At 43.3% G+C, this 288,026-nt stretch overlaps 3 protein-coding genes and 1 long non-coding RNA gene across 6 annotated transcripts; 2 read left to right on the top strand and 2 right to left on the bottom strand.

Annotated features, from left to right (window-relative positions):
• The first annotated feature begins 85,486 nt into the window (after positions 1-85,486).
• RREB1 (ras responsive element binding protein 1) lies at positions 85,487-207,015 on the top strand. Of its 3 annotated transcripts, XM_054000470.1 has the most exons (12): positions 87,097-87,161; positions 130,434-130,803; positions 142,007-142,126; positions 143,460-143,668; positions 148,071-148,160; positions 149,494-149,657; positions 168,027-168,171; positions 169,318-169,457; positions 182,674-182,863; positions 184,434-187,173; positions 200,438-201,181; positions 203,290-207,015. In XM_054000470.1, exons 2-12 carry the CDS (start codon positions 130,773-130,775, stop codon positions 203,793-203,795), a joined length of 5,079 nt encoding a protein of 1,692 aa, XP_053856445.1. In that variant the 5' UTR covers positions 87,097-87,161; positions 130,434-130,772; the 3' UTR covers positions 203,796-207,015. The 3 variants fall into 3 exon arrangements, with proteins under 3 accessions (XP_053856438.1, XP_053856446.1, XP_053856445.1); XM_054000463.1 differs by lacking the exons at positions 87,097-87,161; positions 130,434-130,803 and adding an exon at positions 85,487-85,635; XM_054000471.1 differs by lacking the exons at positions 87,097-87,161; positions 130,434-130,803 and adding an exon at positions 85,487-85,635 and having other exon boundaries at positions 200,438-200,643; positions 203,290-203,431.
• LOC128820022 (uncharacterized) lies at positions 206,896-208,962 on the bottom strand. Its single transcript, XR_008440804.1, has 2 exons — positions 208,006-208,962; positions 206,896-207,687 (listed from the first exon to the last, which is right to left on the bottom strand). It is a non-coding gene; the product is annotated as an uncharacterized LOC128820022 (long non-coding RNA).
• Positions 208,963-215,806: 6,844 nt separating this feature from the next.
• Positions 215,807-230,054, bottom strand: SSR1 (signal sequence receptor subunit 1). The gene is made up of 8 exons (XM_054000481.1): positions 229,808-230,054; positions 227,645-227,757; positions 225,862-225,949; positions 225,429-225,691; positions 224,967-225,043; positions 223,200-223,278; positions 222,344-222,437; positions 215,807-220,009 (listed from the first exon to the last, which is right to left on the bottom strand). Exons 1-8 carry the CDS (start codon positions 229,890-229,892, stop codon positions 219,942-219,944), a joined length of 867 nt encoding a protein of 288 aa, XP_053856456.1. The 5' UTR covers positions 229,893-230,054; the 3' UTR covers positions 215,807-219,941.
• Positions 230,055-240,629: 10,575 nt separating this feature from the next.
• On the top strand, positions 240,630-256,607 carry RIOK1 (RIO kinase 1). Its single transcript, XM_053997575.1, has 17 exons — positions 240,630-240,757; positions 241,615-241,819; positions 243,300-243,390; positions 244,388-244,457; positions 245,153-245,195; positions 245,875-245,967; positions 246,689-246,801; positions 246,916-246,996; positions 247,535-247,621; positions 248,180-248,317; positions 248,966-249,069; positions 250,727-250,833; positions 251,475-251,540; positions 253,148-253,267; positions 253,553-253,606; positions 254,734-254,877; positions 256,403-256,607. The coding sequence occupies exons 1-17, from the start codon at positions 240,687-240,689 to the stop codon at positions 256,511-256,513; spliced, it is 1,698 nt and encodes a 565-aa protein (XP_053853550.1). The 5' UTR covers positions 240,630-240,686; the 3' UTR covers positions 256,514-256,607.
• Positions 256,608-288,026: the final 31,419 nt, after the last annotated feature.

The following is a 288,026-nucleotide window of genomic DNA, read 5'->3' as shown; positions in this document are numbered from 1 at the left end:
ACGTCCAGCTCCCTCCATCTACCTCACTGTACAGCCCATGCACAGTGCCCAGGGATGCTGCAATATCAGCTGAGCTGGGCCACAGAGCATGGAAAAAGCAGGAGGGCACCCAGGTGACTGAGACACCAGCAGCATGCACAATAATAGCTCAAAACCTTGGCATGGCTCTTTCGAAATATTACTTGTGGGCAGGGGGAACAGGGAGGTGGAGGAAGTGTTGTCAGCATTCTTTTATTCATATTGTATGAAGAAAAGTACCCTGAAACAATGCAGTTGGGATTGGCAGCAGTTGTGAGTCACTTGCCATAGAGGCAGAGGTCTGTGTGAAGCCCCAGGCCGGGCAGGACTTTAATCAGCTCCCCAGATGCTGCATAAAGGTGTAAAAAATGTGAGCTTTGGTATTGACTCACCATCTGCTTCAAGGTAAATGTAACAACACAGTAAATACCATTTGCATGTATTTGCAGATTTACTGGTCAGATAAGTGGTAAGAATGGTATGAAAAAGGCTTGCTTAGAAATAAGTAAGGTTAAAAAGAGGCATCTTCATCTTTGTTGCTACCACTACTTTGTATGGAAATAATGCTTACATTCATTCAACTGTAAGTGGTCATCACAGAGGGTAAAAATAATTAGGGAGGAAATAATAGGAAGGACATTATTTAACAGTGCAAATGTTTCTGTATCCTCACCTGTGCCTGGATATTGCCACTGCATGCACCTCAAAGGGAGTTTATTCAAAGAAAAAGAAAAAAAAAAATAGAGAGAAAACAAAAATTGTATTTAAAGATTGAAAAGTCAGGTGGAAAAATCTTGTACCCCATAAAATCCTCTGGCTTGTTAGAAAATGTTTATCCCCCTTAAGCCTAAAGGAAATGAAAATTTCCAGTTCCACAAAAAAGACTGGAAAAATATTTCTATTTGCCCACTCTCATCACTTCTGCCCCAGGGACAACCTCACAATTTTAAACTGATTTTCTAACCCTGCACTGGTAACCTCTCCCAAATACACACGTCTTACGATCAGATGTGAATCACAGCAGGACAAAAAAGCCACTTCACTTCTCCCACAGTCGCTGTCCCCCTCACTCTCCGCTGAAGACAAAAGCCTGGGGGGGGGTAATTTCTGTTTTCTCTGAGATGCTGATCCTGGAGGGACAATGAAGGCAACTTTCCACAAACATCTCAAGGCTAAGACAGCTTTTAGAAAGGAGATCAGGCATCAACAGCACACCTAAATGACGGACTTGACCTTCTGAAAGGCTGGGAGGCAGATCACCAGCATCCCAGTGGGACGTGACATAGGTGAATCCTTGTGAAAGTGCGGCACCCTCAGCTCCTTCAGCTTACTCTAAAAGGCAGAGCTTCAAAATGAGTCATGTTCAAGACTCCAAGTGGGAGATGGGGACAGTCATGTTTTAATGTATTTGATGCAGGAGCCCAAACAGCACTTCCTTGTGATGATGAGGACTGGTATGTGGCTTTTTTCTTAACACACAGTCAAGAGAAATGGAGTCATATACCAGGAGAAAAAGGTTTAACTGCACTAATAACTGCAATAATTCCTGCTCATTTTGTCTTCTTTTGCAAAAATGCCCTGCATACAGTAAGGCTTCCTTACACAGTATGTCTGATAGATCCTACAATTTTAAAATGAACTTCTCTGCATCTAGCCAGATCCTCAGAGAGGGCATTTTTGGTTTATCTTTTATATCACACTGGGGGCTCTAACTGCTGCCTGGCTCCTCCTGCCCCTTGAAGCAGTCACATTTCCACCTAGAAGAACAGCAGTGAGGCCCATCCCAGGTACATCTCTTATGGCTGAAGTGCTCTAGAGCAGAGGAGATGCTTTAACTTTTGCTTCTTTTTGCAGCTTTCTTATGACTGTTCTCTTTATGCTTGGCTTAGCCTGTTTCCCAAATAGGCAGGACCACTTCCCTTCCTGTTTGGGGACAGTGCCATTTTCTCACCCTCATCTGCTGGCATGCTGTAGTTGTAGTGAGGTGTCCAACTCTCCCCAGGAAAGATGTTTAACAATCATAAGATGTCCCTGTGGAAAATGCACCACTCTTCAAGCATATCAATATTCATACAAGGCAGGAAAACCCTTACTAAAAGAGAAAAATTCACTACATTTTTGTTCATTCTTCTCGAGGGTGTCCCTTCAAAAGCACTCAACAGCTGTTAAATGGGATAATCGCCTGCTAGCCTCATGTCACTAATTCAAATGCTAATGGCTCTCAGTGCATGAGAGGTTATTCAGCCATCCGGCACCCCAGGTACACTTTGCACGAGGAGGATGATGAAGGGATTAAGGTCCCTTCTGGGATTCTAGAAACTTTTGAAAGAAATGCTTTCAGATTAATTTGGAGAGGATATGATGTCCAAGACTGTGTATTTTGTTTGTATGGCAAGTTTTTTTGTAGTGGGGTGCTCTAAGGGTGGCCTCTGTGAAAAACTGCCAGAAGTTTCCCCCGTGTCCAATGGAGCCATTTCCAGCCAGACCTAAGTGGAACTGAAGTTGGCCAAAGCTGAGCCCATCATTGATGGTGGTAGCACCTCTGAGATAATGTCTTAAAGGAGAAAAAGTTGTCACACAAGAGCAATTGCAGCTGGAGAGAGGAGTGAGAATATGTCAGAGAAACAGCCCTGCAGACACCAAGGTCAGTGAAGGAGGAAGGGAGGAGGTGCTCCAGGTGCCAGAGCAGAGATTGCCCTGCAGCCCATGGTGCAGCCCATAGTGAGGGCAGGCTGTGCCGCTGGAGCCCATGGAGGTCCACCATGGAGCAGATATTCACTGTGGAGGACCCCATGCTGGAGCAGGTGGATGCCCAAAGGAGACTGTGACCCCATGGGAAGCACATGCTGCAGCAGGCTCCTGGCAGGATCTGCAGCCCTGTGGAGAGGGGAGCCCACCCTGGAGTAGGTTTGCTGGCAGGACTTGTGATCTTTTGGGAGACCAACACTGGAGCAGGCTGTTCCTGAAGGATTGCACCCTATGGAAGGGACCCACAGTGGGGAAGTTCATAAAGAACTGAAGCCCATGGGAAGGACTCACCTTGCAGAAATTCATGGAGGACTGTCTTCCATGGGAGAGACCCCTGGCTAGAGCAGGAAAAGAATGAGGAGGAAGGAGCAGCAGAGACAACATGTGATGAACTGACCACAGCCCCAGTTCCCTGTTCCCGCTGCACTGTAGCCCCAGTTCCCTATTCCCCTGTCATGTGGGGAGCAGGTACAAAATTTGGGAGTGAAGTTGAGTTCAGGAAGAATGGAGGAATGGGGGGGAAGGGTTTTTCAAGATATAGTTTTATTTCTCATTATCATGCTCTGATTTAATTGATAATAAATTAAACTAATTCCCTGAAGTCGAGTCTGTTTTGCCCATGACTGTAATTGTTGAGTGATCTCTACCTGACCTTATCTCAATGGAGGAGCCTTTTCTCTCTCCTGTCCAGCTGAGGAGGGGAGTGATAGAGCAGGTTGGGTGGGGACCTCACATCCAGACAGGGTCAAAGACATGGAAACCAGGCAAAGAGGAGGCCAGCAGGAAGGATTTGCATATTTTGATGCCTCAGAGGGACTCCAACCCAATGCTGAAAGATCCCGTGGCCAGCCCAGCCTTGGCTCCAGCTGACCGAGCCAGGGCTCAGTTTGATCTCAGAAAAGTACTGCTTGTGCAGCGGTGGTGCTGAGCAAGCACAGGTCATCATTCTGTTGTCATGGCTAAACCACTGTCCCAGCACTGCAATATTGGCTACCTGCACAGAAACAGAGGTACCTCTTCCTAAGGCTCCACAACTCCGCTCCTAGTCAGGTAATGCCAGGCTCAGTGACCCTCCAGCCATGCAGTCCAAAGTGCCAAGCTGTCAGTGCCCCATGGGGCAAACCCTCTGGTGCTCCTTGCCTCTGTGACAGGAAAAAGGCTGCAAAAGGCAGCACCAAAACCTTCAAAATCAACACCACTTTCATGGAGCAAACTTTGCAACTTGATCCATGCTTTTGTGTGTGTGCATGCGTGTGTGTACAAAAGGCTGTTCAATGCATTCATTTATATTTCACATGTGCAATTCCCCAAAAATCTCCTGGTTGCCACAAAAGTATGTATTTTCTTTTACATGGAAATAACCACAGATTGTATAGTCACACTTCAACAGGTCACACCATTACTTTTCAGTGGTATCTACACAAAGGCAGAGCTGGATTTAAGCCTAAAACTACTCTGTTATGAAACTGCTGGTAATACACAACCCATGGGAGATAGGCCATCACTGTCTGTCCTTCTGCACAGCATTATGGTGATGACAAAGGAAAGAAACAATGGTGACTTTGGCTTCCACTGCAGGGACTGTTTGATGTGCCTTGCCCATCCCTTCTGTTCTTCAAGAAGGGTACCCAGTGTCTTCTGTCTCAAAAGTGGCAAGTAGGAAGAGAAAAGGAGAATTAACAGATCAATATAATACTCTCAAATGGGATATATAGAAGGTGATGAGGGTAAATGGCTGGAAAAAAAGGATAGATCTTCGACAATTTTCAGCAATGCTCCCCTGAAACACTTGTGACCACATTCTCCAAAGGGATCAATAATCAATGAACATGAACTTCTGTCTGTTGAAAAAACTATTTTGACATGAAACCAATGATGTGTTTCATAACTGGTTTTAAGTCCATGGAGGATGCTATTATTTAAGGAATTTTATTGGCCAAAACACTTTTTCAGCCACACCATTCATCCTTGACTTCCTTTTTAATTTTGAAATGATCCTGTATTCAGTTCTACTGGCTTCAAATCTCCAGTCCCCTCAGTAGGTTATTCCTAATTCCAGTTCCTCAGCATCTCCTCCTCTGAAGAGTTACTTTTGCACCAGAAAAGTTGCTCTCGTTTCATGTTCCAAAAAAATTGTGTATGTATCTGTTACCATGGTAGTGGTGTGGATTCCAACCAACCATTTTAGCCACAGTAACTTTAAAATGGTAACCAAGTTTGAAACTCTTTGGTTTCCTCCCAGAAAACACAGAGTGCTGGAACACGTTTGCCCTTGTGGGCTTGCAGGTGACCGCCAGGCAACCATGACTGGTCCCCTCCCCAGACTGCAGGGCTGACCCAGTTTCTCCTCGGAGGTGTCATGGCAACCTCCACGGTTGTGTTTGTTGCTTTGCATGGAGAAACCATTTTCTGGCTATGGCAAAGCAAGAACTCAATGCCAGTGGCATTGCAAAGTAGGAGTGCAGCTCAGCCCTTCAGCCCAGGTCCTGATCCTGAACAAAATCCATATCATGTGGTAGCAAAGAAATTGGACACAGAAGGAAAAACAACCTGTTTCTTACTCTTTTCCATTCTGGTGCTGCTCTGTTCCTCATCAGGCAGCATATCCAGGCTGGCTTGATAAAGAAATGAGGCACACGGATCCATTTCATGTGGGCACAGCCTGCCCCTCTTCATTTCCAGTCCTCTCTGAACTCAAGGTCATTGCCCACACAGACCTAACTCAGCAGAGGTTTAATATCATCAGATCCACAAAATCCATGGGACAAGTCCAGATAGGGGAGAGTGATCATGACTCCACACAGAGGAAGTCAACAGTGGGAACTCAGTCTGTACTGGAGAGTTTGCATGAGCATGGCACAGGTTGAGGAGCACCTGCCTGGGCTGCTCCCAGGACCTCTGGTTGCGCATTTACCCATTCCCAGCCATTCATTACTCTGAGAGGGAGCTGCCCACCGCAACAAAGAAATGTCAGCACTTTATACTAAAACCCTTGCCAGTGAAAGTGGAGAGAAAAATTTTCTGAGCCATGGGGCAGACACCCAAAAATCCCTCCTGTGTGGTGGGGAGAAGGGAAAAGGAGAAAAAAATTTTAAAAAGAAGAAAGAGCCAAGAAAAAAAAGAGAGGAAAATGGCTGGGAGGTTTGATTTATAAAGGGAAATGAGCTGTAAGATAATGTGCTTGGACTGGCCAAGCTGAGGCGGGTGCAAGAAAAGTGGGTGACAGCCAGCAAGCACCAGAAAGAGCCCAGGCAGTGGAGAGGGAAAAGCACAGCCTGCTCGGAGGGAGTGAGATGCACAGAAAGTGCATGCTAAGTAGGAGTGCCAGGATGACATTTGAAAAGGGGAAAATTTAGGCTGAGTGTCAGGAAAAGCTTCCTGACAGTGAGATGCATGCACTGGAGCCATCCCGCGGGAGAAGCCCTGGAAGCCTCATCATTTGGCTTGCAAGGGCTGTGCTGGAGGAAAGCTGCAAGTCCTGGAAAGGCCTTGCAGAAATCCAGAGCTTGCAGAAAGTCATAAGCAAGCTTGCTTTAATTACGGGAGGCCTGGCTCAGAGGTGAACTCCACAGGCAGGAAGATTGTCCAGGAAGAGGGGAACTCCCAGTAGGTGACTGGGAGGCAGCAGGTCCCAGGCACAACCATCATTCTCCTCATGGGAGCCTAGAAACAAATGGGTGAACAAGACAGCGAAACAGATAGGGAAATAAAAAAAAAAATCCCTTCTCCTTTAAGGCAACATTATCTCTCAGCAAAGAGTTGCTCTGCTCTGGCCAAGGCACAGTCAGTCAGGGCTCAGGCTTCTGTTAGTCTGGGCCCCTGGGAAGGCCAGCTGCCAAAAAAAGAGGGAAATTTTGCTTTAATCAGGGGGTAGGGCAATGGGTGTATTGGGAGGGAAATGAGGGAGAGAGTGAGGGAACTTGCACAGGAGAGCGAGGGAGAGAGGGGGACATATGTATTCACTGTGCCACTGGATGTGTAGCAAGGCGAGCCCAGCAGGATGGCTTGGGAGTGAGGGAAGGAGGTAATGGCTGCAGGCAGAAGCCAAGGCAGAGAAACTCCAGGAATGATGCTGTTTGTCTCCTATCAAGAAGAAGCCTTGTCCAAAGAAATCCATGTTAAAAACAGCTAGGGCACGGACTCTGTCCCCAGATCTCCCTGAGCCACCAGCCTTCCCTATCACAGGAGGAGGTGATTTCCCCTGCGAGAAGGCAAAAAGAGTAACTTCTCCTGCAGGGGAATATCCCAGTGCCCCATTCCTGGGCACACTGCTGGGCCAGCTGTGCCCAGCCTGGCCGGGAGCAGCCTCTCCATTGTGGCACATGAAGACCTACAGCACACAGCTCCAGAGGTGTCAGCCAAGCTCACAAGGAGCCTGGTGTGAGCTGAACATCATCCCAGCAATTCCAGTGGCCTTACTGGGAGCTGAGATCACAATGTCACTTCCACAGCATGAAAGTGAATTTGAAACTTTGACCCCTTATGAGCTCCTTCTACCCCCAAGGAAAGTATCTCTGTGCCAAAGGTAGCCGGATTCATGCAGGAGATAGTCAGGCATGGGCAGTTAAAGCAATAACTGAGCTGTGGCACAGCTGCCCCAGGAGTGCCATCCCTCTCCCATCCCAGCTTTTACTGCTGTGTTCCTTTATTCGGATACACCGCCCTCTCCATTTAAACAGCAAACCCAGCAGGGCAGGAAATGACAGCCCATGCTCTTGCCGAGCCAACAGAAATGGAGCTAAAGTGGAAAGCCTATTTTAAGAGTAAAGTACAATATAAAGAGGTTGCATTTATTTCCAGACCAGACATTACAAACCCAGGGAATTCAGAGTTAAAGTTATGCTTAAAATAAATTCAAACTTGTTGAAGTGTGGCAGTGTGCTACCAAGGAATACAAATAGCCTTAATTCTGCCCTGAAGTGACACACAGCCGTATGACTGTGATTAAAATGTTTTAGTACTTGTGCTCCTAAACTAGATTACCCTGATAAATACAATTTTTTTCCATATTCCCTTGCTTTTCTCCTCCTCCAACAACCCTGTGCCCCAGATATAGCCACTAGCACAGATTTCACTGCCTACTAGAAAAAAAAAAAAAAATATATATATATATCACAGGTTCTTCACATCTGCAACGAGAGCCCCAGGCTAAGTGTTGTCTTGGAAATACCCTCCCTCCCACCATCAGTCAGATCCACAGCCACCCTTGCCAAAGGCTCTGGAGAGCACAACTGAAGTGTGCACCAAGTGATCATTTAGCCCTGCTGAGGAGAAGGAAAGGGTTTTCCTCACACCTTTGATACCACTCTAATCTACACTCATGTATTTATTTCACAAGTCCATTAAAACCTTGGGTTTAAAGTGCAGAGAAAATAAAAGAGAAAGAAACATCATCTGGATAAACAGTTATGGCTTTTTGTCAAGGATTCAGGAGCTAATTGAGTCCAGATCTGTTCCACATTTACATTTACATGTGAAATTGTACTTACTGAGCTAGAAAAAGTCAGATTAACCTCAAGAGTCAGCTCTGCCCCTCAGCTCCATGGTGCAAACCTGGAGTGAATGAGGGCTCCAGGGGTGTAACAGAAGGCAGAGTTTGGCCCCAAATACTTAAGGGCCATTTGGCTGAGATGCACGTGAAAGTGGCTGCTCTGCACTTCAGCCCAGTTTGAAATGATTCTTCAGAAGTTGTATTTACTTAAGAGAGTGGGTGGCCTGAATTGTCATGATGTGTTCAAATATTTGGCACTAAATCACAGCTGTCCACTTATTTGCACTTTTGCTGCTGGGCAGCAGGAACACCCCTGGAATTAGTCAGCATCAGACGCATTAATGAGCTAACAGATATATTATGGTTTACAGTTTGGACTGCTTTTGTCCATATAAATACACACCTCCTCTCCGCTTGTTTCCCAGAACGGCATATCTTCTTGAACATGTTGACTTTACAAACTTTATTTTTTCTGGCCTTTATGAATGAGCTTGCAGAATTTTCTGTTAGACAGAGAAAAGCACCTTGCCCCTAGCAGCCTTTCTGAGCATTACATACAATCTTGGAGAGACTCAGGAGCGTAAGGGGAAACAGTCCAGCCTTGGAGAAGTTCCTCTTCACAAGCCAAACGTTGTAGATGTTGGCTTACCACAGCCAAAAGCTATCCTCTGCATGCAAATATCCCAATTAAATATGGAACCAATAACAACCATGAGGAAAGACCTTTACATAAGAAAAATATTTCCAAAGTCTGTGTTACAAGTCATATCGTCTGGAGGAAAACACTTGCACCTTTGCTCTGCAGACAGCAAGGAATTTGTTGCACCAAAGGAAAGAAAATCTTGTTATCTGGGTTAACACTCCCATGATTGATTCATCCCACTTCTCCACTGCCAGAAACCTGTTATAAATCACAGATATAGCATAGGTCATGATTTAATAACTTGCCAAGAAAATTTATCCCATGCAAGAGGACTTTAGGACCAGTGTCAATTCTTTGCAACTTGTATGCCTAATGGATGCTAGTTGCAAACCATAATAATTTTTATTAAACAAATCAACAGAGTTTTTACCATGGTAATGCTCTAGCATGGAATCAGCGGGAGCCAGGTTTTTGTGTGTGTGAATAAAATAGTTTTTCAGAAAAAAATGCTTATTTGCTGACACTGAAGTTTCTTGTGGGAATACATCACTTTTATAATTAAATTTTCATCTGGAAGGTTTTTCAGGTCAAAAATGGAATTTCTGGTCAGAATCATAGCAGGGAGGAACACACAGGAAGCCAGGATCTCGACTGAGCACAGCCAAGCCTCTTGCATCCCGAGCACTTGGCTTAATTATGGAGCCAGCAGCTCATCTGCCATATGGCTGCTCCTTACCTGGCCTTGACCATTTTTGGCCACACTTTTCCAGAAACACTTCCTAGTTCTCCTTCCAGCCCCTCCCAGGAGCAGGAGATGCAAAGCCATAGACAGAAAGCATATTTTCCAGGAAGCATCCCCAAATGGGTGCTTGCCTCCAGCCGGAGGAACACAAAGGAGCAACCCCACTGCCAGCAGCCGCTCTCACCCACGCAACAGGATCTGGGAGAGGATGTCTGGCCATATCTGCCTTCCCCTCCATGTGCAGGAACACACCATATCAACAGAAAACACCTCTGGTAAGGGCATAAATGCACCTCCCTCCCCGGGAGGCTGCACGGCGTTATCTGCAGCAGTGGAAGGAAGCAGGAGAGCCCAGCTGCTGGCAAGTCTTCCTACCCTCACAGCCTGATTCACCAGATCAGCCCAGCTGCTTTTTGCCACCACAGTGACCACACACCAGCGCTGCAAGCCTGGCTTCTTTGGCCAGTTTGTGACACTCTTGTGCCCACAGAGTGGTAGTGAACAGCTAGAAGGGGCTGGTGAGCCCCTCCACAAGCTCCTCTGCATTGCATACCTCAGCCAGGCTGCTGCAGCAGAGGATGAAACCGAGTCGTCACCAGCCCCACCACACATCCTTGTCCTCTGTTCACCTTCAGAAGGGCAAGTCAGAAGTGGCTCAGCTCAGCCACCACAGTCAAATGAATCTGAAACACTGTTAGGAGGGATTAAAATCACATGTGAGTGTGTGTGTATGTGTGGTTTCACAACACCTCCCTCTCCCCACCGCCAGCCACACCAGTTTCCTCAAAGAAAGGCAGAACAGTAGAGCACAGACCCAAAGCCATGCCGTGATGCATTAAAGCCTTGTTTTCCCACTGCTTAAAGAACTGACCCAGCCCCCTCAAATGTTCCCAGCATACTTGAATTGTGAGTCAGAGACCACAATGGAGATACTTGCCTAGCTTGACAAAGTTTAAGTATCTCCTGCCAAACAGCAATCACTGATTTTTTGCTCTGTCACTCATGAGTCCTATTCCTGCTGCTCTAACCACACAAAACACACTGCCTCATTGTGGAAGCCAGGATTATTGTTTGGCTGCTTACCTGTAGCATCTCCAACTTTTCATAATCTCCTTAATGAGGAGTGCTGCTAACAAACCAGATGGAAATTTGCAGGTATTGAAAGCTCATGTCTCTGTACCCACTGTGGAAGCAATAGAGGACGGAAAGAATAGCAATACTGAAAAGCAAGGCCAGGAAACACTTCATCTTTGCAGGCAGAGTCTAACATTTAAAAGGAATAATAATTCAAGAACAAGATTTCCACAGACTGGTCTGGCACCTCACTTAGCAAAACACCCTAAGGCTTAGGAGTTAATCTGTGATGGACCCTTCCTTGGGCTTCATTTGCCATAGCCAAAGCAATTGCCTGCCATGAGTTAGCATCCAGAGTGGCAAAATAAGCTTTTACTCTTTCAGTTGCAGTGGCAAAAGGCCTGCAGCACTGAGCAGGGCTTCATTTTCTTCCACTCCTCTGCTCCACCACGTGTCTGCCAATACAGCCCTGCTCAGGGCAAAAAGATTATTATTTTACTCACTGTAGGTCACACTCATTTCCTATTTGTTAATTTTCCTACACAATCCTGAGTGCAGTGCTAGAAACATATTTTCTTAATTTGCTTCCCCCCACCCCACCCCTTTTTCTTCCGTCAAAAGGCACAATTCTCACACAATCCGAGCACTCTGGCAGAGGGGCACGAGGACTTCAAGGAAATCCCCCAGTAACAGAGTGCAAGGCTTGATCTGCAGTGATGAGAACTAGCAGCCCTGCACTGCACCTCAGCATGCCAGCTGTTGCTCCAGTGGTGGAGCCACACTGGGAGGAGTTCAAGGACCAGCAGCTGAGAAAAAAAGTCAGACAGAACCAAACCCTCCAACATTACATGAGGTCGAGGTTGTGTGTGTGTGCATGTGTGTGCACTTGCTTTATTTTTCTTTTTTTTTTTTCCACCACAACTAGACTTAGTATTTCTTCATAGGATTCATGCTTGTACTTGTACCAAGAAATCATTCCCATTATCTCCTCCATCGCCTGGGCAGCAGTGCAGAGAGCAGCCTGCTGTTATCCATCCCTGCTGTCTGGGGTTTGGGACAGCTGGGCTGCAAGGCTGGAGAGATGGGGGAGTTTCCGGGCTCTGGGGTGCACAAGGAGGAGGGAGATCATTTTGTGTGCTGCTAATCTGTCTCTGCAGGAGCACTGGTTTTTGCCTCTGTAGCACCTGCCATGGGGCGCCTGGGGGTGGGACACAGGAGCAGGAAGAAAAATAACTTCAAGCAAGATTTACTCCCTTCCTTATTAGTTAATGCTTGCCAAAAAAAGTTATGCAGAGTCAAGGGGTTGAATAGGTCTGAATGGACTTCACATAATTGATGTAAACAGTACACTTTGACATCTCTCTCCTTTCAGGAAGGGGGAATTTTTGACTGAAGCTGTGTCCAAAGCCCTAGACAGAAACCCAGGACCTCTAGGATGTTCTTTTCCCGGTTCCACCTCAGGCTTGACATTTCAGGACCATGGTGTTTTGCTGACAAACCTGAGCCATGCTAAACTGAAGATAAAATACCAGTGAGGGTTTCAAACCTCCCATTCCCCACCCCCTTCCCCAGCACAGCATGCATTGCTCCAAGCTGCGCACATGTACTGACCTCTTCCAGCCTGGTCCTGGTGACAGGGTGATACACGGCCCAGACCTGCACTCCCTGAACTCCCCACAGGCTCTCATCTAGCACAGAGACAGGCGCTGGAGGTGTGCAACAGGGAACAAGGAAGAAAAAGAAGCTGTTTCACTGTGCAAGTAATACAGATCTTAATACGAATCTCTTCTGAGCTGAAAGAAAAACCCTGTTGTATGGTCACAGTAGGTCAGACCAGCTAGTGCAGGGGGATGCAGTGCATATTTAGAGCACACTGTTGTGGACAACAAGCTTTGGAAAGTGTTTCTGAGGCTGGGCCAACCTCACAGTGCTGGCCCCAAAAAGTATTTAATGCATGCTCTTCTCAAAAAAGGTATCTGAATTGCAATCTGAATGCAAGCAGCTTCTTTCAGCTCTCCATCCTCAGATGCATTGCAAGCAGATCAAGCAATTCAAGAGGCTTAAGCTGGTCCTGGTAAAGTCTCAGCCTTCAGCTTCCTCCTGAAGCCAAAAATAAAGAATACACAGGCAAAACCATTGCATATTCACCTGGTAAATTTCTAATGCTGTTTGTCAGAACAGTGGTTGCTACCAGTGCACACCACAGCCCTCTCCCTGGTTTCGTGCCACCACCAAGCCATCTCAGCTGACACCGTAAGAGTGTCAGCTGCTGCTTGCATTACAAAATCTGGAAGGGATGGACCCTGAAACCAGAGAAGAAGCAAACAAGGATCGCAGCAGAACAGGACAGGCTGCTCATCAGAAGAACCTCCAGCACTTAGGAGATGACAGATTTTCTGGGCACTCAGAAAACCTACATAAGCACATGCATTTGCACAACGTGCAATGAACTACTGGCTCTGCTCTTTTGACAAGGGCATGTATTGATGGGACAAGAGGTAATGCCTTTAGATTGAAAGTAGATTTAGATGGATACTAGGGAGAAATTCTTTACTGTAAGCGTGGTGAGACACTAGAACAGGTTGTTCAGACAAGTTGTAGATGCTCCGCTCCTGGAAGTGTCCAAGGCCAGGTTGGACAGGGCTTTGAGAAACCTGGTCTAGTGGAAGGTGTTCCTGCCCATGGCAGGGGGGCTTGGAACTCAGTGATCTTTAAGGTCCCTTCCAACAAAAGCCACTCTGTATTTCTATGACTGCACATGAGACTATAAGAGCACCATCTCCTCACATCTGACATTCAGACCTGATGACTTCAGAGGCCTAAAACAGGGGGTGCACCTCTCCCTTGCCCCTACTAACTCACAGGAGTTGCAAGGGAAGCAGCAGCACATGTCCTCACTCCAACCCACTGCTGGAATCACCAGCAATCCGCCAGGCTGTTACGCCCTAACAAAAGGGCTTGGCAGAGCAGCTTCCCCAGCCAAGGCAAGGTTTGTATCAGGGGCTAAAGATCAAACTGTATCTATCTCTGAACACACCTTTGTTAGTTTTGGCTGCACCCTTTCAGGTATCACCTGCCTCCCCAGGCAAACATGTTCCTATCCCGGGTGCCACAGACCTGCTGTGCTCCTCCGAGGGCTGCGTCCGCCTGCCAGGAATCTGTGGACTTACTGCATCCACATCAGCGGCCAGCAGCCACGGAAGGAGAGCCCCAGCACTAATGTGGCTGCAGCAAGGACGTTGCAGTGAGCAGAGGAAGGAGCTAGAAGCAGATTCATGGTCAGGCTGCTGCTTGGTTTTGTTGGAAACTGGAGTGGAAAACTGGCACCGGCATCCATCCACCCCAACAAACATTGCATTCATATGCAGAGCTACAGAGCAAACGATCTGTCAGTTGTTCATCTGGAGAACAGGTTTCACCAGCCTGGATTAAATGATTATGTTGCCACAGCATGTGCTTCTGGCTGCTCTTGGAGATAAAGGAAGTAAGGCACAAGGAGCCTTACAGGAGAGAGGCCTGACCCTGCAATCCAGCTCCCAACACCCTTATGCTTGAAGAAGGTTCAGACCAGCACAGAGCATGGGAGATAGGGAGCAAGTGTGTTTAAAGAATGAATTTTGGTGCTGATGCGCTGAAATCACAAATGCAAGAAAACACCTCATTCGATTGAGAACAGAAGGTGCATGCTTTACCTCCAATTACTGCCTCCAGATGTGCACCAGACTGGCTGTATTTCTGAGCCTGCTGCTCCTAATTCCCACAAAACTGAAGGCAGAGTGAGTGCAGTTGGAGGTCTAACAGCACATGTGCAGCTCCACCAGAGCCTGCATCCTGCCTCCACAAAACCCCTGTTGAGTGACTCCCTTAGGATGTAATTGCAGTCGACTTCATTCCAGGCCATGAGCATATGTCTGGCTACGGACATTACTGCAAGCACACAAGGAAAAAAAAAAAAAAAAGAAACATAAAGCAGAAAGTGCAAAAAAACACTGGTAATCCAAGCCCAGTTAGGATAATGTGTGTTTTCCTCCATAGAAAAAGGTTACTTCGCTACCTTTGGCAGTCTGGCCAGCTTCCCTGCATTAGTCTCTTTCAAGGCAGAAGAGAAAGGCTGACACCAGCTTTGCAGACTCAAAACAAAAATATTGCACCAAATCCATGGGCCCCAGCAACAACCCCTGAATCCCTCTGGAGCCCACAAGGGTAAAAAGCAGAGGCCCAAAGAGCTAAAACAATAATTTTAGGACTCTCACAGCCTTCAGAGAGCCTTGAACCCTTGTACCAGGGAGCACAAGGCATCTTTTTCTGCTCTGTGGCCTTTGATAGGTTCACCCCACCAAAGTTCACCCCATGTCCCTATCTCTCAGGGGATGATGTGTCTGTGGTGAGTGCAGTGGAAGGTGCAGGAGTGCAGTCACAGCACTACGCTTCACAAGATGAGCAGTAGCAGCAGCACTGTTGCTTTCATATTTGCCTTTTTTTACCCTCAGAGAGTGGAAACCTGTGCTCTGAGCATTGGGAGCTGTTACAAACACTGCTCTGTGGAGAAGTCCCTAATCAAATAGTCTGCAGCAAGCACACAGCACCCAACACTCCCAGCTCAAGCACCTGCAGGCTGACAAATCCCTGAGCCATCCAAAGTAAGGTCTTATCGTTGGGAAGTGCCAGCCAGGCCTAAGCAACACTGAGCTGTCCTCTCTACTTCTTGTGGCCGTGAAAACAGAATTTGTCCAGCTGGGGTAGCTCCTGGTCAGGCATTTAAGTTTATGGCTCATGGACAGGTTTTTAAAAATACATCCCAGTGCATGCACAGATGTACTCCAAGATACACTTATATCCACAAGCACATGACCTAGGAGGTGGGTTAGAGCTGAAGTGACTCAGCCTCCCGGTTACAGGAACAAAATTAGCAACCACTCATAGACGTCTTATGTCTTAGATGGGGCTAGATGGCACTGTAAGTTAGTTAATGTCCCTTTGCCTCAGGAGATTTCACTTCAGCATTAAGATCAGTGGAAAACCAGGAAAGCTGGTGCTCCCTAGGGTATAGTTTCCAGAGCTGGGCTAGTAATTCACACCAACAGCCTGATTCAACACATTTTCAAGGTACCTAGTTAGGAGCTGTGTCCAATAATTTAGTCATTCTCTGGAATTTACTTTTTTTTTTTTTTTTAGAAAATAATTCTTGGCTTGACAGCATTTAAACATATGTTTTCTCCAAATACTTGGCCTACATTTTCCCTTCTTTAATTTATCCCATTTCTCCTCATTAACCCCTGCCCCCCCACCCCCGTTGTTCCCATGCTGGATCCCTCTACCTCTCCCGGGAGAACAGTGATGAAATGACATTCGCCTCCCAGACCTCCTGGCACATCACCGTTTCTCTTCAGGATCAGCCCAGCGGGGCAAAGAGCTCTTTGGCCCGGAGCCCCTGAATCACTTAAGGATGCACAGCTGAAACGGAGCAAAGCAAAGAGGTGGAGGGAGGCGAGGACCGAGCTTGGAGGGACAGTGCCTGGCTGTATTGAGGTCAGAGCATTCCGGTCCCACGGCCTCGGGTGTCTGCCTGAGCTGGCTGGGAGACGAACGAGTAAGGATCTGCCCTAATCTCGCACCCAGACCTTCCAGAGCCTCTGCACTCCGGCGAGCACGCTGTGGCCGATGGCACCGTGCCACCGCAAGGGAACGGCATCCACGTGGCTGGGGAGGAAGGGGGACGTGCAGTCCTGGTGCAGCACATCTACCCCTGGGGCTGGGAAGAGGGTGGCCACCTCCTTGTAACAGAGACCCTATCCGTGCATCTAGCACTCCGATGGGTATCTATCTCCCATCAGTTAACAGAGGGAGCAACCCTCTAGGGGAAAAAAAAAAAAAAAAAAAAAAAAAAATGCACCCCAAACCCCCAAAATCCCCAAAACACTCCTCCCAGCACAGGATCCCATCAGCTCCCTGACGCCTAGGTCATTCATGCCTGTGAATCGTTTCCTCAAGTAACAGATTAGTCACGTACATTTGCAATGGCAGCGATTCTGCCAAATAGCTGAGGAGCAGGGCAGGAGAACAGCAACATGACAAAAACAGGCAGAGGAGGGAAGAGGAGAAACAAAACGTTTCTTCCTTTTCTCCCATGCCCCTTTGGTTTTCAACAGCATTTGCATGCACAAGCTGCTAAACAGCTGCATCACGTGGCGGTGAAATCCGGGCGTTATCTGGCCAGAGACTCGGACAACCCTTTCCTTTTTCACCCCCGGGCTGGCAGAAGCATTGCCCAGCAGCCAGAGCACTGACAGCTTCTGTAAGGTTGGGACCAAAAGCCTCCCATAGTAGGAACAATATCTGGCAGCTGGGAAAACCTCTCAGTTGAGCTCCCATCTTCGGGGAGACTGACAAATGCCAGACCCCGGCAGCGCTGACATAGGCTCGGGGCTGCAAAGTGTCCCGCTCAGAGGTGAGTCACTCGGAGAGGAGAACAAACAGGAAAAGGTCCCCAAAAGCTCCTGATTAGTATGTGGCTTACTACAAACAGTTACTTTCTTCTTCCAATAACAGGCATGAAAAATCACCGCTGTCACTAGAGCAGCAGCGCGTGGAGCTGTGAGCAGGTCAGACTGCTCCTCTGTGTTGTGCATGCTCTGTCAAACTGCCCCTGTCCCGACAACCTTCCAGCCACGAATTGCCTGGTAGGTAACAAAGAGGGAGATTCAAAGCAAGAACACCTGAGTGATCCAGTAACAGGGGGGAAAAAAATGCAGGCTGTTTTGGGTCATATGATTTGTTACATTCCCAGACACTCAGTCTGTCCCTTGTAGTTCAGGGAATGCTAAATGGACAGCATGGCCTGGAGAAATGGTAAGGAGGGGAAAAGCAGACAAGTGCCTGGGGGAAAGCTGATGAGCTGGTTTTCAAGACAAGCGTTACTACTGCAATAAGAGATAGGGACACATGCAGGCGTTCCCTGTCCTGGTAATAAATAACAGCTACAAAACTCTTATTAACCTCTGTAAAATATGTTGGTTCTGCCAGTCCATCCATCACGAACCTATCTTTTACTGTGGTACTCACTTCAGCTGTCCTAGTGAAAGACAGAAAACACAGCAGGCCGGCCACAGCAGTCCACATTCCAGCCAAAGGGAGTCACCATTGTAAAGGATGCATCCTTGTTGTCATAAAAATGATGTTCCCCTCTTGTATCTTCTGCCTTAGGGGGCAGCACTGAAAAAGGAGACTAAAATGCAAGCATCACTTTTGAGACAGGAACTTCACCATAACACAAAAAGAAACAAAAAAAAACCAAAAAAAAAAAAAAAACAACCCCCCCCCCCAAAAAAAACCAATCAAACAACAACAAAAAAAAAAAAAAAAACCAAAAAAAAAAAAAAACCAAAACAAAAGAAAAAAAAGACTACCTCAGGAATCGTCTACCTTTCCTTCCTAGGAACTAGCAGCCCTGGGGTTTGACCTGAGCATCTGGCCCAGTGAATTCACTTGTAGTCCAAAGAAAGCCTGGCCCCATTCATCAGCAGGGATGGGAAGTGCCAAGTCTCTTCTCTCACCATCCCACTTCCTGGAGGGGAATTCAAGGAACAAGTGGCCTGATAGTGCTGAGAGGAGTTCTGTCCCATGTCCTGCCAGGCTTCCCACGCTGTTCCATTTCAGAAGTAGCATGGGGAGGAGCGGGAAATGCATAAATCAGAGCTCTGATACTTGGCACTACACCAGGACATAGATTAGACCACTCAATCATTTTAATTGCTATCCAAAAGTAATAATCTATTTAGGTGATTTACTCAAAAATATGCATTGCACTTCGGTATGTTTATAATGCTAATTGGGAAGGTCCTGAACCAAACAGCCACCCTGGGTAGCAAAGCTGTGTATTTGGGGAGATTTATTTGGTTAGCTGTTTTCAGAACTTCACTAGAATACTGCTTTTCTTAGCTTTTTTTGGTTAAACATACATATTTTTGTCTATTTATTTGTCAATCTCATGTATTTGGCAGACATAAAAAAATGCAGAGCAGTAACCAAAATTAGACACACTTCCCATGCAACACAGGGTTATTCTTCCTTGTCTTGTTTCTGCCCTGCATATTTAATTTTGTCCTCCTGTGAGGACTTGGGTGCTCAGGAAGAATGCCATTTTTAGAATAACCAGACCTAAGTAGCTGCAGCTACATAAATGAGGAGTATGTCAAGACCTGAGGAGAGCCAATGGTTTTACAAGGTCATCAGTTAACCCACATGGCCAGGAATGCAGGTGTGAAGGGGATAATCCACCTCCAAGACACATCCCAGCATGCCTCCATGGGAGTTTTGTGCTTCACAGAGGCACTTTGCTCTTCCTAAAGAAAGATGGTACATCAGAAAAAGTTCCTCCCACTTTACCTGCACTGTTAGCACCTGTGTTATTGCAGATAGGCACTGGGAAGGGTGTGTTGGGTGTGCAGAAGCTGTTACTTACCATATACTGAGCAAAACCACAGAGAAAAAGATGGTGCAGCCTCTGTTCTGGCTGTGTTTATCCTACATGTCAATGAACAATAAAAACAGGGCACTGAAAAATAAACCTCACTGCTTCAAAAAGCCCCCAGGAGAGTTTCTTCATTGGTACCATATTTTTGTTTCTTTCTGATTTTTTTTTTTTTACTGTTGAAGTTGACATCTTTTTCCTCTTGCTGAACCAGCATTTCCTGACAGCAAACCATAGTCAGAAATTTTCCATCCAGCCCTGAAGTGTGTTTCAACATTTGGTGCTTGTGCATGCTTATGAAAAGAGGTTAATGTCAATTTCAGAAAATTATCTACATGATGTTCAAAAGGGTACCAACAGTGAGAAGCACCTGCATTTGGGGAAGTTCAGACACTCGCTTCTTTGCCTCAGAGTTGGGGTCAGCTTTCTCTGCTCTCTTACATTTGTAATGGTGATCCTCCTTTGCATGTTTACTGCACAACTGACCTGTCACTTGGAAAAAATCTTTCCATGGGGAACACTCTTTCTTGACACAGCACATCCCCTTCCAAACACCCTGGGGACATTCTGATGGTTTTAAAACCAAACATCTTGGGAAAGAGCAATGCTCTCCCAATAAACAGCACTACAGTCAGGCCTCAGAAGGCAAACAAGCGAGGCAGGAGCTTGTGGGAGGAGATGGTAATAAATACAATAGTCAGCTTCTTAATCACCATCCCTGGTGCCTGATAACCATTACCTTGTTTCAGCTGCCCTGTGCATAACAGTGACAGGTCAGCCCTCCACATTTGGAGGATTTTCCCAGCAAAATCTCCTCCGGGATGAACAAGCACTGAAGTGTAAACACACTCAAGAACTTTTAAAGGTTGGAAAAGTAAAATCTCTTATGCTGTGAGAGTCATCAGGCATGAGGCAGCCTGGGTACATCAGCTTCCAGTCTGCAGCAGTTGCACTCAGCAACCCCAACAGTCAAGGCTTTTTTTGGGAGCAGGGGTGGACACAGTGAAAGCCTGTCCTTACTCAGAACTCCTGCCTGCAGGACACTCAAGTCAAAGCTGTCTTAATATGCTTTTAAAAGAAGGCAAATGACAAGCAAGGCATCATTTCCTTCAAAGCCTGGCACTTCTCATCTACTGAGACATCTAGAGCTGCTATCGTCAGCTTAAGGGGCAATAACTTCACCAGGAGGCAAAGCTGGTTTAGGAGGGGGAGGAGGAAGAGTTAAACCAAACTCATCAACCCACCCAGTGTCATCAGCCAGCAGCTCTGAGCACACTCTCACCACGGGGAAGTGGCAGAGAGACACGACATCCCAGCAGCACGTCCAAGAGAGGATGTGTCCTAAAGGACACAGCTGATTCATCATCCCGCTCAGGAATCTCGGGCAGTTTCAGCTGCAGAGGCCTGACCTGCTTGGCAGCCAGCCGGCCAGCATCAGCTGCCTTCTGCAAAAGGGAAAGAAAAAATAAAAAGCTTTGAAACAACAGTGGGCAGAGGAATGGGGAGGAGGGGAAAGAAGGGAGTGTGGGGGGGAAGAGGTGGCCTTGCAGGCTCTGGTTGAGTAAGAGGCTAATTCCCCCCCACTCCCTGACCGCGACTCCATCTAATTACCCTGTTTCCTCTGAGCTGATTGGAAAGTGGCCTTGTGTCTGGAAAAGGCAGTAAGCATCTTACATGCATCTGTTCCACCTAATCCCTAATAACTAGTGCCTGTGTGTTCCGGGAGAGGAGGAGGAGGAGGTGGGGGAGGACAGGCAGGGAAGGGCCAGGAAGGGTTTCCCATGTAGGCTGCCGTGTGGCAGAGGGCAGGGCAGCCTTGTGGCCTGGGCTGGGGGCTTTCAGGGAACTAACATTGTTCCTCTTCCGCCTGTTTCACAATCTGGAGGCCCTTTCCTCCTTCCCCTTGTAATAATAACAAATGTTATTAAAAAAAAAAAAAAAAAAAAAAAAAAAAAAAAAAAAAAAAAAAAAAAAAGCCTGTGGCTGGGAATAAGGACACATTTTGCTGAGCCTCACTGCAGTTGGGATCTGTTTAAGCCACTGGTTTTCCCCTTGCCCTAATCCGGCATTATCCTTTAGGCATGATGTTCAATTCCTGAAGGGGGGTGGGAAGTGTTCTCTAGGGCCCTGCCTGGTTTGCCCAGGAATTTGGATTGCACTTTTTATGTGCAGCTCCGGGAAGGGGCAGAGGGACAATTATGCAGCTGTTTAGTAGCCAGGCAGGCACATTTTCAGCGAGCTCTTCCTAGTGGGAGCTAATTCAATTCGAGAAGAGCACAGGGATAAACATCTCCATTTGCCAGTAAAAGGATTGTCACATCTGGAATTTACACGAGTTACGAGGAGCCAGGAGCCACTATTCCGTTTCACTTGCATGGCGTCATAAAACATGTTAGCACTTTAAAAGTGTTGCGGGGCAGATGGATGCAGGACAACGACAACAACTCCCACAGCCCTGCCATGCCCCTGCCCTCCCCTGCCACCATCGAGGGACACCAGACTCAGCCCTGCATCTTGCTCAACGCCCTCAACTTTGCTCCAGCCCCTGGGAAGGGAGGCTTTTGGCCTCCAATGCTGCCAGCTGGCTTCTCTTCTCCACGTTATAGTCCCAGGAGGTTGGGAGAGTGACCTGCTGTGCCCCCTGCACACCTCACAGGGAGTGCCAGCCTTCCCCTCAGGCTTAACCCACATGGAGGAGGACTCAGCAACCGATCGCTTTAAACCAGTTTCAAAAAGGTTGGCTGTGCCTCTGTGGGCTGTTTATTTTCAAGAGCTTTCCACATTTATCCAGCCAGTTTTCCACTGTTTTGCTTTTGGATTTTTGCAGTTGCAAGGTTGAGTGCTCCTCACAAAAGCATCCTTGCTCATCCCTCAGCACATTAATGGTGCCAGAGGTGGTAACAGGCCCTGTGGACTGACTTCCCATAGGAAGTCCCTGTCCTCACCCCAACAAAAACACTGGGAAGCATCCTGAAAAGGGCAGTGAGACACAGGCATCCACGGTCTGGGCCCATCCCATCCAGTAACAGTGGACATAAAAATTAAGGGGAAGAAGATTAAGTCAATGGCCTTTTAACCTTTGGCATTTCTCATCTACACACAGGCCTTAAGGATGAGCAAGGCAAAACCCAACAGTCCATATTTCCCAGTTTGTTTTTTCTCTCACTTTGTCTCATGGAGCGGTGGTTACCCAAGAAATCTGCTGCCTGCTGATTTTCATTCGGGACCAAGCCACTCTGGTGGGAAAACCAGAACAAGCACAGAAGTCGTCTCTTGGCCCACCATGCTGTTTGTGAAACACCATGCACAGGTAAAGGCCTTCAGGTTACCATGTGGAAACCCAGCTGTGATTTACACCTCCTCCTCATCCTCCCTCCAAGGGACAAAGGGCTGCCTTGGGGAGGCTCATTTCACCCTGCAGAGGACTGGCAGCATCACTGCTCACTTTGCTGCTTGCTGGCAGGACACAATCCCAGCTTTTATGAGTCATCCACCTAGCCCATGCAGCACGGGATCCACAGCCTGGAGTCCCAGCAGTGCTCACACAAGCCTGTTGGGAGCAAACCTCATGCCAGGGATGGCTGCCCTGCAGTGGAATACACAGCAGTAGCAGTGCAAGAGTGATGGGAGATGGGGAGTATCGGCTGCCTTCTGCTTGAGCTCTCGTGACTGACCAGAAAAGTGAAGTGAAAGAGCACAGTGGGAAGCTGCAAGGTCACACTTTGGTTCTAGTGTTGTCCAGATCCTTCTGCAGAGCCTTCCTATCCTCCACATGCATAATTCGTCCCATGTCGCTCTAACTAAACTTAAAGCCCCTTGAGGTAAGTTGGTGCAACTTTCCCATGAATGCAGGCTCCTGACACTGTAAGATTAGCAGCTGAAAGAAAAAAAAAACCAAAAAAAACAAAAAAAAAAAAAAAAACCAAACCAAAAAAAAAAAAAACCAAACAAACAAAAAAAAAAAAAAAAAAAAAAAAAACCAAAAAAAAAACCAACACTTTAAAGTGTCTTCAAAACCTCCATCTTTAGGTAACAGATAAGTGGCATAAACACTCAAAGTAATGTGCCCACAACCACAGGCAGTTTTCTGTTAATTCATGCTAAAGTACTCTGAAAAGGGAGGTCACCTTCCTCCCAAGCTGCAAAGATGATTTAAGGGAGGAGCTGTGACCACAGGTGTCCTTGTGGTTTGAGTGCTCCTCCTTGCAAGAGCATCCTTGTTCATCCCAGACTTGCCTGAGTGTGTGAGGGTTGGCATGAAATATAAACAGTAACAAGTAGATGGTGTTTTAGGAGGAGAAAATACCAAATTTATGGCCAGAGATTGTGCTTACAGTTACAACTGCAGCCTCACCACCTCCACCTCAATATTGCTATCAGCCATGCCACAATGGCTCCAGCCCTCTGAACAACACCTTTTCCACAGCCTGGTCATTGCACCCTCAGAAAAAAAAATCCAAACAGGCCAACCTGTTCCGCAGAAGACACACTGACATGAACTCTGCTCCCCAGCTACACCTCCAAATGACAGGAGCTGCAGAGGGGGAAGAAGGAAGAAAATGTGGCTCAAACAGATCTCCTCTATTAAAGAGTCAGCACAGGAGGAGATTTACATGCACCAAAGTGCCAAAGACTGCCAAAACTTACCTAGCATTTATTTGCAGAGCTGGGAGGAGAGCAGGGAGGTATGGCCACCTAAGCTTCCTTCAGTTAGTGCCTGTAGCAAGAGCAAGTGCTCTCAGTTCAGGAGCTGTGTCTCATGGTCCTGTGCCATACATAGAAAGTGTCAATCAGTCCCTCAATATCTTGTATTCTTTGAGATCCCTTTCAAAGCCTCTTTAAGGGTATCTAAAACAACATAGGTGTTTGCATGACAAATTCCACACGCTGCGTACACAGACTCAGTGGTTTTCAAAAGTGCTAAAGAAATAAATTCACTAAATACTGCTTCATGCTCGGCATATGGCACCATGCTCCCAGCCTAGAAGGAAATAAAACAATCACTATATTGTATGATACGTGTTACAATGAAGTGGCTATTTTCTACTGTGCTTTCACCAAAGTCCTGTCTTTCCAGGATGAAACCTTTATATTTGGAAATACTGAGCAGATTTATTCTGACACCCGTTCTCTGGGGAAAGTCTGCAGTTTCTCAAAGATGGGTCATGGATACAACATCTTCATGGTCACAACCCACTGAAGCGCACTCATTATCACCCATCCCAGCTGACCTAATTAATCCTCAGTAGTAATGCCTTATTTTAATTGTCTGAACTCTGTTAAGGCAGGACCAAGTGCCCTTAACTCTTCCAATTCTAGGACCTCGATTTTCAGCTCACTTCATGGTCTGTTTTTTTCTTTCACTCTTGCACTGTCTTTGCACTAAATCACATACCACAGACCACACCTTGGGAAAACCCATATCTTCAGGCCCCTGTCCTAGCCGAGGAAAAAGCTGCTTTTACATGGAAGATGACCCTACTTTGAAGGTGTCCCTTCCACCCAAAATGTCTCTGAGATAAAGACTGTTTGAGTGGGGATAAGCAGAGCTGAAGCTGCGTGAAGCTGGGCTGACCCAGAGCATGGCCAGGGCACTCAGCTCCCCTGGGAGAAGCCTGGAGATGCCTGGCTGGGGGCCAATGCCTGCCCAGAGATGGTCTCCTTTAGGGCTGTTGATACTCAGCAATGAGTATAAAATAATGTCACGTGAATGGGCTTGGGGGCAGAGTGACCGTTCCTGAAAATCTGAGCCAAAAGTGGTCACCCAGGGCTAAGCAGTGAGTGAACTAGCAGAAGCATTCATTCTCCTTCTTGCTGGATCTCTTCTTTAGACACATACTCCATGGTAAAAACTTATCTGCTGCACCTTTATATAACAATTATGTTACCATTAGATTTCAGAAAGCACCTGCAGAATCCAGTTAACTTACCACACCAAAAACAAGAAAAAATAAGGTACTTCAGATGAAAAGATAAAATGATGACATTGTTTTCAAGGGTGAAGCCTTTACACTTAATAATTAAATATAACCCTCTATTTGCACTATTGACCAAACCTTAATGGAAATCCTTGAGAACTTTACTTAATACACTTTAATGATAAAATGTAAATAAAGCATTTTTAAAGCAGGTAACAAACTTCTTTTGCAAACAACAGAAGGTATTTTGCCCACACCACCAATGTTACAGGTGATCCAACTGAGGGGCCAAGTGGACACAAACTGTACACTTTTCCCTTTCTATATGAACTGGTGTAAATCAGGAGCAATTTGACTGGTCATTAAGCATAAGAGAAACACAGGGGTATGTTGTGGCTATAGCATATTCAGCTATGGGTTTATATTTAAATATTTTTACAGTATCTTTTACAATGGTGCTTGGGGACTCCCAGGTAGTCAGAGATGCAATTAGATAAAAGAGGCTGTTTGACTTTTCATTCTTATTCCTTCCTGCCTTGCTTTTGTGGGTTTAAAGCACAATCTTTCAACTAATTAAACACATTTGAATATTCTGTTGTGTGTGCAATGAATGTATAATTAGACTCAAGAGAAAGATTATGTGCTTTTGAGCTGACACTAACACTTCAGCATAAAGGTACCCCAGGCACCACTAAATGTAATCTATGAGCTCCTGCTAATAGCACGCTGCCTCTGATCTCCAGAGGATTATCTTACTCTGGAGCTCTTATAGGAGCTGTATACTGAAAGGGGCCTGAAACAGATACCCTGTAATTTACATCCCTGCTTAGTGCCTCGGTGAGGAAAGGCGGCCTTTGCTCCAAATTGTAAGTGTTTCTTTCCTTCTCTGCTTTTCAGGTCTGAAGTTAAGGCGCATGATCTTCAGGGTGCAGAATGCTGTAAGGAACTTCTGGGTGGTTTCAGGGAAGGAAGTGTAATTTTTTTGCCTTTTTTTTTTAATTCATATTCAGTACCACTTTTTTCCCCTATAAACACAGAGAAACCTCTTAAATAAATTATACTAGGCAAAACCCCACCTCTCTGCTCCAAAATTAAAGATATCTGCTGCTTTATCCTCACCAAGCACTACCTCCTTGTGCTATTATTTACTATACCTCATAAATATCAGTCCTTTTCCTTTCCTCTACTTGGCACTTTTCCCATCACTTTTACGCTGCTGTGTTTTGTTTTTGTTGTTGTTTTTTAACAGAGGTTACCCTCCCAGCCACCACATGATAGTGATTTTTTTTTTCTTCCCCATTTTGTGGTTGGACCAGCTCAGACAACTAGATAAATATTGTGGGGAGCTGACCCTTAAATATCAGGTTTGCCTGTATTTTTTCACAGAAGTCTTTATTTCCTTAAGTTGTAGGTGGTCTCTTTAAGACAGCGGGGACATGAACCTGGTGTAGTGAAAGGAGGGGAAAAAGAAGAAGCAGAAAAAAACCCTTAGGGTGTTTCCTGTGGTAAAACAGAGTAAGGAATATTTTCAGAAACAGTAAGAAATATTTTAGGGCAGCTCCAGAAAAATTCAAATCCAAATCTTGTAGGGTTCAGTGAACTCTGCAAATTGTGCCTTTCCTCCAAAACCCGAAGCCAGGCAACTTGAACCTGATTTTAGAGTGAGTAATGGGGACCCTGGCATTTCTGTACCCCTTGGCAGTTGTGAAGAGGGTTGTGTGGGTTTTTTAATATGTCATTTTTTTCAGAGTAAAGTTTGCTTAAAAAAACAGTGGGCTAGCTACTGAAAATCAGCCCCTATCAACTATTGTCAGCCACAGATCCAGATGAGGGGCAAAGCTCCTTTACCAGCAGTATGGCTTTAGCATAAGCAATCTGCAAATTTCCTCTTATCTGAAAAAGAAAATGAGAAAATGATACCTGGACAGGCCAGGAGATAACAACAGACAGGCAGCCTCAATGTCAGCAATACCTGTGACATTGCTAGCATTACCCTCGGGTTAGCATGGCAAATCACACCGTGCCATTGCAGTTCAGTCCCTTTTCCATAGGGTCAACCTCCTTAAAAAACTTCCTCCAGTAGGAGGCTGGCTTACATTTGTTGTTGTTTACACTGTCGATAGGACGTGTCCTCTGCCGGCACTGAGGAGAACTGTACTGGAGAAGACGTAGGATCTGTGTCAGTGTACTTGATTCCCAGATTTCATCACACATAACTTCACTGCAACTGCTTTGCTTTACCGTTTGCTCAACAACAAAGAGGTACCCTGACTTCAGAGCTTTGTATCTGTGCCCAGACTTCAAGGCTGACGTACCTCAACATTGAGAATGAAGTGCAAAATCTCCTTTACTGTTCCAAAAGCATGCAGTTTGGAAAGTTCAGGGATGAAGCAGGTGCTCAGGGAGCATTGTGTGCTGGTCCCAGCTTATGGTGGCCAGCTCCAAACAAAGCTGCTCCTCTCCCTGGGCCATAGGTAGTCAGGTTGGCCCCCCACTGACACCCTTCTGCAGCCCACCCCTAGCCATGGTAGAGCTGCTCTGTGCCACTCACTGTGCTCTGCTTCTGAGCCTTTCAGGGTTGCAGGTACCTGACATAGGGCATCTCCTGGGACCCTTCTTCACTTTTCTTAAAGTCCTTTTCTATTGGGAAGGGAACCCCAAACTGTGTCTGCCTATTCACATGGAAACATACCAGTATCTCAACTGGAGCTGCTGAGGCAGATCGCTAAACTTAATTACCAGTTCCAAGGGCTGAGACAGTGAATGACAGGTCAATTCATGCAGTGAGCTAGCAAAGATTGCTGATAAATGCTTTCTAATTGAAAGGATGATAAAACAACTATTAGTCACTGAGGAGCTTGAAGAATGAGTTAGTCCTGGGGTTTTTTACACATGAAGAGCAAGAAGTGCTAATCTCATCAGCACTCTGTTGTCATTTCCTACCAGCCTAGTCACTCAAAAGGTCCAGGAGGGATCATGAGTAACATTGCAGAGGGGTGACCAGTCACTGCTCCCTCAGTCCTATTAAGGAGATTGAATAGAAATAATTATTAGCAACGTGGATAAAATCTATTGGACTCTAGAGAACTTCAGACATTTCTGTGAATTAGGGAAAAATCAAAGAACAAAAATAACCTCTTGCACACAACTCCCTTGGGAAATCAGTTGTGTTAACAACACAATGTATCCTTTGCAGACCACTTTTCATCCCAAAGTGTAAGATGGAGGCTGTGGCATCAGAGGTCCAGGTACTCAAGGCCCCACTCCAGCAGTAGCAATGATCTGCTGCATACAAGCAGTTTGAAACTTGGAGACTGAACTTTGCCCGAGAAAAACCTCTACATGGACACACGTACCTGTTTGTCACTTAGGCATTAGGACAGTCACTCTGGCAGGAGGGCACAGCAGTCATACAGGATGAGAAATGCTCTTAGGCTGTCACAGCACAAAAAATCAGTGGAGCTGCACTGCAAAAGCCCTGTGCCTAGACATGACCCAAAAGTTACCTGCATTAAGTGTCACAACACTGGGTGCTGGGAAGGCAAGAAAACAGCCACCACCCATTAGCAGGAACCTCTGCTGCCTTGTTTCCACACTAAGCAATGATGGATTTTTTTCCTGCTGCTTCTCTTTCCTTTCCTCCTCTTTGGCCAATCTTTCTAGACCAGGAGATGTTCAGAGTGAGACTGCCAGTGTACCTTCTCTCTACCTAACACGAATGGCTACAGCCCTGACTTAAGCCTCTGGCTACTGCTGTCACATGGATAATCATCCAGGACACTTGCACACACCACAGTGATGAAATGGTATCCATGTTAGAGGTGATCTTGGGATGTGGCTAAGTGACACAGGCCACAGAACACATATAAAGTGAGATTTTGCCAAAGGCAAAAGGTCAAGGCATTTTTGCACCCTTAAGAAGCAGATCTCACTTTCTGCGTCAGGACGTGCCTTACTTTCCCTTTTCTGCCCCACCAACATCCACACACAGTTCTCACTACATGGTATTTGGTATCTGCAGTGTGAAGCCTGACATTTTCCAGGAGGTTACAGCACTCCCAAAACTGTGTTTTCCATGTTTAACTAGTGAAAGATTTACTGTCTCTCCACCAAAAATTGTGTAAATTCTTTCCTCAAAGAAGACCATTTTTCATGCGAAAGAGTGTGCCTGGCTGGTACATCTGACTAGATATTGACATGAGCGGAGAGAGACAATATTTACACTAACCAGTGTGTGAAAGTAGTCCAATGATGGCATAATAACTGTGCTTGTATTTATGGATTCAACAAGTTTGTAAATAATTCCAGATCCCCAAACTCTTGGAAGTCCAAATCAGTCTTGACCAGCTCATTCTTCTTGCGCTCAGTATGCTTTGCCTCAAGTCAAAAGCCCCTGGCTATGGACAGACACCTTCTTCACAGTCAGATGTGCAGGTAGGTATTTGGACAGAACTGCATGAGACAAGTCAGATCAGTAGCTCTGCCAGTAAAATCTTAGAGATGTAACTTGCAAAGGAGGGACAGAGCAAAACATTCTTCCAGCAACTGTGTCCAGAACATTCTTCCAGCAACTGTGGACCAACATGTCCAAAGCCAGGAGTGTAGTGACTACAATATTATATTAACATTTAAACTAGGAGCCTCATGTAGTGCCTGACCATGAATGAAGGTCACCTTGAGCCACTCACTTTACACCACATCTCAGACTTGATCTCCATATGCTCTGCATGTTATAATTGCGTATCAAATATAGTTATGCATATATAAGTATGCATCAAATATATATTGGTTTAGTTTATGTAGTCTCTAAGAGTACTATCCCTGTTGCACAGGCACCTATGTTGGTATAAAACTTTTCCTTACTGACTAAGTAAAATATATTCCTCTAATATATTTATTTATGGATTTTTAAAAATTTATTTGTTTGTACTTACATAAATATTTCTAACTTAGGGATAAGCTGTGCCACTCTACATCCATACAAACTACTGTGTGTCCATTCTCACTGCAATCTTTTCTACTGGTGTTTGGAAAAGTGCACCTGCTGAAGCAGCGCAGTCCATGGTTGTGTGGTTATAAAGCTTCAATATTCCTCCCAATAAAGATATGAGTACACATATTCCACACATACTGTGGATAAAAAAAACATATCTCAATGCCAAAGAAGCTTTTCTCCTTCAATCCATGTTTTCATCATCAGTGAACATCCTTTGGATCAAAGATTGTTGTTTGATCCCAGGAAAAGGTTAACAGTGTCAGCAGTGCTTAGGCAGTTGCTCCAAATGGCCTACCTAGGGGTGCACTATAAATCAGATCAGGCAACTGATCCCTTTTTTTTTTTTTTTTAATAAAAACATATTTAATTTTTCAGGGTGCCTTTTTTTTCTTTCAACATTTTTTCAAGCCAGCTGCAGCTGCATCCTCGATCTCCTCAAGCCACAGCCTGAATTAGCATCCATATAAATTAATAAGACAGATATCCCAAGTTTTATATTTCATGCTTACAGCCAAGCTGAGCAGATGTGATGCATGTTTACAAATGCAGAGACATTTTGGGAGTTGCCCTGTTTGATGTCTGGACTTGTTTTGTACACACTCCTCATATTGCTGCGAGTTCTTGGAGGAGGATCCTTCCATGGTGACTTTACTAAATGAAATAAAATGAAGCCTCCTTCTGTTTAAGTCAAAGGGAACTTGGCTTAAAGCTTTTATTTTTTTTTTTTCCAGTTGCAAGATATCTCTTTAGCCTATATCTAACTGTGTCATCAGTAATTAGGCATGTAAAGGAAATCAATCTCAACAGGGATGTAAGATTCAAAACCTGCCAGTAAGCAGTAGATAACAACTCTTTTTAAGCACAAGCTCTTCAAAATTATGCTTATTAGTGGAATACAGTCTCTGAGTCAAACTCCCAGATAACCTAACTATAATTAATTTTGTTGAAAATAATAAGACTCAACTGTTGTGCTGACCATAGGAATACAAACCAGTAAGATAAAGCCTGGACAGAGTTCCTCTAGGCTGGGAAGTATGAACAGCAGTGTGACAATTGTGAGGAGAGATAGCAATGTAAAAAACAAAAATACCAACAAAACCCCAAAAAAAACTCCTAACAGAAATTTAGGTCTGGGAAATGCATGTCAGCCAGTAAGGAACTCTGTTCCCGTTAGCGTGGAGATTCACAGTGTCCTGACCAGGTGCAAACCACAAGGACCACTTTTGGGGGAATTTGTTTCCTCCAGTGGTGGTTTGCATCAAAAAGTTTTCTCTGATAGTTACTGGAGCTAAGATTTCCCACCCAAGCAGACAGGAAAACAAGGCAAAGCACAGATATTTTGTGATCATACATGTACTTCCATATCTCTCTACACACACAATCACATGCAAACACAGAGAAGGTGAAATGTGGAACTGAAGAGAGGCAGTGTCCCTCCTCTGGTTAAATGTCTGCATATGTAACATCAGGTTCAAACACTGAGGTGATGTAAATTGGAAATGTTTTGTTTAAGTCAATAGGGTTAGGCCATTTGATGCTCATCCAAAATATCTTCTCTAAGTATGTAGGCAGGCCATGCCCTCCTAAATCTGAGCAGATCCACTGAGTCAGAGTCAGAGGTAGTTTATAAATAATCAGTTTTATTCTTTTTTTCCTTCTGCCTGGAGCCTATTAATCTATAAAATTTGGGAAACAATGAAAACCCACTGCAGTGTATTATTAGATTTTGAAAAGTCCTGCATTTAACAGTTGGAGTTACTTGCAGGAGTTAGATTAACTAAGTTGCTCTAGCAACACAGTTCTTGAGATGCACTTAGCAAACCAAGACTACAAAAACAAAGAACCCACAAATCAAGCCCACAAGGACAGGCAGCTAGTTCCATTGCTTCTGACAACAAGGCATTTTAAGCCCTGCTTTCATTGGCCACGTGTGTCCTTAGTGATTTTGAAACTGGGAAGGACCTATTAGATATGTTGAATTGGGGTACTGCCAGTAGCTATTGCTTTCAAGACCTTTACACAGTGAGATGGGAAGAATGTGTCCATGAAATAGATACTGGAGCCTGTGTGTTTGTGCATATGTGAGTCAACTTCAGAAGGAAAAAGGCCTGAATGAGTTAGATCTGTAAACTTAGCTCCCTTTGGGAGAACTCCTCCTCCAGAAACCTACTTTTTCAGAAAACACACATTCTTATTATTCCAGCTCTCTCATATATTTTGTAATTCTGACATGCAGTGAGATCAGTGTCTACATTGGCATGAGGGACTCCTGCAATTACGGCACAAATGAGAAATAAAATATCAAGACTGCTGCACAGATACACACACTGATGTCTAGGAAGGTTTAACATGCTGCTTAACATTCATGTATAAGAGTGCAGGTGTACCCAGATACATCTCTATCTTTGCTTTTATAGTTTTCAATTAATGACTTTATTTAGTCAAAATTCTTCTATATCACAGAAAGAGGCACTTGGAAGACACTTGGAACTTGAAAGGACACCACAACACTTGCCTGTCTGTTTCCATCTTGCATCTGTACCCTGTGATTTTAATTCCACCTCCAAGTTGGACTGAAGTGGAAGATAAAACAGGTGCCACTCCAGAGCATCACTCTGATAGGGAGACAAAGACACGTGTGGATGGAGAGCAGCTTAGAGGACACAAAGCTGACCACTGGTCACGCTGCATTGCTTGCTCCACCCCTTGACTCTGTGCCACTTCCAGACTTCCCTTGTAGCAGGCTCCATGAGCCCTTTTATCAGCCCTGACGCCCAGGAATTGCCTGTCTTTGTGATTTTAGAGCTCCCTGCTCGCTCCACAGCTGGTAATGGAAACAGCCAGGCATCTGGAACAATTGGCAAGTCCCTATTGCCCTCCCACGGAGTGGGGCGTGCCCTCCCATCCATTTGCTGTCTGGACCAGGAGTGCGGGAAGGGCCAGGGGTCCTACCGCACATGCAGCCATGGCAGCCGAGCTCAGCTGGGAGGTGCCTGCAGCTCCCAGGTTCAACCCCTCCACGTCCAGCAACTGGAATTTCTCAGATGAATGCTCCTGCCCTGGAACTCACTCCCCTTGGCAGCTGCTCAGACCTTGAGTCTAATAACCTTCAGGGCACCATACAAACTTCATTCATTTTGTTTAACCTTTGATTAACTGAGTTTCTTCTACAATTTTCTCTGGGATTGAGGCCTCCACGGCGAACAGGAGTGAGAAACAAACTTCCTAAGTTTTTCTGCTAAAGACAGCAGGGCAACAAAGTACCCCATGCTATCTAAACCAAAAAGCAGTACTGAAATGTGTACAAGAAAACAACCTTAACATTGATAAACCTAAAAACACCATCTGTGAAGAGCTGACTGCCTCTATTTGTCTCTTTGGCAAAGAAAACATTTCTGACACAGAGCAAGGCCAAAATAAAATGCAGAATTAATCTCTTTTCTTCTTTAATTTGTAAAAACGCCTGCTATACTAAGGATGCAAGAAAAGTATTTCTTTCCTCTCTGAGCAATTGCTAGAGCTGCTGCAGAGCCATTTTGCAATTGTGAATACAAAAGCAGGTGGTTTATCTGGCAGTCAAGCTGTGAATATGATGAAAGTCTGAAGACTCTGGTGCTGGCATATGCATGATCCCCTGTGCTGCAGTTCACCCAGTCTCTCTTTTTTTTTTTCCATGTCACAATTTTGTCATGAAGTTTCTGAACCCCTTGCCTGTGGTTTCAGATCATCTCCTGCATCAAGTGAAGGGACTGCCTCAGGGAAAGACAGCCTAGCTAAAGGCTCCTGTCCTAGTTGCCAGGATGAAGTAGGGGAAGGGAGAGGTTTAAGGGATTTTAAAGTGTTCCCTGTAATTTGACAGTTATTAAACATGTTCCAGCTCTCTCAGTGCCTCCAGCTTCTTCATAACTTGGTATGTACCTGCAGAACTCCAAGGGTTTCTATGGAGCTGCATAAGGTGAAAAGAAAAATCCCTGAGCACTTCAAAATTCATTGGCTAGATTGTGGTGTAGAGGTTTGTTGAGCTTTTTCCAAAATCCTAACAATTTCTGTGGCCCAAAGCAGGGCTGACTTTCAGAGTCAGCGTGGTTGGAGCACGTTGCATTTCCTCAAAGATAAGAGAGAGAATCATTTCACACTTTGCCCGGATTTGCAGTAACACTGGAGGTACGTGAATCATGGCGATAAATGTTGCAATGCACAGCGGACTCTTGATTCAAAGTCTTCGCTTTATGAAGCTTTCCTATCTCTAAGAGAGTATGATGTAGCTCTTGGATAGATCCCAGATGTGGGATCCCACTTCAGCACAAACCACACTGAGACCTTTGTGGCAGAGATGAGTCCTGTCTTCCTGGCCAGACAGAGCAAACACAGCTCAAACCCGCTCATCTCCTTTGGATTGGACCTCGTGAGACCTGGAAGAAGGAAGAAATGAGCACTACAATTTTTTGTGCCTCATTCATAGAAAAAGGACAATTTGTGCATGGCTGACACCTATTGACCCAACCATTAATGGTCCATACACTGGGCTTTCAGCTCTGCATATTTTCAGTTTGATACCAGTTAGGCAAGGTAGTGTCCACCACAGATATGGCCTCAGTGTTTTGGGGGGAACCAGGCAAAACCTTGTGACTTCAGAATCTAGATCTGCATCCATATTTTGTATACTGCCCAGCCCTGCTTTGCATTAACAGTTTTGGAAAACACCATTACAAGAAGAAGGGAAAACCAAAAGTTTCCTACTCTGTGTGATGAAGATCCCACTTGGGAAATCACCTACCCCACTACTCATGCAAACAAGGTACCAGGCATAAATATTTCACCCAGCTGAAAGTAAATACAGATCCTTTTGCTAAACCTGCAGCTCCAGACAAACAGAAAAAGCTTAAATGAAGGTGTGAGACCAAAAATGAACTTCAGCAGCATGAGTAGGCACAGTGTTGGGGAGCACAGGGAAGCAGAGGTGAAATCATTTAGCAAGAGTACATGGTGGGAATTTGAGTGACTCACAGGAGCAGCAGCTTTCATTATTTCAAACCATTGAAAAACACCCTTGGACCCCACACCAGGGTGTGGCTGCACATATTGAAGTTGTCTCAGGTTTCATGTGGTGGAGGCATCAGTGGGGCATCTGGGTACCCCTGGGACTCCTCCCTGCCCCTTGATTCCCAGGCAGAGTGGCAGGATCTGCACATGCTCTGGAGGGCTGGCCACATTTCTGATGTTTCTGGCAATCCATGTGGCAGGAGAAGGCAGCCCCCTGCCCAGGATGCACCCCTGTAGGGATACACTGGCAAGGGGATCAGCCTGTGTGTTGCTGTGAAGACAAAACTTTGATCTTCCATCTTCTGAAAAAAAGTAAAGTGGTGGGAAAGATAGAGAGGGGAGAGGAGGTCACAGAGCATGTAACCACCCAGCGATATTGCCCACCACCTGGAAATCCCCCGAGCATGGGAGAGGGCTTTCTTTGCCAGAAAGCTCAGCCAGCTGTTTTCCCAAAGGGCTCATTGGGGCTACAAGTATCTATGCATAACAAGGAGCATCTTTTAGCCTACTCTGTTTTTTATTAAGGCCTTAGTAAGCACTTTCTTAATTCATTTAGTGACATCTTTCCTTCATTTCCCAAAGCCAGTCATCCACTGAAATTACTGACCTTAGTAAACACCAAAAAAAGAGTACCATTCTTTTCACAGAAAAGCTTGGCATTAGTTCCCAGTAGCAAGTGCAGAATCCTTATGGAAGAAGCCAATTAAGCAATAAAGCACAATAAAGTACAGCCTATTACACTAACATAATAATTCACACCTACAGTATTGCTACTAGAATCACACCTGCAGTGTTGCATAAAGCCGAAAGCCAGGAACTGTTAAAACAAGCTAGCCAGTTTATTATTACGATATAATTTCTGCCTGGGGATACACTGCAGAAAAGATAAAATATTGGTATGTGCTCTTATTAGAGTGTGAACAAAAATCTGGGTTTTAAAAGGGAAATGAACAAGTGGTTTAATAGTAAAGTCCCACGGAGCTTGATTAATTTAAAACTATACAAAGCCAAATGCAGAAAATTAGCTAGTGGGGTGGGAGTCTGCAGCAGAACAGGAAAGGAGTGGATGAGGTGACACCATGGCATCTCGCATCTGGTCTGTGGCCTGCTATCATGGGGCAGGTATTTAGCTGACCTTAACTGAAGGACCTCATTGAATCCAACAGAACTGTTATGGACATAGAGCTAGCTGCTGGGCTGGAAGTAATTTGATAGAAAAAAAAATTAAGTGCTTAGTCTAAGTATCTAGCATGCTTTCTCTTTGAAACATCCCCCAGTGATAACTATCGTAATTATACTTCCTTGCTCAGGTTGGTTACAGAGGGATTAGACAGCCATCACCCATTCTTGCTCTGTGAAGAGTTTCAGCTGTTTTAAAGACATGGGACATGGCACTACTCAACCATGTCAGCAGAAGGTCATCCCATCCTGAAGCACTCCCAAACAAGGAAGAACTAAAAAGAAACTAAAAAGATCCAGACAGGAGAGACCACCTCTCTTATGGCACTCCCCAGATAGTTCAGAAAACAAAAGAAAGGTGTTGTTTTCTTACAGCATGAATGGAGCTGGATGTTCCCATTTCACTTGGTTATGACCCTAATTGGACCAGTTCCAGGATATAAATGATAGAGTGGTGCTCTGGTACTTGGGAAGTACCTTTTCCATTTAGAATTGTGGCCGGCCAGAGAGCAGAGGTAGCCTGCTCCTGCTCCAACACCTGGCAGATTCTGGGGGCTCATGGGGAAACTGAATGATGGCATTCAGTGTGAGTGCACCTGTAAGAGTGCCTGAAGCTGCCCCTGGCATCACAGGCAAAATAAAGGCACTGCCCATTCCCACGCACTGGCTAAGAAACCTACTCCCTACTGTGGGCTCCTTTGGCAAGCTGGGGCCCTGACTAACAAGCCCCACAACTTTTGTGTCTCCTCATCACCCTGATGGCCCGAGGCTGGTCACCTCAGCCCTGCTATCACATCCTCCTCCTGCCTGGCCTCCCCAGTCTCTGCTTTCCTGTCTGCCTGACGAGTTGCCACAGAAACAACCTTCCCTTCCCACTGCTTGGACCTTGTCCCCAGGTGCCCCTGGACGGTGAATGGTCACACCAGATCTGCTGTATGGAGGCTGCAGCCACCTTTTCTGGTAACACTTTAACTCTAAGCAGCCAGGCAGGCAGGTGAAAGGTCAGGGTGGTCCCTGTATTGCCCCTGCTGACAGAGTCCATTTCCCTGCTGTGGCTCACCACGGTCCCACATACAGTCAGCCTCCTCAGAGTGGGTGTCCGTCCTGCCTAGGTCCTAGCCTGCATTCTGGATCCCCAAGAGTACCTTTGGGACAACAGCCAGACATGATGCTTGCCCACCACCAGATGCAGGGGACTGGAGGGCACTTGACCTCAAGCCATGTCACTGTGCCCTAGGTGGCCCCTCAGATCTCCAGACCATGGAGTCTCCAGGAGTCCATGTGTGACAAAACCCAGGGATCCAGGCACTCTGTGAGGAGCTGAGCATAGAACCTGGTGGAAACTCCATAAATTAAAGCCCACAGAGTTATTCAGGATTACCACTAATTAGTTAAACAAACCTTACCCTCTGTGATTTCCATGGAGACTCGTGGCCCCAGCCTCCACTGCTTCTCTTTGGAGCTGAGACATTATCAGGGGCACTTCCCTGAAAACTGGGTTGAATTGCAACATTTTTCTGTGGCAGTGTTTGCTTTGGTCTGAGGATTTCTGTTGCAAAACAAACAACAACAACAAAAAAAGCAACCCAAAACATAACAAACAAGTAGATAATTTCTAGGAACAAATTAATGTGTTTAAGGACCAAGTTGGAAGAAGGGGAGAGAGAGAAAAAAAAAAAAAAAAAACCAACAGTGAGGGACTTTAGAAATGTCTGGAACATGCCCAGAGCTTGTCCTAAAGTGAAACAGGGTGAAAAGGGGTCAGATCTTTTTCTTTCAAATTTGTATTCTACCTGTTTAAGTGGCTCCTTGAAAACTTGCAACAGCCAAGAAGTATGTTTCACTGCTCTGAAGTAAAAGTAATCTGGTCTTCCTCTGGTTTTTTTTTATGAAACATCCCTTTACAAAGGTATAAGCTGCTCTCAATTCAGCTCCCAAGCTGCACTACTGAACTACCACAAATACATACCATTAATTCTAAAACCTAAGAATACAGGGGAAGGGGAGTGACACTTTGTACACTCTTTTTTTTTTTTTTTTTTTTAAGAAGCCATTTCTGAAGATGTGGCAAGGGGGAAAAAAAGTGCAGAAAGACACATTTTATATTAAAACCAGATGTGGAAAGGGGTGGGGGGAAAATTAGGTTTGTGCCAACCAGCATCAAGGAGAATTTTTTGTGTTTCAGCTTCGGAGTTGAATCTGCAGCACGCCGTGCCACATGCTGATATCCATCAGTGTAATGACTGTGGCATCTTAGCAGCATAACACTCCTGCCAGCAGAAAGAAGGGAGTTGGTAAACTAAAATCAACCTCTTCTCTCCATCTATTACGTTATAACCTTTTGGACAGTTAGTGAAAACTGGTTCAAACTGTGCTGCCGTCCAAACTTCAGACTCATTGAAAAGCCTGCCTTGGCCCCAGGCCAAAGTCCAGTGTTTTATTACCAGTCTCATGTCTTTCTCTCCCTTAACTTCCATTACCCACTTATTTTCTATAGCTTTTTATTAAAAAAAAAAAAAAAAAAAAAGTATCCTTATAGTACAACTATCTTAACAAATTCTGGTACATGTCACAGACCTCGTTAATTGATTCCACATCCAAAACAGAAGACTTGGGCTATTTTTGTTGTTCAAAGCTGTACATTGGCCAACATCCTCTGCATATAATTAACCCCCTATTTCCATGGAATCTCTGCATTAACTTATTACAGACTCAGCTGGTAATGAACTCCCAGGAGAAGTCCACACACAAACATTGGCCATTGGGTTCGCTGCACGTGGATTAAACAAAAATTAATCTCATCTATTTGGTTATTCATTTGGTGTCTTTAAATTGGAGGCATTTTTCTGCTTCGTTTGATGCACACAAAGAAAGAGGGATCTGGCTACTGAACTTTATCCAGAAACATCCATGTGTGGAGCAGATTAATGGGAACTTTTCATACCCATAATAGCTTTACAGCAGCGAAGTAGAACACACAGTTCTCCCTGGGTGACTATAATGCTCTGGGAGACAGGGAAAACAAATGTGGCTAGAAGATAGTAATGTTTTGCTCATCAAGTGCTGTGTAGTTTAGACATCATTAAAGTGACATGTTTAGAACTGAACCTGGGAGGAAACTCACATTTTGTTAATGTGGGGTTTTTAATTTCGTTTTGTTTTTTGTGGTGCACTCAAACTTTTGGACATGAAATAAAAAGAAGGATGTGACAGAGAGAGATGTCCCAAAACAGCTGCTGGTATCAAGTGACCACATGTAAAATGGTAAAAGGGAATTGACAGGCAGACTAGTAAGGAAAAGAAGTGGAAGCAGCAGGGATTACTGACTCTCCCTCTACCCGCTTCTCACTGGAAATGGTGATTTCTAAATAAAGAAAGCAGAACAGATATTTTTATATCACTTATAACTTAAATGGTAGGAACCACCTAGCTGAAATCCCAGAGAGCAAGGTCCTTCTCCAGGCTTTGCACTGACCACAGCTCAGCCACCTTACTGCTGTGCTTTTCCCCATGGGATAAGGCAGGGTAAGAATAGCAGTGTCCTCTGGAAAATGCTCTGAGAGCAACTAGAGAAGAAGACCTTAAGTGGATAATTCTAAATAAACTCACTTCTCCCCTGCCTCCTCTCCACCTCTCAAACTCTTTCTCAAAAAGAGGATGGCTCCTGGGTTTTGGGGGTTGCAGTCTTCAACAGTAATCATCACTATACCATGTGGGGATCTCTCTGGTCCCTTGGGCTCACATAGAGGTGTCCTGAAGAGGTGTCATCAGGACCAATGATCTCGTCTCCCTGCCATGGACACAAAAACTGCTTCTTGGCATTAACTGGCTTTGTCAGGTCAAAAGCATCAAGGTCATTCCATCTGTGCTAAGGAACTTCCTCAACCAGACCCTTAAAAATTCACGCTCTAACTTTTGTGGACAGTTCTAATCCCATTTCTTGCATGAGATCCAAATGTAGCAAACCTGCCTTTCTCGTAAATGCCCCTCCCTGCCTCTCATGTGATTTTGGTTCTATTTAGAAAATACTTGTTACTTGGAAAGGTATTTATGCAAATTTTCAGTTGAGGGTGTGCCACGTGCTGTGAAAACCCACAGTAAGTCACCTCCTTGTACAATATTCCTGCTGTTGTAGGACATTGTGGAAGACGAGCAGACCTGGCCACATGCTTCAGGGTCCTCAGGTTTTCACCTGGCCCAGACAAGTGTTCCTCTTCCTGCAAGCCAGGGATGGAGCCCCTCCAAGACCAGCACCTCAGAAGTGGTCTGAGTGGACTGAAGGACCGCGTGCAGCACAGCCCATTCCTCACAAGGGAGCTGCTAGCCAAGATCAATGCTGGACAAAACCTCTGCCTTTCTCTGCGATGCCATCATTTTCAGACCGAGCTTTTCAAGCTCACCTAACACTTGCTCAGGTGATTAAAGGTTGGGGTGGCAATTCCCTGCCTAACAGCACCAAAGCCAGTTGGATTAAACTTCCCTGGTGTTTGTCTACATGCATCAAAGCCTTGCAGACAAGCAGGGGCAGATGGGCTTGGAGGAAGTTGAGCGTGGTGGCCCAGCTCCTTCTTGGAGGCATCTCTCCCCTCCTGCCCCCCACCTCTCCAGCCAGCATCCCCCTAGGCAGCAAGGCTGAGGCAGCAGCTAGCTGTTCCCCACCACATCCCCAGCAGCTGCTATCCCCCTGCCACCTCGACATCCCACTGGCGTGGTGAGCTACATCAGTGGCAGAGCAGCCAGGGGTCACTGGTGTACAGCAAGAAGCAAAAATGGTCAATGTACCATCAAAAATGGTCAGTGTGCCATCTCTGCAAACAGCCTGGAGCCCCACAGTGCAGGAAGCACAGATGGGTGAAGCCCCTCAGGGAGGAGGGGACTACCTGCCCTGCACCTCAGCCTTGCAGGAGGGAGTGGCAGGAGCCATGTACCTTGTAATACCTGTTTCAGATGCACCTGAACAGAAAGCATTATGAATCGCTGAAGGGCCTGGGAAAAGAGAGAGCATTCACATCCATGGCCTTTAGTGCTCTTCACCTAAAAACCACCTGCTGAGATGTTGCCATCTTATGGCAATGCCTCCAGGGTGGTGTGTCCTGGGGTGACACAGCCATTCACCTCCTGCAGTTTGAAAGCTGAGCAACAGGACTGTGACTTGGTGCCCCACGCCTTCTGTCGTTTTCAGGCTGGACAGAGAGTGGATAGGCTTTGTTCATCCAACAAAGGTCTCCAGATAGGCTGCTACAACCTACTGGCTGACATCTCCTGCCAAAAAAGGAGAGCAGAAAGCAAAGGGTGTACAGAAAATTGAAATCAGGCTTGAGGACAAATACCAAAGCCAGTGAGGATGTGGCTGAGACCCACCCACTTCTGTAAAGCAGCTTTGCAAGTTCTTTTGCCACCAGTATTTAACCAGTCAACCAGTTCATCTAGTCAGCTACGTCAGCAAGCACCTCTGCTCCAACCACACCACTCTGGTCCTCCAAGCAGTTGCTTTTCAGCGCTGTTCAGGCACACCACTGCCAGCTGGAAACACACGGGCTCAGGTACTGAAGCTGTGCAAAAGAGCAGCAAGGCACAGGGGATCAGCAAGCTGCTAGAGGCTGACACAAGTTTTCCAACCCAGCTGCCCAGCTTGCCTTTTTCCAGGCACAGGGTGCCTTTTCCCAGGAGTAGGGTGTCTCTGGCTAGATTACAGAAAGCAGAGCACAGCTAAGTCCAGGGCACAGCAAGAAGAGGAAGCAAAGCAAAAGTGTCACATATGCTCACTGCATCAAACCCAACATTTGAAAGACACTGCTGGCATTGACTGTACATAGATAATTTCTGCAGGCAAATACATCAGTTGGACGTGTCCAGGACCATGTTCATTACCAGCTTGGAGATGAAGTTGGTGGGATTCCTGCAGTGCTGAATTACTTGGCTCATTGCTAGTACACATTCTCACATACAAGTTTTTGCACCAGAGTGCAAAAAACATTGTGTAAGAATTGTGACTTTAAGATCAGGATTGCACCTAATCTAGCAGTCTTTATTTCACAGTTTCCATGAAAACAACAGTGTGATTGCCCTTTATTCAACATTTACTAATGCTTCTAAAATACTGGGAAGAATTTTGCTAATCATCCATTTCCTTATGCTTCACAAAGAAGCTGAAATAAAAATTAAAAATTAAAAAAATAAGAATTAAAAATTAAAAAAATTAAAATTAAAAATTAAAAGACGTGCAACAACCAGCAGAGGTCTGTAAGCTGCACCAGTTAAGTAACCAGCCAGCAGATTACAGCACAAAAACCTTTTCAAAGGGAACTCGATAGCAGAGCATCGCTGAGAACTCCATGAATGAAGAATGCTGAGTTGCCTCTGAGGGACAATTTTGCTGAAAGTCAATGAGACCCTAGGGGAGAGATTTAGGGACTTCACTTCTCATTCAGCCTGAAGTATTCTCAAAGCAACTTGGATATCCACACCAATTTCCAAAGCCTCCTGCTCAAGCACCCAAAATTCAGACCACCCACAGCTTTCACACACATTCAGGCCCCCAAGGAGAGTCGAGGCTTGCCTAGTGGATCCAGAGTTTCCCACTTCTCTGCTTCTCATATTTCCTGACACCATGGAAACTACCCTCAATACAGGAGGGAGCTGCCTATATTAGCAGGGAATGTAACCTGGGGAGGAAGATGAGGAGAAAGCAATTCCTACTGCTCTTCAGCCAGCCCCAACCATCCTCCAAGCTTTGCAAGGCTCTGCAAGGAAGAGCATGAACCTTGGGGAACCTGTGGTCCATGTGATTGCCAGGTGACATCTTCCCAGGAATCTGGTGAAGGGCTAGCTGATGGAAACAGTGACCAGGCAGCACACTGAAAACCCTGGGATTTCAAAGGCTTCCTTGAAGTTTAAAACTTGATGGCCTCCATCACACACTTCCCAATCAGACTTCCCATGATCACCATACATTTTTTCTTTACTCTTTATGGTGCTCTGGATGAAAGATACCAATCCATCTGTAATCATAGAAAAAGAATATTATAAAAAGTCCCAATAAGCTGTTGGGACCCAGTAATTTCTATGAATTACATTAAGTTCAGGAAAGAAAAAACAGGAAATTGATCTACAGTAAAAGCAGACAATGCTGTGTCAGGAAAGAGTAGAACTTCCCTATTTATCAAGCTGGGAAATGTCTGCTGGGGTTTTAAAACCCAACCTTTATGTGTCAAAAATGTAAAACTCACAGCAGAGCCAGGCTTCCGAAAGTTTATCTACACAGTTGCAAGCCTTGTATAGACATGAGGAAGTTCTCCCAGATCAACAAATACCATGATTTTTACAGTGAGTTATTCAGGCCAGCTCTGTGAATGTGTATTTAATTTTCAGTTTATTTTGGTTTAGATTAAAATTGACTTCAAAATCAATTATTCTGGTTTCAAACCAAGTTGTCCACTTTGTGACAATTTTAAACTTTGTTCTCAGTTGTGGAAAGTGACTTTCCCACAGAGCAGAGGACAGGACAAGTTTTATTTCACACCTTTGTTTATTTGTGAACTCCTGTGTGGAGCTAGCCTTATTTTAGAATAAAAGCACTCATGTAAGGACTCAAGAGAGTTAGAACCCATATAATTATTTCTGAACATTTTGTATGTGTGCCAGCTTTGTATCACAACACCCATGGTGTATGCCAGTTCTGACGTCATGACCTAACTCATTGTAATAGATTATTTGGGGATTAAAACCAAACCAAACAGGTATTATAAGTAAAAAATATTGCCACATGAGGGCATGCTTCATCTCTTTCAAAAGCTTGCCTTTTCAACTCAAATCTAAGTCAAGTTATATTTTAAGACCTAGTTTTAGAAAAAGGAAAACTCAGGTTTTATTTATGATTTGCTAGGTTTGTAACATACCAATTAAGTGCAAAATTAGCACAAACTTCGAAAAGAAACATTCTTTGCTTCCATCTGTGGTCACACTATTTTCCTGTGGTGACAGCAACATGCACTTTGGGCTTAGGGCAGAGGAGATGAGCTATCTCAATGCATAATACCCGTGTTCTGTACCACGTTGTGCAAAATAAGCACAGCACAAAATCCAAACACGAAGTTATGAAAGACATAAATTTCACCTTTTGCCCAATGGGAACAGCTTCCCAGCCGACCAGGCACGTCAAGGCAAAGGGAGGCACCTCGTACTGTTCTCTTGCAAAAGAAGGGCAGGGTTGCAGGGTTCCCCAGGGTTTCCCAGCTCTAACAGACCACTGGATCCATCTCCTCCCAGAAAAGTCTGAGTCTGCAGCCCCTTGACCAGGAGATTGCTGCCAAACCTGCAGTAGACCTTCCTGGGGATTCCTCAAGTCACAGGGTCACCCCAACAAAGTGTTCTCTGCTAAGTCCCTCTTTTAGGCAAAACTACCATCATCAAGCTTTCAGTGCCTACCAGGTCATTTGTGCCAAAAGCCCAGAAATTAATTAGGCCTGCAGACCGTACTGCAGATGGGGAGCAAGAGGTTAATCTGTCCACCCAGACAGCTGCATCAGAGTAGGAATCCTCAATGCCACAAACATTCTCTGGTCCTGAAAGAAGGATTTTGGACCCATGGTGGAGCACAGTGATTAATTAGGAAACCACAGCATCCAAGTGTTTGAGTCACTGCAAGTAATTTTTCTTCTAGTGAGTCAGAGTATCTGCACATTCTTGCTTCCTGGAGACTTGAGTAGTCAAACATGCAGCATCCCACTCTGGTATCACATCTGTGTCATGGAAATGATTTCACAAACACTAGGATTCTCCCAGCTAATTCTATTCTCTAGTCAGTATCCACTGATGCTCAGCATGCTACAGGATCCGGCTTGAGGTGATTTGTTAAAATCAAATGGGAGGGTGTTTTCCCACATTCCAGAGGAGCAGGGTCACACACAAAGTTTCAGAGCCTGCCACTCACCTGACCTGGCCTCAGCCATTTCTGCCAGAGGAGCACCAGATCCTAGAGCCTTTACCCTTGGCTGATCCAGGGAAGCAGGAGGTTGCAGAAGCTGTAGCTCTCACAGCACACGGCTGCACAATTTTAGAAGTCTGAGCTTGTGCTGACTAAGATGTTCACACTGACGATAAAAGCCAGCTCACAGGGGAAATCTTTCTTCGGTTTCTCCCTTTATCCAAGAGACGTAAATTCTCTGTGTGTGTCTTTCACCACCGCACCCATGCTCCAAGATGACTTCATCTGGCCACAAAAAGACAGACAAAACACGAATACTCTGATGCTTGTGAAGACAGGTGCAGTAAAAGCCTTAGGTGGAGCAGTAAATAAGCAGAGAGAAGGGCTTTTAATCTGATAATGTGGAAAATACTGAATTCCCACATATTTTTGTTGTTGTAAACATCTTTCAATCATAAAATTGAAAGCTACCAGGCTTTATGTTCTCACTGTAAAATATCACAGGAAAATGCACTGTGGTATTAGATGGGAGCATCACAAGTATTCTATGCTAATGGTGACTACAGTTTTGCCCTTTCTTCTGTGATTGTACCAAAAGTAATTTTGAATTTATGCCAGAGCACATAAATACCTGGACATTTACATTTGCACTATGCCCCCGCAGGGGCAGACCTGAAAAAACAAGAAACCTGGTTGTTTAGGAAGGGATCAAGTTTCTCCTTATCTCCCTTGCCAGGCCATGAACTGCTTTTTCATGCACCTCCTGGCTTCTCCACCAGCTTTTGCACCACAGCCTGAACCCACCCATCCTCCCAGGCCACCCCTGCTCCAGAGTCCTGCAGCTCCTGGTGGAGCTGTAGCCAGCCACCCCTGCCAGCTGGCTTCGACTGCTGCCCCTTCCTCAAGGACTTTGCACAGCCAGCTGGTCACCAGGACCCAGAAGGGCTGCACTGCGATTTGCTAACAGGTTGGAAAGAGAAACTGGATCCCCCAGCAATAAAAGCAAGGGCAGGGAGCTGTCCTGCTGAGTGCTTAGGGAGAAGATAGGCTTCCCACTTGCTTGCCCAGCCCCTGGTACACACAGCAGCAATGTTATCTGCACCTCTGAGCATCCCAGGCTTGCCTGGCATTGGGAGATAAAGGAATTCTATCATATCTTTAAAGAGGGACAGGCTGTGTGAGAGGTGGCCTGTGGCCCCATCTCAGAACTGGCAGGAAAAGGTCAGCGAGTGTGTGGGAGCAGGAGTGAGGGACACCTGAGTCACACATGGTAAGAGCAGCCTGGCACAGGCACTCACCCAGCTGGGGCAGCGGGATGGCCCTCCCACAGCTTCCTCTGCTGAACAGTGTTCTATGCGCAGGAATGAACTCCAGCACCCGAGGAACAGCCTTCCCATCAAGCAGGGAGGGAGCTGCAGAGAGCTGCAGAGGGTGAAAGGGACTGTCAGTCTGAAGAGCACACAGAGGAGAGAAGTAAAAATTATGGAGCTGAGCCAAGTAAATAAAAAAAAAGTGAAAATAAATAGAGCAAAGTAAAAAAATATATCCATAAAAAATAAAGGGGAAGGAGAAGTAGCCACTTTCTTACTGGCTCCTGCTTCAGCAGGAGAGTCCTCTCCTAGCTCATGGAAGTATAAGAGTGGGTCTCACAGGGCTTTTTCCCAGGAGGAACATCACCCAGTGGACAGATCCCACAGCAGGAGCCTTCTGTGGACAGCAGAGGAGCTGACCTCCACCCACAGTGGCCAAGGAGGCTGCCCCACAACCAGGTGGGTGACAAAAGGGCCTCCACTATCCCTGGGCTCCTTGGCCCAATCTCAGCCTGACCCAATCCACCATTTCAGACATGGCTCTGGCTGGGACTTCAAGAGGAAATCAACACCCCTGTGAAAGGCTGGAGCAGCTCAGAGGGCACAGCAAGCCCTCTGCAGAGCTAGTGCCACTACTGCTCCCATAAAAACACACAAGGGGAAAACACTTCCTTTTTCAGTTCATGCCCTCCTGAATTAGGCAGGACAAGGACATTTGACATCACCTGCCTATCCAGGTGGCCTGTGCACATCCCTGTGGGGGGACTGCTGCCCAGTACAAAATCTTCAGGGAACATAAGAGAGCACTGGAGATGTCCACTTTCCTATGTCCATGGCATTGGCTGGCTCACCAACTTCTCCAAAACACACTGATAGGACACATGCAGCAGGGGCAGGATGCACAATCTCCAAGTCCTTGATTTCATCTGAGCTTTGGTGTTGTTTCTGACCAGCCATCACTTCAGCAGGTGGCATTCTAGCCTATGTGCCAGCATGTGCACCTGGAGGTCTCTCTGCCAAAACCTGCCCTTTCTTCACATCACTGCAAGCATGGCCTGCCTGGGAGAGTTCCCTGAGTGCTGAGGAGGAAGGCAAACAGCAACATTAAGCTTAAAAGGCAAAATCACAGCAGGATTCAGGCACAGAACTTCCTTTTGTGCCACTGAAAATCCCATCCAAAGTCCCAGCAAAGGCAGGTTATACAAGTCAAACCTGCCCACACACAGGCACCGCTGTCCCTGGGACTTTTGCTCTACTCACAACAATAAATCTGTTTGTAAAGCACCAGTTTCCTGTTCCAGCTTCACCACTTGTTGCAGCATCAACAAGCCCCCCCAGCTGCAGTGCTGTTCCTTGCCACTCATCCCATCTCCTTACTGGAGCCAGCAGGGCAAAATCCTGTCACCCCAAAGCATCTCCTGCTGCTCTGCTGACCATCCTCCCGCAGCAACTGTGGCATTGGTGGCTCTTGGGAAGCCGCCAGGCTCCACGTGGCCACGGCCAACGTGCGAGCACGTTTTGCTTGCAAAAACCTGCAGTAGAGAGGCAGCCAGCAGCTGGGCTGAGAAAGCTGCTGCTGCTTGCCAAGTCTACATGGTCGCCATAAAAAAAATATTGCCAGGCTTTTCATGGAGTAAGATCTAAGCACGAGCTCCCACTTCAGCCCAGAGACAACTGCGCCTGCTTCTCTCTCTGCAGAGGAGAATTCCTCTTTGACTGCACAACAGGCATAAGGGAAACAGCACATGGCAGCAATCATGGGAGAGTGGCAAACAGCCATCCGAAGTGGTGGTCACAAAGCTGTCCAGCAGCTGCAGAGAGAGAGGAGGGGGGGGAAATGAGCCAGAGGGGGATGGAGTGGAGGAGGAGGGAAAGAAGTTTTAAAGATAGGCAGATTAAGGGCAGCCCCTCAAATGAGTCAAAACTCACTGAGATGTGGTTACATCTCCCTGTTTAGCAGGAGGCATCAACAAATTAATAAAAAGGAATAAAACCTGGACAACTAGGAAGTTATAGTCAATCAAATTCATACATATTTAACAGGGACATTCATCTGAATGGCCTGCCTGTAGCATGCTAGAAACAAGTCACACTGCCTGGGAAGCTCACACAGAAAGCTTTGCTCCAGGCCAGCATGGGACAGAAAGGCAGGGGATTGTTTGCTGTGCTCAGGGAAAAAGCAGCCCTGATGTGAACAGAGAAGATGAACATGCTGGTGAGGTGCAGAGGAAAGGTTATCTCCCGTGCTGGTGAGATGCAGGGAAAGGGCATGCTCTCTGGACCCTGACCCAGGAAGGACAGGATAGACCATGCTGTTTCACAGCTGAAACCCACCTCCTGGCACACGCTGCAGGGACAAGCAGGGCTGCTTCCTGTGGAGCCGAGGCAGCTGAGCTGCAGCCCAGGAGACAGCACAGCTGCTCAGGGGCAGCCCCAGGAAAAAGCTTTAGCTCTTGTTTTCTGGTCCAGAGCTCTCACTGTCAGTGCAGGAGCACAGCTTTGACAAGAAGCCCCAGAAAGCTTCTTGAAACATGTGCTGGGATCATGACTGACGTTAGAAGGATGAGGGATGAAGGGATCACATCTCCTTTAGTCTCTCTAGCAATGGCCTGGATCTAGGCATGGACTAGGGCTATAAACCTATTGCCACACATCCTGGTGGGTCCTTTCAGAACTGCATTAGTGGAAATTCAAGCCTAAGAGACCCACCCTGCATCAAACCACATTACTTCTGCTGCACCTCTGCCTGGGCACTGGCTGAACCAATACCCTTGCACAGGGCTCTATAATGGCATGTCCTGTATCAGAATTGCTCCATGGGCAGCCCTCAGCAACCTTGGCATTTGATGTGAACCCGTTAGGATAAAAATGGGAAACCCAAACTGAGTACCACTGGCTTGGGTTCCCCCTGCCTACTGTCCTCCACTGGCAACCATATGGAACACAAAAACAATTGTTACTAAGGTGAGGTCCCTCTCTGTCCAGCACAGCCTGTCACAGGAGTTCTGCAACCGAGGCTGTGTCCTCGCTGACACCTGCTCAACCTCAGAAACACTCCAGAGGTTTGCACAAGTACAACTGGCTGAACTTTCCAGTGAGACACATCCCACAGGAATTGCTGCAGCCCTGCTGACATGGAGGCTTGTAGGTGGTGTTTCCAGAGCAGATTTCCCTCTCTCCTCAATGTGGAGGCTCTCCCTTGGGGCAGCAGCAATGGCTTCAGTCCATCCTGTCATCTGTAGCAAAAAGGCATCAGCCAGACAAGGAGAGGCTCTTATCGAACAGATGGGAGGCAGGACATAGCTGAAGAAAAAACGGGGTGCGCACCTACAGCACATGACAGTAGTACGTGATATGTTCCAGAGATACGGGGAAATGACGGTTATGAAAGAGACAGGAGGGGAAGGGAACAAAAAAAAAAAGCCTTTTGGCCCAAGTCCAGGGGGGAAGGTTCATTTCTGTCATCAGACTTAATGGTTCAGCCTGGGGAGAAATGCAAAAGGCACCAGGTCATCCCTTCCCAGAGAGGGAGAACAGGGTCAAACGCAGCACCACCTTTCCTCTCCCTGCGCACACCACCTGCCTCAGCCTGACCCGAGGTAGGAGCTGTCCTGAGCTGCCATTGGAGCCAGGTTTCCAGAGAACAGCAGTGGCCTGGTGATCGCTGCATCATGTAGGGAATCAGAAGTACTTTTGCCCCAGGCCATACAGTAAGCTCAGTAGGAACCAGTTTTCATGCATCAGATATATTACATGGATGCCACATATCCCATTTGGCAACTCCCTCACTGATTGCAAGCTTCTGGACAAAGGGACTCCAAAGTCTCTGGATCTGGCACAGCACTCAGTGGGCTTGAATTTAGACATACATTCTTGGCCAGCAGCCCTGAGCTCTGTGAAGGAAGCATCCTTTTTCGCCCTCTCCTCCCTCCTTCCCACTTCTGCCCCCAGACGGAAGGCATATTGGATCACTCCTCTTTGTGAGTAAGGGAGTGCTCTTCTTCTGAAATAACACCCTCTGCATAGGCAGCTCGGCTGGTCCGCTCTTCTCAATCCACCAGGAAAAGAAACCTCTGCTGGAGTACTGTTCTGCTGGAATCAAAAGACATCACAAAATCCAGCTGACTTGGTCAGGGTTTTCCTTAAGAAGAAAATCAGGAAAAAAAAGGAGTTCCTGATAGAGTGCATTGAAACATTTTACAGCATGTTTAAATGCAGCATAACTGCTTTTTTATTCCTATTTCAAAGCTACTTTAATTGTAATTTTGTCTCCTATTTCATTAGGTAAGCTGCAAAACTCAAACTAAAGCTTCCAGTTTTTTTTTTTTTTTTAAAGCTGAAAGTAAGAAAACTGAAGATTTTAAAATTTGCCAAATCAAATTCTGAATAGTGAAAATCCTCACTAAAACCAAACCTAAATATCAATTTTCACCCTTTGTATAAATATTAAACATTTGAATGCAGTTCTCAATCTGTGAAATCCCCTGGTGTAGATAAGCCTTTAGTACTAGACAGGATGATAAAACTGATGTACAGTGTAAGAAGCTGCTATTAAATTATTGTAACTCCAGTAGGGGGTTCTACAGCAAGTACAACATCTAAGTTTTTTGAAAACATACATATATTCTAGAACCAATAAAATAAGCAGCTAGGAGAGAAGCTATCTATACATCAGTATTTACAGGTTTAGGAATTATATAATCCTAAGTGACATTTCTCAGCATTCATCCTCCACACAACTTTTCAAAACAGGCAAATTCAGCATCCTGTTAACTGTATTCTCATGTGCATGTATGCAGTCCCATTGGTCACACAGGTGTAAATTAGGGCAGGATTTGGCCCATGATATCCATAGTCCAAAAGAGTGACTGCAAATCCTTAAAGGGGCAGCAGGGGAAAGAAACAGACAACGGCCCTAAAATAATTAGTGAGATTAGAGACAAAAGAAAAAAAAAAAATTATGTTGATGAAAGCAATGCTATATGTTAGCTTGACCCTAAATAAAACCTTAGATACTGCCTAGTAAGTTCTCTGTTGAAATCACTGAACTGAACACTAAAATAAAAACCAGTTTGGAGGGGGCAGCAGCTTCAAACCTACAGAATGCAGCTTTACATACCAACCGCAGGCAGCAAGTAAAGATCACTGTGTTTAAGCAGAAATTGCAGGAAGTGTGTGGGTGGCAATAGCCATCCTCCACACTAGAGTTTAGTGGAGGACACTGTGACCATTCCTGTGGCTGGTCCAGGAAAATATCCATGCCGTGGCGAGATACACTGCCAAGATGCATCCCTGCTTTCCAAGGGCTCAGCAGCTGGACTTGGGATGAGCCTCTCGGATTTGCCAGGGCCTGAAGCAAAATTAGACGAGCCAGAAATGAAAGGTGAGATCTTGGACCAAGTACAATAGATCTTGGATCCCATACAAAAGTCACAGAGATCAGATGTCACCCAGTGATTAGGGGAAGCTGGGATAATATCAAAGAGAAGGTAGGCCAGCTATGTCAAGAGGAAGAAAACTTCTTCAATTATAGCCCAGATTTACAAGTCAGAAGATGTAGTTTATGCTCTTGACAAAGCTGAAAGCTTCCTGTGACATCTTAAGCAAACTAGTTTGCTCCTCAATCCGAGAGGATAATATTTTACACAGTCCAGAGCTTTCCAGTAACTGAAGTGCACAGACTGCTTGCAGCTCCCAAGGAGAAAAGTGCTCTTACCTTAAAGCACAGCAACAAAACTCTCCATCATCCATCTGCTGAGCACAGTGGGAATGCTGTCAGTGGGGTACCACACACAGCCAGTTCCCACTGATGTAAAACATATTTTAGTGCTTGCTACTTAGTCCCAGCATACCACTTCCTATCCCTTATAACCATCTCTATCCCACCACATTCTTCTTGAATGGAAACTATTCCTATCACTATACTAGAAATAGCCAAGTAAACAGGAAAAAACCCAGAAGATTTGCCATCAGGTGCTATGGGAGGGGAGAAGGTGATGGTGATGAGCAGCTTTGGCAGCCATGTAAATGGTACCAAGCACATCAATTTAGCCACCTCTCTGTCGAGAAAGTCAGAACCACAGGGATTCATATTTAGAGAAGGCTTTCCAACACACTGTTGGCTCTTATCTCAACCCAGCATTGTACATGCTATTCATCATCACAGGCCACGACAGAAATTATATCAGCATCAACAGCAACCAGAGTAGCAGAATATTCTGCAAGGAAAAAACTCAACCAAGAAAACCACCAGGGTTTACCATGAGTAATGTCAGTTGTTCTAAAGTTTCCAACTTCCAGTTAGGGTTATTTGGCTCTGAGCTAATGAAAGCACTTTGGGAATATCAGCTGGAAGGAGAGCAGCATCCAGATGTATTTGACAGGAGTAAAAACCTATGTAAGCCCTATGTTTCTTGTCTAAAAGTCACCACCCCAGAATAGCTTGTGATCTAGTTATTTTTATTCAGAGAAGAGCCTGTGCCTTGAGTTTGGATCAGAGTCCAAATTCCGCTAGAGTTTCAGGCTGTTGTTAAGGTAGGATGCTCCAATCTGGCCCAATTCGGAAACAGGATAACCAGTAAATTAGGGATCTCATTGAGTCAGGCTCAGACATTAGGGGCAGTCCATTTTGACAGGTTTGTGTCTCACAATAAATGAGCGGTTGTACATGCAAAGTAGGGGTTTTTTTCCTCAAGAAAGGAGGAATTTAGAAACTGTGTCCCCATTTCCACGTTTCAGAAAGGCTGCAGATTGTTTCATGGATGCTGGGAAGACTTCTGACTTCACCAGTCCTCTAAGGTTACCATTTAATAAAGGAGAGCACATTTCACTAGCTAAAAATTGCAGTGGTGAGTACTAACAGGTCTCTCTGTGTTAAAGCACTATCAGCACACACACACATTTACCATTAGGCCACACACAGTATTATAGCTTGCTCTGTTTTGTCTGTGCATGCACCAAGGATTCTTTGACAGTTTTCTATATTTTGGGATGTGGAAAGCCTGTAGAAACTACAGGATCTCTTAAAAACCACCTGCCCATTTTCTTCCTCCTTCCTCCCATTTATCAATGATCCTTTGAGTACAGGAGCTTTCTTCATTGCCCCAACAGGATATTCTTGAAGATTTTGTTATAACTCACTGGTTCAGCTTTAAGCACAGCAGTAGTAATGTAATAATTAATATCAATTTCTTGTAAATGCTTTGTTAGTAAACCTGGAAAATAATGATCTTCGTTACATGGGCTTCCACTGTGTACCCATCCTAGGGCCTTTGCTTACACAGGAGGCTGACATAGTTCTAAATACACCATTTTAGTTGCTCATGTAACAAATAAATACTTCACACATATTTTACACACATGCTTGGCACAAAATTTAGAAGTACACATGAAACAGGAGTAATGTAGTCTATTCCAGTAGATGCATCCAGTCCCACACACGTCTTCGGGCCTGTAGGAGGCAATGCAGGAACTGTTTGTGTTCTGTGGCAAAGAACTGAGCCACCTTCTCTCCTCTCCCTCTTTTCTAAAACTCAGGGTAAAGCAGTGTTAGTGAAAGTGCTCTCTCTTAAACATAAGGAATGTCAGCTGGCTTAACAAGCACCACCCTTTCCTGCACTTAGAACTATCTGAAAGGCTTCACCTGACAGATAGGAAGACCTTGAACAACCTTTCCTAAGAGGAGAGCAAGGGATAAAGATGCCATCAGCAGAGGATTGGTAGCAAGCATCTGGAATGGCTGTAAAATTTCCAGCCAGCTCAGCTGTTTGAAAATAAATGCCATCCACAGCCTTAGGGAACTGAGCTGGTACATCTTCAGACATCCCTTACATAAATCTCTTGTACACTCAAGAGATTTATGATAAACACTTGCTCTTTTCTTAACCTCCAAAACCTTTTCCACCTGCTGAATAACTCAAGAGTCTTTCCTCTCACCCAGCCTGTTCAATATCTATATAAAGCCTCTGGAGAAGATTCGGTGGCACCATAGACTGACTTGTCAGCAGTACACATATGACACCCATCTCTACATTATCTTCACCTCCCATGCAAATAACACCATTACTCAACTCTTCAAGGGCTTGACTAAGATCAGCAAATGAATGAAGTTGGCAGAAGCTGAATTGTTGCAAGAGCCTGGGCTGACGATGATACAGGAAAGTATTTTATACTTTTGATAACGTCCATTGCTGGCATTAAGACTAACTGAAGATTTAGTGTTAATGTGAATTCCATCATGCTGAAAACCCCACAACTGTTGCTGCAAAAGCCTCAATCCTTCAGCACAATTTCCAATCAGATAACTGAAAAGATTGGACTTGGCCCTTATGCTTGATTTCTACAACCTAATGGACTTAGAACAACCCATGCAAGAATGCTTCTGGCCATTTACTCAGCAGCACAAGACCACCAAACAAGCTTAAGCTCTGCTCTTTGCTCTGCTGACTACTCAGTCCCAGCTTAAATTCAAGGCTTTGCTCTTCTTTTCAAAACCTTCATGACTTTAGCAAAATTTGATATAAGGGCATCCACACCTCTGAAACATGACACGGTCAAAACCTGACAGTTATACTGCTCTGTAACAAAATATATGCCCACTTTGGAGGGTGTGTGCACCAGGGCCAGAGATTCCCTGCTGCCTAGGACACAACCTGCAAGAAACACCTATAAAGCTCAGAAGTGCAAGAACAAGAGAGAAATTCTCTTGGGTTTTTCAACCCAGCCTTTCTTTCTCTGTTCCAACAGTACCAAAACCATCAGTATGAACAAGGAGTCCATGATTGAGAGATTGGAGGAAGTCTGACTTCCAGGGGCCTCCACTGGGAGTTCCCTGGTGTCTGATGAAAAGGTGAGCTGGGCTGGCAGCATGTTGATGCTTCAGCACAAACAGGCTCTTTCATGTACACATCTGCCCCTCTCTTTCAAACTCACAGGAATTTCACTTTTAGATCTGTATTCTTTTGTCAACAGGCTCAAACTTTTGGGGAGATGAGAAGGGAAAGCACATGGAATCACGTACACAGACAGACACACATAGCATGAGTTCAGATGCTTTGTTTTACCAGGAAAGAGTTATTGGCAAAAGCACCGTATGTAAAAAATAGAAGAGGAAATGAGAAAGAGGGATGTCAAAGATGTCTTGTGTTCATTCTCATGAGCTCATAAAATGATTGGAGGCAGATAGATAAAGGGATACAGGAACATCTGAGGAGTCATTGCCTTCCAACACACCAGTAACAGCCAGCAACTCAGAACCTGGAGAGAATCCTACAAACATTTCCAAATGACAAATGAGTCACTAATAATAATTAGTTCTGACAGAAATTTATTTCCTCCTAGAACAAATCCAAAAATTGCTTTTCAATTATATGAGATGCAAAACAAGGCAAAAAGTTGAGACACCAGTGAAATACACCTGGATTCTATGTCCATAACTCACTGCTGCACAGGGAGGGGACGTTGTTTTAAGGTTGCACTTCCACGTTACTTTTTCATTTCCTGAGCACTGTTTAGTTGCAATGCATCTATGTTTAAATTCCCTGCCAAGGAAAGTAAAGCAGAGGTGCCCCAACAGGAGAACCAACCCCACATGTATCCATACTCTATTCAGAATAAATGTCCTGACAATGCAGAATTTTGTGATGTATCTAGCATTCCATGAATCCTCCAGCTGGTCTTGCCTGGGAGGAAAAATGTGCATGTATGAGCAGGGATACCATTCAGAGACACTAAAACAGGTTCGTAATAAGTCATCCTGTTTTCTTCATCACAAAAATAAACCCATATCAGGCATTTTTTTCTGACAACAACTGGTAGTAACTTTGTGCATTTGAAATGCAAGGCAGACAACTTTTCAAATGGTTAAAAGGTGTGTGAAGGTTGAAAAGCTTGGAAGTCTCGCCAAAGTTGATAAAACTTCGCTGAAATGCTAAACAAAAGTTTCCATTAAATTTTCACTGCAACAACCATTCAACTTGAAATCTGTCTAAATTTCTTCAGACCTTTGGGCTCATCTGACATGAAGTAAGTGGTCAAGCAAACCATCAGAACTGAAACTTGGAATCACCAAAGAGGCCCACACCAAGCCTCTGCCTTGGCGGGGTTATGTCTTGTCAGGCTCTTCCAGTGCTTGATTCCAGCAGCAACATTTGGGCTGGCACATTGTGCCAGAGAGACAGCATTTTTGTGTTACAACTGAGAAAACAAGCAAAAAAACAAAACCAAAAACTATGTCGGTTTAATCATTTGGTAAGGCATCATCATGGAAGTGTCCAAATTTTAGTGCAAACCATCCTCCTCCCCATTCTCTCCCCAAAACTCTTATCTTCTTTTCTTAAACCGACAATTCAGAAAACAGCCAGAGTGCTGCTTCTTTTTTCCTTGTATCCTCTGCCATGCTTGCACATGTGCTTATCCAGTAACAGGCACCACTAGTGAAATGGGATTATGTTCCACTGGTTAAGCGCATGAGCACAGCCCTGGGTGGGGCTGCTGGAGGATCAGCTCTTAATAAAGTGTCCAATTTATAATCTAGCAGGGCGAAGAGCAACTGGCTCTCAGAATGAATAGCTCTTCTGTCTCACCATCTCCTGAGGCTGGCTGCTGGGCCGGCCCACCTCATCCTTTTTTTTTTTTCTTCTCTGTGTTTCACCGATGCTGTTACTCTTTTCACTAAGTTTTTGCTGGAAATATAAAGAGGAAGGAAGACAAACAAGTATCCACCCGTATCTGGTCACACACTGCAAACTGCAGCAGGATGAGCAAACGCTCTGCTAGCGCAACAGGCTATAAACCCTTGCTATTTACTTATTCCAAGAAAGTTTCGTTTCAGCCTAGGATCCTGCTCTCGGGGACCGCCTTTGTGCCCAGCGATGTCTTTAAAAGGGATGCTCCGCGCAGGACGGGACAGCAGGCACGCCCAGGGCCCAGGGCGTGCAGCCGAGGGGGCAGCGGGACGCGGTGCCCCGGCGCCGCTGTCCCCGCCGCTGTCCCGACCCCTCCCGCCGCTCGGTGCCGGCGGGGCGGGGGCGGCCCGGGCGCGGCCCCGCCCGCGCAGAGGCGCGCACGGCGCAGCGCCCTCTGGCGGCGCGTGGGGGCGGCGCGGGCAGCACCTGCCGGGAGCGCCGGGCCAGCCCCGGCTGCGGATCCCTGTCCCGCTTCCAGGGACAATCCCGCACTTACCGACGGGCGGGACACCTCCGCCGCTGCAGAAACACCCCGCGGGAAGGCTTGGCGCACCGCTTCTGCAAAGGCTGCTGGTGGTGCACCCGAGCATCTCTCTCTCTCTCTTTTCTCCAAACTGGTTCTCTGGCCAAAGGTTCCCCCTGTCCTCGAAGGCTTGTCGCAGAGCCTCCCATACCTCCAGGAGGCACGTTTAATAGATTTCCTTTCCATGGCGATGAACTTATCCAGCCTCTAACAAAGCACACATCTGCAGCGTGCTGCAGTCAGGAAGGGCTGCTCCTCAAGAGTGACTGCTCCTTGCTACCCACCGTCCTCCTGCCTTTCTGTCTCTGTGCTTGCACTGTGTGGTGTAGAATGACTCTTTACTGTTTGCAGCACTTAAACAAAACAAAACACAACAACAACAACAACAACAACAAAAACAACCACCCTTAAATACTTTCTGAAAGTACCATCTGAAAACTTTCCATCATTCCGTGCTTCCCCCCTTGCCAAAGCAAAGTGAAAGGTGATACCACCAGCCACTTGATCAATCTCTGTCAGGGTCGGGGGCATCTGGCTCCCGTAAGATTTTTTATAGTAGGAGTCTGTTTCTAGGATCATTGGCTCTTCTGCAGCAGGATGCTGTTTTCCAGATCTGATTTAAGCTGAACGCCAAAAGACCACAGAGAAAGAAGACGCGGGGAGAGTGCACCCAACTTCCTGGAAAAGCCACCCAAGCTGTTCTTGTAGCCTCCTGCAACCACACTCCATCCTCCCCAGCCCCTACAGCTGGTCCCAGCGATTGCCAGCACTGTGCACTCTGAAGGCACGGGAAGTGGCCCGCAGCTGGCCTAGGGAGCCTGCCTGGTTTCAGCAGTGTTTTCAATTACTAGCTTGCTCAGCAGCCACATCATGTTCTGTGAGAAATGCTAAGTGTCACTAGCAGTCTCTTGGTCCAAAATATTTGGGAGAGCCACTGTTCTGTCCCCAGCCTCACAGGGACTTTGCATCTGGGAGGAATGCCTGGGATGGAGAACACAAAAGGACAAGCTGGACTGGAGCACCCATTATGCCATTGAAAAAAATGAAAATAAGATGTCAACAACTTCTATGGGCCTAATTGTTTCTTCTCAAACAGATTGTTAGTTTATGTGAATCAGGGTAGCTCTACTGAGTAAACCAAAGAATGGAAGGGGGGAGGGGGATAGCCTTGGGATCAGAAAGGCACAATATGGGTCTTTATCCCCATTTCTTGCTGGCTACTGAGTAACATTAACTTATTGCCACCCCACCCACGCACCCCCCAAGACATAGTGGCGAGAGAGATGAAGAGACAGAGGGCAGTAAGACTGCCTAAGTTTCTGTAAACACCACCACACAAGGCCACTTGAAGGACTGGGGCTTGACTGCCTCTCTCTGCACCTGTCCTTGCTGCTCAGCTCTACCATCAAACTGAACCACACAAAACTAAACTGACTAAAAAACAGAAGCTGCCATTTTCTGAGCCAGATTTCTCCCCTGAACTGGTTGGTCTGCCTTACAGCCACATGCACTTTGGACCAGGTGTAAAGATAATACAACTACTTTTTTCAGTATTTGAAGAGTACATCAGACTGCAGCCTGGTGAAACACTGGGAAATCCCACAGTAAGCCACAGACTAGGAAGCTGTACTTTAATTTCAGCAAAACAAAGATCAGGCAGCGAGTGAGTGATGCAAAAGCACCCAGTCAGATTTCTCCACTGGACCTTCAAGAGAAAAGAGGTAAAACATCAAGCACAAAGGGCAGCCTGGCTTCTCCAAACATAAAATCAGGACAAGCCAAATCCTGTCCAATTGCACAACATTAAAGAGTGATTCTGTGCTCTCTTACCTTATGCTAAGGAAACAGCAATGTTCTGACCTGCGGTGATTTATGTGTGGCAAATTCTTGCCATAAACAAGTGAGAGAAACCAAAATCTCATGCCCTAATCCCTGAAAGCAAAACAAAATTCTTTATGGTCAGCAAGCCTGCTGATGAAGGAGGTAATGCTTATCCTTATTTGAATCCAATAAAAACATCCAAACAAGAGAAACAATGCTCCAAGACCTTTTCTCCGTTACATTTGCAAATAATGCTTAAAAAAATAATAAATCATTCCATATTCTTTAAAAAAATTAATTTATCTTGATGTCTCCCCAGCTAGACAGGTGTTACTTACTACCTCCAATGAACAGTAGCAAGCTGAGTAAGACAGACCTGGCCCTGTTTTTTAAAGTAACATCTAATTTTCAGTGCACTTCTATGTACAGGCAGCTTCTGTTCATTTTGGCTAGAGCTGCAAGTGATTAATACACGTGTAAGACAGATTCTGGATATCTCAAGCTACAGGGCTAAAATTAAAGCCCATACTCAAAAATGTGATCCCTAAATGACTTGCCCTTGGCTGGGCAAGACAGGGAATCTGTTGCAGGATCAGGAAAATAAGCCAAGTCTTTAGATTCCTTGGGGCTTGTCTCCACAAGAAATGTAGGGAAGCAACACAAAATTGCAGCACGCCAGGAACATTCTCCTCAGGTGGACCCTTTGGTGTTCACTGCTTTCAAAGAGCAAATTTCAACCCCTCCAAAAATTCACCCCTTCCCCCACAAACACAGAGAGACCCACTTCTTGGTGCTTAGCACCGTCACTTGTTGCCACTTTCTAAACTGAGAGGTGCTGAACTGAGAGAAGGATGTGGTGGCTCCAGAGGTAGCAATAAGAAAGCTAAGGGTAAGTTTCACTTTGGTTTCAGCAGAAAGCTTCCCCATGAAGATGTTTGGGTTGGCAATCAGCACCGAAGCAGCTTACCTGTGTTTCAAAGATGGGTGAGCTACCTCCCACTCAGCACACTCAAGGTCGTGTGTACCCATTTTAAGCAGACATATGGAGGATCTGAATAGCTGCCCACACTACCTGGAGGACAATGCCAGCCCAAAGAAGGAGCTGTGTGGTTTCATGCTAGTACTAAGCAACATTTGTCTCTGCAATAAATCCTCTAAAGATAATGTAACAATATCTGCACAGGAGACTGGGCTACAGATGCACATCCTCCCAAGCTGAGGTGCTTCTGGAGAAGTCTATCAACCCAGCCTGTGACTACCATCCCTTCAGGCCTGCTCTGCTCAACTGTGCTGGACTGCTTCTCACAATTTTTCAGGCTGAATGAGGTAGGTTAGAGGGGGCCTAGTATTTCAACATTACAAGCTGCCACCAAATGACAGGAAGTGGTCAACCCACAGCTTACTCCCTGGATCTGAAGCAGCAGGAACCTCTGGCACCAGGGGAGAGGTGGAGACAGAAACTTCTGCCACAGCCTACGTGAATGTCTGTGGCCTAAGTGCAGGGTAACAGTGTCCAGAAGTTCATCCTCTGGCTTGTCACATGCCAGCTTTCACATGGAAATTAACCTGGTGCTAATGCATTAAGTCCTGGCTAACATTTAAAATGGTGTGGGCATAGCACTGACATTATTTAAATTTTGAAATTGGTATGATTTAGCTTAACTGGCAAAGACCAGTGTAGACTAGGTCTGCCAAAACTGGTGGGGGCAAAGGAAGTGCCACAGTACCTTGTGGTGAGGATGGCAGCCAGCCACAGAGTGACCACCTGGTGGGTGCATGCACCACACAGGCAAGCCTGAGGTCACTTTATGGTCTTGGTGGACTTGAGAAGAAGAGGAACACTTCAGGTTACAGACATGCAACTGTTTGGACTGTAGCAGAGCCCTTTGGTGTAGCTCCCCCTCATTCCTCACAAACCCACAGAGACTTACACCTGCTGTCCCATGACATCAAGCCAACTGTTTGTGTAGCTGAGCTCCAAAGACTTTTTTTAAGGACCTTTGGTTTAAAAAAACCCCACCATGCATTCTCCCTGAAATGCATGTCTTTTCTTTGAAATGGATCATTTCACAGGACTGGCTTAAAGGGCAGCTAGACAAACAGCTGTATCAGCACAGCCGCTGAAGCAGTAACCTGGGGCAGAAGAGAAGGAGCTGGCCAGAGCAGCCACCTCTCTCAGCTGCAAGCTAAAGCTGGACACCTGTCTGTGACCCAGCTCTACCTATACTATTCAAAGTGTCTGTTTTGGTTTGGATTGGTCTTCTGGTGGTATTTTTTTCCTTACATTTCCTAGATAAATTAGACTTATGTAATTGCTCTTTCTGTCAGTTTTCCTGTAATCTGTTTCAAGTCTGTTGTCCCATTCCCATTCTCAGTCAAATCTGAGAGAGTTTCAAACATAGCATGACCCTCTAAATCTGTCAGTGTCTGGGTAGAGGCCCAAACTTGTGTCTTCTGCAAGGGGAAAAGGAGGCAAAACTCAGCTGCTACCCAATGCTGCTCTTTAGTTGACACACGGCTCTGGCCTGTGGCTTCAGAGGGCAGGGAGGGAGCTGAAGTGGTGAATTTGATGCTCATCATACAAGGCTAGGCTTTGTCACTGTAATTGCTCATGCCCAGCCTGCCTTTATCCAGACTTTGAACCTTATGGCATGTAGACTTCAGTGTATACTTCTGTTTCAAAAGAAAGCATGCTGTCAGAAGTTCCTTCTCTGAGTCATTAAAATGTAGTTAGTACTTTTAAATCAACTCAGTGACTTCTGCATCAGGCTATTGTAAGATAAATTGTCTTAACAACAAAAGTACTACAGATATCCTTAGTGAAAAAGGGTGATATTTACTTCTGTGCAGGGGCTTATATGTACCATTTGTAAATTTGATGACTGACACTGCATTCATACTGCTAAAATGCAGTTTCTGGAGGAAGCTCAACACAGAGATGAATTTCATCTAACATGAGAGGAAAAGGTAACTTGTCAACCAGATAGGTTATTCTCTGATCTATAAATCAGAGAGAATAACAATGCATACTGTATTCCCGGCTGTTCCCACACACTCCTGCTTGTCATCGCAAGAGCTCTTTAGTGCCCTGAAATACAGCTTGACAATAAAAATTAATTGAAAGTGTACTACAATCATTAACTTTTGGAGCTTCACAGTTTGCCCATCCTTCAATAATGCTGGTTATAAAATCCTGTTTGCACTACAATTCCTTGGCTCTGTGCCATGTAGCATGTAAAGAAATCAGCAATATGTGCAGCAGGGACTTTGCTGGCTATAATATGAATGCACATAATAGACTTTCTTCTTTAGCTCAGCAGCAGAACACTGACTCAGATCTAGAGACCAGTTATAGTCCCAGCGGTGTTTACCCCATGTAATTAGCAGTATCAAGTGTGTTGTCTTTTGGGTAGCCTGATTGTTTCCATATGCATGAGCACCTTCTGTGAATGAAGGCAGGGCAAGAGGCAGACAGCACTCCACAGTGTTACGGGAAGAACATATGTTTTAAATACCTTATCTCTACAATTAAGAAGAGCTTAAAAATTGGTCATATAAATCTTGGGAAATGGGGCCAGGAGAGAGAGGAAAAGACATTCTTTCCAAGCAAGAACTTTGCCTGGGTAACTACTCGAACCCAGGTGCCGGAGATGGCGCAGACATCTCCGTACTTGCTGATGGGAGAGCAGCATGAATCAGTAGCTCATGCATTGCTCCAGGAGGGAGAAGGCTGTTGATGCTGTGTTGGGGCCCGGAGGAAGACAGGGCTGGCATTTGAGGTGGGGCGTGCCTGGGAATGCTGCACAACATTCATCTTAGGGGCAGGTACTTGCTGAAATTCCAGTTACTGAGAGAGATGGCTGAGGCAGAGTGAGGCCTTGCCTTTGCCTTGAAAGGCAATGCATTTTTTTTTACCTCAAGCTAGTGTTTCTGACCTGTCCCAAGGTAAAAAAGCAATTTCAGCCTCACTGCAAGGCAAATCAGGCAAGGTCAAGTGGGGGCTGCTGCTGGACTCGCCTACTTCAGCAGCAGTTACAGCAGGGTTTAAAAAAGAAAAAAAAAAAAACATGAAAAAATCCTTGAGCACAGGAAAGACCAGCCCTAAGGTCTGTTTTGAAAAAAAGAGTATGAAAAATGGGTTGTTTGGGCTTATTTGTTATCCCTCTCCCTTCCACCCCCAACACTGGCACATCTGTCAGGCTCTCTCACCCCAACCCTCAGGCCTTTGCCCTGTGGCTGGCAGCATGGCTTGAAGCTGAAGGGAAGAGGGGAGGGACAAGGAGAGCCATTTCCATTGCAGCCTGGCTCCTCCTGCTCCGTGCTGTCCTCAGGATCCTCCACACGCCTCTTGTTACAGCAGGGCCCCTCTGCACCTCACCCTTAATGACGGTGTGCCTCGAGGCATGCCTTGCTCATTGGGAAAGGCTCTCCCAAAATATTCCCTCGCACACCTATTTTTATGGCTGCAGTAGATGCCTGATTAAAAGCCACCTTAAGTAACTGTCTTAGGCTGCGTGCTCCCGTGTGCCATCCCAGCATCCCAGGACAGCCTCCCCTCCACACTCTTCTGTGCCTTCCAAAGCCTCCTATGCGTGTGCCCGCTTTACCACTTTGCTAACAGGATTTCAGTATCCATTCTGTATATAACCATCTATAACCTGGACTCACCACAGGAGAGTGCGTGACCAGGATATTACACCTACTTGATTGTCATTTTTGCTTCTGCAGATGTGGTAAAGATTTAACCTCAAAACTCGTCTTGCAGTACAGAAAATACATCCTTGCAGAGCACCTTTAAATTTCAGCAAGTGCAGCTAGGCTTACTGGCTGTACCAACTTGCATCACCTAATTTCACCTGCCCTTCTCTGCTACCTCTAGGAAGTATCAAAAAAGCTCCCCAGCCAAGCTTTTCAATCACTAAATCTTCACTATAAAATACTAAAAAGCAATATTATATGCAACAAATCCAGAGAAAACATTCTTCTCTCCATGTCTTCTTGAAAATATCCTGTAGTTTGTGATTTGGATAGAATTCTTGAAGCCTAGTAAGAATAAAAATCTTTTATTGAAAAAGGCATACACTGCTTATGGTCAATCATTCATTAAACAGCCTAGCAGTTTGTTTCAATTGTGTCTTCTGACATTAGGAGTGAGGATGCTACTATTTTAATAATAAGCTATCAAACTGTTTTGCAAATAGTCACTGCATTTTAATTTCTTGAAAACTCTGAAAAGGTGAAAAATGCATTTGCAGCACAGCTACTGCTGCTTATTCAGAAGTGTATATTATTTCAGCCTCAATATTTGTTTATCTCAGTGAAAAATACTGCACTAAAAATTACTTTAGTAGTTTTTTATATCTATCACTGTTGACATTCTGCATTTATTATTTTCTCAGTGGTTCCTGCCAGGTTTTTTTCTAATTTTTCTTTTATCATTTCCAGTTAAACGTCTCCCACTAACAAAAGGACTTCACAGCATGCAGTCACTGTCATTTGTGGTCACGACAAATGCAGGGAAGCCCAGTGTAATCACTCAAACTAAAAAACATTTTCAGGCAGTGAAACAATCTGTGTGCAATCCTGTGTCCTTACAAACCTCCCTGCACGTGTGTAACTCTTCCCTAGTGCAGAGGAAAGTTTAAAGATGTTTGAGGTACTGCTACCAGCTTAGTACTCACAGCACACAGCACAGTGTGTGCTATTTTAAAGCTTATGTAAATAATAAATATATTTTGTGGCCCTTTTGTGCATAAAATGTTAGGTTAATTGAGAAGTTACTTCAAATTTAGTAAGTAAAAACACAAATGTACTTCATACTGAGTACCTAGACCTCTGCTACACGCACATTTACATAGAGAAAAAGAGAGAATATCTGGAAAACCACTGTTTCCGCTGTGATGGAAATAATATACTGTTTATGTGTCATGTTATTTTGAGTCATTATTAATCTATTACTCAGCCAGGTTTGTAAATGTACAGCACTAAACATTTAGGGTGACATTGAAGACTCCAGCCCTGAACTCCGCAGATGTAAGCATATGTGTAACATGTGCTGAAGTGCTTACAGGAATGGAGCAGAAATATGTATCAAGCCCAAACTTGAAAACAGGTGCGTTTAAGTTATACAAGGACAAAGAACAGAGAACTAATTTTTAAGCAGATGCTTCTAGCATTCTGAAATTAAATGGCTCTTTTTAGTCCCATCTCCACCACCCAAAAAAAGGAGTTGAGAGAGAAACACATGAAATCTAAGTCATAATTTTAAAACTGAGGCTCCTTTTCACCATGGAGGAGGTGGGAAATCACTTTTTTTTTTCCTTTTTATTCCCCAAGGACTGCCTGTCCAGCATCAGCCCAGGTCCCCAGGCCAGCAGATGTCTAAAACTATGGGACAGGAGCACTTCCTTGGCACAAACCAGGGCACTCCTGCAGGCTGGGCTCCACAGCAAGAAGCTGGTCATAACTGGTATTTTGCAATAACAGAACAGAAAAAATAAACATTAAAAAAAAAGAAAAAAAAGAAAAAAAAAGAAAAAGAAAAATAGAAAAGAAAAAGAAAAAGAAAAAGAAAAAGAAAAAGAAAAAGAAAAAGAAAAAGAAAAAGAAAAAGAAAAAGAAAAAGAAAAAAGAAAAAGAAAAAAGCTTCTATCAGCACGTCTCGTGGCCACCGCGGTGGGCTGGTGCGTGTCCCAGCAGCTGGGCTCCCCTGTGCTCCCGGGAGTGTTCCTGCCGCCGTGCCCTCAGGCCCGGCACATCTGCATCCTCGGGGAGCTGCCCCTTCCAGGCCTCGGTGTGTAGGGAGCTCCCAAGCCCAGCACCTGCTCAGGGAGCCGGCGGTAGTGGGGCCACCCTCCTCTCTCCTTGCCTCGGGCACGGCTCTGTTCCCTGAAGGGAGCCAGGAAAGGCGGAGCCGGGCTGGCAGCCCCCATCCTGGACCTCGTGAGCCCCAGCCCTATTCCAAACGCTGGCACCCTCAGGGTGGCACCTGCCCCCGGCTTGTCCACACCCCCTTCCCAAACAGCAGGGCCCTCCCACGGCCTGGAGAGGCCTCGGCTGCCCGGAGCACAAGGCCGGGGATAAGCGGGCTGGGGGAGGTGGGTGCAATGTCTGGCCCGGCGTGGGGCGAAATCCTTCTCAGCTGCCCGCAGGGAAAGGGAGTGTCCCTCCCAGGAGAACTGATGGAGCGCCCTCTTCTTACTCACCTGCCTGCCCGCCGCTTGGGAAGGCGGGGGGAGGTGTTGCAATTATCTGGGGAAAGGGACGAGCGTCAGGAGCCTGGGTGGGACAGGAATGGCGGGGTTACACAAAGGAGGTGGGCGAGAAGGGGAGCGGGCAGACAGGTGTGCGCATCCAGGCTGATCCGGGGGCGAGGGGATGGCGGAAGGGGTGCTGGCAGAGGAAGCTCAACACTCGTCCAAGAGTGGCTGGGAAAGCAGAAGGAAGGGGCACAGCCTCACGCTGCAGCTGGTGAGGGTGCAGGCATCGATGCGGGTCGAAAGGGCTGGAGAAAGGGCAGGAGCAGCACCGCTGCACAGACGCAGACAGGGTGGCGAGAGGGAATTCCCTCCTTTCCCCGGGGGCCGCAGTCCCCCCTCCCGTTCCCCGCCTGCTGGTGGGGAAACCTGCGCTGCTGCCGCCTGCTAGGAGACAGCTCGGGGGCTGCGGGTGTGCGAGGCTTGCTAAATGGAGGCTCTGCTGCCCTGCTGGTTGCTGCTGTGCTCGGGGAGGGAGGAGGAGAGGGAGGAGGAGGAGGAGGGAGGGATGTGAAAGTGGGTCAGGAATGTAACTAGACTCTGCCCCCCTTGTTCCAGGCGCAGGCGGCGCTGCCTTAGCGATGGAAAGCAGGCATTTCAGTGTTGATGTTCCCCAGTCCTGGCGGCTGACGGTTACTAGGGGATCCTGAAGGATGTGTTTCCCTGTGACCCTTTGAGAAGAAAAACTTAGTTGCCGCAGTAACCAAGTTTGGCTTGGATGCAATGATGCAGTAAATAGCATAGGTGAGCCTTGCTAAATGGAGGAGGAGGAGGAGGAAGCTGGAACTGTACAGGCTGGACAGCTCTTGCAGGCGGGTCAAGAAATGTTTGAAAAATAAAAAAAAAAAACTGTATTAGTTAAGTACACGACTTTTACATTTTCTCATGCAATAAAACTCTCAGAATTTATCACCTATTTGTTGTAAAATACTAAGAAAACAGAGATAGATGTAAACTGCCTTAGTGATGTAGCAGGAGGTACAAACCTCACCCACAACTGCAGTGGCCCTGAGCAGCCCTTTTCAATGTAAAAAATTTTTGTTTGCTGGTCTGAATTTTTGGAAGTTAAGGGGTATGAAAGAAGGTGAAGGCTGGCTCAACACCCTAAGTTTTCATCCATCTTCTTTTCAGCATTCTTACTTTAGACTAACAATTTTCAATATTGTTACTTAGATTAAAAGGGAACCCATCAACCCTACTTCTAAAGGAAATCCACAAACTACTTTCAAAGCAAACTAAAATAACAAAACTAAAATAACTTGAAGGCCCGTTATGCCTAATTTCTCCCTATTCCCTCCAGTTGTTATAATCTGATTTCTATCTTCCTCTAATAAACACTTTCATTCACAAGAGTGGGAAATAATTTCTCAGAGTTGGAATGAAGAACTGAAAGGAATCACAGAATACATATACTGTGATATATCCATTTCTTCTTCAGTTTTCTTCCAGAGTTGTGTCTTTTCTAAAACACTGGTATTCCGAAGAAATAATGGGTTGCTGTACCATGACTCATTCTGCTCCCAGCCTGAGGACCCACAGAGGAGAACTGAGCTGTCAAGCTTACAGATGCATCAGGAGTGAGGGGACACACAGACTGTCAGCGCAGGCCACACAGCAGACAGGGGTGCATCCAGTCAATGGATGAGGGTATTTGTGTACATTTCATTAAGGGAACAAAAGTCACTGGAGCAAACTGTGCAGCTATTCCTTTTACTCCCTTGAATATTTGTCAAGGTAGTGTTGCTGTGCATAAACATCCCTTTAGCTTATCCCAACTCTGAAAGCTACTCAGTGTTTAAAAGCAGACATGCCCTTTAATTCAAGGACATTCAAAGATGCATAATGAATGTTACTCTTTCTACTTTTTCCATGAGATAATTTTTCCAGTTGATTTCTCCTATCATTTTCTACTAAAAGATGAGTTTAATAAAAAAAGATACATGGATATAAGCAAATTGTGGTGAAATATAACTAATATATTTTACCATTATTCCTGTTTTATTAAATTAAAAAAAAAAAAAAAAAAGTAGAAACTTATAATGGTTTAAGTGCTATGGATCACAAAGTTTTTCTTTAACAGAATTCAGTGAAGGGCCTGGGTGATACCTTATAGATGAATGTAGCCTATTGACTCCAGTAAAGGAAAATATTTAGACAGTCTTCATCCACAGTTTTAAGATCTATTATGGCTTAGGTATGTCATGTTTTTTTTTGGGTTTTTTTTTGGTGGAACAATATTACTTGGCTTTGTCAACTTTCCTGGCAATGCAGAGCAGTCAGTGAGTGGACAGTCTTTCTTGCCATCTGCTTGCCAGGGCCTCTGCCATTGAGCTGTCTTGCAGACTGGGGCAAGGGTATCCCACAAATCTCTATCATTGCCAGTGAAAATGCCAGGTTAGAAACTTTCTCTTTGGAGACTCCCACAGAAAGTTGTGATGGTCCCACCTATTTCCAGCATATTGCCTCCCCGTGTGTTGAGGCAACTCAGTGAGCTGGGCAAATTAAACATTACAGAATAGGCACTTGTGCTACCAACCATTCCTTCCCTTACTGGCAGGGAGGATCTGGTTTTGTTGCAAGTCTGGGGCCCTGTTTATGCCCTTCTGGCCAAGCAAAGGGCACACTAAGCCTTATGGAAATATGAAAATCCTCCTGTGCTATGGTGTTTCCTATCTATTCCCCCTGCCCCTTTCTGTAGGGATGATGTGAGGAAGGAGGTGTGGTCAGAAAGTTGCTGCTTTCTAGTTTTTCTTGGCTCTGGCAAAGGCCTTTCTATTCAAGGGTAAATGACAGGGACCTTGACGCCACTCTAAATCTGCAGGGATGTCTTAGAGGTCCCCAGAAGGACCAGATAATGTGACAAAGCACGAAGCATAGCTTAGGTATAACAGAGAATTTGACGTTAAACTGTGGCTGCTTTAAACAGCATCTCAGTCTAGACCTCTATTGCCAACATTTGGGCATGGATTTAGTCTGCAATGAGAGACTGGTGGTTAATGCACAGGAGTGGAAAAAGAAGCATGGGAAAATTCCAGCTTTATTGATAGCTAAATACATCTGCCAAAGTATTTTTTCTTTGTTTTTGCTTTAACTTGTACACTGGAAAATCAGGAGGGGCAGACCTCCCACTATTTAAATAGGGCTTTTTCGAGCTGTGTTCAGCTGAGTCCCATAGTTATTAGACAGAAAAAAAATATGTATTAATTTTTACCAAATCATGTTATAGCAAGCTAGTGTGCATGGTTTAATAAAATACTTATTTTCTGAGTAAATTTTAGCATGTCCTGGCTTTTAAAAGCATCATTTCCAAAATAGATAGTAATAATATTTTAAAATATATTAGCTCATTTTGCTTCTACCTAGCAGGGGGTGCCATTTTGCATCCTACTGAAGTGCCTATGTGGCTTCAAGGGGAGGATAGATAGACTCAAAGATTTGGCCACGTGTTATTTTTGAGCTTTAGTTCCTTGGTTAGTATCTTGCTCTTACCAGGCTGAATTGCAGAAAATTCTGCAACAGGATGAAACAACAGCAGCAAAGGTAGGATGCCATATCAAGCTGAATAAGGACCTCAAAGCCCATTACCATTTTAATGATGGCATTGTTAAGCAAAGTAGCTTCAAGATTAAATCGTTTACTTAATTAAGAAAAACTAGCTACTTATAGAGTGTTTTACCTCTAGCAACCAAAATACAGCAGTGTTTTCTTTTGGAACTCAGCTCATGTAGTTTCAAAGATGTTTGCAGCTGAAGACTGTCAGTCACTCACTGCACTTACGAAACAGGTTTAAAAGCAGACACGGGTAACAGGATGTGACATGGGCGCTCCTCAGCACAGCATCTGACGCATCCCTGTACTTTTCTAATAACTTTGAAAGAGGCTGCTTAAGTCTGGAATGCAACAGGTCTCCCTAAAGTTTGAATCCAACAAGAAAGCCTTAAGAAAGGTGTATCCCCACATGTATCTTATTGGGAATTATTTCAGTGAACTTTTGCTTATCAGTATTGAAAAGATGTGTTAAAACCAGTCTGACAACTTTTTTTCGTAACACCATGTGCTGGAGGGCCTTGAGAAAACAGTTTTGAAACAATATCAGAGCTGAGCTACTGAAATGCTTTGAACAAGAAGAATGTTCATTAAACATATTTCCCTGGTTTTTGTACTGTCCCAAACAACAAAAGTAAAATATTTTACAATTTATAGCCCCTTTTCCAGTGAGATGCTACAGCAAGAGCTCAAAAGATTTGCATCTTGCAAGTAAGAACACGATGGACTTAAAATGCTTAACCTACTCTGCTTTTTTTCAACATTTTAGCTGTGAATTTACTGGATCCTGTTTCAAAACATGCATGTAAAAGCCTTAATTACCCACCCAGCTCCCCTTATCTTAATTCACTGTAAGTCAGCCAACACCCACGGGAGAGGCTCTGCAGTGACTGGACCATGAGAGATGCAGACATTTCGTACTTCACTGGAAACAGTCACTGTGGTATAATCCTGCTTTCTCCGAGTTCCTATTCACTAACACTCCTTGAAGTGAAATTAGGTTTCATTGCCCAAGGCTGTACTCTTTTCTCTCCTGCAAAAGGGCTGTGCTTCAGGTCACAGGTCTGTGCACGGGTCCTCCCACCCAAGCCCAGAGCACAGCGAGAGCGCCTGCCTGACAGATCAGCTCCTCTGCAGCCACCTGGCAGTGCCTGTTCTGCACTGAAGGTCTGAGGAGGGAAGACATGGATACAGAATTTGCAAAGCACACCAGCTTCCTGATTCCCCATTTTCCAGCCGCAGATTTCTCAGTACTTCTCAGCACCCCATTTTTGGATGTGTAGCAGTGTTTCAGGTTAGAATGGGTTATTCAGCACCTCTGAAAAGTACAGTCTCATTGTATACAGCTTGCTCTGAAAAATCGATCAGAGCTGAGTGCCACAAAACCAAAAAAAAAGAAAAAAAAAGAAAAAAAAAAGAAAAAAAAGATTTAGAGGAAATTGTAGATGTCATTTTGCAGGAGATGTTTCTGACACAAAAGCAGATGCAAACAAATAGTAGCATCATGCTAGAGTGAGAGGGACTGGGTTTGAAGCATACCATCTAAGACTAAACATGAAATTCACCTAGAGGGTAAGAGCCTTCCAGTACAGCTGGTCAGCGGCAGAACAATTTAAGAAAAATCAGCATATCAAGAGAAATTAATTACAAAAATGTAGGGCCCGACTCTAGAAATGTTTACTGGAGATGCTATCCAGCAGGGAATGATAAAAGAAGAATCACCTTTACATCTAGGGCTGTTTTGAAAAGCTGCTGTTGATGGAGGTTCCTCCTAGGCATTCCTGGGAGCTGTATCTTTGTCTGTTTTAGTAAGTAGGAAATAGATGGTGGATCCTGCTATTGGCAGGACCTTTTATACATCCATCTTGGTATTTTCTTTGAAGTCTTGGGTAATCGCAAACAAGAGTCTCTGTAGAGATGATTTCTGCAACACAGGAAACACCTGTACACTCTCCTCAAATTATTTCTCCATGTGACAAACACACACCAGCTCTGCTGTGTCACAAGGTCTTTTCACCCTAAAAGTTAAGGTCAGGAGTGAACCACACAAAAAAAAAGCACTGGATAAGACAAAATTCTTCCCCTAAACCTTTCTTCCTCTTGCCTCCTACTCTGTCTTCTTTTTTTTTCCCCCCTGTATTATTCAAGCCACAGCTTGCCTTCCTAGAAGCATTAATCCATCATTCCCTATATTTATTTTTGTGTCTGTTCCTGAGTTGTCAAGGACCAGCAGATTCTTTTTTTTGCTACCAATGTGTGTAGAGCAGAGGTTCAGCCACAGGCTGGTTTGCACTCAGAATCTGTAAAAGTAGGAGTGTATCAGTCAGCGATGTGATTTCTGCAATTTCTAAACATTTTTCTTTAAACATGGTTATACAGCTCACACCTCTCTTCCTCAATTAATTGGAGCCTACTCTATTTCATGCACTGAAATGCACACTTTTGATACAAGCAGGCCCAGAGCTAGGAGAGGGGGCTCCTGTTCCTGGCCTTTCTACATCTAGCTGCCCTCTCACTGCCCCAGTTCCTTCAGCTGTACAATGGTGCTCCCAAAACTGTGTTTTATTATAAAGTGAGTTAAGATTCTTGGTGAGGAACATGGGATGAAAGTAGACAGGCAGAGCTGTTGCAGAAGTATTACATACGAGTATCACTGCATGGAGAGTTCTCCAACACCTTATTAGTACACACAAAGCAGCAAGAGTTTATTCAAGGTTAGCATCTTCTACTCTTAGGCTTGGCTATGGTAGAATAGAGTCTTAGATAAGAAAATACTTGTGTAGCATGGTATCATTAGTGTGGTCTGCTTCAGATCTTGTCAAGATCCTGGCAGAACTATTTGCAATAAGGAAAAAAAAAGCTATTTCTCTTTTAACTAGTTATTAACCTCAAGACAATCTATACTTACAAGGAGGTAATAAATGTTGTACAAAGAGCATCTCTTCCTTTGTTCTCTGAAATCAGGATGGTTTCTAGTAATTTAATTATTCCTATTTTATTACTAAGTGCTACTGCATATCTCTTAATATTGTACAGAAAACTGGTAGTAGGTGAATTACGCAGTTTTGGAATTCCTTAGTTATTTCTGTAATTTTATCTTTTCTTGGAGCAGGCATCAGAAATTAGTCTTGTAGGATGCAACAAATGTTGAATAATTCAGGAACAGTTTTATAAGCACTAAGACCTGTTAGTTACACTGCCTTATTTTCTTGCTGTTGCATATGCCCAGCAAGACACTGAGGGGTTTTTTATGACAAACACAAAGTAACTTGGAATTTAAATCCTCCCAATTAAAAAAAATAGTAATTAATTGCACTGAATCATGTAAACAACTTTGATACCAGAGGCACTGCTCCTTAATCTGATATCTGAATTTATTAATGGATATTTTCAGTTTCATTTTTAAAAGTAACTGAAATGTACATGCAGATTCAGGATTCTGGACTGGGGAGGAAAGTAATTACATTGCATCTTCACTCTTCTCCAGCTCATCCCCTAAAATATAATTTTCCACCAAAGCAACAGTGCAAGATGCACAACAGTTGTATGTGTTGTACATTTTACTAATTTGAAGCTGAGACTTTTCATCCTTGCACCATTTTACCTCTAGGTCCTGCCTGGGTCAGACACATTTTCCAAAGAATGCCCCAGAAAGCACTGTGCAAGTGATATTATAATTCTGTATATTTCGACAATGGACCAGTGTGTCTGTGTAATGGGATCAGGAATTTTGCTTTGGAGAGTTAATGGTAATGCCAAATGATAAATAAAATGCTGAAATTAAAAGTAGGCCCCAAAGAATGGAAAACATTGTAGTAAGTCAGCATTTATATTTCTAACTGCAAGTGCTGTGAGATCTGCAGGAAGGGTTTATGGATGATACACAGCCAGCAGGCAGCATGCAGCATCATCACTTCAAGCAGATTCACCAGAATCCTGCAAAGTCACAAAGCACACGGCTATTCAATGCTTAGGTTAATAACTCATGGAGCCTTCTGATATTCAGAAGCATTTGGCAAACATCTAGTATTACTGGACTGTTTAAAGGTGTTTGCAGGTCACATTTACAAGGGGATGTCTGTTACACAATATTATTAACAGCTATCTTTGCTGTTATCTGCACATTAACCCTGTCCCACTGTACCAGGAAACTTTTCTGTTGTTAGACAGCTGACTCCATCGTCTAATTTTTCTTGCATGCAGGCTATAGCAGAATACCTCTTTAGGATCTCATTTTGTCATTCTTTGTACAAATAATTTTTGATGTTTGATAATCAAAGAAAACCTTACAAAACATGTAATTTTTGAAATTATCTACATAAACCCCTCTTTACTTTTGTCACTCTTCTTTAAAGTTCAACATATTTCTTCATTATGTTATTTGTATTCGTGAATGCCATTTCTTTCATGTTCACAGCAATCTTCCTATCTCCCCTTAATCACAGTGGTCTCCACCACTTTCCCCAACTATTTAGAATTCATTGGGAAGAATCTAACTTGTTTCCTTAGTAATAGTTTTCCAAGTGCTTCAACATGCTGCAGCATATTTTACAAACTGTAGAGGCTTCTAAATGAATATTTCTCATTGAGTTTCACTTTTAAACTAAACCCAAGATGCAGGAAAATATTTCCATTAATTTTCATCCTATTTTCATCAGAGATCACAGAACTGATTATATTCATCATGCTATTAATTTTTAAAATGGGATGACTATAGTTTGGCATCTAATTTGTACTCACGTGCTTAAGTTTCAGAGTTGCTCAGCAGCCATAGAAGCAATGAATGTGCTCAACATCTCTGAAAATCAGGCTATGAGGGTGCCTAGAAAATACAGCATCAAATATCTGACTAGGGGCATCCCAATTAGAAAAAAAGAAACTACTTTTAAAAAAAATGTATTGAATATGGGTGAAGTATTGGTTCCTAGCAGAAACAGAGCATATGACTTAATGGATCTCATGCTCATTCAGAAGTGGCAGATCTGATATGCATATTTATGTTTATGCAAATGCAGTGATTTTTCCATTTAAAAACTAAGATGTAATTACTAATCCTACAGTCTGATTTTACATGTTTGTTTCACTTCTTAAATTCTAAAAAATGTAGTATTATGTACTGTAAAATTTGGGGAGAAACAGCTGGCATTGGGAAATGTGACAAGATGTATTTGACTGATCCTGAAAGCTTAGTTTAGGCCTTCCTAATTACATGAAGTTCCCTCTTCTCACATAGCCCTGGGATAATTGGATGGTATGGCATTCCAAAGCCTTTGGGATGCTAAAATAATCATGCATTAACCCTATAAACATACTTGTGCTTTGATGTTCTCACCACTTAGCTGCTAGCTGAATAATTACAATTCTCTTGTGATAGACTTTCATGTGATAAGACTGATAGCAATGATAAAGAAGGTGAAAAAGTTGCAAAACACTTGACATGTGTTTTTAGTTCATATGAAGACAGGACATCAATTTATAGGAATTGATATGGACCACACCATGCAATTAAAGCTTTTGGTCCCCATTTCATTGCTGGAGGGAAGTGGGGTTTGTGCTCAGTGGTGGGGAGCAGCCACAGGAACTGGTTGTGGCTCTCTGGCTGAGATAAGTTTATGCTGTTCCCTTTGGCAAATCATTGTCTTATAAATTCCTCAACGCTTTGTTCAAAGTACAGCTGTGTTTCAATAATAACTTATTTCTGTATAATTCCAGTTCAGTGGTTTTTATTACATATGCTGCTAACATTTTCACACGAGTACCCCAGCTGTACAGCAGCCCTCTTGCAGTCAGCACTAGCCCAAAATCATGCCAGGAACTGTCTGTATTAATTTCCATGCTACCAAACTTTTGTATACTGAACTATGATACACCATTTCCATCTTACTTTCTCTTCATTCCACTGTTGTCCTAGCTCTCCAAAACTTACCACTTTTATGCCAATTTAACCTCAATTTACTACCACAACATTTTGCTGTTGTTCTTATTTACATGCAACATACATGTTGTTCCTATTTTATCCAAGTACCAAGTTTTGCAACAGCTCTCAGTTTCCAGATAGGAAATCTGAGCCTGTTCATTCTTTTCCAGTGTGGTTGGGTAATGTGGTGTTCATCATAGGACCGGACAAATGACACGAGCTCTACTGAATCACCATATTCAAGCTAGTGCAGCGAATATTTCCTCTCTTTTGCAGTGTCAGTAAACTAGAGTCTAGACCAGGAACACCATCAGTGGATCTGTCTTTGAGATTATCCCAAAAAAAAATGTATGGACTGTGGTGAATTCTGTCCATTGGCTGGCGGACCAGGGATCAACAGAAAAACATCAGGCTGGAGTTTACTGATTAAGTCTGTGCCTAGAGAACAACCGACTAGTTCTTCTGAGGTGAATCACTCCCATTTACAGCAGAAACCACAGTTCTGAATCTCAAGTCACATAGGAGAATATAGACTACACAATTCTTTATTGCATCTAAACCATAGCAAAACTCTCTAAATACCAGATAAAAATAAACAGGAAACAAAAGCAATCTTACTTTTCAGTCAGAAGACTCATGCAGCTTTCTAGGCTTACTTAGCATGTGTGTATGTGTGTGTAGGGGGATAAGCAACTCTGGAGGGAATTAGTGTCCTTCAACAGAGGGTCCTCATTTTTACATGTGGACCACTGCTCTGAAGGCTCTAAGATGAATTCATCACATTCATTTTAATGTGTTTTTCAAATCAGGCTTTTCATCCAAATTTCAAGAGGTGCTCCCATCCACTGTGCCACTGCTCACCTTAGCAGTGTTCTCCTCAACTTCCTCTTGGATTATCTGCTGTATAACTCTTATTCTAGTGACATTAAGCTCTACCCCCAGGACTTCTCTTGGGGTTTTTTTTGTGGTTTTCTAAAATTTGTTTCCTTGTATTTAATAATTTTAAAAATAATTTTGCTGAATTATTCAGGCTGCTCATTTGCACTCTAAGAATTACCTTCAGCCACTTCTGAAAGGGAAAGGACATAGAGGAAAACAGCATAATGAAACAAGCTCAGAAGGTGTGTATGAAATGAGCACGTAAGACTGTTCAGGAAATGATTAGAGAAAATTTTATTTGCAGTTGCCATTTAATCAAAATTTATAGCTCAGAAGATTATTTCTTTGCTGAGTTTAGAGAGCCACGGCAGTCTATTACCAGTTCACAAGAGGTTGAAGGAAAAATTTTGCATGACTGTTAGGATTTCAGTATATTTTCATAGACATTAATCCCAAGAGATTTAATCCTTTGCTGTAAACACTGATTGCAAGCTGAAAATTGGGAGTTTAAATGTCTTCTGCCCTTCCTAGTTACTTGGAGTTCTTTTGATGAAGAGGCTGATGTCTGTGGCCTGTTCTTAGAAATCATTTGTTTCAAGAGTTGAAATTTCCCTACAGTGAATCATTTCAGGTAACAGCTCTCTTGCACTCATTTTGATAATAGGAGTTTATGATTTTTTTCCTTTTCAAGTTTCAGTTCAGTTAGAATACAGTCCCTCCTGACCAGCAAAGTAATTGAAAACAAAAACAAAAACAAAACAAAACAAAAAGTTTATCTATCTACCAAATCTTTCCTCCCTATATGCTCATTAAGAAAAGTTTCACCTTCTTTGTATTGCACATAAGGAAAGAAGATTATGGAGCATATTGTCTGTTATTCAAGTTGAAGACAGCAAAGAAAAATGTATTGAGAATACTTTCTTGTCAAGAATCCTTTACTTAAAAACAAGTGAATGTTGAATGATAAATAAAGGTAAAAGGACTTAAATGCTCTTACCCATATTGCCCTAAATTCATACATTTTGCAATTACTGAGTTTTCTTTTTGTAGAAGCAAATACTTTCCTGTATGAAAGCTTCAGAAGTTATCTAAAATATGTCTGTATCTTACACCCCTCTGGTCTAAACAGCTATCTTCTTCTGCCAGGAAAAACCTTGTGCTGACAGTTTTTTGCTGTGGTTGTGGAAGTCATGTCAGTAGAAGAATTCCTTTTACCTCTCTTAATCATGTGTCCATTATGGACAATCTGTTAATAGAGCATGGCTGTTTTGACAAGCAAAGACCTCTCCTGGTGTAGCTGCAGCTCTATACACTGCAGCAGAGGTATAACTACCCCCAGAACAATTTACAACGGCAAAACTCTGCTTTTGCCAGCATGACTTATCTTATCATTGTCTGAATGACACAAGCTGTGCTGGTGAAAGTATGGTTCTGACTGCGTAACTCAACATTCGCTGCTTTTGGTAGCATAGCTGGGTTTTAAGCTCAGTTGCAAACCATATCCCTTTGCGCATCTGCCTGCAGAACTTTACAGCATAGACCTGACCCAGTGCTTTTTTGCTTCTGATTTAAGGAGGCGCAAAGCACAATTTAATAGGTACAAAAGCATAATGACTCTTTTCACACTCATTTACCTGAGCCCCACCATTTTCTTCTGCCTCCTCCTTGATTCTTTGCCTACTGCATCCATTGGCCATTTTTTCCTGGTAATTTGGTTCTTCTCTTCTCCAATCCTGTTACTGCAGCCTCCCCCAAGTTACATTAATCTCTGCCCTTGAAAGTTGTCCTGCTTTTTCCTTCCCTGCAGGGTAACTGCTTCCTTGCCTACTTTCTTCATGACTGCTGCCTCACTTCCTATTTCTTCACTTCTCTGCTGCTTGCTGGCCCTCTCTGCTGTTTTGTGGGTGCATCTTAAAGCACTGCCTACCATCTTCTCCCTGCAACAGGGGTTTCCTTCTTCCCCATCCCCTTTTCTATTTGCACTCTGTAAGCTATAATTAGCTGTGGCCTGAAGTTAAGAAAATAAAAATGCAGGCTAGAAAAATCAAGAGAAACATCCTGACAGCAAAATCAGCAAGGGTACAGCCCAAGCTCCCAACAGAAACTGTTGAATCCTCCATAACTGAGAATACTTAAAGCTAAACCAAGACAGTACTGAAAAGTGTACTGCGCAGAGAATTACTGTGGCAGCCTCAGAGAACGGATAGTAGGTGTTTTCCATATCTAGTCTATGACACCAAAAGATAATAAGTGATGCTTCAACTGGATATTGCTACCTTCCTTTAGCTGCCACTGTCTCCTCCATTTGAACAACTGAACATGGCGTCTCTATTAACATAAGCATTTCTTTTGATTGTGAGGTTTCAGAATCCACTCTCCCTAGCAAATGAGACACAAGGAAACACACAGCTGGCCTACTACTTGCCTTCAGGAGGGAAAATAATCACATTTGAGCTAACAATTAATTAGGTGTGAGAGGCTGGGTGGTCAGTAAGAATGAAGCATGTTAGTACCAAATCAAAAGCTGGGCATTAAACACTGACTTCTTTTTGCACACCTGTGTTTTTTTGCATTGCCAGGCAACAAAAGTTTCTGGGCAACAATGCAGAGTTTTAAAACAAGTGAAAGTATTGCAGTGAGTGGTTTTGCTTATTGTTCTTTTACCCGCTCCGTCTCTACACTGACACACTTGCACATGGATTATACAACCTGTTCCTGAGGCTCTACATTAGTGATCTCAGAATTGCTTGAGAATGTAAATGTTAAACATCTACACACTAGTTTTTTCATGCTATGTTTTCAAACAGTCTGTTGAGGAAGAAGTAGGCTGTGCTGCTCCAAAATTTGCTAAGTAATTAAATATGCAGGAGGGAATCTTACTTATTCATTTAAAACATGCTATTTTTAATACTCTTCCTTAAAGAATTTTTGTTACTAAAACTGTAATAACAGTCTTGTGCCTCTGTTGTTTGTTTTGGTTATGAGGCTGAAAGATATGTCAGCTGATTATCCTTTTAGCCATTCTCTATAGTTACAACTGTATATCCTGAAAGACTAGGTTTAGGCTGGTGGACTTCCCCTGAAAGGGTTTAGAAACACTGGTTATTGTTACAATAGTTTAGGTGAATAGTTTATGCTACTTTTTACATCCTGAAAATTAGAGCTGGGGAAAAGGACTAGTTCATCAAGCTGGTCCAGTCCCAGCAGCAGGGCTGCTCTGCATTGCATCCATCTGCATGAGACTCCCACAGTGAAAAGAGAGAAGGGAGATGGACCTAGCAATTACTGCAGCCAGAAACTTCAAGCGGTCCTGCAATACACCCTACAGGCTGTGATCTATGGGGGAAAAAAAGTGGTGTGGGTTTCAGAAACACTATCTTCATATTTCCATATGAATCCTTAGCCAAGAGGTAGTCTTGGCTGGCTAGGTGAGTCAGCTCAAGGACTGTTTTGCACTGTTGAAATGTCTCAGAGCCAGCAGGGACCAAACACTTACACATGATCTTTTACTTTTGCTGTTTGTTATCACTAACATACTGTCTAAGAGTCACCCAGTAGAGCAGATGGCTTTGTGTCTGGAGAACTACACTGGGGTTCTGGGGGAAATACTGGTTTTAATTCCAGCCCTGCCACTACCAGCCTGTTGGGATGGGATGGAAAGTGCTTAAGCCTGCTGGGATACATCAGCTTTTCTTTCACTCTGCTGAAGGTTAATGTTAAGATAAGTTTGGACTAAAGCCTTGGCCTAGCTAATCCAAAGCTGCCCTTGGATATAGTGAGTGGGGTTGTTGCAGGAGCAAGTTCCACCACTCTCTTGTTCCCCAGTTGCCCAGTTTCCAGAGGCCAGGGTAGCCGAGCATTTGCCTGCATGGGCAAAATGGGAATGCTGTAGGATACTGTGTCTTCAGACAAATGCTCTGAGAGAGTTTGCAGCTCATGTATTATGCTCTTCTGTGTGGTTTTCCAGTGTACAAATTCACCATATTTTCCAAGCAATGTATAGGATATATATTTAATTGAACTTTCCTCATTTTATTTTGTACAACTACCCTGCCTCTATGGTGGTCACATTTGTCAGTTCTGCATTAGTTCTGATGGGGTTTTTGACCCAAGTAACCTGTATCTCACAGAAAAAAAAACAAAAAACAAAACCTCTAAGAAAAAAAACCCTCAACCCATGAGAAGACTTAGCAATGGCATGTTTGTTCATTTAAAGAAATAACTGGTTGAAACATAAAGGAAATTCAAACATTTCTTTTGGTCTTAGGTTTTATAAAGACTTACTTCTCAAAGCCCTCAGGGCTGTATTCTCTTATCCTCCAAGGAGGCTTTTCCCTGCATTAGCATGTCAGCCGAGTTCTTCCTCTTGGCATGAGTGAGGACATCAGGAAAAGGATGGCAGCAAGAGGACTCCAGATGCTGAGCAGGCACAAGCTCAGGCAGGGCATGGGGCCTCAAATACCTCTGACATCCTCAGTAACTGGACAGCCACACATCAGGGTGAGGGAGCTGGGGCTTGGCAGCTGCCCTCACCCAGCAATTGTGAGGTGTTGTAAAGTCAGGGCCCAGTCCTGCCTCTTAGCATATAAAATGTGCCTGGTTAGTCAGAGAACTGCCTTACTCCAAGCTGCTTTGGCTGAAAGGGATGTGTAAATTTGCAAGAAATTACAGTAACTTCTAAACACCATGATCTAAAACACAGAATGTTGATAATGTCTCATAAGATGGCGGGAAAAAGATTTTCTAGCTAACTTTTAACTTCTCTCTTAACGCTAATGTTAGCTTTAGTCTCTGTGCTTTAAGACATTCTCAGGTTGTGGCCTTCATATAAGCTATACATCCTGCTTTTCTTCTCTCCTTGAATACCTTTAATCAGCATCTCTGATATTTAATTATGGGTGGGGGCGGAGTTGTCCTTTTCTTGGGACCACAGCAGGTGGCTTTTGTCACCAATATTGCTATGTCACCCAGTGGTGTCAGTGAATCTGGTAACACACTAAACATCTTCACAAAACTTGTTTTTATTTCTACTATTGTTCATTTTATTTACCCTCATTGCGAAGGATCAGAGAGGTGTGTGAGGGTTACACAGAAGCTAGAGAAAGTCTTCTTGCCCCTGAGTGTGTTTACAATCATGTGGGTATTCAAGTCCCAATATCCAGAAAGTATAGAAAATATGAATAGTCCTAGGAGAAAAAAAGACTTTTTACTTATCTTGTCATAGAGTGGTCAGAGGACAGGGGATAAACCACAGTAATGCAAATGGTGAAAAGTGCAGAATGAAGAGGATGGCTGTGTCATATAAGTCATGTAGTACCATTTTGGGAGAGTCATTCATAAAGTGGGGTTTATTAGTCAGAAATTACCTCTACCTCCTCTTTCACTGAAATAAGTAATAGAAAAAAGGAACCATTTGCTCAACACTTCACATTCAGTACTAGACCATAGTGGTGTTTTACCTCTCTGATGCATTATAAAAGTTCAAATGACAGAAGGCTGAAAAACGGAATTATTTAATTTCTCTTGCCCACCAATAGCCCAGAATTATAATTAATTCCTTAACTGTTAGAAGACGTATCACTTTTTGCTATTTTATAAACCCTAGTAGTTAATGAGATTTTTAAGTTATTACATAACTTTTTTTTCATCACTGGGTTTTTTGTTGTTTTGTTTTGTTTTGTTTTTTTAATTTTCAGTATTAATGTAACACAGTATGTACTGGTTCATGCTTCATTCCATTTTTCTGAAAGAATAGGGATAAGTGCTATAAAAAGCTATCTGCATATTTTCTCCAAAGACTAAAATCATGATTTTTTTTCCAATGTGAGTTTTATATGTCCACCTTTCTAGAGCAGATTTCAGATGCTGAATTGAAAAACACTTGTTCTTTTATTCCATCTATCTTCTTGCTAAACTTCCCACATCTAAGGGCTCTTAAGCACCTCCAAAGTTAAAAAATACATTGAGGATAGGAATCTTCATGTTGAGGTAGTCCAAAATGCTTCCAAGACTGTTCTAGAAATATTAGGCAGAGGTCAATGAGACATGCCTTGCTAACCTCCAAACATGATTACCCATACAGGAATTTTCACCAGTTTCAACTGCAGCCATTTGTCTAAATAAATGGCTCTGCGAACCAGGCCTAGTCTCTGTGAGTTTGTATATGTGTGCCATGAAGGCTTAAATCACAGCAGTCTTCCAATGTAAATAGAATGTTTCAAGGGCTGAGCCTTAGAAGGATAAACTGCCCAGGTTTTTAATTAATTGGATGCCTCACAGCAAATGATACTGAAGATGCAAGCTGGCTGTAAAGCTGCTGAACTTACCAGCAGTTCTGCCACTGCAGGTTGGCAGGTACAATGGGGACAGAGATGAAAAGGTTAAAGACACTTTGCTATCAGTTTTTTTTTAATGGCTTCCCTTTTTTTTTTTCTTTTTTTTTTTTAATAAGAACCTTAGAACAATGAGAATGTGCTTTCTCTCATGTTTGTTGCTAATATTGAGGGGTAAACTATGTTACTGCTTCTCTGTCAGTCTGCAACTCCCCTTGGGTAGTACTGCACAGAACTCAGTACAGAACACAAGTGGCAAAAATTCAGCCCGCAGAAACAACCACATCACACGCATGTTAGAGCTGCAGTTTCACATTCTGAATATACGTGTGCTACCTTTCAGTTTTGCAGTTGTGGCATTTCAAACTCCCAGTTCACCAGACCCGCACGTGTTTTACTCCTGAGTCCAGAAGGGAAGAGGTTTATTACTGATATGAATCATAGCTCATGGCTTTGAGACAGGACCTGTGTATTCCTGACTTGTATACCTTTATCCAGTATTTGAAAAAATGGTGCAAATGAAGTTAATTATGACATCTTAGTCCATGAAAATAGTCAGTTGAGGGCTTACTGCCCTTACTGCCACATACCTGGAATTTCACCTTGTTTTCCAGGTGAATCCCTTTTCAATCAGGAGATAGGATACCATGTAAGCTGGCACAAGCCTTTCGCCTAGAGGCCATAACTTGATTTCTTTAAAAAACAGGCCAATACTCCAGGTTCTACCTCACCAGTAACAGCTTTAAAAGGCCTAGTTTTAGTAGCTCTAGATATAGGGTAAATAACCATTTCCTTAAAGGTAAACTGGTTCCTCCTATACTCATTAGGCACTCCTCAGAAGCAGTGTTGGTTTACTTTTTTTCCCATCGAGCTCTCAGGATGGAGTATTGCCAGGTATTTTGTTTTTATGTACTGTTATTATTTATCACGCAACTCTAAACTGATACTGGCTTTACAGTGAAATCCTCACCACTCTGAACACCTCTCCATCACTTGTTAAGTCTCCTACACCTTTGAACTTCCACTGCAGAGAAAGTGACGGGAGGGATGGTGCTTGCGGTGCCGCGCTGCGTGACTACCTGTACGTGCAAGCAGCCGCATCTTGCCTTTGATTAGATACAGCATTTGCACCTCCTGTTCCTGTGCTGATGTTCACGGTCCTGTTACATTTAACGTGTCCTTTGCGTCTGGGTGGATGACTGACCCCTGCGGGGACCCAAATCGCACAAGGATTAAAAGTTTCTGAGGAACCAAACACAACCAGAAAGGTGACTCCTGCCTAAGGAGCAGTGGGCTGCTGCCTGCGGCCGCTGTACCTGGTGAGGCACCGGGCTGAGAGGCGGAGGAGGATGCACAGACATTTCCACGGCAGCGGAGAGCCCCGGTGAATTCCTTAAAGCCGGCGGCGCGGCACCGCCACCGGCGGCTCCGGATGCGCTCCAGCCCCGATCCGGGAGAGCGGCCGGCCGCCTGGGGACACGCACGCCGGGCTGGGAGCGCGGCCGGCCAGGCCCGCCCGGGAGAGCCCCGCGGGCGCGGCCGCCGGAGCAGCGGGAGGGCGCGGGGCGCCGCGTGGCACCTGGCCGCCCCCCCGCTCCCCCCGCGCCTGCCCCGGGCATCCCGCTGCTGCGCTGCCGGGCGGAGAAGGGAGGGACGGAGGAAGGGTGGGGGGGAAAGTTGTGCTCACTCCTCTCCTTGGAGGCGCCCCTCCCTCCCCGCGACGAGGGCGAGTTAGAGATGCTATTTGCAACAGGCTGCTGCTGCCGCGGTAGCGCGTCCCCGGGAGAGGAGCCGGAGCGACACGTGATGTGTCTCCTTATCAGGGTGCGCGGGGCAGCGCGGGGGCGGGCAGGGGGCGGGGGCGCCCGCGGAGCGCGGCGCGGCGGGGTCCCTAACCGTGCCCATCTCTCCCCTCCAGGGAGGCGCGGAGGACGGGAAGTTAGCGCGGAGTTGATGAACTTTGCACATCCACAGAAACGCCATTTTGATTCCTTTTTCCGGAACAAGTTTGCGGCTCCCTCCCGTGCGCGCTCCCCCCGGCGCGCCCCCGCGCCCCCCCGGCGGCCCATCCTCCCGGCATGTCGCGGCGCAAGCAGCCCAGCCCCAGCAAAGTCCGGCGTAAGTACCGCGGGGCTGCCCGGCCGCGGAGCTCCCTCACAAAGGGCAGGAGCGTGCCTTAACTCTGGAGGGATCTATTTCTTTTTTCCCCTTTTTTTCTCTTTCTTAAGGGGGGGCAAGAAGAAAGATGAGGAAAAATAAACTTCTGGGAGGGGGCAGGCGCGGGCGTGAGGACGTTACAGCGTGTCGGCTGGTCGTGCGACTTATTTAAAAATTAAATGCTTCTTGGAGGGGGGAACTTTCCTTAAAAAAAAAAAAAGGAGGAAAAAAGTTTGGCTGGCAGCGGTGGAGATGATGATGAGTTCGTGCAGCCTCCCTCTTCCCTTCCCCCGCTCCTCCCTCTCCTCTCCTCCCTCCGCGGCTCCTGGTTTTTTTTTTTTTTTTTTTTTTTTTTTTTTTTTCCTTGCCTGTTGCAGACTTTCTACCAACCAGCGGCACCAGCCGCGGCGTTTTGCCTTCAGGACCTGATGCTCATCCATATTAAACCGTCTGAGCTCAGGAATCCGGCCAGATCATCCCCCCCCTCCTGCTGCAAAGTTTATTTTTAACCAGCCACCGCCACAATTTGGATGGGGCTGCGAGGAAGCAACATCTTCTAGCCCGGCTCGCCCCCGTCTCCCGAGCTTGCCTTTTAACTTTTCCTTCAGGCTTATTTTCCTGCCGGCGGTGGCGGCGGGTCCCGCGGCGGCCCCTGCTCGCTGTTCCCGGCTGGGAGGGCCGCGCCGGGGCTGGGAAGTTGGGATGAAGGCGCCCCTTCTCCGCAGGTAGAGTCGGCTTGCGCCGCGCATCTCTCCGCTGACTTTCCGCTCCCCCGGCAGGGCCGGACGGCCGCGCCTGCCTTTCCTCGGCACCCTGGTACCTCTCCCCTCTCTTCTCTACCCCTCTTCCTTACTTTATTTGATTTTTTTTCGCCTTTCCTCCACTTTCTCCACCCGCCCCCCCTCGTCTTCCTCCCCCCCCCCCCGTCCCGGTAGGGACGTGCGTGTCCTTTCCCCTCCCGGCCTGCGCGGCGGGGGCGCGGGGGAGCCGTGCCCGGGGAGGGCGGGGGGCGCTGCCCCCCGTGGGTCCCCCCCGTCCCGCTGCCTTTGTGCGGTGCCAGGAACACATCCCTACGCGGCGGGGCCAGCGGCGGGCAGGGACGCCTGGGCGGCGTCACCACTACAGGAAGGAGCCGGGCAGCATCCGAAGCTGAGGAGGGGTGTCCGGGCCCTCGCCCCCTTCAGCCCCATCTCGGCGGGGGGGAGGGAGCGGCGAGGCAGAGGTGACTCCCTTCCCGCAGTGGCGGTGTTTGAGGTGAAAACAAAGTTTGGGGCGGCGCGGCTGCCGCCCGCCCGGCGCGGTGCCCGGTGCGGATGGGAGCCGGCCGAGCCCCGTTTCTGGGCGACTGCGCTCCCTCCCCATCGCCGTTGCTACGGGCCGGACACCCTCGGCGGCGCCGCGGGGGCCGCGGGGTGGATGCGAGGCAGCTCCTCCTGCCCAGTTCGTAACACACGGGCTCGGCATCCCCCCCGCCCCATCCGCCCGGGGTGAGGGGGAGCGGGGGTCGCAGGCCGGGCCGGGCAGGGAGCGGGGCGCGCCGAGATGCTGCAACTTTTTTTTTTTCCAGCAGAGGAGGGAGGGCGGTGGATTGAACTTTGTCATGTCGCAGATAAGTTTCCTTTGGCTTCTTCTCCCTGCACTTCTCCCCCGCCTCCCTCCTCACGCTTGGTTTTTTTCTTTTTTTTCTTCTTTCGTTTTTTAATAATTTTCCCCGTTTCACTTCTCGGCTCCGATATCTTCGCCTGCTCGGCATCCTCGCGGGGTTGCGCAGAAGGAGGAGAGCGCTTCTCCTGGCTCAGCACATTTCCCTGTCCGGGCCGCTGTGCTCGGCTGCGCACCCCGCGGAGGCCCGGGCGCCTCTGTGCCCCGCCGCCCTCCCACGGCCGCGCCGCGGTGTCCGGCCCGCAGCTGATGCTCTGGTCCTGCTCGCCGAGGAGCCAGCATCCTGCCCGGGAGCCACTGGGCTGATTGCTGGAGGGAAGGTGGGGGGCATACCAACCATTCAGTTTTAATCCCAACTCCCTCTTTCGCCTGTTTTTTCTTGGAGATAAGATCAATTGTATTTACTTATTTGAGAAAGTAAACATCTAGTTCAGTGTGATTTGGGGGCAGTGGTCTAGGAAAGACAGTGAATGCAGTGGATGTTTCCTGCCATTCCAGCATCCAGCCCCATGGCTTGGAAAAGAAATTGCTTATTAACAACAGGAGCAGTTGCTAAATAACTCCGTGTTGTCACCCCTACAGTGCACAGTAGACAGCTGTTATGATGGCTGGAGTTTTTTCGTTGAGGTCGGTCGTTTTGACACAAGCACTGAGTTTTGTTACTGCAGTTCCTGTTTTCCACAGGGTCAGCGTGCGTGAAAGGGATGCAGTGACTCAGGGTCAGGCCAGCCATATTTGTTTTAGGTTTTAATTTTCTCTTTGAAGACTTAAGGGTATATAGTCTTTTCTTGGTGGGCCTGCATAATGCCGATTAGCCTTAACCGGGGTTGGGTACATCCAGGAAAGAATAGGCCCTTTTGTTTGTTAGAATCCCAGAAACAGCATGAATCCATCATCCAATCAATCAGAGTACCAGGGCTCTCCCTCACCTGCCGGCAGGGACGCATCCAGCCTCTCATGCTGCAGGGCAGCCGTTCCTGACCAAGCGTGGCCTCTTTTGCTCCCTCACCTTCCTCCTCCTGGCATCCGTATTTAGAACTGAATTCATATCATGTAGTTGGAAAAATATCATCCTTTAAGTGCAATCGAGTAAACTTTTATTCTCCTTTCATTTCACAGACAGGTTCTAGTTGTCAAATTTTTGTTTGCCCATCAGAAGTGACTATTTATGTAGCCACTCTTCCACATTTCTTTTGAGAACTAACAGTGCTAAAGAATATATATATATATATATATATATATATATACATATATGTATATATATATATTTGGCTTATATAGCAGAGTGGTGACTGGGGTCTTGGTGTTTTTTTGTTGTTTGGTTTTTTTTTCCCACCTGGACCTGGGTGTTTGAAGCTTCACTTGAAGATTTCAGTGTAATGAAGCATCTTACTCTGACTTAGCTCACCCAGGTTGTGATCCCATTCTTAACTCTTTACAGTATTCAGCGACCTTCTAACAAAATGGCTTTTCTTTTTGATTGAGGATTGGGAAGTAACTTCAAGTTTCAAAATTGGGAAAACTGAATCTCTTCATTACCTGTCAGTAGTGTGTGTGATCTCTTTTGGTACCAAAGTAAGTGCAGTATTTCCCAAAATGTACAAACATTGACCTATGTAGTGCTTTCCTCACTCCTTAAGGATATTATCACTTTGCCTGCGTTGAAGTAACACTACAGTCATAACAGAAGCTTGACTTTAGTCTATGAAACTTTCTTCTTAAACAGAAATAGTTTGAATTGCTCTCAGTTGGATTGGATTTCTCATTTAAGTAAAAACTGGTGATACACTTACATTGTATAGATTAAAAACATACAGATAAATCCCTTTGGTTATATTCATTATCCCTTGTAAAAGTAGGTGGTGCTTAGAAGGTCATAGGATAAGTGTTGCTAAGCAGCTAAACAGAAGGATGCTAAAATTAACCTGAGTGTTTTTGAAAAGGATTCACTTTTTAAGTTGCAATAATTTTTTAATTGACTTAAAATACACCTTTTGCTAGTAAGGCATCCAAAAAATATACCTAGATGCATAAGTAAAGCTTTTCGGGGAACTGTGTCAAATGTTCAAATTATCTACATATAGGAGTAATTCTACCCTCCCCCAGTAGACCTAAATTTTACTGACTTCAGGCCGTTCATTTGTGCCCTTTGCAAATGTCCCTCCAGAGTGATCTGTTGCTCCAGGAGCATCTGATGTATGTTGGATAGGAGCCTGTAGGGACAGTCTTGGGAAAAAAGAAACTGCAGAAGTTCCCCGGGAACAGGCAGAAAACAAGTAAATCCTGTTAGTCTGAAATCTATGCATGTATGGAAGAAGCCCCTTTTAACTTTTTGATGAATGATGCCTAAGTTTGGAAATCTCTGTTTTAGGTGTACACTCTTAAAACATGTGAAATCATGTCTTCCTCTTTCAGCACGATAAAGGTTGTTTTGAAATGAGTGTATTATTGGACCGTGTTACTAGACCAGTTTGCAACTGCTGCCTTGTTGATGTGGAGCTTCTTTCTCAGGAGATAATTGTCTGTAGAGGAGGATGGTAGTGCTGCTTTTTGTTGTCCTGAAGGTAGTGAGAATGCTTCTTGCTCTCTCTGTCTTCTACCTCCTTTCTGAATTCAAGCAAGATGGACAGTCATAGGGTTACAGCTTTAAAATATGCCTTTTCAACAGCATTCTGCAACTTGGAAAAGGGCCAGAAACTGCTTCGTGTTCTTTTGAGAGCAGTTTTATCATGGATGGAGTGCTCAGGTACCCTGCAGCTTTGCTGGAAAGTCTCTTACGGAGCAGATGTAAACTTTGAGGGTGAGAAGGAACTGCCTTCTGAGACAACGCCGACAGTTTTTTTCTTGCTTTGGGGTGGGAGATTTGACTTGACTAGTTGTTGCTCAGCAGTTAAAGCAGTTTTTCTTTGGGGAGGCATATGAGGAATCCTTTCTCTGTGTGCATTGTTTTATTTTGTTTGCTTGTTTGTTGCTTTCTTTTTAATATCCTACATAAACCAGCACCTGTGGGAGCTGTGGCTTCCCCCTCTCCCCCACACACATTTAGAAGAATTTTACGGGTAGTGATTTCAAAGGCAGGACTTGGGTATTTTTGGGAATGTCATTCTGTTGCTACACTGAAAAGTTAAGGTATTTGTGTAGAGCCAGGATGGGCTTGAAACTTGAAGAGCTTTGCCAGGCCAGGTTTGGTTATCAGCGTTTGATTACAAATGAACATAGGTGAGGTTGGCTGAGGTGGGAAGTGCTGGCTGTGTTCTGGGGTACTTCTGAACAGGAATTTCAGGAGCACTGACTCTTTGTTCTTCTTTGGTGCAAGAAATCTGATGATGGCTTATCTTTGATGTCTGCCAGTGATGTTTTTCCCACCTGAAGGTGTTCCCTCCACCTCACCCTATACCACTCTGTTTTGAATAGCAACATTTGAGGGCCAGTGACTTAAAAGAGTACAAACTTCTGAGACAGCAGTACTGCAGCATCTCACGCTCCTTCCTTCAGCATTTTACTTGGAGAAGGGTGACAGAACTTATTTAGAGCTTGTGCTAATGCTTTATTATGAAATGTTGAAAGTAGAAATAATTGCCAGCTGGGGCATATGCTCTGGGCTTCTGTTGGGCGGCTTGTTCATGTTGTGGTGGAAAAGGGTCAGAACAAGGAAAAGGGCCTGGACAAAAGGGAGAAGAGTCAGTGGGATACTTAGCTTGTGGCTGTGCTGGTATGAAACCTGTTAGAGCAGCCTCCTGCAGGCAGAGAGGAATTGTCCTGATGTCACTGAGCAACGCCTGGACCTATGCTTCCTTTAGAAACATCACAGGCCTTCAAGTGTATCCTGCTCTTTTTTTTTTTTTTTTTTTTTTTCCCTAATAATAACATTTCAGCCTTCAGGTTGGCCAGTCTAGCAATCAATAAAGGTGGTTGCCTTTGACTAGGTGCTTTACAAAAATACATAGTTGATGGGTGGTGACTGTTTATTCAGAATGATTCAACTAAGTAAGGCTAAGGGAATCTGAATACCTCTTTAAAGATGTAGAGAGAGACAGCTGTTTCAACAGCAGGATTCTTCTGTGGAGTCCCAGCCATCCACAGAGGTGTTACAGCAAGGGAAAAGAAAAACTGTCAAAATCCCCCAGGGCATTGTTAGGCTTCTGAGCTAAAGCAGGTATTCCAAGGACCATTAGAGAGGGAGGCCTTTCAGGCCTTGATGACCTCTCCGGTCTCCTTTGCAGTCTTCCTGTAGAAGCACATGGAATGCAACTTTAAAATTCATTTTCCTGCATCTAACCTTCCTGAGTAAAAATGTGTTTTGTTTACTCTTATTTACTTATATAATCTCAGGATTTCGAGAGATCCTTTTGCTTTTGAGAAGACATCCCCACATCCTGTGGTCTGAAATTTCTTTGAAGATCCATTTGCACAAGGGATGTTATTTGTGTAAGACTCTTAAAAAAAAGTGTGGGAAAGGTGCTTGCACAAAATGGCCAAGTGACTTTCCAGTGTCAGCTTTGAAAAATGGAATTTAGACTTTCAAGTCACTCTGGATAAAAGATGTGTTAAGCTTCTTGGAAATTTTCTGTCCTGATGTGCCTAAGTGACTTGTTACTTTGGTTCTGAAAGAGAAAGATATTTTGTGATTAATAGTGGAATTTTCAGCTTCTCATACATGTAGAACTTCTCTACTTGGCATCTTCTGGTAGATACTTTAACAGGTGTTAGCATGTGCTTTCTTGAAACAGCACAAATGTACCTGTAGGTGTTTTAGGAATGGGGGCTTGCATCATCTGTCCATTGAAAATGATGGATGATCAGCCGTGGACAAACTTTTTAAAGTTAATTTAGGTATGTGCTTCCTGTCTGAGGATGAGAGAAACAAAATGTTCACGTTGAAGTGTAGCTGGCCTTTGCTTTTATTGTGTGTGATTAGCTGGCTTTAACTGGAGCCCTTGTTAGTCCTATTCCATACAGCAGGTGATGTCAGTGTTCAGGTGTATCGGTACCTGGGAGTGCTTTGTTCAGAGCTCTTGCATCACAGCAATAAATTCCACTGCTGTGTTCAGGCTGGACTCCTTCACACTGGTAACATTAGGGCTTGGACAAGAGAGAACTGCTTTGGGTTTTGCACCAATATGCAGCACTACTTCCTTGTTCATTTGGACCACTCACAGTTTTGGGTAGGGGAAAGACCCTAGTTTAAGTTCCTCTTTTTGTTACACGATCTGTATTTTCTTCATTAAATTAAGTTCATCACATCTCCTTGCTCTTTGTGTTTTGAAAGCATGATAAGCAACCAGGTCATGAATACCTGTGTGCTGTTCCTCATTCAAGTGTACATTTTTTTTCTGATGTTGATGCAGTTGACAGTGTATTGAGGACACACACAAGGTGTCTGTGGTATCTTGTGCATGTGCTTACCTGCTTCATCCCCTCCTTCTCCCCAAAAGCATTAAGGTATCCTGAATTGGTCTTCAGCTGGATAACTTGCAGCACAACTCACATACTTAGCTGTGTGTACATCTTTATGCTTTTGGGTAGGAGGGAGGAGGGCTGCAGAAGGAGGCTTGCTTTCTGAGCAAGACACTGAAGGTTCAGTAAGTGGAAGCATGCTCCACAGAAGCCAGCTGTAGAAGAGCTGTAACAGGATTACTAAGGGATTCCATTTGTGAGGTTTGACTGTATTTTCCAGGGGAAGAACTGTGAGTGCAGTGACAAGTGCTTCTCTACAGAGATGTAACTTATGTCTTGTATTTAGTTGTCGAGTATATTTCTTTTGGTCTGTTCTTCCAACCACTGCATAATTTTTCTCCGTTATCAGATGGCCCAGCCAGGTGTTGCTAAGTACATCCTACTATATTTCCAAGTAAGGTTCAAGACTGTGGTCATTGGCAGCTTCTGGAAGAAGTCTTGTAGCAACTTCCCAGCCTTTACAGCAGATAGGTGTCTTTTCTGCTTGGTAAGATCTCCTGTCACTCTCTGGACTGTCAGGAGCCTAACTGTCCATGCTGTAAAAGGGTAAAGGGAGCTGTATCACAGTGCCCCCATTTCTCGGATGTAAACTTGCTTTATTGTTGGAAACTGGTTTTGCTCAAAAAGTGAAGAATTATTTTTCGTATCAGTGTTGCCTACACTTTGTGGGAGAAATATTCTCTGTCCTCTGTCTCCATTCCTCCTTTTTGCAAAATGGCAGTGTCTTTTTGCTGAGCGTGCAGTGACTACTGTGTTCAGCCAAAGCAGGGGGTGAATTTCTAGGGGTGGGGGAAATGATCCGCACATCAGAGTGGATGCCAGTTACCTTGGGAGGAAGCCATGCAGATTATAAACTCTGCAGGAAGGATCTGGTGGATTCTGTAAACTCTGCGGCCTCACTAACTGCAGTTTCAAGCAGTTCCCAGTCTCTACTTGCAAAGCTTTTGGAACTTGTAAGCTCTTTAAATCTAGTGACTGAGGATTTTCCACGCTTCCCTTTTCCCTTGAGGAGAAAAAAACAAGGTTAGAAATAAATAGTAAGGTTACTCATTTTAAATGCTCAAAAGCCAACAAACGAAAGTTGAGGTGTTCACAGAACAATTAAGTAGATAAGGTGAACACAGATCGTGCCCTGTTACAGTGGCTGTTCCATGTTTAAAAAATCAAAAGATACGTAAATAGTAGGTGGAAGTGGAAAACGTGTCTTCATTTCAATCAACAGCAAAATTCTTTCAGGCTTCTCTGGACTAAGATTTTATGTGGGGTATATACAGCTGAAAGCTCGAGAATTCATAGCATGAAAGATGCCAGGAAACTTAAAAAACCTGAAATATTAATAGTGCCTTTGTATTTTTTTGGTGTTTGAAATTCCTACAGGTGTAGTTACAAAGTCAGTGCATCTGTTTTAGGAGCTTGTTTGATAAACAGCAAATGGAATTTGCAATATAATAGTCTATTTTGACTAAATTCTTCCGTCCAGGTTTTGGGCACCGTTGCAAGTCTGGCCACTGCTGTGTCCTTTTTTTTAATCCTAGAGGTTGTGCTTTTACTTTCTTGAGTGTATTCAGTCTGGTGAGTAGGAGGAGGACTTGTCCTTCCCAGGCCTGTGCTTCCCTGCAGGAAAAGGGGAATGTAGAGAATTCTCCCTGAGGATGGATTTGGGACAGAGATGGCCCCTGTGTGTTTGGGGCCAGAGTTTTTATTTGCACCATTGCGTAACTCAATCTCCATAGAAAGAGACGTGGGTTAGTGGCTTTGCAACGCCACATAGGCCACAGGCTTGCACGTGGCCATGGTGTGCCCCGAGCCGACGTGTGCTAGCACTGCATTGTAGATATACTGATGCCTCCCTGGGGTTGTCCTGGAGATTCAGGACAGAAGGATCTGCTGTTGCCTGACTTTCGACCTCGTGCATTGGCAGCCTCTCGTGTGCTTGCACGGCCTGAATCGACTGACTTGCAGTAAATGTTTCCGTTTGTGTGCTCGCTGTCTTTTCAAAATGATTGCTAAAAAGTATTTGGGCCAAAAATAATCTATACTGGACAAGAAGATGCCAGCAGCATGTGCAAATTGCATGCTGTAGTTACTATCCCAGCTACTAATTCAAACAGAGCTGCACAGATGTGGATTAGGAAAGTCCAGACTGCTGATTTAAAAATTTCCAGTATTTCTGGTAATGGATGTTTATGTGAGCCGCCTAGTCCAAAGACCCAGGAAATGAACTGGTGGTGGTCTTTGTTTAATTCCTGGTATACAGATGCCAAGTGTTATGCTTTGATTTCCTACTCTGTAAACTCTTCGGGGCAGGGATCAGCATTCAATTACTGAGTTTTGAAAAGCCACCTAACACACTGTGGAACCGACCTGCACAGCACTACCTCAGTATAAATGTTTAATTGTAACTATCTTCTTACTTCATAGTGGAGCCTTTCCAGATACCAAGGTAGAGGCATGCTGGGAACCTGCACTGCTCCTGCTGAGGTGTCTCCTTATAAATAGACAGCTTTGGTTGCAAAGCAGCATTTGGGCAGCTCTCATAAATGCCTGCTTTGCACATGAGGGACAGATTATTTATTGATTTCTTTTCTAGGTGGTATAGGTGCAAGCATATACACATGTTCAGGCGTCTGCCTCTGGTTGTTTGGTTTAGAAGCAAATACGTTCCTAGCTTTAATATGTGTTCGAAACCACCAGTCAAATCACATCCTTCTCTCTCGTTTTTGCTTTAGGTCTGTATGTAAAAGGAACAAATATCAGGGTTCTGAAATTAGGAAATTAGAAGGAGAAACTGGGAATAGAAAGATGTCACCCCCTCAGTATGTCACCTTCCCAAGTCTGAAATGAAGAGCAGTTGCTGGCTCTTACCATTCACAAAGTAATATAATTCTGTTGCCTTGAATGACTTGTGTTGTAGTTTTAAACGGAATTCTTAAATCATCCCAAAAGTGATGTATGTATCATTCATTATGTTTATACAGCATAAAAGCATATGGAGTAATGGAAACATCTATAAATTAGACCTCCAGAGAAGACTCCCATTTTAATCAGGTTACTTACTTGGATTAAACCAACCCAAATTTAAAACACATGGGCTCATGTACTAAACTAGTTGCACTTTCAGCACTCCAGGGGTCTGTCTGGGAGTTTATCAGTGCATTGCTGTAGTCTGTTCCAGCCAGCTTTGCAGAAGCAGTTTGGTGTTACTAAGGTTGGAATAAGCTGATGTCAGATTTTTGTCCACAGTGCATAGCAAGTAGAGGTCAAACACTTGTACAGCCGGTGATACTATGACTTGTTAAGAATGTACGCAGCAGGTCGCTTTTCAAAACATCTTTTGAAAAGCAGCCTGTGAGAGCAGTGCCATGTAGAAGAGACACGCATCTTCCTCTGGCATCAGCAAATGGATGCATCCTATCACATTGGACTGCTGAGCATGTTTAGTCATGTTACTGTAATAAGCTCTGGGAACAGGAATGGGTTCTGCCCTGTTGTGCTTCGGGAAGATTTGAATGAATTTGACTGGTTTGTTCCAGGGAAACTTGTGTTTCTGTGTGCTGCTTTTGTGCTCAGTTCAGAGAAGTAAGGAATCGAGTTTGTTTTCGTGGCTGAAGGAGTGCTTCTTTGCATTATAGGATTGATAACATTACAGTACCTAAATTCTTATTCTTTAGAAGAGATAAAACTAAAAGCATGACTCCCAGAATTATCAGTGTTTCTGGTGCTGGTAGTGCACAAACCTGTTTGGTTTTGGGACTCCCCTTTGCCCTGATAAACTTGAGTATTAGGGACCTTTCTGTGCTTCCAGCCATAGCCCTCAGGCATCTCTATTTTTCCTGCCCTGGTGAATCATCCTCCAACATACAGACATGTAAATTTTAAACATGCTTTGGTGGGGGTTACCATCTTCATCCTTATTTTTTTGTCTTACGATAGCTCTCAATTTTCTGAATTTGCTGGGGGGGTTGTGTGTGTGTGTGTGTGCATATGTCAGAAGCAAGCCTAGATCGAGCTAAGCACTGATCCTGCAGACACTTTAAACACAGATACAATTCTACTTAAGCAGGTTGTTCCTTTGAAGTCAAAATACTGGCATGGGCAAAAGTTAGGGGAAGTGTTTCGGGATTGGGGCCTGCCTTAAACTTTAAGAAAAAGTATTGACACAAGCCAGAATCTTTAACCCATGTGAGCCACATCTCCAAACTCACCTCACCAACTTCTGAACTTCTTCAGGAGGCATTACTCAGCCCAAGGAATTGCCACACTTCTTGCAGCCTGAGAGGAATTGGTTTTGAAGAGAAGTGGCCAGAAACGTGGCCATAAACCCAAACTTCTTCAATACACGGTGTGTGCAAGAGTTAAATGAAAGTACTCCAGCAGCTCATGTGCTCTCTGTGTGCGCATACTTTCCTAATCTTGACATGGGGTCTGAGCTGCAGGCTCTGAGGGTGTATGTGAAGTTGGCTGGGCTGTCACTTTTTCACTCCCCGGATCTGGCTGCGGCTCAGCACGGGGACGCACCCCGCCGCTGGGATTACTGGCTGCAGAGAGCCAGCTGCCTAAAACCTGCCTGCATGGGACTGGCTGGGCCGAGAGGTGCCCTGGCACACCTCTCCTGCCCTCACACTGCTTCCTGCCCTTCCAGGGAGCAGTAGAGGGAAGAAAAAGTGCTGCACTGGCCCCCCTTTTCTGCACCTGGAAGATCTCTTGCACCAGTCTTGTGCACTTGGGTCGATCTGGATGAACTTTCTGCTCCTCGGTTATCATCATTTGGCTGGAGAATAGCTGCCTCCATGGATGGGTCGGCTTTAAAAGGGGAACAGCTGTACAGAGTGCTCTCCATGCTCGTGGGCTGTCCCCTGCGAATGGGGAGAGGAAGGGCAGAGCACGTGTTTTTCTCCTCTAGGTGACAAAGTCCTAAGGGCAACTTGGTCTTTGGCTCTCCGGGAAGAGAAGCTGCAGTTCTTTGAATCCACAGCATGCTGTCAAAAATCGCTGAGCATTTCTAACAATAGGCTGGAAATAAAAGCTGCCAGTCTTTTTTTTCTATTTAAGTTTCTTCGGAGAGGCTGCCAGTGGCCACCTTGCCCCACCCTGCAGACGTGTGGGCGGGAGTGGGGGTAGCCGGCAGGAGGGAACATCACCAAAAAGGCAGAGATATTTGGCTCGTGGCCACACACAGGAGCAGGAACAGCTGCCTAGATGGCCCCCGGAGCCTCACTGATGTCAGCATAACCAGCGCTCCTTAAAACACAGCACTGTGTGTGGGGGGTGAGCAAGGCTGGGAGCAGCTTGAGGGGGTTAAGTAGTACATAAAACCACCTCCACAGTTCTTTTTTTCACTCCCCCTCTTCTAAACAGACCTCTACTTTCTATAGGAATGGGAAGGGTTTGGGTGAGTGAGAGTTCTGAGAAATTCTTAAACTAGAACAAGTTACCAAAAGCAAAGAGCAGAAGGAATATGCATTGTAAAATTTGCATGTGGCTGCAGCAAGTCTGTTTGCTTGGGTTTTCTCCTTCTTAGAGAAGTGTGGCTAGGAACAGTTCGGCACTGTTGGATAAATCTGTCAGTGCTGTTCCCTCCTTTGTCCCCTGTGTTGTCTCTGAGAACCTCTCACACTGTGACAGATCATACTGTCAAAGATCATACTGTGTTAGAAAAGTATCTGGCTTGCCTTGGGATGCTGTATGAAATACGGCAGGATGTGGCATCCTGCAGGGAGCATGTCATGTGTGCTTACTTGGCCTCTTGCGCGTGCTTGAGCAGAGGAAGGGAATGCACATCAGAAGAGCACAGTTGTTCACAGCTTCCTTCCACTCCCCTTGCTTGTTCCAGAGAGGCGGCACTTTGTGTCACCCATGAGGTTTACCGAAGCTGCCTTTCCTGGTATGTTGATAACCAGGTTCCCTGATGGAGATACCTCTGCATGGTTAAGGGTGGGGGGGGGCCTGTCTCATGACTTCCATGATGTGGGATGCACAGTGCAAAATTACCTCTGTCATAAATACTGGACTGGATGAATGTGAGTTCCTCTCAGGCCAAAGATGGCTTTTTCCAGTTTAACAGCTAACATAGCAGTTTCCAGAAGTCACAAGAGAATCTGACGTGTAGCTGGAAGTGCTGAGGGAAGAGGATACCAGCTTTTCCAGAACTGTGCAGCTCAATCACAGAACGAGGTTGGACTGGACATGAAACAGGATTCCAGGGTGACGTGGTGATTGCAGCCTCTGCCGGCTTTGCTTCTTCCCACAGTTGGGGAGTTGATTCTCCCAGCAGGCCTGTGCCAGCGTAGTCCTGCTGCTAGTCTTGTGGTGTTATCCCAACACAGAAGTCGTGCTTTGAATGGCTTGCGAAGTGGTAAGCAGCACGCAAACCTAGGCGACAGGGGTGAGCCAGCCTACCCAGGCTTCTTGCAAAGCTGAATTTGCAAAATGCTGTCTCCATCAAGAGCAATGTAATAATAAGTTGCAGAGATTCTGTCTTGAAAAACAAACAGTGAAACACAGGCATTGGGGGAGGAGGGTGTTGTGCTCCTTTTATAAGGCTCTTGTTTTTTGTTAACATAGGTTAACTTTATCAGCTGGATTAACTTTTCCCGTATCATTCCAGAATTATTGTAGTAATTAGGAAAAACGACATAGGGTCATGGCCTCATACGTGGCTGAGTAAGCATCTAGTCACATTCTTGTCAACTGGGACATGGCATGAAGAATTTCTTTACTGAAGGTCACAGAGGGAGACAGTAAGAGAGGCAGAAAAAGAGCCCAAATGCTGTGAATCCAGTCCTGTGTCTCCACCATTAGATCATGCTTCCTGTCTAGGCAGATGAACCCACATAAAAACATTGGTTCACAAACAGATGACATTCAAGTACTACCAGCATTGTAAAATATGGCTAGGACTAATATATTTGCTCTGACTTTCATCTTGAGTGCCGAGTGGAACACCTGTAAGTATTTACATTTTAACATGAGCTTTTGTGCTTGTGAAAGCAGACAGTTTGACAGCAATGACCTCTCACACAAAAGCCTGAATAAGTGATGAACTTCCAACAAATCCATGACCTGAACTCTGCTGGATGCGTATTGAAGGCGACAAGTTAATATGGCCTGTGGCAGTACCAACAAGGCTCTGTGCTGGGCTCTTCTGGTGGAGGTGGTCCACAAATGAGACAGTAAGGACTGTCCCTATCCAAAGGCTTGAAACTAAGCATGCCTGTGTTTACTGGCTGGGTGAGAACCTCAGGCAGATGTTTGATGCAGAAAAAATTTAATTTTTTTCTGAAGGTTTCTTGCCCTGCTGATCTGCTCTGACCCTGGATGAAGGGCTTGGTTTATGTTGCAGAGGAGGCAGAAGGGTGGATGTGTCTCCTCCCAAGCGGAGCACTTCAGAGTTTGCTGTGTTTGAATTGAATTGAGTGGTAGTTAAAACTTCAATTATGGGCATCTCTGGAGTTGTACGTGTCTCTGCTGCAAGCACAGTAACCACTGGCCGTCAGACAGGGATGACAGCCCTGGTACAGTAACCTCTGAAATCACCCTGACCTGGATCACGTTGAAGCTGTGGCTCTGGTGACATTTCCTCAGGACTGCCCTGTCCTGGAATGAGCAGTTCCTGGTACCTGCTTCTCCAGTGAAGCTTGGATTCAGAGCAGAGAATGCTTCCTCAAGCTGACAGAAATGCCTCTGGATCTGTTGCAGGAGGCGCTTTTGTTCTGTGCTAAATTCTGTGGAGTAGGTCATGCTGCATTTTTTGCCTGCAAACCTGAAAAACAGTGGGAATCCTGATTGTGTTTTAATACCAAGTCAGACCTAAAGCTTGTCATGCCCAAGATGTTGGTCAATGTGGATTTATCAAAAGAGAGTATGGCAAGAGAGCACCTATGAGCGTTGCTTTCCTAATGTAGTCTACCAGCAACATGCTTCTGGAATCCCTTAAGCCAAGGGGTATTTATGTAGTTAGAGTATTTAGGTTCAAGAATCCTTTTTTTGTGAGTTTGTCCAGTGGCTTTTTGACCCTGTACTGACTCTTGATATGTTGTGATGGTGAATTTTGCAGTTTAACTGCATGTTCTGTTGGAGAGGAGCTGAAAAACTGATTTTCTGAATCTCTCATTTTATGCTTTCACTTAATACCATTTAGGACTTGTACTAAGGGAAATAGCAGGTATTCATTCGCTACCAACCTTCTCCACACCTTTCACGGTTTTCTGGACCTCTGCTGTATCACCTCTGTGGCCTTCCTCTCCCAGGTTGGATTTCTAATCTGAGTAGCCATTATTATGCAGAAACTGTTCCATTCTTTTGATTACAACGTTCATCAATGCTTTTAAAAGCTTTGGTTTGCCTTGTTAACATCTATCACAGGCACATGCCAAAAGTACTTTATTTGCCTAGATATTTACTGCTGTAAGACATATACTTGGACAGGCTTTAAAGATTTCCAGGTGCTGCCATGATTCTACAGCAGCTTTTTTGTGAGGCTTTCTCCATGTTGGCAAGTTGCAGTCAGAAGATGATGATTGGTGAGGTTGTTAGTAGGTCTGGCTCAGTTACTTTCATCCTGATTGCTTGAGAACTGCCTGTTTAAATGGTGCTTTTCTTGCTGTTTTCCTTCCCAGATATACTGCTGGTTTTCATGAGCAATGTCCCCATATCCCCCCACTTAATATGCCCCCCCTGCTTCCTCCCAACAAATGGCAGCCTGAGGCATGCCCTATGTATCTAAAACCTTGGTGAATACAACTTAGCAGAGACAAGGGACATTTGTCCTTGCTTACTCTTGGTGTTTCTTTAGGTTCCACTTAAATGGAGAGATATTACCCACAATAGAGTTTGCCCAGGTCCTGCAGCTTGCCTGCTGATTTGGGATGATGACTAGGATTCATTCATCCGTTTATTCTTGGCCGGTATCAGAGGAATTATTTTGAGCTCACTGAAGTAAAATCAGCATATTCTGCAATTCTACTGTATCTCCATCCCTTTTTTTATATTTGCTAGTTGTGAACCCGCTTGTCTACCTGTAGGACTGACTGGTCCATGTTGGTGGACTTTGAGATTTTACTTTTTGCGACCGAAACAATTTTGCTTCAGTGCTAGCCATAGTGCTACTATTTACTTAGTTAGATTGCTTTACAAATCAGTGCTTACAGGGCTGCCGAAATGCAGCCGCTTGTGGAGAGTGAGGAAGGAGAGGTTTGGATCAGGTCATGCTAACCCCTTTCTTCCTCTGTGTGCTGCACATTCTTCACTGCTGACATGGCCTAAAAAGGAACCTTGCCTTTTAAAACTCTACCTTAACCTGCCCACCAAATTATGTGTACTACTTGATTTGTGTTTAGCTGTTGAAAACTTTATTCCAAGGTGCCCGAACTGGGAACTTAGTTGCAAGGGTGACCCTAGTGATTTGAAACCTTCTGGTAAGGAAAGCCTTTCGCAGTGAGAACTCAGTTTTATCTAGGTTACTTACTCCATGTACTAAGCCTCTCAGATGAAATGTAGTGGTCTTAGGAGAAACAAGCCCTGTTCATCAGGTAGTACTGATTTATGATGATAATATTTGACGGTTGCTGTGTGTAAAGCCATTCTAAATAAGCTGTTCAGCACTTAATACTAAGCTCTGTAGGCTTTGTGAATTATACAGTATTTGAAAATAGCAAGCCTGTGTATTTGGAGAAAGGGGGCAGGGGCTGTTCTTTCAAATTATCAAGTTGTGGTTGTAGGTCTGATTGTTGAATTCAGAGCTCCTCTTGTATTGTTCTGCTGCTGCTCTATGCATTTAGTGGCTTAAATTTAAATTTAATATCATAAAGGTCATGTGAGGAGCAAGGAATGGAGCCCTAGTATGGTATATGCTTTGCAGGTGTCTCTCTGCTCTTGGGTGTTAGATCAGGAAAACCTAAAAATAAACATAAAATAAAGTCATTGTGTATGTGTAAGCAGGAGGGCATGTTTATGTTGCTTTAATTAGAAGTATTTTCTTGACTGCTTGTTTTCTTGGGGTATGCTTGCTGTTTTATTCAAAATAATAAATATTTTAAATACCTTAAAGGTATGCCCTAAAGTGCTAGGCCAGAAAGCTGATAAGGATTTTGTATTTGTCCCTCTGTCTTTTGAAAGTTCAGTTTTGGCTCAGTCAGTTCTCTTAGCAGACTTACTGTGCAGCTGATGTAGTTGTGCTGGAAGAAGGAGGTGGAAGAAGAACAGAGGATGACAGGACTTCTGATTGCAATGCAGGTAGAACAGATTTTAAAAAGCCCAGGCAACCATTATTATGAAGACCATTGCTCAAACCATCAGAACGATCATATCTTCCTTGTGAAGCAAGGGCCAGGATGAAAAGTGGAAGAATCAAGTGGAATGCCTTTTTGCCAGTTTATCTTTGCAAGGTCCTTGAATCAAATGTGGATGCAACAAGATGCATTGCCTGCTAGGATGGATCCTTGATCCTGGAATCAGTGCTGCTAGGTTAATGAATTCCTGTAGACAGAGCCTAATTCAAGCTTGGTCTGTGGGTGGGGGGTCATTAGCAATGTCTGCTGTATCTGTCCTTGTCTATAGGAACTGCATCTGCTGTGTATGTTTGGCTTAGTATCTTTGCTGTCTCAGAGTTGTAATGTTGAAAAACCAGCACAACCATTTTGCATTTTTTTAAAGGTGCTTCATTTTTAACATGTAGGTTCTTAGCTGCCCTCTGGCTTCCAGCCTACTTGAAGGTGAGAATGAGCATCACCTCTATGGCTACTGTCAGTTCATGGGTATCTCTGCTGTGATTCCAGTAACTGTAAGAGTGGCAGGCTTATGTTAATAGAGGCACTTTCCCCTCCCCTTTTCCTTTTCCCACTTGCTCCTGTTTTTCAGGTACATTGTGGTGTTTGCCTTTAAAGGTTGTGTTTAACACTACTTGTATTCAAGCATCTTCCCTCCACCACTTCAAGGCAAGTATTCTTCCAGGTATGTGACTGCAAACAATGCAGAGGGAAACATCTCAGTGGAGATCTGTTCTTGATGTTTTTTATCTCTTTGAAGATGCATTTTTTAAGAGTCTTTTGATATTTAGTTATTTCCTCCCAGCTTTCCCTTTTCTGGTGTGTCTTTGCCTTGGTAACTAAAAAAATTCATAATGACACTGAATTAGTGACTTCAGAATGGATTCCTTGGCAACCTAAATGAGCATTTGACATCATAGGATGAAGAAGTGGTAAAACCAGCTTGAAGAGGTTTGGTTGTTTGTGGGTTTTTTTTGTAATTTGTTTACCACCTCACCTCTAGCAGTTCACTCCTGCTGTTGGAATCTTCTGAGATGCTGATACAAGTGTTTGTGGGGTTTCACTGTAAGCCTTATCTCTAAAACGTTCTGAGTAGCCAGTTCTCTTTAATTTTTTGCGTCTTTGAACAATCATACCTCACCAACTTTTGTTGTGACCAATAACGGGGAGGCAATGATAGGCTTTCCCTTGCATGGAAATGAGCAGCTGAAGGAAGGGAAGAGCTTCTGGAGAGATGTTGACCCTCAGTGCAAGCAGCACAGAACTATGTTCTGTTTTTATCAAGAGGCTTGAGAGTTTTGGCTGCAGAGATTGCCCCATCTTCCCACCTTATCACACATTCTTCTTTTTTTTTTTTTCTCTTGATGCAAATCTTTTTACTGCATTAGCTGTGTAAAAAATTCTGGAAATCTGGTCTCTTTTAGCTGTTCTTTCTGTTTCCAAATTAATTTCCATCTTGAGAGAGTGTCTTTCTTAATCATACTTGATATTGTGTAAGGAGATCATGTTTCATCATGTAAGATTGTGGTCCAGGTTTTGTTCTGACTGGACTGGTACAAATCTGGTGCAGCTTTGCCAGTGTTGGTGTGTCTTTTGTGGAAGAAGTCGGTTTGAGTAGCTGGGGGCAGAGTATCAATCACAGCCCAGAAATACCAGCTTAAGGAAAATAAGAGTGAAGACTGATGTAGGCTTTGTTGGAATGCCCAGGCTTCTATTATAGGATATGAAACTAAATATATGCTAAAAGCCAAGTAAGTACAAAGACTGCAACACCACATTTCCTAGAAAATTGTCTTATTGCAGAGGAACAGGGACTGTGAAAGGGCCTTATGGCATCTGCACATTTAATGCAGGACCTATCAGTAGTTGACTTCGGCTACAATAGTCCCTCTTGTTTTTCGATTTCTGCAGGTTTTTTTGGTGTTTTTTTTTTTTTGTTTGTTTGTTTGTTTGTTTGTTTGTTTTGGTAACTGTTTGGGGGAGTAGCATATAAAACAGAGAAACATGTAGAAATCTAAAACTCCAGCCGAAAGACACCTCATTTTTGTGTCTATGTGTTGCAGCTGTCTATCTCTTGGCAGCAGGCAGCCTGTGTAGAAAGAATGTGAGGTTTTAGCACTTGAAACATGGAAGAGAGAATTAAGGGGTTCTGAACTTCAGTCATTCTTTTCTAGAGAATTTCAGTCCTCACCATTGCTTAGTTATTTGGAGACTGTAGGGTTGTTTTTTTTCCTTCCAGTAACTCCTTATGTTCACAGTAACAGGAGTGTCTGAGACAGGTTGCTAACTCTTCACTTTCCTCAGTTCTGCAGTTTAGTAATCAAATTAATTGGAGCTAGTTGCATGGATAGCCAGCTGGGAGGAAAGGCAAAAAAGAATGCATGCATGTATTTTGTTATGGGTAGGAGAGGAGTAAAGGAGAGACTTTGCTATTTCTGCCATGAAACACTTTTGTATAAGCCAAATAAATGCTTTGTTACAGGGATGTCAGTATGGGACATTTTGTTTCTGCATAAATTATGGATTACATCATAACACCTAGGGCATAGTTACACCTTTTAATCTCCCCTTGTTCTACCTGGAAAGGCAGAGGATTTTGTGAGATGAGCCAGTGTAGGAGCTTCCCTCAACACTGAGTTTTTGCATTTTGGAGGAAGCAGATGCATGCTTTTGTACCAAGCAAGCAAACTGAAAAGGGAAAAGTATAATAAGACACTGTGAGACTTTCCATTAAAACCTATCTTTTTAAAATTATTTTGTGCCTTCAGTAATGCAGATGTTGTCAGAATAGAGAATGGAAACTGTGTACTCAATGCTCTGAGAAACAGGGTTTGGGTGCTGATCTCCATCTTCCTTGTAGACTAAATCCATGCCTTTTGCCCAGGGTTTTCATTATTCCAGCTTGGCCTGAGATGTGGTTTTCCTTTTAGCCAAGACATTTGTATTGCTGCGGTTGTTACATCTGCCCTGGGCAAGCAGAGAACGCCAGCACGGGCAGTTCCATACTCTGGTGGTACTGCTGCCTCGCTGGCGCGGGCTGAGCTGCTGCTCTGACTTAGAAAAGTACGGTTGAAGTTGTTCACCTCTTTAGTGCACGGATGAAACCAGACTTTTCGGTTCAGAGACAGTGTTCGACCTCTGAATCATGTAAGCTCTGGTGTACAAAGGCCGTGTGGTGGTGCTTGAGCAGGTTTCAGCTTTGTTTTTGTTGCTGCTGTTGTTCACAACTTTAACACGCAACTTTAAAGGCCTTGCTCTTGGGGAGGCTGGTATTGAAAGGAGTGGAAATCATCCTGGGGAGAGGAAAAGGACAGGCTAACCTTGGCACCTGGGGCCTGGCTATTATGTTGCACTTCCTCTGCGGGGCGGCGCGGGGCGCGGGGCCGCCGGAGTGATGTTCTCACAGCAAATGGAGGAAGTTCCTCCAGCAGCAGCAGCGCTTCTGGATCTCCTCTCGCCTGGGGGATGGGGCAGAGTGGTGAAAGAGGGCTATACAAAGCACCGAGCGGAGGGGGTGGGAAAAAAAAAAGAAGCAAAACAACAACCCGGATCCTTCAGCTACGTGCAAAGCTCGACAGACTTTTCGGAAATGTGAATACTTCGCGTATTCACCGTTTTGGGGAGGGATTGGGGAGTACGAGAATGCTTCTTTCCCTGGCGCTGCTGGCGGCGGGGAAGGTACCACGGGAAGGAGCCGGGAAGGATGGAGGGGGGCGGCCGCTCCTCTCTCACTGGTTGCTGACTAAACACTTCTGTCAGCTGGCAGTCGGCGCAGCCTGGGGATTTGCGATAGAGCTCCTGGAGGGTGGGGGCGGCTGCGCGGGGGGAAGGGAGGGAAGGGCTGGCCCTGCTGCAGCCGCTGCTGCTCCCTCGCCCTCGTGGCAGGGAGGCCTGGGTCCCCTGGGCACGGCCACGGGAAGTTTTGGCAGTGATACCCAAGTGAAGGGGATGTGCCTGCATCCCTGTTCGACTGGGCAGTGGGGCGGTGCCTTGAGTAGCAGCCCCAGCCCACTGGAAGCCTGTCCTGTACAGGAGCGTGTCCTGTCCTACTGGTACCCGCACCTCCGTCGCCTGCTTCGTCAGAGCACGTGCCTCTGCCAAAATTGCCAGAGCCGGTTGCTGGGGTACGAGGAACGCGCTCCCATCCCAGCTCGGAGGTGGTTGCAGATGCTGGGGCAGAGGGCAGCCCTGCAGGACAGAGCTGTGTTTGCCCCTTGGCCAGGCTCTGGCTGGCACTCTCAGTGACAGTGCCAAGTGCAGAGCAGGACCAAGGCTTGGGCAGTGCCCTCCCTGTGCTCTGCCACAGGTAAGAGACTGCCCCATCTAAGCATGTTAGGAAGCAGACAGTGAATCCTGGCTGCTGTTCAAGTTTAATGTTTCCTTTCTTGGCCTTGAAGGCAGATGGAGCCCAGGGTAGCCCTTGCACAGAGCAGGAGGTATTTACAATGATTCTTTTAGGTCAGTAATGTTCAAATCCTATTTTTCTGCTCCTCTTGTTTTGTTTCCCATAAATCGTGTGCTGTAAAGTTGGAACAGCCTTGGAACAGCTGTGGCTTTTCACCCATATGCTTCCCTCCCCTCCACCCCCTATTAGGAGTAAGTGAAGGATGGGTTGTATGTGAATCACCTCCATACATATTACACTTCTCCTGTCCCAGCAGTGCAAGACAGAGAAGGACCCTGTCTTGACAGGCAAAAAGGGTGTGTGTCTCAATTGTTTGAGGTCAACTGAGTTAGCTGAACACAATAAAAAAAAAAAAAAATGCTCTCTTGATGCTCCTTAAGGTACAGCCTACCATGTCCAAAGCCGTGTTTGTGGCTGTGCAAGACCAGTTAATATGTTAACCTGCATCTTAATGAACATTAAGGTAGGTTTTTAGTAATGTTAGTCTGACTCATCTGAGCTACCACGGTTGTAGTCGTGAGTGAACCTGTCCAGCCCAGATGGACAAGGTTGCTAGAGGCTTTAGTTTGCAGGATAGCACCAGTCAGTGTTTCTGACGGTCTAAAGGTCATTTGCCTTTTTTTCCCCTTTTTATTTTGCCAAAGCTGAGTGTGCTGTGAAAGATGAGTGAAGGCTATAGAAAAGTGTTTATATTGTGATGTGGAAATCTACAGATCTCGCCCAAGAGCTGCTTTTTTGTACCTTTGTACAGCTCTCATCACCTCAGTGCAGTTCTCAGCAGGGTGTGTTGTGCCTGGCACTCCTTCACAGCACACCTGGATGCCCTTTTATGCACGAGTCAAGCAGCAGCGTGGTTTTGTAGGGCCTTGCAATCCTTTGCCAAGTGGCCATATGGACAGGCTGGGCAGCTGGACTGCTGTCAGTTTGCTCTCAGCAATGTAGGTGTCTGCGAGCTGGTGTGGGAAGATTGTAAAGCGCTAAAGTATCCGAGTGACACCTCAGTCTCCATTCCGCATTAAACGCTCCACTTGTGACAGGCCACAAGAGTGAAGCCCTTTGTGAGAGTGTGTTTAAATTGATAAAACTTGAATCCTTAAATATTTAGCTTTTCCCCATGGTTATTGTAGGTAAAAAATGCTTCTTTGGTGCTGGGGTTTTTTTCTTTTTTCTTTTTCTTTTTCTTTTTTTTTTTTTTTTTTTTTTTTTTTTTTTTTTTTTGAGCAGAGAGAAATGTCTCCAGGAGACAGGAAGACACTGAGAGGTTAGTGTAGAGCCAGATGTACATCATCTGTATTTTAAAGCAGGCAGGCAGTCTCTCTGAAAATGGAATTATTTTGAGAAGAGGGGGGTATATAACTGAGTGCTTAGGCATATGGTCTGAAATGCTGAATAACCACAATCCTCACTAACTTCACAAGGAACGCTTCTGGAAACGGCTCTTGATGCATTGGGTACAAAGCACTACAAGTGCAGGTAAACAGTTCTTTAAAATATTTTGGCACACTGAGAAAACTTCAGAGAGTGCTACTTGGAAGCTGAACACTTGACTTTTCGTGGATAAGATCAGTTTAAATAGGTGTGTTTTTCTTCCTTCTGTGCGTATGAGAGAGGGGAACAGGAGGGCAAGTAAAAAAATCAGAGGAAAAGACCTCGTTGCTGACTGGGGAGACTTGTTTGACCTTCTGAGCCCTGTGTACTTGTCTGTGGTTTGCAGCCAAAGGCTCTCACTTTGAGAGTGCCTTGCTCCTCGTGCTGAACTATTTTTTGACGCAGTGAATGAATGCAATATGTTAACACTCCTGTAAGTCCCAGAATTGCTTGGCTGCCCCTTGCCCTGCCTGCCTTGCGCTGGCTGAAAAGGTACCATTGTTTGTTCTGCAAACAGTGGGTGATGGTTGTTTCCAAGGTGACTGCAGCACTGTTGCTGCCCTCTAGTACAAAAAAAAAAAAAAAAAAAAAAAAAAAAAAAAAATTGTCATTAAACACCTGAGAGCATCCCACTGTCACCAGACAGTGGGAGGGAGGCAGGAACTGTCTGTAGGAGCTCTCTGGGCTGGATATGACAATACAGATGGAGAAAATGCCAGTAAGCTAAGAAGGGGCAATGCACACATTTAGTCCATGCTACAAAATACTGTTCCTAAATAGTGCACACATACAGCTGCTGATTGTTTCTAAAATAACTGCTGATTATTTCTAAGAGTGTCTCTGCTGGGAAGAAATGATGATAAATTTAAAGTCTCTGAATAATACTGATCAAGTGGTAGTTGTAGTTTGAGTTTACAGTAGTAATATTCTGCTTTTTCACTTAATTGATAGGATGTTTTGAAGACTGCTCAAGCCAAGGATGTGTGGACTTCCAGAGGGAAAGCTAAAAGAAAACACTCAACAGTTCTGCTAGACGTGTAGGTTTTCAGACTGTTTTGGAAAATAATTATTTGGGGATAAAATATGCATCCCCCAGAAAGAGACCCCCAGTAGTTCTTTCATTCCCTTTGTGTATTCTTGAAAGGCCTGTGGTACTCAGAACAGCAGCTTATTTTGAAGTGTCTAGGTGGACGGATTTGAAGAATTTTTTCAGTCTTCTCCCTGAGCTGCTTGCCGATCTACTCATGTATCTGTTTAGCGGGGGGCAGGAGGGATGAGTTTAAAAAGAAAAACAAGCTAACGCTTCTTTTTAATTGGTCATGGATGCTGCTAGCAGAACTTTGCCTCCCCCTGCAACAGGTTTAGTACAGTTCATACACAGGTTTCAGTAAACATTAACCACTTTTATCAGGGCTCGCAGCATGCTGAATGGTTAGTAAAGAGCATGTACTGAGAGAAACAGAGAGAATGAACAAGTCCAAGGTCAAAAGGATGGTAGGTTTTCCTTTATTAAAATAAGGGGTGGAGAAGGTTGACAACACTTTGTGGAAAAATAGGCCTGTGTGAAAACATGATTCTTGTCCTTAAGCTTTCATCTGCGTGAGAGTATGTGGGGGTACTGTAAGGAGGATGTGCATATTAAATTTTTTTTCTGCTCCAGGGAGATGACCAGAACAATCAGCCCTCCTTGCACTCTTGCTGACTGACAGCTTAGCTCCTCGTGACTCAGATCAATCCAGAGCAGAGTATAAGCTTTGCTATTGCTTGTTGCATATTTGCAGGGGCTTGTTCCCACCCAGCATCCACAAAGATCCCACTGGCTTTGGCAGTGCACAGCCAAACAGAGATCACAGTTCCCTCCCTTCTGTGCCTGCAATGATACAAAGCCATCCTGGTTAGGAAGGGTGCTTAAGGAACTGTGGTTTAGCATTTTGTCTCACCTTTCTTTCTCTTGGGTGACTTGGATGTTTCTTTATTGCATTTGATGGCTACAGTGCTGCTAACTTTTCTGCAGAATGAATTGCTGTAGTGATTAAAAAATAGTTGATCAGCTTAGCAACGAAAATGAGGTAATTGTGGCTAAATTAATGAAATTATTTTACGTTGTGGTCTGGAAAAAAGGCATTTTGAAAAGAGCATGTAATCTACCCTAATGAAATTTGTTGAAGCATCTGATGCCACAGTTCAAATTGTAAGTTATTTTTAATTGTGCAAATCAGAATATCCTGTCCCTCCTAGCTCCATTCAAATAATACTTTGCAAAAGAAGCAGCAGCATTCACCTACGTATTTCCTAGAAAACAGCATCACTGAGAGGTCGTAGCTCATTGGAAAAACACAAATTTAGTTAAATGATACATCAAACACGGAAGAAATCCAAACCGTGTGTGGCTAGTCTGACAGTAGTTTGAGAAACACCCTACACTGCATGCCCCTCAAATCAGAAACGTGTGCACACAGTTAAAAATCTCATCTTTGTGGTGACATAGATGATTCAGTGCAGGAAACGAGAGGAATTTCTTTCAGCAGTTAAGCATTTGTGGGGCGGGGGTGTGAGGAGGTCATGGTGTTCAATACACCCAGTTAGAAACCTTCAGGCTCCTTTCCCTACTGCGTTTTATATTGAGTCAAATCAGGGCTGATACTGGAGGCATCAGCACAAGAGGCAAATTCCATCCTGTTTGTTCCACCTGGATCAGATGGGAAAAGAAAAAAAGGAAGAGACTTTTTTGTTGGTTTTAAATTTTACTTACCAATGTTAGCCATCCTACTCAAAGCCATCCCTTATCATGGGATGTGCAAGGAGTCACTCTTGCATCCTGCTGGAGTTGGGCTGTGTGGTGGCTGGGCCAGCGCATGGAGGAGGGTCACCACCAGGGCTGCAGTGGTGGCCCATGTTCTTCCTTCTGCAATGGCTGCATGGTCCCAGGGCAGGCAGAGGAAGAGAGCTTTACATGCAGGCTTGCCATTACAGCTTCTTGAAAGATGGCATAGTTCATCTAAATATAAAATATGGACTGTGGTTTCGGTCTGAAATATTTGTGGATTTTACAAAACCACTACAAACAAAAAAAGTAAACAGCAGCAAAAAAGTGGCACATTTCAGGCAGGACTTTTTTTCCTTTTTCTTTTGCAAGGTGATGTGGAGACTTGTATTCTGTGATTCGCTGTTCACAGGAAAGACATTCCTCAAATGGAGTACATCTTTGTTCATCCCTTATTCACAGACTTCCTAAAGAGCTTTATATTAAAGTTTTGCAGGAGGCTGGGAGATAATTTTCTTTTCAACTCTGTTGATGTTCTCCCACAGCTTCCCAGGTGTTTTTGTTGCCTTTTCCAAATTTAAAACTAACCAACAATTTCCTAGTAAGTCGATCATGTGCTGTATTAGAAGCCTTTGTAAAGCCTATGGAGGGAAACCAAATCATGTGTGCTGCTTGAATTCTAGAATGCAGAGGGCAGGTTTAATGGAAGCATGTACAAAATATTACATGTATGTGTAGCTTTTTGCCTTGCCTGGAAACTGACCAAAGAGTAAAGTCAGACAGTTTTTAAATTGCTTAGATACGTCTGTAAAAGCTTTTGCAGTTTTGTATTTGCTGTAGGTCTCCACCTGATAACCGGCATTAATGAAGTGGTTTTCTATACAATTTTATTGAAATTATTTATGCAACTGCAGCACAAGCTTTCTTGCAAAAGCAGTCATTTGCAGTGCACAGCTGGTAAGCAGAAGCATTACCGTTCATTCTCCAGTGCCTCAATAACTATGGCTCAGTTCTCACTACTGTAGCTTGCCATGCATGCTCCCGGTATTTATTCCTTAACTCCAGTGGACCTGCAGGTTTTGGCTGCTTCTGGTACTGAGGTGCAGGAATGGCTGTCTCTCTCTTGAAGAAGTACTCATCCTGTTTTGCCTTATTTTGGTTGCTTGCTTGCTTGCTTGCTTGGGTTTTTTAAACCTCAGTGGAAAAATACTTTTACTGTCACTCTGTGGGACCACAGTCCTGTTCACCTCTGAAACAGTTTCATAATAGGCTCTCAGAAGACAGTTAGGTGCACTGGGGAAAGGAAGAGTTACATGCATCTCCTTTTTAGATACCCTTGCAAGGGCTTCAGTGCAAGAGGACTCTATTAATAATGTCTTAAAATGCACACTCTCTTAATAATACAATGGAGGGACTTATTCTGTCAGCCACAAAATTTCTGTCGTCTTTCCTTCAGCTGGGCTTGCCTTGGCTGTGGAAGACAGTGTCGGTTCTCCCAAACTGTCGAGATAAGTTTTTAGGAGAAAACTTTTATTGGGTGAGGTGTGAGACCTCTATGCTGCATGAGCGTGAGCATCAGGAGGAAATAGGGTGCACAGCTTCAGGGCAGCCAGGAGTAGTTGGGCAGAGTTGTTTCTTATTTCCTATCAATGTGCAAGTGGGACTTAATTCTTTTGGTGTCTTACAGGAACTGCCACTGACTCTCCCACTGAACTTCAGTTATGGTATATGATGTGAGGGTTTTTTTGATTTATTACTTAGCTCAGTAGAATGGAGCAGGTGACAGATAGTAATTAATAAGCCATGCTGCTTAACTGCTTAGCTCCAAAGGGAGCACTTTTGCATAGACTTGCATGGGTGTCTCGTGCATCTTAGGGACAGGTCTGATTTGCTTTCAGAGATGTCAGGTGTCTTTGGGGCTGATTGTGGCATTTCAGGAGCCAGAGCTCCGTCGGCCAAGGGCAGCCTGGACAGCATGCTCTCATCCTGCAGCAAGACCTGCACATCCACAGACCTGTTTGGGCTTCCCAGCACAGGGTGCTGACCAGCTGAACTGTCCAGATGGGCTACACATGGGCCAGAAGCTGTGAACTGAACATCCCCAGAGTGAAATGGCATGGGGCCTGGAGAAGGGGCTTAGTGCACACCAAAGTCACTGCTCTGGGCAGCTTAAAAGCCAGAATTTTTTCCAGTCTTGAAGCACTCGCATAGGGTCTTACATTCAAAGCACTAATGATTTCCTTGTTGGGATTCAGACTCTTTAAATTTTTCTTAAAAGGGTTGTCTGTGGTGACATTTAGCTAGCACCAGATGTTGGCTTTTAGTTACGAGTGTGGAGGTGGCATAGCTAATAAAGGCAAGGGTAAGAAACTTGTGAGAAACTGCCTGTCACATGCAGCTTTGTGTACTGCAGCCTGCATGATGGCTGTCGCTTCTCCATGGCCCAGTGTTCTACAAGAAAGCTTTTTCTTTTCTTTTTTTTTCTTCTATACTCTTGACTAGCCAAGTGTTTTCCAACCACATGTCTTTTCAGGTGGCCTTGCTCTTTTGTTAGAGACTAGCTAATGGAGGGAGACTGCAAAGGGAGCTCAGTGGTAGTTTTGGGGTTTCTTCCCTTATATTTTGGTATTTCTTCTGGACATAACTTTCCTGTAGATCATACTTCTCCCCCTCAACCTCTTTTGGCCATATCCTCCCGCAGAAATGTCAGCAAGTGATTGTTTCTTTGCAGAGCTGCGATCCCCTAGACAGAGGCTTTTCCAGCTTTATGAATGCACCATTTGTTGCTGAGGGCACAACTGTTCGATATAACTGGCTGCATCCCACTCTGCTTGGGCCCAGCATGCACTACAGCCAGGCTATGCATAAGCCAGATTTTTGTATTAAATGGCACCATTTTGTCCACAGCAGCAGTCTGTCTGTCTTTTGTGTGTGCGCGTGTGAGACTTGCAGTTTTCAGATGCAAAATATATAAAGAATGGGAGTTTTGCAGAAATACGTGTTACTCAGTGAGTGTATCATGCTATTTTAAGGCTTATTTTTCTTAGGGAGCTCTTGATAAGTGATATTTCATTATTTTGCATAGGTGGGCCAAGGCAAAAACATATTTTAAAATATTTTTTTTAAATGGATGCATGGTATAATATTACAAATGTAGTTGTTTTGTTGGGGACATATTCAATTATAGCTAAACAGAAATTATATGTAGCACTTTGAAAGAGGATGTGCTCATTTATGTTTGTCATCAACCCACTGTTTATCTCCCCCACCACCACCTTTTCTTGTTCAGTGTCACAGGGCTGGTGACTGTGTAGATGTAACCACTTAAAGATGCACTATGCTTTATATTTTTAATTATGTCTAGGAAATGTCATCTTATGCCAAACCTGATGCTCTTTCTCACCACCTGCCCTGCTTACCCCCCTTCTAAGGTCGGCAGAATTTACTGTTTTCAGCTGAAACACTGCGCAGGAGGGGCTGCTGTGCTGGGTCAGGATGCGCTGGGGGAGGCCAGAGGGGCTGCACATCCACCAGGCACAGCTTCCATCCCAGCCAGGATTTCTGAGCTCAGGTTTCTACGGCACGCACACATCTGCGATGTTTGGTTCACAGCTAAAATAGTGCCACAGCAGCCCTCTGGAAGTCTGAGTTGTGCAGTCTGAGTTGAGGGTTAGTAGGGTACCGTGCTGATTGAATGCTCTTTCTCTGTAGTTTCCTTCTTGGTCCTGGAAAGCAGCTTTTGGGAAGTGCCATCTCCATTCTTAGTTACGTGAGTGCAAGCTGTAAGGCAGGGAGGTACCATGCGACTCTGGTCCCAACAGCTGAATCACAGCTTTGGGTTTTAGTCAACACTGCCTGCCTCATTTGTCTCAATGCCAAGAGTTTCTCTTTAGAAGCACAGTGCTCTCTTTCTCCCATCTCTCCTCTCTCATACCTGTTGAATCCCCTCCAAGAAGTAAGAACACCTCAAAAGCAAGCCATGCTCCATCATCATGGTGTTTAAGAAATCAGGAGAATTTGGAACACCTATGATTTTCCCTCTTTAACAAAGGCAGCACTGAATAGAGATGAGGATTCCCCACTTCACTCTCCTTTGGGTACCCAAACGTGTCTGGGCATCAGTCAGGCTTGCCTGTAATGTCCATAATTCGTCCACCAAAAAGAAATAATAAAATGTATAGCTATGAAGCCTTTCTGTGTATACTCCCCAGCCTCACCATGTTCCTTCATATATTTACTGCCCACATAACGTTACCCGTGGGATGAGGGTGGGAGGGGGAAGCTTGTTCTCTTTCATGTGACTGCAGCACAGTTAATAATTGTACCAGACTTCAGGCACTCGTGTGACCAAAGGGGTTGATCAGGGTCGTAATAAAACAGTTTTTTCAGGCCCATCTTCATGCCTCAGCATCCCAGTAGATTCAGAGAAGGAGCCAGATCTGCTTACTCTGTGATTGCCCATTTGTTATGAGCTGGCTGGCATATAGCACAGAGACAAAAGCCATCCTGGCCTGAAAAGCCCCCAAAGAAAAGGAGGATAGTAAATACATCTGTAAAACGGTGTTCAGGTTACAGACTGCATGTGTCTCACACTCTCTTGCTTGCTTGCTCCATCTCACTGCCCCCCCTCCCACCTTGCTGTCTTAAAAAAGGGATGCAAAATATTTTGATAAATGCATCAACTGCTAAATGGTTGATGTGTCTTTTTTAAGAAAAGAGGAATCTTTGCTCAAGCATATGTTTCCAACACTTTAATCTTTTATGGACTGCATACTTGCTGTGGGAGTGGAAGGGGATGTTTCAGTGTACTTGGGAATCTTTCCCACAGCATGCAAACTCCCCAGAAAACATGTGAAACAACGGCCTGGAAACCAGGAAGTTTCTGATGCCTAGCACTCATTGCTCTGAGGGATTTGCTGTGCTCTGGAGGTCATGGAATAATCTTTCTTCTTTGCTGGCTTCTCTAAGTTTATTTTGCACATGACGGAGGGGTGTGTGTTGCTGAGCTTTTAGGGGTCTTCATTTCTGAAGCATGCTTTTGCTCCTGGTTCTTTTGTTACTGCACTCCCATGATTAATGTATCTGCTGCTTAAAATGGCTACTGAACCACCACCAAGTTTTTGTCACCAGCTACCAACTGCTTAACCCCTGTCAAAAACCACCCAGCACTGCTTGGAGTTGATGCTTTTGTTGCTTTGCAAGTTTATTTCTGATCTTTGGGCTACTCATTAACCCTGTGAATACTGTACACAGTGAAGGCATAAATCTGCTGTGGTGGTGATGGTATGTCCTGGTGCTGTGATCACTGCTGCTGCTCGTGTACTGCGCTCTGGTTAGATTTGTGTGGCATGCAGTCTTCCAGGTGTGTGTTTTGAGGTTTGGGACTTTTTTTCCCTTTGTTTTTCCACCCCCTTACCACTTAGTATAGTTTTAAGTTTTTTTGATGAGTTGCTGATGTCAGAAAGCAGTGATGAAGGTGAGAAGTCTGGCACCTGAGGGCTGATGGTCCTGGTGAGTTGACAAGGAAGATCCAGTTCCCTCCACTAAAGAAACTCTGCATCCAGTTTCAGTCTGTCATGAACTCAGCGTTTTGTTTTCTGGCGTCTTTGTGTGCCCATGTTTGTACTGGAGTGTGATGGAGCGTGAAAGGAGTCAGAGGAGAGAAGGGGCTGCAGCTTGTCTTTGGACGCCAAAAGAAAAACAACGAACAGCCTCGACCAAAAGGAGAGTTAACCGGAACATGCCACAAAACAGGTTAGGCAGGACGCAGAAGCCAGAAATGAACCTTCTTCTGTGCTTTAAGGCATCTTCTCTACACCCTCCTCCCTCTACCCTTTCAGGATTTTCCCCCTCCTCCCCGTTATGAAATAGTCCTTTGCCAGCTGGGTTTGGACGTGAGGCAGGCGGATGGTTGCAGCGCTCGCTCGCCTGCTGCCAGCTGTTTCTTAAGAAAGAGAGGGTGCACTTGTCCGTGCCCGTCATCCTGTGGCAGAGGCAGCGCTCGGTGCGGCATGTGCCTTTGAGTGCCTTCGTCCCCTCCGCCGGCTCGCCCTGCAAACAGCCCTAGCCCAAAAGTAGCAGGGGAGGAAGAGGAGCAAGGAGACAGGGAATGCTGGCGGGTGGAGCTTGGAGGGCTGATCCTCCACATAGTTAATCATTACTTGCCACATAACCTGTTCCTGTTTTCTAGAGGTTTCACTGGCACCCACAGCCAGAAGCATATGAGGAATGTGTGAGACTTCTTTCTGAACAGGATGGTTTGCCTTGCAGCAGGAAGCCCAGCATCTAATACAAGACATCATTTCTTCTGTAACATGTTTGTGCCTAATCATTCAGTAAACATACCATATATAGTCTGTTTTGTGCTTGCTCTAACTCACTGCTGCAAGGCGAATTTGCTGGTGGTACCACACAGATTCCTTAGCTCCTGGTAACTGCCTGACAAATAGGATGTTGCCATATGTAACATAAATATTCCACACAACTCGATTTTTTTACTCTCCTGCTCATGGCATGTTTTTCTGACTGTGGCAATCATAAGTCGGGCACTTAAAAACTGAGAGGATTATACAAAACAAGGTACCTTAACAAAGGATGGACCAGGTCCCACATGCACATTTTTTTGCAGAGTAAAGGTTCCACTCTTCCCCTAAACATCAGATGTTTGTGTTTACAAATCAGTGTTTTGGAGACGTGGCTTTTTTTTTCTTTTTTCTCCTCTCTCAACTTTAAATGCTTGCTTCATCCTAGGTGATGGATCCCAAGTTAAAACTTTGGTTGACTGAGATATCTCTCTTTTCATACTAGCATCTTTTGTAGAATTTCTCCCCTTATTCTTTCTCTTGGCCTTTCTGTTTACCCTGTGCTACCAGGGTACTAAGCATGGCAGAGGACATGAAGAGCAGCACTGTGGCTGGATTCACAGTTAATCAGCTCTTACATACAGTTCGCCTTCAGGTTTTTTGTTTGTTTGTTTTTAACATTGTGAAATTACTTCAGTAACATCTAGCTATTTCTGTGCTAGACAGAAGTAGCTCAGGAAAACGAGATGAAGCCTTCCTACCTACACTAGGGTGGGGTTTTTCCTTTTTGTGCCATCTACATCTTGTCCTGTTTGTTGATGTGTGAGAAGACAGCGCAGTGGTGTGGACCCCAGATAACCTTGCACAGAGCATCCTGGCTGTCTGCTTGGTGATGCCTGTTAGTGCCTGAGTTCAGCAGTGTAGTGACTATCAGTGCCTCCCGTACCACTGAGATGGTTGCTTAATCAGATGCAGATCCATACAGGTGGATTTTCCTATAGTGGCTTGCTGCTTACTTAGGCAGTGCTTCCAGAAGGGAAGCCTTTGCAGGGGGGAATGTTTGGGTGTTACATAAATGGACAGGACATGCATTTCTGGGACTCGTCTCTCATTGGCCTGGTCAGAGTGAATTATGTCTGACTGCTTGGCAGTTAATTGGACCATCCTTCCCATTTCCTAAGCTGATAAGCCCCTCACTGTCTGCCTCAATCAGGCTTCTTTGTTTGAGAAGTTACTAATGCTGCAGAAGAACAGAATAACTACTTTCCTGTAACCAAGTGAGGGGCTCTGATAGATAAATCGATGAAGATTCACCCTATTTCTTCAGCAAAATCCTTTCACGAGGCTTACTTGTACACCAGTAGCAGTTGACAGGTACTGAAAAGTAGGTCTAGCCAATGTATTTCATATGTACCTTGTCCCTTTTTGAAAGACTGGTATTTGTGATTAAGTGTTCCTGCGAGTACCTTTATTCTGGCAGATACCAGTAACTGTGCTGAGTACCACAGGGGTCTGTAGATATCTCTGCATCAGGATCAGGTCTCAGAAATGGCTTTCTTTTACCACAAAGCCTTCAGACTGGGACTGTCTGTCTTAATGTGTCTGGATGGTGCCTAGCTTAGAGTGGGTGTTGCCAGAAGGTGAGTAATAAATGGTGATTAATCGTCTCTGAGCTATGGATGTTTGTGTGAAAAAGCACTTGGCTAAAGGCTGTGCTTCAACAAGCTCATCAAAATTAGCCACACGGGAGACAGTAGTATAGCATCCCAAAGGTCTGATTCTTCTGTCTCTTAACTTGTTTTGTTTTGACTTTTGTGGATTTATTTAATCTGATTGAGGGAGAAACATGGGTCCCTTGTCTTCAAATATCAGTAAATATCAGTTGAGTGATATCAGTGTTACAGATTGCAAATGGGCTGAATGATACAGAATCAGGGTGCACTAAAAGTAAACACTCTTTTGTTAGACTGCTCAGTAATCTTTTTAATGCAGAGGTGTGGTTATGAACCTTACAGGTAGGCATCCTTGTGTTTTTGCCATTGAGTCTATGATACAAATGCATAGGAAAGATGTAAAGGTACCAATTCCTGTGTTAATTATATATTGAAGTTGAAAAGTAATTTTCTATTACAGGAGACAATTTATCCTTTGCAGTCAAAACAGTAAATAAATATAAAACCTAAAGCCATTGTGATTTTTAAAATAGTTCCCATTCTGAGTTTACATCCTTGTTTGAGCAATGCATTGCATCTGTGTGATTGTACAATTATTTCTAAAACTTCCTGAAAAGAGGATTCATCACAAAAATCTTCCTTCTCTCTCCATCCTTCAGCTGTTTCTGTCAGGTTTCAGGGCCTGAAGCACACAAGGCAGGTATTTCAGTGTTTGTTCCTTGCACAAAAATTAGAAGGACTGTGACTTTTTGTTCTTAAAAACCTTTCCAAAACTGTGTTTGTTTTGACATAGTCAGAGGTACTTCCGAGTTGGTGGTGTTGAGCCCTGGGATGTCTGTGGCTTCGCAGCAGGGTGATAAGAGGACGTAGTCACTGTCGAGTTGGGGTGGCTCTTACTGATGTTCTGCCATTACTGTTTGTTGTGCCTGAAAAATGTAGGAACCCAGGAGAGCTGAACACAGGGCCTGGTCTGTAGGGCAGGATGTGCTGGAGGATCTGAAGGAAGGAACCACCAGTGGTGGCCGGATCACATCTTTTCTTCTCAAGGACTTACCTGCAGTCATCAGACCCCAGGCAGGTAGCCAGAGACTTCTCCTACTGTGACTTCTTTTATTAGCATTTTTATTGCCTGACAGCATTCAAGGTGATGGGCGGAGCATTTGCATTTTGGATTTTAAAGCTCCTGAAGAGAGTTTGTGATGTGTGCCCTGTCTGAACATTATCTAGAACATTACCAGACACTGATTCAAAGGCCTTGCCATCTACCATGGGATCAGCAAGCCTTGTGATGAGGAGGTGATGAGGAAATGAGGGTGAGGAGGAGTCTTTGTCCTAAAAAAAAAAAAAAAGAGTTGAAAAGGAAAAACTGGAAAGCAGGCAGTTTGTCACTGAATTTCTCGGGAAGAAGGAATCTACGTATGCCGCGGTCGCTGGGATGGCTGCCCATGCGCACGGGGACACAGCGGCGTGGTTAGGGCTCAGCAGCACGGGTAGGCCGCGCTGCAGTCCTGTCCTGCCAGCCGGGAATGCAGAGGAAGCAGGAGGCAGCCTGCCTTCCCTCAGCCATCAGGGATGCAGAATTTTAGGAAGTGTTCAGCCTCAAAATTAGGGCGACTTGAAGGTGAATTAACTGCTGGGCCTGCAAATGAGCTGTATGTTCATGTGTGTACAGGACCTTAAGCATAGAAAGGTTTGGGGTGAGTCTGGAAAGGGTCCATGTTTGAGGAATGTAGTTATTCTGGCTTCCGAGGTACTTTTTTTGTGTAGACAGCATAGAAAACAATTGCAAAAACAAGTATTGCAAGACACTTAATAAGATGGGAAACTGGCAGTGTTAAGGCTGTGGCTCTTGGGCTTATGTGTCTGTGAGAGAATTTCAGCTTTTTTCTTCTTCCTTTCTCCAAGTATATTCTGAGTTGTGAACAATCACAAGTGGAGTTTATCCTGTGGGCTTAAAGTCAGCAAAACCAAAAATGCATTGAAAATCTCTTTTGACTTAGAATGATGGTCGATGACAGCAGCTGAACTTGAGGAAAAAAAGGTACCTTTAATGTTTGCTGCCAATTCCACCAGTTTAGTCTCAGACCTCATCTGCTGAGATGTCACACTATCTGCTTTCACCATTTTTGAGCGGGGGTGACTGGGGCTAACCAGACCAGTTTTCAGGGAGCTTAGTCAGCTTTCAAATTTCCAGGTGTAGTGAGAAAGTCATCAGGGAGAGGAATGGAGAGAGAATTTCAGTAAGTTGCTCTGCATGAAAGAATCTGGGCTGCCAGGAGAATTTCCAGTTGGAGATTACCAGCTTTATTACTGCCCCTGTTTTCTCTTGCATGTGGCTCTACAGAGCTTTTAACCATTTGTGCTTAAACACTGCATGTCAGGTGTTTAGCTTCAGGCCACATTTGCTTTTGAAAGAAAAGTAAGTAGTAAAAAAAAAAATCTTCAGCCATTTCTGAGAATGAAGATGAGGGAAAAGTGACTTTAGGCTTTGAATTACTTTCATGTCCCCCTTTTTTTATAGAAAATAGAAAAAAACCTATGGCAAACTTTGAATCCCTAATAAAGGGGAAAAACGTTGACCTGTTCTTCAAGTTCTCAAAGCTGTAATGCAGGGGCATTGAGATTTGAGAAAGACAAAGTGGGTGGGAGACTGGAATTGTAGCCATCAATTGAGTAAGTTTTTTGTTATCATTGCAGATAATGGCAATGGTGATTTCTCCACTGTGGTCTGTTCTTAATGTCTTTTGTAATTCAGAAGTAAAAGGGACTTTGCATGATCCAGTGGAAGCCAAGCATCCTCATGTCTGTCTTGCTTGCAGAGTAGGTAATTTAAGCTCTGTGCAGACTGAACTTGGTAACCTAGTCCCACGTCTTGAGTAAGCACTTTAGTCATCTTGTGCATATGTCTCTGTATTTGTCCACTCTTTCAGGCGCAAAACACATGTGAAAACAATGTGTGATTGTTTCTCGTGCACTGTGATGTACAGGTATAGGTATAGAATTCCTGGTTGAGGGATTTGTCAGTGTGAGACGAAAACGCTGTTCTTATGGAAGTGCTTTACTCTGTAGGCACTTCTGCTCCATGTGGAGTAAGGGTAGCTTGAAAGTTGTTGGACAAGATTTGCACTCCTTGCCAAACACCACTGGTCTCCTAAATAAAAACAAGGGCCCAGAAGATTGCAAATACCTGTGCATGTGATGTAAACAAATTTCCTGATTCAGGGACCACTACTGAAGCTAATGGGTCTCCTCCATAGAATGAACCTATTAGTATCAGTTCAGTAGCAAGACTGAGGCCTTGATTTGTAATGAGCCCTCAAGTGTAATTTGCAGTAGCCTGTTGACTGTATCTTTCTAGGCTGCTGTGGGTGCAAGAGGGAAACAGATTGAGGCTGGAGTAATACTTATCTTTGCTTCCAGTCAGAAGTATTTAGAGCTAAAAAAGAAATGTGCCACACCTCTAGGATCTCCAGTCAGCTTTCCTGCAAACCTTGGCCACAGAGAATGAAATACATACCCCTGGTACTCAATAGACAGGGCAAAGGCTGCTGCTATATTTAAAAATATGTATGAAAATGGAAGTGGAAGTTACTGCAAAACTGCATTTGCAGGTATCATAGCAAGGAAATTTTTAGAAACCAGACCTGAAAGAATTTGCAACGGAGAGTTTCTCAGGATACTCCCTGTCATTTCTCATTTGTTTTGCTAAAGTGTTAAAAGAATCCCTGGTTTCTGTAGTTACAGCTAGCAATAAATTACTTTATGGTTCTGTTTTGATTATATACCAGGTATATGTATAATTTTTTTTTTTGCTTGATTATGGAAGGGGGGACTGTGGAAAGAGAATTTTAAGTTCTTTAACAAGACACTTGATTGAAGTTATTTTTTCATGTTCATTGCATCCCAGAGCAATATTGAATAGCTCTATCCTCTTCTGTTTTAAAGAACTCCTGGAAATAAAAGAAAATCCCTCTTTTGCTTGTTTTCCAAGAGGGAAAAAACTGAATTTTAAAATGGTTTAAACAGTTTAGTGATTCTTATTCCATTTCTTGCAGACTTTTCCCTTGCCCCTGAGCCTGACCTCTCTGCCCCTCTCCACCAGCCCACAGAATTACCATGCAGCTAATTTAGAAGTGGGCTTACACGTTTGTTTAAAAAATGCTGCAGTCTCCATCTCTGGTAATCCACCAGGTGGAAGCAAATGTGTAGAATATCTGTGCATGTATTTGTAAATCTGGGTTCGAGCAGATTTGGTGTTTCTAGGATGGCAGTGTGTGTGCAAAGACAAGGGAACCCTTGGCAGTGTAATACCATCAGTAAAGCAAAATTTTGCAGGTAACCACTAGAAGGGTTCGGTGTTGGTTTTTGTTCATGCCGTAGGCTGGGTGACATTAGCCAGTTCTTCTGGTGCATGGTTAGACATCACTTGCCTTGCTGTTCTGAATTACAGTAGGGAGAAGGGTATCAGGAAGGGGATGGGGAGAATAAGATAGAAAGTGATTTCCTAGACATGGGTGCTCTTCTTGTGCTAACAGCTTTTGGTCTCTTAGCCTCAGGTGTGCTTTTGTGACCTACAGACTACTGATGTCTTCCTTGTGTCCGTCTCCCAGTTAACCACCTGGCATCCCAGTACCTCTCTGCTCTTGCAAAAAATAGTGCCTTAGAACTTTGGGCAATATCCCTGTAGTGTTTGGCCCTCACAGTGATTTTGCTTTGAGTGCATCTTGGTTGGGAAATACACTTAAAAGTGCTAAGATTTTTATTTTGTTTGGTTAAGGGATGGTTTGGAGGGCAGGGTGAGCCCACATGGTGTCAAACAGGAAGCTTGAAGTAGCTCAAAGTGGCCTCCTTTAAAGCATCCCTCCAGTCTGTGAGTTTCTAAAAGCAGCCATTTGGAAAGAGGCTGTGCTATCCAAATTTACCGTGTCTGCTGTGTTTTGTGTAACAGAAATGCTGCAGTTGCTTACTGCTGCAGGTTTTTGTTGTCCTTCTGCAGGTTTTGTTGATGGGTTCGCCACTGATCTGTTGCACTGAACTTCATGTCAGTGCCTGACAAAACTGGGCTCTTAATAATTTAAAGTTTACTTATAGAGCAAAGCCTAGACAGTACAATGTGTTGAATGTATATTGGCTGAAGTAATTTCCTTACTGACTTGTACTCTTTGAGCTTTGCTTAATTCTGGGCATGTTATAGAAATAATCAGATTTCCTAGAAGTGAAGATATTTGCATTTTAAGTCCAGATTTGCAAAACTGAGTCCTGTACTTGTACTCTCTGCATGTTGGGACAAAAGTAAAATGGAGGAGAATCTGAAAGAAGCCTTTTGCATCACTTGAGGCCCAGTGGGAGCTGAGGGTCAGGATCACTCTGAGAATTAATCAGTTCACTAGAGAATATGATAATACAAGGAAATGATGGTATTGCAATAATTTTTTTATTAGTAAGAGAAACTTTAAAAATAAAAAGAGAGTGAGAGAAAGCCTGGGAGCAGAAGTGGCCTGAAGGGGAAATGACCAAGACCAGCTGAGAAATGCAGAGAATAGTGATTCAGGAGTGCTGCTTCACTGCATCTGTGAGAAACTCCTGTCTGTCTTATGAAAGGGGGGTGAGAGAGATCACAGTTCTGTACAATCTCACTTCTTAATGCAGAATAACATGAAACAGTTCTGGGCCTTCCACTGTTCTTGCAGACTGAGGATTTTAAACAGGGAATGCCAGGCCTGCAGAAAAGTGCCTGTAATCACAAATCTGAAAGCAGCATGTGACCTTTCTTGTCATTTTCAACAAGCCAGAACTTTTCAGAAATCTGCCCAGGCAAACTTTTGGTCCTACTGTGCCCCAGTGCAATAATTATAATGCAGAAACAGCTGATGGGTCACGTCTCCGGGCCTGCACAGTGTTATGACTTGCTACCTACATTCCATGTTTAGCTTTGAGAGATCAGATGGTGCCAGCAATGTGAGCTAGCAGTGCCTGAGGACATGCTCAGGGCAACACGTCCTGTCCCTCTGCAGCTTTGGTTTCTTTTCTCTACTTCTGTCCCATCCTATCCCCTTAAGGTGATGCATTTTACAATAAATACTGGTCTCTCTAGGAGGTGAGCTGCCCCTGTGGAAACATGTGTGCCATTCCCACTGTGCTGTATGTTAAATCCAAGGGCTCAAGGTTTGTAAATATTGTCTCTAAAGTACCTGGGGACTCCAGGTGAGTTGCTTGCCCTACTTGCTGGTGGCTGTGGAGCTGTGGTTGGTACATGTGGCACACGGTGGCAGGCTGTTTCAGCATTGTTACTTATGTGATTTAATGAAGCATGAGTGGTATTGGAGGGGGTAAATTTTGTCTTTATGCATGGGGAAAGGGTCATTGACAAAAGTTTACAAACAAACAAATGAGTTGAAAATTAAGCTTAGTTCAGCCATGTGCGGGAAGGGAGGTGGATATTTTCGAGTTGTGTTTGTTTTGTGCTTAGCACTGTGCAAAAGTTACACCCAGTCCTTGATGTATGAAAAATTGGATAGGTAAGCAGAAAAGTACTAGCTCATTGCCTAAGACTGCTCTTGTTCTCTCATTCTCCTCATCGAGGGATGCCATGGGAGAGGTGCAGTAGAGATATTTTAATTGTGGTAGTTTATTTTATTGTGAACTTACTTTCACTGGGTTTAATCGGAAAACTGAACTTCAGGTGTATTTTTAAATGTTTTTATGGCAGAGATGCTGCAAGTGAGTTCTGAGTTGGCGACAAGGGAGCGAGGGGGCGCAGGAGGAGGGAGTCTGGAGATGGAGCCGCTTGTGGGTTCGTTCCACTACATCTTTTCATCTTTCCCCGGTACTGCAGCACCGCAGGAGTAGAGTTACCGACAACATTCTTGCTCAGGTCTCTCATCCCTCACTCAAATAGAGGGTGTAATTTGACTATGTCTCAGCTCCCATGTGTGAAGGCTGTTCATGAAACTATATGTATGTGCATTTTTAAGTACAAACAAAAACCAAACACAAACAAACGCAAATCTCAATTCAGATCTGTTCCGTGATCCTGGATCACCATGTGGTTGTTCAAACTCTAGAACTGGCATGAGGCTGGAGGGAGAACACGTGGCCAGGACTGTGGGGTAAAGTGAGGACTGGCAGTCTGTCCTTCTGAATGACAGCTGTGGCTTACATCAGGTTAAATCAGTCTGTATATGCAGCAGGCTGAGGCAAAGCAGAACAGACTAAAACCAGGTTTTTGCTTCTAGCCTTGAGTTTCCTGCAATCTTACATCAGCTTGTGGGGGTGCATGTATTTCTGCATCCCAGCTGCCATGGAAAATGAGAGGCATCTTCTTACAGGACAGTTCTCACAGTCAGTATTTACTGAAGTTTTCCTAATTTATTGGTTGTGTCCACAGGTGTCATGGATAGATTGTGAATCTCTATTTTACCTCCTGCTTCTCCATTCCTACCAGCTGTTTCTGGCTGCACACAGGTTAACAGTGAGGCCTGCTGAGCTGCTTAATGGGTGGCCTGGCGCTCGCTGCCTTTGGGCTGATGCAAATCATTTCTATTGGCCAAGGTTATCTCCTCCTGACCTTGTAGCCAGAATTCAGCCTCCCGTTGGCACAGTAATTGTGAAAAGGAGGGCTTCTGAAAGAAATCCTAAAGGTTGGAATATCCTTTCTGGTTTTGTGAAAACTGTGGGTTTTTTTCATCACCATTCTGAATGGGAAAGTGCAGTGAAGGTTGTGTTTAAAGTTTTTGTTTTTGTTTTTGTTTTTGGTTGGTTTTTTTTTTTTTTTTCTGAAATCCACAGTGGAGCAGTGGAGACTATAAATTTAGTATGGCAGGAGGCTGCTGTACTCAATCCACTTTTGCTACTTTACTTTTTTGGTTGCTTGCTCACTGCACACTGATAGCTTGCTGTACAGGATGCATGGCAGCCTTTTTTACCGTGGTTGCAGATGCTTCAGTTTATGAGACTAAATGTGTTTCCATGCTTTTGGGATGAACAGGGACTTCTGTTACCTGCATGATGGAATAAGGCAGAGGGATTAGTGGGGAAAATGGGGAGAGAGGGAGGAGTTGAATGAGGTTGCTTTTCTTTTCTGGAGTCATGAGGCTCCTCCCGTAACAGAGACAGAGCATAGTACATGGAACCTGAAGACCTTTAAAGTACATACTGAAATGGATGCTGGGAAGATACAGTACAGTGCTTGGGCACATCTCCAAGGCTCCCAAGGCAAGTAATATTTAAACAAGCTGAACAGCCCCTTTCGGCAAGCAGCAGGAAATCCAGCACTGAGCTTTGTGTTGTTGCATGGTCAGCAGAAGATAAAAGCTCAGGCTATGCAGCTGGGGTTCCCTCCTATTACTGGATGGCAAACTGTTAAAAAAAGATAAAAGAACAGAAAAGGACAGGGGGTCACCTTATTGAAAAGCATTCCTTCATATTTTAAGCCATCAAAATACTTTGAAATACATTGAGCCTGATGTAAGTCAGGAGCAGCCCCATCGGGGTTTGTTGGAGCTTTTACATCAATTGGCAGGCAAAAGATGAATTTGTCCCTCTGCTTCATCAGAGATAAAGATTTAACATGGATAGGACTGTGATATGCATAGATGCCTCACCACAAACCCTACAGCAGGCAGGAGCTTCCCTGAACATTTTTTTTTAGGAGTAAGGCATGTAATAGTGGGTCTGCTGCTGACTTGGGGTCTCATTCTGAAATTCAATCAGCATTCAGCCATATACAGCCTTTCCAGGTCCCACTTTCTGCAGCTCATCCTTGGTTAGGAACTATTTTAACAATGAGGAAGAGAATTTAATTGAATGAGATTGCTAGTTCAAGTCTTCTAATCAGTATTTGCTGTATTCCTCCCCTCTGTCCCTCCTCCTTTTTTCCTGCATCACAGCACTAGTGTCTTGGGAAAGAAAATGCTTCAGAGCATTTGTTACCAATTTAGCAGCAAGTACGTGCTCAAATTTGGGATTTCTGAGATCTGTGTGTGCCATATGTAGGCAAAATGTAGTACTTGCAAGTTCCAGTAGAAGGGAATAAACACAAATTTGCTGTTCTGCAGATAGTGTTTCTTTAATCTAATGAGACTTATATTTGTGCAGCCTTTTTGTTTTGGTAAGACGGTTAACCGTCCTCCCTGGGGTGCCTAATTGCTTATCATGAACTAATCAGTCCCCTGGGTATATGAAGGGATGAAACACTGCCAAGATAGAGCCTGTGACTTCCCCCAGAGGTGTGATAACCCTTCCAATTACCCCACCCTTCAGGGAGCTTGCTTACTGCTCTTTTAAAGACCTTGTTACATCAGAAACTGTCCGTGTTTGGAGATTTTTGGAAGTTTAAAGGGGTGTATTTGCTGAGAATCTTTTGAACCTGTAACCTCTCATAATTTTTATGTCATATTTGTATTGAATATTGTTTCAAGTTTGGTGTGAAAACGCTGACATGTTTCTGTTTGTGAAAGTGCCTACCTTCATAGCCCCACATGGCATGCCAGACCCTAACAGATAAGGAAAGGGCCAGTTTCTGTCTTTAGCTATTACTAGATAGGGATGGCAAAATCTTCTAGCTTCAGAAATCCCATTTGAAGTTCACATGAAGAAATGAGTGAAACAAATCTGGTGGTGACTCTCTTCTAATTTTTGGTAGAATGATAGAGACACGTTACCGTGTGTGAAATGAGTGGGTAGATTAAGAAAAGTTTTCCACCTTAGAGTAAAAAGTAATTCATTTAACTAGTGGTTTTGCTTGCATTCTCCTTTCAATTTCCTGTTTTAATTCATTTATAATACATGTTGAATGCTATACAGGTTGAGATGGCTACTGATTGCCTGAATTCTTCTCTTTTATCTTTTTATACTGAATGGTTGAGTTCCACAAGGCATATAAAGCTTAATACAAAACAATAGTGTTTGAACTGGAAGTGGAAAACAGCTCCTGCTATTTAGCATCTGACTGAAAATATGAGTTCTCATGTTGAGGTTTCTTTGTCCTTTACTTCTGCTCTAAATGAACATGATTTTCATGTGAAATTTGGAGGATTGAGTGTCAGTTGGGTAGAAATAACAGTTTGTTCCTTGAAAGAGTTGTAACCTAATCAATGAATAATATCAGGTTTTTTTTTATTTTGTGGTTCTTTTAAAATACTTAAGGTTTTCTTTACTTCTGGTTGTAGAGTATATTCTAAGTGACCCTAGCAAGATCGATATAAATAAAAATATTTTTATAGTGTGTACTGGCTTAAACCTTTAAAGCAAAATGATTTCATGCTTAGAATTTAAAGAAGGTGGCTGTGTGGGTGTGTATGTTTATATGCCTGAGAAAATGTAAATGTGGAAGCATCACTCCTCAAAAGAAGTGTGACTTTCAGTATCATAGGTCTGATAATGATATTTCAATGTTGCTTTGCTGTGTGTGCATATTTGAAAGTGATTAGTCAAGTTTCCACTGGCAAACTCTTGCTGTCCTCCTGCAGAAATGGGGGTGGATGCACAGGCCACTTGATCACTTTTTATTGCTGTTTGTTCATTTTTCTGTTTGCAGCTACTACTTTACCAGAATTGGATTGAACCTATACATGGTTCATATGAGTTTGTTTCAAGCTAATGTTTTTGTTAAATATTTATCAATGGAGTCAGCAGAAGGAAATTAATTTCCCTTTTCATATGTGAATTGTTTCAAGAATTGTCTGTATCATCTGTTTCATGGAAATGTGTGAAACACTAGCAGTAGAATTGGTTTTATGGAAGAAGAGGGTGGTTTTGGACTAGCAGCAGACATTTTTGGCTGGAGGAATAGCAACTTGAAACTTCACTTACTGAAGAAACCTGTTCACAATTTTGTCTGTTCTTTTTTTTTTTTTTTCCCAGCGTTCCTGAAATAAACTTCCTGCAATTCTTTGCAGTGTGCAGGTGTCCAGACTCCCCTTTACTCATGGTCGCCTGTGAAACGCGTCAGGCAACTGAAGGCTGTACCTAAAATTCTGCTGGCAGTGCAGCACACTGCGGTGGCCTTGATATAGTTACGGTGGACACCTTGTGCAGCCACAGCTGTAGCATCCCCTCGTAGTCCGAACAACTGAGTATTGCGGTCCAGGAGTCTACACGTGTGGAGGACTGCCTGGAATAGAAAAAGGAAAGCTGCAGAGATTGTAAGCTGCTGCTTGATCCGTGTGGCTGTTGTGCCGAGGAGCATCAAAACTTTGCTGGATGGATCCGACAGCTCGTTGCAAAGTAGAGGGTCAGTCCTGCTGGTTATTTGCAGTTATTAACCTTAGTGGATTTTAATTTTTTTTTTATTTCCTTTGTTTTTATGTTTTTCTCTGTATGCCTAAGAGGATTGTGGCCTTGCAACCAGAATGCTCATGTTCAGGAAACTTAAGGCTGTTCCTACTGAAGGGCTTTGAAGATCAGCAGGCATTTCCTCCAGGGTTTACAGCATTGTTGGAGGAAACATTCCTTACAGAAGTCTTCAGGCCTATCCACCCGACTTTGGTCATTTCTTACCTCACCAGCACGTGGATTATGCTGTTTGCAGACTGTCTAAGCTGCATGATGACCTTCATGGATTCCTCATGAGCTTTTACAAGGCCAGGCTAGTGTACTTTGTAAAATCCTTTAGAAATGCCTGCTAGGCTTTTAAAGTCCCAGAGCATAGACTATACTACAAGGAACTCAGAAGGTCAGCAGCTGGATATGGTTGTGGATGAAGGGGAATTTGTTTGTATGCAGTTCTTGTTTCAAAAATACATATTTTTTCAGGTCAGATAGAGATACATTGTTCTGAGAAGGCTTCTTGTACTCTCTGATAAAGCTGAGGGACTTCTGAATTCCATAAGAAATTGATGAACAAGATCCCTATGCCCTTTCTTAGCATGTGTGTTGCACACACAAATGCGCAAAATGAACAGATGCTGTTTCATTTTGTCAGTGTGCTGGAAGCACTTCCCATAGGTTACTTGCACTGCATCTACTTCAAAATAGAAAGAAAACTCATACTGAAGAGTACCACTGGCAAGTAGCTCTGCTGTTTAAAATTTTCCAAGTGGCTTTCCTGTGTGAATCAACTTGGAGAGTCTTGCCAGCACTATCTATTGCTGTAATTAATTTACCTAACTAAACCAAGAAAGAAACCTTGCATTTCAGAATTTAGAGCTCTGGAAACAAGCCCAAAGGCTACTGGCCAGCTGGTGTAAGCCAGTGGGTGTTCTCACAAAACTTGTGGCACCTTGTTCATAGGTGGTGGGAGAGAGCTATTTTTCTGAAGGCTGGATTTCTTCTTCCCCTGGACGAAGCAATGAACCTCAGTCTGAGTGATCTTTGGTACTTTGGCATCTGTGGCAAATATATATCTAAAATGACCCGAGGTAAAATTAAAACAGCTAGTTTTTATCTTTTAATTCTGGCTCTCAGTACCATTAAAATGTCAGATGATGGTTGTCTGTGCTTAATATCACATGGAGATTATGTAGTTGGTTTATATCTGTTCCTGGTCCTTAGCACACTGTTAGTTAGTTGACGTGAGATCTGCTTGTGCCTCTTATGGTGGGGGGCAGATGTTGGCTTTGGCTTGTGGGCCTGCAAAGTCTGCTTGGCATGGAGATACAATCTCCGAAGGAGTGCTACGAGTTATCTTGCTCATGAAAAAGCTGTGTAGGCCCTTGGGATATTGCAGTTGGAGGCTGACATTACAAGTGGCTCCTAGGGTGGATGGGACAGGGAGGGCTGTACAGCATGCTTCTGAGCCTCTTTGCTCCAGCATCTCTCTCTCTCTCCTCCCTGTGGCCTGTGCTTTCCCCTCTGAAAATCTCAAGCTAAAACTCCCTAATTTAAAAATGTATTTCGGGGGAAGGGGGTGGGGATATGATTTGTATTTCTGAACTTTTAAAATTATCTTGGTTGTAGATTGTTGTTGTTGTTGTTTGGAGGATGTGATAGGGGGAATAGTTTCTGTGCTGACCAGAAACAGAATACAGGAAGATACGATGTTAACAAGGTGGGGGAGAAAAGGAGGTGTTTGTTTAGAAAAAGCCTAGTCACTAAAGCCTGTGGGGCAGAGGAACCCTGCTGATAACACAGATGAAACAGTCTGCCTCTTTCCTAACTTTAGAGGAGTGGAGCTTTGTAATAAATGGCTGCCATGTGGCAGCTGTCTCCCAGCTTCGTGAGCCTGGCAGTAGTTAATCCTGTCAGCAAGTCATGCTCCCTGGAAAAGAGCAGTGAGAAGAGCTTCAAACTCTTGAATCATTCTATCTGCAAAGTATTTGTATGTTGAGTCTGCTTAAAACAAGTTTGGTAATTTGATGTAGGTTTCCATCTTTAAGTAACATTAAAGTGCAGCTGTGTTGGCTTTTAAATAAAATGTTAGAAACGTGCTGAGATATTGCATTTCTTTTCTCTCTTTAAAAAAGTCATTTTAGTTTTGGAAGGTATATTTACCAGAGTACAAAATGTACTGCATAGAGAAGGGACACTATGTTGCTATCCCTGTATGTTAAAAAATTGTAGGTTGAGCCTTTGAGATCATGGTTATCCTTAAAAGCTTGAGGCTTTAAAATTAATCTGTTCACTTCAGTCTGCTTTTTGTATCTTGCTGAGCAATGTAATGTGTTTGTCCTTTTTCCAAAAACCAAAAAATTAGAATTTTGACTTTAAAAAATTGAGATTTTGTGCAGTAATGTAGCATCATCAGATTTTACAGGCTCATGTTAAAATCTTGATGGCTGACAACACTATCACCAGGAAATGGGTCTAAATCACTGTAATTTCTACTTTTTCTTTTCTCATTTTGCTGTGTTATCTTGTGAAGCACAGAATGTTTTGGCAAGCTACCTGGTACAATGCTCCAAGCAGAGAGTGCACTGGCATCTCCTGCAAAGACCGTGTGGTTGGGCTGCAAAGGATGAGTTGGGAGCTCTGCAATAAGCAATCTGATGCTCTCCCCCTTGGGCTTCCCTGTGTTTGCTAGCATATGGATGCAGTTAGAGTGGTGAAATACCATGTGGGACATAGCTACTCCAAGAGGAGTTTTTTGCTGGTCTCTAGCTTATCCTATTTTCAGAATGATTTTTGTAAAATTGCCTGTGCATTCAGTTCCTCTGTGAAACTCTCCAGATACTCATCTTGGAGGAAGAGAATTGCAACCAGAGCAGCGCACAAGAAGCAGGGCACTAGCATAGGAAATTTTCTGTATCTTCCTCAGTGTGATTCATCCTGCCTCTGTAATCCCTGCTGAACCCGTCCTGCACACACACGCAGCTCTTGCTACATGTGAAGAGCAAGTGTGAGGGGGTGAAATGTTTGCTTGTTTCTCCTTCCAGAGATTTGCTTTAAACCTTCACCTCGAGTGCTGGCTCCGAAGCTGCCCTTGGCTAAGCTGCTGGCCATCAGGGTGAGGGACAGAGATGGGGACAGGGACAGGCCCTCCCTCCCTCCCTCCCCAACAGCTGCAGGCACCAGTTGCCAGGGAGCAGCCCCGCCGCATGGTTTTGTGGCTTTCTTCCTCTTGTTGCTAATGTGCCTACTTGTTTCCGTGATGCTGTGCAGAGGAGCAACCAGACGGATTGTCTGCTCTCGGGGTGGGTGCCCAGGCATCTGCACAGCCAGTTGGTATGGCACAGGAGCCCCTGTTTTTTCAGTGACACCAGGGGCTATTGATGGCAGGCTGGGGCTGTGCTGCTGCTGCTGCACAGATGCTTGCTCTTGGCCCACCTTAAAAGGACAAGATATCCCGTGGTTTAGACTGGCCATATATTGTCGGGGATGTCAGCATCTCCGTCACAGCTACCCAGCTGAGCCCGGTGTCCTGCTTCGCCCGCTCTGCGTGCCTGCAGCCTCTCCTCAGTCAGAGAGAGGGGCACTGTAACTCAGAGTATTTGAAGGGGAGGTCTCTTTTCTTCTCTGTTACTCAGAAATTTTTTCCATCTGGCTCTCCCTAGTGCAGTGCATCTAGCTCACCCATTGGGCTCTCAGACAAGTATCTCATTCCCTCAGCACAGTACTTGCTTAGGCACACAGGTGATGGGACATTAACCTATAGCTCTCCCCACATCCCCTCCAGGGTTTTAAGTCAAGTGGGTTTGTCAGGGCAGCATGAAAATGAAAAAATCCCCTAAGCAACAAACACACAAAGCTACATTTTGATTGTTTCCTCATTTTGCAATCCTTCATCCCCTCTTGCTTGTCTGAGATGGCAGCAGCAGCAGGAGATGAGGTTTTGTCTCCCAGGGCTGTGCTTCTCCAGGATTGCTGGGGCTCCCCTCAGACATGTGCATCTCCCTTTCCTCAGCCTGTTGGGCATGGACACAAGCACAGTGGAGTTGCCCACTGGTCCTTGATTCAGCTTCCCCCTGCTCTTCTGCTCTCTTGCCTCACCCTCGGCTCCTTCGGGACATGTGGGCAGTAGTTTTGGTCGGCAGTGTGATGCCACTTGCCTGACCTGTCCTGCCTTTGCAAGATACTTCCATCTCGCCTTCAGGGCCCAGAGTCTCTGACTCTGCTCTGGAGTCCCACCCTCTCCCACACCATCTTCCAAGGCTGTCCCCTTGCCCAGTGGGATGTACACCAGCCCTGGCCCGAGTGAGAGATGCAGCAACCGGTCTGAGGAAGACTGATAGTGTGGGGAGAGACCCTGGGCTGTGTCCCAAGGAGTGTTGCCCTGCTACAGCCAGTGCCAGCTCAGGGGAGACATGAAGGGACTTTCTCGTGTCGCCACTTCATCTAAGGCAAATAAACTGGAGTTAAAGCCAAGAAACACATTGACTTCCTGGAACTCTGCAAGCCGTCCGCACAGCTGTCCCCACTCCCCGAACACATGCAAAGCAGAGCTTATAAGGACAGACAGTATTGCTTTTGTGTCCTTCCTCAGCCAGTGGGGAGGGTGCAGGGGAGGCGATGTGCTGGGTAAAGCCCAAGGCCTGTCTTGTTCCGTGTTCCCCTTACATTGTAGTGATTCCCAGTGACTGGGGGAAGCCAGACTCCCTTCCCACTGGCCTCCTCACAGCTGTGCAGGCAGGCAAGGATGAGGATGGAGGAGTGTTTGCAGTTGTCATCATGGGAAGGAATGGACAGATGTCTGCTTAAAGCCACTTGTTTTACTCTGTTTACCTGTTTACTTGTTTACCCTGTTGCCTTGACTTTATGTTGTTGCTTAAATGTGGTGTTTATGGTCCCAGGCTTGTTAAGCTGTCTTCAAATCTCAGTATCCTTTTTGCTTGAGCAAACTCTTGAAGCTAGCTGCACTAGCCTTTTGTGACAAAGGCTTCCTGGTGGGTCAGGTACTCACCAACAAGCTAATACAAATAGCAGAAATGAAGAGCAGCTCACAGATACATCTTTGGTCAGGGGAAAGAATGCTAAGGTATTAGAAAAGTCTCAAAATTCATCAGCAGCTGCTGATCCTAAATGCAGCCATAGGTTATTGCAGTTCTTGCGATGCTGTGTGTTCTGTGTGGCCCTGCTGTCCCCAAAAAGAGCAGTGCTGGTCAGGAACTCAGTGCAGGCTCAGATCAAACTCTTGTGAGGTGCTTACCAAGTGTGCTGAGCTTTCCTGTCAGGAGCCAGGGGGCCGTCAGGTTTCGCTTTCGCTCTTGGTGCAGGAGCAGCTTTTGCCTGAGTTCTCTTTTCTAGCCTAGCACGACCACAGGCTTCTGCGTGAGGGCTGTTCCCACAGCACACAGCACTTGCAAAAGGTGCAGACATAGTTTCCTTCTTCAAGTTAGCAAATGGAGCACAGGGCCAAGAGGATGGGCATGAATTCATTTTGTATTAAGGCTGCCCAGTAGCTGTGTGCATTGCTGTAAACCAGTTGGACCATAAAGGTGAATTTTACCCAGGAAACGTCAGCTTTGCCGGTATAGTGTCTCATTGTTATATTAGTACAACTTCCTTGTTTCCAGTGTATTGCACCAATGTAATGCCAAAGTATCATGGTGATTAAGAGTTGTTCACTAAAGGCATTAGCTAAGTTCAAATTCTGCTATGCTTTACGGAGAGAAGCTTCTGGTCATCTGAGCCAAAGTCTTGAGGAGCATTACTAGTCCATAAGTCACCAAAAAGGGATTTTCAAAAGCTACATAAAAACTGAATGTGCACATATATCCCGTCATGCTTGCAAGGAAATAAAACAGGAGCAGTAAATATGTTTGAATATTTAAAATTTAGCCTGTTAGGTGTTAGAGCAACAGCATGCAAAATAGTCTGGAAATAGTCTGGGATCATCTTGTTCTTGTTTAGAGCTTCTTCCCCTGTCCCACTCCCACCAGAAGATCGTCCAGAACTCAGTTTTAAGGCATGTCCATGAGCATGTGGTTCACTTTTTATTCCATGTCTGGGTGTATCTGTCTGTGTACAAGTTTGACATATGGATGTTGTAGACTCACATGGTTATTTCAAGAGGCAAAGTATTATACCTGCACTAACGCAGCTAAAATGATTGTTTCACTAATAGCTCACAGTTTCTAGAAAGAGAAGAGTCTGTCTTCTTTGATGCTCAAGGGGTACCCTTCAATAGATGTTACTCCTTTTGGTTGTTTTTGTGTTTGGTTTTGGGATTTTTGTAGAGGAAAATGTTACTTACAGGTCCAAGTTCAAAAGCTTTGGGGGTAGTAGCATTCTTAGTTTTTATTGGTAAGTGAAAGAGCGGCCACTAGCTACTCCCATGCCACTCTGTTTCTTTCTATGCTTGTATTCCTTTCCCATGGACTGCTCTGTACTGGTGCTCCAGCAGTGGTGGTGACAGTGAGGTGACGCTCCCAATGTAATTTTCTAGTGCTGGGTGCGGAGTCAGCACCAACACTTCAGTAGCAAGGGCAGAGTTGGTATTAAAAAAGGTCAGTTGGGAAAACTTTGTTAATTTGGTTTTCCTTTGCCTTGAGGCAGTGCTTTGAATAGTATTAGTCCTTTTTTCTTCCCACACGATGCCTTTTCACCCTTTTTCCTTCCCGCCAGCTTTGACAGAAAGTTACGTTCAAGAGGTAGTGCGGGTGATAGCGCGCATCTCTTTTAGGGTGGGAGTGACCGTTTGTGCTTGGGAGCGTTTGTGCTTTGGGATTAAAATCCAGTCCTCTGTGTAGAAGCTTAGTAAGAGACCAGTGCATCAGAGGCAGCTTGGAGTGCAGTGTAGCGATTCTTAGGTATTACAATCTCAAGTGTAAACAGTAAACTTTGTTTATTCAAATGTGATATCTCTCTTTGAAGTTCTGTTCTTGTCTAAATTTGTATACTTGCAGGTCTGGCCTTCATTTAAATGATCCTTGGGGTTTTTTCATGCCACTTAGAAAAAAAACAGTGGGAAAGCCTTGACTAAGCTAATAGTGTTGCTAAGATGGAAATGATGAAGAAGGCTCAGGATTCCTGTTTGGACCTCATGGGAAAAAGTGGTTTGAAATGCATGGTGTGGGGGGGTGCACATTCCTAAACCTGTCATTTCTTTTCCCTATTTCTTCTCCCCCACTGTATTCTTTACTAAATACTACAGTATGTTTAATGAAACCAATAAAACTATTTGGCCAAGAGTGTTAATCTTTCCCTGGCCCAATTAGTGCATGGTTTCTACTTTTAACATTAATGTAGATTTTTTTTCAGAAGGCAGAACAATAAGCAGCTTTGTGCTGTATATACTAGGTTTCCCCCCTTCTTGCCTGTATTGTGCATTTCTTCCTATCTATTCCAAAGGGAGAGCTCATGTGCAAAGACAGTGGAGCAATCTGGAACAGAGACTTGTACCAGCTCCCAGGACATGCTAGGAGCTTGTACCAGCTCCTAGGACATGCTCTGTGCTTGTGTAGCTGCCTCTCAGTTATAAGTCAAGTGACTGTGACTCTGAAGACTCATCATTTTTTCTCCTTTCTTCTTCCTTCTCCTGTGGCCTGTGTTCTCCTTTTTGCTTATCCATGATGCTCTTCACCAGAAGGCAAAACAGCTGTAGCTGTTTAGAGTGGTCTTAAAACAAACAAACAAAGAAACCCCAAATAAATACACATAAGCAAAGTGGGGGGAGTAACTGTTGATGGGCTCAGCTTTAACATACAGTGGAATCACACTCCCAAAGGAGGAAATAGGTCTAGCAAGTGTCTTCCTGTACAGACTGAATGGGAAGCAACAGGGTGGTGGGGTTTTTTTTGTAAGCTCTGCTTTGGCAATGTCTCTCCCATTAGCTGGTTATGTGGGGCATCAGGGGTGGACCTCTGTCAGAAGCAGGAGCTATAGGCCCCTCAGGGCTCTCTGTGGGATGGAAGTTACCCCAATTTCAAGTTGTCAGCAACCTCATCAAGTGGAAGAAACACATTCCTGCAGAAAAGACAGGTCTCTTGGCGTGGCTGTGCAGAGAGGGCTGCATTGTCTTATTTGGTCCAGTTCCCCCTAGCATTTGTCAGTGCTCTTGCTTAGTCACTTGCTCTCTGCTTTTCCTCCTTTTCACACAGGATGAATGTGACACTGGGGGGTTTCTTCAAAGTAGAAGATGACTTGAATACTTGTGACCACTTCCCTGTTTCCTAGAGGCTTTGGTCCGATGTTGAATGTAACCTGAGGCTGCACTGTTTCTCAGCTTATTTCCTGTTTATCCTTTTTCCTGGAGGTCTTTGTTTTCTTTTGGGGAGAGGGAGGAAGGAGGCTTTGTCAGCACAACCTCCACGCTGGGGCATTTGGTGTGAGCTAGGAGGGTTTACAGTCCTGAAGTCAGTATGGCATAGGGCATTTGTGCTTGTTGCTGCCTGCCTGATTCCCTGAGTTTCACAGGTGCTGTGGAAGAAAATCCCAACACTTCCCCATCCTCAATGATGCATTTTTTTAAAGAGGAAAAAAAAAAAAACCAACCAGCCCAAAGGAAAAAAAAAAACAAAAAACCAACAAAAAACAAGGCTGTAAGAGAAATCTCTCAGTGTGTTCCTGCCTAAAGGCGCTCTGCCATGGGTTTTCCCACAGGAAGGAGTGATTTGGCCCAGTGTTCTTATTGTTTCTATATCCTACTGCAAATAGAAAGTTATGCTTCTGAAATTGGTGTGTGCTGCTCATGCACTTGTCTTTGTTTTAGTGGTGCATTTTTGTTTCATGCAAGCAAGTGGAAAATACATAGGTAAATAAAAGCATGGAATAGCAGTTCAGTTGTGATCTCTAGACTGCTTTCAAAATTGGAACTTTTTAATGTGCAGAAAATGGTTTTAAGGACAAGATCTCTGACTACATATATTTGCTTGCCTTTGGAGGAAAATATTTGGATTCAGAAAAGAAAAACAACCATTGGCTCATAGAAACTATGAAAGACTGTAATAGTATAATACGTAGTATTCCTCCTGAAAAACAACAGAGAGCAAGTTGGCAGGTTTTTCTGAAACAGTAGGTAGGGGTTTTTTAATATTGATATAGGCCTGTCTGTTCTGCAGGCTCTCTCTGTGCATTTCCCATTTTTAATGTTGCTAAAAGCAACACTAAGAATTCTGACTGTAGCTCTCTGGGAAGCTACTAAGCTGTCTTAAAGTTATCTTGGCAAACATAGGAGTCTTCACAGTTACACAATAGATTTTTTTTCCAGGATATATCAGTGGTGACATTAATGTGCTAGGTATTGACTGAAAGAGGAATGAATATGTGTATTTTGGAAGGAATTGTGTATTTTGTTTGTTTAGGGTTTTTTTAAGGACTAAAGCACTTTTTTTTAAACAGAAATACTTCAAAATAGTTCAAATTGGTCCTTATTTTTGGTAGGGCTAAGCGGATAGAGCAAGCAGTTTTAGATTTAGGCCAGTCTTGAAAATAATTCTGTTGTGTATTCTATTCGAAAGTAAGTCAGCTACCACATAAGTGATTAAAATAAGATGGGGGCAGGGGGAAAATAAATAATTATGTTGCTCTTGAATGAGATGGATCTTTTTTAAAAACAAACAAAATAACAGTAAAGTTACAGCAGTTACAACAGTTAAAATAAATGACTCCCATAATTACTGGAGGAAACACAGAAGGATAGATGCTTGGCCTCACCTTGGAGCAAGAAATCCCTGTGTCCCAGGAATCACTAGAATTTTCTGAACAGAAAAGTACAAAAATAATTGGGGAAAAGTTATTTTGAATTGTTCAAGTTAGTCTGTTTTTCTGTTTTTGAAGGTGCAGATGGAAAGCAGTGTTTGTTAAGAGGGTGATGTTTTCCCGAGCCTTACACTACCTGGGCTTAGCCAGGTTTTGTTTCTAGGCTGCATCTGTGTGCTGCTCCTTAGAAGGCTGGCAGCTAAATGTTGGAAGGTTGAATCCACTGCTGTGTCTGGCATGGTGTGAAATGAAGAACCACTTGACACAAGGTGGCCTCTTCCTTTTTGCGTGCCTGTTCTTGGGTGCTCCAAATTGCTGACAGTTGGGGTAACACAGTCATTGATTGTTTTCAAATGCTGTTCAAACAGCATTTGAAGATGTGTTGCATGACTGATTTGCATGTTATCCTTGAGAATGTCATTTCTTTAAAAGGAAGAAACCCTGTTAACTGTGGTTTGAAGGCAATTATCTCTGTTCTCTTGATAAAAGGAAAACCTGTATTGAGCTTACTGGTTGTGATTTGTAAATCTGAGATGATGAAATGTTCACAGTGTGTTTGTTTTCATAATGAAATAAACATTTTGCTTGTAGGGTTGTAAAGGTGTATTTCTCTGTTAAAAACATATCAGTAGTTTTCCATATTACAAATAACCTTTTCCAGAGGCTATAGCCATGAGTGCTGTGGGCAGACAACTGTTTCTCATGTATTGATCATTCCTCATCACTTCTAAAAATGATGTTTAACTGCCCTGTCATTCTCCAGAGAGAACAGGCACCCTTCCTTAAACCCCAATGATAGCATGATAAGTTTGTGGTTTCAGAAAGGGGTGTGGAGCAATTTTCTTGGTACATACAATGGTTACTTACGTCTTCAACTTGTGTGGAAACCCTGGGCAGTGGATGTGAGGAATCTGCCAAATGGTCCTAGAAACCTCTGAACTAATTTTACCACTGCTAGAAGGAAGAAGGTGGCCACCATGAATTCATGTATTGGAGTAAATGTTAGTCTTCCAAGAAAAGAGAAGGGGAGCAGTACATGTATGAAATTGAATCACCTAAATTCTCTAGCTGCAGAATATTCTTCCAACTTCTCGACCAAATGCCACTACTGTCAGTGACAGGCTGGCTTGCTCTCTCTTCCTCTGTTTTTTGCTGCCTTAATGCTGCAGCCCGGGCTGGTAGGGGTTTCTTTGTTTGCCCAGGTTTTGCCACTGGTGGAAGCAGCAGCATCTCCCAGCCCAGTGCCTGGGCACTCATGAGAGTGGGTGCTTGGCTGCACTGGCACTGCTGGTGTGCTTCTATCATCAGACCTATCTGGTAGTCAGGGGAGCCCTCAAAATAAAGGGCTGTAGTCTTAATTTCCTAAAATATCTTCCATAAAAATTTACTCCCTTTCTCTTTCTTCCTTCTCCCTCATGTAGTGCTAGAGGGTGCTGCTGAAGAAGAGGCTGAAGAGCCAGACGCAACTGTACATACTACACTAAGTGAGGAGACCAGCAACCCAGAAGAGAGCCACAGTCAATCAGAGGAGAAAGATGAAGGTAATTGGTTCAACTAGCTCTGTGACTCTCTAAATTAGGGCATCGATTAAGAATGTAGAAATATTTCTCAGCCATCTGTGCACCATATTGTGTGAAGAGTAGAAGATACATTGAGCAGAAGCACTGGTGCATACATTTCTTTTCCCATCCCTAACCTTTATCTGTCTGAAAAGTATAAAATAGGTTGAACAGAAGCATGGGCATATAAATTCTCAGCTACCACTGGAGGCATCCAAACAAAGATTTTCTTGGCTCACAGTAACTTGGCACCACATAACTTAGCCTCAAAAAACCACCTGTTTATAATCCTCAAACTTATGTTCCAAAGACAGTATTATGCAGAGATCAAATGTTCACAGACAAACGTGTTCCTCCTTGTTCACCCTCACATGCTTTTCTGTTGCAGTGACTTTCTCACAACACACATTAAGATTCTGTCCTTTCCACAGAGGTGACAGAGCAGTAGACTTGCAGGGTGTTCCTGTTTCTTAGGGAGACTTCTTGAGGGGGAAAGGAGTGTTTAATTTGAAAGCCTCTTCCTTTTCAAACCTGTAAAGAAGAAAATATAAGGCTTTTCCTGTGTGTTTGACATGTCTGTATGTTAAGAAACCAGAGATGAGATTTTAGGTGTGTTAGAGATAGGAGCACCCCTGCTACTTAGAGCATGTGATGAAGAAGTTTGAACTTTGACAGCTTCAGCTGTGACATTAGTCATGTATGTAACACATCTTCTCCATGGATTAGTATGACTTAGCATACCAAAATCACATATGTGCCATCTGTGGCAGTAAAGAGGCAATATGGGGGATATGGGGTTTTGTTTTGGTTGAATTTTTGCTACTTTAGCTTATTCCATGTACAGAGCTGGCTTAAGCCATGCTTAAAAGAGAACCCAGTACCCTACACTGTGTTACTTATGTCTTAATTGTGCAGTCCGGTTTAAAACACATGCCTGCTTGAATGATTGTGCTTGCCAGAGTGTGCATTCATCAGTACTGCTCTATTAGTTCATGGTGATCACAAGGTACCACATATAATTCCATTTCAAAGCAAGAGAGTATAAAGTAAATCACTCTATAAACTCCCTATTGAATTAAGGTTGAAAATTAAGAAAATGGGAATGTCCTATGAGAAAAATGTACACTTTGTCCTATGCATTCTAATATGAGAAGCTTGTCCTGTTATAAGAGCTCCAATTGTTATGGCCTGTTGCCTGTGCTCCATGATGATCCAGCAGAGTGTGATGTGAGTTACAGGCAGCTGAAAATACTGTGGGTTGTTTGGGGTTTTTTTAAGATGGCCTAGGAACTCCTATGTGTGTTCTTGGTTTTAGTTCCAGAGAAGCAGCTGGAAAGCTTAAATAGCTATAAGATACCACCAAGTTCACCAAACAGTTTGGACGGAGCAGACTTGTCCTCCATTGACGCCATGATGTCAGCAGTGATGAATGTGGGGAAGATTGCTGAAAACAGCGGGAATTCTCAAAATGTCAAATCCCCCTCAAAGTCTCCTGCACCAAATCGGATTGGCAGGAGGAACCAGGTATGTAAATCCAAATGCAGGGAGGGCAAAGGGGAAGCAAGCAGCTGCCTGGAAAGTGGTAAGATGTAATTTATGTTTCTTGATTGTTTTGCCTTTTTTCCCCTCAGCAGTTTTTTCTTGCCCCTGCCTCTGTGTATGTATTCTGGTATCTCTCCAAACCATAACTTAGAAAACTGGGAATGAGAAGGGTCCATGTGCTTGGATCGACACATAAAAATCATTTGAGCTCGAGCTCCAGTGCCATGCAATGTTGAACTGGTCTAGCAGATGCCCCTAGCAGTGACAAAGTCACCTAAGAATTGCCATTTTGTCCTCCTGCATCCTTTCTCCAGGGTCTTGCACTTGCATAATCTCATGAGGTGTGTAGCTGCCCTGTGGAAGATTCGAGTGATGTATGGTTAAAGGTGGTTCTGGAACAAAACATTCATCAGGATGCTCAGTTCATATGTGTAGTGTAATGTGCCCTTAACTTCCTTGTTAATAAAAGCCTGAAGAGCAATTGCAGAATGCCTTGTATGAATTTTGCAGAGTAAATATATGTAGCTTTTATCAGGTTTTTTCTGTTTACCAGTTGATGGCACCAGGTGGTAGCAATATTGATCTAAACAAGTGAAAGGAGAGAGTCATATCAGTTAAACTGTAGTTATTTATATCTGTGTTTTTCTCCTGCTGGGCCAAGCTCCAGCAAAGAAGGTGCTGCAGAATATCAAGAAAACCCCCAAATCCCTGTGGTCATTTGAGTTTAGAGCTTGAGGTGAAGCACAGAGACTTTTGTAAACGAATCAAGATGTAACAGGGATCAGAAAGGTTGAGAGGCGTGACTCATATGATGTTCCTATAGTAGTTTATTAATAGCTTGCTGAGTTGACAGACTTATGACTTGTCTTGGATTTTTTAGCATGAAAGGAGTTAAAAGCCATTAGCTGTAAATGGACATCCTTAAATGAGGAATGGGCAATATACAGACAGCCGTGTTTGTGGGATTCTATTGTCTAGCACCTGGCTCTAAGGTTTATTTACAATGTTCTCACTTAGGGGCTGCTCTGGTTCCTTCATTTCATCATGTGAAGTGTGGCACTGAAGTCCAGACCAGTCTCAGGGCAATGCTGTTACACAGCTGTCCACCGGTACACCATGTGGTCTGGCTTCAGGGAAGTTTATTAGTGTTGGTGACCTTTATTCCACCTGGTATTTCGGTGGGCATCGAATCAAAGGAAGCTCTAGAGTAAATGTGACAGGATTAAGAGGGATTCTTACAGCATAAAAATAAACAAATACATTGAAAACATAGTAAATTGCCTATTTGTCTTTAGGCAGAAAGATTGTTAAAGCCAGAGGGGCAAATGGCTACATTATTGAGAAAACAGAAGTGAGATGTGAAATACTAAGTGGGTATCAGTCTTGTTAGCAGGCTCTAATACAGCGAATTTCCACTCTCAGCATAGCAGAATGAAAGCACTAAATTGTTTTAGTGTGTAGCAGTGCAGGGACCTCAGATTCTGGTCAGAATACGTCCCTTATTATAATTTCAAGGATAATAACAGCTGATTTTCTGGGTCTGACTGCTGTTTCCCATGAGTTGGCAGTGAAACATTTTGCCCTGAACCCTTGTCCCAAAGTCTGTGGTTCTCTTTATAATGCTGACTTTATCTTGGCTGCCATCTACCCATAGTCTAAAAAGCATATTCTCACATCAACCTGCATGTATTTTAACTTCTCATTTGCTTTGCTCTTGACGAAAATAAAAAATGTGACAGAGGTGTTTTTTGGGCTGGAGAAAAACAGACAGACTTAATGCACAACTGCAAAAGCATTTGCCATCAGTTGAATGCAGAGCAGTTGTGCCAGATTGACTTACTAAAGGGAGAGTGGCTGACAAATGAGCTGTTAATTTTATCTTTCAGTTCAAGAACTGTGTTTTCACCAACTTGGCTCTGGTGGGGTAGCTGAATGCTGTGTTTTAAATTGGTGAATAGGGGTACTCCTACAGTAGGGATGCTAATGTTTTTTGGTCTGGATTGGGTTAGTCAATGGATTTGCTTGAGCTGTGTTACGGTATGCAGCTTCTAGCCTGTCTGACCACTGGAGAAAGTTTGGGTTTTAGTTAATAATAAACCCCAGATTCAATACTAATCAGCTCTGGCTGAACTACAGTGTGTTTCTCATCTTCGCTTCGAGGTGAACCAGTAATTACTCTATCTTCTGTTATTTTGATAATTTGAAGAGAAGGAAGTTTGGAAAGCAGGCTTTGAAATCATCAAGTGCATCATGTAGAACTGCAGCACTCGTTTAAAGAGGAGGGGGGCAACAGTGGTGTGTTGATAATTTTGCAGAAATAGCCTGGGGATTAAACATCATCTAAACTGTCAGCACATTTGCAGGGAATTTCCTCACGGCACAGTGTGTTTGTGCTCTGTCTTGAGCCAGCTTTTAACAGGGTGCAGTATAATTGGAGCTGAAGCTGAACATCACTCCAAGGTTGCATGTAGTAAAATTAAAGTTGTATAAGTAGGATGGAATGAATGTTTGTGAATTACATGTTTGTATATAAAAGATGGGGGAGGGACACTGAGATAATGCATTTTAATTTTCTTTGAGTGTTCAGACTTCATAATGGCAGCTTTTCTTGCTTTCTTTCTAACGTTTTGCAAGTGCTAATACATTAGACCTTGGCCTGTATGTATGGCCTGCAGTGATTACCTTTGGGATGTAGAGGCTGAAATGTAGTTAGAAAAACATATACAAGCAAAAGAATGGGGAGCAGTGGGAGAACCTAATCCTTTAATTTTAGAAACGAAGTCTCAATACTTATTTTCTTCAGAACAAATGGTAAAATAGCTCTTCATCCGTGTCTACAGGTCACAGAAGTTATTGCAAAATTATCATGGCCCTGTTTTTGAAAACAAAATGTAACACAGGTACTCTCTAACATGGTTCTCCAAATCATGCAGGAGGGGATATTGCTTTAATGAGGCATAAAAAAGAACTTTTTTTAACTCTGTGTCAGCATCTTGCCGTCCTAATGTGCCAGCAAATTTGTTACTGAGACTTGGGTTAGTCATTCACAATGTTCTTTGTGAATGCTTATGGCTGACAACCTGGAAATGGTTGCTTCTGAGTTGATGACTTTGGAATATCACTGGGGGAAAGAGAATTGTGTGGAGAGAGGAAATGCACAGACACACTCATACCCATCAGCTTGTAGCTAAAGAACTGCTGAGAATGGGTTCTGCTTTTTGCTTGTTTTCAAGCTTTTGCTATTGATTCCTAAGACAGCTGAAGAGAATTTCAGTAGAAAATGTCACTTGGCATAAAAATTATACTTTCCCATTGGTCATGCAGAGATGGTTTTTGTACTGTCTTGTCACTAGAGGTGTGCATCATTCTAATGGAAAACTGAGGTTTAATTTTGAATGCTAAATCATCTTCCTTTCAATATACAGACGCTAGTGCATAAGCCATGCCTGGCTTCTGGTGAGGTTGTGAAAATACCCTTTACATCATCCAGTAGCCATCCTTGTGGACAAATTGAGACAAACAGCTTTGGTTCCTGCAAGAGTGCTATTTCGTTCTTGGCTGGAGGAGTGGTGGCTTTGCTCAGTGTCTCAAGGGCATTCTTAAATCAGGTTGAGCTCTCCGGTTGGCTTCATTGTTTGTACTCGTGGTTTGACCATGGTTACTCCTGATTCTCACCTGGGCGGAGAATGATGGGTTTCATAATGGGTTTTTTTGGAGTCACGTACACTCCTGCATTGTCACCTCTTTCTTGCTATGATCTCATCAGATCTTGCGAGCTTCAGAAGGGTGGGGCCTGGCTGGTGTGCCTGGATGGGATGCTTCCAGCAGAAACACAGGATGCTGAAGGAAATGGTGCTGATGATTCAGTAAATGCCACTCTTCCTTCTGAGTCAGCCATGGAGCAGAACATGCAGCCCCTACAAAAGGGCACCAAGATAGTGCTTTGCCATCAAGATGGGAAAATCTGAAGTTCTGACAACTTGTGCTATTAAAAATCTTTGGGAAGAATAATGATGTTTGCCCATGTATTCTGATGATGTTCCAGGAATTACTTTCTGGTCAGCTAAAATCCTCCTGGCAGTTCGAACTCCTTGCAATTGCCTTCACTTCCTGTCCTAAATTGCTACTGCTGACTATCTGTGTGCTGTTAAAACAGCTGCTGTACTTCTGTGATAGCTGAAATGGCCCCTGTTTATAAATTCAGAGCTTTCTGAAACTTGCTTGAGGGATCTATCAATTGTAAATGTATAAATGCAAGTTATTCTTTTAGTAGTGGCCTTTTGTACTTGGGGTGGATTATGTTTTTCCACCCTCATTACTGACAGCTTTCTAGTCCTTTTACATTGATATTCCTTCTGATTGTTTTGCCCTCTTTTGTCCACAGGAAACAAAAGAAGAGAAGTCTTCCTATACCTGTCCTCTGTGTGAAAAGATTTGCACTACACAGCACCAGCTAACTATGCACATTCGTCAGGTATGCAGAGTACCAGCTCTTGGTTTCTTACTTTTATTAAGAGTGTTTCATTTGCCAGGTTGCATTTTACAGTGGTGAAAAACAGTTCCATGTGCAAGCCAATGGAATGCTTCCATTGTTTTGCTTTTATTTTAGCCTTCCCTTGCATTTTCTTCAAAAAGCACACCCCACAAACCTAACCCTCAGGTGGGTAATTTTCCTCCCTTCCTTGCCCGGCATTTCATCCCCCACCCAGTGGCTCAAACGAGGATGTGTGTCCTGTTCTGCATAGCTTAAGGTATCTTAAGGATCCGGAAAACCACTTCCATCATGAGGCCTAAGTCCTGTTTTATTATCCTGTTTGAGTACAGATTTTTTACTGGTCATGCAAATTACGAAGCAGGGAGACACAATTTTTAAATCAACTCGAGTGTAGAAGAGTCTCTCAGTCTTTCACAGGATGTAGCAGTTTTGGGAGGCTTTTTTTTTTTTAACTGGACAATGCACTTTTTTGTCAGCTACAGGCCTGTTCTTGCTCCTCCTGAAATATATGCATACTTAATAAGGAGGTTTGCCCTTTTTTCTAGCAGAAGGTTCTACTTTGGATGCTAAGGTGTGGTTGATGACTGGCTTCATTAGATACTTATTACTTCAGTTTTTCTTCTTGTACTGTAACAGTTACTTAATTTTTTTTTTTACTCTCCTGATGTTTTTGGGGGATTTTTTTTTGTATATGAAGAGATTTTCAAGTCTGTGAATGCAAGTAAGAAAGAGTGGTACATATAGCACAGTAGTTAATGGCCATAACTTGACCTTGTAATGCATTTTTATGGCCACAGAAGTTTGCATGTACACTCAGAAGCAGTTTAGTTTTGTTGTCTTACTATGCAGTAAGTTTAAAATTAATATCTTTAAAGAGAATTTATTTTTAAGTGTCTGTCTTTTGCTGTGAAGTTCATCATTCCATCCCCTTTCCTTACCACTCACACAACCCCAAACTACTGCACAGCTTAAAGTATCCCAAGGTACCATTTGTCTGATGGGTTGTTGCTGAGTCCCTCTGTATCCTCTTCTGCTGCAGACCCAGCAGAAATGCTGCATTGCAGGCTGTATGAAACAGCTACTTGTGCTGGTGCATTAAGGGGTTAAAGTTGAGGGGGGAGGAGGAGGGGCTGGAGTTGAGGGGGGAGGGCTGGGGAGGAGAGGTATCTACAGGGCACACCCTCATATAAGGTATTGTGCCAAGTAGCTCTTCAGAGCTGCTTAATTTAAGATGTTTATAGTTCTTGCTGATATTTTACTGGCACTTCAGAAGGGGCGTTCAATGAAAAAAAAAAATCATTGCTTTCTCCAGCATAACACTGACACTGGAGGGACAGACCATTCCTGCAGCATCTGTGGAAAGTCTCTGAGCTCAGCGAGCTCCCTTGATCGCCACATGCTGGTGCACTCAGGTGAAAGGCCTTATAAATGTTCAGTATGTGGACAGTCCTTCACCACCAATGGAAACATGCACAGGTGAGTGCTGATCGTGTCCCAGGAGTCTGGAAAGGTTTACAGCATAGGAGGCTGTTTTGTTTCCTTGGAGGGACTAGCAAGCTGACTAAAGACACTTGGGCAGGAAATGTGGAGTATCTGTGACTACAAATGTGTCATAACACATACTACAGCTACTAGGATGCTTAAGTAGTGGGAGGAAATCAGAATTGAGAAAGATCTTCTAGCTTTCTTTAAGTATTATCAAGAGTTGTTATAGCTTTTTTTTTTTTTTTTAAATAGTAATAGTAGTATGACAAATTGATTTTTCTTAGGGGTTAAAAATATATAGCCAAGCTTCTAATTTCGTAGCTTCAGAGTCATGGATTCAAGTGGTTGTATTAGAACATCTAGAGTTTTGTTGGTGTTATGTACTTAGGTATCGTGAAAATGACTCATTGGTATATTTATCTTGTTTTTAAATATATGCATCAATATTTGTTTGCACTATAGACAACTTATTGCACTATAGATCTGGCAAATTCTCAGCAATCCAAGTTTCCAAATGTAGTTTCCTTTGTAGGGATGTAGCAATATGTACAGTTGTCAACGGGGGAAACAAAATGTTAAAGCACATGGGTTTTTCCTTCCCCTCTCTCATCCCTTGATTCATTATTCATTTATTTGCATGGGTGGAACATCTCAGAACTGATTAAAACTTCATGGATTCCCACATAGCTTTAGTCCCCATATCAAAGAGTTTACAACCTACAAAGAAACTGTGAGACAGGTGGGGGATAAAGAATATTGCTTACAAGCAAGAGGGCAGGAGTGATAGTTACAGACTGTTTCTGTGTGGAAAGGAAGAAGTCTTGTTTCCCTGATTATTACTAACAATTTTCCAAGCAGTAGGAAAATTGTTAGTAATAATCAGGAAAATATTCTACCTATACCTGTGCTATAGGTAGAATGAAAGGGTGATTTTGATAACAGTAGGAAAGATAACATAGTTCTGCACAGTGGGAGCAACATCTACTTGCATCATTACTTTTTCTGTATCATTTTGTTCCTGTTAAACACTTGGATGAAAAGAGAGGGAATGCAGTTTTGTGATTCTATATTTATTTAACTTACAATTGATTGGAACTGGGGAGAGTTAGCAAGATAGATAAAAAAATGAGAAGGGAAGAACACAGAGATACTGGCCTTGGGCACTGAATAAATCACACATCTGACTCATCTGACCAGAGGTGTTGTGAGCCATGTTTGCCAGGTCGGGTCATTACTCTGTGTGACGTGTGGAAGGCAGGGGCACTGCTGAGTTGCAACTGATGCCACTGTCAGTATCCAAGGGTGACTTCCAGTGGTGGAACTCTGGGATGGTCAGTCACTTGTGTCTGGGTGGCTTGCTGAAGATCTGCTTGTGTGGTTTATTTGAGTTTTTGCTCACTGGGCATCTCTTATGCTCTCCCAGAAGCAGGAAATGGAGGCTTCCCCTGAAACTTGACTCCAGGCCTGTAAGAGATTGATGTAGTCACCTTTGCTTACACAGCTTTCCCCGTGTAGAAATTCTTAGCATGCTTTTGTAGCTAATTTATAGCCAGAATTGCCAGACTCAGTGACTTGCCCAAAAGAAGTAGAGATCAGTACCTTCTGATGAGAAGATAGTTTGGTTTTAATTTTTTCTCTTAACAAGATGATGCCTGAAGTTACCAGGATAGAGTGCTGTATTTACTGACCGCACCAAGAAGGACCTAAGTTCATGCAAGGAAACTCTTGATATTAAAAGTTTTTTTGTCTGATAGATGCCTGTCAGTTCTGTTAAGCTCCTTCTTGTGCAGGGCTGCCTTGCAGCAGCAGAAGGCTGTTCCCAAGCTTGGTGTCTCTGCAACGTGTGACCCCAGACCCATGGCAAGCAAAATCCTGAGCACACTGAAACATGCTGGTTCTGCTAAAGGAGAGTTGTGGTTGGCAGACTGTGCCTTCTGGTCTTTTTCAGTGAATAACCTTTTCTTGTTGCTATAACTGACTGTAATACTGGATCTTGTTGCTAAAGGAAGGCATGAATGTGCAAGTAGGCAGATGAGGATAAATACGAAGTGAAATCAATTTTTTTATGTGGTGCTATGACATACTCGCAACAAAGACGTTCATTTTACCCACCAGTACCTCCTTCTGAAACAGGTATTTCTGGTCTAAGCTGGTGTGAAGGAAATTTCTTTTTCAGGCATCTCAAACTTAGCTCTAGCATCATGTCCAATGGACTGTCAGTGCTATGGCTGAATGCATCTCCCATCTCATTCAAAACTGCTTCTGCCTCAGGATTCCGGAGCAAGGACCTGTTTGCCAGGTCCCGCCTCATGTCTAACTCCTGCAGGCCATGTCTGTGATGGTGCCATGTCTGTTCTTCTGTACCAGCTAGATGATACTACAAGTCCATCTTTCTCCTCTTTTATGTGCAGCTGTTTTATTGTTCTCTATTTTTGTGCTATTGTATCTAAGTAGTGACAGACGTATGTCCAAACCAGCAAAACAACAACAACAAAAAATTTCTCATGTGCCCCTGGTAGCCAGCAGGGTGGTATCCCTGGACCATTGCACAACATGGGATCAGAGAGAGGAGTTACAGCTTCAGCAGAAACTTGTGATGTACTGGTAAAGCATCAGTGTAACTTGTGAAGGTCCTGCAGGAGCTTCCCAGGATTTACTGCACTTACACCAAATATGCTTAGTTTACAGGAGAGGAGCAAGAGAGAAGTTGGTCTGCTGGTATGAGAATGGTAGGAAAAATGTGTAGGCTTATGCCATGTACATCCTCTCTTCTCTTTTCCCCCCTGCCATGTTCTGACTCTTATTTAGCTGTCTATACTATTTTTAAATCCAGACTTTTAAAAGACCTTTTAGGGGAAAAAGTTCAATGGAATGGTTTTGTCCAGGGAAATACTGTGCCATGGGAGTACTTACTGCTGTTCCATCACAGAATGAAATTTCTGATCTGTCTTTCAGCCTCAAAGCAGCCACATCATTAGGCATTCAGCTGAGTAGAGGAGGGAAGGGAACAAGTTTTGGTTGCTTTTTTGGGTTAGAAAATTATTACCAATGCTGTTACACTCTCAAGTGCCGACCATCTCCATCAAAAGTATTCTTTCACCACCTTTACTTTACCAAGGGAGAAAAAAACTCCAGAGCTCTTACTTGATGCTCTTTTGCATTGCAGTAAAACGACTGTGCAACAGATGAACTTTTTGTGAAGTGAGTGAGAACTCACTGTGTGCTGTTTCCTGCACATCTATTCCTTGAGTTACTGTAGCTGTGCTGGGGTGTTGCATGTACTCTTCACTTGTGAAATCGATGCTGGCCTTCCTGACTCCCACAATACATGCAACGCCTCATTTGTAAATGAGTCACAGCCTCTCACATGAAGTCCCAATTTCATTTTGTTGTGCTCCTTGGCTCCTCGTCAACAAGTTAAGTTGAATGGGCACGGCAGACTGGGGTGGAGTGGAAGGTTCTCTTGTGCAATACTAGTAAGAAAAAGAGGTTAAAACCTGCTTCCTTTTCTGACCAGTGTGACTCTTGGCCAGGATTTTCAACAGGGAACTTTGAGCCCAGGATATCTCAGAAAACTCTCTTACAGGATGCCAGGCTGTTCAGGAGTGACCTGAGCCTTCTGTGGGGATAGTCACATTTGGAGAGAGCAAAGGTCTCTGGAGAATGCTCAATGTCCAGAGCAAAAAAACTGATTTTCTCATTCTTCCTGATGTGCTGTCAGACTGTCTGCTGCTATATCAGTGCTGCTCCTGCCGTTTTGGAGGGTTGGTGCAATCTGATACAACAACTGGAAGATCTGTTAGTGCCTGGTATCAGCATCAAGAATTGCTCTGGAGAAGACCTGAAGATGATGCTGAGTTTTTTAGAGTTTTGTTTTTGACCACTATTGGAAAGAGCAAGTCTTCTTGGAAATAGCAAGCATTCTAGAATCAGGAGCTGATTAGAGATTTGGGAGCATTGTTTTCTTGGGGCTTTTTAAGAAAGTTAAAGGAAAGGGTTAAATCACTGTAGTTTTGAATTCAACATTCCTGTAACTGGCACTGTGATGATCAGTACATAAGAAAATCTGCAATTTAGGATATGCCTTATCCTCACCCTTCTTTGCTAGAGAGACAGACCCTGTGGCTTTTTCTCAGTCACAGTGAATTAAAGTTGAATACTCATATCTCCATCAGGAACATAAACTATATGGAGGGGACAGGGGTGTATGAAAAATTTCTGTAGCTGTGTAAGAGCTGGGGATTTCCAGTGTACTGTCTCCACTCAGAAGATCGTAACTACTAAAGACTTTCCAAAGGTTTTCATCTGTGCTGTCATAGTAACTCCCTAGGGAGTTTTTCTGTGAATAATGCCAACTCTGAGGAGACCTTTTGGGTCTAGACTCTGACACTAAATAGGACGTTTCAAGTATCTTACTCTATCTCTACCACTACCTTTCCCCAAAATGCAGACAGAGGAGTTAGGGTGCTGCTGTGGTTGTAGTGGTGGTTTGTGAGCATTAGGAAGGGACCTTGAGGTGGAGAAAAAATTCTCCTTGACTTACTGTGCTGCATTCAAATAGAACGTGCATCAGCCTTCAGTGGGAAGGGCGATGCCTCCACTTGCTCCAAAAGTGTTTCCTTTGGGGGTAGGATACTTTGCCAGCAGTTCCTTTTCCATTTCTGTGACTAAGGGTAGTCTGTGCCTATCACTTTAAAGTCACATTTTCCTCCCTGCCAAAGACATGCTCTCCATGCAAGTAGAAAATGTTAATGGGGTATAAATGCCAAAAGGGAGGTGAGAAATGACCTTCCTGCCAGTTTCCAGTGGGAAGCTATTAAAGGCTCTGTGGCAAATCTGAAAAGAGTAAAGGGATAACGCATGTGTTTCAGCCACAGCTTCCCAGTTTGGTAAATGAAGGAGCATTGTCCATGGCTGGTTTTCTCCAGACTGTCCATATAAGTCCAGTAATGCAAGCTAACTGAAGTGTTTCATTTGAAACTAAAACGTAGAAAGTATCTACCTTCTTTCTCTTCTTTCATTCCTTGCCCCATACGTGACAAAATTATTCAGAATGGCTTTTTATTTACATCCTGCTTAGGTACTTGTGGGCTGTTTATGTACCATATCAGGAGCAGGTCTCAAAGTTGGGGGATTTTTTTTTTTTTTTTTTTTGGCACATGTGAAACACCACATGCAACAACCACATGCAGAAGTCTTTGAAACTCAGATTGGAAGATCTGGATTGCAGAAGCTATGCTTTGAAGCATTCTTACAAAGGGTCCTATCAAAGAAGGTATTTCTTCTTTTAATTAAGAAGGCACTTTCATTTCTCATTCTTATTTTCAGTACTAGATAGTTTTCCCAAACTTCTGATTTTAATACACTGTGGAGAGATAAACAGCTGTCTTTTTAATCAAGGTGTGGTAATACTCTGATGTTCAAGTCTTTCTGAAACAACACTTCATGTGTGCACCTGTGTGTTGCTGACTGAGTTTCTTGAGAAGGACAGAAAATGCACATGCTGGAAGGTAATCTCTGAATTTTGACATTTTAACCAGCCATCTTTGCTGGCATATGAAGAGCATGCAAGTCTGGAAGATTGCAATGTATGCTCAGAAAATGAGTGTTGGATCCTGATACAGGCATAGGGGTTGGGATGCATACACTTCAAAGGTTTCCCTGCTCCCTTTAACAAGAGTCTGTGTGTCATGGGCAGGTATGTACACAGGCCACCTGTGACTCTGCAAATGTCCAATAGGCAGAGTGTCCTCAAGATCTGGCTGAATCCATCCTCTCTTGCATTCCACCTGTGAATCGCTCCCATGTTATTTATGGCATTGGCCTGCTTCCAGTACGTTGTGTGTGCTTTGTGGGGTGCAGCGCAGTAACAATGCCCAGCCTTCACGTACAAATAGGATCTCTGTAGTCCAGCACGTGCAGGCTGGCATTTGCTTAAGATGAAAGTTTTGGAGTCAGAACATAGCCAAATGTGATGAAGACCTTTTTTCTTTCCCAGAAGAGGAGAGGAACTGCCTTATTACAACATGGTTTGCAAGTGGAAATTTGGTGTAGCTTTGAAAAAGCAAATGTATGAGATCTTGAGGCTAAAAACAAATAGCCGAGGAGCTCACCACACAGAAAATGATTGACACTTCTCACATGTGAAAAGGCTGTCTCTCATTGTCTTGCACAATTGAAATGTCTCTTTGGTCATCTCCTAAGGAGCTTTTATTTCAGTGTAGTAATGGGTAAGCAGTGCTCTTAATTATTAAGAACCAGGCCGTACTACAGGCTTTTAAATCCATTCCTTATATGTGGGGGGATGATTTAACCACTGTCAGCATGCTAGTGAAAGACAAGCTTCAGCAAATGTAAGTGCCCTAATTCTTCAGCAGGGATAATGAACACTAGAGGACTAACTTCTGGTTCTAGCAACTGAGGACTGTAGTTGTGGGATGCAGGTGAGATGTGATAGGTGGTTTGGTGTTCTTTGCAGTAAAGAATGTTTGTTACATTTTTTGCTAGTACGTTTTGTAAATAAGGATGGAGAAACAGGTGGAGGGAAGGTTTTTGGCCTCTCCTGTCAGCAGATAATACCCAGAATATGTTTTTGGTACTCTGCTGAGACTCCCATGTTTTGAAGAAGGTTAAATTAGAAAGAGAGAAAGAAAGCCTTTTCAACAACAATATAGCAGTAAGAGAAGAGTCTGTTTCTGTGTGTCTTTGATTCAAATTAGAAGTGTACAGTGTTTTTAATTGTTCCAGGAAAAAACTTTTGTCTGTCTCACTGTTGCTGAGTAGATTTACTTCTGGAAAGACTATATATAAACTACTATTTAATTAACATGCCTCACAAATAGGGTGCTCAAAAAAAACCCTCCACCAGTATCTTCAGCGGTAAAAGACTCTGGATGACCTCCTGTGCCACAGAACCTCTGTGAGCCCTCAGAGCTGAAAGGAGATGCCATGATTTCAGATGTATTACATGCTGCTTGTAGGCTTGGACAGTATCCCCCTTCAGTTATCGTTAAAGAACAGCAAAGGAAGTTAACACAAAAACATGAATGCTGAGATCTGATTAGAATCAAGCGAAGCAAGGAAGTGCAGAGTTAAGATTTATACGCAGACCTTAATTAGCTCCATTGTTCTTGAGAACCTAAGCGTACACAATGAGGAACATTATACTGGCATCTCCAGAGCTCCTCAGTACCTAAACATAAGACTTCAGTGTGCTTTTCAGTCCTAGATTTTCTCTGTGTGTTGCCTTTCTCTGTGTGTGCCTTTGCACAAGCCTAATCTTGTGCATTGTAAGGCTGTGGGTTCTTGTGTTTTGGTTTTCTGCAAGGCAAAAAAAGGGGACAGTCTTAATGAGTTTAGGTTTCTGGTGTGATTTCTGTCAAGGAGAAGGTGGTCTGACATGGCAGGGTAATGCTGCCCTCCTCATGGGCAGTAACATGAATCTCACATATAACAGAGCGTATTGAGCATAGCTTAGTGCTGCTTTGTTACCCATGTCACAGTTCAAATAAGCACAAGCCACTTGACAGATTAGACTCTAGTCTTAGAGCACATGGCAGTGCAAGACCTTGATCTTTCCACATAAGTACCCTTTCAGGAATATCACCTCCTCTGAAGGTCTAGTATTCTCAGGGATGTTTCCTCCCCTTCTCACCTTGAAGAGCTACAAAATAAATACAAGCCTTAACTTAGCAAGCACTAGAAAATCTAGGTGATCTTTGTGAGGAGTTGAGGTGCTTTTAGTCCTCTGCCATAAACCTGACATGTGATTCTTGTGGACATGTTAGCTCTCATGGTTAACAAATAACGTGTTATTTTGTTCGCTTTTCGGTTCATGGTTTGTCTTGTAGCTTGTACTTCAGTTGCCTGATTCTGTGTAGAAAATGCTGGTGGTGAGAAAGTTTGCTGAGAGAGTTTGTGTGTTAAGGTCATCTTTGTTCAGCCTGTTGTGCATGCATATCAGAAATACTTGCATCACTTTCCTTATGAACATGTATTCCCTGTCCTCCTATCCCCCGAAAAGATTCCTGGGCAAAGTACCCATGAGAATGAGGAAAAAGTCTATCACAAACTGCATTTGTGGTTGCTGTCATTCCACCTTTAATGTATGTCTTCCAGCTTTACGTTTTTTCCCCCCAGTATCTAACCTGCTCAACCTGTTCTAGTTCAGCATGCTGGAACTAGCAAATGGCAGAACATACCCCCTCTCAGGGTCAGCGAGTTTTTTCTTCTTTCTTTCCTCCCCTCTTTTAAAAATAGGCTATTTCATAACAGTAGATTGACAGCATTGGAGGAAGCTTCTGTAGCTGTTAAAAAAAAAATAAAAAAGCAATGGGAAGCTTGTCATTTGGACTTAGCCAGATCCTTTCACTTGGGTTGTTGAGCTATGATGCTCATATGCACGATGCACACAGCTTAGGCAAAGACACAGTTTTTAAAGTAGTAGTGCCATTATACAACTACTGAATAGCACACAGTATGCAAATACTGCTTTCTGTTTCTTGAGGGTATCTAGAGGTATGCCGAGTTTTTCAGGCTGGTCCCTTAGCTGAAGTTTGCTAAACACTCTTAAGTGATTTTTTTTTTAAATCCTCAGAGTCAGCTTTCCAGTGATGACTCATGTGGAAGGATACCTTGAAACAGAGAAGGTGTCCAAGCTCTGTGTGGCTCATTTTTTACACTAAGACACTTCAGTGGTAGCTTTTTTGACAGTTTCAGTCAGAGGGGAGAGAGAGTAAGGAGTCAATTGTTCATGGACTTGTATGAACTCAAGAACTAAAGTTCTCAAACTCCTGTAAAGTAGCACAGGTCATGCAGGGACTTTTGTTTCCAGTTTGACTTAACAGACTCGTAACAAGATGTGAAACTTCTTCCTTGTGCTTCTCTCCTCAAGCAAGGGAACGCTCTAAGGAAGGAGGACCACATGTTCAGGAACAGGAGAGGAAATGGGCTGAGCACGTGAAACTGCTTTTGCTAGGATGCCATCCTCAGCGCTGGGAAGTTTGCAGTTTGTGTGTGTGCAGTGATAACCTTTTACTTCCTTGCCCCTTAAGATACTTGGTGACTGCTGATACCGGGGTCATGTGGAGAACCTGCTTTTAAGGAAGATGGGCTTCCCTTATCTCACACAGCTTCCTTGCGTCCGTGTGTCTGTTGTGTGTGCGTTTGTGTGTGTGTGTGTCGGGGAGAGATACCCTGCTCCATCTGCACAGCGTCCCTGGCCGTCTGTGTTTTCCTTCTTGAGCTGTGTGACGCAGCAAGTTGTTCTGTGCTGTGCCATCAGGATTGCTCAACAGTGGAGTGTGAGAGGGAACCAACAGCAAGAGGGCTTTGCTTGCTTCTGGGAAGTAGCCGAGGCTTATGTTTGCTCGGTTAAGAAAGGGGTGTGGTTCTGGAGGGGAGGCAGGACATACCTAGGACTTCTTAGACTGTGTTTGCTCTTCAGGCTAAATCTTTTCCCTGTTGTGACATACTTTCTCTGATTTTTCTCTTTCCTTCTCTCTCCATTTTCCCCTGTTACTAAAATTCAAAATGGCCTTAATTATCCTTACCTCCTAATAACACCTGTTTTCTTTAAACATAAAGTTTCCTGAAAAATCAGCAGTGAAGTAACCAAATAAAGTTATATAGTCTTGTATCTAAAGGATATGCCTGAAAACCACACATCTCCAAAAAGATTGAAGAAATGGCCCAGGCCAGATTTTTTGTACATTTAAAAAAATATTTAAAAAATATTACTTCTGCTTAATTTTACTGTTGTTAATCCTTTTTTTCGCTAAGCTTAAGGAAGTATGGTGGTCTGAGAAGGATCTTGTTTAATAAAGGAGGATTTTGTCCCAGTAAAAAAGTTTCTTACAGCTTGGAAGTCTCCTTGCAGTACTTGGCATTGTTAATTTAGGTCTGCTCTGAACATAATGTAAACTGTGTGTGACAGCTTGGTGAAGTGGTACTGGGAAGCTCACACTGCATTTCCTCCTCTTTTGCCCTCCTTTATGCCAGGGTTGATGGAAACTGCTTTCTTCTGCAGTCCTCTGGGAAGCTTTGCTTTGGAGGCATGGTTTGAATCACTTCCCTGTCACAGCATCATCAGGCAAATACTTGTCTCCCTTTTTTTCATTTGAGGTGTTCTGACAACGTCGCTGTTAGGGAATACAAGTAACTTTGAGCCAAGCTGGGAATGCAGTTGTATCAATTTCAGCCTGTTTGAACTTGCTGAGTCTGTGTAGCAAGTAGTTGCTTAAATGTGAATACAGAATAATTATTCAGAAGTGGTACCCCCCCCCCCCCCCCCTTTGGATTTTAGATCGTTATCTTTCCTCTCATGCTTACAACTTGCCTTTATTCACAGCAAAGCAAATTTTTTCTCTAGGATAAAAATATAGAATGCTCTGTGTGCATGTGTGTGTATCATATATCCTTAGGTATCATGTATTGGCAGCTGCGTGGCACTGGCTAACTTTGCAGACTGTCCTGGTAGCACTGAAAAGAGATTTGAAATCTCTCGTTCAAATTTAAAATTTAATCACCCATGGCTTTTTCAGCCTTAGCACACCCAGCCAGCCTTGGTGGATCTGAATAATGTCACTTCTGTCATCTCAGTGATTCCTTCTGCCGGGAGAATCTCACTGCGCTGGGAGCCAGGTGATGCAGCACCCGCTATGAGCTGGAGAGGATGCTGAGGCCATGTCTGTCTGCCACCTGTGTGGCACCGAAGGGGCACATACACCCGCGTGCCGCTGCACGCTGCTGCGTGGAGAGGCTCCCCAGGGCCACGTTAGCCTTGGTGAACAGCGCGAACAAGCGCTGGAGACTCCATGAGGATGATGAGGTGTGCCGCCATGCCAGCAGGATGGCACTGCCTGGCTGTCATGGGGAGTGCTAGCAGGGGGATCTCCTGCTGGGCCTCCTTACAGACGTGTGGCAGAAATGAGTCAGGACATCCCAATCTCATCCTTCCTGGGACCTGTTTGCCCCACCCTACCCTTTCCCTGCATGCACTGCCATGACTTTCCTACCAGCGTAGCCACAGAGGCCTCCTGCTGCTCAGTTTCCTTTGGTTTGTCCCATGCTAGGGTTCAGCACTGGTTACCACTAGAGTATATGGGGGCGCTTGGAATTTGTTTTGAAATTGCTCCGCAGTTGTAAGAGGGACTTTCCCATGTGATTGGGATTTTGGTATTTGTCTCATGACTTGCTGCGAAGTATGTGTGCGTGTCTGAGGGCTTTCTGGGCCATTTTTGGGTTTTTTTGAGGATACAAGTATTAAGCCAAAAAGAGAAGACAAACAGAAACTTGTCCTAGTACAGTTCATGTCTGATTTGCAAAATTACCTGCATCTTTTTGGTTCCTGTGATTACAACTGGCAAGGGCTGAGTAGATTGCTCTCTTAAGTGGGTGATGTTGGTAATTAACACTGGAAATACATTGTCAATACAGATTCTCTACATGTTTTAACAAACAAACAACTGACTAAACTTTTTAACCCAAGGGCATAATGTTACTGCACTTTTGACTTAAGTTTCAGTCATATTCATGAGACTCTTAAGGAGGGACTTAGCAGCAGGGTATTAAATGATTGTTCCTAAAAATACTACTGCTTCACTTTCTCTTTGTTTAGGATTTACTTCCTGTATGTATCAAATGGCAGGAGCTTTGAAGAGAAGTTCTCTGTGTTTTCCTACATTTCCAGGCAACTTGGGCTAAAGTATCATTTTTTAAGAAGAATGCAACAAAAACAGTGACAAAGATAATGTGACATAAAAATATCTGAAAGGAGTGTAATTTTAAAGCCTGTCTTCTCTTACTTTGAGACATTTTCCATTTCATGGAGCATGAACTACATCATGGTCCAAATTTCATTCTCTTGGATGCATTGGGCACTCCTGTTTGTTATGATACCATGTCACTAAGTTGAAGCTTTAAGAAAGCGGAGTATTTTTTTCTAAACAGAGATGTTTGGTCATGTTCTGAAGGATAGACTTTTTTTTTAAAGTATTGAAAAGGGGTTTTATGATTCTTTGGAGTTTGTTTACTGTTATTTGGGGGGAGCAGTGTAAGTGAAAGATCTCAAAACACGAAACAGTGAAAGACAAAAAGCAATTGAATCAGCAGAATTGTACTGACCAGCTCAGTCCTTCCCAGACCAGCTTGAGAACTTGAGTAATTCTTTTTGTTGTAAGGGGAAAAACAAAGTGTATGTAAATCTGGTGAAGGATGGAAAGCACTGATTTTTATTCTTTGTCTTTGATTTGAATGATTGGATGTGTCTTCAGATAAGCATCAGATGTATAAGGATTTTCCATTTGGTTTTGATACCAAACTGTCTAGAAATCACGAGGGAGATGAGGAATAATCATGTGCAATACAGTAGAGTATAGGGTACATCTAGTGGTAAAGTGGAGAAACTTATAATAATATGTGGGATATGAAGCCCGAACCTGAACTTGATACTGTCAGATGATCTCTCTGGACTGATAATGCCCAGATTCATTGGCCTCCCCACCGGGTTTCCACAGACTTGAGGGAGGAGGAGGGTGTTTATACATACACTGGATTCTGTGCTCAATAATTAATCTTGATTTAGATGCTGGGACTTTCCCAACCAGGCCTCAGTGAAATTGCTTGCTGCTCCCCCTCTGGACATGCTGCTCCTTCTAATCAGACCTACCTGGCATAAACCTCTCTTGACTGAAAGCCAGCAGTGCTTGTGTTGCCACAGTTCTAAGGGAGAGGCTTAACCCTGAACCCTGCTCAGGGGCTGCAAGTGCACCTTTTTGTTCCATACCTTCCTCTAGGCCGGGCCTCCAAGCCAGACAGGCCTTTTTACTTTGGGACCTAAAGTATATCAGGAAGCGTGGAAACTCAAGGTGCAGCTAGAGTGTACTTTTATCTCCCCAGAATTAAGAGGTGAGGGATTCCCACGCATGCTGAGGGATGATTTCTATCCAAGAGCCAAAGTGGTGCTGATCAGGTTATCTGCATGCAAAGCAGAAGCTCCTGGTTTTGTTCATAATTCAGTGGGACCCAGAGCTAGAAAGCAGCTGCATCTTGCATTTGCCTCCTTCAGGATGCTTTTGCTGCTTATTCTAGCCTTGAGCCAGCCAGTCAAAACCTGCCCACGTTCTGGTTTTGGCATTGAAGCTGTAGGCTGCCCTGTTTTGAGACCTCCAGAAAGCTTATATGATCAATATGCAAATCCCCTTGGCATTATGAAAATACATGAGCCCTTTTTTGGAGATCTGGTAAAGACTAGAATGTGACCAGCAGTAGCTGCATGCCCCTTCAGCAGGACACATGCTCACCTGCCCTCCCCATGAGTCACCTCTCACAGACACTGTTCCAACACCATCCACAAGAGAAAAAGACACTTGAGTTCTGCATTTGCCTATTACTACAGAAGTCTCTTCTTCAATGTAAAGTAGCAAAACATTCACTTGCTACTGTTCTAGTGGAATAGTCACCCTCCTGAAATCATGCTCTGCATTACAGTGTGGGGCTGGAAACTTTTTCTGCTCATTTGTCTTAAAAAAAAAAAAAAAAAGAAGCCAGGGGAATTCTTGTGCACTATCATCTTAGTCATCCTGCTCATCTGCTCATGTGACCCTGACAGGGGAGAGGAAAGTTGTGGCAGAAGAGGGGAAGTGGAAGGTGATCCTCAGTAGGAGGATGGAATGAAAGGCAGTCAAGAACTTGAAAAAATGTGATTTTGTTGGGAGGGCTGACTGGCACAGTCCTAGCACAATTGGATCCTCTTGGCTCACCTATGGAATTCTTTGGGGGGCGGGGGGAGGGAAGAGATTATCAGGAGAGCTTTTTATCATACAGCTGTGCTGCATAAAGCATAGTATATAGCAAGGTATTTCAGGTTTTTTGCATAGCAGTTCTTAAACATTAAGAGTTTAGTTCAGAGGTGGATCAGACCATGTTTGGAAAATACTTAGTTTCCTCTTTTCATTTTATATTTTTTTTTTTTTTGCAAATTTTTCTGGTTCTTTCTCTGGTCTAATTTTACATAGAATTCCACCACTTTCTTTGAGAGGTTAATCAAGGCTAGCTAGCACTTAATGCAAATGAGTCCTCCCTAATATTAAGCTCAAGTGTTGATCTCCTTCCTGTCATCCTGTGTATCATAGTTGGATTTTAGTGTTCTACCCTCAGCACTGTCCCAAGTGCATATGTACTTGCATGCATGCTGGGGAGACTATGAGGTGCAGATTTCAGGGCTCTGTACCTTCCTGAACTTGTCTGCTGTACTTTGGTTGCTCTGTAGAATGGCTCAGAGCCTAAATTAATAGACTTAATTTAGAAAAAAAAAAAATCCAAGTTTCATCTGGTGTGATTCTGGATGTCTTCTGAGCTGCAGTAGTGGTCACTTCAAAGCTGCTGGTGCTTGTAACTTGCATCTGCAACTGAATATAGGCATTTCTGTGCATGTCCTTACTTTGCCCTTCTTTTTTTCTGAACTACATTCTCACTTAAAGTGTTGAGTGTTTATCTTTATTTTTTGGAACTGATGAATGTCATATCATTTTTCTTTATCACTGTAAGATGCTGAAAGCCAGCCTGACTTATGAGCCTCTCTTTTACATTCTAAGTATGCCAGTGCTGTCAGGCCAAAATATGTTGTTATAGTCACAAAGGGAAAATAACTTCTAAACACAGCTTTGTTCCTGTTCGTCTTGTATCTTGGCAGGCTGAACAGTGAGGTTGAATATTTTCAGTGTAAGATCTAATCAAGGCAAACTCTTCTAAAGGAGTAAGGCAATACAAATACTTCCCCCCCCCCCCACCTTAATTATGGTTAGGAAACTTTTTAAGGAGAAGAAGCCTCAGTGAAGGGAGTGTTTGAAAGAAAGGTTGTGGATGTGGATGTGACTTGGCATCTGCTGAAGTTCAGCCCATGTTGGGTGATAAATGTTGTCTCGAGGCAGAATGACATCCATGTTGCAAAGTAAAAGAGAGAGATGAAGATTGTGTCTCTCCTTTGTACTTCTTGGCTTTCTATCTTCCCGCTTATCTTGGGCTGTAGCTCTAGTAATCTTTTTCCTCTCCACCCTTAACTTGATGCAGTGAAACTTGCTTAACCTGCCAAAGGAACAACCTGCTGCCTGTAACATGGGCAGGTTGCGACTCTCCTTGAGAACTCTGGAACCTGCTGCTTGGTTTTGGATTTTTCCCTTTTTTTCCTTAATGATCACATGCATAGGAGTATCACAGCATCTGTGATGTTTGACCTACATAGTAAAAGCCAAAGGTGAAGTCAGGGTGTTTTCCTGTTTATAGCTCAATAGCTTAGGCTGCTTCCTTTCAAATATGCAAAACTAAAACATGAAGGGGTCACCACATTCTTTGCTGCAGTATGGATTTCTGCTGTGGCTTTTAGGACATGGCAAAAGCACACACGTTGCAGGAACGAGAACTGCAAGCAGTTGGGGCAGCCAGTGACTGACACCAGACATAGCAAAGCCCCCATCACTGTGATGCTGTACCCATGTTAGCAAGCCCTGCCTTATTGGCAAATTTCACACTTCAAGCACAGCTGAACTTTTCTAGGGACTTGCAGGAGCCAGTGTGCTTGCATGCATTAGGTCATGCCAGGCAGAGATGCTAGGTTGGGCTGGCACTAACCTGGAGGTCCCAAGGGTTTTTCCTTTTGGTGTGCTGTGGTGTGAGTAGGAGCCACCTCCATCAAAACAAGCAGAGTTCAACAAGTGGACAAACAGCAGAAGGAAAGAACTTAGCCCTGAGGAAGCTGTTTTGCATAGGTAGCTGCTAAACAGGAGTTGTGCATACTTTTTAATGTTTGGAAAGAGACTTTAAAATAAAATGGGAAGAAAAAGTCCCACACCCAATGCATAGCAGTTTTCTTATTGTTTGTTTTCAGGATGTATGTGATTTAGCTTGACTGATTTTGCTCTCTAGCTATCTTGAAAAGTAACTGGCCTTCAGATGAGCTGCCAGAGGGTTAAGCAGTCAGGCTGTGTGTGAGTGCCTGGGGTGCAGGCACAGACAGGCACAGCAAAAGCCTCTGTCTTTACTTTCAAGAGGTCATTGAAACTGGAAAGCAGTCTTTACCAAAAAGAAAGAATAAAAACATAGACAAACAATCCAAACTTCCAGGTTTTGCTTTGCCTGTGCAGTTGAATATTTTGATTTTTTTTTTTTGTTCCAAGATGCTTTTTGAATTTTATCTTCTATCATTGTGGACAGGAACCCCTTGAACAAATAACTGGTTTCTTCTCCTTTATTCTCGTGTGAATACAGACAACTGCAGCTCAGGCTGTTGTTTTATCACCCATGAAAGAAGCTCTAGCTAGCACAAGAAGTTAGATCAGTGTCACAGGGTAAGATAAAAAAAAAAAAAAAAAAACACACCAAGATTGAAGAAAACAAGGCAGTAGAGTATCTATAGAAGCCTTCCTGCAGATTTTATGAGACAAGGTAGCACTGGATTCATGTGGATAAATCAGTTGCTTTGGTGCCTGTGGTGCCAGAGCTACCAGAAGGCCAAGGCAGGGAGTGCACAGCACTCTATATGCTGTGTCAGCACTCTGGGTTTTCTCTGGCTTCTGTGAAACCTGGAGAGAGCCAAATGCTCAAACCTTCAACATTCCTTCTCCTCCCAAATGTGTGATCGGCCGGGAAAGAGGTCAGACAATTTCAGCAACATTTCCATGATTCTGTGTCCAATCTGCTGGGCACATCTGCACATCAGTGTGACTGACAGGTGTCACCAGTGTCCATCCGCCAGTTATGCAACCAGTGAGAGTTAGTGGCGATTTGGGGAAACGATAGGTTTTTTTCCTCATGGACCTGATCCTCCCAGCAGCCCCAGCCTTGATGGATGCTGAAAGCAGGCAGTAGCTGAATAGCCATTTTAATCTTCCATCGGTTCTGGTACCTGTGGTGCTTTTGGCTTGAGGCTGTTCCTGCACAACACCCTGCAGTTTGAGACAGGCTGCAGTTTGAGACACTGATTTAGATGCCTTATTTTTTTTTAAAGCTTCTGAGATTGTGAAAGGAAACATTAAAAAAAGCATTGTGTGATGAGACAGTCTTCCCAGCAGCTCCAGTGGGGTCTGCTGTGGGTCAGTTTGTGCTGTGGGTCAGTTTGATCCAGTGCGTTATCTCAAAGCATCATGCCCTTGGCATCCAAAACTGAAACAGATTTTATGTCATAACACCAAAGCAGTTATGAGGACGTGCAAGACTTGTCTGGGTTGCAACATTCTCTCATGTTAGAACCTGATATTGTGCAGTCATGTTAAATGGCACTGTCCTGAGCCAAGCTGTAGATGTGAGTTCGGAAAGATTTGCCCAAGTGCCATTAACATTGTCTCTATTGTGTTTCTTTGAAGTCAGTCATGGACAAATGGCAGCTCCCTCCTGCACTCACATATCTAAAAATTTCCATTATATCTAGGAGCATACATTTTATTTTTTTTCAATATTAATATAAATTTGAAGTGAGGTTAAAGGCCATATCTTTAAAAAAAAAAGAAAATTTAAATTTGAGCTTTGAGTTATCAGAAGAAAAAGTGTGGCAGCAATACCTTCCATCTAACTGAAGGGAACTAGACAACAGTGTCTTCCTCAGGTTGCAAATACAGAAAACCAAGAGGCAAGTGGGTCAGGCAAACAGATATTAATGAGATTGCTTCCTGAGTAATTCTGTTCCTTTCCCTTTTCTTGTGTCTTTGTGACAAGAAATAGTTGTTTTCCTGGGAAAGCAGGTTTGTGAACATGCCTTGGCAGTACAGAGTTTTGCAAGCCATACCTAGTGCACTGTAACAATGGGACCAGATAATCCTGACTTCAAAGCTGCACTTGAAATTTGATATTGGGGTTCACCGTTGTGTTAAGGATGAGAAGGAAACAAATATATTTAAAAAATGTTCCTGTGGCATTGGCATATACAGATCTATATGAAGTACCGTGTCGAACTCTAGACAGAGAGCCAGTTGAAGATGAGATGCTTTTTTTGCACTGAGAGAAGTGGATGCTAAGCTGCAGGCTTTTGCTTTTTGGACTGCCTCAAGACAGGGAGGCTGGGTATGTGGATTGCTGAGCAGGTTTAGGCAGAACCAGGACCTCGTGGATGATGGGAAATGGGCACAGTGCTCATGGAAATAGATGTTAGCAGGGCAAGTGTCATGCTGTGAGTTGGGACATGGGGGAAGGCTTGTGGGCTCCCTGCTGCGGACCCTCACAGGCCCCACACAGAAGTTAAGGCTGGTTTATGGGGTCTCTGATGGTGTCCTTTAAACGCAAACCTTAGAAGTGGTGTTGGCATTAAAATTTACATTGGACTTCCTGCCCCGAATTTGCCTGCTTACAGTGTCTTCTTGCCCCTCCTCTCAGGCACATGAAGATTCATGAGAAGGATCCAAACAGCACAGCAAGCACCACTCCCCCCTCGCCGCTGAAGCGCAGGCGATTGTCTTCGAAACGGAAATTCAGTCACGATGCTGAGCTGGACAGAGAGGAGAGGACACCTGCAAAAAAGGTTCTTTACGGGGCATGAAGCTAAAGATGTTCCTGGTTACCTCCTAAATTGTCAACTGTTTGGTTTGTGCAGTCAGCACAGACTTGTTACAGCTCTGTATATGAGTTGCCTTGCTTATCCTGTGTAGCTAACATAGTTGTCTGGGATTGAACATAATTTTCTAATTTCAGAGATTGAAATAATTTAATTTTTTAAATTCTTTATTGTTTAACTTTTTGAATTTACTTATTATTTATAAATAATTATTGTGGGATGACAAGAGGATGTACTATTCTTTTGCTGCTGCAGCTTTTCCCCTAGCTTTTTTATGTCCTCCCTTATATTTTGTAGTATTCTTGGAGGATGGTGATTTAAACTTTAAAAAAACAGTTTGTATTTAAAAAGCAGCAGCAGCTAAAGTCTGCTTTTGTCTAGATCTGGAGGGGAAAAAAAATCTACAGTACATTTCCCTTTCACAGTAGCATAATCCTGCCTTATTGGAGTTGCAAGAGTGACCAGAAAATATTTATTTGAAGGCTAGACGTTTCCATTAGGGTTTTGTTTATGAAATATTTTAATACATCTCAGTCATTTGTACAAAATGTATAGTGTCTGCCAAACTTGACTCTTTCCACTTACTATCTCTAAATGGCAAGCTAGTAGCAGTTCCATTTAGCACAGTATCCCTCACTCTGTGCATGCTTTTCTCCCTCTAATCAGAAGACAAGTACAGAAAACATGCAGAAGTTCATTGCTTCTCCCTGAACCACTTGACTTAGCAGTTGGCAGTATCTCAGTGGCATGAATAATTTAGGCTGACAGCTCCCCTGGCTTTCTAAAGGGGAGGGAATGCTAGTTCAGTGGTATATGAGCACATGAGTTTATAAGTTCTTCAAATCACAGTTCCTCATTAGAACTGATATATCTGTGACTCAGCTGCACACTTTATCTCCTACCAAGCATCCTTTTCTCTCATGCATGTTCTTACACATGTGCCAAGGCTCTGTCACTTGCCATCTCTCCTGAGGAAATTTTTTGTATTTGCTTGCAGCAAGGTTACACATGAAGCCTGCAACTTTGTGTAAGAGAAAGACTTCGAATGGATTGCAAGTTTGGTTTGTTGCTTACAAGTTCTAGTGAGGTTTTTTTTTTCCCCTTTTTCTGAAGGTTGTTGAGGATGGCCATTCCGGTGAAGGGGATAAGAGGGCTGACGATGAAGTTTATCATTGTCCAGTGTGTTTCAAAGACTTTTTTTGCAAGTATGGCCTGGAGTCCCACATGGAGACACATCCAGATAATTCATTGAGGTAAGAGATAGTACCCAGAGTGTCTCTCGTCACCAGACAGCCTGAAGAAGCCTGCTGTGGAGGGGCAGGAGCCCCTCAGCCCCCTGCACTGTTAGCTACCCGCCTTTGTGGTTTTGAGCAGGTTTTTAAATGCTTTGCCTCATCTTATGTCACCAGGGTTTTTTCAGTCATTGGAGTGAGTGAAGGTAGATGAGTTTCTGGCTTCAGACTTTCAATAAAATGTTTTATGCTTTTCTGCCTTTTGAGGTTAGAGAATGTTGTGGATTTTGGCTTAAATGAGCTTTTCTTAACAAGGAAAAATTATTTATTAATTGTTTGGGAAGGTGCCTGAATGTTGTGTTTTGATTCAAGTAATTGCCTCTGGGACTCCTGAAACTGTTTTGTTTCCTGTTTTTTACCATAGAAAAATGTAGAGCCAGATATATGAAGATATAAAAGAAATTTTTCACATCTAGTTGAAACATGTAGAAAAGCTGCTACTTTAGGAAAGGAGATTGCCCATGTGCAGAAGTTTGTCAATATTTTAAACTTACTTTGTGACATTTGACTCCAATGATCTTTTTGAAATGGTGAAGAATTGAGCATCTTGAAGTGTCAACACTCACTTCTGGATACAGGTTCTTAATAGAATGGCATGGAGCAGAGGCATCCCAGTCTATTAAATGGGATTAATTTTATTAAAATTTCCCTTTCAAAAATTTTTATTTAGAAAACCTTGGTAGATAAAATACTTTCTAAAGGTGTTGTTAATGTTGCAGTTACTGGGGAAAGGAGTTGAAAGCTTGGTCCATTCAATAGTAGTTAATTAAACATACTTCGCTATTTCTGAAATAAATGAGGTAAATTTTCATTATAGATCAAAGCTAAAACAGTTGTTGTCCAGTAAGAGCTCTGCAACCCCGACAAAATGGAGTCTGGAAAAATTTTGCCTTACACTTCATGCTTTAGAGAAAGCGGCTGATATATTGGGTCATTACTCTCATTTTGAAGCTTCTCTGAAGATATGACTTCTTTGTAAAGTTATACTCCATGGACCTGAGTGGAGAGGTGGATTTTCTTGCTTTGATAAGATAATGGAATAGATATCCTTCTAGTTTGGCAGCTTTGCACTCTGCTGTGGCAAGGCAGAAAGATACAGTGACTGTGCAGACATGCTGTTCATCTTTATGCAGCTCTTGCTCTAGTATTAGACTTGCTTTGGGATATCTCCTGAAATGGATTTTGCTACCCTTGATTCTGTTGAGCAGCAAAGACTAGAATGTGTCCCTAAATAAAAGTCACAGTTGTCAAGCTCCGTGGGTATGATTTAATGCTAGTGCTGGGATGCTTATACTTACAGAATTGTCTAGGTGATAGTAAGGAGGTTTTGTCAGATATTTGCCTCAGCCATTTAAGACGTGTCAGTGAAAACAGGACAAGTAAGATGTGGTCCTCTCTGGGCAGCTAATATATTAAGGTGCAACTTAGCCTGCCCATCTGGTTTAAACCACACCTTTTGTCCTAGTCTAGACAAGTCAAATGACACTGTCTGCCTGGCCCAGCCTAACAGAAAATCCTCTAATAAGCAGAGCAGTTTGGGCTGCTGTTAAGGTGACTCTTTCATCCTGAACGAAATGGGTTAAAATCCTTGGCCAGCAGGGGCTGTAATCCCCTGCTTCCCAGGGTTCTGCAATACTGTTTGTAGGATTCAACAAGACACGGAGAATGTAGCATGCCTTTCTCAGTCCCGAGTACAAGTGATTGAAGTCCTTTTGGTGAGGCTTAAGAGTGTTTTTTTGAGTGACAGAGCTGAAGAAAAGAGTATTTTGCTAGAGTAGTAGAACAGGAGACCTGTGTATACGGGTGTACTTGTGGCAGGGAAGCAAACTGCAGAGTGTTAGAAGGCTTTCATCAAATCCTGTTGTTGCCTTATTGTAGAGCACAAGGGGAAGTAACTCTTGTTAGACGTTCAAACAAACGAAAAAGCACAGTAACTGTGTTGTGAGCAAAGGGCAGGGAGCGTAACACCCCCAGTCTCCTTTTATTGCCCATATTGTAAATGCAGAGTCAGTTGATGAGGACCTGTGAGGAAGGTATTGGATGTGCATCCCAGGGTCAGATACTGTGGATCGTTTGGGTCTGGAGCTACTGCAGTAGACAGTAGCCCAGCACAGACTGTTTTGTCATGATCAAAAATAAGTGATGCTCAATCTGCCTAGCCAATGCCTTTCATTGTAAACGCACAGACCAAACATCCAATTCCTTTTTGCTCCCCTAGCTCCTATATAAAGGATTGCAAACTGGCTCTGAAGCAGTGCACCAGTGTGCACTGCCTTGATGGTGGCACCAGCCTCCCTTCAGGGATGTATCCTCAATCGTGGCAAGGTGCCAGGGTGGGCAGGAGCTTCTGCCTGGCTTCCCTGTGGTCCTTTAATCCTGCCATTTCATTGCTACTGTGTAAATACAGCCTCTTGCCCCCAGAGCTGTCTGAGTCTGTCTGTCCCGGCCACCCTCTGCTGAGAAGCGGAAAAGGTAAGGTTGTCTGACAGCCCTGGGATTAGTATGTGAGCAGCTAATTTCCAGGGTGGGCCATCACCCTTCCAGATACTGTCAAATGAACAACGTTAAATCACAGGGTTAGCTGTTCAAAGTCAGATGAAAAGACACTCCCCATTGTCTTGCCCAGAACTGCTTTTTCATGTAAAACCCAGAGCGGGGAGCACCTCATTGTTTACTTGCAGCAGAATAAACAATTCTTAATCCACTGATTGTGTGAGAGGGCCTCCTGCTTGGGAGAGGATCTCTTGATTATGTAAAATCCTAAATCGTGCATCTTTGTCTCCTAATTATGGTAGGAACTGCCCTGGTCTTGAGAGTAATAATAGGGCCCTTTGTCCCATTGACAATGGGCTGTGGCACTGCATCTCCTTCAAGGCATTACACCCCCTGGTCAGTCTCTGTCCCTTTGAAGCCCTGTGTCCTGCACCCTAATTAAAGACATGAGCTGGCCCCCCGGCAAGGTTGTCTGCAATGCACATGAGCAGTGGGAGGTGGCCCAGGAGTGCTTTCTGACCCCCTTGGCCTCTCTACCTGGATTATTTAAAGAAGTCTGCTTCCCTGCAGCTGGGGCCTCAGGACACTGTCTATTTTGGTGAGTTTGTATCTGAGTGTTGATATAATTAGCAGAGAGCTGAAACGCTGCACAGCCAATAGGGAAAATGAGAAACCTCACCGAGCAGGGGAGTTTCTCTGGAAACTTTTGTGGTGCAGGGTTGCCGTCAAACGTGAAACTGTGCTTGTAAAGGTCACCTGACAGCTCTGAGAAACGTCAGCAGCGTAAGCAAATGTGAGGATTTCTCAGGGAGAAACCTCTTCAGATGCTATGCTGGGTTTCTCCTCTTTCCTTTGGCAAATACCATGGAACAGGCTTAAAGTAAAATGTGTGGCTTTTTAAAAAAAGTATATGAACTATAAAATTCCTCTCTTGGATTTCACTGTAGCCAGAGCATACCCTTTTCATTTCCTTTCCTTCTCTTCCAGGAGGTTTAGTGCAGTATGCTGTACCAAGAGCTAAAGTATTTTTCACTTTTCCTTCCTCACAGCAGCAAAGAGACAATTATGCTGCCTCTCATGTCTAGGTATCTTCCTGAGGAGAGGAGGAGGGAGCTGGTTATGGTGTTGCAGTTACCTCCTTTCTTAGACTCATTCCAACATAATTTCTCAGCCAGGATAGTTGTGCAGTTCGAATGTGGTAAAAGGTTGCTTCTTAATGAACATCATGAGGCTTTCTGATCGCATCTGGTTCAGTGTGGCATTGCCTCCAGTTACAAGATTTGGTTTTGCTATATTTTTGTAAGATACAAGAAATAAGTAGACATTAGAGTGTGAAAGTCACTCTGTGCCTATGTCACTGAGCTGACCTGGTGACCAAAACCAGTAGATGCCTGTTGCCATGAATGGATTCAGGGGAGATTAAGTTTTTTGACCTTCTACAGAGCCTGTCCAAACAGTGATATAAATTATTAAGCCTTGTAACTTGAAAATCCTGGGCATATTTTCACAAGGACAACAAAAGCAGTTCTCTTCCCCCAGGTTATGTGCTTTTGTAAAACCTCCAAACAAAGGAAATCAAAAGCTGTTCACAGCTTACCTTGTTCTTCAAAACAGCCTGCTCAAGTTTTGCTGAAATTGTGTAGAGATTGAATATTGCCATGGAAAGCTATTGTTTGGAACAGCTCACAGATCAGTAACAGGTACAGCAGCAGAAGAACTCAGGCCCTGGAAAGAAAAGTGTTAGGAGTCTGACCATTATGATCTGTGGTTATCTGCCTCTAGTTTTGCCAGGGTAACCACTGTGAGGTCTTGTTTTTGAAAACACTTATGGGTGAAAAATGCTGTTATTGGTTCTTGGTGTTACCTGGCTTCACCAATTTAAATGCCATAGGAATGGTCTTATGGACTCTGTGGGTAAATTGAAGAGATCTGTCACGTGCAGCTTGCAATTCAGGCAGGCTGGTCACCAGGTTTCCCCCTTTGCCAGCAACATCCACATTCTTCAGTGTGTGGCGGGATGCTGCCAGGCACCTGGACCTATGTCCCAGTCTTAAATCATTTTAGACAATGTGCATAGCAGCCTCATTTAAGTCAAGACAAGAGGAAGTGGGTTTTGGGTGAAAAAGATACCAGCTACATAGAATATGGCATGTTTATTGCCTAGTTACTGTTCTTCAAGGCAGTTCTGCACCCTGGTTTTAGGGAGATAAAATAGTCAAGAAAAGAAATGAACAGAGATTTAAAATATATGGAGATTATTTCAGGCATTAGCACCACTAGAAAAGACTAGTACAATATTAGGGTGTTTTCGGAGCAGTAGTCTGACTGTGGAAAAGTACATTGAACTGAATGTTAAAAGGAAAAAAAAAGAAAACAGCCAGAAAAAGACCCTGAAGTACCATTCCTGTTTCTGCAAATGCATATCTAAGCAAGTTTAGGAATTCACTTTCTATCTGTTCTCTCCTTATATAGTAGGGAATGGCTTCCTTATTCTGAAGCACACTGCTCTCTACATGTGGTAAGCCTTTTGTGGAAAGAGGGTGTTAGGATGCTACAAACTTGCAGGAGTGAAGGTGTTTGAAAACTAGATGTTGTTTGCAATTAATTTTACTGTGAGACAAAACTATAGGTTCACGGTGGGAAGAGGAAGCTTCTTTCTGGTAGTTGACACTGCTGTTACTGGAAGCAACTTGAAGGATGAATGACAAGTCATCTTCATTCAGCATTGTAAGGTTATATACTACTTTTCTCTCTGTCACAACTGTTGATGTGCACATAGCCTCATTCCTTGTTAGCATTTCAAAATAAGAAACATTGTGCTCTTTTAATGAAGATGGATAATTCTGAGGTTGTTGTATCCTACACAGTTGTTGAGAGGGATGGAGAACACTTCAGCATAGACATGTTCATGGACCTCCTTAAGCTCTGCTTTTGGCATACTATAGTTTGGGCCCAATACTTCCTTTTTTAGTCACTGAGGTTGTACCAGCAAGGACAGTTTAGGTAGAAATTGCACTGGAGTTACTGAGTACTAACAGTTAATGCTACAAAACTTGTTACAGCCAAAGATGGAGGTGACAAGGGGCAGTGGTGTGACATTGCCAGTTCAGCCAACTCTCCTGTTCTGCTCTGCTCTCAAGCTGTTTGCTCGATGTCTTGCTAATAGAAACTAGGAACCAACTCCTAATCTCTTGCTGGCAGCATTTTCACTGCAGGAGCAATTCCATGACACAGCTGTTGACAATGAAGTCCAGCTCTGGTAAATGCTATGACCTGAAATATGCTGTGGTACAATGCAATTCTTGGTGAGGCAGAGGAGAGGGGATGCAAGCAAGCTGGTGAATGCGTCCTTTTACTGAGCAAATGGAGAAGTAGAATCAGCGGGTTGTTTTGCAAAAGCAGAACAGAAGTGCATGTTACGTGCTTTCTGAAGTTCCTGTTCAGAAAAAAGAGCTGGGAAACATCTGAAGAGCAGCGCGAGTCCAATGCTGGCCTAGAAGTGGTCAGCTCACATCAGGGAGCTCATTGTGTGAGGAAACTGGGAATCCAGAGCAGCCGGATAAAATTATTGGCTGGTGAACGGACACAGGGAGTGATGCTCTCATGTGAAACTGTGTGCTGTGTCACATGGTATTGAATATCTTAGCTTGGCTGCCAGAATAGAAAGTGGATAAATGCAAAGCTGATGGTAGAGGAAAGCTGCTTGTAAAAGGGCATGCAGGAGGGAAAAGGGGCTGAGCCAAAATAGGTTATTAACACATCTGCCTGATTCTAAGGAGTAGGATTTGTTTATTCGCAGGCTCTCTCTAAGTGCTGGGTGCTGCTCAATGTGTTAGCAGTCATGTCTGCATGCTGAGGATATCTTAACCTGCAAATGTAGATAAGGGCAAGGGACTGCAATCCAGATTCAGCTGCACCTATTTGTGAGCCCTCTTCTGATCAGTGGATGCATATAGGATAGAGAAACCCCTGGAGATGTATTTCTCCTTATGTTACTCATTAAAAGTGGTGGCCTTTTTTTAACATGGTAGACACATAGATTTCTTTTTTAACTCTTGCTGTTAATTTAAAAATTACAGAAGTACTTGGCTTTCATATTTGAAAGATGTGTTAGAAGATAGGAAGCTCTTTTCATTTCTTACCTTGAAAGAATACCAGAAGGTTCACGTGAGTTGGTGTGCACAAATAACTGTTATTGTGGATGTTGTGCAGCTTCTAATTTTGGTAGCTGTAGAGGACTATTCTGGTCAGTTTTTTTGTCCCCCAGATATGTTTGCCCTAACTATTAAACCCTTAATTGCTTAAGTTGATCTTTATCTCTTTCTCTGTGATTCTGTACAGCCAAATTATTGACACTTCTGTTTTTTAAAATTTGACCTTTATTAAGTAAAAAAAGTCATTATGAGAAAATGAGTACTTTGTGTGAGTGTCTGCAGGCCATATCCCATTTTCCCATTATTTGTCTTAGTTGCATGTTAATTCTGTTGAAGTAAATGGTAGAGTAAGCTACTGTTTCACCAGGGCAGAGGTGTTTAAATCTGGCACTGTTGAAGTGTTGCTGGTAAGTGCAATTCATTACAGTATTAGGAAGAAGTTTTTACTCATTTTTCTTTGCTCACACACAGAGGAAGTTCAAACATGACACAGCACGGCTTGTGCCTTTTTATTAAACCTTAGAGCAGTTAATTTCACTGGAGTTACTCTGACGGGGGAGTCACTGGTGTGGACACTGCTCTGCTGCATGCTGACAAATTTCTGAAGCACAACATCATCACCGTGGTTTATATCGGGTCTGTCCTGGCTCCTACATGGTACTTTTCTTGCCTGGACCACAGTGCAGCTGTAGGAATGCACGTAACGCTGTGCATCCCTCTATTAATAAAAGGGTTGGTGCAGGGGGTTCAGCTGCACCCAAGGGTGGCTTCTTTGAGGGAGAGGATTAAAGAGAGTGACAGAACATCGCTAACAAAATCAGACGGCCAGTGGGACAGTGGAAGGGGGGAAAAGTTAAAAGAAAAGCGCCTCCTTTGCCGAGGCTGTGAAGCAGCACGCACTGAACATCTAGCGGGCTGTGTCCGTCCCCTTAGGCGGGAGGGAAGGGGAGGGAAGGGGAGCCTCTACAGCTGGCAGGGAGTTGGCTCATGGTGCTGCTTGCGGTTCCAGCACAGCCCCATAGGGGTGGGCAAGGTCGAGATGGCAGAGCAGCAGGTCCTTTGGGGTCAGACACGCTGGGGAGCTGCGGGGGAGGGAGGCAGGAACGGGCATTGCAGGACAGCAGGAGGACCTGGAGGGAGGCAGGAGCGGGTTCGCAGCACTGCTGCTTTTCCATCACTCATCTGCAGCAAATGGGAGAGATTAGTGCAGCTTTTGGATGTTATTTCCCAAGGCCCTGGGTGTGGAGGCCAGGAAAGGTTGTTTTTTGGCTTTTTTATCCAAAAAGAAATTAGTATCTGGACCTGGGTGGGGTTGCACAGGAGCAGAAACCAGTTGGCTCTTTCTCATGTCTCTCACTTTGCCTTGTCCCAGAAGAAGTGAAAGAGAAGCAAAGGAATTCCTGAAGGAGAATATGTCTGTAACGTGCTAGCTTTTCTTTCACAGATGGTGAAAGCCCTTGAGTTTAAAATCATCTTTTCTCCATCTCCCCCTCCTTGTCAGGCTCCCCTGCAGCAGGACATTGCCATTGTGGAGGCTGGGAGCCTACTCCCACCACCAGTGTGGACATGAGTCATCAGCAGGGAATCACCCATCTTTCTCTTCTACCCAGTTGTATTATTTTTAGGTCAGCATAGGAATTTCTTTGCTCATGACAGCCACATTAATTCTGCAAATAACATTAAGAGAGAAAGGAGAATAATAACAACAGAGGTAGAAAAACACACGGTATTGAGACTGGGAATTTCAGTGGGAGGAATTAGACAACTTCATATGTGTATTAACGACTTCTGTCTCAGGATATGTTTCATTCTTTTTGTTTGTTTTCCTTGCTTCTGTTTGTGGAAGTTGCTAAAGAGCACAGACAGGAAAGGAACAAAGTGGTACCAAGCTTTTTATTTTTGATAAGGCCTAGAAATTAAAACTTGTTTTATTTGTTAACATCCACAATATGGGCAACTTTGTTTTAGTGAGCTGCATGGGTGAAAACTTCAGGTTTTTGTCTGTGTGGTTTCAGAAGTACAAGCAGAATAATGGTAAATGTCACTTGCTCATCAGCAGTCTTGGGTAATGCAGAGCATAGTATTTTGTTTAATTTCTTGGTAACATAATGGTAAATACAAATATTTGGCATTTTTGTCTTGACTACTGAAATGTAAAATCTAGGAGGATTGAGTGGTTGTCTGCCTTAATCAAAATCAAGACTGATTAATTTTGCTAAAAATTTGGCTCTGTATTTCCTTTCTAAGATGTCATTCAATTTCTTAAAGAAGACCAACTATTTCCTCTGCTGACAAATTGGAGTTGTCTCAGAGTGTGTAATGCAAGGCAACCGGCACTTCTTATGTAAACTTTTCTTGCAGAGGTGCCACTTAAAAAGTATAGCAAATCCTGCCTTGCCCCCTTGAACAAACAAGCTTTGCAAAGCACTGACTATTTCTTAAAGCCTGTTAAAATGCTTTTATAGCCTAATTAGCATTACAGATTTCAAGAATAACAACTTACTTTAGAAGAAAGCTTTTTAATGGTGTGTTTTTACACAAAGATGCATACACTTGTCTGCATTAAGAAAATTTTAAAAAGAAAGAAAAGAAAAAGGTGCACTGGTGTAGTAATAATTAATCAGACATGCCTGGTGTGATACATGGCCCAAGCACCAAGGGCAGCCTGGTTGTTGCATTGTTATATTTTGAATCTGCTTTTGTGTGTTAGGATTTCTGTTTCCTTACCTGCTTGTTTTTTACACCTCTGCCAGTGAGCCAGAGCCTTAGTATTATATTTGCATTGTTACAGATATGAGCAAGTCCAAAACATAAAGGCAATTGAGAATTAAAGTAATTTTAAAGGGGCCTTAGCTGATAAAAACAGTCTTTTCCTTTTTACTTAAAATTGAATCTCTATACTTGGAACTGAACAGCTTTTTTCTTCCCTACTCTGTAATCATATTCATAGAAAAATTGAAGACTGTGGCCAAGACTAGCAATCACATGATAACGTAGCAGCTTTTATTAGATACATCTGGAAACTTACCTTGCAAGTAGAGTGCTTTTATCTCTGCACAGGTGTTGAGACAATGCTTGGCCTGTTCTGCTGACAGCCTCAGAACCTGTTCCCATCACTGTTCTCTGCAGCCATGCCATCCATGTTTGACTTGGAACTGCACATGAGCAGACTTGTGAAATTTTAAGGAGAGGGAGGCTTTTCGGGGTTTGTTTGTTTGGTTGGTTGGGGTTTTTTTTGTTTTTGTTTGTTTGGGTGGGTTTTGTTGTTGTTGTTTGTTTTTGTTGGTTTTTCTTTTTTTAAAAAGTTCATAATGAGCAAACTATTACCATATGTTTCAGATGCTTTATTTGATATGCTGGACTTTTCAGACTTTCCACAATTACTAATATACTTTTTTAAAGCAGTTTAAACAAGATGAAAAAACATTCATATCACCAAGGATTCCTTTCTCTTTTACTTCTTAAACTGTGGGTCTAGATTTAAAAGTACAGTAGGCAGTGACACTACCCAAAGATAGAAAATAGTGCTGATGACAAAACAAAGAAATTAATAGTTAGACTTCCTTAAAAAAAACCTAATGCTTCCAGATTATGCACTGTTAGGCATGGCAGTTTTACTCCATTTTAAATTAAGACAAGACTTAGTCAATGCAGAGTGATGCTTGCCTTAACTAGTTAGGTTTTGACACTTAGTAGCTATAAGCTTTTCTTGGTGGTGCTAGGAATCCATACCTGGACCACAGAGGAGGGCAGGGCATCCACAGCTCCTTCCCATGCCCCAGCTCCCATGTGGTTCTGTAAGTTGTGCCACCAGGGCAAGGTGCTGAGCTGGGATGCAGTGCATTTATATGCCCTGAAGAGCTTGCCTCTTTAGATGACAGGCATGATTTATCTGGATGCTTCTTTCTTCAGCCAGGTGCTTCTTTCTGACCTAATGAAAAAAGAACTTAATCTTTCTCCCAGTTTCTCATTTTGTTTGCTGCTTCTTCACTCACAGCAAGGAAAATAAAAGACTAAGGAAGAAAGAGGAAAATAAATATACTTAATAAAAGACAAAGCTTATATTCCTTTTATAAGATACATTACTTTTGTTTGGGGGAGGGGAGGTGGTTCCCTTTGCATGGAAAACACCATTTTTAACTTGCAAATTTCTACTGTCCTGAGGCTAGCAGGTGATACAGGTGTACTGTGAAGGACTTTCACATGGGTGTTTGCTCTGAAAGATTAACTCTGAAGTGCAGCTTTTGATGGGAGACCCAAATAAAGTAGTGCTGAAAATCAGCATGTTGCAAGAGGGAGGTGAGGGGGAGTGCAAGATGAACAAGGCACACCTCCCTGCTGTGTGGGATGTGTGGCTGCTTGACAAGGAGTACTGGCTCCTGCTCAGCCCAGATCCTGGGGGTACAGTGACAGGAGCAAGCGCTCCCAGTAACTCTGTGGTGCCATCACTGGTAGCTGTGCCTGCCCTGTCACACACAAGGGGGATATACATGTTGCACTGGGTTCCTAGGCCCAGGACAGGTCAGGCACATTGGGACCCCAGAGATGCTTCAAGATGCAGAAGCAGAACAGCCTGCAATGCTGCCAGTGGTGCAGGAGAGTTGTTTCCAAGCCCTCCTTGTTTGTATGTTGACATAGCAGGAGGAACATGTCAGAAGCACTGCTTGTTTTCATGCAAGGCATTTTCATCACCTCTAAAAGCAATTTATTTCAGTAGCCTGCAAGTTCTTCAGGTGACTACTCGTAATTTTTTAATGCTCTCCAGCCCCCATTGGTTTTGGTGGTTGTGTTTTTTATCTTCACTGAAGATGAAAGCTTTGCATCATAGAATAGGTGCTGCCAGGTGAGCTGGAGGAGAGCTGTAGATCCTGATGCTGAGGAAGTACTATGTGTTGGCCATCCCACCCCGCCCCCCTGAGATTGTTGTCACACTTGGCATACCTCTTTAAGTAAACATTAGCTTTGTAAATGGCATTGGTTTGGTGTTTAATGGAATGCAGGAACTATGTCAGTAGCAATTATACAGGTAGGATGCAAGTGAATTGACAGGAGAGTTAAAACAGATTAAACCTTCAGTGCGTTATTTATGTCCAAGCTTTCTGGGTACTGTGATAACAATGGCCATGTTATATACACTTCACACTTGCTTCTTTCACCACTCAGGGACTATGAGTCCAGTTGCTTTGTGGGTGACTTGGTTATCTCTTCGTTTTCAGAGAATAAAAAAATGGCTGTGGGAGTTTATGTAGTGATAAAATGAACAACAATGGGAGTTTGTTAGTGACAGGACAGGGAGGGGGTGGTTTCAGGATTTTGTCAGAAGTAATTTCTAATTGCAGGATGTTTTTTTAATGAGTAGGCACATGTCCTTTTCCTTGATGTAGAGAGCAAAGACAGTATGGGGAAAACCAAGGCCATGGGCAGATGTGAAAAACTCCTATTGCATATAATATTCTTACTGACAGAATCTGACTGCCTCACATCCACTGGTGTTTTGCTTCTGGGAAACCCATGCTTTGGCTGGGAGCTGGACCTGTAACCGTAAGAAGCTTGAGGTTGAGTGAAACTGTGTGTCACTTATTGAATGCAGAGTGGACATGACCTGTCATGCTGTAGAGCACACATACCAAATATTTTAAAGGCATACCAAATATTTAAAAGGCTTTGTTGATGTGTTGACCAAATGTTGCTGCATAGGCCTTTCTGCCTGCAGCATAGCTTTGATTGTTTAATGCAGTGTTTTATGTGAGAAACCCTTGTTTAGCTGAATTTGGGATTTGAGAATTTAAGAAAAACAAGAAATCATAGCAATAAAGTGTGGGTAGGAAAAGACAGTGTTTCTGCATTTTTCTTTAGGGCAAACTGGCTGTGAAGGGGATATAAAAGTGTCAGAAGTGTTGAACCTGTTTCAGGTCTTCCTCCTTTGAACCTTTCTCCCATTCAAGAAACAGTAGTTTTCCTTTTCAAAAGGTCTATTTCTCATAACAGCTTTGAAAAATGCCAGTGGAAGTTTATGGAAAAGCAATGTGATGAAGATTCCCACGCAGGTATTAAAGTGGTGTGCAGTAGTATGTTTTAAGCAGTGGATATGAAAGGTGCTGCTTTTACATTTGCTTGCTACTTAGGTCAGATTTAGCCTCTCCTTGTCACTGATTATTTTTTAAATGTTGTTTATTTTAACAGGACTTTTCAGTAAAAATGAAATGGTGTAAGGTCATTGAAATATTTTTCATTGGACAGTGAAAAGGTTTTCAGAAGTCTGTTATCTCAGCTGCCATTCTACCATCTGCCCATATGAGATTGTCAGTTCTCATATTCTTTAAACTTCCAGTGGACTTACTAGCCAGAAACGGATAGAAAGTGACTGTGACCAAAATGGCCTAGGTTTTGACACACTGTGGGTTTATTTTGCATTCAGCAAGTTCTTGGTATCATGGGGTGAGAGGAAGGAGGACATCCCAGTGCAAGAAGAATGCTAGTTCTTAAGCTTGCAGCAGTCAGCAAGTCATTTCTGTTTTATTCCTCTCCAGGTGTGACATCTGTTGTATCACCTTTCGTACTCATCGGGGCTTACTGCGCCATAATGCAGTTATCCACAAGCAGCTTCCCAGAGATCCCATGGGAAAGCCTTTCATTCAGAACAACCCTTCAATTCCAGCAGGCTTCCACGACTTGGGATTCACGGACTTCTCCTGTAGGAAGTTCCCCCGCATTTCTCAGGTACTCTCTGTTCTTGGTAGCTTAAGGTGCCAGCTGCTGCAGTGCTTACCTGATGAGGTCATTGGAAGATTCATCCTGCATGTAGAATATTTTGTGGAAGGTACATCACCACTGTTTGTGTAGGCTTCAAACTCTTTATGCCTCTCCTTTTTCTTTTTTCATCTAAAGAATACTGGCACTGGGGGCTTTTTTACCATTACAGTGGATAACTATCAGTGTAAAGATATATAAAAAATTTTGAAGGAAAACTTTGATCATATTAGATCTTCACCCCTTTGAGCTTACCCAAAAAATCCTACGTCTGAAATCAAGAGGGAGTAGACATGGTAAGGAAGACATTATTTATTTTACTTTACTCTAACAAGGATGTAGTTGGGGTATGAAAGTTTTTAAGAAAGAACTTTGAGCAGTTGCCTTACTAACTAAACAGTGACATCTTCAGTGATTGCCTCACAAATTACTCCACGATGTTTCTCCTGTAAGGTTTGTGGGACAGTGGATGGGGAAAGTCCAGGGAGGTAGTCTGAACAGAGAGCCATAAAGCTTTCTATTGGGCAGCATGATTCTTCCCTCTGTCAAACCTTTCCTGCCTTAGTTTGGGTCTGGATGAAGCTGCATTACCTATTAAAAAATCAACAGCACAATCCACCAGGACTATGCTTAGTTTCTGCACTTTTCTTGTTCTTCTGGGGTTAAAGCATTGATTTCCAACTCTTCTGACTGCAAAGTGGTAGACTTGAAATTTGCTGCTGGATCAGGGGAGCATGTAGGTATTTCTGTCAGTCTGTTACAGTTTTGGTATAAAACTTTAAAAATCAAAAGAAAACTTTTTAAACAAAGTTTATTTCTTTTGTAATTAATGACAGACATTTAACGTTATTAAGGGATTTGAATGTTGGTATTTTCCTTTTGTAATAATTTTGCTTGCACTGTGAGAGAAGATTTATAAAGTATTTAGAGTCTATAAAGATCTTGCCAGCTCTCTACTATTATTTTTCTTGGGAGAATAAATGTAATCAGACCTCCCTAACCAAAACCCACTCTGCTTTAAGCTCTGGGTTTCATTGATCTGCTTTTGGGGCATTTTATTTTGGTTGGTTTACATTGGTTTGGCTTCTTGGATGCCTTTTTTTTTTTTTTTTTTTTTTTTTTTTTTTTTTTTTTTTTTGTTTCCTATCCTCCTGGTTTCTTTGTAGTAGAGCTAAACAAGATAGTCTACTGCCCAGCTTCCTTGCTGTGTAGTATGCTGAGGCTCCTGTCCTGTCAGTGACACAAGAGAAGTTTCTGATAGGGAAGTTTGGGATGGAAAAGAATTTGAGAGCCTGAATAATCTTCTGAAGGAATTTACCTTTAGAGAAAGGAACTTGTGGAGAATCAGCTCCTAAATTCAGATGCACCCCTTAGGAGAGAGAGACTGAAGGGAGTATCTCCATGCCAGGGAGGTGGGGGCTGCTCTAAACCTCTTAACTTAGTCAGTGGAAGAGAGAATGAACTGTTTGTGTTTTGCAGCACCATGTGATGCCTTTCCAGTTTGAGATTCCTACTCTAAATATTTTTGCATGTCTTGCAGGTCTGGTGTGAAACAAATTTGCGAAGGTGCATCAGTGACTTCCATCGATTTATTTGCGAGATGTGTAACAAGGCATTCCCCATGCTTTCGGCACTCAAACTGCACACAGAAACTCACGTGGTGGATCAGGGAAAAGACAAGCACAAGCCACAGTCCACGACTCCACCCAGTGAGAAACCAGACCAGAAAGCCTTCATGGCATCCTTGGGCCTACAGTACACCAAAGACATCAAGCCTGTCAAGCAGGAGGACAATACACAAGACGAGGTCCAAGAAATGCGGCTCAGAGCTCTGAAGAGTAACCTACCTCAGGAACCTGGCAGTACCAGTCTGCTCAGCCTCTCTCCTCTGGAAGCTGCCTCCATGGGAGGGTCATTTTCAGTCCTTCCCCCTACAAAAGAAAACATAAAGCTTCTCTCGCTGCAGCCTTTCCAGAAGGGTTTTATTATCCAGCCTGACAGCAGTATTGTGGTGAAACCCATCTCCAATGAGTCTGCCATTGAGCTGGCAGACATTCAGCAGATCTTGAAGATGGCTTCTTCTGCTCCTCCTCAAATCAGTCTTCCTCCACTTTCTAAGGCACCTTCTGTCCCTGTGCAGTCTATTTTCAAGCATATGCCACCACTGAAGCCAAAGCCTTTGGTAACACCCCGAACAGTTGTTGCAACCTCTACACCACCTCCTCTTATCAGTGCCCAGCAAGCCTCCCCTGGCTGCATCAGCCCAAGTCTCCCACCTCCCCCTCTGAGGCTGATCAAGAACTCGGTGGAGTCTGCCTCCAACTCTCATCTCCTCCAACCAGGAGCCAAATCAAGTCCTTCCTCACAGTTGCTCCTCCAATCCAAGGTAGAGCCTTTAACTCAGCATGAGATGAAGACACAGCTGGAGCAGGACAGCATCATTGAAGCTCTCCTGCCTCTAAGTATGGAAGCCAAGATCAAGCAAGAAGTCACAGAAGGAGACCTCAAAGCCATCATCGCAGGGGCAGCTAACAAGAAGACCCCAACCATGAGGAAAGTTTTGTACCCCTGCCGTTTCTGTGACCAGGTGTTTGCCTTCTCTGGTGTCCTGAGAGCTCACATCCGTTCTCACTTAGGTATTTCCCCATATCAGTGCAACATCTGTGACTACATCGCGGCTGACAAGGCAGCGCTGATCCGGCACCTGCGGACGCACAGCGGGGAGAGGCCTTACATCTGTAAAATCTGCCACTACCCGTTCACAGTGAAAGCCAATTGTGAGAGGCACCTGCGAAAGAAGCACCTCAAAACAACCAGGAAGGATATCGAGAAGAACATTGAATATGTCACCAGCAATGCTGCAGAGATGGTGGATGCCTTCTGCTCCCCAGACACGGTGTGCAAGCTGTGTGGAGAGGACCTGAAGCACTATCGGGCCCTCCGCATTCACATGAGGACGCACAGCGGCTGCCAGAAGAAAAAGCCATTTGAGTGCAAGGAGTGTGGCACTGCCTTTTCGGCCAAGAGGAATTGCATTCACCACATCCTCAAGCAGCACTTGCATGTGCAGGAAAAGGAGATTGAGAATTATATCTTAATGGTGGACTGCAGTGCCCAGGAAAGCCAGACAGACCCTTCTTTATTGGAGGACAGCACTTACATGGACCACAAGCCCATGACGCCTTTCCTGGAGCCACAAAACGGCTTCTTGCTGGGAACATCATCTCACGTTTCCATCAAACGTGAACCTGTGGGAAACTTCCCCATGGATTTTGATGAGCCATTGGATTTCTCTCAGAAGAGCAAAAGCCTGAGTGCTGTGCAGGTGAAGCAGGAGAACTTGTTCGGTTCATCTCTGTCCCTTTATGACTGTTCCATGGAGCCTATTGACCTGTCCATCCCCAAAATCTTGAAGAAGGATAAAGATGATGTCCCCTGTGAAGCCAGGAATCAAGAGTTGGCTGCTTCTGAGAACAGTGATAAAGCCTATAACTGTCTGCAGTGTCCTTTGGTTTTTGGTGCCAATGGAAACTCAGAAACAAACCGGGGTGTCAGACATCCCCAGCCACTGAAAGGTTCGTTGCATTTGACTGTCCCGATCATTTCCCCGGCTCTCCCTGGCAATTCTGCCTTGCTGAGACCCCTGAGGCCTAAGCCACCACCACCACCTCTCTTGCCAAAGCCTTCAGTAACGAAAGAGCTGCCACCATTGGCTTCCATTGCACAGATCATTTCATCTGTGTCTTCTGCTCCCACTTTGCTGAAAACGGAGGCTGCAGACGCCAGTCCCAAGGCAGTGAGCAGCTCCACTGGGTGTGACAAATCAGGGAATGCCAAAGCTAAAGTTACAGTCGTGACCACAGTTCAGAGAGACTCCAGCCTGCCCAGTGACCTGTCTCAGGCTTGTGATCCAGAGCAGTCTCCTGTTACTGATGCTGGGTTGACTAAGAAAAGAGGTAGAAAGAAAGGAACGAAAAATAAGCCCAAACTTAGCAGTAGTGTGGATCTGGAGTCAAGTGGGGAATTTGCCAGCATAGAGAAGATGCTAGCTACCACAGACACTAACAAATTTAGCCCATTTCTGCAGTCCACTGACAATTTCAAGGAAGAAAGTGGCAGAAATGGAACAAGTGAGGATGAGAAGGAAACTGCCAAGGATAAGCTGCTGAGAGGGAAGAGAAATGCTTACTCAGACTGCCTGCAAAATATCCCCTGTCCTTACTGTCCTCAAGTCTTTCCATGGGCGAGTGCCCTGCAGCGGCACATGCTCAGTCACACAGGTAAGAGTGCTCTGTGCTTACAGTAAGTTGTAGCCCCTGAGGTAGTTCTCCATGGAAGGGCATCTCCGTGGAGGAGTCTTCCTTTCTCCGATGTTTGAATTGTATTCTTCTTTATTATCTTATTAATCCCTAGGTGTTGCTGTTGCAACAGCAGTGGTGGTGGTAGATTTTTCAGAAATGGAATAATCCCAGTGTCTTTGAGTATCAGAGGGTAAATCATTAATACCCATTGTAACTTCTATGGCATAACTTAGTGTAGCTGGAAGGAGGCTCAGGTTTCAGTTGTTCTGTTATAATTGTCTTGTCTTGAAGGGGAACATGTGTGTTGAATATTTAATTGTGCCTTATGTGGTTTATTTGTCTGCTTCTGATGGCTTTTTGTCTGCATCAGTAATGATAAAAAAGATCTCTAAGAATGAGAGACAATAAGTGTAGAACTGTGTCAGGAAAATAAAATAATATAGTGCTTAGCATTTTTTTTCTTTGCGGTGTCTTTTATTTAACAGATCAAAGGAGGATGTGAGAAACTGCTCATCCTGAGCATTACATAATAGCTTGCCTCTAGGAAAAGTTTGTCCTCAGAGATAGACAACTAAAGGTGGGCACATGCCCTAAGGTGTGGAGATGTGTATGGACTCTCTAGCACTGTGCTGCTGTGTAAGTAACCTCAGATCTGGTGTAAACAAAAGGAGGAATTGGGTAGGGAGATTTATTCTAGATCTGGGGTTATTTTTTCTTCTTCACTATAAAGGAAATACTGCATTGAATGCTGTGCTGATTTGAAGTTGTCTCATTCTTCCACCCACACTGTAATAAAGTAATTAGTAGACTCTCATCCTGCTCTGGAGGGAGAGGGCAAAGCTCTACTTGCTGTTGCGCCCTTTAAAGTCAGTCACAGTTGTTGATATTACTTACTTCGTTATGCATCTCAGCTCCTGGCATAAAGAAAAAAAGTAGGGATTTTTATAAGAAACATAGGGGATTTGAGTATGGCCTTATAAAAGTTAGCTTTTTTTGCTGCTTTTTTTTTTTTTTTAATGAAGTTTCCTGGAATGATTGATTCACATCTGTGCTAAAGAGGGAAGCTTGAAGAGGTAAACGAGGTTAGCTAGGGGTTTAAAGGGAATCTGAGCTGTGGAGCCGTCCCTATTATAGTTTGCTTTGGGTGACACGAGGACATAACTTGCAAGGTATCAATGCAACAGCGAGGCTATTGTTTTCTGGTCCACAGAGACCAAATTATTTCATCTTATTAAGCATACAGTTTACTTTGTGGTGAAGGAAAGTGCTTTACTCATATCTCAATTGTTTTCCAACACCCTGGTCTCCAAAAAAATACATAGTTACTGAAGAACTGTTCATGAGACAGAAGACAATGGAGAGACTTTTCCCAGACTAAGAGGTTTGACCTGCTTATTGATGGCAGACTTCCAAGGTAGCAGCACTGGTGTAAACCCTTAATGAAGACAGGAAAATTCACTCAGCCATGAATTACACTGGTAAAACTTGTCTCCCTTACGACCACCAGGCTTGAAAGGAGGCATCGTCCTTTTAGAAAGCCTGTGCTGGAATCTCCACAAGGAGAGCAAGCAACTGTGGCCATTACAGGACTAAATCCTCACCACAGATACAGGATTTTTGGTGATACTACAGCAGTGGCAGTAATCACACTCCAGATGGTGTGCTCTGGCAGTGATAATACTGAGCTCTTTTCTAATCATCATTTCTGTGTTGAGAGGACTTGTTGCTGGAGGACCACCCCACAGCAAGCTTTGGCTAGCCTTGGGGCATCTGCCTTCAGATGGTATGAGTGTTTTCTTTCTAAACAGGTAGTTTTCAGCAGCTCCCCTGTGGCAGCAGTTTCCATGAGGCTTTACTGGAGGGGAGCAGGAAAGCTAAGCTGGGAAGGTGGAGGAAATTTAGGCCAGGGAGGTGGTGCCAAAGCAAGCCTGAGGATGCATTCAGGTGGAGCGAGCCCTGTGTTTTTATGGTGGGTGTCAGCGCTGGTGGCATGCAAGGAGTTTGGCAGCTCTGTGGTAGATGCAGCAGTTTGTTGGCTATATCTTCTGGATGGGCAAACTGGATTTCTTGTGGAGAAATCTACAGTGTTGTAGTACAGCACAGCATTCCTATCCCCAGCTATTGCACAGGCAGATAGCTTGTGACTTGTCAGATATCTCTGTTTTTTAAAATGAGTTAAGAAAAAAAATCTATTTGCTAATCTTTGTAAAGAGAAAAAGGGAACTTTATTATTGTCTGTGCTTGATGGCTGCTCCCTGACCTGGGTAGAGAAAGGACTAACAGGCTGACGTGAATGGGATAGATGAGAGTCCTGGTGCTCTGCTTCCAAACTGCATATGTTGGATATGTGATCCATAGGCAATCACAGCAGGCAAGCTGACTGTTTAACACTGCTATCAAAAAAAAACAAAAAAAAAAACCAAACCCAAAGTAGTTGTTTGAGCTAAAAAGCAGCACCTAGCTCTTCTGTGTCCGTTTGTAGGAAAGTTGTTATTGAGGTAATTCATGTAAGTGGTCTAAGTTAGGATGAGGAAAAGGTATGTAATTTTGAGCATTTAAGTGCTATCTGTATATTATGAGTTTTGAACTGCTGTATCCATTCAGACATAAGAAGGTTTTTGCAAGTCTGTCTTTCATGTTCAATGAAATTTTAACACAGAGGCCACCTTCCATGTGGTGTCAAGATCATATTTCCCTTTTGTGAAAGTGCAAAGATGCACATGCTACCAGTGTCCCACATCCCTCATGCAACCAGAAGTGTCTCTTGTGGAAGCTTTTGCCCTGCTTATCCACCTCAACACCACTGTGTGTTTGTTTTGTTTTGTTTTGTTTTTAATTCAAAACCATTTTCATGAAGAAGCATACACCTTCCTCAGTGGTTTTTTATTTTAATGATGAGCTCACAAGTGGGACACTGGGAATTTGGCATAGCTTGGTTTTACAGAGTGCCTAATACAGTAACTTGTTTTGTTTGAACATGCTTGAACACTTGCTTTTAATACTTTTTCTTGATGTCTTTAATGTATAATTTACTTTTCTAGGTTCAACTCGGTTTGCTATTTTTTTTTTTTCTCGTCCATGCTGCTCTTGACTTTTTAGATTCTCAGAACCATGACTAAGATGTGCCCTGCAGGTGATGCAGTTGGTTTTGTTCCTTTTATAGGATGCAGCTCAGACTAGGTTCTGTATAAAATTACAGTAATGGTTGTTTTTAACCACTAGTTTGTTATAGATAAACTAATCTGTTTGCAGAGAATCACTTGAGAATATTTTCAGAGGGTTACTGGCAGGTCTTACTTGGCCCAAGATTAAATTTTGTAAAAAGTGAGATTTAATAGCAGAGGGTTTTTTTTGGTTTTGGTTTTGTTTTGCTGCTACAACAGGAACAAACCATACAAGGAAATATCTATAAACAAAATAAAGGAATAAATAAATAGAAAACTCTTACATCTATCCCATGAACCTGAATGTTTCCTGTTGATTGGAGGTCACAAGTCACCAAAAAAGGACTTGGAAGCTTTTCTATTCTTGGCTTTTATGATTTAAGTCAAAGTAAAATTGTAAACATCTTTACTTTGCAACGTTTCTAGTTACCACGGTGAATACTGTGTTTCTGCTAGGACAGCAGTGGGAGGATATACCTTGAGGACTGATCTTAGGTGCTTTGATTGTTCAGGTGACCCTTTATACTGAAAAAGACACTCTTCAAACAATTGACTACTATGAAATGTGCAGACTAGGCTAGTCATGCTGTGCTGCTGACCAAAATTTACAGTCAGTGCCAAGTCAATATTTAGGCACACATGCACTTTAATACAGGCCATGACTATTCATATGGAAAAATTTAAGAAAAAAAATCAAATCATATTGACTTTTTAGGTTATATTCCAGTGAGTAAGTGTATTTTATCAGAAGAGCAGTTGCCTTTAAGGGACAAATACAGAAGGCAGAGAAAACTTCTGTTTTTTGAATTGTTCTGGTTTCATGCCTTTGAAGGTGACATTTTTGAAAGGCATTGCAACTTCAGGTGGGAGAATTGGAGTTTGCACAGTAAGTGGAATTTTTGTTTGGGTTTTGAGACCCCCAGCTAGCACATCTATGTGGAAAGAAGTATATTTTATCTGTTGAAAATATTGGTCTGTACGACAAATATTTGATCGATACAAACATTTTAAAGGCTGAAAATATGAGAAAATTGTGACCTGAGATACAGGTTGAGTTTCAAGTAATTAATCCTCAGCTAATCCTGTCATTGCATGCTTGAAAAGAAATGTGGAAAGGAATTGGGCTACCATGAAGCAAAAGGATTTCTGCTCGACTTTGAAGTTTTGTATTTGCATTGTGAATGAAGCCAGATAGAAGTGCAAAAAACAGTGATATTTGTAGGCATAAATTTATGGTTGAATTAGCAGGCATCTAAAAGGAAAGAGTTACTTGAAAGCCTACAAAAAAGCAGTACCATGATGCATCTAAAAAGTTGTGTTGAGACTGCAAGAAAATGAAGAGAAGGAAACAGCTCCTGAGATGTCTGTGAGATGCAGGGAATCCCTGGTACGGGTTGAGATGTTAACTAGAACAGAACCAAATTTCAGAAGATGAAAGTGAGAGAGATACCCACAATGTTGTATCAAAGAGGCTGCTGGCTGTGGCAGGGGGTGGGTGGTGTGTGTGTGTTTTCAGAGGTTTTGGGTGTGAGGTGGAAGGTGTGACAGGAGCTGATCTCCTTTTACAACTAACTATCCTCTCAATCTCTTTCTTCATCACAAAGATGTCTTGCAGGATTGCCTTCCTCATTGCACTGCATGATCCTGGCTTTTCTTTCAACTTTTCCTGTGCTTAGTCCCCTCCCTGTGCTAGTCATTTAAATGAATTACAGACATGAAAAACTTTCTCCTAAGGGAAAATAATTTATTGCTTATTCATCATATGGGCCTTGATTCCACTGAAGTCCGTGGAGAGATGCCCTGTGGCTTTGATGGAAATTGTGTCCAATTCACATAGGTGATAGGCATTTCCAGAGAGAGCCTGCTGTTGAGGAGCTTGCAGTCAGGATATTGTGGCTGGTCACCAAGCAGTAACAGAGGCAAAGGAAGAAAACCGAGGAAGTTTCTTATTACACACAAGGGGGATATTCATACATTTTATCTTGCAACAGGCCAGGAGCCCTTCCCCTCTCAGAAATGTGGTGTCATTTCTACCAAATCTTGCAGAATTTCCACAAACCTGGAGTTGCCAGCTGCTACCTGAGGAGAAGTGTGCTTATCCCCCAGCCTCTAAGGAAGAGGATGTTGGATCTCACAGTGGCACACAGTTTTTCCCAGCTGTTTAGAACACCACGGCCAAGTTGCACTTGGTCAAGCTGAACGCTGCAGACAAGCAAAGCATGAGAATGTGAGAAGTGCCCTTCCACATGGGAGGAGTGGTATTCCTATCTCCAGTGGTAGCAGGAGGATGTGCTCTTTAGTGTGAGCATGTGGACATGGCCACTTCCTCCGGCCTGTTGCTCTTAAAGCTCTATCAGGATCCACAACTGCTTTATTAGGGTTGTGTATTTGAGGGCACCACATTCCCATTCCTGCCCACTCCATTTACAACGTGTTTATGGAGCTGCTGTCTGCAGGTCCTTCCAGTTATTTTCTGAACCTGCTGATGCAGTCTGGTTTTAGACTGCTGCTGCAGGCTGAGACAGTGATCCTGGAGAGACATCAGCCATGGCTTTGAGTCCTCCCACCTGGATGTACCTGCCAGTACTATACTGAGCATCACAAAGGCACGGTTTAGGTTGTTTTACCTTGTGTTAATCTGCATTGAAGCTCACCTGCCATCATACTGCCCACTCTGTCTTGACAGTAGTGAAAGAGATTGGCTGTCAGATCATGCAAGACTCCGTTGTAGGCAGGTGAGTGGCGTTTAGCAAGAAAGGAGGAGCTGGCACAAAACCAAGGGTGAGCACAGTAGCTCTGGGTTTACTGTGCTGACCAAATGGGATGGGTGCAAGAAGGAGCTCAGCAGATGGTGGTACGTGTCCCTTGCCTGAAAACTGCTTGCACAACGGAGCTGTTGCTCCAAGTTATTCACACCTCCAGTACTGACAGTGTCACTTTGTGTCACTTTGAGTTTGTTTCATGGGAGAATTGTTGGAAGTAACAAACTTAAAAGCAGCAAGAAGTTGGCTCTGTGTGTCAAGGTAGTTAAAATTACAAATGAGTCATTACTCTCAACCTCAGAGCAGCTGCTGATCAGATTGCACAGAGTGTGCACAGGATTTTTCTCTTGCATCCCCATGCACCAGTTTGTTTGGGAAAGTCTGCTGTCTTGCCAGCCTCTCTCATCCTTTCTGCTTCTTTTAATACAGCAGGTTGCCTTACAGTGATTCAAATGTGGTAATACAGGTCTCAGTACTAGTCTGGCACTGCAATCTGCCGTGCTGGGGGCCTGTTACGACATGGTTTGATCTTGCCTATCATGAAGAGACTAAGTTGCCTCGTTACCATGTTAACAGTCTGTAATTTCAGAGGGCTGTAGCACGGTGTCTGCAGTGTCACGTGGGCCCATCCTGTCTATGCAGACAACAGATGGCTGCAGCGTGAGAGAGGAAGACTCATGTTATGACATGATCCCCTCTGAGAACAAAAGTCTGCAGGAAGGGCTCTGAAAGTGCTCGCCTCTGATAATTTTCATGGCAGAATAAAACTGAAATGTCCTACTTGAGTCGACTGAAGACTTTCTTTATAGTTAGAGGGGTCCTAAAGCACTCAGCTGTTTGGTGGTGTAAGGAGGCAAGCATTTCTGAAGCTGTTGAGACGAGCACCGGGTGCAGCACCTAGGGTGGGTAGGACTTGGGTGCAAGGTAGATGTTCTCAGCAGCCGGCGCCGGGCTGGTCAGAGTGGTTCGACCTGCCCCCGGCAGACAGAGCCTTGGGCCATGGTTGGATAACACAAAGCACTTATTGGCAGTACTGGCTCGACCTGTTCCCAACTGTTCATCCCTGCAGCTGTAGCTGACCCAGCTGCCCAAAAAAATTAAAAGGGCAAGGGGAGGGACTCGTAGTCATGAGATCAGTTCCCGGATCTGGCTGTCAGTACAGCCCTAAAGGAGCACATTGATGCAGCTGAGGTGTGGAGCTGGCAGCATCTTCTGGGAGCCACTGGGATAGATGCTGTTGAAATTGGCTTTGTTGTCAGTGCTTTGTATCTTCAAACAGCAGCTTTAGGCATCAAGGAGGGAGCCCAGATCCAATAGTGCACACAGTTATAGTTACCACCTGCACTTTATTGCACAGCTTAGTGTTTATAACTTGCTTCACCAAGCGGTGGTTAATCACGGTTCAGAATCGTTCAACAACTTTGGACTTGTGGTCTCCCTCCATTGTCCGAGAAAAAGGGATTTCCAAATTGGTGGAAGTAAACTAAGAATTTGAAACTGTGGCTAAGTTTAAAATGAGGTGGTTTCTTTTGGTGCTGGCTATAAAAGGTGGGTAAGCACCATGCTCAGGGCTCACATGCAGAGTCCTTGTGAGGGCCATCCTTGGAAGTGAGTAGTCATCTGGATTTCACTGTATGCCAGAAAGAAAGGGAATGAAGAGAGATGCTTGGATGGTGTTTGGTCAGCCATAAATGAAGCAAAGCTTTAGGATGAGGTGTAAGCCAGGAAGTGCAATTCAGTAGAGTGTCACTGGGAACAAGTTTATAGAGGGTTTCTTTGGTGTTGTTTTAAACCAAAACAAAAACAGGATGGTCTCTCTCCTCAGAGATGAGGAGGCTGTGTAAGTGATGGGGCTTGCTCATATCCTTGCTACATGGAGAGGAAGGGAATGGTCTAAAGCGCCTGAAGCAAACTGAGGACGTTTCCCCCAGCTCACAGCAGTCAGACCAGCGGAGAGCTGTCCTGGCAGAGAGGCATACAAAGAAAATGTGGAGCAGCTTAATGAATTGCCCACTTTCGTCATGTTAAAGCAGCCCTGCCTTTGTCTCCTTAGGGCTGTCTTAATGCTCCCTTCTTGCAACAAAATACAGTTGACAGAGATGTGGGATAGGAATGGGGTAAGGGATTATCTCTTACATAATAGAGAAAGAGAACTTAATAAGGAAAGATCCCTTTCGTAAAGAGACTTGCCCCTATTGTGTGACAGTCGAACACAACTGCTCTGTGTTAACGAGACAAATATTTACAAAGTATACTCAACAATGAGTTTTCTGATTAGCATTTAGCAGAATTCATCTTTGCTCTAGATATCTGCCACACTGTGATCCCTCCAGAAATCATGTGAGCCCTGGGTATAGTGGGGGATTTCTTCCAAACTGTTCTAGCTGTCTGTACCTCTGAACTACATTTGTGGGTATCTCTTAGAGGACAAAGGGCTTGAAATCGTGTTTTCAGTGCCAGGCAAAGTTTAACAGCTGCTCTAGAGCCAGAGCACAGGGTAAAGCAAGAGTTATTTGCTGCTGGGGTTGGCCTGAGTGCTAGAGCTGTTGTATGAAGATACTGAGGAGATGGTGTATAGCCTGCTGGCTGTATTGTCAGCTCTACATCAAACTGCCTTTCTACTGAATGGTGCAGTCCATCTTGAGCTCAAAGTGTGGGTTTTTCCCCCACTCCCTTAAATGCAGATTCCCCCATGGTAGGTGCAGTCAGAGCTAGTCCTGAAAACTTTTCTTGTGACTTCAGCTGCGCTGTTGAAGGTACTGGGGAATAATACTGAGTGCTAAAGACAGAAAGTGTTTATTCCCAGAATTGTTTTTCTTTTTCCCCAGACATACTCAGTTCCATTTACTGTAAATAGTCCTTTTCTAGCTGGAATATTTTCATTTCACAAGGAATGAAGACACAACCAAAGCTCTCTCAACTTTTATTATTTAGAATGTTTACAATAAAAATGGGCAAAGATAACACCCAAAATTTTTCAAGTGGGTTCTGTGGGTTTAAAAGATGTTCTCCAGTTCATGGGTGGAATTAGAAGCAGCATTGTGTGTGTGGGTCCAAAAAATCCCAAATTTACTGGAACTGCTACCACCTAGTGGTAGCTGCCTCTACTGTAAAATATAAAACAAGCTGGGGTTAATTCAGTTAATGTAGGGAAGATAGTAAATCATCAGCTCATCTGACTGATAATGCCAACTGCTTGTACCATATCCATTTCCAGTGGTCTGTTTTCTCCAATTTTTGAGGATTATTTATGTGATGGGTTTTCTAACTCTTTTCTTGGGATGTTAGGAATGTTTGTCAATAAACACTTGCTTTAGCACCAAAATGTTTTTCATTACATCCTGTTTTGTCTACTAACTTTGTAGTATCTCAGCCTCTACTCTCTATTCCACCATAGTTCCAGGAAAAAATAAAACCATGTGTAAAAAGAATTGTGCCAGCAACCTTCCCACTTTGATCTGTATCTGCTCTTTCATCAGAAATTTTTCATATTTGGTGTCCCTCTTCATAATTTGTTTTGCATATGTAGGAAAGCAGTTCCTTCCTCTTTCTTTTCACCAATAAAAGATGAAGTGGATTCTTCTGACTGGGCTGACAGAAGACTGCAACTTGATTTGTAAATAGACTGCAGCAAAAGAGTCTTTACACAGTTCGAAGGAAAATGATTTTGGCAATATCTATACAGTGGTTTCTTTCATGCAAGCAGCAAAGTTTTTGGATTCTCAGATGGAATCCTTGAGGTTTAGCTTATGAATACGTTTCATGAGAAGTTTTTTTTTTTCCCATGAGCTGACGAGGCAGCAGCTGAGTTACCGGTGGTTTTTTGTCACCTTCTTCCTATGTCCTTACCTCCCTGCTCTTCTCCTATTTCTCCCTTATCCTGCACATCTTTTTTGACTCTGGTGTCAGAATTGAGATCTTCAGATAGTGTCACCTTCTTCTCTTCATTTTGGGGGAGTGACACACTGGTTGCATATGACAAGGTGGCAGTGGGAGGGAGCCTTGAAAAGTGGATTTCTCTGCTCTTGTCCTCTTGATTCACCAAGTGTAAATTCTGTGGGATAACAGACTGGAAAGCATTTTACAGCCTTAGTAAGTGAAAAATGGGAAAGGGGCAAAAGAAACCGCAGGCCTTTCCTGTGCCTCCTGTTTCTTTCACTGCCTGGAATTGAGTGACTGCTCTGCAACATAAATCAGCCGAATTCTGGAGGTGGGAATTATCCATGTGAGAGGAGCTCAGTCTTATTGGAGGGATGTTTTCCCAGATTTGAAGGCTCAGTCAAAATCCTCCTCCTTGTGTAAGATACAAGCCTGCTGGAGCTGTGTGGCCAGCAAGGTTTCTGTTGCTGCAAGGGGCATGTAAGCAGGAAGAAAGCAGTAGTGCAGGCCAGGCCTAACCTCTGCTGGAGTGGATGAAACAGCTACCAGTGCAGGACTACCCTTGCAGCCATCTCTTGCACTGCAGAAGTCCCACACTGGACCTGGCTCAATTGTCTTCCCAACCATTGTGTTTGCCACACACCTTCACAGCTCCCCTGCTGCTATTCCAGTTCATTGGAAGGAAAACTGGGCTGATTCTCACCTGTCCCCAAATAACCAGGATTTGTGCAAAGTAGCTCACTTTTTCACCAGGTGCAGAACCAACTGCACAGGTTGGAGATAACCACAGAGCAGCTCAGCTAGTCAGAAACTGTTGCTTTATGTGAGGTACATGCATGAATTTTCCTAAAGGGCCTGTGAAACTCCTTCTTGACAAGGAAAAGGGCAGGTCTGGTTTGCGCAGGTGAGGAGGAAGAGCGCTCCCCCAAGCACATACACATGTCGCTGGCATATCCCTGGCTATGTCACTACCTCATTTTGGAATGTTCCTTCAGGGGTGCTGGGTCCAGAGGAGCTTCAGAAGAGAAGGCCTGTGTACATTTGTGTTCCTAGGGTCTGGTGTGGGCTTTGCCCTTTGTGAAGGCACATTGTTTAAACTTAAGAGTTTGTTTTTCTTGATGTAGATCTCATCTGTTTGCCTGTGCCAGTACATCACTTACCTGTGGACCACCTATCCCTTGAAGTGTTTTTCTCTTGTGCACCAGAAAATGTAGTTGCAGGCCACGGATGAAAGAACAGAATAACAGTTGGGAAGAGGCCCAGGGCACAGAGGAGAGGAAAGAAGGAGGTAGAGTTCAAGTACAATTCAATGAAGAATGAGTATACTATAAGAAAAATAATATATTTTTCAAAATACTAGAAGCAGAAGAAGAAAAAGTTACAGAAAAATTGGAAAATCATGAATGATATATGACATTGAATGTTGAAGATGGGACTTCTGTATTGAGAGCTTTAAGACGCAGTGGTTTTGGCTTGCTCTTACCTTGAGTGTCACTCATGGATATTCTCCTCACTCACTTGGCTTCTGATGTTTCATGTTGAAAAACAGGAAAAAAACTCCCTCTGCATTCACTGTTTTCTGTTTGGTCAGTAAAGAGTTACAGAACATCTCTCTGGGTACGATTAAGAGGAGCTTTTCCCAATCTTGGTTTCCTTGTGCTCTTCACTCATCTCCATCCTAAGAGAGCTCACATGGTTTCCTGTCCCTCTCCCTAATGAACCCCCTCTGTGCTGTGCTGGCAGCCTTTCTTTGGCCCAACACATCAGGGGAGCATTTCCTGACCTCACAGGGGATGAGACAGGGCAGCCCACATCTGCTTTCAGACATCCCCATCCTCACATTCCGTAGCCTTACACACAGATTAGGGCTTGCTTGCGTGTTCTAACGGGCAGATAATTAGATGAGCAATGAACTTTGTGTAATCCACTGTCCGTGTAAACAGATCTGTTCTGATTAAAAGGTGAGATTACTTTTTGTGATAGGTCACTTCTCCCCCTTAAACTCCCCCAAGAAAAAGTGTATCAAGAATTGCACACTATTAAGTGATCATTCGCTATCACCAGAAACACTGCTACACTTTGACATTTGTTTAATGGCCATTTATTATCACTAGAGAGAGGAGATGGGGGCCAGTGTGAATCGTGTTGCAAGACTACATTGAAACTAATGAGTGCCTGAGAACCATCTTTTTATCTTCTGTTTTTACTCCTTGCTTAGGGAAAAAAAAGCCTGTAAGAGGAAATCTGGGCAGTTTGGAGACAAGCACACGTTGTACTGTGTCAAATGGAGAGCTTGCACTGCTCTCCTAGAGTTTCTAAATAAATCCCTGTAGTTACTCCGCAGATATCGTTCTTGCAGATGAGTGTTGAAATGCCAGGTGGGTTGTGGGCTCCCTTTGCTGCTGGCTGTCAATAAGCAGGAGGCAGGGTGGAGGACTTAAAGGAAACTTTCAGCTTTCAGAAAGCACCACTTGAGAACTTTGTGTCCTGGAACAATTACTGGGAAGTGGCACTGGGGATGCAGTTACATGCTGTGCATCTGCAGCAGCTTTGGCCTCCAGAGCCAGACCAGCTTACTTCCTATTTACTAATACACTATTTGTGTGGAGCTTGGGAGGAGTACAGCTCCAGACCTCTGTTCTCCTTAAGCACCTTACCTGTTTCAGTTTTTTTGGACATCTTCAGCAACATTACTGCTGCAGACAGGTACGTAAGCAGAGGACACCATTAAGGACCACATCTTAGGTAATTTTTGTCCTCTTGTGGGGTAACTTTAAAACAGCAAAGCCTATTACTGTCCCTCGACTTTACATTTTGATTCCAAGTGGCATATCAAAGACTCAGGTGTGGATGAACTTGCACATCTTCACTTTCACGGTGTATACTCAACTTTTTAAGCCAACTTCTGTGGTACTGTCTGCACTGACTATTCACATTTAATTGTACCAGGTGGTTGCATGAGACCTTTACATTTCCTTGGAAAAACATTTCCTGCTACACAAAAATTACTTTGATGAATACGTGGGTTGTATATTATTTCAATCTGTGTTCATGTTTTTCATACACAAGTTTATTAGTAATACATCCATGTGTCTCTGGAACGGTCTATTTGTGATAGTGACCTCAGCTCTTCAGTGTCTTAGCATGCTGTGTTCTCTGGTTAAAAGTGATTATATTAAAAATTATTTCAAGAAGCTGCTGAGATTGTGAGTCTGTTTTGGAAAAGAAAGCATTTTGTGGAAGAGTTTGTATCATCTTTTTAATTGGGTTCTGTGGTATTTTAATCTCTTTTCAGCTGTAAGTTACTGGCCTAGGTCACAGACATGTTGGGATGCTTGATCAGAAGCAATGCTCCTGAGTCCATGTGCAGGCTCACTGCTGGTAGTTGGGAATCATCAGGGAGCACCCCAGTGAAAGTTTCTCTGTGTTTCCTTGCAGAGAGCCAGGCGGATGCAGAGACACTAGCTACAGGAAACAAAGTCTTGAACCTGAGCTGTGGCGAGAAGGAGCAGTCAGAGGAAATGACAGAGCTACCAGAGAGTGAGCGCAGCCCCAAGGAGGAGCAGAAGGCCGATTCCCTTCTGGCAGAAGAGGACGCTGAAGAAAAAGTGGATGGATATGAAGAGGGCCCTGAGGAAGATTCTGTAAGTAACAAAAGTCTTGACCTCAATTTTGCCAGCAAATTAATGGACTTCAAGCTGGCAGAGAGTGACCAGAGTGCAGGCAGCAGTTCTCAGACTGAAAGGAAACATGCCTGTGACATTTGTGGCAAAACCTTCAAGTTTGCTGGCACTCTTAGCCGTCACAAAAAGGCCCACATTCGTGAGGACAGAAAGGATGAAAGGAGCAGTGAGGATGAAAGCAAAAGCATTCAGGATGATGCAGGAGCTCCCTCGATGCAGGACTCTGGTCTTGAGCAGGAAGAGTCTCCGTTGGACTTGAAGGTAGTGGAGTCTCCTGTGGACTTTGAGGCAACAGGAAAGGAGAATGAAGAGAGCGAAAGCATCTCTGAGGGGGAAGGCACAGAGAGAAAGTCCACTGAGAAGAGCAGTGATGACAAACCAAAGACTGATGGGGCTAAGAGTACTGCAAAAGCAGACAAAAGAAAGAAAGTCTGTACTGTGTGCAACAAGCGTTTCTGGTCTCTGCAAGATCTGACGCGACATATGCGGTCTCATACAGGTAAGAGGAGGCTTGAGGGCAGAACAGACCATGAGGTGTCCCACCAGACTGAGGTGTCTGCTCTGGAGGTGCACAGTTGCTGCTGGCACTTGAGGTTGGAGACACTGCTTGTAGTCCTAAAGGTATCTGCAAGGTGTCTTCTCTGCCCCAGTCCCCCATGCTGCATAAAAAGCCTATGTAGGGAGCAAGAATTGCAGCCACTGCCTTACTTTCGACTCCCAAACTGTTTTTCCCCATGATTGCTTGCAGAGTTCAGAGGCAAGGGCAAGTGTGGAGATCTCTGAGCAGCTTCTGACTCCCTTCTTGCCATGTGTGTGTGGCTTTACTTCTTCCCAGTATTTTGACCAGCAGTGGAGAAACTGTCAGGGTATCATGAGACTTCACCTCTGAGTCAAAGTTTAGAGAGAGAGAGTGAGAGCAAGAAAGAGTCTGATGATCTGAACCTAATATGGGTAACCTGCTGGTGATGTGTGTGACCTGCTGCTTGGGTGGAAGGCAGAAATCCAGTGGGCACTTGGGCAGGGAAGGTGGAACACAGGTAGTGAAACACTTGCCCAGTGACTTGACTGGGCAGTGGGATTGCTTTATGTGATAGGCAGATTGCAGCAGTGCCTTGCAAATAAGATGAAGCTATGAACCAGCTCAAAGGTGAATTAATCATTCATCCTTATTAATTATGTATTTCACCTGCCAGCAAGCTGCTCTGACGTGGGAAAACTGGTCCATTTTGACATTTTGTGTCTTTTGAAGGTTCTCTCTGCTGAAGACAAGATCTTTGCCATTGACAAAATATTTGTGCTGCAATTTACAGTGATTTTTAGAAAACTACACCAAAGAGTAATGCCTGAATAGCTTCAACGCTTCTAATCGTAAACATTCATCTATTGAGTGCAAAACTGACCTGTTTTCTTCTGCCATTGAGCTACAAGTGAAATGAGACAGGTCCCATTCTAGTGCCTATTTTCATACGAGTGGAGAAGCTTCAGGGAAATGCTGATATCAATGCTGATACCAGTATGGACGTTTCCATACTCTCTGTTTTAATTGTTTTCATTGCATGCTGGGTTATTGTGAGCTTTGTCAATATGTTTTTTTTTTCTGTTTGTTTCTCTTTCTTATTTGACACTTTAAGGATGTTTTAACATAGAATAGGTGTTGAACAGGAACCTGGCACAGTGCTTTCTTCAAATTGATAAATGTAACTATGACCTACCCCCACTGTCAGATCAATGCATTTTCAGCTGAGGGTTTTGAACAAATGCTGTGGGTTGACTCTTCTCCTTGTCTCCTTCCCACTTGTTCAACTATTCTGACAAAATATTGTCAGGTTGCACATTCCTTATACTTTGGTTTTAATGTGTGAGGTTATTTAAAGATACCTGTAAGGTTTTGGGATTTGTTTACTCAGAAGAGGAACATTTGGGACACACTGAAACCCCTGCCTGCCTACTGCATGTCTCATTCTGATGCTCATTGGCACAAGATGGTGTCTTGATGGAATTGCAGCACTGAAGTCTTTAAGAGGCAGAGTTGGAAAGGGGGGACAGGTCGGGGTGGGACCTTCGGTTCTTCAGAGCAGACAGCACCTTGGGGCAGTATGCGTGGTTCATATTTTGGGAGAATTTTGTCTGTGGGGCTATGGTTGCTCTGCTTTCCAATGAGTTCCTTCTGAGGAAAGTATTCTCTCTCTCTCCACGTGTGTCTGGGACTGACCTGCAGCAGGGAGCCCACATGGTGGGCTGGTTTCATAAAGGATTTTGAGTTCCAGAGATCGACCGTAAACTTCTTCCTGAAAAGTGGCTGACTAAATTAGGAAGGATGCTAGTGAGCACCTGGTGCTTACGGTCTTCCTCCCTCCTTAGTGCAGGGCCTTGCCAAGCTTGTAGACACCTAGTTCTGATGCTCCATTTGTGCCGTGGGCATTTACCTGTATTCCTGCTAGCAATCCATCAGCTACTTCACTAGTACAGAAGCAAAATATCTGCATAAATGTGACGTTCGATGGAGGTACTGAATTTCCAAAGTGCAAAGCATTTCATGCTGCTTGAAATAAGAGGGAAGCATGTGTGTGACCTCACGGCTGACTTTGCATTGTCATTCTCTTCCAGGTGAGCGACCTTACAAGTGTCAAACCTGCGAACGGACCTTCACTCTGAAGCACAGCTTGGTCCGTCACCAGCGCATCCACCAGAAAGTCAAAAATGCCCGAAACCATGGGAAGGAGAGCGACAAGGAGGAGACGCAGTCAAGGTGTGGAGAAGACAGTGAGAATGAGTCCAGCCACAGCGGCACCAACCCCATCTCCGAAAGCGAGTGCGACTCCGCGGGGGGCGTCGGTAGCCATTTGTCCCTCGTGGGGAGCCGGAACGAGCCCCTGGCCGGCATGGTCACGGACTCCCCTTGCGGAGAGGAGAGGAGCGGTGCCTGCCTCGCCGAGCCCACCAAGAGCACACAGAAACACACGGCAAAAGACCAGGAACCACGGGGCAGCTCCGAGCATGAGAGGCCCTCAGGTTTCATCCAAGACTTGCTGGAGATGCACAACGCTCCGTCTCCCATGAATCACATCCTGGCCTCTGCTGACAGTGCGCCTCAGCTCTTGGGGGTGGAGTGACTTGCTAGGAGGTTAGATGCGTCTCAGCAGGCAAACGGAAGCCAGCAGAGCAAGGTTTCTGGAGTCTGGTTTTGGAAGAGCGACCTTACAGCTACGGGGAGAGTATGGCAGACTGGACGTGGTGCCATATGCCTTTCAGTATAATAATGCAAGAGACTACAGTATATACTGATTTGAGTGCCTTACTACTTTATTAGATCTTTTGGTATTATAGATTTTTTTTCAAAAATGATTTTAATATTTTAAAGAATTATTTGGAGAGGACCCTTTTTCATTTAAGCATTAATGTTACCTTTTGTATTGGTGTGCGTGAGCTTGTTCTTGTATATCTGTGATAGTCGCTGTGTTTGTTCTCTGAGCTGGAAATGGGGCAGTGGGGTGGGAGGCCCTTGGATACCATAGCCAATAACTGGAAGAAAAATGATGTGAATTTCATACGAGATATTCAGAGATGCAGAGGAGACATTGATTTATTGTTCTTTTTCTCAGTAGATGTTCTTGCATTTGCCACATGGTGGAGCATTAAGCCTGTTCCAGGCATGAACAACGTGGCAGTTGAAGGTGTTCAAAGTGGTTCAAGCCAAAAGCAGGAAACACAAATTAATTTCAACCTCATGCTTGTTTCCACTTTTCAGCATTAGAAGTGGTCTTTCTAAATCCTAGGGGTTTTTTCTGGCCATCACGGACTGAGCGTGTATACAGAGAAGAGTTACATAGCAACGTAACCTATGGAAATTATGCATCCGCTGTTACATATGTTTGATTTGCTTCAGTATATTATTATTATTATTATTTTATTATTATTTTATAAATCCATCAGTTTGCTTGTCTCTGCAGTCAGCAGAAGCCAATGGGCAATATTTGCCCACGGAGATGCGTAGCGCAGCTTGGATCCCGTCTTGGAGTGTTCTTGACTCATCAACTTTCACCAGCTCCTCCTCCTCCTGTTGTTGCAGCTCTTCTACTGTACTTTACATGAACCCCTTCCTCCGACCGGAGCGTCCCGCGGAGGCCAGCGAGGTACCGTGCCCGTGCGGGGGCACATCTCCCTCGCGGTGTGGGCGTGGGTGCGACAGTGGGGCCGCGCGAGGCCCCGGGTGCGTGAGAGAGGCACCACCAGTGCCGCAGTGACCTCGCTGCCGTCACTGATGTGACAGTCACTCACAGAGCAAAGTTATTCCGTCTTCCAGTGGAAAGCAAGAGAGAAATGCGAGCCTTACCCTCATCTTGCTTCTGTCATGTTCTAAGAGCAAGAAAATACTACTGGTAATAAAACTACAGATATACGACATGTTAAAAATAAATAAAACTAATTTAAAAGAAAAAAAAATAGAAATAAATTCTTCCTGAGATTTTGGGGTTGATGCTTGAAGACTTGAGGTGTGTGTCTAAATTTCATATCAGTAATTTAACCCCTTCAATGCTGGCAGCTGGAATTTCTCCATATGGCTCCTGTTGCCGGCAACAGGTGACAAGACACTCCAGCCACCAATATTGAAGGGGTTAAACGAAATGTATCCTACTGTAGCTGTGCATTTTTTAAGAGTGCCCAGCATTTTTGTTGTTCTTGTGTTGTTGTCGTTATTGTTGTTTGTTAATTGTCCTTCAGTCATGACCTCTGGGACAGACAGAGCCATAATAGCATTGCCGGAGCCTCACTGTGCTACTCCACCACTGCAGCCCCCCAGCCCAGCCCGCACTGTGACCCTCCCTCCTTCCCACTGCAGAATTGCTTTTCCTGCTCTCACCAGACATGGAGGAAGTGGGCCTCGGACCCAGTCTATATTATATAATATATATATATCTATATATATCTATATATTAAAAATTCTCGGAAAAATTTCTGGAGACTGAAATCTCACTGTCCAGAATTCAAAGGAAGAGAAACGTTCTTGAGTAATATTCTTGCAAATAGAATAAGAAAAAAATGGTTGAGGTATATGTGATTTCTATTTTTTTTTTGTTTGTGGTTTTTTTTTTTTAATTTTTAAATAGGGATGTTTGAACCAGTTCAGAAACAAAGCTAATGCCAGATATAGATAAATCAGACACAACCAATGATTCATTTGAAACTCTACCCAGGTGCATTAATTAAAACCAGTTCACACATCCCTTAAATTGTTATTACTATTATAATTATAATAATAATTATTATTATTATTTTGGGTATTTTTTGGTTTTTGTAATTTTTTGTTTGTTTATTTTGGGGTTGTTGTTTTGTTTTTTGTTTTTTGGTTTTTTTTTTCGCAACTCTCCACACTAAACTGCGCAATACTGTGGGGGAGAAGCCATTACTAAACTATATGCTGCAGAACAATGTAGCAAATAATTAATTCCCAGCAGCCTGCCGGGACATCTGCTAGCAATAATCACTATTGATTTAAAGCTTTATTTAGCCTTTATCTATATCCTAGTAGAGTATAAGGTCTTGCCACATTTTATTGACATTTTTATTAGTTGAGTTTGACTGAGAACTGTTGCTGTTGTTGGGGTTTTTTTTGTTTCCCTTCCTCCCCCAATATTAAACTGTGAAATTTATAATGTGTTTAAACTATGGGTGAATCTTAGGCTTTAGTTTGCATGTTCAGCTAATTTGTCTCTATACGATTTTCGTTTGAATCTTTTTATTTTTTTTCCTCTCTCAGGGCTTTTACAAAAAACAAAAAAAAAAAAACAAAAACAAAACAAAAACAAAACAGAAAAAAAAAATCTTCTAAAATTCTTTTGCCTGAGTTGCAATGGACTTAACATGGAGATAATTCAATCACTACATTAAGCACTTGACTGTGAAAGCGCAAAAAAAATAAAGGAAAAAGAAAAAAAAAAGAGAGAACCTTGTTTGAGGCTGTTGTGAAATAACTTTAGGGGGCTATGTGACAGTCTGATTCCATTTTCAGAATGATTCATCTTCTCTTTCCTCTTTGTGTGTCTCCTTTCTCTCTCTTCTCTCTCCACGAAGGAAGGTTAATCCTAGTGATTTCATCCCATGCAGGAAACAGTAATAAATGTGTAGAATTCATATTTTTCTAAAGGGAACTTAAACTGCTGCTACGAATTGTGTACAAGACTGGTTTATGCCACATGAACAGAGAATCACACATAGTTTTGGTACTTTTATTCCTCTTTTTTCAGTTGTACAGTACTTCCAAATTCAAAATAAAAAGTAAAACTTGTTCTGTATCAAACCATCTAAGCAATAAAATGTTATATTTAAAAATTATAGGTTATGAAATGGGCGTGGCTCTTCTTGTGGGTTTGTGGTGACTTATTCTCTGCCTTAGCTCTGCTGGAGGATGATGTGCAAGCTGGAGTTTGTCTGTGCCAATGGATCACAGTTTCTCTTCCTTCTGTTGATCTGAATTTTAGCTGGAGATGATTGCAGCTGAAAACTCCTGTTCATTTTGACCACCATTTTCTGGTAGCCGGGCCCCTTTGAAATGCTGCTTGTCTCCCAGGTGCAGTTCCTCAACGCAGCAAATGAAGACAGCAGAAAATGCTGATTTTCCTGCATAGGCAGGGTCAGGATTCTTTTTCAATTAATGGTAGCCCCATGGTCACATTGGTGAGCATCCTCTCAGCATGTAGTGTACCAGTCTTTTTTTTTATAAATTAAGTAGGTTTCTGCTACCATAGTTTCCTTCTTGCAAAAATATTTATAGCCACAAACTTCAGGATGTATTCAAAAGCCACATGCATGTGTCAAAAAAAGAAAAAAATCCTTTGTTTTAGCTTGTCAGAGCTGCCTTAGCTGCATTTTATATGCCTTCCTATAAAAAAACCCAGGACAATGAGCCAAAGAATCATCTGTGTTGTGCATCCAGCTCTCGAGGCCAAGGAATTGCAGTGAAGCAAAGCATCCACATCTTCCTAAGTCCTGCTGCGGTGGTGCTTTCTGGTAGAGAAGTGAACCAGGTTCAGAATGAGAGACAGACTTGGGGGGTGAACTGCTGCTGCTTTCCTGCCTCAAGCCTCCTGCACCTTCCTGATGGAGGTCAAAATTCCTCAAAGCACTTGGTCTGCTGAGGACCTTGGTCCTTCACCCCCAGGGAGGGACAGGTTAGAACAGAAGCAGTCAGCCAGCCAGCCCCAAACCAAGAATATCTGATGAAGTGAGGCTCTGAGTGCTCTCTGGGTGAGCTCATGGGGTGGAAACATCATTTCGCAGGGAGGAAACCTGCAGAAAATAATTTTCCCTCTCACACCCACTGACCTGAATCGCCTCTCCTCTCGTGAGACCGATGGGAAGCTCGCGTCCAAGTGGCCCGGGGACCTGTCAGGAGGTTTAAAATCAAACGGGATGAGTTTATGTGGCTAGGAAGTGATGGTGACTAATAACTTAAAAAACAGATGACTTAGAAAGCACTTGGTTCTCAGCCATGGAAGGGTATAACTGCTGTGCCCAGCCCTTTTCTCCTTCTACCTCAATTTGACAATGACTATTGCTAAGTTGGGAATTCCCCTGTTCTTCCTGCCGTGGACAGCATAACACCCTGCAGGCCAGCTGAAATGAGCTCCTTGCTGGCAATTCCCTTTCCCTCTTCCTGCCGCCATTCTTTCCCACACTAACATCCATGGCAGCAATAGCTGGAGCTGGCCTGAAACACCAGGTTAGGCAGAGGTGGGGAGGTGGTAGTGGTGGTGTCTCTGTGTGCCTCCTCCAACTTGCTGCTTCCTCGCCTTATTCCCTAAAGCTTTTTTCCCCACCTTGGCAAGGGTGAAGCTGAACTTAATTTCTGACATGGACAGGGAGAGTGGCACAGCCCCTCTTTGAGGCACTGCTGTGCTTCAGGTGTGGAGGCCACATGCTCGCCCAGAGCATTAAAGTTTGGGGTAGACCCAAGTCCTCTGCCACCACAGGGATGCCTTGGCAGCAAGGGGCACCAGGAAAGTGGGGTTTTTTTCTGAAGTGTGGAGTGTGAAGCTGTGGGGATGGGCAGGAGATAGCAGGATTGGGTGAAAACTGCCCCAAAACAGAATGTGGAGCCTGGTTGGAGCGTCTTTTGCATTTTTGCTGCTACTGAAATGCAAACAAGTGAAGAGGAAGGAATAAAGTTACTTGCTTTTCATTATGCAGCTGTCTCAAAGTAACCAGTATTTGCGAGATGGGAGGGCTGTACACCTACACCAAGATCTTCACAATGTGAGTGCAATGAGAAATGATTTGCTGTTGACACTTAATAGTGTTTTGGCCTGTTCTGTTGAAAAAAAGCCTTTCTCAAACAAAATGAGTCACAATTCAGCTAGCAAAGGAAACAAGGGGCAAAAGTTTACTTGAAACCTTTCCTTCTTCACAAGTCTCCAGTTTGGGGAATGTCATTTTCTTTCAGCATTTCTGTAGTTATGATGGGATTGAAAATTTCTTTTCAACTTTTGAAAACCCTGAAGTTTAGGATTATCTGCAAAAGGGAGACTCAAGACCCTAGCACAGAATAACCAGCAATTTCTGTGTATCAAAGAGGCAGCATTTTTCATCACTCAGTCTGATGGTGCAAAAAAAGAAAAGGATGGAGAAATGGATTATTCAATTGGAACATCTCTTAACTGCTGGACTGTGGAAAAAGGGGCCATGCCAGCACTTCCCAAAACCTGAGTACTGGAGTAGCCAGCATCAGGGAGGGAAGTGAGTAAAACCTGAACAAGGCACCAGCATCTTTGCGTGTCCTGGGTCAGCTGAGCCCTCCAGCTGAGGAGCTGCATTAAAGTACTTTCCCTCTTTCTTTCATCCCCTTCCTTGGCAGTAATTACTGTGCAGGAGAGAGGCTGCACCCACACTGCAACAGCCAGAGGAGCCCTGAGGGAGATACTGGGATTTGGGCTCCAATCTGTGTGGAAATAAAGGAATTTACTTAGATTTTGAAAACCTCCTCCATGTCAGGGAGGAGCCGAATGTTCCATGAAAAATGGTCTGAGGTTGGGAAGGGGGAAGAGTGTGTATGAGGAAAGGTCTAACCTCCTAGTGGGATGGCATGATCTGCATACATATCTGCATCCTAGGTTGGGTGCTGTCTGAGTTGGGGACGTGATGGGTCACCTGGCTGTGTGTGCTCTACGGTTTGGAAGCACCACATCACTACAGCGATCCCTGGAGTCCTGGGTGTGCTGTGGAGTTCCTGGGTTTGGCCACCAGCCCCACACTGGAGCTGCCCTCCTTGCCCATGTCCTCATTTGCACACTCGGGGAATGGGGGAAACAAACATTCAGGAGCATACTGTTGTCCCTGTCTGGAAGCTGGTGGCTGCTGGTACCTGCAGATTTGCTGGCGGATCAGAGGTTTTCCCTAGTCATGGGCAATTAGTGCCATGCTGGATCGCAGGATTAGGAGAACTGGAAACAGCCCTAAAATGACAGGAGGTACAGCACAGCTGGGGTTTCTGAGCCAACAGCTTTGCTGAGGGTATATATGGTCAGTCTGTTCCTCTGGTTTTGAAGAACATTAACAGGAATAGTGGCAGCCCCTGCCAGAGCCTAAAGTGTCTCCTGCCAGGTGCAGGGTCTTGCACTCAGTAAATTCAGACTTCTTGGCCTTGCTCAACACAGCCTCCACAGTGTCCTTCCTTGTCCCCTCAGCTGAGGATTGTGTTTTTGCAATGCAGTTTCAGGGAATACATTTTTATGTGATTTAAACTCTTCTCACCAGTCCTGAAAGGATGATTTATGCCAAGTAAGCCCAAGGTGTTTCTCCCACAGGATGAGCTAATGTCAGACACGGTATGTGTCCTTGGCCCTGTGACAAGTTAGGGACTCACTTGTCCACTGATGTCCATGTATTTCTCAGGAACTATCAGAGGACTGGAGAGGAAGGGAAGGAGCAGGGGGAGAATAGCACAGGGACGAGTGTTTTGGGACAGAATTATTTGGTGGTTTTAGGATTTGTCACCAGCTGCATCACTACAAAAAGTGCAGAAGCTGCAAGAGCACCATCCCTGTGGGCTGCCAGGCCTCATCAGTGGCTTCACCTGGGCAGGGAGGCCTATTTAAAACAAGGGGAGGGGTGAAACTTGGGCTGTGGGCAAGGGGACAGTTGTTTACGAGCAACATAACATTTCTGTATTGTAAAAAGATGTTTATGAGGCTGTTTTTCCAGAAGTATCTTTTTTTTAAGAAAGGAGTCAATTAGTACCTGGGAGAAAAAGGGTGGAGAGGCAGAGGGCAGTTGGCCTGCTCAAAGGCAGCAGCGAAGACAGACTGCTGGCAGGTCACTGCACAGAATGGATGCCCAAAAGATACAGGAGCATCTACCTTGCTGTTGTTGTATACAAGTGTCACCTCAGGTAAGTGACATGTAACCTGCACACATGTGCCAGTGTTAATGGGCTGCCTGACAGATTACATGCTTGACTGAACTCTCTGGGGAGATGTAAACCTCCAGAGTATTGCCAGGTAAGGGGTTCTGATGCCTTCATTTCAAGGTGTGTCTGAAATCACCCTGAAGAAGTGAAACTAAACGGAGTTGAGAAGCATTGTTGAGGCTTTTAAAAAATTCTAGTATTGCCTACTTTCATTTCTCAAGACCCCTCTCAGAATAAAAAAAAAAAAATCCTCATAAAAAGGAAGCAGGAGTTTTTCACATATTAAACAGTAATAAAATGGGAAGACTTCTCTGGCTCACCCAACCTCACTGCGTAATGCAGTAGAAGATGTTGTAGCAATCCTCCCAACTAGTAGGAACTGAAAATAGCTTTCTCCTTTGCTGTGCTTGTTTATTTCTCCTGTGCCAGATCTGTCTCTTGTTTGGCAGGGAAAACTGCCAGGAGTGTATGAGGAAACTCTGGGTGATGGTGTTTGGAATACGCTGTTGTGAAAGCACTTGAACTTCTCTAGAGCCTTTCAGCAGAGAGTTGTGAAGCAGTTTACGAACATCAGTTAATGGGAGGCTGTAAATAAGAGGAATCTGCTGGAGAAAAGGCTTTTCATCATGAAAGGCCTGATCTGTTTTCACTATCTCAGAGGCAGAGGTTAATGCGGTGAAGGCCAGCGCCGCTGTGGGCTGACTCCATCAGTAATTTTTAGCCTGTAACCGCACATGGAGCACGGCCCTGCTGCTCGTAAAAACGTGCCAAGGCTGGGACAGAACATCAGCCAGAGGGGTCGGTGGCTCCAGGACAGGGCCTGACCTGAGCACTGGGGTATGAGGAACGGCAGAAATAAATGCTCCTAGGAATGTGTGCACACAGGACCATGGGCCCCTGCCCTCAGACGTGGAGTTGTATTTGGGTAACAAAAGCAATTGGTGTGTTAGCCTTTCCTCCCATCTCCTGTTACCCGATCCTGCAGAGAATGACAGCCTAGGTTGTTTACAATGAGCAGCATCTGACTTCCAAAGAATCTGCACCCAAAATAAGCATTTATACTTTGTTTGGGGTGGTGGCAGTGCTAGCTGTGAGATGCAGGCTTGCTTTGACCAATATTCCTCCCAAGTCTTTGCAACTCAAGCTTTACTGCATGACCTGACTGCATGGGAAGGGGCAAAACCTGGCTGTAAACAGAGACTATAACCTTTGTCATTGCTGTTTAATTCTACCAATGCACAGGGCTCCTCCTGGGGAGGAGGCAGCACATGTCCTCCCATGTCCTACTGCATGCACTGCTGCTGAATGGGATCCAGCACTCCCAGATTTGCACACTTTGCCAGAAAAGTCCCTTTTTGATGGCAGGACATTTAACACCATTTAATCTGCTTCCTTCAAGATGCCTGTATGACTGAAGCTTTACAGGCTCCAAGGTTATATGCATCAGGTCCACAATACTCCACAGCCAGAGAAAATCAAAGTATCAACCTGCCTGCATCTACACAGCAGTCAGTGTAAGTCTGCACCACAACACAGTGAGTCCAATCTTTGATCTTGTGTCTACATCACTCTCTGTCAGCATCTTGGAGCTGAAACCACAGAGGCTACCTAGCACAGCTACCCAAGACCCAGAACTCACTAGAAAATGAGCTGGGGCTGTACGTGAGGGAAAGGGAGGGATCTGGAGAAGTGAGCAACTTTGGCACCCTGTGGTAATACATTTTGGAATGTATTGGATGCAGAGCCACATGCTGCCTTTAATGCATTTGGTTATTACTTTTTATGAATGCACCTCTTTTACAGTTAGTTTTTAACTTTTTCTGAACCATAAGAGTCTCTTTAGCAGCTGAAAAACACCTGCTTAAAAATTAAGGTATTTAATTTGAACAATACTTAATTAAAAATGATAGCAGCTTCTCCAGCAGTTCCTTCAGGCAATGTTTTAGTGAACAGCAGCTGAGGGATGTTTTGCAGTTTGTCAGCAGGTCCTTGGTGGCCTGTACTTATTCCCACTGCACTGCATGAGTGACATCTGGTTCCATTCAATTCTATAAATTCAGAAGAATGGGAATGTCAGGGTCATGGTCCCTGGGGATTGCCAGTGAAAGGAAAGGAGTAATCACAAGGAGTGCTGCAGCTCACTAAAGGAACAGTAAATGACACCCAGTGAGATGCTTTGCACGGGAGCAGGAGCTCAGCCTCAGGAGGACCTTGAGGGAATGTTTTGCCCTGCATGAACACAAAGAAAAACTACTGAGTGATTGTTCTGGCTGCATGACTGTGACTGATGCCTTGTACTTCGGCCTTGGTGTACCTTTAGCTGGACTGGTGGTAATGGAATGTTGCAGAACTGCAATCTGCTAGGCTACTATGATGTTGGAAAGGAGATGGTCCCTGAGTAGTGTATTTTTTAAAATACAAACTAAATCGTGCTTCAATTTTTTTTTCTTTACTGTGGTGCCTAACAGCAAGATGTACTTCCTCGTTTCCAACTTGCTTTATAGCAGCAACAAGTTAGGATTAGTTGGGCAAAATGTAATTTCCAGCTGTGAGAAGTAATTCCACACTCTATGAATGAACCACTATTACAAACAACCAAGCATTAACCAAGCCTTAAATACTGGCTCTAAGGAAAATATGATACACTTCCAAATCAAGTATTTTAGGGTATTTGAACTTGCTTCTAAATATAACCTGTTATTTTGGTGGCAATGTTTGCCATACCGTGCTCAACAGTCACCAGATGCTATTTAAATTCTAGCTTTTCCTTTTCAATGGAAATCTGCAACAGGGCATTTTAACTGCCCTCCTTGCTGTGTAGACTCCTCTCAAAGAAAATTGGGTGTTTGTTCATTCTTTCACTCTTGAAAACTTATGGGTGGAAAATTTGCCAGCTGATACTGGATCAAGTCCACTCTCAGGGCAAGGTCCCATCCCCTGCTTCCTTCTGCAGGGCTGTGGATCCAGGCTCTGCCAAGGGAGTCCCTTCAGTGTTCTGAACAGACTGGGCTCTTTGATTCAGCTTGCATGGAAGAGCTGAGTGGAAATCTCTGTCTGAATGTGGTCAAGGTACACAAATATTAAAGATATAATTTAACTTCTAAGGAAAACTGGCTGTGGGGCCAAACACCAGGTGGCAGAGTGAGCATGTCACTATAAGCTCCACCTCTGCAATACTTTCGGCTGACCCTGTAGGTGGCTACAGCCCTGAACTTTTTTTGGCAGCAAATACCAGACGCAAGCTTTTACAGCTTTTCTGTTCGTTTTCACAGCTTTTTCTTTCTGTCAATTATTTTCTGAATAGCGTAGAAAAGTGCAGTACTCAGACTAACTTCAGTGGCCAAGATAGAGCATGGAGTGATTTAGAAAGGCCAGACACAGTTTTTCTGGCCCCTTGCTTTAGATGCTGCTTTTTGAGAAGGGGCTAAAGCTCTCTGTGCTTGCCTGTTATGAGAAGCAGCTGTCACAGGTTTGGGAGATCCCTCAGCTGGCAGATCTGGGAATCGCTGGCTGCAAATAATTTCTAACTAGTGAACCTAGTACTGTATTTTACCTCCAGGGTTAACACTCCACCACTGCAGCCTCATCTCTATGGAAAACAAACAGTGTAGCTCCATCAAAGCCCAGAAGGGCAGGACTGAGCCACCTTTACTAGAACATAGATGTGGGGTCCACTTGAAAATCTGTTCAGACCATTGTGAGACCAAGTGCATCAACTCCAAGTGTTCTCTTTGCTATGTGAAAGAGACAGCTCTCAAGTGACAGATTCATTATGTGAATTTAGGTGGCACAGAGAAAACTCAGTTGTGATTTCCACATAGGCTGAACAGAGTGAGAGTGATGAGGAAAGGCAGGTTAAATTTCAGTTTTGCCTCGCCAGCTAAGGGACTGGAACGTTGTAATGCTGAAATCTTACTGCATTAAGATTAATATAAATTTATAGCCAAGACTATTTACACAAGGGGACAGAAAAGACAGCCAGACAGATTTTTAAGACCTCATCTTGGTCTTGGTATCTGTTCTTTCTGAGCCAGCTATTGCAATCTATCGGTCTTGATTTTTTCAGTGAAAGATGAGGCAGGCTTCAAATTCTAGTAATTTTCAAGTGTTCTGGGACCTAAAAATACATCAGCACATCTGCTTTTAGTTTTTCCCTCTTTTACCCACAGATACAGCTCACAAATATAGGGTCCCAGCATTCTTTATTTTTAAACCTTGTCTTGTTTTTTGTTGGCTTTTTTCCCCAACAAGTCTTACCTTCTTCTGTTTGGATGCAGAACACCTGCTGGAACTTCTATTTTCAGAGTTATGGCATGGAATGTGAGCGTTTGCTTGGTCACAAAACAGCAAGCACATAAAAACTGGAAGGATTTGGCCTTGTGCTTCAGCAACCTTTAAGCATCTTAACAGATCCTTTTTACATTGCCTATGGTTTAACATGAGGTTATTCCTTCTAGAAATGTAAGGCACTATGGCTCACTTTCAACCCATCAGAATTCAGGAATTTACTGAACATTTTCCCAGGGCCCTCTCTTATTAAAGAACTCTAACCTTAATTATTAGTCCATTGTCCAAAACATCACAAAGTACTTTCTCAATATTATTTCCATTCTAATTACACATGTAGAGTGGCATGTCTTCACACTTTGCATATTTGCTACTACTAATTGCTTATCAAGGAAAAGGCCTTTTTTTGGTGCCATACTCATGCTTTATTAAAAAAAAAAAAAAAGCTACACAATGCTAAGGAAAAAAAAATCAAGTATACTTTACAAAAAACCTGCAGCTGTTTTTAAGATATCTGATCTCACTTATAAATGCAAGTCAGCAGGTAAGAAATTAAAAGATAATTTAACACTTCAGTTGCAGTACATCACCTGAACTTAATCGTCAAAAAAAAAAAAAAAATTCAGTCATTCTTAAATTGACTGTTGATTGTAGCTACATAAACAATCACCTGTATCAACTGATTAGAAAAAAATCCCTGGGAAAATTTAGAGATAAATGGAAAAATGTTAGATAAATGGAAAAATGTAAATGGAAGAATGTTACTTAGCCTACCTACAAATTTTTTCAGAAACTAAGAGACCTTTCTGGCTTTGTTCTCCTCTGTATGTTAACTGCAACTCCTCTGCATATTTTAGAAATGTCAAAGTGTAAAGCTGCTAAATTCTGGTCAGTGAGGGGATTAAATTAGTACAGTATGGATCTATGTGTACAGTTGCCAACCATTTTCATTAGTGCTGTGTCTTACTATCTCCATGGAAGTGTATTGTGCAAGTCCCAAATAACTTCAAACACTCTTGAAACAGCCCTTAAGACACTCCTATGAGGTAGGTACTGTCCTTCCTTTGGAGAAGAAAAGAGAACAGACTCTCTACTGCTCAATACATCAAGCACACTGAAAAACAGGACAACCAGCCTACTTTAGTATTTGACTTCCCTGGATTCAGAGCTCTCACCTGCAACATTTTGTTTAGCAGCATGCATTCTAGGAATAACCAGTAAGTGATACTTTTGATTACACCTTTTCCAAGCTAAGGAAGATCTTGCTCAGCATGTTTCAGAACAAGCAGAAGCACTGCCATCTCCAGTCTGCTCCATCCAGCTCCACAGCCTACAACTTAATAATTTTGTACGTGGAGAATGAACTTCAATCCTTTAGTCTGACAGCAGCCACTCTTCTTTCTCTGATTGAAGGATACTGGGGAAAAAATGAATCGCTGCCAGAAAGCAGACACCATACAGAGGGCTACAGGTATCACATGCAGTTCAAGGGCAGCCTAAATTAATGCTTTGCGGCCTCTGTAGATGTGAACTCTAAAGCTGTTTTTCCTACCCCTAGTGTAGAATTGTTAGGTCTTCACAATTTTTTTAGTAAGTTAAGGAGCTGTGAGAAAAGAATTCACAGACGTCCTTCACTCTAAGCCCATAGTTCATTTGTTCTCTAAAACCATTTTAGGATCTTTTACTAATAAAGAAACCCTAGCCCACAGCTTCTTTCATATTTGTCACTCTTCTCAGAACCCCACCCAGGAGCAGTTGTGTGGCAGTGTAGTAAGCTGGCTGAGAACTAGTAAGAATGGATTATACAGATGCTTGGGCTGCCAAATGGAAATGGGTGGCATAGACAGGCAGAATTCCTGCTGTCTCATCTTTAAGTAGCAAAACTACACCCTACTCAGTTGAGAATAATAATTATATCCAGCAACACACCTGTGACACTAAGCTATCCCTGTTTAAAAACTGAGTATAAAATTCAAGTACCAAAATAAAAGTTTCTAACCAATAGGATAAAGCAACAACTCTACGCCCTCAATTTAAGAAAACTGAGTGTAATAGACTGGCTTATTCACTAGAAATAATACTAGAGATGCCAAAGTTCAGCTACCACTGCATGCTGGAATGTTACTGCTAAATTTCAACTACAGCAAATTAATGAGAAAGAAGTAATTAAAAAATGTTATGACATTCATCATGAGCAGCAGTGGTCTACTGGCCCCTGCTCTTATGAACTGCTTCTGGCTAAGAAAGTCACTATGAACCACCTACAGTGAATGCCAAGTTGTATCATCAGAAAGACAACCTTGGTACACCTGGACTTTCCCACTGCTGGCTCCAGTGCAAGCTGCTTTTCTCTTCTTTCATGCTTAGAACTTAAGTATTTGGAAGTCAGCCACTAAGTGCAGAGAAGAGAGCTCAACCTTCAAATACTTCTTATTTGTACAAATAAAACTAGGATATTACAAATTAATATCCTCTGTTCTGATACTTTGTCTTTTTTCCTGGCATACCACTGTATCATCACCACCCTCTCAAAGAGTACCTTTAAATCTCAGGAAGAATTAAGAGTATACAGTTCAAGATGATCTATTACAAGAAGATGAAAAAAAACCCTTTTGATGCCAGGTTAGAGACACAATCCAAGAGAGGGAACTTCCAAGTTCAGTGCATCAGGTGCTACAATCGCTATGGGGCTTTAGCACAGGAAGCATTTAATCCATAAACACTCTGTTGAATCAATGCAAGCTGGAATACAAGCCTGCAAACCTACCACTGAACCAGTCAGATTATATCACTAAAGGCAAATAAAGCTGTTCCACACAATTTGAGTGGAGATACCTCTTATGAGGGCAGCATTCAACTGTTTCCTAAATGATCTGAATGACAATTAAGCAAAAAACTTCTTAACTGTAAAAAATATTCTGCCCAGACTAGCTCTATTTTCAGGAAGTTAAACAGAGCATCTCTTCCATGGCAGTGTAAGTCAAGAACATCTTCACAGTTCATTCTGGCCAAGTGTGTAACAAAATAGTGCCAGCACAGGTAGTTTCAGAACCTAGATGCTTCAAACACACTGTGTCGGGATTTGGAAGGATCGCTCAGCATCCATTGGCTCAGAAGTTCAGTCCCTGCAGACCAAGTGTGGAAGTAAAAGGGCATTTTCACAGGTGTCTTGAGAAAAGGGAGGAAAAGAGAGAAGCCTCAAATCTATGCCTCTTCCTAAACTCAACAAGCTTTCAGATAACATTCAGACATAGGAAGAGAGACAGTTGAGATGTGAACAGTTCAAGCCTTGCCCAAGCAAACCGATGTTCTGCATATTGGCTCTTCTACCTGTCAGTTAATTCCTGAACACATTGGATGTGGAACAAAACCTCAATACCTGGCAATCATGTAAGCCACAAAAAGAAATCTTGCTTTGATTTTGCACACAGCTTTTCTGCTTTACTACTGAACCAACATGCAGCAAGTGATGAATATACATCTGTATTACTAGTTAAGAAAGACTAAGTGAAAAAAAACTCAGACCAATGTACTGACCAGTGTAAAGATGTCTCAGATTTAAAAACTGTAAACAGTGAATTAAATAGTTTGCCAATAAAAAGAATTATTTGAATCCAACTGTTTTTCAAATTCAGTTTCAAGTGTGTACAGCAAATCCTTGTAAAGCTTTAAAAAAAATAAATTGGCGTTTTGATACATATGACATTCTAGTTCTTAGGAGAGAGAACCAAAAAGTTTTTCTGGCTTATTTAAAAGTTTCTTGAGTAAACATTGCAGTAAACTACCACTATAATCTGAATACCTAAGATGCTGGCACAATTCAATAACTAACCATTTAACAAATTGGGTATAAAAAAGAAATTTATGTAGTAATACCAATTCAGCACACAAATTCCATGCTTCACAAGTTCTGCTGCTGTGCAAGAGTCTTCCTAACATCTATGCAGCTAAGTTCAGATTTTTAGGTCACTGCATGCCCAGATCAAAACAGCAGCAAAATATCTACCACTACAAGCAGCTATACCAAATTGTGCCTTTAGAATGAAATCTATGCAGAAGTTGAGATGATCAGTGCCTGGCCACTGAGACAGGACCACACACTCAAACTTCAGTGTGCGCACCTTGTAAAGAGTAATGTTACTGACTGAATAAGAACAATTGCATTCAGGTTCTGATACAGATATGATACAATCAAGACAGATTAAAGTCACCAGACATTCAGATTAGGGAGAGGAGAGAAATCCTTCAATGACAATGTACAGATGACAAGTCAGCATTACAAAGAACTCTAAAGGCACATTTCAGGTAACACGTTTCTGTTAAGACCAACCGCTTTACACACGCAGGCACAAATCTTAATGGCTACCACCCCAACCCCCAACAATTAAAAAAAAAAAAAAAATTAAAAGAGAAGTGCATTTTCAGTAATATTAACACCATTCAGTTAATCTGTTCAGTCCAAATGTTTAGCAGTATTTTCCTTATGGTGGTATGGGTTCTCTGCACTACTCCAATCCAAAAAACCAAACAGGCAGAATTAGTAAAGGTTCAACTGTTGCACTAGTTAACATTACTCATCAGAGCCCACTGGTCTCTTCTGTGCCCTCCTGTAGGGCAACCTCCTCGGTGAAGCTTTATCTAGATTAAAAAAAAAAAAATTATAGTTGCATCAATGGCAATTGTTACATAAGCATGTATTTTTCTCCTCCCAAACACCAGACAAGCTGCCCTTCTAGTGCAATGCATCACCACAGAGAAGCCAGTTCAAACAACTTGTTAATGCTTTTTAACTACCAGCACCCTAAATAGAAGGTAACAAGAAAATACATTTCCATTCTGTAACATGCAACAACAGGGTAAGGCTTGTTCTATTTGCCAGTTACTAAAATGCAAAAAAACCCAAACCCCAAAAAAATCCCTATGTCATCCGTATGTGAAACTGCAGGCTGTGCTGCTTAGAGAATTTTCATGTTCAGTAATTACACATTTAGAAAGTTAAATGAATTATTTTCATGACCATTGCCTTGAGTTTACATGCCTGAAAGAATATAAGACTGACTCTTCTTTAGACAGCTATGTCTTGCATGTAATATTTCCACATTCATACAACTAACAGCAGAAGAAAAGTGTCTTTGTTGTGGAAAACTGCACTTTACCAGGAAGCATCCACATTGACTGGGTGATCTTTAAGGCCCTTTCCAAACCAAACCCTTCCATAGTTTATGATTATTGCAGAGAACACTTTCAGTAACCTTCAGTACTTTGCATTAAGTGCTGAAGTGGTTGCTAAGTGCATCTGGTGACTAATTTTCTTAAACAGAACAATCTCCAATAACTTCCCTGTTTAGAGTATGTCCAAACACAAGGAGCAGCCATCATGCCCTTACAGGCCAATCAGTACAGTATGAAGTCAATAATAAAAAGTCAAGAATATCTGAGATCTTGAAGGTCATGTATTTTAAAGAATGTTAGTGTAGAGTTCTAATTGAAACTAACCTGGAGCTGAAAAAAACACAAGTAAGAACAACTTAAGCATTCATTTTTCCTGAACTTCAAGCATTAAGATATGAATATCTATTTGGCTTAAGAAAAGGACAGTGGTGGGGCCCAAACGTTACCAGAATTTGAACCCTTTTAAAGTCAGCTTGCTCTTTAGCAAAAAGTAGCATTTAGACCTTCAGTTTTTCTTGATAGATTGAGGCTTTTCAAATTCCTTTGTCTGGATTTTATACTATTCTAGTGTCTAACAGAAGAAAGTGTACAAGAAAACTTTTATCTTCACAAGTGAAGCACTAGTCTTTATACCTATGCTGTGTAAGTACTCTTAAAATGGATAAAGGAATTTAAAAAAGCCCAAAGTCATCAACTCCTGGCACAATTTCATACCACAGCTAAGGCCTCTAGCCCTTCTGCACCAAATGAAGCTCAGAATATGTTTATTTGATCAAAACAGCAGTCCTTGCCAAGTAAGGGTAGCTCCTGCAAAGGGTTTTTGAACTCTCTGCATCTTGTGTAGGATGCGCTTCACTGAGGCTTTCTCACCTCACAGCAGTGACTGCTACTGATGACAGGAGTTTATCAGCCTGATACACCAAAGTTAGCGGGGAAGGCAAGATAAACATCTGCCTTTTCAGAAAAAGAATTCTGGGAACCGTGATAGAAGACAACAATACTTCATCGATATTCTACTGAAAAAATGTTTCTACAATATAACCAGAAATATATCCACAAAGTACATGAAAACATAAAATTAGAAGTACATAAAATGTATGCCATTGTGTGCATCTGTTCTGCATCTTTCACTGCTCATGCTACATCACCAGTCACAGCATGCAGGAAGCTGCACTTCTATCCATGCCTAATTATTACATGGACAACACACTAAGCACTTTTCACTCTGCAGCTCACAAAGAGTCTGCCTCACCTCTTCTACTTTGCACTGAAGCCATGGGAAAGCAAAAGAAAAGAAAGAGTAAGTTAGAAATATCCACAGTCTAAAGAAATCAGATATTTGGTTTAGTGTTGGCATTTCAGATATCAAGTAGAACTTTTGGATTTGTGAAGGACATCAATAAAAGTATTTACATGGCTTTAGTTAAAACACACTTCTAATGTTTATTTAAGACTTTGGTCTATAGGTAAAGTTCCAAACAACTTCCAGAAACTCTGGGGTGACAGCTACTTTCTCCTATTCAAACCATCTTTGCAATCCAGGTTTTGGGTAGAGATCTTACACTGTTGAAAAATATTCTACAGAACAAATCATAAAAGTCACCAGTAGTCATTATCTTACCAACCAATGAAGTTTGTTCTACAAGGAATAGGCTGCTAAAGTAATAATCTCATCCTTAAGTACAATCCCTAGAAGACACATGCTGTTCTAAGAAATTGGTATCAGCTACTTACTCAGTTACAATTAATTGGTCAAGTCAAGTTTGTTATGGTCTAGCTTGTGAAAGGCAGACTACTTACTTATTTGATTTAAAGTTTCTTGGGGAATCCAGCTCATATCAACATCGTTCTGATTTGATGTTCCCATCTCTACTTTCTGTACCGGTCTTTTCCTCTGAAAATTCAAGAAAGAAGAAAGATTTTTCTTTTAAGTAAGACTTGGATAGCACATGTATTAGAAATTATTAAAAAGGCAATATTTAGTAAACTATAATTATTTCACTAAGGTACAAACTTAAGGCTATGTACAATGTACAGAGCTGTCTTTCCCATTGGCAATTTATTCCTCTAAGCTTTGCATTACCACTTCTAACACCTTACAAACACTTATTCCACGTAAAGGCATCAAGATTTCATGCACAGCTGGGTAAATTCATTATACCTTTTGCTGATGATCAAACTTTGTGATGATAAGTTTCATTTTGCTTTCTCAGATTAGCACAATATTCTCACATGTGACCTGACCTTGCAAAATAACAAACATTATAACAAAGCTTTGCTTAGAACTAAATAAAGGACTGGCAGCTGTTTTCCCCTGAAGTCTGACCTGGATTAGACTAATAGGCAGAAATAGAGAGCATGGGAAAAGTAGGTACTGAATCAGTAGACAGAAACATGCAGTGATTAGAAGGTATTCCAATTCAACCACTTCAGTGTAGAGCCAAAGGGCAGACCCAAAGGGCACGAGCTCAGCAATCAAAGTATCTTCCATTAGAAACATTTTTTTAAACACTCTAGCTCCCCCAGTAACCTCTAAGGTTCTAAAAATAAATCTTCTACCTTTACCATCATATGCCAGAAGCAATCACTGAATTGCTTTCTTTTCACATCAGAAATGTTTTGTATTAACAAGTACACAAACAAACACACCACTCACCTTCCTAGACTCTAGTAACTGATGTAGGCCAACAATGACCAGCAGACCAAGTCCAGCGAGAAACATGTACATGAAGATCCTTTCAGAAACAGTTTAAGAAACAATGCATTAACTAAAAATATCAAGTTTTGAAGACAGCATATGAAGAGGCATAGAAATTAAGCCTAACTTTGGCCACATGTCCACTTAAACATTCCCAAGAACTTCTGTAGGGGGCAAGTGAGGAAAATACCCAAGGAATCTGAAACTAAAGTTCTAACAACTATCATGTAATTATTCTGACTTAGATTTTAGAAACTGTAATCGTAAGTTTAATTCTGAACAACAGAACATTTGAAAAATGCTGTCTAGGTTAGAAAAATGTTATAATAAATAAATACTGAAAATTAGTAACTTCAAGAATTCTTTTGCACTATCACAAAGTTTCAAGATATTGGGTCACAGGCAATATTTAGACCTGTGACAGCTTTAATCACTTACAAAACCCTTAAAAGTCTCTTATATGCTTTTAGCATGCTATTGCAAAGCAAGTACTGCTAGGACACTATTAATTTGCAACAGAGCTATGAAAGACTTTGCCTATCTTACTCTGTATTTCACAGTTAGAATTCTACTTACAAAATCAATTTTCTTAATCTGTACATTCTGGTTTGTTTAGAAGAATTTTATCTGTAGTACTGCTGATTCTTAGCAAGACATAAACCTAAGTTACAGCTAAAATTTATTTGGGGATTAAGGAATTTACAGGTAAAGAATTTATTCCAAGCTGAACATCTGAACTCTCATTCATGATAAAGGAAATTATGGAGTTTAACTAAAGAAGATACTTAATTTAAATACCTGTTATAGGGCAATTACCTGTTCACAGGACATTCATACAAACTGATACTAATATCTCAATTATTTTGAGAGCGCCTTTTTCAGAGCATCACACATTTTGACATGACCAACTGTTCTTTCACTTGTACTTGAGAAATACAAATTAATGCAACAGCTATTTATTTTGGATGATCTTTTTAAAAAGGAAGCTTGCTCAAAAGGCAATTTCTACCTCTGGCAGGACAATTCACATATTCAGCATTGTCTACAGGTATTTCTAAGATCAACTTTTTAAAAATGCACATCTTCACTTAAAATTCCATTCCAGTGCTACAATATTTAATAGCATTTTAGCACAGCATATGTTTGAAAGATATCTGGTGTGTCAGATCTACCTAAGTCTGAAAAAAATCACTCCTGAAAGATACCTACTACAGACAGGGGTTAGAGGAACTCAGTCATTCTTTGCTGTGCTATTTGGCACTCCAAATACGTCTTTTAGTTTACATAAACTTAAGATTACACTGCAGTGTTCCAGAAGAAAGCTATTCCAGTCCTGACAGCAGGACCCACAGCCTGATACTATGGACTCTCTGCATCTTTTATCTCTTAGGAAAAAGCACAGTAGCATAACAGAAGCTTAACAGTGTTGAATTGCTATGTAGCTGTGTAACATCAGGTCCTACTCCAGGCTTAAGCCCTCTGAGTACAGCTGCCAGCTTCTCACTGACACACTGAAGTCCTGAAGATCCCCACTAATAATAGAGATCTTAATTTTGGGTAAAGTTTGTATTTTCAGTTTGTCAAATGCTGCTACATCATAAACAAAACACAGTAGACCAGACCTAACACTCAATAAAATGACAATATAAGAACTATATCCAATGGCACCACCAATAACCTGTTCTACTAGTGCACCAACTAAACCTGGATCTCCAGTCTCCTTACGTTTCTCCATCCAGCCCATCTTCTTTTTCAATAATTGTAACAGTTTGATTGAAGACAGCATCTTGAAAAATGTTGCCCTAGAATAAAGTTTGCACATAACATTTTAAATTCATTTCTTCAACACATACATAAACGTTTACCTTTTTCCGTGTTCTTGAGAAATTCTAAAAAGCAGAAACTCCTGCACAAGACTTCCTTAAAGTTGTATGTTATGCTAGTTTCACTCAACACATAAAAGCACAAATGTTTTGTTGCCCTCTACAGTTCTAAGTCACCTCAGCTTCCACTGCTGATAAAACTTTAAGTGCATGTAGGCAATCACTTGCTATGCTTATGTATACACTGATTTGCTTAAATACTACAGAGGCATCACTTTCTGGAGAGGTACTTGACTAAGTAGTTCCTTCCTGACACCTCCAGATGAACTAGAAAGATTCAAATGAATTGGAGCATCGGGCTTACACTTGCATCTCTGTAGTTGAGATTGATAACCAGACCGAAAGGACGACCACCCATAGGCTCAGCAGGGATGAAGGAGTACTCAAACGTGGCTTGTCTCTGAGGTGGAACTATTGTATTCAGAGAGAGAGCTGTGAAGTTCTGGATGTAAAACTGGTAGTCTTGAGGGTACCGGAAAGAAGCATCGAGAGACTCAACAATGAAATCCTCTGTACCCTTATTGGTGAAGCCCACCAGAAATTTTACGATGTTGTTCGCTGGAAAGTCTGTAACACACAAAAAAAATATTAAATCATAAGAAACCTCACACACCACACACAGCCAGTTCCAAACAGAGAGCATCTAGAACAGACTCTGTGGTTTCACTGTTTTAGGCAAACTCTGATGTAGTCTACGCAACAGTAAAGAGAATGGTGCATTAGCAGAGGACTCTTACCTTCACCTTTCACAAATAAGATGGTTGTATCAGCACTAGGTGAGGCTTTAGGTTCTCCTGACAAGTCTTCTTCCTCTTTTTCTTCTGTCTAAGACAAGAGACTTTTTTGAAAAATCCTATAATGAACAGTGAAGCAAAAACCATGCTTGGTTCGTGAGAATCCCATGTGTCAAAGCACACAACAGTGGCAAGTATTTGTACCAAATCCTGCTCTTGCAGGATTAGCACCAGAGTCTGTTCTCCCTCTAGATTTGCTGAGCATCCCTCTCAGCACTTATCTTTCTACTTGTTATATTTGACACAGTGACTAATCTGAACTACATTTAGCTCTATTGAAGGGTTTGGAATCAAAAAGTATCAGTAAAGCTTCTGTTTGGGGTGGAGGGTAAAGAATAGAATCTAAATGTTACGTGTTCACATCTAAGCTATTTCTAGTTAGAAAACAAGCATTTCAAAATAAAGACAGCCATAAAACAAATGAGTTACTTTCACTACAGGGAGTGTTTACGGCAGCTTTCTATTCAGTTTTAATTAGTTAAGTGTTATGTATGCCTGGAAATGGCTAGGCTATTGGAACTACGTAAGTCAATGGACTCACTTGTTCAAGTTCACCTTGTGATGAATCACTTCTTAATTTGACAAATGCAAGCATTAAGGGCTTATTTTCCACTTGGGCATCATGGGATCACCACTGTCCCCACCAAACAAAAACAAGGCTGACCCAGTATTGAACAGTCTCAGTTAAGTGCTGGCAAGTTAGTTGCATCATTTAATTTCAGTGCTTAAACAACCTCCTGAAGCCGTGGAAATCCTACTGGAACAGTCATACATGTACCATGAACTAGGGAACCAGAGCTGAGCACTTGGAATTTCCAAGACACTACGAAAAACCCTTTTATTTGAGTGACAAATAAAAGAAACTGCCTAAAAAGCACCATGTTTTGTACCTGAGTAAAAAATAATTAAAAGGAAATTACATCCAAAGTTTATTTAATAACATTCTGGCAATATTGACATAGTATACCTTCTACAACTTAGCAAAGCTGATCAACCATAAGCTCACTGACTTAATAACAACAGTAAAATCTCACAGAATCAAGTAACACTTTAGCAAATCTGCATTTTTATTATGCATGTCTTCTCCTACTAATGTCCCAAACTTCCTTAATGTACATCAGAGATTTGAAAAAATTTTGCACCACTCTAAGCACATTAACTGTCTAGTAAGCCTAACACTCTACTGCCATAAGCAGATCACAAAACTATGTAAAACATTTCACTTTTCTGTTTTTGATTTTCTGGGTAATTTTTTGAATTTGTGTTGTAAACTTAGCTGTATTTTTTTTACCAAGAGTTTCAGAATTCATTCTGAGCTTAACTAAGAACTCTGTTGCCCTTAGAAATCAATACCAAAGAAGCCAGAATGAAGTAGTTCTATCCCTCAATGTTCTTCTCAGTTTACTGAGGTGCAGCTTCAGGTAGAAAAGGACTACAGAAGGCTCCTATGAGAATGTGGTTCTCCCACTTCGTGGTTTGGATTCTTTTTGTGGCCTACAGTTTTGATAGTCAGAAATCAGGTTGTCCCCATGTGGTTTTTTAACTGGTAATTCAGAAAGAAATGATAAATCCTTCTGATACTTCAAACTGAACACAAGCTTAATCAGATACATGGAAATAGCCACCTGAAAAAAGCAATGTAAGTAAACGTAACTATTTAAGTTATCCAGCTTCAAGCACTTCCAGTCTAATTCATACTTTCGAAGTAATATTCATGTACAATTACCAAGTCTGTTGGCTCATCTTCTTCAACTTCAGCTTCATCATCCTCATCTTCAACTATAGTATCTTCCACAGCTTCCTCATCTTCTGTAGCATCTTGAGCTGCAACTAATAAACCTGCCAAAACAAAATGCAAATACAAGAAAGTCTTTTAAATGTCTAGTTAATCAACAAAAAAATGATGTTTAAATACAATTCTCAAACTAATGTTTGAGGAACTTCTTAAAAACCTGTCCAATACAGTGTTTTGAAGCCTCAGTTGCAAAATCCTCCTATTCAAATGTTGTCTGTGCTGATCTTTTAGCTGTGTTCCTTTACAAAAAACTTTATCACTTACACATTTATCTACCCCTAAGTTCTAAACCAAAAATTTACAGATGGATAACAAAAAAGTTCAGCATTCACACAGCAATGCCTAAATTTGCAGAAGGTAACCAATTACTTTAAAAGCTATTATTCAATTTTTGAACACGCTAACATAAGAAAATAATACAGTTTTGCAATTACAAAAGTGAAAATAAGGCCTTCCTATTGCCAGGAAATTAATTTAGTAAGTACTGTTTCTTCTAAGACTAGCAAATCTAACAATTTATTAGCACACTGATAACAGAACAATTAAACACTTTGAAAGGTACCTAAAAAGTTACTTTTTTTTTGTACTTATTTTTATCCAAGTTTTGAAACCTAAAGAATGTCTTTTTTACTACAATCTCCTCATCATCATGTATAGCCATATATCCAACAGAACCACAACACCAGTCAGAAAAGAAATATGACCTAGAGCAAGGCTCCAAGGCAAGTGCAATCTGATAGTCCATTGCCTCTTTGCTTTTGTGGAACCCAGCCTCATGCATTCAAACACTGGGCAAATATGACTAATAAAAACACTGGCCATGAGACAAAGTTCTGTCTGTTTGCAGTTCAGAGCACATGCAAGCAAGGCTGAGATCTAAAACGTGCACAAAAAGACAGGTTTGGGTTTTTTTTTTAACAAACGTAACATTTTCTGAATATGAAAGAGTATAAATGAATAGATAACTAATTTACATAGGTCTGAAAAAAGACCTAGCTGCTATAAATACAAAACTTAAAAGAAATATTTTAAAATTCTCATGGGAAGTAGGAATCCTTGAGCAGGACAAGCGTATCCAAGGACTTACGAATTGCCAGTCAGTGCTAGAAAGAGTAAACACAACCTCTCCTCCCAAGTGTCTTTAGAAGGCGTACTCAATGACTTTTGCTCGACCACGCGCAATACTTAACCTAAGCCTTAAGTACCGTGATTTTATTTGATGTTTTAAACTTGTGTGTAAAAAAATTCATTTCTACAAAAATTCTTACAAATAAAGGTGGGGGGGGTTTAAATTAAAAATGAACAGCATACAGGTAGGCTGTCGGCACCCTTTGCCATCTGCTGCCCAGCACGCCCTCAGACCCCTTACGGTCTTTTCTATGGATGTCAGAGGGGCTGATGATGTGGCAGTAGCAGGAGAGCTCTGGGAAGGGACTCGTACACGGCGTGTGCTGCAGCCCACTGTAGGAGCTGGGCGAGAAGCCTTCCCCACCTCTCCTGCCTTCCCAAACTTAGAAGTAGAGAGGCAATTTCCAGATCGTGAATCAGATAACGCCACAGCGTAAACAGGGATTAGCGCTCCTCGGTGTCGCCAAGGACACTCGGGGGGTGGCGGCAGACGAGGTGCGAAGGCAGGGTGGCAGCCAGCGCATCTGTTAGGGAATGTGGGACCCACCGCCGGCGAGCGGGGAGAAGTACAAACCCGCTGCCGCCACCTTAGGAGGGGCTCTCCGGCTCTCCCGGGCCGCTGTCACGGCCGGGCCTGAGGCCGGTGCCCGCAGGGTCCTGCCCGGCACCGCGGGTCGCTGCGCCGGGAGGGGCCGGAGCGCGGCCCTGCAGCCGCCAGGCGCCGTCGGACGGGGCCGGGGCCCCGCAGGCACCGCTCCGGGCGCCGGAGCCCCGGCCGCGGCCGCCACGTGCGCGGGCGGCCGGGGCGATGAATGAGCGGAGCCGCCGCCGCCTCTCGGAGGAGCCTCTGCAGGCGCGGCCGGAGCGGCTCCCCCTCCCCGCGGCTCCTCGGAGATCCTCCCCACACACCCACACCCACCCACCAGCCCCGCTCCCCGGCAGTGACGGCAGCCCGGCCGCCCTCACCTGGGCCGCCGCGGGCGCCCCCGAGCAGCAGCGCGGCGGGGAAGACGAGCAGGGCGAGCAGCAGCAGCTGCGACAGGCGGCTCATGGCGATGATGAGGATGGCGGCGGTGGTCGCGGGAACCTGACCCCTCCCGCGCACCCTGTCCCGGCGCTGGCTGCCGCGGCGGGATGTCTAAATGGCGGCGGGCGCTGGGGCTGGAGCGGCAGCTGGAGCCGCCTCCCCCCGCTGCTCCATCCGGGGCCGCGCCCGCCCCGCTCCGCCTCCGCGGACGTGGCTCGGCCGGGCAGGAGGCGCGGCGGCCACGTGAGCGCCCGGCGGGGGCGGCGCTTCCTGCGCTCCCGGAGCGGGGTCCCGCTCCCGGGGAAGTGCCGGCGGCACCGAGCCTCCCGGGCCGGGAGCCTTTGGACAGCGCTCCGGGCGCGTGGGGCGGTCCTTGCCCTGCGCAGCGCCAGGAGTTGGACTTCGACGATCCTCGTGGCGTTGCAAAATATGGAATTTGAGGATGTAATCTGTCAAACAGCAGCTAACCAGCAAGCTCTGTGTGATGTCCAGGTGCTAGAAAGACAAATTACTTGTCGGTAGAAGTGCCTTGTTGAGGTTTAGGCCTTGACATGCTACAATGATCTCAGACCTAGGCAGAGCCTGGGAAGAAGGATGTAGCAATAATAGTGGACACAAAGAATTCAGAATTTGCAAGCCGCAAGGACATTCGGCAGAACTTCCAAGATAAGGATGAAACTTAATAAACCCAGTAACTATGCTGAATTACCTCTGAGTGGATAAAAGGCAATTCTGGCAGGTGGAGATCACGGGCCACCAACTCATGTACCACTGACCCCAGCGACCCCCTGACTCCTAAGCAGAGAAAGACTGAGCATGTGGATTAATTAGCATGAGAAGTGAAAGACTCATTAACCAAAAAAAGATAGACTATGACTTAATAAGAAAAATATGTAACTTGTAGATAATGAACATTAATGCCTTTGTTTGCTAAAATGTATAAATAGTGAAACATTTGGATAGTTGGTGTGCTTGATTTGTGGAATACCACTGAGCACCCAGGCTGTTGCAACTCTGAAAAAAATTATCAATGTCTCTCTCAAGTGTGTAAGTATTGGCTTATTGCACACCAGGTAACGAGTCCAGTATTTTCTGGATAACAGTGGATCCCTTCCAACTCAGAATATTCTGCAATTCTGTCGGAACTAGGCTAACATACCTCTGGAAAGACCAAGGATAAAGCATAGTACTGAAACAAAGGTGCTGTTGAAATCTCGTAATTCCATGTTGCTCTAGAATAGCTGGTTTTGAGTCATATATTTGATGGTTTAATTGAAAGTTTCCCAAAGTATGATAGGCAATGAATATGATACCGATACATTGCTTTTATCTCAGTAGACCTTTTGTAAAATGCGATACAAGGGATGTTAAAATGGAGAGCTTTCCCAAGCCCTACAATCAAAACATTCAGTGAAAATAAAAAAGCCAAGGCCCAAACCAGCCTCTATGCTTTTTCTTTTCTCCCGCAGTTTATTCAGCAATTTGCATACAGGGTAAAATGAAACAAGAGTAGTGTTAAGATACATTCTATATTTTGAGGTAACTTTAATTTGTCATTTGGGCATATGCAGCTTGCTGTCATGACAATGGTAAATGTAGTCTTGAGGCTTTCACTTTTCAATTTCGCTAATTTGATTTTGAACCTGTAAATTTCACTAAAAAATTATCAGAAGTAACCATTCTAGCTCAGCTTAATCTTATTTTTACATGCTGAAAATGTTACTGAAATGCTGTTAAGTATTGACTGAAACTGGCATGTAAATATGAACACTGGAAAACATTAATTGCTACTGGTAAAAGTATTTCTAGTCAGACAATATCCACCCAATGGTATAATATTGCTTTTTCTGTAAAGGTCTTTCACCAGGTGGTGATGTCTTTATCCTAGTCGTGGTTTTGTTGTTTTGGAGGAGGTCTTTTTGGGGGAAAACCAGCTAATTATTTTTCTTCAGGAAAGGAAAAGAATACTGGCATGCTGTAGGAGGTTTCCTATATAGCGTTGCCGGATCTGAAGCACTTTGTGTCTTCTACACAGTAACTATGTACTTTAAGTGCTGCTGTTCCATCTGAGTTAACTGTTCTTGATGTTACTATTTAATTAACCTGTATGGTGCTCTTACTGGGTTTGTATGTTGCGGGGGCACAGAAAGGTGTTAATTAAAAGTGTGTCTGAAAATAATTGCATTACCTTGACTGGTTTCAGAAACACACCAAGCCAAGACTGACTCCAATGTTACAGCTGTACCTAAAACCAATTAGGCTGCATTCTCTTGTGCTAAGTATTCTACCCATATTAAACAAGTTATAATTTGAAAGAAAAGTCTCTATGAAAACCTGAAATCAGCTGCAGAATTTTTTTGTTTTTTTTTTTTTCATTTTGCATGGACTGCTCTGTGCGTTTATTCAGAGGCATAGTAAAGTAAGTGTTGACAATATTTGCCACTATTGTGACATTGAGCTTTGACATCTGTTATGCTGGATGCTAATTCTGAGAAGACTGGTGTTCACTCGGAGTTCATGTTGCCCCTGGGAATGCGATTGCAGTCACGTACAAGAATTGTATCTTTGCATTTAAAAGAGGATTTTCAGTTAGAAATTACACATAAAACTGTTACAAGGAAATATGCCTTCAGCTTCATAATGTGTATTACACCTGTGATCTATAAGTAATATTTACCTTACATTTACATTTTGAACTTCTTAAATGAATCTCCCAGATGTGTTATTTCCTCTTCGACGATATCAGCAAAAGGCAATTATCTGTTTATGTAGAGACTTATTATTTTTGCTTATCAATACTTGCTTTTGGCATGGCCAAGGGTTCAGTAATCAGCTGGACTACCTCTTCATTATTTACTCAGTGCCTTCTATGAGAGATGAATTCAGCAAAGCACTGTTAGCAGCAGTGTCACACACACAAGCCTAATCTGTTTTCTGCTTCCTGTTTCTCACTTTTGGATGGCATACCAAGATGTGTCATGAAACAGGTTGCAATATAATCTGACTAGGATAGAGAGCTTGCTTGTATTGTAGAAGGAAATTTTGTTGGGACAATCAGGAGGATCACTTGCTCTCTAAGTTTTCCCAGAATTTTACATGTTAGCAAAATGTTCGGAGGGCTTTCAAGAACTGCATCCTTCGCAGTTCTTTTCAGGTTCAGGTCAATGCAATAGTTTTGTTAAGTAACTCCCCTATTCCAGTGCACCCCAAAAAGGTAACTTGTTATTTTTGCTTGCTATTTTTTTCTGAAACTTTTCTGGGGCTCACAGATAAGGTCAATTTTTTTTGCTTTCAGAAACTGTCAGAAGCTCTAAAATTTTCTTCTAATAGTTGGTGATTTTGTACCCTTCCATATTTTGTCATGCCCACTGAAATTAGAAGATATAATATTACTTTAAAAAAAAATTGTACCAAGATTTATCTCTTCATTACTTTCTGTAGTTCAGAAAAATAATTATATGTATATTGAATTCTCAGGGTTTTTTTCCCCTTAATTTTTATAGTACTTTTCAAAATTACAAACAGTTATTGTATGTGGTAGTTATTAATAATTCCAGTGAGAATCTCCCACTTAGACCTATCAAGCTGTCTTTATTCTTTCTGACCACTGATTATAACTGGGGGGAATCAACTTGAAATTGATGCAGGCAGAAAGGGGTCATACAGCAACACCCATCTCTGGAAGTCCTGTCAGCTGCTTCTGGCTGGGTGGTAGTACAGGAGACAAAACAGTGTTCACAGGAGTTCTTAATGAGATCTGCTAAATTTTTGCCTGAATTGTGGTGGCTTTTTGAACATTGGTACTTTCCTGAGTTTTTTGCTGGAAGGAATTTTAGCTACTCTATTGCAGAAAATTGTCTCAACCACACACAGATTCTGTATTTTATCTAAGAAAAAAAAAAAAAAAAGGAGAAGGATACCTCTCTGGAGATCTCTCTTACAGAAATGCATGAGAAATTGTGTTCCACAAACTTGACTAAATAATTAGATGGGTTTTTTTGAGAAATGGAAAAAAATCAAATGAAAACTCTAATAGTGTAGATACATTTGTAATTGATAACCATGATTGCTTAATCAGATTTATGGATTCCATATGCTCCATATGATGGTAACAGGAAGGAAACTTCAGAGCTCCCTTTGGCCTACAAGATTGCCCAGCTTAAGATTCTGTGCAATACTTGGGTTGGGGTGATGGTTTTGCAATATATACATCTTAAAGCATACAGAGTATTTTTAGCCACCAGATTTTTTATCTTCCCTCTGCATGAAGAGTAGAAACAAAGTTGTTGACATGAAAAGATAAAAAGCTATTTTTATTCTACACTGCAAGTTAATTATTGCTACTAATTCAATGATAGGTTGGCTATTTGGTGGATTCATGTCATTGTGCACATGGATTTCATAAGTCCAGTCTTTCTCACCCAGGGAGTGAACTCCATGTACTACAGCGGTATTTGTTAGCAGCACTGAGTATATCCAAACAACCTCCAATCTCTTGGTTTTATCATTGTGAGTATTGTCACATATTGTGAAAGCAAAATTATATTTTAAGCCTAAAGTACAATAGGGAAATAAAATATAGCCAGTAAGAGAACATGTAAATGTAATTTCATATGGAGTAATCAATAAGTAAGAAAGCCACCTATGGCTAAGATAGAGTTGTCAATGGTAAAGGAAAAAAAATCGAAGATTAATTTCTAGATGTCATGGGAAATTAACAAATCAGATCTGTGAGTGAGTGAGTGGCTTCTACATCTCTAATCATTATTGGAGTGCATCTAGAGTATTGTGTCCAGTTTTTAATGTTTCCTTACCCATGCAAGACACAGACAAAAATATCTGCAAGCTTCTGCAAAGTTGAAGAAAGAGAGACAGTAAAAAACTATGCAACATTTACACTCTGATCCTTTCATTCCTTTTCCCCTTGAAGAAGTAAAAAAAAAAAAAAAAAAAGAAAAAAAAAAAGTTCATTATCTGAACTTTTTATCCCCTTGTTTATTTGAAATAATAAATTGCAAATTGTTTCATCAGTGCTTGAAATTAGATTATTGCATAAATATCTGTGCAATACAGAATTCCACACTTGGACTCAAATCCAGGAAAGGACTTCAGGAGCACTGTCTTACCTTTAAAGTTCTTAAAGTAGCTTTTTGGACAGAACCCTCAGCTGGAGTCTGTGGAAGTTTGTCCCTAGAATAGAAGGGGAGCTGCTGCACCTGGCAACTGGGAACTGCTGCACATGGCAACTAGGATTGTGCATTATAGATATTTTTGGTGTTTACAGTACCAGATAGAATTATGCTGTAGCTGTCTGTGGTTCTCTATCATATCTCTTTCCATTGGTTTCGAGCTGCGGGATGTGGTTTTTTCCTTGGTCTTCACCCTCTATTGCTGCAGCTTTTGGCTCTCCCTTCTGAACTCACAAATCTGTTGTGTTTTCTTCATCTCAGCTTGCTCATTTTCAAGTTCTGCTTGCAGGATTTTAAGCCAAGGAGCCAGCTTGTTATATTTAGATAGTGGCTGTTGACTTTCTGCCAACTTGTCATCCCTTTCTCCCTGGAATTTTGTTTGCAAGGACAGGAGCCATTTCTGTGTGTATCCTCCTTTTCCTCCCTGGCGCCGCAGGATGCTGACCAAGGTGTCAGGCAAGGGCTAAGGGTTACTATCTGTGGATACACTGTGTGCATTCCATGTTATCATTGCAGATGGAGATTTATGCAGCTGACACTGAGAAAGGCTGAGCTGGCCGAAGGAGGAGGCCTGTGGAGATAGGAAGGTCCTGTTCCTGCTCTGAGGAGCAAAACAAAGTTGTATCACTGAAACTTCGAAGGACACAAGGGTCAAAAAGTAACTTTTGTCGAATTAAGTGTAGTTTAAAGATTAAAGCACGCATCCCTGCATGTGCTAACAAGCTTAATGAAGATCATCTCACTATATATATGACTATCACCCCCCCTCTCCACCCAAATCATGCTGTATATAAATAGGGAAAAGGACGATAAGATTGGGCTGTGTATAAGTAGGAGCTGTAAGGAGCTCCCTGTTCTATGAGTGGAGAGAATCCCTTTACTGGGATCACCTTTATCCCTTCATTTAATCTCCCTGTTTTCATTCTTCCTTGGCAGCAAGTAATATCCCCAAATGCTGGAGCAAAGAGTCCTTACCAACTTTCAGCATTTCCTGGGGGGAACAACACTTTCTATCACCAACTAATCAGAAGAAGGAGAGACCACATGGCTTGACAGCATTCTATTCAGAGAAGGTGGAAAAGCAAATGAGGACAACTGTGAGTAATCTTCACCCATCCTGTTACTGTAGTAGTGGACTTGTGTCATTCTGCTATTGCAAAATAAGAGGTGACACCCTCTGTCCAGTTTGTGCAAACTATTTTTTCACCAACTTCAGTGGAAATTTTCCATCTGTGAAGATAAGTCAATGTGGGCAAAATTATAAAATGATGAAAATTAAGAAGTTCACCCTTATACAGTGCCTTCAGTCCTTGCACCTGCATCAAGTTCCAGTGGAGTGACAAGTCTAAAGAGTGTAATTTTCAGATTTTGGCCTAATGTACAGTAATCCCTGATTTTAAAGTAAGAATTTTTAAAAAGGGAAGAAAACTCACCAAGAAATCAAAATTCAGCCATTGGCTAACCCCTTTGATTGTAGAAAATCAAGAAAATAAATGTTAACATTAAAGAAAGAAGAAATAAAAAAGTGTTCCATGCTCTATGAATTGGTCTCTTTACTGAATTTTGAGAAGGCTGATTAAAGGGAGATTTTACTCACTGAAGACAAAGAAAGAAGGCAAAAGCCATGTTTGAAATGATGCTGAGTTAGTCTGTTGGAAGAAGGCTATACATTTTTTTTACTGAATTTCCTAGGTATATAATAAATTTAGAACAGGAGTCGAGTTTGATCCACCACGTTTAAATGATTTGGTTTATTTTTTTTTCTTATACCACCTGTAACTGAAAAAAAACCAAAAAACTATTAAAAAGAAAAAGCATTTTAGATTCTGGTGGAAACCCTCTGAGAGTACTTCCTCTTTTGTTGTAGTGTATGACACTGTTCTTTATACCTATTTTCACTTCTCTGACTGTGTCAGGCCTGGTATGTGTACTATGTTCTCATGGAAAGAATCAGATTATATACTCATGTTATTCTCTCTCCAATTGTTTGGAGGCTATATTTGTTGTCCAGTGGCTGCCTACCAAAAGCATGTAATTTGTAACTTCTTTAATTTTTAATTTTAATTTAATTTAAAATTAAATTTAGTTTTAAATTTGTAATAACTGTAATTAAACATAATTTAATTTAAATATCAATTAAAATTTTAAATCATTTGTAATCAGAATGGGAACTGCAATGCAAATGCATTCCTCCCTAAATTCATTACTTAGTTAATTCTAGGAACAACTACAGCACCTGCATTTGGTATTCTTACCACTTCTCTTTTATGTTATACATCTGTGAGGCCTGGCACTTACATATAAAATTTTGCAATATAAGTGCAAAAAAACTACTACTACTAATTTTATCAGAGAAGGGTATTTTCATCATTCAAGCCTCCATGGAATCTTACCATGGCTTCTTCTGGAAAGGGAGTATTGCTAGCTGAATTCAAATTATCTTCCCAGGAAACTTTTTCTCAGTATCAAAACCTGAGAATGTCTTGAACAGAGAGACAGAGGGTTGAGGGAGAAAATAAGACATGTCTGTTATGGAGGATACTTTAATAATACAATCCAGCAGTGACTCCACATTTCTGCAAATGGCTTTTAATGACGACCTAAAACGGGCTTAACTGATAATTATTCTGGCAATGAAACTTCTCCCAGGCTCCTGCATTCTCTTTTAGTATTGTTTTCTTTTTGCCAGCCCAACATTCTCCTTTGATGTGGTTGCTCTTCCTTGCCTAGGGGTTCCTTCTCTGGTTAAAAAATGTATCCACACCCAAAGACTGCTTCCAATCGACTGTGCAGAAAGGTATGTTGGTTCTACACCAAATGTTTCTATAGCTTTGGGATTCTGTAGTTTTCTGAGAGGTATCTTAAAATTTATATTAACTCAAAAGAAGAATTAAGTTTTTTAGAGTGTTTTCAGAGAATATTCATGGAGATAATACAGCTGAGGAAAATAGGTATTTTGCTTAGAACTTAATGAATGTATCACTTGGCCTCCTCAGTGTGTAACCTTTTTCATCACGAGTCCTCTATCAAAAATATGATGGAACTACATAAATGTTCACAGCAGTATTCAAATATCATATTAGCTAATTTCTCTTTCATATATATGTGTGCCTATTCCATTTAAACCAATGTCTTGTATAAAGTGGAAATATAGCCTAGAATAATGGAACATCAATCATATGCACGAGATAGAGAAGATCCTGGTCACTTGCTGTGTTGTTGTAATAACCGCTCAGGACATAGATGCCACTTTCCATTTTCAGATAGGATTTTATGTAAATCGCCTAACAGTCCCTTGACTGTGCTTTGCTCCCCCTTCTCTTGTCTTCCCATGCTCTGTACAGTCCATATTGTTCATGTGCTTCACTCATGCCATGGCATGACCTCAAAATCTAACAAAGTCTGTTGAATTAAATGGGTTTTGCACCAGCTAAAGATCTGTTAGACAGCACTGTGAACTACCAAGTACTGCCTGGCATACTTTGGCAGGGGAGGGGAGTGTGATAGATAAATGTCATTAAAACTTGCTCATCCTAGCACATGGCACTTGAAATCCCTCTCATGTTTAGCCTCACCTACAAGAACATACTGCGTGTCAGATTTTCCAAGATGGGCTCAGAAGCACAGGTTGCTTCACAGAGCTGGCAGGCAGCATCTTTTCTTACCACTGAGTTGTACATTTCATCCTGCAAATACGAAAAGGAAGCTCTTGGTGCTTCTCTCAAGTTAGTCTTCTTCCAGGAAGGAGCAACACTGCAGTTCTCCCAGGGATTCTGAGTATGGTCTCTGTAACCAGTTTCCCAGCTTCAGTGTGAACAGAATATATACGTGGCCTACATAATATGTCGTGTTAAGTACAGAATTAGTGCATCTTTAAGTATGAACAAACATTTTTACTCTTAATCTTCAAGAAATATAATAATGTAGCCATAAGAAGAGTAAGAGAGGTAGTATTTCCTGAGTAGTCTCGTGTGACAGGGAACATGGAGCTACAGTGGTCCAAGCTAAATACATGGTCTGATAGATGTTTGTCCTCCCATGGATTAGGGGTGATAACTGGTAGATGTCTGACACCCTTTTTCCATTCTCCCTCTGAAAGTATCACCATTGCTTAGTGGACTGTTTCCCTTAACCCTGTTGCAGATGAATTGCTTGTAGAACAGTTTGTGCCTGCTTCCAAAGGAGCTCTTAAAGCCTGGGACAAAAAAAGTGTGCTGCACTCCAAGGCTGTTGAAAAAGCTATGCAGAAGCCTGAAGCATAGAAGGAATAAAAATGAATGTGGAAATCCTCTGGCAGAGTTATGTTTCAAACAGTCCCTTGTCATTACAATAAATGGGTATGTTTACTTAAGAGCACTGAATAATTTATTAGAGAGTGAAATAATCCTGTAGAACAGCGCCTTCTCTATGCACATGGATTAACCCACATGGATTAAGAGTCCTTCAACACCTGTTCTAAGAAAAAGATCAGTAAACAGGAGATCTTAATCCTATTTCTGTTGTAGGTGGCTGTGCACTGGGGAAAATGAGCACAGGGACTCTCAAAGAGCTGATTTTATGGAGGTGTTGCTGATGCAAATGACACCTATTGTATTAAATCTCTTTTAAAGGTATCTCTGCACAAGCATCCATGTTTTCTGCACAATCACAGGTTTTTCATAGCTTTTATACATACCACTTGGATAATGCGAAAACATCTACAAAAAAGAAACTGCATTTTAAAATTTTACCCTTATGTACCAGATAGCAAAAGCTCAGCACTCACTTTTATTTTCCTAATCCTACATTATGTTGGTATATAAACAGATTATAATGTTATTCAATGCAAGGAGTGCTAGGAACTAAGCTGCTTCTAGCCAGGCTTGCAAATTTGGAATTCCTTTGCTTCAATTAGAGCTTTATTTTAATAAAGATCGGAATTTAATATTGTAGAGTATACAAAATAAAACTTCTCAGTATCTACTGCAGAGGACACAGATCATCACTTGTGTTTTAGGGAAAACAACCATGAATCTGTAGCAGGAACAGTCATTCCCAGTCAAGGACTGAGGGCTTGAAAATGCACTACTTTTAAGGTTATATTATTGAATATTACACAGATGTGCCACAGTTCAGTGTTGACGTATCGGCAGCTGCTAGGGATTCAAAGAATCACAGAATGGTTTGGGTCGGAAGGGACATTAAAGATCATTTAGTTCCATCCCCCCTGCCGTGGACAGGGACACCTTCCACTAGCCCAGGTTGCTCCAAGCCCCGTCCAGCCTGGCCTGGAACGCTCCCGGGGATGGGATATCCACAGCTTCTCTGGGCAACCTGTCCCAGAGCCGCACCACCCTCACAGTAAAGAATTTCTTACTACTATCTAACCTAACCCTACTCTCTTTCAGTGTAAAGCCATTCCCCACTACAAGCCCTTGTAAAAAGTCCCTCCATGTGCCGGCTCCAGGCCCTGCCCTCGCAGGAGCCCGCTAAGCGGCCGGGGACGGCGGCGGGTCCGTCCCAGCCGCGCTCGCCCGCGATGCTTTTGGTCCCTCTGGCGGCGCCGTAGCGGCCGGGCCGGGCCGGCGCCTGCGTCCCGCGGGCATCCCGGCTCCCGGTTCCTGCCTCCCGGTTCCTGCCTCCCGCCGCCATGGATTACCGAGCGCTGGTGATGAGCCAGGTCGTGCCCGGGCAGTTCGACGATGCAGACTGCTCGGACAGGTGAGGGAGCGCCGAGGGGCCGGGGGTGAGGGCGCTGGGGGTGAGGACCAGGCGAACACGCGGAGCGGGACGGGGAGCGCCCCTGGGACTTGCCCGGCCGCGGGGAAGGGAGAGCGGGTGGTGCTGCCCCGTGACTGGAGGAGGTGAGAGGAAAGACTGCCTGCGTGTGTCTCTCGGCTTCCCTTTTCCATTATCCGTGCTGCTTTGGGACACTTGTCCTGGCAGAAAGCCGTGACACGTTACTGACATTACAGAATCGCAGCATCAGTTGGGTTGGAAAAGACCTCTGAGATGATCGAGGCCAAGCTGTGACCCAACACCACCGTGCCAACTAGACCGTGGCACTGAGTAACAAGTCCAGTCTTTCCTTAAACATCTGCAGGAAAGGTGACTCCACCACCGCCCTGGGCAATCCATTCCAATGTCTAACCACCCTTGCTGTGAAGAGTTTCTTCCAAATTCTCCTGGTGCAACTTTGCAACTTTAGGCCGTGTCCTCTTTTCCTGTCACCGGTTGCCTGGGAGAAGAGACCGACCCCCACCTGGCTGCAGCCTCCTTGCAGGCAGCTGTAGAGAGTGATCAGGTTCCCCCTGAGCCTCCTTTTCTCCAGGCTAAACACCCCCAACTCCCTCAGTTGCTCCTCGTAGGACTTGTGCTCCAGACCCTTCCCCAGCCTTCACTTCCCTTTTCTAGACCTGATCCAGCACCTCAATATCCTTCCTGAATAGAGGGCCTCAGAACTGGACTCAGTGAATTAAGACACAACTGAATATCTAGTCATTTATGGGGATAAGTGTATTGAATTTTTGGTGACTGTAACAATTTTTAGTTATAGAGACATCTGTGTTTCTTTTAAGTGAATCTGTGGAAGACACAGAAGCATGTAAAGAGGGTGAGGTCCCTGAGAACTGCCAGTTATGCACGTGTGAAGAAGTTAATGCTGAGGAAGGAGATGGTGATGATGACAATGATGCTGAAGAGGATGATGAAGACTGGGACTGGGATGATGAGGTGGGAAGACTCACAAAGCGCCACAATGCTGCCGGTGGATGCAATCCACAGGTATGTTGAAGGTTATTCTGTGGGCTTTGAGGGTGCCCAAGAGCTAATGGCGCCAGCCTGGAGGCTTTGTTTCTTGTTAGTGTTATATTGAGGACAAATGCAAGCGGAATCTTTTTCTTGAGAGAATCCCCTTCCTTTGCAACTGTTCCTCTGAGGTGCTGTATGTGTATGTACATTGTAGCCAGAGCTCTGTTTGATTTTCTTGTCTCAAACCCTGTTGCTGGATTCTCTGTGCCACTGCAGTTTCCTTCTCTTACTTACCTTTCTCATCTTCCCTTTCTTTACTCACCCTGATCTCTACCAATGTTCCTAACTTTTTGGTATTTGTCCTCTGTGTTTCTGAGCATCTTCCCCAGCCTTTCTATTTATTTTTAGACTATCTGCTAGTCATATCCAGGGTGAATCCAGTTCTATTTTTGACTTAATAGTGAAGAAGGCAAAGAAAACTACAAGCATGGGAAATTGAGAGGGGAGTGCTTGAAGTGAATTAATTTAGTGTGTATGGTGTTGGCATAGAAACTCTGGCATGTCGCACTATGACACGAAATAACTTATGTACACTTCTAAGATCAAAAGAGTCAAAGGAAGTAAGTTTTATTTCTGACCTCGCAATATATAGAATTCCAAAAGTGACAGTGGATTGGAGGAAGAAATTGCTGCCTCTCCAATGACACTGGTCAAACCAACAGTCCATCAATTCTCTCCTCCCACAAAGAAGAATGCAAAACAATCATTATTTACATGAACAATGCATGAGAAACTCCAGTAGAAATATGTAAACATCAGAAGGCATAGAAAACTTTTAGAAGAACAGGGCGACACTGGCATTGTGCAGAATGAAAAGCACTCGTGAAGGTAAGAAGGATGCTAGTTCTCACATCAGCTTAGACACTACAGGTTCAAACCCTCCTTTTTCTTATTGCTACCAACTTAGCAGAACAGTTGAGATGAATCAGAGTGGTGCTGATCATAGCATGGCATGTCTGGCAGCGCTTGTCCTGGGCGGTATATTCTTGCCTTTATTTAGAGGTTTATGCTGTTCAATGATGGTGAAATCATGTTCAGGTATTAGCTGTGTTTGGGGAGGACCACATGTAAGAAAAGACAGAATTGTGGAAAGTTTTCTCAGTTCATTACCTCCACATTTTTTCCTTCTTATTTTATTTCTTGTTTCTATTTTCTATTCTCTTCCTTTTACAGACAGAAAAAGTGCTGTGTGAGAGACTTGTAGCTTCATAGACTGAAAAATAACTCTGGTTTGGAGCACTTTTAGAATTCTAACTGATGTGTTACCTGCATTTTCTTTTCTTGTTTCAAGTAAAATCTGGTGTTAATCGATATCTATTTCCTTATATCTCATGTGCTTTTCATCTTACAGCTTTAGGCATAGGCATTTGAGATGACTTTTTCAATGAAATGGTTTGAATTTCAAAGGGCTGTGTACAGAAAGTGACTTATGTTAACAAATCCTTTATTTCAGGCAAATAGGCAGACCCCTAATTGCTCTTCAGCAAAACTGTCAACCCCTGCAGGCAAGGTTTTAAGAAAATTTGAACACAAAATCAATTTAGGTGAGTATAATTGCACTGTTGTCCGTTATTTAAACAGTTACCACTCTGTGGCATTCTCAGACTAATTCCACTCATGTTAAGCCAGAACTCACTGGAATGGGTGAGTTAGCCATTGCCAGAGAGATTAAAAATGGCTTTTGAGTACTTGAAGTTGCCTTTAGTCTTCAAGAACCGGCTGTCATACCCTCCTCTCTCTCCACCTTCAGAACCACATGGCTGTTTTGTTGGGGTTTTGTCTTTCCCCTTGACCTCTCCAGGCAACATGAAGTCTTTCTTCCCTAGATTCTCTGTAGGAACAAGCTGTTTGGGTGGAGGGAGGGTTTCAACTCTCTGTTGTGATGTTGGTGATTCCCACAGCTGCTACCATATCTGCATTGTCTAGACAAATGCAGTCCCCTGTAATATTGGCGGGGGGGGGGGGGGGTGGTACATTATGCAGGAGTTCTCTCCCAGGGGCAGAGTTCCTGTGCTAAGTGAAGAGGCTGCTGTCCCACCTGGTGTGCTTTGATTTTTGCCCTGAGATGGAGATGGCTGCTCAGCACAGCCTGTCAGGACTAGGGGTAGCTGTGATTGACACCTTCTGACAGGGTAGAGATCAGAGGTTGAGTTTTCCTTTATAAGACAGTGGTGCTAGAGTGAAGGCTGCTGGTATTTGTAGCCCAATACAGCAGCTTTTATACATTTAGCATTTAATCAAACACCATTTAAATGCATTGTTGAAGAGAATCTGGGGGGCTATTGCTTATTGTGTTAAGAAAAATGGCATTTGATTGTTATAAGAGAAGAACAGACAAATTTAATGGTGAGATGTTATCCAAAAGGCATTACTGGTATCACATTTCCAAGTCTCTGGAATTGTCTCACTCATCTGTGTTGTTACCTTATAGTCCTACCCTGAAATGTAAACAGAGTGAAGTGCTAGGTTAACCCTGGTGTGTAGGAAACTTCTTTGAGTTTTGGGGTTCTGTTTTTTTTTCATCACTTATGTGTTTTTCAGATAAGCTAAATTTTGATGACTCTGTTATAAATAGAGTCACAGAAAAGTCTAGACAGAAGGAAGCAGACATGTGAGTATTACTTATGCTTCAATTTTCACTTAAATACTTTAAACTCAGAAGTATAGTGCTTATTTTCTTGTTTAAATAAGTTTGTTAAGAAAAATTAAGTTTAGAAGAAGTCTACATGCAGTTTGCCCTTTGGTCTTCAATTTTTTGGTTTCCAAATCAGTTGTTGGAATCATCCCAAAGTTTTGATTCTTTTGTCACTGGTAGCACATCTGATTGAGTTGGTGTAGTATAGTAAGACAGAAGTGATGGGTGTCATTCCCCTAGAAAAGACCCTTTGATACTCTTTTTTTCTAAACAGAAGTCCTTAAGCCGCTGAGCTAAAAAGGTATTGGAGACCTTTAGAAAGTTCCTCCTGATGATTTAGTGAGGGTATTTCTTCTTAAGAATTTTTTTTTTTTGGCCTGCAGCTTATAGCCCTAAGTTGTAGAGACAGGTACAGTTTTCTCCTGAATAAGCATAATTCAGAAAAAGGAGGATAATCTATAATGAAGGGCTCTGATGTTAATGGTGGTGGTTTGTTGATTTTTTTCTTTTCCATCCCTCTGTCTGCAGGAGAAGCCTTTGGGTTTGTATGAACTGAAAGCCTTACTTCTTAAGGATGTCATCCTATCTTTGACACAGAATGTCACAGTTTACTCTGTCAAAGTACCGGGCCCATATGTGGGATTGTAACATTTTATTTTCACTTCTGCTAGGTACCGAGTCAAAGACAAGTCAGACAGAGCAACAGTAGAACAGGTAAGTCCTTTGTTCATCAAAATTCCCTTTTGACCAGAGCAAATAGTGTAGAATTTTGGAATTAATGAAGAAAACAGTTAAAGCAAGAACAGAGTTTTGAAATTCTGTTTCCCTTGTTATTATGCTGAAGAGACCTGTTATTTCTTTCTTTCTTTCACATACAAAGGTTAACTTTGGTTCCATAAACATTTTAGAGCTCATTTTTGTGTTTAACATTGTGATTTGCTCATATGTGTAATGCAGAATTCCATCTTAAGTTTTCATTAATTTTCAAAGAACAAGAAAAAATGCTGAGTTTGCCTTTTTTTCTTCTGTAACAAGACTGAATTATTACTGGCCTGAGCCCACATGGCTGTTCTATTTCAGTTGTGGTATCTGTATCCCAAGAAAAATCTTATTTTAAAGCATTTAATGCAGCTATGAGTGGAACATTATTTCTTTGTCTCTTCTAGAGTTGGCTTGAAGACATATGCTTAATTTAAAAAAAAGAGAAAAGAAATTTGGAACAAAAAGTGAAATATCTTCCTAGATGCATGGCAAAATTCTGAGTGGTTGCTGTTCAGATTATTATTTGATCCTTGAGAACAGTCTGATGCCCAGGATCCTTTAATATTATAGTAGGACTGAGCATTATTATTTGGTTTTTTTTCTCTGCTGACTTTTCTGTATTAAATTTGAGGTGTTGGACCCAAGGACCCGAATCATTCTGTTCAAGATGCTCTCTAGAGGTATCATATCAGAAATCAACGGCTGCATTAGCACAGGGAAAGAAGTAAGTTTTATTGCAAATAATGTAGTAGGTTTTTTTTTCTCAGCAAGCTGTATGGAAGTTTATGATGCTCAGAAAATGTATTGAAATACTTGGGCTTAGTTCTACATATTTTGTGTTGCTTGATTGGTAAGAAGTTATCTTAAGAAAAAATTTGTTTATGTTAAAGGAAACCAATTTTCCCAAGTATGAAAGTTTTCTAAGAATGCTTTAATACTGTCTTAAATTTGTGGACGTTGTTAATTGCATCTTTCAACAAAAAGTTTTGGCAAAGTTTTATATACCTACAGTATTAAATAGTGCCTAAAAAAATGTACAAACCCAGATAATTATGATTAAAGACATACTTCTGCCCTGTGTAGAGGTGGAAACATGAGACATTTGGGCCATGCTTTAGGGCCTGAACAGTGCACAGGCTCAAGTTAACCCTTCACACATGGGCTTGTTTCAGTCTCCCAAGTGTGGATGAGGTAGAGCTTTCTTATGCAATGTTGATTTTATTCTGTGGGCGTTGTTGCACCCCTGCCCCATCTTATGTACTTCCTGTAAGCTTCCTTCCATGGTAACAGGATTGCCCTGGTGTGCAGTCTCCCTCAGCTGGGTGACACATAGGGGCTGGGGTGATGAGCTCTTTTCTAGGTGTCAGAATGAGAAGAAGAGAGAAGATTATGTTGTTTTAAAGAGCTTTTCTTTCATGTTATTTCTTCCCTTTTTAATCTGATAGGCCAATGTATATCATGCCAGTACTGCAAACGGAGAGAACAGAGCAATAAAGATTTACAAAACCTCTATTCTGATGTTTAAAGATCGGGATAAGTATGTGAGTGGTGAATTCAGGTGAGTTTGACTTCTGCCTGGTTTTACTGGGGAAGAGGGATTGTTTTGAAAGGTGTTAAAATCACTGGTGCTAGACTAAGAGTCCCTGTTGTCTTTTATATTTTTAATTTAAAGATTTCGTCATGGATACTGCAAAGGCAACCCAAGAAAAATGGTGAAGACATGGGCCGAAAAAGAAATGAGGAATTTAATAAGGTGATTTTTCCAGCTTTTATTTCGTCATGCAGAGGTTACCAAAACTTTTAAGTTTATAGGAGGTGCTCTCTTTTTGCTAGACTGTGGCTACCACTACCCTATCGGGTCTCTGGAGTGTTCAGGAAAGTGTCTTAAGCTTCATTATGGGAGAGAAATAAAAGGGGAGGGAAAAATTAAGATCTTCTTTTGTTTTCCTGCTAATGCTCGAAGCTCTTCAGTGTCTGAGCTCTGTCTGACATGACTGAACAGCAAGGAGAAGCTAGAAATAGCTGATGCTGAGCAGCAGCACTCTGTGTGATATAGGTTAATCTAGGATTAACCTGAACTGTCTAAAGATTCTTTGACACAGGAATACTTAGAAAAGGGTCAGAATAGTTGTGGCTTTTTGTGTGCATTTCCTAGTTGCTCTTCACAAGGGAGAGTTTCCTGAGTTCTCACTGTGTTATGTTCAAAGCTGCAGAGCTCCTTTATGCACTGGTGCAAAGCAAATAGAGTTTGATTTTTTTTTTTTTTTTGTGGCTTTGTTCCTTTGTTTCAGGTTGAATACAGCCCAGATACCTTGCCCAGAGCCAATAATGCTAAGGAGTCATGTGCTTGTCATGGGCTTTATTGGTAAAGGTGATAGGTAAGTATCCTTAGAAAATATTTTTTCTTATTTATTTGAGGTTTTTTTTTTTAATTTAGTAATAGCTTTTCCCAAAGATTTAAAACCAACCGTTTGAATTTACCTACAGTTATTCTAGGGCTGTAAAGTTAACATGTGCATGTGATCTGTGGAATGGTCCCAGGCATTTGTCAGCTACTACTGCAGGCACTCTCTGTGATTCTGAAGGCTCAGTTGTGTGCAAAATTAAGTCATAAAGTGGCTTAACCAGAGATTAATGCTGGAAAGGCTTGCTAATCATACATGAAGATAGTTTACTGTTTTGTAGTTACTGACATCAATGTAGCATGGTCCAAATTAGCTCCTGTTGAAAATAGAGCTCCAGAACCTTTGGCAAGCACGTAGCAAAGTTTTGCTGCCCTTCCTGCTGGCTCCTTGCACTTGGTTGCTCATCCTGACTTGCTTGACACACTCTGGGAGTGAAAGGATCAGGCACAGCAATTAAAGCATTTGCTGCTGGTATGAAGAAGGAAAATGTATTTCGTTTCTGTTGGGATTTTTTTTTTTTGTAATTTCAAGGCCTGCTCCTCTGCTGAAGAATGCTCAGTTGTCTGACTCCAAAGTCCGGGAGCTGTACCTACAGATCATCCAGTACATGAGAAGAATGTACCAAGATGCCAGACTTGTTCACGCAGATCTCAGTGAATTTAATATGCTGTATGTTTTTAATCCTTGCTCTGAATTGTGACATCTAAAATGTATGCATTGGCAGCCTCTGTGTGAGAGTACTGATGTACCTTTCAGCAAGGGCGGGGTCCTTGTCGTTACTGGGTTTTGTAACTTATCTAATTAATTATGTTGCTTTTAACCCAGATCTGAGCTTTCTCTGTTAAAAAAAGCCAACAGGCAAACAAACAAAAAAAAAAGCTATAAAAGAAGAAAGAAAAAAAAGTTAAAAAACACAACAAAATCACCTCACAAAACCCCCTCACAACCAGAAAAAAAACCCGTCAACTGCGGCAAAAATTAGTAAGATACAATTTTAATGTAAGGTATTTTATATTAGTTAGGTATCATTTCACTGCTATATTTTTATAACTTGTTTCTTGTTTTTTTTTTTCTTTTTCATGCACTGCTCTGCTTTTTTTGTTCACGAGCAGAGCATTTTTAAAAAAAGTTTAATTATACAGCTTGAATAGAGGAGGGAAAGGACTGACTGAAAAAAGCCTTCCTGGCCTTACATGCAGAGCTGGAGAAAGAAGTTAAGATTTTTTTTGTAGGTTCTTAAGTTTGAGGCATGCTTTGTTCCCTGCCCCTCAGTAGACTGGTGGAGTTGGTGCAGCTCTGTGTGGGGTTTCCTTGCAGGTACCACGGAGGGGACGTGTATATCATTGATGTGTCTCAGTCCGTGGAGCACGACCACCCACACGCGCTGGAGTTCCTGCGCAAGGATTGTGCCAACATTAACGGTGAGGAGGCTGCACTTTAGCCCTTGTTCTGACAGCTGGTTTATTTAGCAGGATTGACTCAGTTCACCTTATGTTCTTTCAGGTGTAACTGACTGTAGAAGCTGTCAAAATTCCATTAAAATACTTCCTCTCCTATGTTCTCAAGACTTCCTCAGGGAGCAGTGTACTGTGCTGAGTTCAGAGTAGTGCAGCCTATTTTGCTAGAAATCATCTCTCTGAAATGAGTCACATGGCTGAATCTCAGACTTAGGATAGATCTAAGATCACTCCCAGTCTGCAGCAGTGCTTACCCCAGTCTTAACTTCCCTTACTTAAAATACTCTGCAGACATACTGATGGGTTGCCTTCTGTGAGCTGAATCCGCATCTGGGATTCCTCAGCTGGCAAGATGTTTCTGTGTATTGTAAAGTTCCCTGCACTAAGGGCAGCTAAGAGGATTGAGGCACAGAGTAATTAATTAGAGATGTTATCACTTGTCACAGTATTTTGATAAGTTAAGTTTAATGGTGTTTTTCTCTTGAGAATTTGGTCTTCATGTGTGAATATACATGTTGTGTAACAGATACATACCTCATGGTAGGGTGTGTCCCCAAAGACAAAAAAATCTCTATAGGCTGCTTTTGTCCCCCCTTTCTTCTCAGATTGACTTTTTCTTATTTTACTGAGACTCTTGAAAGTCTGGCACATAATTAGGAAAGAGCTGTGTGCATGTATGTCTGTTGATATCCAGTATGCTACTTTTTCCTTATTCTTTTTCAGTTCGTGCATTTCTAGTAACTCCTTCTGTCTCAGCTAGTCACACCCTTGTTCTTTATTCATGTCTTTTGATTTACTCTCCCTAGATAATCTAGAGTCTCAGTGAGTTGCAGTGGTTTTGGTATTGTTTGGTTTGTTTTCTGTCACTGCAACTTTCTCTGTCTAAACCTTCTGCAGAGACTCTAAGAAACACCTGGTTCTGCCCTGGGTGTGATCTTTGCAGAGATTTGTGGTTCCATGGGCATGGAGAGCTGCCTCCAAACTAAGTCCTCTTCTAATCCTTCTATGATTAATTTCTCAAGTGAGAGATCTGGGAATTTTAGTAGGAAATACTTGTTAAACAGTCCTCAGTGTCACTTGCTGCTGTTTTTCTGAACAGAAATGCAGCCTATGAATTTGGTCATAACTAATTTAAGAAACCAATTCTTAGTGTAGTAGTGAGGAAGGTTCTAGGACATCAATGTGTCTTCCCTTTTGGGTGGATCATATTGTACTGTATTTCAGTGGCCATTTGTTTCTCTCTAGCAAAAGTTTGAGGTCTCCATTCCTTATTCGAAATACATTTTTTTTATCTTAGTCATTGCAAATACTACACCTGTCTTGAATTCTTTACTTCTTAGCCCATACTCCTTAAGTCAGGATCCTGCTGAAATTGATTTGGCTTTTACATTTATGCAGTTTTTCTCCTTTTAGTATTTGTTGCATCTGGGAGATGAACAGTTTCATTTCAGATGACCAAGAATCATCTGATAACTAAACTCCATTTGATGTAGAATGTGCTGCTGAGACTTTCCCAAGTCATCAGAGTTGTTGGCTCGCTGGAATTGTCACTTTAACATCCAAGGTGTGTATGTTAGATGGAATTACTAATGGATTTTGTCTCTCCCTTGTTTCCTGTCAGACTTTTTCCAGAAGCACAATGTTGCAGTGATGACAGTGAGGGAGCTGTTTGAATTTATTACTGATCCTTCTATCACAAGTGAAAACATTGATGACTACCTGTCTAAGGTAAGACTTCACAGCCTTGTTACTGAGTAAGAGGACAGTAAAATCAGATCTAGTTCAAGCTCCATCATCTCATTTATTCTACATCCTAAGGAAGCCAGCACATGACATTGTTGTGCTAATGCTTCAAAAATGCATATAGGTCTTTTCCATTTATACCATTGTAGGGTGACACTACTTTTCACTGCATGTTCTCTCTAATGGCTCTCTCAGAAAGTCTGTCTAATCATGAACACTCAAACATCTGTTTGAGGTGCTATAAGAACCAGGATGCTTTAAGTTAGCTCTTCCTTTCTGGCAAGGAGGAACTCTGCAGAAATATAATTGTGCTTATATGGAGAGTGGTGTTGTATGTCCTGTAGCCATGCTGGGCCTGCCACAGTTTGGTCTGGGGGGAGCAGCAGGACGTGTGTTTTTCCTGCTGTTACAGCCCTAGTCTGCTGCTGTCAGTGTGCTTCGCAGCAGTGCTGGTCACCGTTAGGTGTCGCTGAAGGCATTCCCACAGCAACAGCTGGAGTGCGTGTGAGTGACGGTGGAGCAAAGGGAGAAACGCAGATGGGAATAGTTGGATGTGATTCTAAAGGCCTAGTGGTGCGAGTCTAAAGAATGATAACTTTTTTTTGTAATGTTTTGTATTTCTTTAGGCAATGGAAATAGCATCGAAGAGAACAGAGGAGGAAAGATCCAGTCAAGATAAAGTGGATGAGGAAGTGAGGATTTCTGTTCCTGCTATGAAATTAATATTAACCTTACGTCTTCTAAACTCTGAAAAATGTTCTGTTTTCTTTGGAAAAATGTACAGTTGATGACATACAAAATATTGTTTGTGATACTAAGATGTCTTGACCTAGTTGACATGTGAAGTATTAAGGGATGCCATGTGTAAAAGCTGACATCAATAAGCTGTTAGAAGGCAAATATTCTATTTCCTAAACCAGTTTGTCTGCTCACATCTAGGTCTCTTGAGGTATCTTTCAGTTCGGGTTTAGTTAACAAAAAACCTGAGTAGAGAGATCTGACTGTGCCAGTGGTTTTGGACCAGTGATACAGAAGCAGGCTATTTGGGATGAATGCATTGGCCAAATTGCCTATATAGCTCCACTCCCAGTCTAATTCAGTTCTTCCACTGCTTTTACATTCAGTGAAGCCATCTCAAGTCCATTACAGAAAGCTGTTAATGTTCTGAAAATGCTTGATATAAAGATAGAAGCATTTCTATCTTAGTCTTAACTATCTGTTCCGTAAGAGTCTAAAAACAAAACCAACAACCAACAAAAACCTCTTATCTTTGAGGTCAATACTACTTGATTTATTCAAGACTTTTTTGTCTTGGAGCTCAGCAGGTTTCACTAACTGCTTCAGGCTTTGCCAAGGAAGGATGTTTTTTGTTTCCCAGTATAGCCTTAGCATAAAACTACTGAGGTGTAGAGTCAGATTCTAGTGTATGGTAGCAAGCCCATCTTCTGCAAGCAAGTTACTCCTTTGTTTATATGAGGTACTGACCTGTAAGAGAGGTGGTTTCATAGCATATAAGTTCAGTTCATTTGTCCTAGACTTTCCATATGACCATGGCTAATTTGAGCCACTTCCCTTGCAAAAGAGTAGAGCCGAGTAAGGGCAGCTCTGTGGAAGTGGGGGCCTGTGCTTTGTGCACAGCTCTCAGATGAGCAGTGGTTGTGAAGGGTACTGAATCTGTACTGGGATTGAACTGATACCATGAAACAGAGAAGCAAAACACATCTCTCTGATCTGGTAGGGTCGTAGGCTTGCTGAAAGACTGTTTCAAATGTGACAAACTTTAAGTATGTTATTAATACTGCAGTTAGTTTTTATTGTACTGTACTCCTGCAAGAACCTTTTTTTGAGTTGGACGTTGAAGTTGTAGGTTGAAGTGGATATTGTTATGTAAAGAGATTAAGTTCTAGCAGTGCATTTCAATGGAGTTGCCTCCTGAAGGCATTATGAACATTACAATAAAAGCATTAGAAAAATTCTTATGATACAAAACCTTAGGACTCCAATAGGCTAAGAGATAGTTGGATAATTTTGTAAGTGGGCTGGTGTGAGTCATGCTAAGGAAGGAGCCTTATTAGTTGTGATCTATCAGTAATGTCTAGGTTGCACATTAAGTCTGCCCCTGCAAAAAATAACCAAACAAAATACAGCTCTGTAGTTCAAATGGTAGTGGATGATTGCCATGTTCATTTGTTGTTTCTCTGATTGTGATTATTCTCCTAAGGACGCATAATTTAGGAGAGAAGAACATCATGACACTATATGTAAATTAGTAAGTCTGTGTTTCCTTTCACTGTGCTAGGTATTTAAGAAGGCCTACATACCTCGAACTCTGACTGAAGTTAAAAACTATGAGAGGGATGTGGACATAATGATGAAATTGAAAGAAGAGGATATGGCATTGAATGTTCAGCAAGATAATGTGAGTAGACATGCTGAGGCCCTGCAAAAGAGAGAGAGGGAATATGAATTCTTCTTACTGGAAATCATTAGCAACAAACAAAACCAGAAGCTTTGCTACCAAGGTGTGGCGTACTAAATCTATATCATACTTTAAAATTTTCTGGGTAATGCTTAATGCTAACATTGTGGATTTTATCTTGGTCTTTATTTCTTTAAGTTTATTTTTAGGTAGTAATTTTCTATGGGCACAAAGGATTAAGACATAATTTGATAATGTAATTTCTTCCTCTCTCCCTTGGAGCAGATTCTCTACCAGACAGTGACAGGACTGAAGAAGGATTTGTCTGGTGTTCAGAAGGTGAGAGGGTCTTTTTGAAATCCTTCATTTTAGCCATTTTCAGAAAAGTGCTTACAGGTAGTTCAAAGAATGCCTGGTCCTGCAGCTGACACCATGAAAGAAACCTCTTGTGTCCAGAGTGACCATTTGTGTCAGGATGGGTCTGGCATGGCAATGTGCCTTCACAACACAGAATTTGCTTCCCTGCATTGTGGCTGATGCTGGGTTGTTTGAGAATGAAATTAAAATCCTTGCTGTGGCCATGATCTCTAAAGTTAAGGTGATGATGAGGGAAAGTGTTTTCTGATTATGGAAAATGTAATAGATTTAAACTGTTGCATGATAATTGATTTAAACTGTTGCATGACTGCAAGTTTTGATATGTTTCTGATATCAGATATGATATCAGATATGTTGATATGATAGGGTATCTGTTGTAATATTGCATAAAGAACAGTCCTCCAGTATAAGCCATAAAATATTAGTTCTTACTGTGTTTGAAGTACTTGACAGTGACACTTCTGTAAAGTAGATTGGATGGGAAGTTGGATACAGATCACTTGGAGCCATGTCATTCAAGGCAGAAGTCCTGTGTGGATTCCCCCTCCTTACTTTGTGAATGTTCTCTAGCAGTGGTGTAGACTCTTGATTTAAAATGGAAATATAAATATGGATGGGATCAGGCTGTAGCACAGTCTCCAGGCTTGTTTAAGAATAAATGAGTGTTCCAGTGCAGATATTTGTGTTTGCAATATAAAATACATACAGTGCCCCCAAGGTAGATTTGGGCATGATCCAAGGATATTAAAAATAGGCTTCCACATATGTTAGCAAATTGCTGTTTAACTTAGGGAAATTAGTTTGGGAGTGCAAATAACAGCTGTGCTTTGAGCCCTGACCTAAAAGAATCTGTGGTGTACATTCTAGATTCCTTGTTCTTAGTTTGGCTTAACCTACTTTTCATTCTTTATCTTGAAACTCAGTGAGGGCTGTGGTAAGGGAGATAGCATCAGATTGCTCAAGGGTTTCTTTGCATCAGGCTCTGTTTTCTTTTTTGTGAATATATATATATTGTGCATGTATGTGTGTGTATGCTGTCATTAGGTTTCTTGGCTTTGATTTGATATAATTCTTGATATATCTTGCAGATTCCTGCACTCCTTGAAGAGGCAGACAATTCAGAAACAGAGTCTGATGATGATGATGGTGGCAGCTCAGAGGACTCTGATTCGGGCTGTAAAGAATCTGTACATCCCAAAGATAAACCTGCTGAAGTTGGCATGGACAAAAAGGTCAGCTGGCTGGGAATTGTTTATTTTTTCCCACCTTTGCTTATATGACACAAAAACATCCAAACTTAGTGGCTCTTGCTTCTTCTTGTCTGAAACAAGCTCTGGACCTTTCCTGTTGTGGAGGACAAGAGCAGAGGCAGTGAATTTCATTGGGGATGATTTATTAAAGGTGGTTTTATGTAGAGCAGTGTGCAACACAGCTTTCTGTAGCTTAGGCAAAGCTAGAAGAAAAATCTCTACAGGAAATTACAGGGCTACACAAAGTAGAATTCAGTGAATCCTGGGCAGCTTTTCAGTCCCTCTGGCTACTCTTCCAGGCTTTGGTGTTCAGGTTTGTGGCTATGGTCCCTGATGAACCTCCTTATGCCCAGACAGCTGAGACCACTTGATCTGTAGAACTGGAGATTTGGTGACGGTGATTGTACCACAGCGGCTTTTGCAGTACCATTAGTACAAGCTGGCTAGCTTTGCTGTGGGCAAGAGATGTAATGCAGTCCAGCAAAGGGATTATGGTTAGGGTCTGGGGTTTGAGTTTTCTTTGAGGTTTCATTTTCTAAACTGTGGAACAATATGCTCAGTTTTGGTGAGGCTTTCTTGCAGTGTATCACTCATGAGTGAGAGTCTTTTGGCCGCCTTTTAGGTGCTGTGCAAAAAAAAAAAAAAAAAAAGCAGGGTGAAACTTGCAGGCTTAAGGGGTTCAAGATTTGGGACATTGCATTTTAGGTTTAGCTTCCTAGTAAAGGTAAGATAATATATTTCATATCTGTCAAGTAAAAATGCAGCGCTCTGCTACACTCTACTGCCAGTCTACAGCTGCTGCCTTTTAGATGTGAAACAGGGAAGTCTTGGCCACTTCTCATCCTAATTGATAGGTTTTCATTTGGACTTCTTTTTGTGTGAGATTTTGTGAGAGAGGGATTTTTGTAACTTGTATGTTTAGCTGAAGGTTGAACAACTGATTAGCAGCAATTATTTCTACCTGCCCCTTCCACTTTGCTGACTTTTTGTTTTCTAGTTGAGTCTCATCCCTTTTCTGTCTGGCACAGATTTACAGTGTGTTGTAGTAGCATGACATTCTTTCCTGCCAGTCCTGCTGATGATCAGCTTGCTCTATCAGCACTTACTGGATCAATATTTTTGCATGACACATAGAAACACATACTATAGTAGCCCTGTGGGTAGCAGAAAATGTAGGCCAGACAACCTGTTGTAATCTTAGGTGTAAATAGCAGGAGTTAAGAGTGCCTCTTGTTCACTTTCTTCAAAGGTTGCATGAAACTCAGGTTCTAACTAGTTTGAATTTTGCCTTGTCATTACCAGTGTGCAGGTCAGGGCTCTACCCCCAATCTGTATTTCCTTTTTCCTTTCCCCTCACCATTTCTATTGATTTTTAAAATTTCTTTCTCTTGATAACCTTATTTTTATGTCATGTGTTAATTAACTTGTTAATGTAACAATTGATCGACTTGCTTAAAATTCTTCATTCCCTTCTGGCTTTAAATGAATGGTGTTTGATTCCTTATAGGAAAGGAAAAAGATGGTTAAAGAAGCCCAAAGAGAAAAGAGAAAAACCAAAATCCCAAAGCATGTGAAGAAGAGGAAAGAAAAGACTGCAAAGATGAAGAAAGGCAAATAAAATCATCTTTGGCTCACAGAAAGGGATGATGTGTTGTGGATTAGTCAGTCACCATCTTTTTTCTTTATTAAAAATTAAAAATCTTATATTTATATACATACAGTATAAACTGAAGGTGGTTTTGTTAATAACGTGGCGTAGTTGTTTGAACAGAGTGTATGACACAGGTTTCTCGATGGGAAAGAAGGAGTCTAATATTTGTGCCTGCTAAAATTCTTTACCTGTGCAGGTTTGACTCTTTTGCTAAACTCACATTGATTTGTTCCTGTGTTCTAACTCCCCGTGCCTTCTTCACAGTATGGAAGCAAATTGGGCTCTGCAGGCTCTCACAGTCCCCCGGGATAACCCTGCAGGCATTGTGTCTTTGTTGCCTCTCTGTGCTTGCATCGCCCTTGATGGCCAAGTGCACACGTGGCTGCAATCCCCAATTTGACCTTCACAGCCTCTCTGGTGCCTTTGGCTAGAAATCTTGAAAGAGAGGAACCGATCAGGGCTTCCAGATCTCTCTTTCTCTCTGTTTGCTCCCTTTCTCCTTCCACACAGGGATTGATAGCACTCTCACATACAGTACTCATGTAAGTGTGGACAGTATTACTGGAGCAAGCAAGACTGGTATTTTGTCAGCAAATGGGGATGTTTGTTGGGACACTGAGATGAAATATGTGCATTTTAGAAATTGGCATTACATCAGGCGCAAGAGAAGGGCCAGCCTCTAACCTGGAAGTGAAGAAGAAGGACTTGCAAGACCTATATCCAGAGGTGAGGGAGTACTGGTGATTCTCATAACATCAAGGGCTTAGATGCTTCCAGAAGCACGGAAACCTTATTTCCTGCCTGTGTACAGATGTATTCAGGCCTCGGTGGCCTTGGTGATAGCTGCCCTCAGCCTGACTGGTTGTGTTCATCAGTGCAGTGCTGAAGGTGACTGAAGCAGTAACAGCTTTGTACACTGTCCTTGAAGTCCCATTGGATTGGGGATTCTCCCTGCTGACCGACAGGGTGTGCACATCTGCCGTGGCAGCTGTGATTCATGAAGATAGTGCACCAGGAAGTGGGTGTAGGGCCTGAGGGTTGTGAATGGAGTGGGGAATTAAGTCCAAGTTGTTGCCTTTCCCCAGGAACAAGTTGTGCACTGGGCAGACCTCGGTGTTTTTAGTGAAGTGAGGTAAGCTAAAGGACTGTGAAGCTGTGTGTGCTTTATTTTGTGTAGCTCAGCAGTGGATGACTCCACCAGGAAACTGGTCCATGCCTGATCAATGTGAGTGGGAGTCATCAGACACAAGAGACAGCCACCTTTTCTTTAGGTCTGGCTGCTCTGAAGGCAGGGATAGGTGCTGGTTCTTGGCAAAGAGCCTGGAAGCCCCAGAGACAGAGCATGTCCCATGAGGCGGTGTTCACTGCCTTTACCTGAGGAGACACTTCAGAGAAAGGAGGTTGCTCTCATCTGTGCTTGAGGGAAGAGGAAATGTCCCAGCCCACATAACCTTGTCTTCCCTCCAGGCTGTGCACCACAGCCTTATCAAGTTTGCCTAGCTCTAGCTGTCCTGTAGCAGGATCCTGAATCTACCATTTTGGACTGGAACCTTGCTCGCAGTGATGTGCAGCAGGACTGTCTGTGCAGGCTGTTCAAAGCATGAGCTGCCTGCCTCAGGTGTTTGCTTGAGGACAGGTGTGCACAGTCAGGGTGTTGGCAGGGGACCTGAGGTGAAGCACAGCCAGAAAAGCCCATGTGCAAGTGCAGATGGCCTGGGGGTAGCTGTTGCAGTGGGGTATGTGCTTGTTGGACGTGGGCTGGGAGTGCAGTTCATGTGTCCTGGCCACTGCAGGCCTGACAGGTACTAAAGTGAGGCAGTCCACAGGAATGGGGTTGATGGGGAGCTTCTTGGGCCAGAACCATGAGATGAAGCATCTTCCTGGTAATCCCTGAAGCAAGAGTGGTTGAAGAATGCTACACATAACTACCAAAAGGCACCAGTCTGATTTGGTGTGGGGAGGACAAGGATGGGATGGCATGATCCTGTGCTAAAGAAAAAGCTTCAGAGTATCACAGATACTCAGTTAACCCCACTTTTCCCCAGAGATGAAGATCCTACGAGACCCACTCTGTTTGCCATGGCGGCATGTTTTTTCTGTGCCCTGCTGCTGGCACCTGTGCAGACAGAGTATTACCATATATACCAGTTCTATGTATAAAAACAATGGGGACAAAACCAGCTCAAAGCTAATTCTTCCCCTTTATCTTCCATAATTTCCCACCTACTCCCTCTTCCTCCATTCCTCAATATTGTACTTGCTGGTAGGGCTCTTGCATCTCTTGTGGGCTATTGCAAGAATCTCCATGTTAGAGCTCACCTCATGTCACAGCACAAGCAAACACAGCCTGGAGAGGGGGGCTGTGGGATGCTGGTGGGCTGTGGAGATGTCCCAGCAGCAGTGAGACTGAACTGAGCAGGTGTGAACCTACCCCTTAGACTGAGAATTCCCTTCTGTTGACTGCAAACATGCTCCTCCTCTGTTCCACTGCTCGCTGGGTGTTCCAGTGCCAAAGTGGAGCACTCAGATTACTATATTTTTTCCCCTTTTGAATGAGAACATCTTTACTGAGGTCGTGCCATAAACTCTTGCTTTGTTGCTGAGGCTTTGGGAATGTTTCTGCAAGCAGGGCTTTTGATAACCATCTGGTGTGTTTTTCAAAGCACAACTGTTTTGTTTTCTGTCTTCCCTGAAAATGGATTGGAATCCAGTTCTGTCAGGCAATCAGAAGGAATTTTTATAGCTGCAAAAGCAGAACTTTCAGCTACTTTGATACTCCTTTCTGGCTTTAAGAGGTGGAGGAGGATTGGCTTTAAAAAGGCAGGATAAGGTGCTTTACGCAGAGGGCAGGCTGTGGGTGGGTTTTGGCAGAATGCTGCCTGTGGTGTTTGCACCAGTGTGGGTAAGAATGGGCTTGAAATTAACTGTCTCGTCTGAGATGCTGTAGTTTATTTTATATATATATATATATATATATAATATATATACACACTTTTTTAGAATAGGCTGAGCATGTGAAAGACATCAAATTGTCAGGCACAGGTCAGATGCTTGGAAAAATGCATTTCTGGGAATTTGAGGCCAGAAGATTTAGTGACATTAGAAAGCTTAAGTATTTAGAGTGGGAATACTTACAACTCTGTTATTGAAGATAAAAATGTACAAAGGCAATTAATCTTATCTTCCAGGGCCTTTCCAATAGTCTTGTGTTTGCAGTCATTCACTGGGATTCAGTGGGAGAGGACTGGAAGGAAATACTGCTAAATAATATATGTTAAGTTCCAAAAAAGTTCATTAGTGAGGTGGTGGAATTTTTTGGGGGGGTTCAGCCCCCCACCCTTCTGAAGTTCTGCAGTGCCATGTGGCTGATTTGCACTCTGAGCAGTTGGAACTAGGCTTCCTCTCAGGTCTGAGATCTGTGCTGGGCTGGTATTAATTTGTTGCTTTTTCCACATGATATATTTTATTACATGTAGCAGTAGAAGCATTGGAAGGTAGAGTTTTAGGATTCGGTTTCCCTGTGACGAAGCCAGTAAAACCAGCTTTGTAAGGATACGTCTGCTCTGAGGGATTTGATTTCCATGCTGAAATATTTTGATTAAACAATGCAACAGTGCACAACCAGCTGTGGCAAGGCTGCATGCTTGCTTTTGGTCTGTGTGCTCAGGCAAGGGTCTCACCTGTGGTGCTTTGAGACACAAAAGAAGCGAAGCTGACATTTTCTGAGGACCAATGTGTCCTGCAGATTTTGGTCACAGGTAGTGGAGGAACTGATGATGAAGAGCTGTGAGGGCTGGATTTCAGAATACCAGGTTAACTCAGAAAGTTAACTCAGAATTTATTTCGACCTCTCTAGGGTATCGCTGGAAAAATAAACACATAACTTAATGACTCATTGTTTTCACAGTTGTAATTTTGGTCCTCCTAAACTGCTAGTAGACTTTCAAAGCAAAAATGCCGACCCTTTGCCTTAGCATCTTGTTACTTTCCTGGTCTTGACATAACCTTATGTTCCTTGTGCTAATCTTCGTGTCCTCTAGAGGGAGAAGTAAGTTCATGCTCAGCCTGTTGGAACGTGCCAAGGCTCCTTTAATGTCAAAAGTGCTAATTATGTTTCAATCATCTACATAACTTTCTATAAATTTTAATGGCGTTGTACATGCACTTAGATGTTATTTGTATTTTTTTTTCTCCTTTTCTTGGACAAAGTTTTATATCTTGAGGACATGGGGGCATAATTTATTCTAGGCCAGGCCAGGCCTGCAACAGTGGTATTAATGCTGGGTTTAGGAGGAGGTTCTAGATGGCACATGACCAACCAAGGAGAATTCTTTCCCCCTGTACAAATTATAAAGACTTGTGGTAAGAATCTAAAAAATATTAAGGATATCATTCTTCAGCTGCCCAAATTCACAGGCATAAACATCCATCTTTTGTGTAATGCAATAGGTAGCAATCATTTTGCCACAATCACTAGCCCTAAACACAATTTGAGTTGTTGACAGATGCTGTTTTTTTTTTTTTTTCCCTTCCCCACCTCCCCTCCATGCTTGTTTATTTTCAAAGGACTGACATAAGAACAAACTTGGCCTTTCTTTCTGACATGCAACATCCCGCCTCTGACCTCTGCAGCCTACCTGGAACTGTAAGCTCTCCTAAGCACAGTGTGAATGTTGGACCTAGCCTGCAGCAGTAGGTTTAAGGTTATCTCTCTAATCTAGCCCAGAGATCCATGTCTGCAGAAAAGGCTGCAAGGCTGGGGCTTGCAGTTGGCAGGTATTGCTTGGGGGTTTTGTGTGTTGTTTCCTTTTTTTCTCTCTTTTCTTTCCCCCCCAAGACAGCAGGCTATGGTTGCAGCAGGCTGCTGCAGAACAGGATGAAGGATGGGCAGTGACCCTTCTCCTGGCATTAGGACTGGGTTAAGGGCTGGCATGAAGGCTGGTGATGGGGACATGAGGACAGGAAGCCTGATTCATAGTTATCTTCTAGAGATTCAGAGCATTTACTTGGCATTCCTGACCTTGAGTATTCTTTTCATCCCTTTGCCTAATCTGAGCCTCAATCCCTGAAGCTGAACATGAGCCCTGTGCTCTGTGCTGTCAATTCCCTCCCAGATCCAGCCATGGCAGATTCTCTGCAGCTGACTACAGCCCCCTACACATTGGGGTCTGGGGGCAAATCTGGTTTTTTAGTGCCTCCAGCCCTGAGTGTTAACCCCAGTTCCAACTCTAGCCTTGCCCTGAAACTGGAAAGTCCAGTATTCCCCAGACATCATTCTGGGACGTATGATCAGCACCAGCTGGCACCTAAACAAGACAGATACAAAGCTGGTTCTGCAGCCCCTTCACTCCATAATCTACACCTATGATCAGATGATCAGATGAAGCCAGCAGATTGCCAAGCTGGAAATGTCCAGAATCAGCCTGGTTTGGTGGTACTTCCAGGATCCAGAAATTAAATTCACTGTTCATTTCTCGCTGTCTTTAGCCATGGCTGTGGGTTGCTTGAAAGATGGATGAGACTCGGGATGGGCATCTCTGTGAAGTCTGAATGTTTGATGCTGAATTCTGAGCAGGGAGATATTGCAGGTTTGCCAGCAGTGCTTTGGTTAGGGATGTGGGCAGCAAGTCTGAAAAGGTGTAGTATCTTTCTGGATTCTTCACTGTGCAGACTGGTGTTTGTATGGTATGTAAATTAAGGTTGTCATATTCATAAGGTTGTTGTTAACCTATAAATAGTCAAAGCAGGTTGGAGTCAAGGTTTGGACAGGGAGAGCTGGGTAAGCAGGCCTCTCACTAGATCCAGTAAGGATTGAGTGCTCAGGTGAGGTTTGAGTGTAGACTTGTTTGGGGTAAGGTTTGCTCTGGGGTGGTAAGAGGACCAGTTTTGGTCTGCATGCCAGGGTTTGCATTTGGGATGCACAGAGCCCAGAGAGCTGTGAGTTGGCAGGACGAGATGAAGGCTGATACCGACTAGAACTGGAGAGCAGAGGGTTTGCTGCTTGTTGCTGTTTAAAAGAAAACAGTCTAATTTATGTGTTTGACATAAGATGTTGCTTCTAATTCTTTTGCTTCTTGTTAGAAAAGAAGCTTAAGGAATTGTTTGTTCTCTCTCCTTGTCAGGTTTCTCATCCTGTGGTCCTCAGTCAGGTATGAGCTTGTGGAGTGTTGACACGTGTTGCAGAGCACTGTGTCTCTCTGGGCTATGAAGAGGCCTTTATATGGCCTTGAGAGCTACCACTGTGCACTGTGAACCTCAGGTGTGACAGATATGTGGACCCTCAAGGAAATGTAAGGAGGTAGTACCATACTGTGTGCAACACACTGTTTGTACAACTTGCTGTGCTCTAACAGTGGTGAATATGGGGTGAATAGCGTTCTTTTGGTGGTAGGTCAAGTGATGGAGCAGTGGTTTGGAGAGACCAAAAAAAGTAGAGGGGAAAGAGCAATTGAAGAGGAGAAGGCGGCGTCACTTTGTGGTTCTTCAGCCTCTTTTGCACCACTGCTTTTTCTGGATGCTGTAACCAACTGGTATTTTCCAGTCTCACTGCCTTAATGATACAACCTTGTCTCAGGTCCTCACATTCACTACAGGCTACATGCCAGCTACAGATGGGGAAGAACAAAGGAACAGCAGGGAGAGTTGGAGACTCTTCTCAGGGCAGTTTTGACTAGTTTGAAAAGCCACTCCCTGTGGGAGGCTGAGGTGGCAGATTTGCACTGACTTGACTCCCTGACATCAGGTGCATTGGTGCAGCACAGGGTGTCAGTCATTACTGGGGATGGGAAGGGACCAGACCCAGGGCTCAATACTGCTGAAGGCTCAACTCCTGGTGCAACTGAAGGAAATGGAACTTTGAGCCTGACTTAAAGTGGTGCTGAATAGCTTGCAGCAGAAGAAGGGGTTTCTTGATCATGTCACATTTTTGGTGTTCTGGCACATTAGTGTTGGTGGAGTAGAAGAAAGTGAATGGTTCCTTCAAAGTTGTTTTAAAAGCATTTAAAAGAAGAGTTCTAAGAATCCATTGTGTGCTTTTTTTTTTCCCTTTCCCTGAGCTTCTAAGGATTACTGCTTATAGCCCTGAAAAATTAGAAAATACTCTATTTGTGAAGATCTCTTTTCAGCCATCCAAAGTGATTGCATTAAGATGTCATTCAACATTATACACATGGTGGAGAGAAAACCCAGCCCTGGTCTTTCCTCAAAGTTGAACAGGCTCCAGCCTGTAATGGAACTATTTATTTATTTGAGAGTGAAGAAAAGACAGACAAAATTTGTTATTGCGTAAAGGAATCAAAAGCCAATTTGAACTTGCCTTCAGTGTTGGCTTTCCAAGGATTTCAATATAAAACTTTCCCAAGATCCTGGCAAATCCCTGTCAAACTTATTTTATGGACTATTTCCTTTCCCACAGGTGAACCAGGAACACTCTCATCATTTTTTTCATGTGGGAAAACGAGTAGCAATGCTCACAGATGCTACTGCAAAGTGATTTCAACTTCAATAAATAGAAACGAGATGTTGGCTTTCTGTGACCAGCCAGGCCCTTTTATAGGAAGCCCATCAATTACATTAAGTGCCCTGTGGCTGCCTATGGGTTGTGCTGTTCAGAATTAAAGGATTACAATTTGTATGGGATTAGCAACCTGAGATTATCTCAGTTGGTCAGATCATGGTGCTAATAACAGCAAGGTTTTGGGATCGGTCCCTGTATGGACCATTCACTTCAGAGTTCAACTCAATGATCTTTGTGGGTCCCTTTCAACCCAGAATATTCTGTGACCTGGAAATAAATTAACTATTTCAACAATGTTGGTGCTGTTTCCATTGCTCTGTGTGTGGCTCTGGGAGATGTTTAATGAGTACAATTTTTTGACAGTCGGTGAGGCTGGGTGATGTGATGTTCTCTTGCTTTGTACTGTCTGGGATGGTGAAGTGTTAGAGATGGGAGCTGAGAGAAATTAAATCAGTTTGGTGGCAAGGTTTAAATGACAGTGAAGTGCATTTTGATCAAATCCTGAAGGTAGTTGGTACAGGGAGAGTTGCCAGGAGAACCCACGGTTTTGTACCAAAAGGAAAGGCAACAAGCGAGGGAGAAAAATAAGATAACACAATTGAAATCCTTAAATGTGAAGGCGCAGAGTGTGTAGAGTCATTGATCAGTGTGTGCTATGCTCTCAGCCATGCCTGCCTTTAGGGTGCCAGTGCACCACAACAGCACCTTCAGACTTGGGCCACTCTTTGTTGATGCTTTTTGCTACCTCACAGTTATGTTAGCCAGGGCCATGAAGAGACTTAAGCTCTGAGACCAACACAGCAGCTCTTACAAAAACCTCCAGTGGGTGATTCTGGAAGTTTGCTTTGGATTTGATGGGTGGTACAGGCAGAAGACACAGAGATTCATGTGGGAAGGCAGCTAAGAGCAGACATGTCAAAACTGTAGCTTGTTAGGAGTGGTTTTACTTCCAGGGTAGCCATATCCTCATATCACCGAGTGGCCCCCAGGCTACTGGGTCTGGCAGGGTTCATGAGGCTGCACCAGACAGGGAGACTGAACTGCTTGTGCTTGGATGAGGCTGTGATGCCCACTGCCTTGTGGTTGTACATTTTGGGACAGTTTGATGCCTTGTCTGAGAGAAAAAGCTGCAGAGCTTTTCCAGGCTTTGTCAGTGGCAAGACCCAGAAGCTGAATGAAGGAAATGGCTCCGTGGGCACGGGTGTAGGAGCAGCTTCACAGTGCAGGGCTACGAGGGAATTTTGGTACAGACTATTTACAGGCTGCTTTGGTAGCTGTCAGCATTTGTGGGAGAGGTGAGTGTGAAGGAGTGGTTTAAAAGAGGATGGATGTATAGAGTGACACCTGGAATTCCTCTCATTTGTAAGAGGAGGATGAGCAACTTTTGTGGGTAGGAGATGGACAGCAGGGGATGTAGTGTTTCCATTTCAAAAGGAGGATTCCTCCCCATCCCTCTTGCAAGTTACAGTGAAACCCTTCCCAACGCTACGGGCCAAATTTTATTCCCAGTTACACCCATGCAACCTTACTGAAGTCAGCAATTGTCTGTTTTGCAACCCTGGCCTGATGCAATAACTTGAGGGTTACGTATCTTAGGGGCTCAAGATGTGCTTGCATTCCCAGCACGGTGACAGTGAGCAGTGCTGGACATGAAATTGCTGCTGCCCAAGTAATTGCTAAAGAATAACCGAGGTCAGGAGCATTGCATGGATGTAACTGACTGCACGGGGCTGAGAATACTCATGCGGCATCTGGGAGTTCACTAGGACCCAGGAGAGGCCAACCCATCTCTCCTTCCAGCTGGAATGCCACTTTCCCACATAAGACACTCCCGTCAGTAATTATACCCTTTTTAGACTCACCCTTTAGCAATTACTCGTCTAAGCCCTGCCTCGAACTGACATCATTGGAAAGTCCAATAAAAATATGACAAGCTTTTAAACCATCCCAGGAAAGCAGAATGCTGTATTATTAGCAGCATTTCAATGCAGCTGTTTGATGACGATTTTCTTAATCTTATCTCTTAACAGGAAGAGTTTGAGTTCCCTCCCAGCGAACAGCCTGAAGGGTCAGCAAAGGCCCTGCCTCATCCTCAGTGACGTACTGGCCTGAAAGGGATCCCTGTCAGTTCCTTTCTTTTTCTTCTTTTTAACTCATCTTTGCAGTGCTGAACACATCCTTCTTGAAGATGCAATCTTAAGCTTCTCAGACCTCAAAATACTGTCCATCACTAAGTCAGTAGCTGTCTCAATTCTTCTTTCACAAAATACTTCTATGTTCTTTCTTTCAATTTTTTTTATTTTCAAATTGACCTCTTCTTTAAAAACATAAAGGCATGTTCTGAACTTGCACTTGCTCTGGGCGAGAGGAAACAACAGTAACTTGCTTTACTTTCTAAATTACTTTTTTTTTTTGGAGGAAGCTGGTGATAAAACTTCAAATTATTCCATGAATTGGACCCTCTATAAGGACACAGGAAGTTATCACTGTTTTTGTTGCAGCTGAAGCTGAAGAGTTGAACCTGAATCAGAGCAAAGAGTTGAGAGTTTGGGTTTTTTTTCTATTATGATCCTGTCTGAACTGGCACACGACTCATCCTAATGACATCAGAGTTTTTTGGGTTTGTGTTTTAATTCTTGGTTTGCACGGGAACAGTAGTCTAGAAAAGAATTTTCCAAACAAATAATAAGAAAGGAAACTACACACTTAAAAAAGTCAAGGAAGCTAATTGGAAAATTTAGCAGGAAACGATTCCTGCTCTGTAACACCTGATGATGGAAGCATGAGGCTTTGCAATTGTAAACAGATTTTCTTTCCACCCTGCTTGGCAATCATCTTCATTTTTTGGGTGTAACCCTTTCATGTACGCAGCTGCACTCCCCATTCCCACAGCGAGGCATGCCGGGTAAACCCTTTGATCTCTCCTTCCAGCCTTTGCTTGCTTGCATTGTGTTTATTACAACTTTTTCAACTCCTCCAGAGCAGGGCGTGATGGATGATCCTTGAGGATCTGCCCTCTAGATCTCTGTGATTGTACTGAGTGGATGGTTTCTCCCTGACAGGTGCAGGCATGTTGATTTCAAACCAAAACAAAACAAAAATCTTTTTAGTAAAGCGAAACCTACGTGGTGTTAACTCCTTCCTCTGCTGTTGTGCTCAGGGCGGGAGAGCAGAGGCTTTGCTGGACTTCCATTTCTGCCTCTGGCACCATCACCCCTTTGAATCACAAATGCCTCACCCAGTGCTGGCTCTTGTCGTTTGCTACCAGCTGTGGCTGTTCCTCCAGAAGTGGGATGCACCAACCCCTGTTCCAGCTCTCTATCTCTTGGCAATGTGTTTTTGCTTTTACTGTGTTCTCTGCAAGTTGTTTTGACTCTGTGGTACTGGCCCACGGGCCATGGGAGTCAAGGGGCTTCTCCTGCAGCTTGCAGCAGGCTCGAGGAAGGGGTTAGATCAAGTCCTGTACTCATGGCACAGTGAAGCCTCTGTTAACATAAATCTCCATACTCTGCCCTGATAGATGCCTCAGACTGTTGAAAAAGGTACTGCTTGTCTTTCCAGCAGCTCCCCTGCCCCTGAACTACAGTGGTATTTGCAACTGTTCATCATGTTTGCAAAACACCAGAAGTTAAAACAATTGTCCAATTCTTTTTTTCCCCCACTCTGATTTATATACTTTAAAAACTATTTGCAGACCTCAGGCTCTTTGCAAATCATTAGTGCTTCTACTTGATGGTTTGGAGGATGTAGCATGACTGTGCTCACCCAGAACAGGAGCTCTGAAAGATGTGAAATATCTCCAGTCCCTACTTTTGATATTAAAGAAACTTTTTAATTTCTGAAGTGCTACACATGTACTCTTATCATGTCCAGGGAAAGGCAAGGGACACACAGGATACTTTGATACCAGGGAGACCTAAGCACCTTTCCTATTAGCTCTGTGCAGGTGTATTGGCAAAACTGTAGTTGTCTGTTGTAAGAGAACATGGAGCCGTTTTCTGCATATGCAATTTGTGAAGCAATATCAAAAAGCACATTTAGGTGCTTTTGGGTGGGCACGTATTACTTCAAGCTGGTCCTTTCAAAAAACATATTGTGGGTTTTTCTTTAATAAAGGAGGAAAAAATAAGTTACATCCCCAGTCCACCATTTGATGCCTGAGGAGTTTGGATTGAATCGTACATTGAAAGAAGATGATATACAAAGAACATGCGTCAGCTCAGCTACTTTTTAATCTGTTCCATGATTTATCCATACTCAGCAGCTTTTTTTTTGGCTGCAACAGAAAGCCAGGGCAGTGCTTCAGGCAAAGGCGTTACCCAAGCTACCTTAGTTGATGAAACTAAAGTTGCTTCCTGAGCATTACTGTCCTGTACATTGCTGGATGAGTTGGCTCTGCATCTGTGGCCAATTTGGATATCTCCAAGTGATTTACTGTGCTCTGAAATGCTGCTGCTTCATGTACAGCATCTGATCTGTGACCACCACTGGGAGTCATCCTTGCTGAAAGTCAGGGAGAGATTAAAGCCAGCTGAAGAAAAAAGAGATTATTTTTATGGTTGCTCTGGATAGTGTTTTTAGAGATTATTTTTATGGTTGTTCTGGATAGTGTTTTTCCATTAATTATTTTCATAAAAGATGGAAAACTAATCCTCCGAAACATCTGAGCTCCAGTTTTTTTTCTGGTAGTTTCCCTTTGGTAGTGAATTATTGGGAGATGGCAGGAAGACATGCAGAGGGCTGCCTCTTCTGAAGCCTGTGCAAGAGATTTCAAAATAGGAATAAAAGAACCCAACATTTTTGTGAATCCTCAGGCCTGAATTAGCAGGGCAAATTCATTTGGATGCATTTGATCTTGATGATTTGAAGGCAACAATCCTTCAAGGCCTTGCAAGTGGGGAAACCCCACAGGGACAGGCTGAGAAAAAGCAGGAATCCCATCTCCCTTTTCTTTTATTTTCTTGTAGTTATCTGAGATACACTGACTACCCCTCAGAAAGGTTTAGTTATCATGTTTGTTGGCAGCAGAGTGTGTGTCATGTAGGTACACGTGAAAGCATTTGGTGTGAATATTACCAATATTCCCTGAAGTGTTACTTAACTAGTACTTGGATAGCAATACTAGATACAGTCCACAACCAATGTCACAAAAAAAGTATGGCCTGTCAAGTATGAGTGTGGGTATTAATGCAGGGATTAATACAAATTTTTGTTATGCAGAGAGATACTGACCTTGTCTGTGCTGATTTGAAATTAGGTATAAAATGATCAAAGAGGTTTATCAGAAAAAAGTCAATAAAGAACAAGGTCAGAAAATATCATGTTTCTTAAGTTTAATGAAAACAGATGGTATTTTTCCAACTTTTGAGTCTCTGTAAGAAAAAACCCCAACAACTATTTTTCATCTCTTTCAGTGAAAATTATTCTGTGTAAAAATGTGCCACAAATGTCCTTCTTCCAACCACAATTCATTAATGTAAACCTCATGAGTCTCCTATGTAGGACATATCCAGCTTTGACTATTTAGACCATTAAGAAAAACTCCCTTTTAATATTTTTTTTGGCTGAGAAGTGAAGATAATACAAATTATGCTAACGTATTTACAAAATCCAGCAGTGCTGGCACAAATATGGAAGTGTCTTAAAAGAGAAAAACACACACAAGTGTGTAGCACTTAGCATGAGAGTGTTAACATTTTGCAAAGAAAGTAACAGACTTATTTATTAGTTATTTCCATTCTATTTTAGTGCATGGGGTGCTGTCCCACAATGATATTTCTGACCTGATTATGACCCTTTGTGGGCATGCACTTAACTCTGAGGTGTGTGTTTGCAAACTCTAGCAAGGAGGAGAATGCAGGAAATACATTAATGTCTCCTGCATATTTTTTGGGTATGAATGTGTATCTGACCTTTGCTAAATCTGATTTTGTCAGAAGAGACTGTATTCCCCACACGGGCACTGTGCAGCCGCTGAGAAAATGAGTATTCCTCAAGCAAGTGTGGAAGCAAATGTAATTTCCAGTTCTTGTCTGATGGAAAAGTCAGGTTTCTTCTGTAAGAGGCTGTGCTGCAGCATGCCTGGTACCCCTCTGTTACTATAGGACACAAGAAAACATGATGCACGCTTCTGTTCTTGTGAAGGTAAAAAAAGGAAGTTTATTTTTGACTCTAACATTTATAGTTTTCTAAAGGTGACAGTGGATTGGAGGGTGAAAGTGCCACCTCTCCCACGATACTGGACAAACTACTAGTCCATCAAATTTCCTCTATGAAGGAATGTAAAAACAATAAGTTATTTACAGAAAGTTGTGTGAGAAAGTTTGCTACAAGAATGTAAACTCAGAAGGCTTTAGAAAATCTTAAAAAATCAGGGCGACACCTCTCTGCCTGGTTAGTTGGTTGCTCACTCTCTGGGGAAGGGATGGAACGGGGAAATCAGTTAGTAATGATGATGATGATTGATTGGACTGGACTTTACTTCAGTCACAGAGAAGCAATGCTCACTGGCATCAAATGCAGCACCAGCAAATGTGTCAGGCATTCAAACCACTGGTCTTCTGGGAAAATGGAGCCTCCAGGAGCAACATGAGGATGTCTGTGGAAAGCCTTACTGAACTGGGAGATGATGTACATATGTACTTACTGAAATAGCATTTGGGTGGAGTATAAATCCTAATTTTTATAGGTACTCTGGTGGATCTGTTGTTCTATGTGTCCATTACACCCATAAATACCCGTACAGTGAAATTATTGGAAAAGCAAAGTCAGTTACTGGAAGATTACTGCCATAGTAATTAAAGAGTTATAGAAACACAAGGAGCTTTCACCATTTACTAGGAGAGATGTCACCCCTGGGGGAAGGCAAAGTCCATGCAGAACCATGGCCACGGAGGGATGTCATCAGTGGGGTGAGAAAATATGCAGGCTATTCGGATGGATGGATGGATGGATGGATGGATGGATGGATGGATGGATGGATGGCTGGCTGGCTGCTAGAGGATTCCACCAACAACTGTGGCATAAAGGAGAGAGGGAGGCACCATAGCTCACTCCTGCCTGTGCTCTTTCATGAGGCCCTGTGTAGCCACAGCAGCCCATTTTGCTCCATATCAATGGCAAAAGAAGAGCAGATAGGAAAAGCAAGGCATTTCAGGACTTGCTCTTCCTCCATTCACAAATTTTATAGTACTATTTCCTGCATTGTAGAAAGGTTTAAGCAAGTTTGGGGCACCCTTTATGCTGTAGGAGCCTCTTTCCAGAAGAGGACAGAAGCTTAATAGGTGTGTGATAAGCAAAACTTGGTGGGGGGAAGAAACACCATCACTATCCTATGTTGCTATGTGAGATCTCACTGTGGTTCATCTGGGACTGGTGGGAGCTGGGCACACAGAGAGGGTTTGCTCAGCCTCTTCCCCAGCCAGATAAAAAGGTTTTCAAATAAGGAAATGGATGAAATAAATCATCAAATCCAGCAGGCACAAGCATATGCTGGAAACTGTCCCTTGCCTTTTTGTTCCATTTGGGAAAAAGGGTGTAAGAGTAGGATGGGGCTCATAGAAGCAACATCCTGAAGGATTGGTTTTACACACAGCCAAGGGGGTGAGTCACAATCTGGGGTGTTGTAGCAAAAAGGACTGAACTCTCCTGACATCACCTGGAGACACTGTTCTTCCCCATCCATTCCTGAAATGGAAGATAGTGCTGCTTTTATTTGGGCCAGCTAAGAGTGTAGCAGGTCAGGACTAGTTGTAAAAGAATGTGTTCATCCATACCAAAATGTAACATACTAGTGAAAATATTCTTGTAGTAGAAGCTTACCTGGCCAACTTAACTAGGAAAATCTCACTGGGCCTTGCAGTGATGATGTGGATTTTCCCTCCTTCCCTCTTTTATCTTCCCTCTTTTGTGTCACTTGCATTCTTTGCAGGCAAGGGACAATGTCTAGCTTGGTTGAGATCCTTCTGTGATATAAAAGATATTATTCAGTGCTCATTATTGGTACTGTTTGCTTGGATTATATTGTCTTTTCAGATTGAATACACAGTACCTTAAAAAGCACACAGTAATAAAAAGTAACAAATAATGGAACTGTAAATATATTTTGGCCCACTCTTCAGCTGCTGTAAATTATTCTGTATGCACTGAAACCTCCTGATAAAGTGCTGCCTTTTTACATGGCATAGTAAAATATATGTTTAAGCAGGTTTAGGAAGAAACATTAATAAAGCTAAAACCATGTGATGGGCAGTTCAATAAAGTAGTTTCAAATAAAAAGCTTTTGACAGAGGTATTCAGCAGGATGGGTTTATGAGCTTTCTGTGCTGATTATTGCATGTGCTTTTTGAGTCAGAAGGAAGGCAGGACTAAAACCAGAGCCTGTCTGAAAACCATGTTGAAGGATGACATTTGGTATTGGCAGGAGGCAGCAACATTAAATGTGATTAAACGCTACACACCAACCATGTTGCTTCACACAGAACTCCTTGGCAATGGTTACAAGGCATGAATTGGGCACTGAGTTCTTCCCTGAGCTTCTTACCTTTTTTTCCTTGGCCTGGTATGCTAATGAAAGCCCTGGGCCCGCTCTTTCATCTTGTCCCACATTTTCCTTTGTTGATGTGGAAAAGGAGCAAGGGAGGGGGCCTGGACTGGAGAAGGAGAGATAAAGCAAGTTTGTTTTTGGCTGAGTCAGAGGACAGTCAGATGAAGAGTTTTCTTTGTAACTTATTAGCTGCATTAATCACTGGGACTGCAGCTACTCCCATTGATGGCCAGAGAGGGGCTTTGATTTCTCACAACTTTGCTGATACCAAATTTGCAGAGAGTTCTCTACAAAGGCACTCTCCTAGCAGGTACAATTAGAGTGCTTTAATAGGCATGCAGGACATGTGGAAAGATTTTTAATTATATTGCATTAAATACAGCACAACTTCACTGTAGGAATGATCTCTTTATGTCATTTCAGATTAAGTGAAATTATTTTGTATAGTAGTGAAGTAATAAGAGTATCCCTGCGCAACTGGTTAAGGGTGGCTGGTTTTTTTAAGGAAATATGGATTTGGCAGTGCTAGGTTCATGGTTGCACTTCATGATCTAAGAGGTCTTTTTACAACCTAAATGAGTCTGGCATTCTATGATATGCTAATACTTTATCACACTGCATGTACTGACAAGGGGCTTAGTGAGAAGCAGTTTGGTTTGGACTGGGTGAAATCATGGGTTGAACTTGCAGAAGTTTTTGACTTATGTCAGGATAATGTAAATTTCTCCCCTTGTTTGCCTTTATGAAGAAAAGAAGGGAGAGGTAAGATTTCTTTGGTGAACAGTATATCCCAGTGGAAGGAAGTTCAGCACTTTAGCCCATTGGGCTTTGGCAAATGCCTGTCTGAAGATTTTTGGGCTCCTAACCTTCATCTGGATCAATATCCCTGGTTTACAAGCAAAGCTTTTCTAAAATAGCTGTCTGAATAACTATAAAACCTAGAGAAAACAAATGGGACTCACTAATGCCTCACTAAGGCATCTCTGAAAAGTTTCCTTTTAAACAGAGGAACACTTTCCTGGAGGAGCAAAAATGACAGATGATTCATTTTCTGAATGAAAATAGTACAAGGATGAGAGGAGGTGGAGTAAAAGATCACAACCCCCTGAATTATCCTGAAGTCCTACTCTTCTTGTCAATGGTGCCAGCAATAGATCCCCAAGTGCTGAATTGTTCCAGTTTCTTTTTGTTTGGATGTGCTCAGCCTCTGCTGTGGGTAGGGATAAGTTCAAAGCCTCTGGAATCAGCTCCTTTACTTACTCCCTGTCGGGTCTCCTGCCAGTGTTCGCACAAGGGGCCAGGTTGCAGCAGCAGTCTTCCCAGGCTGACCCTCCCTCACTTCTTTGTTTGGAGCTTACCCTCTTCCCCCTAGCACTGCCGACAGTTCCCACCTAAAAAAGCCCAAAGGCTTTCCTTTCTGCCGGCCCAATGTTTGCTGGAGCCGATGTAATGTCTGAATATGCACAGCATATGGGCTCCAGTTTCTATTTGCCTGATTGCCCAGAGCATGTGGGGTTTTATAATGCCCTGTAGAAGTTATATCTTCTCAATCTCCATAAGCCCCACAGATGAATGCAGGGAATCCCACCCGCTCCCAGCACCAAGTCTGGCAGTGCAGGCATTGCTCCTATCCAGCCCCATTGCTGCAGGGTCTGTTTTATACCACCACAGGCTTTTTTGGGTTTTCCACCCCCCTCTCTCTCCTTTTTGTTGTTGGCAGTGTGATTGCTAACCTGGGCAGTGATTTTCAGTCTGGAAGGCAAGTGAATGTCAGGAAGAGCTGGAGGGTGTGCAAATAGAGAGTGGCATACGTTCCTGGCTCACTGGTACAACACTGTGGCAGAACGGACATGTAGCTGCCAAGGGAAGTGGGCATTTCCTTGAGTTTGGAAAATGGAAAGATGACTGGATCCACGCAGCAAAGCACTCCCTCTCCACTGGTGGTTGTCCATGTGGGTTTATTTTCAACCTTTATTGTGGTCCCTTCTATAATCACAGCTTGCTAAACCTGTAAAAACAGTACCTTGTTCTTTCTGCAGGGCTGACTGATAATTACTCACAGCCACCAGTGGCAGAACCAAGGCAGGCAGCCAGCCAGGGGGCATGTTCCCACCTGCAGCTCATCCACGGGCATGTTTCCACCTGCAACTCAGTGTGAAGGATGGTTTCTTGATAGTGAGGGGATGGGAGGGTAGAAGCTACCTGCCTCCCACACCCATTGCTCCATGCTAGGGCAGCTCCATGGCAGCTCCATGGCAGCTGTGTCAGGGATGCATGGGAGAGGCAAATTCTCCTTTCCTGGCCCAAGAAAAGGGCCTGGCCTTTGAAAAGGTCAGATGCAGTGTGACTTTGGAAAGAGCCAGTGGGAAATAGTGGGAAATAACTCCTGGAGGAGTCTGGCTGGCATGTTGATATGGTTTCTTGTAAAGGTGGCTATACTCTGAGATAAAACTCTTGGCTGGCGAGCTGGAAGTCCTTCACAACTAAATGTGTGATGGAAATACCTGTGGACAACCTGTGCTTTAAGGTAAAGGCTTGGAATACACGAAAACTTGTATGTGCAATGTGCTTTTCTATTCTTTGCAAGCTTACTCTGTAGGTTCTCAAATATCACCTACCAGAGGATCTGCAGGATTCTTTTCAAAAGATGGATTTCTAGACCATTGACTGTTTTGGATCACTTCCCATTAATACAGAGGAGAAAAGGAAAATGATCCCTTCTGATCTCTCGAAAAACAGATGATTCTTAGCACTATTACAATCATATTCATCAGAGCATTATCCAAACTTATTTTTCATGAGCACTGTTTCTTTCTGAAGACCAGTGCTGGAGGTAGAGTGCTGGAGCTAGATGGAAAGAAAGTCTGGGCAAAATTTGAGGCCTCTATGCTCCTTTCCCCATGGAATGTGCTCACCCAAGCTTTCTAGTTTCCACACTGCTGTACTTTCCTAGCCTTGCTATTCCACGTGGGGATGATGCTCAATAGCATTGCTCCAGCAATCACATGAAGAAGGGAGGTGGGCCGAGGCCAGCAGGGCCAGGACAATATAGACATAAAGGAGATAAACCCACACAATATTTGAAAACAGCAATTTCTGGTGTCCAGTTGTTAGCTGCAGTGCAGCAAATCCATCCCTTAAGCACAGCTACTGATATCAATGGATTTAAATGCAAGATGTGTTTGGCTCAGTGGATGGAATTGAACATTTCTCTAATCTGGTGATTTTCAGATTAGCATCCAGGATCACAAGTTGTAGAGAGAGACCACTGTTCTCCTTGGACCTCCCAAGCAAGTTGCAAGAGCCTGGGGAGCAGGGCAGGGGGCTCAGCTCTCCCAGGTGATGCAAGAGGGGGCAGAGGGCCAGATCCTTACCCTCTTCTTATGCCTTTTAATTAGTTGGAAGAAAGAAGCTTATTGAGGACTGGGTTAGTTTCATTTCATATGTTGGGGGATGGAGGCCTGCTTGTATTTCCCAGTTCTTTAGGATATGTGTGAAAATAACAGATATAACAAAAGGGACCATGAATGGAACATGGTGTGAAAAGAAGGCAATTGTGTGATGAGATTGCAGTTTATAAATATAGCAACTCTATAATCCAAAAAGGAGTTTCTGTGCCAAATCCTTCTGTGTTAGAAATAAACCTATTTCATCATAAATCAAATATTTCTTCAGGCAGCATGCTTCTACAAACTGAGCTTATTTGCCAGTCATTAAAATTAGTCTGCAGTTCTTTTGCACCTCAGGAGACCTTGGTTCTACTGTGCTTAAGTGGAAGAACTAAAAATTATGCCTGCAGTGTGGATGGACACTTACATTTTTTAGTCTAAGTCAAGAGATTTAGATATAGGAATACATAGCTGGTGTTAGACAACACCTAATCTTCTGCTAAGTCCTCCAAGGTACCATAAGCATGGAGTGCTACTTCACAGGATGAAATTAATTTCCTTTTGTTGTACCAATACTGCTTGTTTCAGTCAGAGCTCCTGGAGGCAAAGGATCACGCTGCAAGAGGACCACCGTGAGGACTTCTTGGTTTTGGCCATGCCCCATGTTACGCCTCCTCTTTTCAGGAGGTGAGTTTAGCAAGAGCCAGTTTTCCATTGTGCCAGCCTCCCTCAGGATATGCTGCCTGGCAGGTTGTGAGGGGAGGGGAAAGGCACAGCAGCTCTCTGTTGAGGCAGCACCACTTGAATGAAGCATGTCTGAAAAATTCCTAACCACAGACCTGCTGTTAGCTGCAGCAAGATAAAACGCATATTTTATGAAAGTAACACATTCCAGTGTTGCACATGTGAGTCAGGAGATGGACAGCATGCATATGAGTGCTTGCTCTCTTTGAGTCCATCATTTTGCATCTATAGGATCAAATGTTTATTAATTTCTGCTTAATAACAGATCTTGAAACCCTCCTACATGGCTGTGAGCCACATGGGGGGGGGGAGGGGTGTAATATGTTTTGTTATTTTACTGTGCTTTTCTCTTTTGTTGAAGGACTTTTTTTTGAGTATGCTATTTTCTCAGGTCTAATGCAAGATGCAGGAGTAGAACTGCGGTAGCTGGGATGATTTAAGGGTAAAAGAGAAAAAAGGTTTGTTTGTTTGACTAAAAATCTTTTGTCAGACCAAGTAATATGGCTGGAAAGATAGACAAGTTTTCCACCTCAGTATCCCTATGTCATGTCTCTTTTTTCCCCACCTAAGTTTTCCTAGCTGGTCCCATACAAGGTGCTGATTCTCCCATAGCAGGGCAGCACTCAAGTGCTCTCATACTATTTGCTAATCCAGGGATAAGGGGAAGTCAAACTGCCAGCTTCATAGACCTGTGATCCAAAATGATCCTTTGAAGATGATTTTTTCCTCTTGAAGCCCTTAACCACCCGACATACAGTCATCCGAAGTAAAAGTGGAATTGCCTATCTTTCCAAAAGTTATGCTTTAACTCAGCCACAAAATGTAGGTTTGATAAAAGATTAGATTTACAAAGTGAGATAGCATAGTTTGCCCTGTGCCAGGGACCAATTATATTATCAAACCAGTTCCTTCTGGCTTAAAAATTTCATCTCTGTGAAAGGTGGCCCACTGCTTCAAGCTATGGCTGTATGCAGGATAGAGCATACTTAGAAAATGGTCTCTGTTACATCTCTTTTCAGCCATCTTGTGCTGGCATATCCACCAGCTTATTGTGTTTGCTATTTTCCTGCAGGGCTGTGGTTTGCTGACCTGCTGACAGTGTCTGAGGGCATTCAAAGATGAGAAGAAGGTGTTGAAAAAATATCCTTTACCTGAAGCAAACTGAGATTCTTGCAGTTGCAGGGCTAGCAGTCCACAGCTGGATGAATTTCCCCACTCTCTTGTGCTGGAGGCACAAGCTGTGTTTTTGCAGGCTGTGGGAGCCATGGGATTCTGGGTCTCTGTAAACCTGCTGGGTTTCAAACAGCAATAATGTCCACTGTGAGCCCTGTGCCTACCATGCCTGCATTGCTCCTGAATCTCCACGTTGCCTTACAAGGTTTTGCTGCCAAGCCTCACACTGTACCACAGTTTTACTGAAGTAAATCCCTAATACAGGGCCAAGCTTCCCTCTGCTAAAAAAATTATAACATTCATAGAAAACATGTATATCGTATGCAGAAATATTGTATTACTTTTTTCTGCAGGAAGTGACCAGCCCTCTTCTTGCAGGTATTAAAGAGAAAGATAATGTCAATAGGTCTGGAGAGGTAAGATCTTCAACTCATACACAGAAATTTTTTCTTGAATCCCTTAAAAAATGACAAAATGTATTCTTTCAACAGAAATCATCGGTATTTAAAACCCGCAGGAAAAAAAACAAAATTGTATTTTTGTAAGTCCTTGCTTCACATCATGGATTATCCTAAGTGCATCTATTGCTGAAGTCAACCTTCCTTCCTGCCACGCTGCCCCCTCACACCCGCTCTCTCCAGGTTTTCCTGTCTCTCTGCACTGAGTTTGGAGCCTCTTGCTTTCACAAGCGATGCCCTCCCTGACCCCTGTCTCCATATCTGCTCACACATTCCTCCCTTATCTTGCTCTCAGGCTGCTCCAGATTCCCTCCGGACCATGGCCCATACTAGACCACACGTATTTACAGAGCCCAGCTTGGTGCCTTCTAACAGAACTGGCTTTCATCCTGACACTGAGTCATATGACCTTCCTCTCTTTTTTCCAAAATCTTCTGTATGTGCATGAACCCTTTAAATGGCGGCATCCGAAATGTTTCTCCATCCACCTCCATATTTGTAAGTCTGCATATATAATCAATGTTTGTATTAGGTAGCTGTTATGCTATTCTGAGTCTGTTCTAGCTGTATTTTACCTAGACTTTGATGACCTCTGGGCAAAGGCTCTGCTGTGCATGTTTATAAATCATTAAATGCACCACTGATGCTCAGAAAAGAAGAACATTATTCATCTTTGAAAGGACTTTGAAATTAATTTTATGTTTGAAGCAGCTTAAGAAAAATCTGTGGGGTGAGAATTTAGTCAATAAAGTCAATGAGAATTCTGCCACAGGGTGTTTTTGAGTACAGTCTTACAATTATTGTTGTCCTGTTGCAGGTTTAGGTTATTACTTTGCTTTGACTTAATTTTTATATAGATAAATATTGTCTATATTAAGCTCCCTTTCTCTCTTAAATGTCACAGATTCAAATGTTTTCTGGCTTTGTAAATTTATAAAGTTGACTACATTTTGTTTGTTAAAATAATGTGACCTCAATGAAGCATATTTTTTTCCCAAATGGGTCATATGGGGCAGTACCTCCTCTTTTAGGGCAATACTCAGCTCCAGGGAGAGAAGACTCTAAAATACACCAAATGCGTGTTGCTGTAACACGCCTGTGCCTAAATATGTGGTGCTGTTACAAACTTCAGCCCTGTAGAAACCCTATTGTTTATCATTGTGAGAGGCTCCACCCCAAACAGTAATTAGAGCGAAGCTCCTGTCATAAATCTGCTGGCATCCCAAGTGAAGCCGGTGTTCTCTGGAAACAGAGGTTATCTCCTCCTTTTGCTGCTGGTCCTTTGAACTTCCTGTGGTCAGGGAATCCTCCTGGTTTCAGCTAGAATAACAATTATGAAACTATCCCTGCTCTCCTGGCTGGGGTTCATGTCTAATTAACTTTAACAGGAGTCATAATTTTAAGAGTGATTTCTCAAAAGCATTATAACTCAAGACAATTAAGGCTTGAGAGAGCGCGCGAGACAGGGAAGGGAGGAAAACAGAGGCACTCCTTGGGGCAGGGCACTTCATGCGTATTAAAGAGACATGACTCATTCCTGCCTCTAGTCCCAGCAGAAGTAATACCTACTGAATAAGTTCTGCGTGCTAGATAAAAACTTGTTTGCTAGTGCAAAAATTGTATCACGCGTGTCAGAACAAGCACCCTGATGGGCTATTCCCATCAAAAACCAGGGCACACAGCAGTAGATTTTTCAGTACATTGGTGTAAATTTTGCACAGGGTTTTCAGCTGTGGAAACTCATCAAAGTCTGCAGAAAAAAATTAAGGATTAAGGAGAAGGAAATGCAGACAAATGCATGAATGAATGAATGCAGTCGCTCTTCTGGAGCAGGATGTTTTTATTCTTGTTATGCATGAAATATGTGGTAGTGTATATAGAATACACCCATCAGCCAATTTGATAAGCAACACCTGATTTTCTTGAGGACATGTGAAACTAGAAGGGAGATCATAGCAATGGAGAACATGAAAGTCCTGGGAACCCCTAGGTCTGACTTTTTGTGTGTTTATTTAAAAGTAGCTCTGCATGCAGTATTGTATATATGATAGGTATTATCTTAAGCCAGGGCATCCCACAGACTTCCCATAGACATGATGTCAGAACAACATCTCCACGCATGAAGGATCCAGCCTTCAGCAAACATACAGGAAATCAGGTTTGTGGCAGAAATCTGAAATGTCTGTTTGAAATCTGAAACAGTTTTAAGGAAAACTCCTGCTGCTACTACAGGGGTGATCCCTCTCATTACTAGTAGCATAAGATTCTAGAGGAAATAGGGTGTTTTTTTACCACAAAATTGGCTCAGAGCAAGTTTAACCAAACAGAGCCAGCCAGCGTACACAAAATCCTAACTGATGTTCCTGGGGATGGGCTGTTGCTAAACCCATAGTGGACTATTTCACTGAAGGACTGTATCCACAGCTTCCCCTAGAGCAGCCTTCCAGTAGCCCTGCAGGAAGCTGCTCATCTGCTCCAGATGAAGCAACACAGCAAAATGAATGTCTCAGTATGGCAAGAAACTACGAGCGAGCCTACACAACCTGTGGTCTGCTTGGGAAGCAAACTCTGACCGCCTCAGGAAGAAAAGTCTGACCTAGGCAGTGGAGCATCTTGTGTCCTTGCAGCTGAGATCTGGGAATTTTGTGCCCTCTGGGAGGGAGAGAATTTATTTTCTCAGTGTAGAAGCCTGGAGGCAAACCAGCATATAAGTGGTGTGGACAATCAGGGGCCCAGGAGTGAAAGAGGGAGCAAACCGCAATGATAGTGTGGATGTGTCCTAAGGATGATGTCTAATGGTTTTACAACATATTGTTGTAAGCAATGAACATTAATTTTCAACTGTAAATCAGCTTGTTTGCTGTTTGCTCATAAGAATTTTGCATTGTTTTCTGCTTGTTACATTTCTAATGTTAGCATAACTGTTATATTGTCTCTTCTCATTAGTTTTTTGGTTCATTTGGCACCTCCAAAATACAGGGGAGATTTTTGGAAAGTATTTTGTCACTATTGTTACTGGCAAAATTATGACCAGCTCTAATGTTTTAGCATGCTTGAATGTGAATATCACTAACATTTGGACACATCTATGTCCCTTATTCTTCCATTATAAAAACAATGCTGACAGCTCCACCTTCTCCTAATTGCTATCATCCAGAACAAGAAATAAATTTTAAAAAACACGCCCTAGGGAAAGTCTTGTCCTTGTCCACCCAAAAGGCAGAAGTATCAGGGTCTCTACTGAGTTTGTCAGAATTTATGTGTATGCTACTGAATAATGAAGAAGGTAATTTATGTCCTTTGGAACGAGGACATTCCAGGACAGATGTGGTGTGATCATGCTGCTAGCAAACCTTTTTGAGGGACAGTGGTAAATGCAAAAGCTTTGTTACATGAATGAGAAGGTGTTGATTTGGAATAGTCAACATGGATTTACCAAGGCTGGATCATCAGATCATACAGGCTTTGCAGGACCTCTAGAGGTCTCTCATCCCACCCCTCCACAAAGTAGGTCTAGGTAGAGCAGGTTGCTCAGGGTCTTGCCCAGCTGGATTTTGAGTATCTCCAGGGTGGAGACTCCCCAGCCTCCCTGGGCACCTGCTCCAGTGTTTACCCTCATGGTAAACTTATTTTCCCTAATACTGACTGGGAATTTCCCCTGCTTGACAAAACTGATTGCTCTGTGTGATAAGGGGAGAAGAGTGGTTGTTATCTGCTCTGAGTTTAACTTTGTTAGGCATGATTTCCTAGAGCACCTTTGTATCTAGGCTGGGACATTCTGGTCTGAACAGGTGGATTAGTAGGTGGGTGGAAAACTGCCTTGCTTTTTGAGCTTAAAGGGTTCATATTCTACCTGGAGGCTTTTATAAGCAGAATTCTTCTGGGATCTATTCAGGCAATTTAATATCTTTGTCAGTGACGTGAAAGTGGAGACAGTGTGCACCCTCATCAAGCCTGCAGCTGACACCAAACTCACCAAAGGAGAGTGACTGACATGTGCCAGGGCAGAACTGCCAGAGCAGCTGGAGGAAGGGACCAACAGGAACCTCATGACATTTGACAAGGACAACTGTGAGGTCCTGCAACTAGTGTGAAGCAGCTCCTTGCAGCACTACAGGCCACTGCTGAGCTCTGCAGGCAAAACTGCACAGCCAAATATGTCCAATACACATGAGAGCCCCTTCCTCCTTCTGCCCAGCACCCCTGCATAGGAGCTTTCCTTGGGCAGTGTCTCTCTCATTTCCTGTGTGCCACTTCCCATGTGTGTGCCCTTTGCCCAGTTCACAGAAAGGTGGAGCAAGCCCCGAGTGCTCATGCCTCTCCCAGAAGAGCCAGGTTGTGCTTCCTCTTGTTTTTGTCTGCATCAAGGTGCATTAGCTACAAAAGCACAAGAGAGTGCAGTGCTCTACACAGCAGTCCAGTTCATAATTATTATTTTATAGTTTTCAGGCAGAGAAAACTTTTTTCAAGGATGTGGCTAGAGTCTGTCCTGGAGGTAAGGCCTTTCCAGTCATGCATCTGGCAGGACTGGACTTGTTCTTAATTTAAACTCATACTACATTTAGCAGAGTGGCATGGGCAAGTGAAATTTCTGCTTATATTGAAGAAAATCACGTATACAGTGCGTTACATAGTCTTTCATATTGAGTGGATTTATAGTATCTATTCACAGGTGTTTTAAACCCTACTTGAGCACACTTAGGTCACTCAAAGCTATGCAACAAGGCATAGGAGGCATTTGTACAGTGAGCTGATCTGGATTCCTACAATGCCATTTGGAGGTAATTTTCTAGGAATCCATGCAGAAAAAATAAAATTGTGCTCAGTGCCAGCACAGGAGCTCAGAGCTATGCCAAGAAAGTTAAGACAAAGTAATCATTTTTCTTCTTTGTTTCCCATCAAAGTAATTTTGTATGTAGAGGGTTGACTCCGGCTGGATGCCAGGCACCCACCAAAGCCATTCTATCACTCCCCTCCACAAGTGGACAGGGGAGAGAAAACAGAATGAAGGGTTCATGAGTTGACATAAGGACCAGGAGAGAGATGACTCACTAAATACCATCATGGGCAAAACACACTCAACTCGGGGATATTAATTTAATTTATTACTAACAAAATCAAAGTAGGATAATGAGAAGTAAAATAAATCTTTAAAACACCTTCCCCCCATCCCTCCCTCCTTCCCATTTCTACCTCCTCTGCCATGGTGGCACAGGGAGACAGAGAATGGGGGTTATGGTCAGGGCATCAGAGGATGTTCCTGCTGCTGCTCAGAGAGCAGCTTCCCCTGCCCCAGCTTGGGGTCCCTCCTACAGGAAACAGTTCTCCGTGAACTTCTCCAGTGTGAGTCCATCCCATGGTAACAGTTCTCCACAAAGTGTTCCAACATGGGTCACCTTTCAACAAGGTGCAGTTCTTCAGGCACAGCCTGCTCCAGCAAGGGTCCCCTATGGGGTCACAAGTCCTACCAGACCTGCTCCAATGTCTCCACAAGTCTACAGGTGGAAAGAGGAGCTAAATCAACCTAGCATAGAAGTGGATCTAAACAGAAAAAGAGGAAATAAAACAATAACTTTATTTCCTACATATCTTACTCAGACCTACTTACATAGAGAAGATATCATAGATACCCACACATCCAAATCAGATGGAGAGCTGGGAAGAAAACAGGGATGCAAAGTAGCTTCTTTAGCATCTCATCATATTAGGACTTTAATTCTCTGGTCTCTTTATCAGACTTTTATAATTACATGGAGCAGAGAATGAGAAGGCAGAAAACTAAATGCAATTGATTCTGCTATTTGAACTACAAGGCTTGTGTAGGTGTTTGGGGGAAAGAAGCAAAGCACAGCAGCTCCTGAATGCTGAGCAGCAGACCTACAGCGATAAGTGAGGAGGAGGAGAAGAGGAGAATATTTCAAGTCTGAGAAAAACTTAGGCAGCACTGGAATTTGGTCTAGACTGGAGAACACTTCCACATTTACATCACCACATCTTGAAAGCTGCGGAAATCACAGATGTTTCACAATCCCCAGTGGCTGCCTTGCAGTATTCTGGTCCCTCTGATGAGAACTGCTCAAGATTTAAATGAGTTCTAGCAATGGTTGTACTTTTATAATGGAGGAAAATACAGCTGGAATAAAAGAGCTACCATTTCTGATCAACATGACTCAGCTGGAGGGAGGAGAGAGGCTGACTTCAACTTCCCACTTCTGAATTTGTCATTAGGGAGTTAAGGGAGGTGTGTGAGAGAGAAGGCTGCCTCTTATTCCTTTCTTTTCTCACTTGTACTGCAAACTTGATAGTAACAAAATCCCCTGTTGAATGATGAGAATAAGAAGGACTCTTAGGAAACTTTCTGAAGTCAATTTCAGAAGTTATTTATTTGAAAAGGCTTTTTTGCACCCATCAATTCTTAAAGCTGCCTTTGCCAAGTAGCGCAAGGTCCCTTTGGTGTGGTGAGCTCTTGCTGGCTGGGTGTACAAGCATGCACAGCTGGAGTACACAACACTGTGATAACATCTGGAATTTGTACAGAAGGTATCTTGGTAAGGAGGTTTCTAATTCCACCAGAAGATAAATTGCCCTCCGTAGCCTCAGGGCTTCAGAGAACAAAATATTCTTTTAAGGATGACACCTCCACTCCTCAGCTGTGAGAAGCAGAGCTTCTGGCACAGTAAAAATCTGAATCTTTACTTTCCCTGGTTGTTATCAAAGTAGTTGTGGTATGACCCACAAATTGAACATGAAATGAGAGGTCTGCTCGCAAAAACTAGTGCAAAGTAGTTAATTTGCATTCCTTTGCATATATTAGATCTAATTCTCCATTATCTTCCACAGTCTTGTATATACCATAAAAGTTAAGCATAGGGGAGATGTGCATGAAAATCTTTTTATAAAGTTCTACCCTTCCCTCCTCCATTAAGTTGGTAAAGATGCTTGGAACCTTTATAACTGCTCTGATCTGGTATTCCCTCTTCCAAAGTATTTTAAATTATGGTGGTAACATTTTAATAAGGCTATCAGTGCCTCAGGCCAGTGCCATAACCCAGTTATTTGAGATGTTGGGATGACAAACATCTGTTACGATATGCAAACTTGCTGATGGAAGATTTGCTCTAATGAGGGGGAACCCTGGGTGTCTACAGGGCAACTGTAGAGGCTCCCATTTGATCCTTCACTTTCATTTCAAAGAATGCACAAGCAGAAGAAAGGGATGGGTGTCAATAAAATCATAGCGCTCCTTATCCCCTTGGGCTTGAAGACGCCTGGGTGTTAATTAGAGTAGCCCCAGTGTGAAGTAAGTGTAAAGATCCCTTGAGAGCTTCTGCTGTCCTACTTCTCACCTTTTGCTGTGTGGTTGAATAGCTCTGTGGTATCTAATACCAATTATCAAACTGTCTGAATAATGAGGGGCAGATGCACCTTGCCAAAAGTTCATATTTTATTAAAATAATTCATAAATGAATACATTTTTCATGCATGGGATGTGGCTTGATCCAAGATTTTTGTCCAACTACTAAAGAATAATTAGTCAGAAATAGCCTTGTATTGCTCTCAGCACTTTTAAGCATCTTGAGATGTTAACTTCTCAAGCTCTAGCAAACATCACCGGGTGTTGGTGAAAGAAACAGAATGGTGAAGTGAGACTTTAAAGGAACCATAAAAATGTAACGTTAAATATTTTACCTTGTAGAGTCACTGTTTGAATGCTCTACTTGCAGCAACATGAAATCAGGAGCTGTGTAGAAATACTGTGTGCATGCTCTGTGGGTCATGGTAGGACCATGCTGGGAAAACAATGTCCCATGCTGGTCTCCTCTACCTGAAGCTGAAGAGGGAGGCATCCTGAAACTTTTTGTCTGAGTAGTCAGTCGGGTTTGACAAGGCTGACACATCCCTTACCACACCCTCTACTTTTGCATGGTATAGAAGGAATTGTGCAGTCCTAGGCTTCATTCCTCTTGATGAATTCAAAGGCTTTTTTTTTTTAACCCTGCCAAAGACTGAGGTGGTAATATTCCAGGGGTTGTCTGAAAGGAGCACAGTGGCTGTTCAGGAACCTGGAAATGACAGCTCTTGGCAGGCAGTCCTGGACTCGACTGGACACTCAGTCAGGCTCACAGTGAGCACCTTGTATCAATCATACCCTGCCCTCCAAAAACTCTACAGACATTCACTGGGGCATATCTACATTTTAAAGTGCATTTTGCTGCAGGGCCCTGTAAATCTGCCCATAATTAGACACCATCTGAATGCATTTAAGATATATCTTCCCCATGACAAGTATGCAGCTGAATAAGTAGTCTGAGCCCTCTCAGTTCGTTATTAATAACATTTTGGACCATGTTTGCTGTTGCTCAGAGGTCTTCCTCCTGGCACCAGCCTCTCTTCATATGCATAGAACAGCTCAGACTCTGGAGTGTTAACTGTTGGTTTTCTGGGGAGAAATCTGCCAGAGCAAAGGGAAGAAGTGGAAATGCCCAGGACTGACTTTCACGTCATCACAAATATGGACTTTGTGAATGCCGCCACTCAGCCCAAGCTTCCTCTTCCCAGGCAGCCCCTGCACAGGAGGGGTGGTGCATATCAAGCACGTTACAAAGACACATAGCTGGATTAGTGGCTTGCACGTGCAAACTTGTCCTTACTGCCCAAAACTGTAGGAGTTAGGAACACAAGAGTCATGTACTGGTTTACCTGGATGATTTGATGTGTTTGGAAGGCCAGAGCTGGTTTTTTGCAAGCTACAATAATGGAATCAGTTACCAAGTCATATTCAGATTTGTATGTTGAATGTCAGATGTCACTGATTATCAACATGTTTCAGCTACTTTAAATTTATTTGGTTTCTATCCAGGTGAGGAGGGCATTAAAGAGAGGATGCCATTAAATAAGCTCAGAAGAAGCCACGCGAAATAGGAGGGGCTGGCAACTACTGCCAACAGCAATGAATTAACAAGCCATTGAGGGGAATTTCAGTGTGCCCCTGGGAATTCAGTTCTTAAGATAAAATACAGCGGTTTCCCTGGTATAGACAGGGACCAACACAGCGTGTTAAGTTCAGTTCAGGTAGTGTCCTGAGTAAAGACCCATTATCCAGCAGCCTAAGGCTAAAATAGGACTTTTGGGTCCACTGTTTGGGGTTGAAAAGGAACCTTTTATTAAAACTAAAGAGATATGCCTAGCACTAATATTATGTATAAAGGAGACTCCCTCTGTTTACTGAAGCAGTCATCAGCTGCTGACATTTTGCCTCTTTGGAACTGCTGTCTCCTAATATCCTCATGGTGTCCGCAATTCTAAGGGAGGCACATTAGGAAACAGGGCTGCAGCATGGACCCTAGCTCTAGCCTGGGTTCAGGTGCCTGTAAGGAATATTAAATCTCCTTTAGATGAACTTGCTTAAAGAGGGGCTCCTAAGATCTACAGGATTTAATAGATCCTTACCTTAGGAGACAGAACTCTGCTAAAGGAGATGAACTATAAACTCCAAATTGCTGCATTTTATTCTCTCCTGCATGTAGTTTTCCTTGGGAGGAAAATCATACAATCATGGTTTGGTTTGAGTGGGAAGGGACTCTAAAGGTCAGCTGCTTCCAACCCCACTACCATGGGGAGGGACACCATGGAGGAGGGCCACCATGAGACTTCA

The sequence above is a fragment of the Vidua macroura genome, chromosome 1 (assembly GCF_024509145.1).
Source record: "Vidua macroura isolate BioBank_ID:100142 chromosome 1, ASM2450914v1, whole genome shotgun sequence".
NCBI lineage: Eukaryota > Metazoa > Chordata > Aves > Passeriformes > Viduidae > Vidua > Vidua macroura.
Note: the sequence above shows the minus strand (reverse complement) of the source record. Positions and strands in the feature narration are given on the sequence as shown.

Bases quoted from the DNA above. Each gene is read 5' to 3' on its own strand.
- RREB1 (XM_054000463.1), top strand. From the start codon at position 85,596: ATGTCGCGGCGCAAGCAGCCCAGCCCCAGCAAAGTCCGGC. The intron at 148,161-149,493 runs GTATGCAGAGTA...TGCTTTCTCCAG, and splicing joins TAACTATGCACATTCGTCAG to CATAACACTGACACTGGAGG. The intron at 149,658-168,026 runs GTGAGTGCTGAT...CCCTCCTCTCAG, and splicing joins ACCAATGGAAACATGCACAG to GCACATGAAGATTCATGAGA.
- SSR1 (XM_054000481.1), bottom strand. From the start codon at position 229,892: ATGAGCCGCCTGTCGCAGCTGCTGCTGCTCGCCCTGCTCGTCTTCCCC. The intron at 225,044-225,428 runs GTAAGCCCGATG...ACTTTATTCTAG, and splicing joins TCAACTACAGAGATGCAAGT to GGCAACATTTTTCAAGATGC. The intron at 220,010-222,343 runs GTAAGTAGTCTG...TTTTTAATCTAG, and splicing joins AGAAACTTTAAATCAAATAA to ATAAAGCTTCACCGAGGAGG.
- RIOK1 (XM_053997575.1), top strand. From the start codon at position 240,687: ATGGATTACCGAGCGCTGGTGATGAGCCAGGTCGTGCCCGGGCAGTTC. The intron at 245,196-245,874 runs GTAAGTCCTTTG...ATTAAATTTGAG, and splicing joins ACAGAGCAACAGTAGAACAG to GTGTTGGACCCAAGGACCCG. The intron at 250,834-251,474 runs GTAAGACTTCAC...GTATTTCTTTAG, and splicing joins TTGATGACTACCTGTCTAAG to GCAATGGAAATAGCATCGAA.